The sequence below is a fragment of the Dendropsophus ebraccatus genome, chromosome 6 (assembly GCF_027789765.1).
Source record: "Dendropsophus ebraccatus isolate aDenEbr1 chromosome 6, aDenEbr1.pat, whole genome shotgun sequence".
Classification (NCBI taxonomy): domain Eukaryota; kingdom Metazoa; phylum Chordata; class Amphibia; order Anura; family Hylidae; genus Dendropsophus; species Dendropsophus ebraccatus.
Window position 1 is genome coordinate 85,207,062 of NC_091459.1, and position 288,358 is coordinate 85,495,419.

Consider the following 288,358-nt stretch of genomic DNA (forward strand, 5'->3'; position numbering starts at 1 on the left):
GGCAAACTACCTACAGGGGGCCTACCTATAAGGGACAGACTACACTTCCGCCGGCTGCAGCCGGAAGTAAACGAGTGCCGAGCCGGGGACGGCGCCATCTTGGAGCGGTCCCCGGCCGGCTTCAGACAAGGAGATCGCTCCTCCGGGACAACGTCCCGGGGGAGCGATCTCCGCCACTAGACACCAGGGAACGGCTGAATCCTGTAATCGGATGCAGCTGTCATCTTTGACAGCTGCATCTGATTACTGTATTTGCGGGCACGGCGATCGGACCGTGCCCGCTAATACCTGCGGTCCCGGGCTACAAGCGGCACCCGGGACCGCCGCAGTTCAGAGCGGGGTCGCCGCGCAGCCCCGCTCTGAACACCCTTACCGGCAATAGGGCGTAAATATACGCCTTTTGTCGTTAAGGAGTTAAAGCGTAACTGTCATATTTTTTTTATTGCAGAAATCAGTAGTATAAGCGATTTTAAGAAACTCTGTAATAGGTTTCATTAGCCAAAAAAAACCTCCTTCTGTACTCAAGAAGAAATCTCCCAGCTTCCCCCCTCCTGACTTCTTATCTGTGCATTATCAGGCAAACACGTCTTCATTACAGAGAAGCCAGTGAAGACGGGCTCTGCTCTCTCCATTCTATCCTTATAGAGGGGGGAGGGCCCGAGGGAGATGAGGGAGCAGGAAGAGGTGACATGAAGGTCAGCTGTTTCTAGACTCTCTAGGCGCCTAAAACGCAGGATTCTGGGGTCAGAAAGGTCAGTGCTTATCTAGGAACTTACTGAGAGAAGATTGCAGGGTGTTGTGCTTTGCAGGACTGCTCCATGCTCAGTCACTCCTAACAGCCCCTCCCCTCTCCATAGCCACATAATGGACACAGAAATCCTGCTGCTTCTGAAGTCAGGGGGGAGGCTGGGAGATTGCTTTTTCAGCCAAGAAGGAAACTCTTTTGGTTTATAAAACCTATTACAGAGTTTCTTAAAATCGCTTGAACTGTTGATATTTAATGTTTTAAAAAAAATTACCCTGAAATGACAGTTACGCTTTAAAGACATCTGATTTTGGTATGTATTTGGTGAGCCTAGTTGTTATACGCCCCCATTTGTGGACTATATGGCAGAAAATTATTTTATGGTTACATAGTACGGTTGAAAAAAGACACATGTTGTTAGCACTGGATGGTGGCAAGGGCAGTAAGACAGATACACACAGACAGTGAGCCCTGGTTGTTCCCTCCCACTATCCCTGCCTACTTGCCACGGACAGCCCTAGGAGGTTGCGAACAACCACGAAGGCAGTCCCTGCCCGGTCACAAGTGAAAAACACAAAACAAGGACAGTAAAACAAACACAATAATTCAGGGTCAACAGTCCGGGTCAGCAATGGCGGGCAGCAAAGGTACAAAATCATCAGGCAAAGGAAGGGTCAAAAGTCAATCAGAAAAGTCAAGGCAGGAGAACTACAAGTGACAGCAAGAGTATGCTTAGAATAGCAGGAACACTAACAGCCAGCATCTCTCTGCTGGGCTTACCCACTATTTGTGGAGGATCAGGAACTCAGTCCAGCAGCTGATTGGACCTGCCCCTGATCCTCCACACAGCTCACCTGCACAGCAGCAGGTTAACCCTCAAACTGCCAAGACATAGCAAGCAAGACTGGTGGGGCTGAATAAGCCTAAAATAAACATGTGTTCAGACAGGGTTCTGGCACTGCACCAACTCAGCGCCTTCTCGGTCGCACAGCTCGAACCAAGGAGCGCCAGCGCACAGTCCTGACACATGTCCATCAAGTTCAACCAAGGAGGGGATAGAGGGAAAGGGGAGGGATAATGGGTAGGTTCTATACATATGCATTTATGTTATTTTGGTTTATTAACTTGTCTTAGCCTGTTTTGAAGCCCTCTACAGTTTTGACCAGGTCCTGGGGTAGACTGTTCCACAAATTCACTGTTCTCATGATTAAGAAGGCATCCGGAGATTACATAGTTTATACGGTTGAAAAAAGACGCATGTCAATCAAGTTCAATCAAGGAGCGGATGGATGCAGGTAATGGGATAGAACTTTTTTTCTTGTGGCGGAGGGAGTGCCCCCTGGTCCTTTGAGGGGGTTTTACCTGGAAGATTCTTTTCCCTATATTTCTTGTAGGGGCCATTTATATATTTAAATAAATATTTCCCCTAAACGTCTCTTGAATCGGTGCCCAGAACTGAGCAGCATACTCTAGATGAGGCCACACCAAAGCTTTATAAAGCGGTAATATTATATCCCTGTCCCAAGAGTCCATGCCTGTTTTAAAGCGACTCTGTACCCACAATCTGACCCCCACAAACCACTTGTACCTTCGGATAGCTGCTTTTAATCCAAGATCTGTCCTGGGGTCTGTTCAGCAGGTGATGCAGTTATTGTCTTAAAAAAACAACTTTTAAACTTGCAACCCTGTATCAAACGGGAGTATTTGTGCCCTAACTTTGCAACACCCCACCCTCTTCATCATTAGAAATGCCACTAGAACATTTTCTCCATGCTGAATACTGCAAAGGTGCTTAACGATCCAGCCCATGTTCAGTATTCCCACAGCTGACGAATAGGAGACAATCTGCCTGGAGCATTCCTAATAATGAAGAGGGTGGGAAGAAGGGACGGAGGGGTGGTGCAAAGTTAGGGCACAGAGACTCCCGTTTGGCACGGGTTGCAAGTTTAAAAGTTGTTTTTTAGGACAATAACTGCATCACCTGCTGAACGGACCCCAGGACAGGTCTTGGATTAAAAGCAGCTATCCAAAGGTACAAGTGGTTTGGAGGGGTCAGATTGTGGGTACAGAGTCGCTTTAATGCATGACAATATCCTGCTGGCCTTAGAAGCAGCTGACTGACATTGTGTGCTGTTCTGTAGTCTATTATCTACAAGTACACCCAGATCCTTCTTTACCAGTGACTCCCAGAGTAACTCCCCCCAGGACATATGATGCATGCGGGTTATTAGTATCCAGGTGCATAACTTTACATTTATCCACATTGAACCTCATTTGCCAAGTGTACGCCCATCTGCCCATTTGTCATCTGCAAAGATAGAAACATTGCTGTTAATTCCATTCTCAATATCATTAATAAACAAGTTAAACAGAAGGGGGCCAAGTACGGACCCTTGGAGTCCACCACTTATGACTGGGGACCATTCAGAGTAGGAATCATTGATCACCACTCTCTGGGTACGATTATTAAGCCAGTTTTCAATCCAGTTACAGACTAAACTTTCCAACTTTCTATAGTTATCTGGGAAAGTTCTAGAGCCCTTTTTGAAGATCGGCACTACATTTGCCTTACGCTAGTCATTCGGCACAATACCATTCACCAAAGAATAACTCAATATTTCATACAAGGGTAGAGAAATTACAGAACTGAGTTCCCTAAGAACTCTGGAGTGTAATCAGTCTGGCCCTGGAGCTTTGGTTACATTCAGTTTATTTAATTTATCTTGGACCATAGCTATAGTAAGCCATTTTAGTATTTTACACGTTTTATCGGCACTGGCCCTGCCTATCTTAGCACTATCCCCACCCACCTTAGCTCCAACCTCTTCTTTTGCATATACAGAGCTGAAGAACCCGTTAAGTAACTCAACTTTCTCCTGATCCCCAGTTATTAACTCCCCGTCACCATTATTTAGGCGTCCTACATGCTCTGACCTTGGTTTTTTTAGCATTAATATATTTGAAGAATTTTTGGGGGTTTCTTTTGCTATGTATGGTCACCTGCCTTTCATTGAGATTTTTTGCTTTTATTACCCTTTTACAGGTTTAATGGACCTCTTTGTACTGTTTAAAAGCTACAGCTAACCCCTCTGATTTTTATTTTTGAATGCCCTTTTTTGTCATTTATAGCCCTTTTAAGGGTCCATATAAACAGAAAGATTATCTGACATATTATCTGCCAAAGATTTAAAGCCAAAGCCCGTAATGGATTTAAAAAGAGGAGAAATCTCAGGCTTTCTTTTATGACCTGATCTCTGTTTATAGTCTGTTTCTGGCTTTGGCTTCAAATCTTTGGCAGATAATCTGTCACATAATCTTTCTTTGTAAATGGACCCTTAGGTTGTGAGCCATGTGGGATTTGATTTGAATCATTTATATTTCTTTCCCATTAGGAATAAATAGGAATGGTTGACAAGGTAGCGGTGTGGAAAGTGGCTGTGTGCTGATTGCTTGCATTCTGTAACATGTGTTTCCTTTCCAGGTACTCTCGGACCCAATAATTATACTATGGGTTAGTAGTGAATGGACTGGATTTTTAAAATGGTATAGAAATATATGTTTTGATTGCTGATATTGAATTTGCATACATATGTCTTAATGCTGCCCAAAAAAAAGATAGGACAAAAATATCAATTTGTCTTTGAGGGCTAAAACTAGAAGAATGTGCCAATAGCCTGAGTGTGGTCCAGTGTGACTTGGAAGACACAAGCGATTTATAGACCTTCCCTGGCTCATGACCGAGGATAGTGGCAACGAGTCATAAAATGTCAGCAGGAGGCACCTGTGTTACTGCCCCCTCCACACTTGGCAAAAAAGCTCTTCCACAATCCCTTCTCCCTATGAGGGAGAAGGGATTAATATCCTTCCTTTTGAATTAGGAGGTTCAACAAGCTTATACTGTATATGGCTATGTTCACACTTTGTATGACACCGGCCGTTACGGTGTCAGAAAAAATCATCCCAGCCCGTACTGCAGTACTGGACGGATGATCTTTACCGCCACTGAATTCTGATACGGGCGCATCCGTGCACGCTCGCATCTGTATTCCCCACTGCTGTCGGAGCCGCACACTCCATTGTGTGAACTGACAGGGTTTTCTGCGGCCTCTATTCAATAAATAGTCAGTTTCTTGCGGCGCCGCTAGGGATCCCGGCCGGAGTGTATACCATGGGGGGATTTATCAAACTGGTGTAAAGTGAAACTGGCTCAGTTGACCCAAGCAACCAATCAGATTCCACCTTTCATACCTCACAGGTGCTTTGGAAAATAAAAGGTGTAATCTGATTGGTTGCTAGGGGCAACTGAGCCACTTTACTTTACACCATATTTCATAAATCTCCCCCATGTGTATACACTCCGGCCGGGATTCCTTAGAAGGTACCTCTACGTAAGTACCGTAGAAATCACGGCTGTTGTTACAACGTACTTACGCAGTGTGAACATGGCCTATATGTGATGGTAAAGTGTCCTCATACAATTGGCTATACAGTGTATGTACCTAAAACTAGTGACATTGTTAAGATTCTATTTATATACTTTCCTCAGTGATCAGCACCTTGGATATGTCCACTCCCATTTTGCTTAGTAAGAAAACTTCTTTTTAGCGTATTTCCACTTTCACACACAGCCTGTTCACATGGCAATGTCATAAAGCTGATTTAATCTGCATTCCATGGATTCCATCTGTAGAGCTCCACTAATTAATAGGTGAAAACTATTTTGTGTTCTAATAAATCCATTGTGTGTTAGGGTTTGGAGTACAATTTGTATTTATTACTTTATAGACCTAGGGGGACATTTATCAAACTAATTGCGCCTGTTTTTGTCTAATATATCTACTTTGTGCTCAAAATAAATCTAATATGAATTTATGAAGATTTTTTAGACAAGACTATCCAAATTAGATGCGACTTTTTGAATTCGATTTTTTGTGCGCCAGAATTCTTTTTTAGCTAAATTTATTAACTGCACAATTTTTTTAAAAATCGCATATATTGGCGCATCGCTACGTCTGCTCCGAATTAGGTGAATTTATTAGACTAATTAATAGACCATTATTTTTAAGACACATTTACTATGCTATTAGACAATTTACATAAATTTGACTTAACACATCTTTGACAAAATCATGTTTTTAGATTTGTTAGTAAATATCCCCCATAGTTTCTTTATTCTATATGCACAATCCAAAAAGACAGAAATGGATGCACATCGCACCCATGGCTGACACGAAAGCTTATTCAGCTACATTTAAAACCAACATCAGAAGTTAGTATATAATTTGGCCAAACCATATGATACACATGAGTCCCTAACCAAAAAACATCACTGTCCCGGTCAGCGACCACAATCTTTATTCTATGACTGGTATATTGGCTTGTAGCATGTAACCTTTTATTCATATAGATGTTAATGTCAGTCTAAGAACTAAGACGACTACAAGTTTTCAGCAAAGTTAAAGGAAATGTGTCACCTAAAGTTTCTTTTAGTTATTAGAATCAGAGACTAAAACTTGTTCTTTTATTTCAATGTTTTTCTATTTTCTAACTGTATTTATTTTTTTTTTCTCTTTTTGTACATTGTTATGGGGGCTGCCATATTGCCTGAGTTTTTTTTTAACAGCATTTAGTAGCATGCTTTGCAGCAAGCCACATAGAAATAGACAACAATAGACTATAGTCCCCATAAGATGAATGTAAAACATGAATGAGTGTACTTTCAGACCTGTGAAAAGGTCATTTCACAGGGAGCTGCTATTGTCTCCTCTATCTACTGGTGTCACATGATGCTACAATGGAAAAAGTTGAAAAAAAATCACCAAAATTATTTTAAAATATATGAAATTAAAAACAGAAAAACATTAAAACCTTAGGTCATTTTCTAAAGGAACGTGTCAATATGAAAACAGGAATCAGGGGTTTTCACTGGTTGGGAGGAAGTATATGAATAGGGCATTCCGGGGAGTCAGTTTTATGTATAGCGATGCTTAGGTGGTAACTAGAGATGAGCGAACCTCGAGCATGCTCGATTCCATCCGAACCCAAGCGTTCGGCATTTGATTAGTGGTGGCTGCTGAAGTTGAATAAAGCTCTAAGGTTGTCTGGAAAACATGGATACAGCCAATGACTATATCCATGTTTTCCACATAGCCTTAGGGCTTTATCTAACTTCAGCAGCCACCGCTAATCAATTGCCGAACGATCGGTTTCAGATGGACTCGAGCATGCCCGAGGTTCGCTCATCTCTAGTGGTAACATAAACACCCTATACAGTGGTACCTTTGGTTTAAGAGTAACTTGGTTTAAGAGAGTTTTGGTTAAAGAGATTACAGTTTTTTAAAATTGTGACTTGGTTTAAGAGCATTGCTTTGGTTTAAGAGCTCCCTGTACTGGGTGAGAGGGGGAGCGGGGGAGGGGCATGGTCTGCATAGCGGGGTATACAGTAGTCTGACCATGGAAGTCTCTCACCTTCCAAATCATAGCAGATCCACTTCAGGCTGGGGCTTACATCAGGGGACAGGACTGTGGAGGTAATCTCTCAATAGCTGTAACCCCTCTCTCTCCAGACAGAGAGTGCTGCCATACTCTGCCCACATATACCCTGCTCCTTCCTTCATGCTCCCTGCAGTCTCTGTCAGCCCTTGTGTTTCCCATCCTCTATAATATCACATATTCTGCTGTTTCTGAATGTTTGTTTCATCTGTTTTACATGTTATTCTGAATAATAAATCATAATTTTTGGGGTGTGGAACCAATTGTCTGCATTTCTATGATTTCTTATGGGATAATTTGCTTTGGTTTAAGAGTGGATTTGAATTACAATCACAGTCCCAGAACGAATTTTGCTCGTAATTCAAGGCACCACTGTACTTACCTTCCTCACTCCCTTACCACCACCACAACTGTTCTCAGAGAGCCTGGTCCTACTGTACAGCTCTACTGCGGTTTGGGCCAGCATGAGTAATGGCCTGCTCACTAATTAACTGAGTAGACAATTCCTCATGACAACCCTGGAAGTGATGCACAGCTGGATAAAGCTATGTGAGAATGGAAGAAGGGAGGGAGCGAGAAAGGTAAGTACTGTGTGTGTGTTTTTTTTGTTTTTTTGTTTTTTTTTGTTTTTTTTAGATTTGTACATAAAGACTTCCCAAAATATATAAGGGCCATGTGATGGTTAAGAAATAGTGCTATTAGTGATGTCTGTGGTAGTTTTGTTTACAAATAAAGTGAGCTTTAGAAAGATTAAAAAAAACGTATATGAAGGTCTCTACTTTGTATAAAGCTTTTCAGATATACTATAGTAACTAGGCAGTATAATATACCTTACATTAAACCTACTGCGTTTTAGATTTGGGCTAAAATACCAGGATACATTGTCAAGACGCTGGCAGGTACTTTGTCCTCTTCTTAAGCGAGTGGTCAATGGAATACACTTACAATGCAGTGTTCTGTCGATTGCTCACTTCAGAAGAGGACAAAGGGCCCTATTCCACAGTAACGATAATCGGCCCCATTCGACCGATTATCGCTCGGTGAAATAGAGAGAACGATCAGCCGATGATCATGTCATCGGCTGATCGTTCATTTAGGACCAGACCTAAAATCATCGTTCCCCCACCGCGCATCGCTACAGTTGAATAGCGGTGCACGGCGGGCGACCGACGATTTGAGAAGCAGCAGCAGCAACATTACCTGTCAGGTCTGCTCCGCTCCGTCTTCCTCCCCGGGTCCGGCGCGCTCTGGCTTCAGAATGGCCTGTCAGCTGACGGAGCGCTCAGCCAATCACAGGCCGGGACCCCCGCGGCCTGTGATTGGCTGAGTGGCCTGTCAGCTGACAGGCCATTCTGAAGCTAGAGCGCGCCGGACCTGGGGAGGAAGATGGAGCGGAGAAGAAGACCTGACAGGTAATGTATGCTGCAAGCGCTGCAAGGACATCGGTAACGATGTCCCTGCAGCCCTCGCTCAACGATCATCGGGCCATGGAATAGGCCCAGTAAACGAGTGGCGATCTAGCAGATCGGCACTCGTTTACATCGTTGATCGGGCCCTTCTCGGCCCGTGAAATAGGACCCAAAGTACCTGGCAGTGGTACAAAGATTTTAGAACCTAGAATATACCTAGGTATACGTAACTAAGAGTGAAAGAGGCATGACTGAAAACCACTTAGTAGGAAGCAGGGGAGATAAGTATAAGGCTGGGTTCACACTACGTATATTTGAGGCTGTATGTTTGAGGCTGTATAGCAACCAAAACAAGGAGTGGATTGAAAACACAGAAAGGCTATGTTCACATAATGTTGTAATTGAGTGGATGGCCGTCATTTAATGGCAAATATTTGCTGTTATTTTAAAACAACGGCTGTTATATTGAAATAATGGAAGTTATTTACCGTTATATGGCGGCCATCCACTCAATTTCAACATTGTGTGAACAGATCCTTTCTGGGTTTTCAATCCACTCCTGGTTTTGGTTGCTATGAGGACCTGACATGAGGACCAAATACAGCCTGAAATATACATAGTGTGAACCCAGCCTGAAGGTGAATCTTACAGTATACATTTGAGAATCTGCATACAGCACATAGCAAAGACAGCGCAAGTAAAGGTAGTTTATAGCTCTGCAACTAAATAATGTAGTAAGTCATGTACTATATCACTGCGTCTCTTGTCTCATAGGGGCATAAATGATCTTTTCAGGAGCACTCTATACATGGAGTTGACAGCTCCAGCTGGAGTAACTTCCTTCAGTACAAATTAAGTCATTGGTAGGCAGGACTTCCAAAGACACATGTTGGCACCCTTTTCACTGTACCTGACAGGACAAGTACCTCACTTGAGCCCCACCACCATGATCACCAACCTCTTTTGCTATCATCAGCCATCATTTCTTGTTGCAGTCATTTTATGTATCTTTTTTCTGGCCTACTGATATATAGGATATCTAGCCAATTTGCAAGCATGGATATACACGTCCTTTACACATAACCTTGTGCCCTTATTAGATTGAGAAACTAGTTAAAGGAGCAGCAGAACAGATTGGACTTGGTTGCAACAGCACATTTGGGTATTGGTAAGCATACTGATATGCTTTTAATTATTTATTTTGACCAGAACAACCAGACAACTCCTTTAATTCAAAATGATGGTGATACACACCAGCGGGGCACACTCAGCACAGCCACAAGAAGGTCATCAGGGTTGCTGCTGGCAAGGTAAGTACATCTCTGGAAAGACCTGAAGCAAGCCGTTCATGGGAGGAAGCCATGAACATAACAGAGTTAAAGTGGTTTTGCACAGAGAAATGGGCTAAAATTCCTCCAGGCTAATGTTCAGGATTAAACAACAATTACTGGAAACATTTACATCCGGTTATAGCTACGCAAGAAGGTCATACCAAATACTAAATGAAAATGTTCACATACTTTTGCCACTAACAGATATGGGATGTTGGATCATTTTCTAATATTTGTGACTTATTTTTTGGTTTTCTTTAGGTTAAATCTATGCAGAAATATGAAAAATTTTAAGGGCTCAAACTGTATTTACTTTATGAGCTTGGTACTGGTACTGCATGTAGTGAGCTTGATGCTGGTACTGTATATATGTGCAAAATATTATACTGTTCTATATTTATATACTCACTTTGGATGTGTTAAAGTATTATCTATTTTATGAGTTAAATTTGTGTACACAAAGTAGGCACCTTGTTTAATTTGTAAAACCTTCCCGACACTTGCTCTGTGTACTGCATGTGATCCAATGTATTGTTCACTAAACTATATGTATGTGTTTAAAGGAAACATTCTGAGTTTTGGCATTTATTTCTAGCTTCAACAGGTTCTATGTCCTGTGCTATATCTGTAAAATGACATTTACCTCTGGTTCATTCTTATGCTGCGTTTACACGAAACGATAATTCGCCCGATCGCACGATTAACAATGTCGGAGTAATGATTTTTATTCATAACGATCAACGTTTAGACGGTACGATATATCGTACAGAAAATTCGTCTTGCGATCGCTTAAGCCTATCTCACACATGGGTTAAATCGGCGAACAATCTGCATATTGTTTGCGAACGATCAACGACGATTTGAGAACATGTTCAAAGATCAAAATGAACAATTTCTCGCTCGTTGTTTAATCGTTCGCATCATTTACACGTACGATTATCATTCAAATTTGAACGTTATCGTGCAAATTCGCACAATAATCGTTCCGTGTAAACGCAGCATTACCCAATGTCATTTCATCTGATGAACATTACACGTATCACCTGTTGGCACTTTAAAGTAACACATGATAATTTTTCCACTGGAAATATTGAAGTAGTTGAAAAAGTTAATGTTTAAGAGAACTAAAAACAGAAAAATCTTTCTCCTACAACTGAACTACTAGCAAAATACTCTTCAAAATTAAACATTAAACTTCCTTTAATGTAATATACAAAGCAGAAAATACTCAACCTTAACAAAAAATGTTGCAAGGAAATAGTCAGCAGAGTTCTATACTCTATGCAAAGTTCTATGCTATACTAATATTGCAGTGAGTTTATAGACAGAACTTAAAGGTACAGTCTCAAAAGCAGTGGGAACTCAGTACGGCCTCATGCACATGACTGTATCATGCATAGCTCTGTTTTCACTGTTACTAATTGCATTATTTTATATCTTTGTCACAGAGTGAAGAAGACAGAGGATGTTCATTATCTATTAGTGAATGAATGGATGTAGGCCTGTCTATGGAGTAAGTAACAGCCATGCACCATTTGTTCCAGTTGGTATTGGAACAGAAAGATTTATCTAGAGCTGGGGATTTATTCTCCTTAGATGATTATGAGATTGAAAGCAGCCTGTCCGAAGCTCTAAATCAGATAAAGCTAATATCGTCGTCCACGGTGAGTAAAATATTTTTATAGCATTAAAGGGAATGTGTCATCAGAAAATTACCTACCGCTTAACTTTTTATGTTTAAAATATATTAAAAGAATTTTTTTTTACAGTTTCCAATATACTATATATTTTAAAATAAACCCAGGTCTTGCTGTTTTTATTCTTACTACTAGGTCTAATAATAAGCTGTTCTCTCTGTTCTGAAAAGATCACTTTTCTGTGTTTTCTGCGTTATTACCACGGGCAGGATTTAAGTAAAAAGTGACACTGGTATATAGATAACAGTAGGTTAGGCCATTTACAATGACCTCTGAACAGGTCAAAGAGCATGCCTAGATCATGGAGAAAGCTTGGGTAGTATGGCAAAAATAATGTACAAAAAAAATTACAACCAGAAAATAGTAACAAAACTAGTAAAAAGAAGACGACAAAGTGTTTGACCCTAATCTGTAAAAAAAAAAAAAAATTCCCTTTAATCCAAGTCGCTGGTGAATATATTTACAGCCATGAGATTTTGTGCAAAATGGAATCAGGTCTCATCAGAAAAAAGTAGGGAAACATTTCACAAATTAATCCTTTAGCTCCTGTCAGCTCCCGGGCCCTACCTAAGGTACTGACAGTATGCTGTAGCTGGCAGTCCCCTAGTGAGCATGGTGCCTTTCGGTAATTTTCCATGCACAATCGCACATCTCCTAGTGTACTGAAAAGGCAAAGGGGAATTGTTTGTGCCACACTCTTCCACGCATCACCACTCCTTCCTCCTCCCTCTTCTTCATGAATAATCAAGGCTGCCCGGCCTCCTGCTCACTCAGTTGTCAGCCAGTGCAGATCAGTCCTCTGTAAGCAGTTTATGTCTGAAAGAAACATTCAGATATAGTTGAATCTCTGACTTTAAATGTGTTGGAGCTGTGGTCTAGGGGTAACTCACCTGTATAGTGACCTGCCAGCAGTTTGGTCTTTGGTTCAAATCCCCTGATGGACATGAAAGTGAAGTCTTAGTTTTTTTCCTTATTATTGTATCACTGTTAAGGCTTTGTTCACACACAGTATTTTTACTCAGTATTTTGCAACCAAAACCAGGAGTTGATTTAACTCACAGAAAGGCTATGTTCACATACTTTTGAAATTGAGTGGATAGCAGCTACTTAATGGCAAATAATTACTGTTATTGTAAAACAATTTTAAAGTATGTAGTGACAGGGGCCTGCCAGGACCTTAGCTTGTAGCGGATGTCACTGCAAAACCTGCAGTGAGATTTCCGCTAAGAGTCGTTACATGGAAAGGCACCCTCAGACATAAACTGCCTACAGAGGACTGATCTGCAATCATGGAGACTGGCTGACAGTTGAGCGAGCAGGAGGCCGAGCAGAATTAATTAATCATAAAGAGGAGGAAAGAGGAAAGAGTGGTGAGGTGTGCCAGAGTGTGGCACAAATAACTCCTCTTTGCCTCTTCAGTACAGTAGTAGATGTGAGATTGTGTGTAATCCGTAGCACTGAAAATTACCAAAAGGCACCATGCTCACTAGGGGACTGCCAGCTACAGCACACTGTCAGCACCTCAGGTAGGGCCCGGGAGCTGACTGATTCCCTTTAACAAAATGGGACTATTTCTACTGTGAAAATTATGAATGGACAATAGAGCTGATTTCTCATAGTGGTAGTGGACTAAGAGGCATTCTGCTGTTCTAGAAGTAATACTTTAAATAGGAACTGTCACTACTAATAACTTTTGACATCATAAGACATTTCAAAATGTATTAATCACAGTGGGTCTCTGAGACCGGCTCTGATCAGAAGATATGGCCACAGAGAGATCACACCATTTTTAGAGGCCTTTTTGGGGTAAGAAATAAAAAGAAAACTGGAAAAAAGTAGAGACCCTAAAAGGTACCTATCACTACAAATAACTTTTTACAGATCACAGCAGGTGAGAACCGCCCTTATCAGAAGATATAGCTATGGAGAGATTGCGGCAGCATTTCATCAATATTTTCTCATAGACTTACATTGAAAAATATTGTCAGCCAGCTGGGAAGTGGATACACGGCTATATCTTCTGATCAGACCGGGTGTCAGCAGTGAGACCCACTGTTATCATTCTCTAAAAGGCCTCTAAAAATGTAAATTTTTTGTTGCGAATTACACGACATGTCAATTCGTTGAGCGGAGAGGAGCAGAGAGAGGAGGAGTGTGAGGGATCCCATAGACAGCTGGTATGACACCGAGGCTGGTGCAATTCTGTGGCGGACAGTTCCGTTGCGGATTCCCACCTCTTTTACTCTGTGTGAACTGGCCCTTACTCACAGCGAATGTTTGGCCACACCATTGTAGACGCAAAAGATTGCTAGCAAAAAAGCCCCCTAAAAAAACATGTATGACACCAGCCAAGTTGAAATGCATTATGTAGTTTTCATGGCTATCAGTTTTCCAGGCCAAATAATTCATACTATATATACTGTCTTATATGCTGTGGATGTGGTTTTACGATGAATAAATAACTGGAGGAGACCTTAATGCTGTTGCCAGAATGAATGTTTTTCCATACTTTATTCTGTAGGGTGTTGTGTTTAATTTAAGTACAACAGGACTGTCCACCATTAATTTAATCTTTGAGAAATAATATAGTTATAAAAGGCAAACTGTCGGCACCGTCTCAGCACAGGAACCCACACGAAGACGCATGACAGCATGACTCTCCCATATGTAATAACACTTCACCACTTGTGGTGCTCTGCTTAAAGGGGTTATCCAGCACTACAAAAACATGGCCACTTTTCCCCCTACTGTTGTCTCCAGTTCAGGTGCGGTTTGCAATTAAGCTCCATTTACTTCAATGGAACTGAGTTTCAAAACCCCACCCAAACTGGAGACAACAGTAGGGGGAAAGTGGCCATGTTTTTGTAGTGCTGAATAACCCCTGAATAAACAAGTCCAGCAATATCTTGGCAATAGAGAATATAGCGAAGGCGGCACTCACCAGTATGGGTAAAAGATGCTTTATTGGGACAGTAAAGGCATCAGCAAAGGGTGCTTTCCACAAAAAAGCTGAGAAGAAGAGTTTTATATGTGAAACGTCCGTCGCTCTTTAATTTTTGTGGAAAGCACCCTTTGCTGATGCCTTTACTGTCCCAATAAAGCATCTTTTACCGATACTGGTGAATGCCGCCTTTGCTATATTCTCTATTACCAAGATATCTTTGAGAAATACTCTACGATGGGATGTCGGGTGCAGTGTGGCATAAAAGTTGCTTATTGCTTAAAATAAATGTGCTCATCCCAACATTGTGTAGCAAAGAACAGATTTCTATTAGCTAAGATAGCATTTCTTTTGTGAATCCTGAAGACGCATCTACAGGTACTGTAACTATATTCACTGTAAATGTAAAGGACATTTTATGACAAGCAGACTTGTTTGCTTTGAAGGTGTGGGCAGTTGTATCCTCAACCTTTTGTGTACAGAGCCAATACACTGAGGCAGAGCTAAGTCTGTCATTTAACCCTATACTTTTCCATCGTGGTTTGAGATTATGCAGTTTACAATAAGTAACACATCTTAGTTTAGTATGACATACTTGGCTGCACTTGGGTCATGGAGTATTTTTCCTTTTGCACCACTAGAGGTCAGCATTGAAACATGATATGTGAACTACTGGTCTGTACTATGTAATGTGTTATGTTGATACTGAACTGATAGTCACTTTACTTATAGCTCCTTAGACGAAATTGCTAAGATTAAGGCTATGTTCCCACTAGGTAAAAATGATGACGGTATTTTTTGTGAAATGATGGCTGTCCAAGAAAAACGGCCATCATTTTTACCTAGTGGGAAAATAGCCTTACATTGGAAGTCAATAAGACTTTCTTTTTATAGGAAAATAACCACCGTTACCTGGATTCAAAGTAACAGCCATGTTAAAAGACTGCCGTTAGAGATGAGCGAACCTCGAGCATGCTCGAGTCCATCTGAACCCGAACTTTCGGCATTTGATTAGCGGTGGCTGCTGAAGTTGGATAAAGCCCTAAGGCTATGTGGAAAACATGGATATAGTCATTGGCTGTATCCATGTTTTCCAGACAACCTTAGAGCTTTATCCAAGTTCAGCAGCCCCAGCTAATCAAATGCCGAACGTTCGGGTTCGGATCGACTCGGACCCGAACCTGGTTCGCTCATCTCTAACTGCCGTCTATCAACCATAAAAAGAGGGTGTGTGGTACTACATATTAGGCTGTTATCAGAGACTCCAATTAGCAGTTCTGTCACTAGCCAGTTATTTAATGCAACTATTTATTAAAATGCATGCATGTTACAGGATTACCAGAGCAATGACAATGATCAAGCTGTTGTAGAGATTTGTATCACACGCATCACAACAGCCATCAGAGAGACCGATTCTATTGAGAAGCATGGGAAGGCTCTGGTGTCATTGTGGGAGTCATGTCTGGAGCATAATCTAAAACCAGCAATGAAAGATGAAGACACTCCTCATGCAAAGATTGCATCCGATATAATGAGCTGTATTCTACAAGTGAGTATGGGAATTTCTATAATATTTCCACAGATAGTTTGGAGAATTGTATTATTTAATCTAGTCAGCAAATCCCATTAGGTTAAATGTGCAATGTCATAGTGCACTGTCAAAAGTTTTGATCGTTACATTATTAAATGGTAAAACATGCTGCAATTGGGGTCTGTACTAGGCCCTGTCAGGTTTTTTTTTTTTTTGCAGCATGGATCACAGCCCTGTGATAAGTGCAGAAGTGTGAAAGGGACCATTCAAAAGATTTTACAGACGTGTGAATGCAGCCTTGGGTTGTTTTCCTACTACAGTATAATAGCAGGGGAAGTCGGCCGTCTCGTAATATTGACAGCCACAAATAATGATCATGATCGTTATTAGCATCCGTCTATATTACGAGACATCCGCCTTTTTTCCACTCATTAATGTGATCCGAAGACTGTGGAAACCATGCTCTCCAGTCTCCCCCCCCCAGTAGCCACACAATGTTTCCCAGATTATCGACAACATTGCACGGATATTGGAGGAGAATAAGGGCATGGTTTCCTCAGCCTTCGGATTACATTCTGAGTGTATATGTAGATAACCAACCTTTAAAATTACTGTGAAATTTCTAATCATAGAACTGAGTGTGCAATAAAAAGTCTAGTTGTAGCCCTAGTTGAAAGGGGTTCACCTGGATTAGAAACACATAGCTGCTTTCCTCAAAATTCAGTGTTGCATCTGTCTGCGAGAACCATTCTCATCAATAGAAGTGAGCTGCAACATCAGATACAGCCTATGGACACCTGTTATACTGTTTCTGGAAGAATGCAGCTATAGTTGTTTGTATGCTTATCTACTGCAATACTACATGGACTTAAGGTAATTAAAAAGTGCAGTAATCCGGCACTCCAGGCAGTAGGAATATATAAAGTACTTTATTGCACATAAAAAAGTGATTGAAAAAGGCTCCACATTGGAGACTGTTTCACGCTACATGCACTTTATCAGGTGCTTACCATGACTAAGCGCACATAGCGTGAAACACATTGGCAGAACTGTCTCCATTGTGGATCCTTTTTTAATCACTTTTTTTGATATGCAATAAAGTATTTAAATGTTATATATTCCTATTGCCTGGAGTGCCGGATTACTACCTTTTTAGTTACCTCTGGACTAAAGCAAAAAGCCATCCCCTACATCCTGTGCACCCTCCTTTGAATGAACACAAGGGTGGAGATTTATGAAAGGGTGTAAATATACACCTGGTGTAAACTGCCCACAGCAACCAATCACAGCTCAGCTTTCAGCTCTGGGAAAATATAAGAGGAGCTGTAATTGGTTGCAGTGGGCAGTTTACACCAGGTGTATATTTGCACCCCTTCATAAATCTCCCCCAAGCTGTCAGGCAATTCAAGAGGTGAGCTGACCATATGTTCACTTTATTTCTTGTATGGTACTACATGGAGTTAGGATTGAATGATGGAGAAGCCCAGGTCACATACAGTATGCCTGAGGTCCATTGAACTTTAGGACCCAGATCTGTTGGTACTTTATACTGCAGGACAGCTGATACATTTTGCAATCATTTTTGTAAAAGACAGGATGTTGCAAAGTAATCCCTCTTGCTAACATTGCTGTATGCTAATATTATGTTTCCTCTGCTGACCTGTGATACTATATATTTAATAAAATGATAATCCCACCAACAAAAACATCATCATCATTGCTTGCTTTTCTGGTTCCCTTGAGATGGGTCTTATAAAAAGACGGTCAGGTCAATGTTCCCTGTTAGCTGGACACTTGGCAAATGGTAGAGCAATATATTCCACACCCTGGAGACAGATATAACTGATAATAGGATGCTTGACCACTTGAATGTATTGCTGTAGCTCTTTACTACCCTGGGTGTGCAGCTTAGAGGGGGAAGAGTTTCGGGCAGAGAAAGTAATATGAACAAATATGATGATGGGAAGATGGAATTTGTGGGAGATCCTTGGAATCATACATAAAGATTTGTGTTGGATAATCTCTGTACAATGTGCCTGATACATCCCATATACAACAAAAAAACAAGACCCCAGGCCAGGCATCTCACTAACCTTTGCTATCAATTAGACATCTGTCTATGATCACCATTAAACTGGTTTGTTTGCAATTTAAAGGAAGATACTTACCTCGCCATGGTCCAGAAAATGCTCTGGTCTCTTCCTTGTGACCCCCCTTTGGTGTCACTGTTCTTATAGCTATATAGTACAGAAAAAAAAGGGAACAGGCGAGAGGCGGCGCCTCGTGTGATACCGTATAGTAAGGAAGAAGGAAGGTGAGGTAAGTAGGAGGCTCACCTTGTAGCCCCTTGGGCTTAATACATATCACCCCTGAAATGGGGTACCGATGTAGAGTCCAAATGGTCCTGGTGCCGACGACTGCAAGCTAGTATGGAGTAGCCCTTTTTCCACCTACTTATATCCCCTGTTTGTTACTGTATCCCATGCACTGTATCCAGGCCTGTATTTGGAGTACATGCTGCCCTAGGCACCTTTGAGTGATGCCCCCCCCCCCCCCCCCGCAAAAAAACCCCCCAAAATCTTGTTTTGAGTGACCTCCATCATACTGAGTATAAGATACTGGGAAAGCTGAGTGATCTCCATCATACTCAGTATGAGATGCCACGAAGGCGGGATCTCTCTATCATATTGAGTATAAGATGCTGGGAAAGCTGGGTGACCTCCATTATACTGACTACAAGATTCTAGGAAAACTGGGTGACCTCCATCACACTGAGTATAAGATACTGGGAAAGCTGGGTGACCTCCATCACACTAAGTATAAGATACTGGGAAAGCTGGGCGACCTTCATCATACCGACTACAAGATGCTAGGAAAGCTGGGTGACCATATCATACTGAGTATAAGATGGTGGGAAAGCTGGGTGACCCCCATCATACTGAGTATAAGATGCAAGGAAAGCTGGGTGACCTCCCTCATACTGAATATAAGATGCAAGGAAAGCTGGGTGACCTCCATCATACTGACTACAAGATGCTGGGAAAGCTGGGTGACCGCCATTATACTTACTACTATACAAGATGCTGGAAAGCTGTGTAACCTCCATTATACTGACTACAAGATGCTGGGAAAGCTGGGTGACCTCCATCATACTAAGTATAATATACTAGGAAAGCTGTGTGACCTCCATCATACTGACTACAGGATGCTGGGAAAGCTGAGTGACCTCCATTATACACTGACATACAGGATGCTGGGAAAGCTGGGTGACCTCCATTACACTGACATACAGGATGCTGGGAAAGCTGGGTGACCTCCAATACACTGACATACAGGATGCTAAGAAAGCTGGGCGACCTCCATCATACTGACTACAAGATGCTTTAAGGCTACGTTCACACATAGCAAAACTAGCGGAATTGTCCGCCGTGGAATGCCACCAGCCTCCTTGACATAATAGGAATCTATGGGAGGCTCGGGCAGCCCGAGCCTCCCGTAGACTCCCATTATGCCAGGGAGGCTGGAGGCTAGTTTTGTGACCTGAGTATACAGAGAAGAGGTAGAGGATCCTGTACACCCCATGCCTCCACCCCTCCTCATCCTCACCCCTCTCATCCATGTACTGTTCAGGGCCTGGTGCCTATACAGAGCCCCCCCCCCCTGTATATATGATCACCAGGCCCTGAACAGTACATGGGTGAGGGGGGTGTGTGTACAGGATCACCTTCCCTTAACCATACTGCTTACTAGGCCATGGTGCAGGGGAGAGGGGATACTGTATAAAGATCCCACCAAGATTCTGCTCATTGCCTAGTGGATGCCCTTAGCCCCATGAGGCTCCGCCCCCACAACTTTGGTCCCTCCCCCTTACACCCGCGACCCCCCCCCCCCCCCCCCATTTTCCTTACCCAGGTGAGGCCAGATGGTGGTGGTGGCCTCCTTCAGGCCAGGCAGGAGGGGGCGCTCCATCTTCTCATCCAGGGCAGCAGGGGGCAGCTCTCACAGCTCCTTGCTTCAGTAGTGGAGCAGGAAAGTTGGGAGCTGCGCTGCAAGCTCCATCACTGAAGCAAGGAGCTGACAGCAGGGAGCGCTCCACACCCTCTCCCGCCCGCGATCGTGACTCCGCCCCCTCGATCATGGCCCCGCCCACTCCCACTGACGATCATGGGGGGGGGAATTTTTACTATTTTTTTTTCTTCCTCTGAAGGTGCCGCCCACTACAGGGTGCCGCCCTAGGCACCAGACCACAGGTGCCTAGTGGCAGATACGGCCCTGACTGTATCTGATGAAGAGAGCTTAGGCTCTGGAAACGCGTTATATTTGTACTATCTGAAATAAACGCTTTTTATTTCTTTCACCTAAAAGTTTGGTCCCATGACTTGTGAAGACAGCGTTGGTGTTTCCAAGGATTTTGGCAATTTTTTCTTTTTTCCTTTCTTATAGCTATAGCCCTTATGACAGCAGGGTTGGTTAGACTATAAGGGAGCAAGGATGCCAAGCCATTCAGGCCTGGTGCCGACAACCCCTGGCTTGTTTGCTTGGTTCTCACATTCCCTGCTGGTTCTGGTATAGTTCTGACTTTGTCCCTGATGTTATCTCCTAACTCTGGATACTGACTACAGGTTTTGCTTCTGATTTCGTCTCTGACTTTACCATTTCTGACCAGGTTTGCTTACCATGGTTCCCTTCCCTCTCCTGTGCATTTAGCTAGAAGAGGACTGGTGCTTTGTGGGGGGCCTTGGTAGGGTGGATAAATATATTGAATGAAAGAGAAGTGCCGACAGGGTTGCCCGCTGTCCCTTCTCCTATTTGATCTAGCACTTAAACCGTTGGCATGCCACCTTCTCTCCTCATCAGTTTAAGAGGGGATCTGGGTGGGCAAAATGGAGGTCCATCTTACCTGCTTTGCAGACGATGTACTGCTTTTTTTTAAATTCCCATTCCCGACTTTAACCAGGTATTGTCTACTTTTGCTCACTATGAGTCTTTTTCGAGTTGTGAGATTAACCCTACAAAATGCCCCCCCCCCCCCCCCACACACACACACACCTACACCTTTTCTCCAGGAGTAGAGTTAGTGCCTACGTATCTCACATATTTGGGATAAAAATAGGTAAATACCCTCATTCCCTTTACAGACTAAATTACACCCGCTTATAAATAAGATAATTAAAGAATTGGAGCACTGGCAGAACTTACCATTGTTTCTCACTGTAAGAGCTCATTTGCTCAAAATGGTGAGTTTCCCAAGATTACTATACCCCCTTACAAACAATCCCCCTTCTGTTACGTCGTATAAATGTCAGACATCTGCAGTCAGCATTTGTAAAATTTTTGTGGCAAGACAAACAGCCGCGGCTAGTGTACCGTGAACTCTGTCTTCTAAAAGCTAGTGGCGGTCTACAGAATACCTGACATCAGATTGTACAAGCTAGCATCACTGTTTAGACATGTCCGGGAATAGATATGGAACACTGAATGGTTTTCCCACTTACCTTTGGAGCACAACCTTGCACACATAAAGGTTTATGGCTGGTACACCAATCTATTGAGAGGGTAAGGGTGATGCATATCCGACTTATTCACAAAGCTATACATGCTTTTAATTTACTTTTAAGGAAGCTCCTGCACATTATTTACACCACTGTCCTAAATGTAAAACCCCCAAAGCTGATTTATTCTATGCCTTATGGACATGTCCTTCAGTCACTGCAGTGTGGCTTGAGGCGGGGGAATTTTTAAAACATATAAGGCGCAGGAATATTAAGATAGACCCCATCAGCTGTTTATTTCACTGCACTTGTTAACAGACGGATGATCCTGATCCACCTCTGGTAGCTAATAAGGGCATCCATAACGCTCTTCTAAAAGTGGTTAAATGCCTGCTAAGGCACTGGTTAAAAGATACAGTCCCTACGATACAGGGAATTAGCGATACCTTAAAGCATTTATTAACCCCTAGGCGACCCTTGACGTACCCGTACGTCCAGGGCCACCTCCACGCGTTCAGAGCGGGGCCGCGCTCTGAACCGCCGCGGTCCCGGTTGCCACTCAAAGCCCAGGACCACAGCTATTAGCGGGCACGATTCGATCGGCGTACCCGCTAATAAAGTAATCGGATGCAGCTGTCAAAGTTGACAGCTGCATCCGATTACTTGATGCAGCTGTTCCCTGGTGTCTAGTGGGGAGGAGCGATCCACACATCTTACCCCGTCCGGGGTCAGCGCCGTAATGGCGCTGATCCCGGCTCGGCACTCGATTGCCTATCTCATCGATCTATGCTGCATATCTATTCAGCATAGATCTTAATGAGAGATCAGTAAAAATAAAAGTGTTGTTATTAGTAAAAAGCCCCGTCCCCCTAATAAAAGTCAGAATCACCCCCTTTTCCCATGTTATAAATAAAAATAAATAAATAAACATGTTTGGCATCGCAGTGTGCGTAATCACCCGAACTATTAATTAATCCAATTCCCGATCTCGCACGGTAAACAGCGTAAGCGCGAAAAAATCCCAAAGTGCAAAATTGCGCATTTTTGGTCGCATCAAATCCAGAAAAATTGTAATAAAAACAAAAAAAAAATAAAAATAAAAGAAATGCGTTTTTTTTCTATTTCACCACTTTTTGAATTTTTTTCTGGTTTCGCAGTGTACTTTATGAAAAAATTCATCCTGTCATTGCACAGTAAAATTAGTAGCGCAAAAAATAAGGGCTCATGTGGGTTTCTAGGTGAAAAAAATGCAAGTGCAATGGCCTTTTAAGCACAAGGAGGAAAAATGAAAACGCAAAAATTGAAATTGGCCGGGTCCTCTAAGGGTTAAATATGGATAAAATATACACTACTTAATAAGGAACAGTCCACGAAAGGTTTTTTGCAAAACGGCGGCCCTTTTTTGTTAACACCTTCTCAACAGAAGAGATCAAACACCTCATGGGTCCCTTCAGATGGACCGAATGTTATTGTAAAGAAGACTTGAAGGGTACATTCGGTCCACTGAAACTTACCTGACATGTAGGATGGATGGGGGGGATCTCTTTGGCTTTTTTGTGTTTTTTGTTGACTGTTATTGGTTCCACATTTATGATATTTTATGTGACTTAGGCAGCAAGATTTACAGAGGTTGACGACGATGTTAAGAAAAAAGAAAAAAAGGGCACACAGCCAGTGTTAGGCTATGTTGAGGCTATGATGAGACCGGATCAGCCCGGATCATCACGGCCGGTACTTAAGTTCTGGCCGGATGATCTTTCCCCCGTGGAGGTCTGATGCAGGCGCATCAGCACGCGCCCGCATCAGAGCTTCCCATAGCCCACAGTGAAGCAAGCGACCAGAGCCGCTCGCTTCACTGTGTGAACTGACAGGTCCTTCTGCGGACGGAATTCATTGAATTCCGTTTGCAAATAATGGACCTGTCAGTTGTTTGCGGCGCCGCATGGGAACCGGACGGAGTGTATACGATGTGTGTATGCTCCGGCCGGGATCCCATAGCAAACAATGCTATGTTCCACCCCGCAAATCTACGGCTGTAGTTCTGCGGCGAGAGCTACGGCCATAGATTTACGTAGTGTGAACATAGCCTAAAACTGTATTTTGCACTAAGGACAGTTCAAATTATGGACTTTTCATATCTATCGTAGTACTGTTCATATTGTACATTATTACTTGTGCCAATAAAAATTTGGTTAAAAAAAAAACCCAGAAGTGCCTATTGTTCAGGAAGCATTTCCATTAAAGTAACTGTCTTGTCCAGTATGATATTTTTTGACTGCTTACATTATATGAATATTTTACATTTGCAGAACTACAACAGACCCTCGATCATGTCACTCGCTGTTCCAGTCGCAATAAGATTCCTCCAGAGAGGAAATAAGGAACTGTGCAGAAATATGTCCAGTTACATTTCCCTTGTAGCTATTGCCAAAGCAGATCTACTGGTGGATCACACTGAGACCATCATAAAGAGCATCCTTCAAGGTACTGAACATAAATGTCATTTATTTAGTACTGATACTGTCAGAATCATTGTGGGAGATTTATTGTTGTCCTATAGTAAGACAGAGCTCATAGAAACCAGAGTTCAGCTTTCATGTTACCAGTATAAGAAATGAAATCTTGTGATTGATTGCTATGGACAACAAAGAGACTCTTATTCCAAGCTGAAGGTGATAATGGTGTATCTTTGTCCTCGTTCTTGATAATTTAATGGTCTTATGAGTAAATGTGTGGATTTCTTTTTTTACAATGGGTGTAATGTATAACATATGTTTCTTTTTTTCTGTATTGTATAGCATCTGTATGTAACGGATAAACCTCAAGCAAAATAGTGCTTCTTATAGGCATTGTTTTGCACTGAGTGGCATTGTTCTTGAGTCCTCTGTCTTCTGTTCTTTGATGCATATCTGTGTGTTTGTAGCATGGTCCTTGCTTTTGGTCCAGTCTGTTTTGATTGTGCTTAGGTTCTATGTTTGCTAAAAGCCCTATTGCACGTAATCTTTCAGATGAATCTGTGTGTGTAATAGGGCCTTTAAACTTATGATTCCCCACTTTGCTGGTCTAGTAGATGTCATACAGTAGTGAATGGAGAAGAGGATTGGCAGATAATTGTGATATTGGATGCCTAAGGGCCCGTTTCCATAGCCAGACACCGCTGCAATAAGAAGGGCTAGATTGGCATTCGCTGCAGAGCCTTTACAAGGCTCCTTCAATCATCATAGTTGGCTGCATATTCCAGTTATCACAAGAAGATGTGCTGCCAACTTACAATAATAAAAAAAAAGGCTGCACAAAAGAGCAGCTGATCGATGACAGATTATCAGCATTGAACATTCTTGCTTGCCAATGATTGGCCTGTGTGAAAGCACCTTGAAGGGGTACTCCGGAGAAAAAAAGTTTTCAAACCAAATGGTGCCAGAAAGTTATACAGATTTGTGAATGACATGTATAACAAAAATCAAACCTTCCAGTATTTACCAGCTGCTGTATGTCCTACAGGAAGTGGATTTTTCTTTCCAGTCTAACACAGTGCTTTCTGCTGCCACCTTTGTCCCTGTCAAGAACTATCTAGAGCAGTAGCAAATCACCATAGATAACCTCCTCCTCTGGACAGTTTTTGTCATGGACAGAGGTGGCAGATGGCGGGGTTCCGCTCGTAATTTAGAATGTTTTCCTGAACAGGTCCTAATAAATAGTATTAAAAATGCAATGATCTGCCAACATACATGATGTTGGCTGATCGGTTTCTTTCAACACGTTGAAAGAAAACAGTGCTGATAGACTGATATGATCTAAAGATTGTCCAGGCAGATTAGTTTGTATTTGTGAATGACGCTATTTTTGGGTACATGCAACTTATTGGTTAGTTTTTATTATATATTTCTAATTAAATGTTTTTTCATGCTTCTTTTACATGGTGGTACATATGTGGCACTACCATATATATTTCTTTTCTTTACATTTTAGAAGTTTTATACACTAAAACATATTATTATGTAAAAAGTATTGTTTTATGCTTCTGAAAATCATAACTTTGTTTCTTCATTGAAGGGGGAATGAACTGCAAAAATGGTATGTTATTATTAAGAGGTCGTTGCATTTGCACAAAAAATAGGGTTTTTTATAGCTAATCTTACTTTATTTTTGTTCCACAAGGGAACTTAAAGGGAATCTGTCAGCACTTGGGCTGATCCCAAGGTGCTGACAGTGTAGTAAAGGTGTGTGTCCCTTATTGTGTGTGGTACCTTTCTTGTAGCCATCGGTGCAGTAGATTTTCCACATTCTTGCCTCCTCCCTGTTTAATCGCAGCCTGGCCTCCTACTACAGTACATGCGTGATTACAGATGCAGGAACGCGCAGGACCTGACAGATCCAGGGCGCATGTACGATTTAGCAAGTCGGTGCACAGCCCTTGCCAGCAATGTCTCCAGGATGCAGGAGGCCGGGCTGCGATCAACCAGGGAGGGCCGGGCGGCAAACAAGGAGGAGGAAGTGGTGGTGAGGCATGCCGAAGTGCGGCACAAATGCCTCACCACCACTCCTCTATGGCACTGGGATTTAAAGTTAGGGGTAAGAATGTGGAAAATGTACTGCACCGATGGCTACAAGAAAGGTACCACACACAGTAAGGGACACACACCTTCACTACACCGTCAGCACCTCGGGACCAGCCCAGGTGCAGACAGATTCCCTTTAAAGGAAAAATCTGGTGTTTTCTAAAAGCCGTCAGCCTGCAGGGGGGAAATTGATTACAATTAGGAATGTATCTCTCCCCATGCCCTAGTTCTACGTAAATAACTGTTCTCGTACCTCTGCAATAAAACGCTGACACTAGCCTTTGTAGATGAACACATGCCCCAGGATGTATAAACTGGCTGCCATCTTTGAATAAAGGAGATCCACCTTAACCATCAGTGTGTCAGGGTGTTTGATTCTCAGTGCGCACTATAAATTTTACAACTTGTAATTTGGAACAGGCAGTCAATACGAATGCACTGTTGAAAGTATGTCCATAACAGCGATGAGTGGCTGGAGCGGGCGCTGGACCCCCACCGGAAGTCATTTTCCCCTGAGTTGTGATGATGTTACAACTTGGGGGAAAATGCCAGACCCAGCCAGAATCCATCAGCCGGCTTGTGATGTGGACACCAAGGAGATCCCGAAGAGGTAGAGGTAAGTTGTTACTTGTAATGAATTTTTTGTTCTTACATTATATTACTTTTAAACAGACTTTTGTGATGAGATATTGTGGTTTCATTAAGTTGCATGAATTCAGAATAGAATTCCGTTTTCCTCATGGAAACGTTCCCTATATACTGCTATGACTGTTTAATTAATCAAGGGCTCACGATCTTATAATGAAATGGATATTCTCCAGCGTATATCCAGTATCCTTTAACAGCACAGGCTTTGGACTTGCAACAATTGGCCGTGCTACAGTGTAATAGTTTCCTGTAAGTGACTACATGTTGTAACGTAACACTACAGAATAGGCATTTTACATTTTCTCTGAGGGAAAGCTATTAAGTACTAAGATCAGACAGGTTGAGAATTACTTATCTATATGTATAATGTTCATGTTCTTAGACTAATGTTTCTTACTGTAAACATAATCATACATCATACTTCTAAATCCCTTTTTTACAACTTCAGAAATATGAGCTTAGTGAGTGAACTTTCTTGTATATATTGATTATAAAAATAATGAGTAAGACCTCAACTGTATTAAAGGAGTTTCCCAGGAAGACTCAATTGTAAAACGGACACTAACAGTAGGTTAGAAGACTCTAACCTGCTGTTACATTCTCATAGGGCCAGGGATGCTGAGAATGAAGGAAGTTTTCTTACCCTTATCCTTAGCACTGTTTTTTTGGTAAATCTTCACTTTATTCTATATGCAAATTAGATGGTTTGGTGTAGTAGAGGAATCCATGAATTTAAAGGTGGCGCTTGGCAGTGACATCACTCCATGACTATTCAAAAGTAGGGGCAATAGTCCCACCCTAAGTGCACCAAACCATCTAATTTGAACAAAGGGAAGATTTACCAAAAACAGCAGCATCCTCAGCATCCCCATGTCAATCTTAACAGCAGGTCAGAGTCTTCTAACTAGTTTCCCTGTAACTATATGCCTCCCATGGCGTTAAAACAACAACAGCTCTCATACTTTCCTTACCTGCTCCCCCAATGCAGCAGCTGCCTCGCCGTTCTCACATCTTCCGATGAAGTCCCCTTCCCCGCTAAGCCAACCCTAGAGCTGAATGAGGGAGTGGGATGTCCATGGAAGAAGCAAGAACAGCACAGGGGCACAAACCAGAAGACCTCCCAGCTGCAGTGCCAGGGAGCGGGTGAGGTATGTGTTCTTTTTGTTGTTTTAATGCACAGGGAGGAAGATGGTTAACTATTAGATTTTCCTGGGAAACTCCTTTAATCTTCACTAGTCTGTAGGTTTTACATTAAATTGGTCTTTTATTATCAATCATGACCAGATGCAAAAGCTCAAGTATAATAGGAAACCTTTGGTTAGGAGGAAACCAATATATTAGAGAATAGAGGTAAAGAATGAACTATAACCTTACACTGAAAACATAATTTTAATTTATTTCATAGAAAATTGCTTTAAATCCACACAAGGCTTAAAATAATTAAACAGAATACAGCAATGAGTAGTAAAAGACATTGTGACAATAATAAAATAGTTTGTGTTTTAAATATTGCTATTCTTAAACATACAGTGTTCGTATATCTAACAGTAACCATCTTCTAATAACGTTTGCTATGTAATGTTGTGCAAACCGAAACCAAAGGTCCCGCAGAAACAATGTAAACAGAACTAAGATGTTATTGGGTTTCTGTTTCAATGATATGGAGAATTGTAACAGTGTGATAAAGTCTTAGTATTCCCCTATGTTACAATCGTACAAAAATAAAGTAGCATTTATTTACCGTAACTCTTGCAATTTCAATTTACAATATAGTACAGCATTACATAATTACATTTATAATGGTGGATAGAAAGTGGTTATAATTAACTTTACGATGTTTGCTTGCATATTAGCAATTCACATTGAAAGAGAAATTACAGACAAGTCTATTCAGACACATAAAATTAGCTTAGTGCTGCCTTCATAGTTATTCATTACTAAACGCATACAGTAGAAGAGGAAAATGTGCTGTTTGTCAGATAAATCAAGTACCGTAGATAATAGGTAGAATATCTAGACTAATATTGCATTTGAGGTCTGCATTGAATCTGAGACATAACTGAATCTGTGTGTATACTGTATCTGAATCTAATATCAGTAAAGAATTGGTAAAGGTGTATATCGGATTCTAACATCAGTAAAGGATTGGTAAAGGTGTATATCAGACTTTAACATCAGTAAAGGATTGGTAAAGGTGTATATCCCAATCTGATATCAGTAAAGGATTGGTAAAGGTGTATATCCCAATCTGATATCAGTAAAGGATTGGTAAAGGTGTATATCGGACTCTAACATCAGTAAAGGATTGGTAAAGGTGTATATCCGAATCTAACGTCAGTAAAGGATTGGTAAAGGTGTATATCCGAATCTGAAATAACTAAGGATTGGCTGATTACAACTTAGCCATTTATATCTGCAAATGAAATTTATAATGAAATGTAACCCTCCAAGGGGAGTGATCTTATTAAGCAGATCGATATCCCCAATGGATAATAAGACATTTAGCAAATTACTGCTGTTTATTTTCTACCTCTTAATGGCGCACTTCATTAAAATTCTTCATACCTTACCAATTACCTGCTGCTTCCATTCATATGTGTCCTGGGCTCTCTGCTGGTGTGTTCATCCTGGTACTAATGCAATACATGTAACTCATCATTGTAGCCAGTGATTGACTGTAGCGATCACAAGTCCCAAGGTTGTTGTGGGGACAAAGAACTAGGCACCAGTTAAGTGGGACTTTACCATGTTTTTTTTTTTTCTAATTAAATAGCTGGACAACTGTCAGCCCTAGATAGGCATTGTGAAGGGGAGAGCATACATACCTCTGCTCCTGGTTATGCACTTTTCATGACCAAGAAAACAGGAAGAGGAGGGGTCTTCCTCTGAGCTTCTTGTATTAGAGCCTATTTGGTCCTACCTCTCATCGATGATAGAGCTAGAGTGGTCAATCAATGGTGAGAGGCTTGAAGGTGGCAAAGATGATATTTTCTTTCCTAGGGCTCATTCACACAGATTCGGCACAGAGATTCTGCCAGGAAACCCCATCCGGAGTCTCCGCTCCCAATCCCTCCTGCTATGTCTTTGAATGAGAGGGATTGCGCGCCTCTGCTCTTCGCTCAAAGAATTGACATGTCGTAGAAGGCGTGAGAGCTCTCCCATTTAAAGACATAGCAGGAGGAATTCGGCATGGAGTCCGTGGATAAAGGTTCCCAGCAGAGTCTTAGCGCCGAATTCGTAGTGTCCTAATGAAAACAGGCAACTGTATGGCACTGTAATATGGCAACCTTAGACATACTAACCTACTGTACCGATATGTCATTTTAATGGGTGGATTGTGTTTTTTGTTGAATTCTCTATGAATCCAGAAGAACATTTTTTATAAAATGCTCCATAACATATGGTACTATGGGGCTATTCATACATCTCATTGATGATACTAGAGAGTAACCCCAAACTTCAGTCATACAAAGCACCTTAGCAAAACACTGTACGGACCCATAGGGCTCAGTGTGTCACCATACTCCTGTGTTCTGCCATGTGCATAAGGCCCAAGATGCATATTTGCAAAACTTCACAATATAGGTTTATGTATTGAAGCAATGCTTATACCTTTTGGAACAGCATTTCTAAAGAGTCACTCCCTTTTACACGTGTAAGCACATTGATAATAGAGCATAGAAGCAATGGGGGAATGAACTCTTCCATGCCTCCCTGATAAGTCTTCTACGTCTCCTCTATTGGATTTAAATTGCTCACAAAAGAATTTCAAAGTTAGAAGAACATTAGGAAATTGCTAAAACGACAGTTCTCTTAGATGGTAACTGTTCATGAAAAACAAAGCTATGTTTTATGCTTCAATACCAAATAGAATATCTTGATTGAGAAATTTTGGGATATGATCGTATTATTAGTTGGAGGATATACTTTTAATTAACAATTGAAGGAATGGATTTGACATATATTGTGTCTGTATCAAACCTCTAGAAACTTTAAAGAAAGTACTGTGCTCCCCCATGTGGTTGAATTTCTGTTGTACCCCAACCTATAACATTGCCCCGAGTACTGCAGTCAGAATCTGTTAGAGTCTTCACAATATCCTCATCATTGAGCACTTTATCCCACAAATTAAAGCCTGTAATCTTTCCGGAGAATGATAATGATTCATCAAAACCTCCTCCTACACAACACCCATTCTTTTCTTGCCCAAGCTGGAATATACCTCTATCAGGGATGATATGACCCTGTGCCAACCCGTAATTTGTTGCTTTATTTTCTCCGTTAACCCATAAGGTTGTTTTGCCATCCTCAGAGCTCCATGTACCACACAGGTGTGACCACTTTCCTGTCTCCAACACATTATCTGCAGATATCTTGTTCTGATCCCCACCAACAACTAGTACAGGAGAATCGTGGGTGAGATACAGTTGGATTTCATAAGGATTACGCTTGGTGCCATATGAGATAACAATAGTTTTGTCTAGGGCTTCTGTCACTTTAGTCCAGACACAGAAAGTGAAGGCCTCGAGGACCATGGCGGCAGGGTGCACACTTGCATAAATTTTGGGTGATCTCATCGGGAATAGTATTGCCATATCACAGCCTGAAAAACACAAAAACAATACATTTAAATATATTAGGTATACAGCTTAACTTTGTGCATCTAATGCCCTGTATTGGGACATTGTCCAGATTAAATTGTTTATAAATATGTATTAAATGTGGATTTGGCCATGGCCATCAACCTTTGCTGTTCAATAAGTTAAAGAGGTATTCCAGGCAAGAAGTATTTTATGCTATATGACCGGGGTTGGGCTATTTTAACATTATACTGACTCGGTCCCCTTGTTTAGCGACTTCCGGGTGATGTTGCGACCCGCCTCAGATGCTGTTTGGTTGGGCGGGACTGCAACATGATGGCCTTAGTACCTGGAAGTGGCCAAATAAGGGCATGGAGTGGCGGGATTGCGACTGCAGCGCTGGAGCCTGGGAGGTAAGTTTCCTTTATTATGTTAAAACAGCCCATCCTCGCCTATATATCAAAAAATATCCCTTGGCCAGAGCAGACCTATGATCAGTCTACAACAGATAGTAGAATGTAAACCCTTGGCCCTTGATAAAGTGAGGTACGCGAAATACGTGTAGGGTAAGTGAGGTGGTTGGAATCAGGCATGGTCCCGCTTACTAGCAATGGTACCTGTTCAAGCACTCAGCACTTCACTAACTTGCCGAATTTAGCTTTGAGACTACATGATCCTTGCACTTCATTGCAGATTATATTGTATGTGTCTCCATTGCGAATCTGGCTGCTATATTAACTGTTGTATTAGGTGCCCAGTGCCAGATAGAGATTGTATGTGTACATATGTATGCATTTAGTACACTATCATTGTCTTTCCCTACCTCTAAGGGGTCATCTCTGTTCATTCCTCTACATATTACATTTATTTCTTTTTATTCTGTGTTATCAATAAAGAATATTTTTTTTGCATTATAATTTGTCTGTTGATTGGTTTTGATTTTAATGATGCATTATGGGACATATAAGGCTTTTTTTCTCAGTTTAGATAGCATAATGTAGACTGGCATATCCCCAGCATGCTCGTAAAGGGATTTTCCTACTTAATAGGGGGTCCAATTGCTGGAATGTTTACCAATCACAAACATGATGGTCTTCTGTCTCTTTGACTAAATTGATCAGTAGTCAAATATGTGCACTGATACTCAATTCAACTCTGTGGCCTTACAAAGATACTTGCCTTAATCAGGTCCATAGAGCCGAATGACGCATTAGTGTACATGTCCAACTGACATGCCTTTAAACCAGGGAAATGGAAACGCTGACTTTTGTAATCAGTGGGGGTCCCAGCTGTGTGACACCCCCCCCCCCATGATCACATATCCCCTCCCCTCAAGATAGGGAAAATCTTGTTGTGGAATTTATTTAAAACCATGCACTTATATTGCATACTACCTTGCTCTGGCTTTCTTTGAGGAGTCTACATTGTAAATCCTTAACTTGTACATCACGTGTGGACGACAAGAACAATTTACCTTAAGTGGTAAAATAACTTCTGCTATTTTTAAAGCAATCTCCATTTCTATGAAAAACTGAATATATGGAACATAAAGGGTAATAAAAACAATTTACCAATCTAAAGGCTTTTAAAGTGGTGAGAAACTTGCTGGGGATCATTAGATTGTCATAATGAATAAAGTGCCACTACATTAATGAAGCTTACAGGGGGCTCCCTAAAGGGAATGTGTCTGACTCATTTCCTGTGCAAAGAGCCAGTGTGGCTTTAAATTATCCATGCTTGTAGCTGGAATAAATGAAAGTTTTCAACCCTATCCATTCTTCTAAAATAGACATGACATATTGCTTTAGAATGTTTAGAGTAAAGGTTTTTCCCTATGTCAGTAACACTGTCTAACCCGGGCTATTTAATTAAGCGGCACTAGCTTGGCTAGGAAGGCCCTGCTGAAATTTAACACAGTCCTGTAAAAGACCAACCAGCAGAAGTGTGATTAGAAACTCCCTTAAGAGCTGTTCTGGCTCTTCTCCAAGTTTTATGTGAAATCAAAACCAGTTGCAGAAGTTTTATTGAAAATTTCAATACCTATGGTATATTAAGAACATGTATAATAAGATATAAATGCAATTTCCAGCTCTACAATACAAGTGATGCTTTATTGTGCATTTATGTTTTGTTGCCACATTCATGGCAAACCTCTATACACGCCAATTTATAATGTACCCCAGTAAATACTAAGCCCATATACATAGATAAAAAAATTAAATGCTGTGAATGAAGCTTTAGGGTGCGTTCACACCTACCGCATCCGCAGCTTATTTTTCCGCGGAAATACGCAGGTCTGGTAGTGCAGATTTCAACCTGCGAGAAATCCGCATATGTGTGCGTTTTGCGGTCTTTCTGCAGCAAGTTTATTGCAACTGAAATGTCTGTTTAGAATGAGAGACATTTTAAACTGACATTTCAGTTGCGATAAACTTGCTGCAGAAAAAACGCAAAACGCACACATATGCGGATTTCTCGCAGGTTGAAATCTGCACTACCAGACCTGCGGATTTCCGCGGGAAAATAAGCTGCGGATGCGGTAGGTGTGAACGCACCCTTAGGGAAGATTTACTTTTCCAAATGCACCAGAAGAAAACTTTGCAAACTATTGGTGTAAATAGGTAAAAATAGACAACAGTATCTAAAGATGCACCAATATCATGCAGCAATTTTTTTTTTTCTAGATATCTGCCTATGTTCTTTGTGATTTGAAATGGTGTTGTTTCCCTGTAGTTGAATATGCAATGCCCTTAAGGCCTTAAAGGGAATGTTACAACAGGAAATGACCTCATGATTAAGTTAAGTTTTTATTGGATTCAACAGGAAAGAGAAGTACAAGTCATCCCTTTTATATTTTCCATCCCATAAAGACTGCAGTGGGAGTTTAAAAAAAAAAACTGCCATGTATGTTTCCAGCTTAAGGCTGGCTTCAGAATGCCTTAAAATCTTTGAAAAATGCCTTGTCTTTTTTTTTTTTTTTGCAAAAACACCAGGGGCCGGATGTTGGCTGGAAGTCAGTGGAAGTTAACGATTTACCTTAAACACATGGGGAGGAATTACGAAGATTCGCCTCTTCTCCCTGACGTACGCCCAGCTCGCCCGATGGGCGGGCTGGCGGAGCTTGGGGGTGTGTTATAAGGCGGGGAGGAGGCGTGACCTCCTCCCATGTCTAATTTATTATGATTTTTGCCTGCTCGCAGGCACAAATCATGACGCAATCTACACCTGCTGGAGGAAGGTGTAGATTTGGTACGCAGGGTGCAAATTTGGGCGCTCGGACGGATTTACTAAGAGGCGTGCGCCTCTTAGTGAATCCTGTCGGGGAAAAGGGGGCGGGGCCTAATATAAGACTGGCATACTTGTATGCCAGTCTTCGTAAATCCCCCCCATGGCGTAAATCCCCCCCCAAGGGCTGCAATGGCATTTTTTCTGGTGTTTTTTAGAGGCAAGAAAATCGTCAAAAAAACAAACAAACCCTAAAACAAATCTACACAGAAAACCATGCAGAAAAAATATATATCGTTTTAGAAATCTGCATCTATACTTTGATTCACAATGTATCTATGAACATGAAAATTCAAACCGTAATTTTTGTATTGAAAGTTTCTGCATACAAGTGGATGAGATTTGTCAAAATTTGTCAAAAACTAATGTGATGTGTAAATCCGCAGGAAAATTCACAGCAACTTTGCCCTGTATGAGTTTACCCTAAAAGTTATTCTTTTGGGATCCCAGATTTTGTTTTCATTATAGACCATAGGGGGAATTTATTAAATTGAACTAGGCTTAAAAATGTCCTTGCAGTATCGAGGCTCCGAGGATTTATGTGGAGACGCAGTGCCTCTACATAAATCCTGCGCACCGGAGCCTCCTGCTCCTAAAACCTACGCCAGCTCAGAGCTAGCAGAAAAATTTGGATGTGGCGCACGAAGAGGCCGCCCCCCTCTCCGTGCAGTCACACTCCCCACCCCCACCCCATCATCCTGCCCCCACCCTGCCTCTCTGGCGCAAGCAGTGCAGAGAGACCAGTTGAGAATAAAATATTCTCAAAACTAGCGTTTGTGAATATATTTATCGCATTGTGCCCATCTGCACCATAAGGCTGGGTTTACACTAGGTATATTTCAGTCAGTATTGTGGTCCTCATATTGCAACCAAAACCAGGAGTGGATTAAAAACACAGAAAGGCTCTGTTCATACAATGTTAAAATTGAGTGGATGGCTGCCATATAACAGTAAATAACTGCCATTATTTCAATATAACAGCTGTTGTTTTAAAATAACAGCAAATATTTGCCTTTAAATGGTGGCCATCCACTCAATTACAACATTGTGTGAACAGATCCTGTGTTTTAAATCCACTCCTGGTTTTGGTTGCAATATGAGGACCACAATAATGACTGAAATATACATAGTGTGAACCCAGCCTAAAAAGGCATTTTAGCCTGATAATAGATGTTCCCCATGACTTTAATATTTTGTTGCAAGCTGTTTTTGAATTCACCTTTAGGTTATTTTTACACTAGAGGCATTGTTACATGTGTATTATGGCCACATATACTATGCTATCCTGACTGCGTGTTCCACAATTTTTCCAATGCAAAAATGCATCTGTATTACTGTATTACTAGTGTGAAACTGGCTTAACTGCCTTCATATCAGTTAATAAGTAACAAATTCCACAGAGACCCTGATATGTATTAGAGGAGGTCACTTCCTACGTAAGTGGTACACTTCTTCCTGTGCTGCTTACAAAACCTAACACAAAATTTCCAAAAAGAGGGCAAAGCACTTGGGAATAAAACATAACTTTTAATTAGATATTGATTAAAAACTTATACAATGCAACAAGACCAGAAACATGGTCTACAATACCGTCCTAGATATAGTTGTGTGATATGCGAGGGAACGAAGTAACTAACAGGGTACACAGAGGGACACAGTGCATACTGTCCACTCCTGATGGGTTGAATCTGTCCCTGCCTTTTGGGGTGCCCACCTCCTTAACAGGGTGGCCCCAACCACGATGACGTTCCCTTCTCTATACTAAGTGCGGAACAAATGACATACAAACATAAAACTGTGACAAAAAATGAACAACACACCACCAATTTAAACAAAACCATCGCGTTTCACCTGTATAATACTAACAGGATCATCAGGGATACCAAGGTGCAAAGAACATACAGATACATAAACGTAGTGAGATAAACAATTATGCAAAACCACTTGCACTACCTCAAGTGGATTACAAACCAATATGTACTACTTGGATGGCACGCAATGATCCACAACATAACATGACCAAAACGATGCCCACTCAGTCCATAAGGTCCCATGGTGATTTATGATAGACACCACTGGGTACACTCTCACGGCTGATTAAAGTGAGAAATATCTGGGCATAACGCAAATCCCAAACTCAGGCATGAGATACATAGGACCGTATACGTTATGGAGCTCAACAAATATAAGATGTACAGCAAAATAGCTCAGCGGTGTAGCAACATAGCAACATAGCCGTATAGCTCAACAGACATAAGGTATATTATAATATCGCTTAAACTGATTGATCATGCTCTGACCATAAGATAACCAATGATACTTATCAGGTATGTCACAGAGGTCTGTGCGGTATCATCATGCAGGACCAAGATGTGGGCTTGTGGGGATCCATGCCACGATATGATGCCCGATATGATGCGTCGGGCATCATATCGTGGCATGGATCCCCACAAGCCCACATCTTGGTCCTGCATGATGATACCGCACAGACCTCTGTGACATACCTGATAAGTATCATTGGTTATCTTATGGTCAGAGCATGATCAATCAGTTTGAGCGATATTATAATATACCTTATGTCTGTAGAGCTATACGGCTATGTTGCTATGTTGCTACACCGCTGAGCTATTTTGCTGTACATCTTATATTTGTTAAGCTCCATAACGTATACGGTCCTATGTATCTCATGCCTGAGTTTGGGATTTGCGTTATGCCCAGATATTTCTCACTTTAATCAGCCGTGAGAGTGTACCCAGTGGTGTCTTTCATAAATCACCACGGGACCTTATGGACTGAGTGGGCATCGTTTTGGTCATGTTATGTTGTGGATCATTGCGTGCCATCCAAGTAGTACATATTGGTTTGTAATCCACTTGAGGTAGTGCAAGTGGTTTTGCATAATTGTTTATCTCACTACGTTTATGTATCTGTATGTTCTTTGCACCTTGGTATCCCTGATGATCCTGTTAGTTTTATACAGGTGAAACGCGTTGGTTTTGTTTAAATTGGTGGTGTGTTGTTCATTTTTTGTCACAGTTTTATGTTTGTATGTCATTTGTTCCGCACTTAGTATAGAGAAGGGAACGTCATCGTGGTTGGGGCCACCCTGTTAAGGAGGTGGGCACCCCAAAAGGCAGGGCAGATTCAACCCATCAGGAGTGGACAGTATGCACTGTGTCCCTCTGTGTACCCTGTTAGTTATGCAAAAAAGGGGTCCGTGGAGCCTCAGTTACGAGTCTCAAAACACGGGAATAGCCAGATATCCATCTCTCCAGAGACTCGTTTTGAGACTCGTAACTGAGGCTCCACGGACCCCTTTTTTGCATATTTAAATTTTGTATGGGACAATCAATGGAGACTCGTAAATGAGTACTCCATTGGAATTTTTCGCTGTTCTCCCTGAGTTCAGTGATTGTTGTGTTTTGTTGGTCTATTTATCATTGCCCCAGTAGCCAGAATCCTGCTCCACACTGAAGAGGGGCAAATACCCTGAAACTGCAGTCTGTGGATGGATGCCTAGCCTTACTAACCCTTGTCTTATGTCGTTATACTCGCCACTGAGTTAGACTTTGACTTACAGGGGCCACCCTGGTGTTTCCCTATTTAGGTCCCAAAGCTCGCAACAGAGTGAGGACCTGAGGGACTACGTATCAGGGTGGTTTGGTGCTCTCCCCACTAGGAGGCACCCCTTGGCAATGGGCTTCCTTCTCTGGAGAGAGGGATATCTGGCTATTCCCGTGTTTTGAGACTCGTAACTGAGGCTCCACGGACCCCTTTTTTGCATATTTAAATTTTGTATGCGTTCCCTCGCATATCACACAACTATATCTAGGACGGTATTGTAGACCATGTGTCTGGTCTTGTGGCATTGTATAAGTTTTTAATCAATATCTAATTAAAAGTTATGTTTTATTCCCAAGTGCTTTGCCCTCTTTTTGGAAATTTCAGTTAATAAGTAAGCAGCAGCAAAAATAGGTGATTTTTTTAGTACAGTTAACTAAGTTTTGGCGTTAAAGGGCAACTCCAGTGAAATCTTTTTTCTTCCAAATCAACTGGTGTCAGAAAGTGACAGAGATTTGTAATTTACTTCTATTAAAAATCTCAAGTCTTCAAGTGCTTATCAGCTGCAGTATGTCATAAACAAAGACATAGATATGCAGGACATACAGCATCTGATAAGTACTGAAAGACTTGCGATTTTTTAATAGAAGTAAAATACAAATCTCTTGACACTTTTTGACATCACTTGATTTGAAAGAATTATTTTCCCCACTGGTGTTGCCCTTTAATGGTGGCATTACACTTTTAATAGCTCGGGCACAGCTTACTGCTCATGTGTTGTCAATGGGGAGGGAGGGTAAGTGGCCACTAGACAGCTATGGCTACAACTTCTCTCCAAGAACTGTAGCTATGCAACATGCCTGACCCTTCTCTTCCCCCACAGATAATGATGGGAAGCCCCCATACACTTTTGAAAGTTGTCGAAACCGGCTACCTACTGTCACCATGTTCAGCCATCTTTTGTCTAAAGTATATGGGGGTGTCTTCATTTCTGCACTAAACCCAGATAATTCTACTTATCAATCTGGAATGCTACTGCTTTTTGCCTAGCAGTGGACACCTCACAGGGTTTGGACAAATAAATCACAAAGACTGCAGCGTGTATTGCCAGTTATGCTGGTTTATGAACGCAATGTCAGTGTCATAAGAAACTTTGGTTAAGCGTGTACTTCTAAAGTTGAGTCTGGGGATAACACAACAGCCAACATTAATGTACTTTGTACAGCCGGGGCAAACAATGCCAGAAAGACAACCCTGAGTACCAGAAGTTCCTCATAACAATTATCGAGCCTAGTAGTAGAAGAGTGATAATTTAAGAGTTTTGTATACAAGAGGACTTGCATTCCAAACAATCAGCATGTCTACCACAACTCCAGCATGTCTACTACAATTCTTCTGGCAACAAAGTATTGAAAAAAAAAATGTTAGGTTTGACCAAACAAACTGAAACTGAATAATGTCGAGACCTTAAAGGGGACCTATTAGCAGGTTAGACAAATCTAACCTGCTGATAGCCCCCTATTATGCAGGAGACGCAGAGGATGGAGGTATATCTCTTTCCTTCATTTTCTGCGCCATTCTGGTGCAGTTAGTAATTTGCTTAGGAGCTCTGCCACGCCCTCATGTCGACAATCCAGCCCATCCTAAAATGACCCGCTCCATTTGATTATCATTAGAAAGGGACGGGCTAGCCAAATTGGATATGCGCTGTGGAGGTGGGGAAGTGCTCCTAATTGTTCCCCAGTGTCCCTAATGGTCTTACCATGAAAAAAATGATTGACCGCAGGATGAAGGTAAGAGACATACCTTCATCCTCTACGTCTTGTGCACAGTAGGGGGTTATCAGCATTTTAGATTCATCTAACCTGCTGATAGATCCACTTTAAGGTCTCAACCTTATTTAGTTTCAGTTCCCCTTTAAAGGCGTACTCTCCCTTTAACAGTTCAGCTATTTATGTAACCTATGAGTTATGGAAACAGTGTAAGTTTTGCAGCTACAGTATTTGTGGAACTTCCATTAAAGTCAATGAGAGTCATGCAAACTCTAAAACAGCTCACTGCCCTCAATTCAGCTTTGAAACCTCCTTCTGCCCACTGCAAGCAGACTGGTTGGGGTGAGTCCTAGAGGTGGGGCCTGCATCTATTAGACATTTATGGCATATCTAATGAACAAAGGTCCAACAGCACCAGGGAACCAGGTCAAATTTAGGCCAAAATGTAGAAGGTGGATGCACGCTTTTTAGCCTACAATCCCAGGTGTAGGCAAGTAGACTTGAAAGAGAGGAAACGTAACAGCATCCGTAGTGCAATCTAAATGGGGATTTCCTTGCATGATCAGCAGAAGTGCAACATTTCGACCCAAAGGTCTTTATCAAGCTTCATTCTTGATAAAGACCCTAAGGGTCGAAGCATCATACTTGTAGCTCTTGCACTTTCAGCTATGTCACAAATGGAGTTTTATGACTATTTTATGCCTGAAACAAATTCTTAGTACTTTCTGAAGTTTTGAATATATCATGTCTATATTATAGCCCAATCTTGGCTGCAGTGAGCACAGAGGATTCTTGCCATAAAGATTGCAATAAGTAATATATTCTCATTGTTCATATTTGCAAGTTTTTCTTTGAGAACTAGAAAGAAATGGAAACAAAAACACAACTGGTTTCTCAGCCAGTCCTGCTTTTTATTGAGACTAAAATAAACCCGGAAATGACTGCCCACTGGGTCATCTGTAAAGATAACTATTACAAGACAACATGGCGTGTTATCAACAAAGTCTTTAGATCTAGAACAATAAACAGCAGTAACATGCCACATTATGTCCACAATACCTCCTGATGCTTGTTACACTGCTTTCATCTGCTTCACCTTTGGGTTATAGTCCTACTTATATAAAGCAAGAATTCCTACAACTTTTACTGTGGGGAGAGGTACATGTTTTTAGCCTGTTCTAAAAGCATTCCTATACTTATACTCATTACTGTTATAAGATGGCCTATGAATGAATGATTTTACCCCTCTCCACCAATAGCACCAACAAAGCTCAGGCGTTTGCTCCTTCTAGGTGTGCGATTTTGGACGGCTCAGTGGCCCCAACCAACCTCTGACTGGCCAAGAGGGCATAAAGCAAATAAGCCTAAGTAGAACACATTATTTAGACAACTCAATCAGCCCATTTACTAGTAGCCACTAACTTTCGACAAACGTTACTGAATATGGAAATTTGCATGCCAAACCCATTCACCCAGCAGAGGCCAAAAGATCCTTTGACCATCTGGTCTAACTTTTTTCATCGTACTTTTTACTGTGCTTTCTATGCAAAGGCATCCTGCAACAAGAGGTGCACTATACAGTATACATATTTGTTAACATAGAAGTCTTAAGGGCAATGTATGCCACTGTTTGACATAAACATGACTCCATTTTTTCTTGACATTTAATAGCAAATTGGAGTTAATTCGTTAGAGACGTTAACGTTTTCTAGGGGTTAAGAAGCATGAGATGCTTCCAGTTTAATCACAGTGACAGGAACCCGTACTTTACCATAGTGAATGACAAGCAGAGTAATTGCCAAACTACAGGAATTGTTTAAAATGCGGTTCTGGGAATGCCGGAGACACATGTCCAATAATGGCCGACTTCCTGAAAATAATCCTCATCGTCTTGCCTGTATTTGCTCTTTAAAATTAACCATCAATTATTGTAAAATTCTCTTCAAAAAAGCGGAAACTGTGTTGTTTTTGGAGCTGATGATGGTGATTACAAGCTTGATGTTTTTATTGGGGGGGGGGGAGGCAAAAACCCTGCTGTACGTCAATGACTTTTTACATTAAAACTTTTGGATTTGCTTGAGCCTGAAAGCTTTAATAAAGCACTCTCAGTTCTGAAACTAGCACGTCTCTTACCCATGTATAAAAGGAATTAGATGACAGTTTACATTGTACGTACTCCAGAAATATTTCATCTCGCTAAGGCAAGCTGTAATGAACACCTGGTGTGTGGCCAGCTGGACGCCACACTCCATAATTATAATTCACCAAAATCAGAATGAGGTAATGTCACTCATGATATAATATGCCATCCAAATAAAATAATCTTCTTTTTGTCTGTGTTTACATGTGTGCCTTTATATTACAGGTATTGCATTGTAGTGATTTGCTTTGTATTCCCTTACTTTAAGGGAAGGTTCACCTTTACACATCTGACATGGCACTGAGCCAAATGAGATGTCACCAGTGTGGGGTCTGTATCCGGAGACCACCACTGGTCAATAAAACAAAGGGGCTGCATGTGTAATGGTGAACCACCCTTTAAGGGGAGATCAGAGACCAAGCTAGAGGCTGCTGGCTCTGATGTGCAATCTGCCCCACATTTATCATGTCATTGATAATACTAGCCTCCCTTATGGGGGGCAGATGTTTCTTTTGGGGCCCCTGAGGCTGTAGGGACCAGATGCGTATTTGACCTGTATACTACTATAGTTAGCCCTAGTGTAGAATATACTGTATACAGCACAGTTGAACAGCTTGCAAGCTTGCAGGGTCTGAGGCTTGAATTTGCTTTCATACAGATGGATTGCATTACACATGCTGAGAAACATCTCATTCTATAGTGAGGTTTCTATGTGAAAAATTTACAGAAACCTCATTCCTTTATATAGTATTAGCCGCTCATTGTTACATCACTCAAAACAAGCAGTAAGTCTCTTACTAAGCATAATATTATATGTTAAGTGACCAGTGGGGTTGACTACCATCTACACTATTCTTTGTACTGTTCTCTGCACCTCTGTATTGGCTGCATCTCATGTTCATTCTGCTGATAGTTCTGTAGCACTGTTTAGCAGACATGGCCCCAGCCACAGTTTGCAGCTGCTATGACAGTCGGATTACATATCCAGATGTTATCCGCCAATGTAGATATATAACATTACATATTATGGACCTTATCATATCTGCAATAATTAGAAATATGATCTCCTTTCTGGAGTTTCTGAGTCATAGGCACAGGGTGACTGAATGCAAACTCATCTGTCAGGAGAAAGATTACTCAGCACTTTTAGCTATGCAAACCCATTCCTCATCAGCAGATATTCTCTGAATCGTCACCATCCACTTTAATATGTCACTTCAGGTATTACCCGAGCATGCATATCAGGTAACAGCTAACATATTGCTTAAGCAGACATTACCTATATATATAGCTGGCTATTCTATAGGTTGTTTAAAGTACTAGACCGATCACTGTGATAGAAAACAGAGGGTTTTATCTGCATATGTAGAATTTCTCATTGCGTTTTTAATTTTCAAGACCTAAAGTAATAGATACACATATGTTGGTGTCCTCTAATTCTTTAAGACATGGTTGTTTGGGCATCATAGTAACTTAATGACAAAAATTTACCTAAAGTCCTTTACAGAAATGCTGTCACAGCCCTTTCAAACAACATTTTCAGCTCTGCTAAACCTCATTTGTACTACATCTGTAGGCACTTAGCCCTTGGAATGTATAGATACTGTAATACACATTTAATACAAGTGAACATTGCCATAGTTAGATTGGTTACCTGCTGGTATTTGCCGTTGGGCGACCCACTCTTGTAAATAGTCGAGTGCATTTGGCTCAGACAATTCTTCTGCTTTATCTGGGCATTCAACTTTATTTCGTGCAGAATCTTCCCATCTCCTTAATGCATTTTCAATCCGCTCTAGTCTTTCTCCTAAGTCAAGGCTTAAAGCAACAGATTTCTCCAGATTTTTACTCTGCGCAGTCTCAGGCTGACACTTTGAGTCCAGTAACTTTGAAAAGTCTGAAGCCAGGCTGCTGAGGCAGTCACTACAGGAGCCTGATGCGTTTTCTGCAGCCGTGCTAAGATCTTCCTTTACTGTCTGAAGTTCCGCCTTAACTTCTTCCAAGTTCTGAAGCAGCATATTCTGTCTCATGTGAGAGTTCTCTAACATGGTCATCACTTTATCCCACCTTGAAAGGTCTTTGATTTGACATTCTGTTAAAGTTACTAAAATATAAAAAATACACATTATCATTCCTGCTAGTTGCTTTATTCATGTATTGTCTACAATTGTATCTTTCTGTGCCGTAAACAGAATATAAAAACATTTACACATGTTATACATAAATCAGTTACTAAAACCAATCAGTATATAAAGAAAAGAAATGACTTGCCTTCTCCAGTCACCAGTATCTGATTGTCCAACTCTTGTACTTGCACAGCTATTGTTATGGCAGATGATAAGCACCAAATAGTACACACAAATAGATGTATTAGCATCATGTTCTCTCCCAGGCTAGCACACACAAGTTCTGGAATACTGCACGAGTTCCCTTTGTCCTAGTGATGGTCTCTTAAGCGTACCAGTCAGTGGCTGTGCTAAGACTGAGGAGGGAGCCCCTTAATAAATGCTTATAGAGAGCCAGGTGAATCACAGGGAAACTAAAATATTGCTCAGTGGCAGTATTGTGTAGAATATGATGTCATGTAATAAGAATAAGAGGGGTGGTAGCAGTGGAGGTATGGCAGTTACACAAGCTATCCTTAATGGCTCGAGTGGTGGGTGGATTCAGTGCAGAGAAAGAATGGGGAAACTTGCATGGGGTACTATAAATCTCTGGAGAATTGTGAATACAAAACATCAGGGAGATTTCTCCACTCCATATGTGCTTAACAAATTCCTTTCACATTTCTGCCAATGTATATTACTCAATGTAGGCTTGTTTTCAGAATCGTATATATTAATAATGTCTAAAAGATAATAAAAACACAAAGAATGCGTGTACATTCTATTGAAGTTATAGCCAAATATCATATGTTGTAAGTGTCCCTTTACTAAATAGGAGACTATCTCATGAAAAGCCATAAACACAAAATATTAAAGGGGTTTTCCAGAGCTTTTTCTTTGGTGGCGAGAATAGGCTATAAGTATCTGATCAGGGAGGGGTATGACACCTAAATAGGGAAACACCATAGGTGTTCCCTATAAGTCAAAGTCTAACTCTGTTGCGAGTGTAACGACATAAGACAAGGGTTACCAAGGCTAGGCATCCATCCACAGACAGCCGTTTCGGGGTATTTGCCCCTCGTCAGTGTGGAGCAGGATTCTGGCTACCGGGGCAATGAATAATTGACCAACAAAACACACCAATCACTGAACTCAAGGAGAGCAGTGAAAAAAAACAATGCAGTACTCATTTAAGTGTCTCCACTGATTGCCCTCTACAAAATTTTAATATGCAAAAAAGGGGTCCATGGAGCCTCAGTTGCAAGTCTCAAAACACGGGAATAGCCAGATTTCCCTCTCTGCAGAGAAGGAAGCCTGTTGCCAAGGGGTGCCTCCTAGTGGGGAGAACACCAAACCACCCTGATACGTAGTCCCTCAGATCCTCGCTCTGTTGCGAGCATTGAGACCTAAATAGGGAAACACCAGAGTGGCCCCTATAAGTCAAAGTCTAACTCTGTTGTGAGTGTAATGACATAAGACAAGGGTTACCAAGGCTAGGCATCCATCCACAGACAGCTGTTTCGGGGTATTTGCCCCTCATCAGTGTGGAGCAGGATGCTGGCTATCGGGGCAATGAAAAATTTACCAACAAAACACAACAATCACTGAACTCAAGAAGAACAGTGAAAAAAACAATGCAGTACTCATTTAAGAGTCTCCACTGATTGCCCCCTAAAAAATTTGAATATGCAAAAAAAGGGGCCGGGGAGCCTCAGTTGCGAGTCTTAAAACAAGGGAATAGCCAGATATCCCTCTCTCCAGAGAAGCCTGTTGCCAAGGGCTCCCTCCTAGTGGGGAGAACACCAAACCAAACAAGACCTAAATAGGGAAACACCAGGGTCCTCGCTCTGTTTTTAACTGTTCTCCTTGAGTTCAGTGATTAGTGTGTAATGTTGGTCAATTTTTCATTGCCCCTGATAGCCAAAATCCTGCTCCACACTGAAGAGGGGCAAATACCCCGAAACAGCTGTCTGTGGATGGATGCATATGCGCTTATAGTGCTTTTATCCTTTGGTCTATGGGGCTGTTTGATGTGTAATTTTTTGCTCCATGATGTGTTCTATCGAAACCTTGATTGCTGCATATGCGACTTTTTGATCGCTTTTTATTTGATGAGACCAAAAATGCGCAACTTTGCACTTTGGGATTTTTTTGCGCTTACGCCATTTACCGTGCGAGATCAGGGATGTGATAAATTAATAGTTCGGGCGATTACACATGCGGCGATACCAAACTTTTTTTTTTAATATACGAGAAGCCCCCCTGGGGTACTTCTAGTATATGCACACTGATCTCTTATAGACATCTAAGCTGTATAGTTATACAGCATAGATCAATAAGATCAGTGTTTTATTGCTTTTGGCTGCTGCAGCCAAAAGCAATAGAATGCCGAGCCGGGATCAGCGCCATTGCGGTGCAGACCCCGGCCGGCACCAGATGCTGAGATCGCTCCTCCGTGACACCGTCACAGTAGGGCAATCTCTCCACTGGACCACCAGGGAACAGCTGCAGTAAGGGCCCTATTCCACCGGACGATTATCATTCGCATAATCATTAACAATAAACGATCCAAACGACCGCTATTACGAAAGACCTGAAATCGTTCACCCATTTACATGGAAAGATAATTGTTACTTATGATCGTTCTTGTGGTCGTCTTGTTGTCGCAATTGCGTTCATCACTACTGCGAACAACCGAATGACTTCTTATTCAATGCGAACGATTTGCGAACGAGCAACGATAAAAGTAGGTCCAGGTCTTATTAAACGATCAACGATTTCTCGTTCGGTCGTTAGTCGTTGACTGCTATTCCAACGAACGTGCGGGAAGAAGTTAAATGAGTACTCCATTGTTTTTTTTTCACTGTTCTCCTTGAGTTCAGTAATTGGTGTGTTTTGTTGGTCAATTATTCATTGGTAACCCTTGTCTTATGTCGTTACACTTGCAAAAGAGTTAGACTTTGACTTATAGGGGCCACCTATGGTGTTTCCCTATTTAGGTCCCAATGCTCGCAACAGAGCGAGGACCTAAGGGACTACGTATCAGGGTGGTTTGATGTTCTCCCCACTAGGAGGCACCCCTTTGCAACAGGCTTCCTTCTCTGGAGAGAGGGATATCTGGCTATTCCAGTGTTTAGAGACTCGCAACTGAGGCTCCACGGACTTCTTTTTTGCATATTCAAATTTTGAAGGGGGCAATCACTGGAGACTCTTAAATGAGTACTCCATTGGTTTTTTTCACTGTTCTCCTTGAGTTCAGTGATTGGTGTGTTTTGTGGGTATGACACCTGCCATTCTCAATGACCAGCTTTGAAAGAACTGTGGCATCTGTATAAACAGTGATGTAGTGACTGAAAGGTCGCTGTCGGAAGCCCTGCGGACGCCTTATGCTAATTTCCAGAGATGAGTCCGATGTCCATAGAGAATGTCATGGCTGTTGTGAAAGGGTTTCTCTTCACCATGGAAAAATCATTCTGTGATCATCTACCGCTGTCGTCTTCCATGGCCGTCCAGTTTTTTTAGCATTGGTGATTAACCACAGGCCACACAATGTCAAAAAAAGAGAAAAGGCGTCCGCTTTTGCTATTTAAAAAGACGTCCGTTTTTGCCGCAATTTAATTGACATCAATGCAATGCATTGAAGTCAATGGAATAATGGATGCCCAATGCACACAATGTCCTAAATAACGGACATTGTCTGCGTGAATGTCAAAAAAATTTTCACAATTATTTTCAGACGTCTCATGCGAACAGCGGATATTATTTTTTTTTGTTGTTCACACACAGACGGCTAAATTACGTCTCAAAATGGCGGACGTAATTTTAAACGGAGCTGAGAAAACGTGTGAACATAGCAAGACTGTAGATTTTTTCTGGTTTGGCAGCTTAAAGAGGATGTACCACCAAGTACATCCTCTTTAAGCTGAACCCACGGATCGAACGGCGCCGTCACAGGTAGCCGCGTCATACAGGGGAGGGAATTCCCTCCCACTGGGGGCGGCCTGGCCTACCTCTAGTGCTTGAGCACCGGCCGGTTCCGGTGCATAGAACAAAGCCGTGCACGGAAACCGGGCCGCGGTCCGAAAAACGGACCGCGGCATCGGCTTCCCCTGACAGCGCCGTTCGATCCGTGGGTTCAGCTTAAAGAGGATGTACCTGGTGGTACATCCTCTTTAAGAATGACTTGTTTCACCAACATAGAGAGCTTCGTTGACCGTATGTTTTCTTCATTGAAATACAACAAAGAAAAGGGAGCCCACCTCACAATTTGATATCAATGGGGGTGCAGCTTGGTGTTCAAGTAAGTCAAACCAAACCGAAAGAGAAACAAGCTAAACACCATAATAGCGCACACCTCCAAAATGAAGTATATAATCAAATTTTATTTATACATGATTCCAAAGAAAAACAAGACAGAAAGACGCACCATAGCAAACATGATTAAAAACAATTAAAAAACCATATAGGTTTATAAGCAATCCTTCCTCATGGTCAAAACAATATATATATAATAATATGCAAAGACTCTATCTTATTGTGCAGTGAAATAAAATACACAGACTGGCGTAAAAAAAATGTTTTTTTACAAAAATATAATTAAACCCAAACGTCACAGCTGATTATCTAAATATCCTCTACTAATGTATCAATGATTATCACAAATGTCTAAGAACAACTTAGTGTAGAAAAGTGCTAAACTCTAAAGTGCTCAAGTGCTACAAACTAGGACAAGGTATAAATATACAAATATAATAAAACGCCAAAAAGGTAAGCTCAGATAACAAGGAAGTTCGTCTGATCACCCTATGACCATGAGATCCGGTGTCCTGACTGAGACCCCTGAACACCTCACCTCAAATAAACTCTAGGTCTGCTTCATTGAGAATGGCATAATGAAGTAATTGCCCACACCTGCCCATGAAATAGTCTATTGTCCAATTTCTTTTGATCCCATTAAAAACAGGGTAACACAGGTTAGGTTAAACTCCTAAACCCTTCATCCAATTTTAATGTGGATACCCTCAAATTTCTGGCCTTAATGTCCATGTGCATTATATAACTATTAGAGATGAGCTAATACGATTCGATCGAGTAGGTATTCGATCGAATATTGCGGTATTCGAAAGATTCGAATTCAATCGAGTAGTGAGGTGAATACGTGGGAAACATTCGAAAGCCCTCCCATCGCAGTTGGTGCTTTTTTTAATCCAATGACCATGCAGGGAGGCTGTGAAGGACCCTGGGAGTATGCACGCAGCGCGAAAACGGTGTCTACCCTTATTGGATAGCTGCACCACATGACCTCGAATCTTAAATACTTGGCTCCCGCCTCTCGACCGCAAATGAGATATCAACCTAGCCAGGGAAAGATCTTGCAGCAGGGAGAGATAGGTTTTAGTTGCGTTTTGATTAGGCAGGCTTACTACAGAACCCAAAAGTCCTTTTCAGGGCTAAGATCAAGCGAAAAAGTCATCTCTGAATCAAAAGCACTTCTCAGTGCTAAGAAATAGATGATTTAACAGCAGCATCAGCAGCTGTATTCATTCCAGTACCCTGTGTGTACAAGTGACTTATAGTGTCCCTGTTTAACACCACTAAGGGCACGTTATACATATTGCTCCAGTAGCCCACTAAGGGCACTTGATATATACTGTTTCAGTAGCCCAGAAAAAGGCACGTCATACATATTGTTCCAGTAGCCCAGAAAAAGGCACATCATACATACTGTTCCAGTAACGTTTGTACAGCATTACGCTTGATACACACGAATAACATGACGCTCTGCGGACACACATTGGAATCTTGTATGTAACACTGTGCAAGAAATATGAACGAAATGTGTGAACATTGCCATAAACATTCGTAAAGCGTTTGCAAATATTTTTCCTTCGCAACTGCAGAGAGTGGCATTATACTGCGATTTTGGGGTGTTGGGTGCACCCAGGCATGCTCCCTCTAATGTCCCAGTGTCATTCTGGAGGTGTTTGCATCATTTAGGGAGGTTTCATGGGGGACTTGGTGACCTCCAAGTCGAATATTTCACTACTCGCTCATCTCTAATAACTATAACTTAAATATGTTTCAATAATTAGGTAAAAAAAATTGTGTAAGTGTCCAAATATTTATGGACCTGACTGTATATGGTTAAAAAGCTTCTAGAAAGGGTGAGGTCCCTTGACAATAAAAAATCAAGGCCGTAAGTGGGGTGCAGGATCTTATTAAATAATGTATACTTACCAGTCCTCATACCTCTGTACTGCTGATCCTTGGTCTCGCTGACGGCCACCGTCTGGAATCCTGGTAGTCACGTACCCGGCTCTTCCAAGTGCAACATCATGTCCCGGGTAAGCAATAGCCCACTCAGCCAGTCCTGCCCCAGTTACTAATTGGGCAATTGCTCAGCTGGGTAAATGATTTTGCAGGAGGCTGGAGGCTGTCAGCTGGACCTGGGAGCAGCGCAGTGTGGCACAAGAATAGGTAAGAATACTTTCTTATGCTCTTGCACTCTCATGCCTTTTGTTTTTTTTAAATGTTGTGGGACTTCTCCTACAATTATGTGTAATTTGCCTGCTTTCTACTCTCGCCATCAGCATGGTTACCATGCTTTATTTTAACCATGATTTTCAGTTGTCCCTGAGCAAGTGGTTGACTAGTCTTCCATTTCACTCCTAAATGCTTCACACAGAGAAGAGGTAATATCTCTGTTACACACTCAAAAACATTTGTTAGTATGGAGGACATTATAAAGCAGTTATGTGCAGTGTCAGGCATTGACGTATGATAGAAAAAAACCCTTACTAGAAGCCACAGCAACTGTGTGTGTCTCTCAATTTATGCATGGAAGTAATTTCAATTTGGTCTCTCAGAAGCTAAAAATGCATCTCATATTTTGCTTGTGTATCAACGAATTCATAATAAATGGTTACAGTGAATGATTCAGAGGGTAGAGAAAGAGATTTCTAGCATCAGTTTTGTTTCTTGTCTAGAAACTCACTATTGATAGATTAAAAAAAATAAACAATAGTTATTCTTGAAATGGTTTGTGTCATGGGTATGAATGGCATGTGACCACAGTGATGGCTGTGACTATCTGCATCTCTTATTTTTTGAACAGCAGTATAGTTGGAGAATTCCTTCATGAATAATGACTAATGCAACTTTTTTTTGCAAGTGATGGAATGGTTCTCATTAAGTGGAATGCAGATAGACCATAGACTTGCATCACAGTTTATGTCCCTAATCGAAGCCAAAGAGGCACAGAGCCCAAACATGTGTTGTTTGTAACTACTGGAGACATGTAAGTCACAACAGGGAGTGGAGTCTAAGGGGCCTCTGGTCTTCACCAGAGCCCGTTGCAAGGTGGGTCGGACTTGGCATGCTAGTGGTGGTGGGGGAGGTACAATTAGAGATGCGTAGGCAGAACAGAAGGATTTACGGACAGGTACCGTCCGGGTACATGATGACACAGGTGTAGAGGGGAATTCCCGGAAGATGTCAATGATGAGTTTTTGAGGAAGACTGTAGGGGCATTGCAAAACCCAAAGGGTCATGACCAGGTACTTGAAATACCCATCTCTTAAAGGCAGTCTTCCATTCGTCACCTTCACAAATTTTGATCAGATTGTATGTGCCCCTGAAAACTAGTTTTGTGAAGATATCCGGGCTCTGCAGAGACAATCAAACAACTCAAGGGCGTAAGTCGCACCAGGCAGCACAGTCTAAGGGGGTGCTGGGCTTCACCACTGCTGTGGCAGGGGACCCCTAGATCATTACCCCTGGCTTGGCTTGCTAGTGGTGGTGGGTGAGGTGTTACTGGAGACATGTAGGCAGGACAGCAGGCAGGTACACAGCAGGAACCTCAGGAAAGACTCACGGACAGGGGACAGGAGTCACGGGCATGAAAGGTGGGACCACAATGCTAAGGGTAGGGTGGTGGTTGGTTGGTTGGTAATTTTACTTGTGGCACTAGATGGTATTTGCCTGACAGCTCAGCCAGAGAGGGTATTGTTATAATGCCAGTGCTTGTCCAGCACACAGGTGTGATAGTGGTACCTGCTTTGTGTTTGTGGCTGGCTGTAATCCCCAAATGGTCAGTGACCTGCCGGGTTGTAGTGGGTCCCTTGGGCTCTTGTTACAATGGTCCTGAGTGGCAACTGACCCACTCGGACTATCGGTACCACCACCCACAGAAAAGGGAAAAATAACCCAAGGTGTGCGGTTTGTGTGTGTATGGGTGCTGGTGCGGACAAAGTATGAAGGAGTCCCAGTGATATAAACCTAGAACAGCTTTACTGTAAAGTCGTTCAGTAATACATTACATTTCAGTAGAATAGATACATTTTCAAATAGACTTTAGTGCTCGAACTTGTTTGTGCTTGAGGAGGTGCTTAGAGTAGTAGAGTAGAACAGGGGTAGTTGTAGCAGTACTTGGAGAGTTGAATAGAGTAGAAGAGTTTGTTGAAGGAGCCCTGACCCAGTGTAGCAATGTACTCTGTCGGAATTTTACAGAATACTTTGTAGAGAAACGTTTACTTGTACCCGTGTTTAGACTATGTATGACCACCTTATGCCCTACAGTGTCTAGTGACCCATCCTAATAGGGTGATAAAAACCTCTTTCGTGGTTATCTGGGTGAAGCTAATTTTCCGGGGGTTCCCAGTTACCTGCACTGCAAGATAGGCTACGTAGACCTGCCTTTGGTAGCTTTGTCTTATCCAGGCTAGTTCCTTTTGTCTTAGGATACTGCTCTGCACCTTTTAGACTGGTTCACGGCATGGGTTAGGGTGTTCCTGGACTCTTCTCCCTTAAAGTGCTTAGCACTGCATAGTAGATATAGTATAAGTAGTAAAAGAACTGGTTGTCTCTAGCTGCATCTGAACACATTCGTGTCTTAGACTAGACTCTCTTGTCACTTCCTCCCACATGGAGATACCTAACTCCTCCTTCAAGTGTGAGTGTGTGGAGAGCAGAGATAGGCAGAAGAACAGAAAGCACCTCCTATATGTCAGCACTAAACACATGGTACAACACTAACAGTAACCCATTCCTAACTTCAGCTGTGCATGAAATAACAAGACAATAACACTGACACCTTGTGGCAAAACTGTAAAGTACCCTTCATCAACAATTAACCTGGAGTAAGAACTTTGCAACAGGTGCCTAATGCACTGAATAGTGGGACACCACAGTAACAATGCAGAGGCAGAGATGCATCATATATAGGGCAGTGTGTTAAAACAATTAAGGGCATACTGCCCCTTTAAATCTGAAGCACCCGGTGCGCAAACGCCCTAGAAGGCGGGACTGTGCAGAGACACAGAGAGCAGGAGCAGTTGAAGCACAAAGGAGGGCCGAACAGATGGCAGCACCAGGCCCCTGCATGTGGGCTCCGGGTCCACCATGCACAGTTACTGTGGAGTATGGGTGTCATTGCCACAGCCGTCATATTGGTGACCCTTTTTTCCAGTTATTGGTGGGGTGTTGCAGTGCACAGACCTTCACTGTCTATAACCTGTAGCATTACTTAGTAAACCTGTAACAAATTGGTGCTTTTTCCCTAGTGTGTGCCTTGCTCCCCCTGGAGTTGGGGCACAGTAAGGCAGGAAAGAGGCATGGCCTCCTCCCACGCCTGATTTATCATGGTTTAGGCTTTCTAGCAGCAGTACATTTCTGTGCCCTGTGGTGCAATGGCCACAAATCTGTGCAGTGTGGGCCTCTTAGTAAATCTAGCATGAGGCATGGGGCCAGGATTTATGTAAGACTGGTGTACAGGTACAGGTCTTACTTTAGTTTTGAGCTTTATTAAAGTATCAAGATACATACTGTACAAACTTCCCTACGTTCTAATTTTCATTTATTAGAATAATTATTAAAATCTTACAGCGTTCCCCATACTGGTTTGTTATTTTGTATTTTCCTTTGTGTTTTCTATGCATTGGCCTGTGTTTTCTCTGTGCTGTCTCATCTGGCGGAAATATGGAAAAAATAAATAACCTGAATGGAAATCCACATCCTCCTTAGAGCAAATAATGTGAATAGGATAGGGAATAATTAGACATTTGACATTTACTACTGTATCGGTGCAAAAGTAAAGAATGTGGTGTTTTATGATCAATAGTATATCTGCTATCACTTAAGACTAGGTGAATAACTGAACATGGACTATACAGTCTGCCATCAGGCGCAGCCATGAATTTTTACAAACTGAATATTTTTCTCTAGAGCTTTGGAAATTTTTTGTGTTCTGGATCAGATCAAACACAACTAACACATCTGCCAATGAAAGTAGCACATAGAAGGTTATAAAGTGATGCATTGAATCCATTATTTCCCTTATTTCCATTATTTCCCTAATGACAAAATCATACAGGTGATTATATTACTGTTAATGTAAATCACAAGTTGCATACATTGTATCAATACTAACAAACTCGCAATTGTCAAACGAGGGTTGGCTATTATTATACATTAACATAGAACAGGCAACCTAGAACAGATGTCTCCCCCATGTAAAGAGAAAAGCAAGAAAAACAAGCCAAAAGAGGAGCCATAAAACATGTGGCCATACAGCATGATGACGGGAGAGAAGATGGGGTCAGCAATGTGGAAGTGGACACCGACGAGAAAAAGTGATGCACATTTATTTTCACATTTACAATTTACAGTTTATGTATAAAAAGTTGAGAAACACGTTTCTTATATTACACTGATCTCAAGTTACAGCCTGCACTGTAGCCTTTAGGCTTCACAGTTGAAATCTTGACGTATTACATATACAACTTAATCATTACACCAGACACTGTACAGTAAAGGGTTGTATAAAATGAAAAAAGGAAAAAAAAAAACAGATGACAATATACTCATTTTTAGCGAACAACCTTTAATGTGAATAAAGAAGAGATAAACTGAAGTGGAAAACATACAGTATTTAATGCTTCCAGGGAGCGCATTAATTTCTTTAGGATATGTTGCAGGTGCTACATTTAGGCTAACACTTCATCTTCCCAACAGGAGCAGGTGAGATTTTACTTACGAGAGTTAAATGCAACAGATGTGTTGGGCCATTGCCATTGAAACATTGTATTTTTCATCTGATTCCCTTAAATATTCAGTACATAGCCAGTGATATTTTTAAACTTTCAAAAGTTACCGGCTGTTGTATTGGTTTTACTAGTTAAAGTGGCACTTATTTGCAGTGTGGTTGGAGCCCACATGGAAATATTTATTTAATTACTGGCATTTAAACAGGGTCAAAATTTGCCAATTCTCTGAGACATTTACTACATAGGCTACCAAAGGTTGCAGACAAAATGGTATAACATACAGTGCAATTTGTCCAGCAAAATGTAGAACACCTTGATGGAAACTTGATGGCCCCTTTAAAAGTCAACAAGGTTTATTAGATACTGTTTGGCATCTAATAGGATAGGGCAATGGAAAAAACAGTGGTGTGAACCTGGTCTTAACCAATCAACAGAATTGTCAACTGTTTTGATTTGCTTTGGGGTCCTCCCTCATCAGTGTATGCTTGTTTCATGCTAAAATGAATAAAATACATAATTAACCTAGGCTAATCCTATGTATATGTCTCATTAATATGCATAAGGCAAATGTAGAGCAAGTGGACCCTGAAGGTCTGTTCTCAGGAAACAAGTTGTAGTTGTAAAGTAAGACCAGAATATGTGATCCATTATTTTATCATTATCCATTATAAACGTCAAACATCTTTCATATAGAATTAAGCTGAGCATTGGACACCATGTTCATGTTATGATTTAGCAATGCAGAACTCGCCCAGCTGGCCTTTCATTCTAAAGTTCAGAACCCTATTTCAGAATAGATTAAATAATCTGTAAATTGTTTGATTTATTAAATTGTATCCAAGGACTTGGGGGAATTCCTGATGTTATATCTGTTTCACAGTTAAAAATGACTTATGGGTGTTTCTTATGGGACGACAAGAATGTTAATGGGGTAGTAGGGCTTCAAAATAAAATCCAGCTTTCTATTAAAAAGTAATATTGAGGCTCAGTCTTTGTTTATATTGCAGTCAAGTGGAGAAGAAAAGGGAAAGTAAACAATTACGATTAGAAACGACATGACCTCTGATGTAACTGGACGTAACTGAACTGTGATCATTGCACAGCCTTTATAATAATACTAATAATTCCTTTTTTCATATAGTGCAAATTTATTCCGCAGCACTCTACATAGCTTGTCATCACACAAATCTAAGTAATACTAGTTGGCTCATTCAAACTGATAGAAGGCAGGATTCGGCGCAAAGTCCGTGGCACTATGTCAGCCCTATCCCCACTTTCTGGGCTTGGTCTCACTGCTTACTGCAGTGTGCACCTAATCTTGACTTTAGGGTTCTTTTCTGGCATAAGGTTTGGTAAATTAAGTGTTTTACAAAGATATTAGGAATCACATATACCACCAGAAGGAGTCAAGTTGTTTGACACAGGACTGCTGCTTATGCAATATACCTGCCAGTAAGTTGCCTACAGTTTCCTCATTAGCCTGGAAAATCCCTATTTAGGTATCAAGTAACAAAAAGCGCAACTCCTACTGCAAACACATTATTATACCCATGCAAGTTCGGACCTTGGCGTTGTCCTCAACTCGTGGTATGCATCCAAGACTGCGCTCCTATTAATAATTTTGTGTTTGCATTCTATGTTTTATTTGCACTTCTCTTAACACTGTCTGAACACAGCTCTATTCCTTCTGGTCTGCTGATTGAATTCTTACCACACCCATCTCTTCCCTGTTAGTTCTCTCTGCCCACTTAACAGTTAACCTGTCTTGCTGACATGATTGACATCAGGTTTTCTCCATTCACTCTTGCTGTGTGTGTGTGTGTGTGTTTATATGTGGTCCATTCACGTCCTGGACCAGGTCCCTGACCACTCCTATAAAGTGTGTCAGTGCCCTGATCTCAAGGCAGGCTATTAGACTAATTTTTCTAGCTTACAAGTGTCTCCATATCTTTTCCTGTATTGTTACTTGGCTTTCCCTGACCTCGGCTCTGTTACCTGAGTATTTTCTTGCATCCTATTTTTGTACCTTGCTGCCCATTTGGTTTGACCCCGGTCTGTTGACCACCCCTTGTATGTAGGTTTGTCTTGTCCTTATTCCATGTTATCACCTTATTGCAAGTAGGGACCCTTTTCGTCCCTTCTGAGGCTATACCCTACCTACCCTAGCTGGATATTGGTACTTCTACTCAAAACCTTCCTTTACCAGTATAATCCTAGTGTTTAAGCTGTTAATTGCACACACCTGCAAGGTCAAAAGCTTTAGTGATATTTGTCATTACTTTGACCTGACATGGACTGAGGGGGAACTCATAACTCATAAACCATTGCAGCCCTTTTGTTGGGGCAAACCAACTTGTTTCCTGACTTCCTTGTTACACTCTAGTTAATTAGTATTTTCCACATCATTGCTTGTGTAGCTAGACAGAGATGATGCAAGGCAAGGTTATGTATTGTCATATGTCATTATTACATATATACCAGCATTAGGAAGATACTTGTAAGAAACTATTCCACCAGTTGCTCATGTGTTATCCAAAGACACACAAATACAAGAACAGTAAAAGTCTGTATAAATAGTGCTTCGGACACTAGTAGGATGTAATATATTTCCTGTGTATTATTAGTTTAATAGATTTAGCATAATTTTATGTAATAACTTAGGATGAGCAGCCGGGATATATATTGACTCTCACAGCTCTCATCTAAACCAGGGCTCAAATTCCATCCTATTCAACACTGACAATACAAACCCACAGAGAGTTTTATTAGACAGGAAGAGATAGCTTAGCATTGAGATACTATAGCATGCAGCAAGACAATATTAACATATACGTCTCCTCTTCATTCACATCTTCTCCACTCATTTAGTTGAACTTTATGGACATCTCTATACTGTACAAAAGCTAAGCCTATTATAGGTAGAGTTTGGAACTTACACTGGCCATACACATTAGCATCAACCAGGTCTGACAATTTCTGTAGGACTAGCCAAAGATAGGATAGCCCAATAATACATCACTGAAAGAGAGCAGGATCAGTCATGTTGGAATGTAACATTCCCGATCCTTTGTACCCTGGTAGATAAACCATTACAACCATGTCAAGCAGCTGTTTATTTTTCCCTTATAAATAATCATACAAGCTTGACTGAGCATTTAGCCAACAGTTTTATAATATGTAGATTAGAGACTTATAAACAGAACCAAGGTGACAGGCAGCAATTATAATTAGTTACAGGTTGAGGCATTCAGAGTTCAGTCATAAATAACAGTCAAGCAGAGGTCAGGATGGGCAGCAGATGTGTAGACATAATCAAATATATAAGCCGAGTTGGTAACAGAAGAAGCAGGAACTAAATTGATCTTACACAAACAATTGCACTGTGCTGACGAGGTTCTTCTCAGTGTGTATAAGGGAGCCTGCACTCCCAAAGTCCATTCAATGAGTAGCATACACACGAAAATCCAATATTTGCAAATTTATTATCTTCAATGAGCTTAGGTTACATAGTACCAAAACGCTTCACCAATATGTGACAAAGAAATAATCGCACTGATGAGAGAACCTGATTCTTAGTAACATAGTAACATAGTAAATAAGGTTAAAAGAAGACAAGAGTCCATCAGGTTCAACCTAGGGAAACTCTACTGTGTTGATCCAGGGAAGGCAAAACCCCCCATGAGGCAGACGACAACCGCCCCACCACAGGGAGAAAACTCCCTCCCGACTCCAATGGCAACCAGAATAATCCCTGGATCAACGTATCACCGGAAATCTAATGCCCATAACTTGTGATATTATATTGTTCAAGAAAAGCATCCAGGCCTCCCTTGAACTTATTTAATGAATCCGCCATGACAACATCATGTGGCAGAGAGTTCCACAGTCTTACCGCTCGTACAGTAAAGAACCCGCGTCGATGCTGATGATAAAATCTTCTTTCCTCTAGACGTAGGAGTAAAAAGACCACTACAAAGATCTCTGTACTGTCCATTCATATATTTGTACATTGTGATCAGATCGCCCCTAAGACGTCTTTTTTCTAGCGTAAATAACCCCAAGCTTGATAACCTGTCCTGGTACTGTAACCCACCCATTCCCTTAATGACCTTTGTTGCCCTCCTCTGCACCCGCTCCACTTCAGCTGTGTCCTTCTTATATACCAGTGCCCAAAACTGTACACAGTATGCCATGTGTGGTCTGACCAGTGATTTATAAAGAGGCAAAACTATGTTCTCATCTTTAGTATCTATACCTCTTTTGATGCATCCCATTATTTTATTAGCCTTGGCAGCTGCTGCCTGGCACTGATCACTAAAGTTGAGTTTACTGTCCACCAATACCCCCAGGTCCTTTTCAGAATTAGTTTTACCCAGTCTTTTATTATTTAGCACATAACTATACTTATTATTTCTATGGCCCAAGTGCATAACCTTACATTTATCCACATTAAACTTCATTTGCCATTTCACTGCCCAAGCCTCCAGCTTCTCCAAATCCCTCTGTAATATGATATTATCCTCCTCTGTACTGATTACTTTACCCAGTTTAGTATCATCTGCAAAAATGGAGATTCTACTCTGTAGCCCCTCAACAAGATCATTAATAAAAATATTAAAAAGAAGTGGACCCAACACTGACCCCTGTGGTACCCCACTAGTAACTAAAACCCAATCTGAATATGTTCCATCAATGACCACCGTCTGTTTTCTATCACACAACCAGTTACTTCGCATTTGCATACGTTTTCCCTGATTCCCAGCATCCTCATTTTGTAGACCAACCTTTCATGCGGCACAGTATCAAATGCCTTTGAAAAGTCCAGATATGCAACATCCACAGCCTCCCCCAGGTCCAATCTATAACTTACCTCTTCATAGAAGCCGATCAGATTAGTCTGACAGGAACGATCCCTCATAAATCCATGCTGGTGCTGCGTCATAAGATTATTTTCATTAAGATACTCCAGTATAGCATCTCTTACAAACCCCTCAAATACTTTACCTACTATAGATGTTAGACTTACGGGCCTGTAGTTTCCAGGATCACTCTTTGACCCCTTCTTGAATATTGGTACCACATTAGCTATGCGCCAGTCCTTTGGAACAATCCCTGTCGTAATAGAATCTTTAAATATTAGGAATAACGGTCTGTCTAACACAGTATTTAATTCTTGCAAAACTCTAGGATGGATACCTTCTGGGCCCGGTGACTTATGGATTTTAATGTTTTTAAGGCGTCTCCCCACTTCTTGTTGTGTTAGGCAGGTGAGATTTATGGGAGGATTTATATTATCCCTAGTCATGTCGTTTGTTATGGGATTCTCCTCTGTGAATAAAGTAGAGAAAAATGTATTTAATAGATTGGCCTTTTCCTCTTCCCCCTCCACCATTACACCCAGATTATTTTTGAGGGGACCAACATTTTCGGTTTTAAGTCTTTTGTTGTTTATATAGGTGAAGAACATTTTGGGATTCGTTTTACTTTCTGTGGCTATCCTTCTTTCTGTTGCTATTTTTGCTTCTTTTATTTGCTTTTTACACATTCTATTCTTCTGTCTATAGTTGCTCAATGCTTCCCCTCTACCTTCTTGTTTTAGTAGTCTGAATGCTTGTTTCTTATCATTTATTGCACCCTTTACAGCTGTAGTTAACCACATTGGATTTCTCTTATTTCTACTACTTTTATTCCCACATGGTATGTGTCGTTCACACGATTTACCCAGGATGCTCTTAAATATGTCCCATTTCTCTTGTGTACTTTTATTTCTGAAGGCATTGTCCCAGTCTATGTTCCCATGGTCCTCTCTTAGTTTTTGGAAATTAGCCTTCCTGAAATTTAATCTTTTTGTAGCCCCTCTACTAATCATTTTATTGAAGGATAATTGAAAACTTACTATGTTATGGTCACTATTACCTAGGTGACCCCCCCACCTCTATTTTTGATATTCTGTCTGGCCTATTGGTTAAGATTAGGTCCAGGAGTGCCCCCCCTCTAGAGTCTTATAATATAGAAATTTCTATCACCCAGCCGGGCTAGTCACAGTTCACATAGGACATCAGGACACTCACGGAACAGATGGAGCAATCACGTTCTGCGACGTTTCGAAGCTCACGCTTCTTTCTCAAGCATGTGTGAGTTAAAACCACCACCACATTTATGCCTAGGAAGCCTCGCGAGAGTTCTTCCGCGGCTATTAAAAACAAGAAATGACATGATAAGAATACATATAAGAATATTAATAATAAAGTACAACCAGTACCTATATTGACATAGTGAATTAATTGCTCACATATTCTATATAATTATCATAATGACTTATATATCATAAACTCATGATAGTCATATCATCGCGATCCAAGCTGATACTGGTATATTACAAAAATACACTAAAATTGCACATTTCATTAAGTCCTTTTGGTTGTACTGTATCCAATAATTGGATCCAGTATACCTCTCAATGCAATAGCTTTTTCTTTATCATCACCTCATTCTGCCCCTTGATCTCCTTCAACACCATCCACCTTAATTCACTGATGTTATGTTTATTATAGTGCTTGAAAAGCACTATATTGTAATCCGTATTCTTCTTCTTCTTCCGTTTCTTCTTCCAGCCATTTTTCTGCGCGTAATACAGCCCGAACCACTTTGCGCACAGACTCCGTTCAAACTGCGTTTCGAAGCCCTCGGCGGTGTGTGGTGTGCTATCTATTTTTCGTTTCGATTGGATTTGTCGTTTTTAAGAAATTTACGTTTAAAGACCCCAAATTTCCCATAGAAAATAATGGCCCATTGCAAATAATGGCCACACTCTAACTGCTGACAGCCAATCACAGCACATATGCAAATAGCTGAAATATAGCAGCCAATAGGAACTCTAAGGTCTCGTCATGCATTGTATCACACCATCCACAGTCACATGTCCACTATTGGCCAATAGAAGATGTAATATATGGAAGGTCCTTAACCATTTTGTCTCCCTGACATGAGTAAGATTGTCATGGTAACCGAGCAATGGTCTTTACCATTATAAGTAGCAGAGGTCAGTCAGTAAAATAGCAGGGCTGAGGCACCCATGTAGCAGGTACGGGATCCAAGCTGCTCTTAAAGGGACGGTACCCAAGCCGCTCTTAAAGGAACGGTACCCAAGTCGCTCTTAAAGGGACCCAAGCCGCTCTAAATGGGTCCCTTTAAGAGCGAACTAAGTACCTGTGAGAGCGACCCGGGTCCCTTTAAGAGCGACCTGGGTCCCTTGAGGGGGTAAATGGGTCCCTTTAAGAGCGAAATATGTCCCTTTAAGAGCGACCTGGGTCCCTTTAAAAGCGAAATGGGTCCCTTTAAGAGTGATCTGGGTCCCTTTAAAGGAAATATTTCGCTCTTAAAGAGACCCGTTTCGCTTAAACTGGGTCCCTTTAAGAGAGAAATATGTCCCTTTAAGAGCGACCTAGGTCCCTTTAAGAGCGACCTGGGTCCCTATAAGAGCTAAATATGTCCCTTTAAGAGCGACCTGGGTCCCTATAAGAGCGAAATATGTCCCTTTAAGAGCGACCTTGGTCCCTTTAAGAGCGAAATATGTCCCTTTAAAAGCAAAATGGGTCCCTTTAAGACCGACCTGGGTCCATTTAAGAGCGAAATATGTCCCTTTAAGAGATAAATTGGTCCCTTTAAGAGTGACCTTGGTCCCTTTAAGAGCGACCTTGGTCCCTTTAAGAGCGACCTGGGTCCCTTGAGGGGCAAAATGGGTCCCTTTAAGAGCGAAATCTGTCCCTTTAAGAGCGACCTGGGTCCCTTTAAGAGCGAAATGGGTCCCTTTAAGAGTGATCTGGGTCCCTTTAAAGGAAATATTTCACTCTTAAAGAGACCCATTTCGCTCTTAAAGAGCGACCTGGGTCCCTTTAAGAGTGAAATATGTCCCTTTAAGAGCAACCTGGGTCCCTTTAAGAGCGACCTGGGTCCCTATAAGAGCGAAATATGTCCCTTTAAGAGCGATTTTGGTCCCTTTAAGAGCGAAATATGTCCCTTTAAGGGCAAAATGGGTCCCTTTAAGAGCGAAATATGTCCCTTTAAGAGCGAACTGGGTCCCTTTAAGAGCAACCTGGGTCCCTTTAAGAGAGAAATATATCCCTTTAAGAGCAAAAATCGGTCCCTTTAAGAGCGACCTTGGTCCCTTTAAGAGCGAAATATGTCCCTTTAAGAGCGAAATATGTCCCTTTAAGAGCAAAATGGGTCCATTTAAGAGCAAAATATGTTCTTTTAAGAGCAAAATATGTCCCTTTAAGACATAAATTGGTCCCTTTAAGAGTGACCTTGGTCCCTTTAAGAGTGACCTTGGTCCCTTTAAGAGCGACCTGGGTCCCTTGAGGGGGGAAATGGGTCCCTTTAAGAGCAAAATATGTCCCTTTAAGAGCGACCTGGGTCCCTTTAAGAGTGATTTGGGTCCCTTTAAAGGAAATATTTCACTCTTAAAGAGACCCATTTCGCTCTTAAAGAGCGACCTGAGTCCCTATAAGAGCGAAATATGTCCCTTTAAGAGCGACCTCGGTCCCTTTAAGAGCGAAATATGTCCCTTTAAGAGCAAAATCGGTCCCTTTAAGAGCGACCTTGGTCCCTTTAAGAGCAGAATATGTCCCTTTAAGGGCAAAATGGGTCCCTTTAAGAGCAACCTGGGTCCCTTTAAGAGCGACCTGGGTCCCTTTAAGAGCGAAATATGTCCCTTTAAGAGCAAAATGGGTCCCTTTAAGAGCAAAATATGTCCCTTTAAGAGCAACCTGGGTCCCTTTAAGAGCGACCTGGGTCCCTTTAAGAGCGAAATATGTCCCTTTAAGAGCAGAATCGGTCCCTTTAAGAGCGACCTTGGTCCCTTTAAGAGCGAAATATGTCCCCTTAAGAGCGACCTGGGTCCCTTTAAGAGCAAAATGGGTCCCTTTAAGAGCGAAATATGTCCCTTTAAGAGATAAATCGGTCCCTTTAAGAGCGACCTTGGTCCCTTTAAGAGCGAAATATGTCCCTTTAAGAGCGAAATATGTCCCTTTAAGAGCAAAATGGGTGCCTTTAAGAGCGACCTGGGCCCCTTTAAGAGCGAAATGGGTCCCTTTAAGAGCGACCTGGGTCCCTTTAAGAGCAACCTGGGTCCCTTTAAGAGCGAAATAGGTCCCTTTAAGAGCTAAATGGGTCCCTTTAAGAGCGACCTGGGTCCCTTTAAGAGCGACCTGGGTCCCTTTAAGAGCGACTTGGGTCCCTTTATGAGCGAAATGATTCCCTTTAAAGAGCGACCTGGGTCCCTTTAAGAGCGACTTGGGTCCCTTTAAGGGACCCAGGTCGCTCTTAAAGGGATCCAAGTCGCTCTTAAAGGGATCCATGTAGCTCTTAAAGGGATCCATGTAGCTCTTAAAGGGACGGGACCCAAGTCACTCTTAAAGGGACCCAAGTCGCTCTTAAAGGTATGGGACCCAAGTCACTCTTATAGGGACGGGAGCCATGTCGCTCTTAAAGGAATGGGATCCAAGTTTCTCTTAAAGGGAAGTCACTGGTAAAGGGGCGCTCTTTTCAAGCCCTATGTATTTTCCTGGAAATGCAAATCTAGTTTTCTATAAAGTGCTTCAAAACGCCAGTCTCACATATTTATTTTGCTCTTCTCCAATGCCTCTCTGTAGCCCTCTCCTGATTGCTGCCTTGTGTTCTCCTAAGCGTGTTTTCACACAACGGGACGTCTGGCCCACGTAACACAACCTGCATGGACACTTTAATAAATAAATCACTCGCATGCTATCACAAGAGTACCAACCCCTGATTTTAATAGGAAAGCCTTTGTGTGGATGAAGAACTGAATCACCAGCAATGATGGCGTTACAGTTCTGACACTTGCGGCAAGCAAATGTGCCGCGTCTTTTTGAACCCAAAAACTTTTGTTTCGTAGGTTTTTTCTTTTTAATATCCGCCCTAACCAGCCGGTTGGTGATCATCTTACCTCTCTTATATACTGTATGAATCTAGGAGGTTTGGAGAATAGCCTACCATACTTAGGTTCATACTGTAGCATCCTCCAGTGTTTCTGAATAATTTGTTTGACCATGCCCGCATGTTTATCATAGGTGGAAATAAACATCATAGTATCACCATTTTCTTTCTTCCTGAAATTCTTAGTAAGCAAACTTTCTCTTTTAATTCTCCCTACCTCATCTCCTATTCTAATAAGTTCTTCTCTTCTATATCCCCGTTTAGTGTATTTTTCTATCATTTTTTCTTTATTAAGATGGTATTCAGTATCAGAACTACATATACGATGTAGGGAATACCCTTGAAGGTCTGGGGAGCATGATTGCTACTTCTCAGTAATGCATTATTTTGATCAGTTGGTTTAGAAAATAATGTGGTGGTAATTTGGTTATTCTCCTCCTCCCTCCTAACTTCAACATCCAAAAAATGAATACAATTGGGGTCACATTCTAACGAAAATTCAATCAAAGGATGACATGTGTTTAAATAAATTATAAATTCATCCAGTGTCTCTTTATTCCCTTCCCAGAGCATGCAAATATCATCCACATAGCGAGACCAGGATTTAATAAGTCTTCTAAATGGATGTGACCAAACAAATCTCTGTTCAAAAGATGACATAAAAATATTTGCGACACTTGGTGCCACAGGGGACCCCATCGAGGTCCCCTGTAGCTGTAAGTAGAAATCATCCCCAAAACGGAAATAATTTCTACTTAAAATCATGTCAAGTAATCCCATAAGAAACGCAATTTGGCAATTTTTTAGGGCAGTGTTCAGAGAGAGCTGATCACGGACGGCATCCATGGCATCAATGTACGGAATGTTGGTATATAGACTTTTTATGTCCATCGTACAGAGCCATGTGACGTCGCTCAGGGCAACCTGTTTGATCACCTCCAGAAAGCGCTGAGTCTCGCGAGTTTCGAAACGTCGCAGAACGTGATTGCTCCATCTGTTCCGTGAGTGTCCTGATGTCCTATGTGAACTGTGACTAGCCCAGCTGGGCGATGGACATTTCTATATTATAAGACTGAGGTTCTCTCATCAGTGCAATTATTTTTTTGTCACATATTGGTGAAGCGTTTTGGTACTATGTAACCTAAGCTCATTGAAGATAATAAATTTGCAAATATTGGATTTTCGTGTGTATGCTACTTATTTAACTAAATTGATCTTACTGCTCGGGCTCAGGAGGCCATGGTAAGAGCCCCTTACAAAGATTGGAGCACATTGCTACCCATGAACAGAATGGCAGGATGCAAAAAATTGACTATACTCTTCTTATCTATACATTTCTTCAACTAGTCATTGGTCCAGCACTTTACTCCCCTCCTCATAAGTGTGACGAGTTGGGGTAAAAGGGGTCTCCTGGCAAGGAGCCATAAGGGGGGGTCACTGCGACCATGACTACGTGGTTGTGGAGAGTTTCCTATTAAAGTAGGAAGTGGGTTTCAGTATAGTAGGGGTAAATAGGCCACAGCCAAAGACTAGGCAAAAAATGGATGCCGGTGAGAGAGAGAGGGGGGTGGGAGAGCAAGAGGTCTTTGTGTGAGAACAAAGAAGGATTATTATGCAGAGGGAAATACCTGGAGGAGGAAGGAGGAAAGACAGGGAGAGGAAGGGGATGGGGGTCATAGGTATAAAGGGAAGGTAGCCTGGTCAAAAGCAGGACACAATTTTTAGATCACTCCCACCCACCCTACTGTTTTTTTGTATGATTCATGCAATTGTCATTTTATTATGTAATAGGTTGTTGATCCAGGAATTTATTCTGATTGCCATTTTGTAGTCGGAAAAGAATTTTTTCACTGTAATGGGGAAAATTGGCACCGGCCTCATGAGGGTTTTTTTGCCGTCCTCTGGATCAACACATTAGGGCTATACTGTAGGTTGAACTTGATGGACTATTTTCAACCTTATTAACTATGTAACTATTATGGCAGAAATCGCGATCCTTCATCCAAGGTTATGATGCACGCATTAGGGGCAGGGACAGTTCTGCTTTATGGTGGCGCTGCTGTCAAGGGGGGGGGGCTGTCTGGCGGACTACCCTTAGGAATGGACTCTTTTAGATTTCTGGATGAAGAGTCATGATTTGCATCGGACCTCCCCGCTTGTTAATGTTTCAAATAAAATGCAGCCTATGCTGACATTTTTTCTGTCAAAGTATGTTGTGTTTGTATTTATTGGGGTTTGTATTGTATAGGCTCTTGGGTTTCTGTAGGAGTGGGGTTAGCAGGTTCACCCCTTATTGCCGCTTCTGCCTTACATCATTTGTCTTTGCCACCTCACTTTTCCTATGTCCTTTGTGTTAAAAAAAATATGTGATTCTAAAAGGGAACCTGTCACCCCCCCGTGCCGGGGTGACAGGCTCCCGACCCCCCGTTAGAGCCCCCTATACTCACCTAATCCCGCCGGGTCCCGCTTCTGGAGGTGGTCGGGTGATGAAGATCTCAGCCGCTGCAGCCCCGCGCGCGCGCTGAGAGATGAGTCCAACACCCATAGAGAATGACAGGAGAGTCCAGCGCTCCGTCATTCTCTATGAGCGTTGGACTCATCTCTCAGCGCGCGCGCCGGGCTGCAGCGGCTGAGATCTTCATCACCCGACCACCTCCAGAAGCGGGACCCGGCGGGATTAGGTGAGTATAGGGGGCTCTAACGGGGTCGGGAGCCTGTCACCCCGGCACGGGGGGTGACAGGTTCCTTTAAGATATATGGGGGATTTATAAAGTGGTAAACCTGGTGTAGACGGCAAAAACTTGCACAGCTTTTGCGCAAACACCTGCATTGTGCAAAAACTGAGTTTTTGCTGTCTCCATAACTCTTTGTGGCAGGGAGGGAGTGGGGCTTTGGGAGCAGCCGCATGCAGATGGGGTGTGGCAGCTGCATTTATTATAATTTATGCCAGTTCCGATTTGGGGTAGATTTCACTGATGGCGCACAAGGGAGCTTTGGTGCAAATAGATGTATATAAAGGCATGTGCCTCTACATAAATCCTGCGTGCCTGAGACTGGTATGTGACGTGCCATTCGTGACAATCACCCCCCCCCCCCCCCCCCCAATTTTGTTAAACCATCACTGATGAAGAGATGTAAGTAATTTCGACAGATAACTCTTTATTTTTATCATTTTGTTCTACTCTGTGGCGTCTATCTCAATATTCATTTACTACTACACTGTCAATTTCTTTTTGCTCCTGACAATTCATGCAAATGAACACCAGATGGCCCATTTAACAGAACATTGTAGTTTTGAAAAAATAAATTGCTATTTCCTCTCCTCCTTCAATAAAAAGAAAGGTAATTGCTAGGTTTAACTGAGTTGTCCCCGTTCTTGCAGTGTTGCACATAGGTAAAAGTCTGACTTGCATGCCTTATATCATCACTCATTCCATAAGTGTGATAAGCATTCCCAGTCTGTAAATAAACACAGATGTCATCCATATGTTGTCAAAGTCTGAAATCTTTGGAAAAGATTATTTTTCCTCATTGAAGAACACATTTAGAAACAACAATCTTATATGTGATTCTTTATGTAAATACACATATTTATGGAAAATAAAGAGTCAACATATTTTCTTCTACATTGAAAAACACAGGACACAATTTAAATCTACAGCATTGTTTGGTAATATATATATATTTTTTTTTGCAAGAGCTTTCTTTTATTGGTGCTCAGCTCAGTTTGCGACACAATGAGATGTACAGTACTGAACATATATGAGAAGTGAATACTATTAGACATTACACAGAACATTACAAAGGAATTTTGAGTAACATCATTGCACGATGTTATCCACACATACGCATGTAGAGACCACTCTCTTTAGCTTGTTTTGCAATTCAAGTTGTTTATTAGATATTGCACACTGCCATATGTGGAAATCGTACTTACGAGAAAGCTATGTATCCTTTTTAATCCAGTGCAGTAATGAACTCATCAGAACAGGGGCACTCTTGCCCTGTAAACTCACCTGTGGTGATCGCTTTTCCACAGTATGGAGTCATTCCGCTGCAATGGTGCCATTCAAAGCCCGCTGGTGCTCATTTGACTTTTTTTTCCAGCTGTTGTGCATTTAAGAAGGATGGAAGTCAGGTCTTCAATGCATCTTTATGAGAGCTTTCATGACACATGTCAGTGTACATCCAGATAATTTTTGGGGTGTAAAGGACGTGCATGTCTGATGTGCATAATAAAAGAGATATGAATTTAGCTTTACCTGCACTCCCTTCCTGGCTCTAACGATGACGTAGTAACCAGACCCCAACCGACCAAGCCTTTTCATGTGTCTCTGTAATGTAAAAAAAAAAAGTTCTTTACTTGATGTTTACATGTTATTTATTGGTACCGTAAATGTAAAATGTAAGCAGACCAGTAAGCAATGTTACAAAATAAAATTTTAGACATGTCAGAGAGATGGAGAACAAGCTTAGTAAGGTCCTCTTGCGGCTCTGTGTCACGTAAGGAAACAGTCACTAATTGAAAGTCTATGGGGCAGGTCTCGTCTTGGCTCATTCTATTGATCAGTCAGGGTCTGAACACTATCGGGGGAAATCTATCAGGATCTAAGTCTTAAATAAAGCCCCATCCCCTTTTGTGCATCTGGATTTACTAAGGGGTGCACGCCTCTTAATAAACAGCCCTGGCTCTGCACCTGGTGCAACAAATCTTTCCGTCTTTCTTCTGCCCCCTTTGTCCTTGTCTGTTGAACATATTTAAAAGTTTTGATCATGTCCTCTCTTTCCCTTCTTTCCACCAGATGTTACAGATTTAGATACTTTAGATCCATGTTAAGAGTATGTTCACACATACTGTATCGCAGTGTATTTTACTGTTTTATCTGAATACCATAAAAGTCTATGGAACGGAGTGCCATAGCATTGTAAAAAGAAACTGTATTGTTGTTATGTTAAAAAACAGTAATGAAGGCATTCTTACCTATGCTTATTCCCCAGATGCCCTCCTGGGGCGTCTCTGGGCCCCCCTGCTCAGTGACAGCCCGTAGAGCCAATCATTGCACTGTCCTTTCTCAGTCAGTGATTGGTTGAGCTGGCTGTCACTGAGCAGGCCATCAGGAGAGCGTGGACAGGTAAGAATGGGCCTTTTATTGTTTTGTAATGTAACGGCGGCAAAGTATCTTACATTTTATAACGCTATGACACTCCATCCTCCCAGTGGAATGAAAATCTGCTGTGAGAATGGAGTGCCATAGACTTTAATGATAATAACATTTGCAGTGGATTTCACTGTGAAACTTGCAACGTGAAATCCACTGCGAAACGGTACATGTGAACGTACCCTAAAGAGGTTCTCTTGGTGTTTAACATTGATGGGCTATTAAACTAAATGGTAAAGTATGTAAACAGATAAAAAATAGGAAATGTGACCTTGACTTCATAGAAGATGGAACAACATCAGCATGTTAAGTGGGTAAAAAATCATTGATAATTTTAAACTTAATGACATGGAAAATTAAGTAATTCTTATTTATGCTATACTAGAAAATGTACCCGACGCTGCCCGGGTATAAAGTGTCAGTGTGTTAATTAGATTCATTCCAAGGTCACCCAGGAGGCAAATCTATGCCCTTGTTTTTTCTGTTTAAGGGGAAATCGCCAGGAGCCCTATATATCCCTTTATACGCTATATACCCCAACAGTTCTGCACTGTCTATGTAAATTGTAGGTTAGAAATAAACTAAAAACTTTAAACATCCTAAACACCTAATAGCCAAACTGAGATGTCATCATGTGATCAGACTGTATACAGAGCCTGATTATATATAACATTGGCAGTTTTATATACAGAGCCTGTTTATATACAACATTGTCAGTGTTATATACAGCCTGGTTATATGCAACATTGTCAGTGTAATATACAGCCTGGTTATATACAACATTGGGAGTGTTATACAGTATACAGCCTGGTACACAACATTAACAGTGTTATGATATGAAGAGAAGAAACGTTTCCAGCAGTGTTATATACAGCCTGGTTATGTACAACATTGGTAGTGTTAGTGGAGGTCCTGTATACATGGAGTATATAGTTGATGGAGGTCCTGTATACCTGTAGTGTATAGCTCTGGGGTCCTGTATTGTAGTAGTGTAGTTTGTAGTTTGGGGGTCCCCCCGCCGACTGCAGGCCATAAGTAAGGTGTGTGTGCAGAAAACCTGCAGCTTATAATAATAAGTACATACACAATCCTGCATCATCATAATCTGGCCCTCTTAGGCACTACCTTTCATCCTTGGTGAGGACAACACAGAAGAGGTTTCAAAGTTTCTAATACTGTATACTTCCCCCCCAGGTAGCCCCAATACTGTATACACACCCCAACCCTGCGGGTAGCCCCCATACTCTATACACTCCCCCCCACTTGCAGGTAGTCCCATACTCTATACATTCGCCCCCCCCCCTTGCAGGTACTCCCTATACTGTAAACACTGCACCCCGCAGGTAGTTCCTATACTATATACACTCCACCCCCTGCAGGTAGCCCCCATACTGTATAAATTCCCCCTCCTTGCAGGTAGCCCCTATACTGTATATACTCTCCCCCTCCTTGCAGGTTGCCCACATACTGTATACACTCCCCCCTGTAGGTAGCCCCCATACTGTATACACTCCCCCCTGCTGGTATCCCTCTTACTGTATACACTGCCCCCTTGCAGATGGCCCCCATACTGTATACACTCCCCCCTTCAGGTAGCCCCCATGCTGTACAAACTCCCCTCTGCATGTAGCCCCCATGCTGTATACACTCCACCCTGCATGTAGCCCCCATGCTGTATACACTCATTCCCTGCAGGTAGCCCCCATGCTGTATACAATCCCCCTGCAGGGAGCCCCCATGCTGTATACACTCCCCCCTTCAGCCAGCCCCCCATGCTGTATACACTCCCCCCTTCAGGTAGCCCCCCCATGCTGTATACACTCCCCCCTTCAGGTAGTCCCCCATGCTGTATACACTCCCCCCTTCAAGTAGCCCCCATGCTGTATACACCCCTCCAGGTAGCCCCCATGCTGTATACATTCCCTAACACCCCCTTACTGTATACATTCCCCAACACCACCACCCGGCAGGTAAGCACTTTGCTGTATACACTGTATATACATTGTACACTGTTAGGGTGCCTTCGCACCTGGATCCGCAGCAGAGTTCACACTACAAATTCGCAGCAAAATCCGCTGCAAATAAAGTGTCATTCAACCCTATGACAATTCATACTCGCAGAGGGATTGACATCCCGCTGCAAGTATGTAATTAACCCCCTTGATGGCCAGAGCATAACTTACACTGACAGAGGCACCCATCATCCCGCCCGCACAGACCGCTGTTAGATGGTGCAGGCTCCCCTCCAGTGTGTTCAGCACTGTGCTGCTGCTGGGCACAGCTCTCTCCTCACGGCTCTCTATGTCCCCTCCGAAACAAGCTGGAGCGGTGTGTGCAGCGTCCAGAGCCGTGAGGAGAGAGCTGTGCCCGACAGCAGCATCATAGCGCTGAACAAACTGGAGGGGAGCCTGCACCATCTAACAGTGGTCTGTGCGGGGGGGATGATGGGGGCCTCTGTCAGTGTAAGTTACGCTCCGGCCGCCGAGGGGGTTCATTTACATACTCGCAGCGGGATGTCAATCCCGCTGCGAGTATGTATTGTCATAGGGTTGAATGACAATGGATCCACAGACAATTTTGCTGCGAATTTGCAGCGTGAAATCCGCTGCGCATCCGATAGGTATTTATTTCTGTGGATCTGTTGTGAGGCAGCTGGCCCTAGCAACCAATCCGATTCCAGTTCCCTGTGAAAATGAAAGTAGTAATCCTATTGGTTGCTAAGGCTTCCAACTGTCGTTTTTGCTGGAGAGCTGCAGCGCAAATTATATCACCAGTGTGTGCAATGTGGAGATTCTCCCATTCATCTCTATAGGGCGCTCTTCCCCCTTCCCCTCCCCTCCTCTCCTGTACATCTGACGTGGACGGGACCTTCGCTCTAAACTTCCCAGGCACCCAATGTATCTGTGGGCCAAATTTGGGGTCAAACAGTTCAGGCGTTTGGAAGTCTATATGGGACAGACAGACAGACTTTCATTTTTATATTTATGTATGTATGTATATATATATATATATATATATATATATATATATGCATAAATAATTCTTAGGATACATACACATTCCTCCCACTAGGACCAGCTGTATGAATACAATACTACTAAGTTCTTACACAATCATGCATTAATGAAGTGACCAGTGTTCTTGTGTGAGCATTTATTCAATCCTGTATATACTACATAAGGCTATGTTCATTCACACTTGGTTTAATAGCAGCCGCCGGGTTGCATTCAGTATGTTCCTGCAGCTGATACCTTTGTATCGGCTGCAGGAACCTTCTTTTTTTGCAATTGTATCAGGTGTGCCTGCAAATCAATTGGCATTCACTTCAATATAAAGTATGGGATGCCGCCCCTGCAGTAAAGAACAGACGCTGATGCCATTGCAATCAGCGTCCGTTCTTTACTCAAAAATAACGCTGTGTTGACATAGCCTAATTGTTATGTGCTAGTGAAGGCCGCAGATCTTGCTACATAGTCAAGTGAATTTTCTGCCTATCCTTCAGATATGCCCCAAAATGCTCAAAAGTATCTCTTTAATACAGATAAGGGAACAAATATTGCTTTTGCAGGAAAATTTTATGTTCTTGTGCTGTACACATTGGTGGGGATTTATAAAGTATGTTAGGCCCTGCCCCCTTTTCCCCGGTAGGATTTACTAAGAGGTGAACGCCTCTCAGTGAATCCAGCTGGCCAGGTTCCAGCAGGTGTAGATTTTGATCATGAGTTAGCCCTGTGAGCAGGCGTAAATCATGATAAATGAGGCGCGGGAGGAGGCCACACCTCCTCCCCGCCTTATCAAGCTCCCCCAGCCCGCCCATTGGGCGAGCGGGACATATGGGAGGCGTACGCCAGGAAGAAGGGGCGAATCTGCACCTTCTCCCTAGCGTACGTCTTGGGCGTATCTTTCATAAATGTGCCCCATTGTGTTTGGGTACAGTATGTGTACTGGATGCCCGCATGGTGTGATAGAGGCATTTTCATCTAATAACATTCCCATGTGATTTTCATAAACTAGCATATTGCTTTTCCAGGAAAGCAAATAAAAGACATAAAGATCTATGCTACTGCATTTTTTATGAATCCTTTGCAATATAGATAGTGTACGTAGCATCTGACCTTTGTGTTTATTAAGATACAAAAGAAAAAGCTCCCGCTTAGCCATGAAAGTTAAAGTGAAGCTGTCGCCCCCTTACTCTATGTGCGGTTGCATAGTGAATGTTTTACCATATTCCATAACATAAGTTGTAGGTTGTATCATTAAAGAGTTGACAATGTATAATTTATAGCATTTTCCTCCAGCTGCATTCTAAAAAGTCATGCTTCCAACTGTAAATTGGGGCTAATATTGATGGTTGTCGTGGCTTATTTATAGAAAATGCATAACCATGCCTTAAACAATACGCACAATAAAATGTTAGGAATTTTCTTGCTTATATTACATTGAAATGTTCAAAATGGTTCAGCTTGCTAAAAAAATCATCAGAATCTTGCAGACATCATAAGACTTATGGGTATTCTGTACTGTTTTCTAAACTTGTTATGCGTAATCCCAAATGTATAGCATATAATAATTCTCATCTTCATCTATGAATGCATAGCAATCAATATGTAGTCACACTGCATTGTTATATTCCAGGTAATAGCATGCTCCTCCGTGTACTTCCATCAGTTTATGAGATGCAGCCTCAGCTGATACACCAGTTCCTGAGAGACCTAGTTTCACAGATGTCTCACTTAGAAGAAGTAGAGCAGCATCACATGCTGAGGTTGTTACAAGCAATAGCAAAGGCTAAGCAACCAAAGGTAAGAACTACATTAATCATATGCTCCTTTGCATATGCTATACTTTCATTAAACAATAATACTGAAATATTAACATTAAATATTTAAATTACATTAATTTACATACAAACTTAACCATCCTTCCTTTTTGGATTTGCCAGCACATCCTCACTCCAATATGGACATAAAGCAGAGTCACCTGCATACTGCATTGCATATTAGTGCAACATTTGCTATACAAAAGGCACTACCCAATTCATGCAGATTATTAAACATTAAATGTAACTCTTTATTGAATAACATTTTTTTTTATCATTTCTAATCATTTGTAAAAATATATATCACATAATAGAAATACCCAATATGAAACAATGATCTTAAGTGCAAAATACAAGCTAATGGCGCAAAAATCATATTATATTTACCGACCAACAGAAATATTGCACTGACCCTATATCCTCCTGTAAGTGCACATAGTAATAGAGTAGCTATAAAGCAGTACCAAATATACCAAGAAGTTGCAACATAACTATTACCTGAAACTCATGCTTCCCCAAAGACCCCCATGGCACGTTTCGTGTTAGCTTATTCACATAGGTACACAAATAATGTATTAAAATAATTTAGTTAGGAGGAAGGGTATATAAAGCAGCTCTGTGACACCACCTTTTGGGGGAAGTCTTCTCTTTAAATCAGTGTTTCAATATATTAAGAAGCCTTAGAAAATGACTGAGGGCTTAATAAGCCAAACCAGAAAACTCCCTAGAAGGTAAACATTTCCATGTGTGGGGTTCTTGCTCTCATCTATACAGAACAGGGTCTTGGATGGCTGCAGAGAGATATTCCACCATTTTCACCAAAGGGGAAATATCTTACTGAGTGGCACTTCATAAAGATTTGTGGAGACATATAGGCAATTCATAGTCCACTGGGAATTCTAAAAAGAAGGGAAGTGGAAAGCAGTATTCTGACACCTTTTTGGAGGTAGCGTAGTAAGTGTTTGACTCTGCTAAGGAGTTTAAGGACAGAGCCTGAAATGGCCTGGGTCAATTGCACTGGTCAACAGTCAAAAAGGTTCTGAAAACAGTTGAACTCAACTAATTTTGGGGTGCTGAGATCGAAAATGATGTTCAAATTTTGAAATTGGCTCTAATTTTCAAGATATAGACGTACTTTCTATACTTCTCACAGCCTGTGATACAATACTAGGAAAAGTTTTCATCATCAGTATTGCATCATCAACTGGTATATTGCATCATCCTAGAATGACCAATAGTTATGGTATAAGGCTAATTTTTTTTTGTGAAAAACGGATGAAAAAAACAGATGCATTTGTGTGCATCCATTTTGATCTGCTTTTCCATTGACTTCCATTATAAAAAAAAAAAACGGATCCATTTTTTTTAACAGACTCAAAAGTAGTTTCAAGAAGTGTCGTCCGTTAAAAAAAAACGCATTTGTTTCAATCCTTTTTTTTTTTTTTATAATGGAAGTCAATGAAAAAACGGACCAAAACGGATACACACAAATGCATCTGTTTTTCATCCTTTTTTGCAAAAAACGGATTGCAAAAACGGATTGCAAAAACGCAGTGTGAACCTAGCCTAAGGTATCGGGGTAAATAGAAACCCATCAATGCTTGCAGATTACTGTTGGACAGTTATCAGAGACAATCCCATGTATGAATACAAAAGACATGTGTAAATGCAGCCATTGAATAAGGACCTACATTCCAGAGTTCAATAAACATAATTAATGTGTAAAAATTCTTGGATATGCCTCTAAATTGTAGTTAATTTCAGATAGAACTAAGTTTCCTATGAATATATTTCAAAAGTTTATTAACAGTAAACTTGCTTCCTTATGATTGCAGAAGTAATAAATATGTCGGCTATTATACTGTATTCTATACAATTCACAAAACAGTAACATGAGAACTCTTCCATATCATAGAAACTAGAGCCAATTAACATTTTTCCTTGTGATATTTGAATTCAGCACATAAAAATCATTAAGAAATGGATAATTTTATTTCTAAACCAAACAACTTTTGAAAATTTGTTGACTATTCTTGTTACTTTTGCATTTTAGTTTTTTCCTCTTCGCCCATAAGACCCATTTTTCCACCTACAGGGCCATGTGAGGGCTTATTTTTTTCAGGAGCAGGTGTACTTTGTAATGGCATCTTTCAATCCGCCATAAAATGAATGACCGAACCCCCAAAATATCATTTATGAACTTGGATCAAAAAATGCGATTCCGCAAATTTTGGGGGGCTTCCATGTTTACGTAATGCACTTTACTGTAAAACTGGCATATTTTCTTTATTCTATAGGTCAGTCTAAACACAGAAATATGCACTTTTACTAGTCTTTCCAACGTTTTACTATTTTTATTCGTATTAAAACTTTTTTTTTTTGCAAAGAAGCATATTTAAAATGGCCCTATTTTAACTCCTATAGCGCATTTATTTTTTCACCTATAGGGTCGTATGGGGTGTAATTTTTTGCGTCATGATCTCTAGTTTTTATTTGTTACATTTTTTTAGATCAAATGTATTGATCGCTTTTTACTAAGTTTTTTATACATAAAATGTCATTTAAAAAAAGCAAAACAAATTTATAAGGGCCAAAAGCCCAGATCACATCCAGTAAACCTACCACTAAGTAAAACGTAACTTTTAATAACTTTCAAATAGAAATAATAAGTATAAAGTTGTGCTCATTAAAATCACAGAGCTTCCATAACCTTCTACAGTGAATCAACCTATATCTGTATAGTCATAGTAGCTGCAGACTACTGACTACCTCGTAGTATAATACTATCTAACTGGGCTATGAAAGCAATGAATTTAAAATCAACCGCACAGCCCCCTGGGGCTTTCATAGCCCAGTTAGATAGTATTATACTACGAGGTAGTCAGTAGTCTGCAGCTACTATGACTATACAGATATAGGTTGATTCACTGTAGAAGGTTATGGAAGCTCTGTGATTTTAATGAGCACAACTTTATACTTATTATTTCTATTTGAAAGTTATTAAAAGTTACGTTTTACTTAGTGGTAGGTTTACTGGATGTGATCTGGGCTTTTGGCCCTTATAAATTTGTTTTGGTATTTGAACCATCCAGATTACCTACCTTTAGGGCACTTTATTTTTGGTTTGTTTGATTTAAAAAAAGCAATCCCTGTGTTTTTCTACCACTTTTTGTTCACGCTGTTCACGTGCGGCAATAGTTTTGTTTTATTTTAATAGATCGGACGATTACACACACTACGGTATATCATATGTTAATTAACTTTATTATTTTTATGTGTTTTATGTATAAAATGGGAATGGGGGATGATTTTAACTTTTATTGGGGGAGGGGCTTTGGAGCATTTTTTTTTTAACTTATTAATTTTTTTTTTTACACCTTTTAAGTTTCCTTAAGGGACTTTTATATTACTACATTAGATTACTAACACTGATCACTTCTATGCCATAGAATAGCAGGGATCAGTGTTATCGGCGATCTTTTGATCGCCTGTGGCAGACTCTACCAGAAGATCAGACTGCACGGAGGTAAGGATTAGACCTCCGGCAGTCAGGCAGTGCAAGTAGTGATCAAGATATAAAGCTAAAATTAAACATGTACCGCAGTCCTTTTTTTTGAACCGCAACCCGATTCCCGCGCATGCCGCCACTCTATTCCCGGGTACCGGCCCAGCCTGAAGCACTGAAGGCAGGCCTGCCCACCCCCAGTGTGACATTCTGCCCTCCCCTCTTTAAACGTCACACTGGAGTCCGGCCTGCCCGCCTCCACTGCTTTAGGCCGGGACGGTACCCTGGAATAGAGTGTCGCCATGCACGGGAACCGGCCCTCGGCTCAAAAAAAAAAAAGACTGTGGCACCAGCATCCCCATCCCCTATTTAAAAATCTTAAAGCAATGTACCTGCTGGTACATTCACTTTCAAATGGTGATCTTTACCATGTCAGTTTAATTTTAGCTTTATATCTTGATCACTACTTGATATACAATATTTTTGTCTACTTTCATTATTTGATTATACTATGAATGTTTAGCATGCTGTGCTGCTTTCTTGTGAAGTCCTGTATTCGTGATGTACTCTTTGCAGACAAACAGGATTATTTGCCCAACAGTTATGTGAAATCTCACTGAGAATTTCATTCTGTAATATGTAAACCTGATCTCCTGCACCATTAGTGTATTTTTTCGGATGTTGTACTTGAGAGTGTATTATTTTAGTAATTTATACTCCCAACTACAGTTTTTAAGCTGCTGTCCATTATCGTCATCCTTACACTAGTAACCAACATATACTGTAGTTTCTGTTACTTTTCCGCTCTTCCATTTTAATTTAGTCTGGCAGGATATTAATGTAAGAAAATATGACTGAAACAGATTGTTCATGTAACATTCACCACTAGTAGTACCACTATTAGCTCATTATGTAAGGAAATACATGTATGTAAATTTTAGAAATTGAGTCTTTAAAGTATAAACCAAAGAAACCTGATCATATAAAAACAATTCTCTTTTCAAAAAGAAATACATGTGGGTTTATTTAAATAAAAATCATATGCAAATGTCAAACTAAATAAAGAATACAGAATATGCAGACATTTTCCTCCAGTATAATACAGTTATTTTAAGGGTATGTTCACATGGTGAGAATTTGCTGAAACTTTTTCTGATTATCCTCAATAGACAAGTCCTAATCTGCCACAAATCTGCGAGAAATCTAAGCATGTGTGATCAGAAAATAACCTACTGTTAAAATCAAGTTTTTATGTTAAAGCAAATGTACCATTAGGTATATCAATTTGGTTTTTTTACATGAATAGATCGGCGGTCTATTCCAGAGCACCGGCCTGGCATGAAGCACTGGGGACGGGCCTGCCAGTGTCCAGTGGGACAAAACCCTCTCCCCACTGTGACGCAGCGCTATTGATTGTAATGGAGCCGCGTCACAGAGAGGAGGGGAGATCATCACAGTGGGGGCCTGTGGGCCCATATATATTTATATTTTTGGCTATGTTTTTCCAGTTCTCCCATCTAGATAATAAAAATCCTGACATGTTGAAATTTTCACTCCTCCCACAAAGCCTAATAATAAGTTGACTTTCTGTTCTGTGAAGGAAACCTTTGAGCAGGTCTCCTCATTATCATCACAGACAGGATCATTGTGAAAGGTAACGCCTCTATTTAAAACGTTGTTCTAAAACATAGCCCCATCCCCAGTGTTCCAAATAACTTTACTAGACACTGTATTAAAATACAAACTGCACGGAAACGAAGCTGAGGATAAAGGTAAGAGACTTACCCTCATCCTCAGGGCCCTATGTGCAATAGGGAGCTATCAGCAGGTTAGATTCATCTAAAGGGAATCTACCATAAGGTACATTTGCTTTAAGTGTTTCACATGGATAGAAATAGTGGTGCCAGGAAGCCGGTGCCAATGGTCCTTTTTTTGAACTGCGGCCCAGTTCCCGAGTATGGCGCAGTTCTATTCCTGGGCACTGGCTTGGGCTGAGGCACTAAAGGCGGGCCCACCAGCCCCCAGTGTAGCTCCATTGATTCTAATGGAGCCGTGTCGTAGAGGGGCAGGGGTTTCCTCCCACTGGGGGATGGGCCGGCCCACCTCCAGTGCTTTAGTATGGGCTGCTGCACGGGAATAGAACAACACCATATTTGGGAACTGGGCAGCAGTTCAAAAAAAAGGCCCGCAGCATTGGCTTCCTTGCACCGGCGCCACTCTTTCCATGTAAAGCACTTAAAGTGAATGTACCTGATGGTACATTCGCTTTAAAGTCTTTAGAAAGACGGCCATCAGTACACACTTTGTGTAAAAAAACACCTGTAATTCCAACATTAAAATTCATATGGTGGTAAATACTTTCTATCAAAGTATTTTAGGAGTGATACCTTTGTAGGCCAACAAAAATTGTTATAATTGTGAGCTTTCGGAATTCAAAATATCCCTTTGTAAAACAAGTTTACAAATTAATGACTTACAGAAAACATGTCTGACAAAGGGATCGTTTGAATTCTGAAAGTTCTCAATTATAACAATTTTTGGTTGGCCAATAAAGGTATCACTCCTAAAATACTTTGATCGAAAGTATTTACCACCATATGGATATTTCTGGCTAACATGGTACCATACTATTTTTTTCCAACATTGAATTTACAACCATTTTTTTTTAAATTAAGAGACAAGAACACCCTGTAAAATCACCAGTATATTATACCAGTATTACTGATGCTGGGATAAAAGAATGATATATTTCAAAGCTATCCAGCTTTTCAACGATGTGTTTTCATAATTGCAATTATACTGGTGAAGTTATTTGCTTTTTATTTAAAAGTAAATATGTGTATTTCAATTGAGTTTCAATAAATTGTGAAGAAGAGAGAACGTTAAACCAGATGAGAACTTCAGATTTCAGAAATGCCATTAAATTCTTATTACTCATGTGAAATGTTTTTGCATTTGTTACTAGAAAAAAAGGAAATGTATACGCATAAGAACTGTTTAGCTTGGCATGTCTTCCTTTGTCACTTAATACAGTAAGGTAATTATGTGAGAAGAAGGCATGTTTCCTTCCCTGGATATATACTACTTAAATACTTTGTAAATTGTGTCTATAGAGCTTATTCAAATAATCAAAGGCATTGCTGCGGGACTATGTCCATGTGAGGAGTTTACACGAAGGCTACCTATACATTGCTGTGAATTTTATCACATTAACACTTCATTAATCTCCTTCTTACTATTAACTCGCTTCCTCTAGAAACTCTTGGAAATAAGATAAGGCCTCAATACACATTTAGGCTATGTTACCACACAGTATTTTTGCATAGTATTTTTCAACCAAAACCAAGAGTGGATTGATAACACAGAAAGTCTATGTTCACACACCGTTAAAATTTAGTGCATGGCCGTCATTTAAGAGCAAATAATGTCCGTTATTTCAAAACAATGGCCGTTCTTTTAAAATAACAGAAATTATTTGTCATTAAAGCGAATGTACCATCAGTATAGTTGATTTAAGTTTTGCACATTGAATAGAACGTTGCCGACAAGGGGAAGCCGGTGCTGCAGTCCTTTTTTTTTTTTTCCAAACCATGGCCTGGTTCCCGCTCATGGCACTGGTCTACTACCGAGCATCGGTCGGGAGTGAAGCACTGGAGGCGGGCCAGCCCACCCCCAGTGGAGGAGACCCCTGCCCCTCTATTATGCGGCCCCATTAATTTTGTCGGGCTGGCCCACCTCCAGTGGTTCAGCCTCAGCCAGCGCTCGGTAATAGACTGGTGCCATTTGCAGGAACTGGACCATGGTTCTAAAGAAGGACCGCAGCACTGGCTTTCCCGCCCCAGGGCCGTTCTATTCATGTGCAAAACTTAAAGTAAATGTATTGATGGCACATTCACTTTAAATGGCAGCCATCCTATAAATTTTAAACAGTGTGTGAACATATATTTTCTGTGTTTTCAATACACTCCTGGTTTTGGTTGAAAAATACTAACCAAAATACTGAGCAAAAATACTGTGTAGGAACATAGCCTTAGGCACCCAGACCCCCACCCATATAAACTTCTGACATGTCGCTATGACATGTCAGAAGATTGCTTAAATGATAGGTACACTTTAAGGCTATGTTCACACTACGTATATTTCCGGCCGTAGTGCGAACCGTAAATATACGCCCGTAGTTTTGAGGTTGATGCATACGTTTGGAAGTATATGATTTCCGGCCGCACAATGCACACTACGTATGAGCCTACGGCCGGATCGTATACGGCTGTCATGATCTCGCCTGAAAAGGCATCAGTGCCACCCTCTGCTGTGAAGATTAGACCTCTGCGCCAAAGACTGCGATTTTGGCCATAATCTTCCATTTATTCTGTGTTTAGTTTGCCTTGTTTTTTCCCTGTCTGAACTGTGTCTTATTCCTTCTGGTCTGCTAATTGTTTTCCCTGCCCCACCCGTGTCTGTGCTGCTAGTTTCTTCTGGTCTTGTAACAGTTAACCTGCCTTTGCCTCAGTGATTGACAGCTGGTCCCTCCTATCACTTTCTGGACATGGTTCCTGGTCTCCTATTTAAGATTTCTGTTTCTGCCTGTGCCTTGCCGGTTATTGACTTAGTCTCTGCCTGCTTGTGTGTTCTGTTTTCTGGTTTCTCCTGACTCCTGCTTAGTATTTTTGATCTCCCTTGTTTGCCGCCTGCCCCTGACCTTATTGCCTGTTTTCTGACTACGCTTTTGGATCCGATTTTGTACTTTTGCTGCCAGACTGTTGTGACCCGGATTGCTGACTATTCTTTATTGCGTTTTGTCTGTCTGTCTTGTCTTTGTGTCCCACCTAGCCAGTGCAGGGACCGCCGCCCAGTTGCTCGCCGCCATCTTAGGGCGGATTGTGGCAAATAGGTAGAGGACAGTGGGCGGGGCTAAGCTTAGGGCGCACTGTCTCTGTGTGTTTGGTGTCACCGGTTCCTGACAACGGCGCTGTGAAAAATGAACAAGACCATTGTTTGCCGCCGGAACTGTTCCAACTCACGGCCGTGGATCTCAATGCGGTACTTATTTCAGCCAAATTGAACTTGATTTTTAGATCCAAAAGGTTCTGTGTGTTTTATTGGGCTGGGCAAAGATTTCCAAGTAAATGACCTGTTTCAGATCGCTTCGAAACAAGCTAGGGAGCATAACTGCACTACGGGCGTATGGTCGCGGTTCGCCTGCATGTTCGCAATCCGGCCGCATGTCTATTTTTCCCACAGCCGTAGTTTCAGCCGCACATGGCCGTCCGCGTACGAACTACAGCCGGACATATACGTAGTGTGAACATAGCCTAAGCACGTGTATTAGAAAGAATACACAAGTACAAAAATATAACATCATTTCCATTAAAGCATACTTTATAATATATATTATAGTATTCTCCATTTTATACCACCACCTAGGACAGGGATTGCTAACATTATTACTACAGAGGAAACCCTGATGATTCTTTCCATTCCCAATTATGCCAAATCTGCCTAAAAAAATATCTACTTAAATGTTCTCTAGCTTTAATCATTACTATTACCTTTTTCAGGTCCTTTCAGAAACTGTGCCTGTCCTTACAGAATATCTGTCTGATCCAAGTTACAGTGATATTGTTGTTAACATACTACTAGACATTTCATTATATGAACCACTGACCCTGGCTGGATCTCTTTCTGCGTTAAAAGGAATTGCTGAACATTTCCCATGTCTTATTGGTCAGATAGCCAAGATTTATGGAGCGGTAGGACGTGTGGATGAGGTATGTAACCGTTCATAGTTCACTGTTTAAAAGTGTAAAAGATGTAGAAAATGAGAAGTATACTTCAAAGTAACTGTTAGTCATAGTAGATTTATCATAAGTATTTCAGTAATAGGATGTCTATTTACGTTACAATGAATAATACGGTTAGAGGTTGGGAGATTAGAGAGTTCAACTTTAGTTTGAAATATTTTATGAGGATATATAATGAGAGCAGGATATAAACTGAGAGCTATGAATAGATATTTTAAATTTTCCCTGGGTTATGGCTTTGCCTTTTTTTCCCTAATTTTGTTACTGGGGTGGCTGTAGTGCCTGTGTTTTTTTATCACTTGTGGTTATAATCCTAATACAGACACTCCTTCTCCGTCCTGCCCTAACCTAAAAGATAATCTATCAGCAGGTTAGAGCATCCTGACCTGCTGATAGATCCGTATAGGGGATCTTACACAGCAGCACATGGTGTCCTTAATATAATAATTATGAACTAATAATTGAATCAATATGTAAATAAGTCAGTTCAGTGCACCAGGGGTGGTACTTTACCTCTTAGTGCACCAATGTGGCCACCCGCCCACTAATCTTACCACACCCCTAATTAATCCTGAGGCCACCCTTCTACAGCAGTCTTACATAGCAAATTTACCTAACACCAGGAAAGGACAGGAGAGCAGTGCAGGCACTGCTGTACTTGGAAGTATAGGCAGTAGCAGAGAATAACAAAGCTGTGAAATGGGCATTGTTTCTTCCTGCCCTATGCTCTTCTTCCCGGCTCTTTTATAATTGTAAATAGGTTTCTTAGCTGCTATAAAGCTTCATCTCTAGGCTTTTTTTAGTATACACAAAAACGTGGTTTATGAGCTATGTAGCCATGATAGTTCACTGTTTAAGGCCTCGTTCACACGCTGTATATTTTCAATAACTATTTATTGAAAGGGCGAATTCACATTGTTTCCTATGGAATCCTGGCTGGAGTGTATACACACTGTATACACTCATGCGGGCACCCCCAAGTGGTGTTCATCCAGCCGATACTGCAGTACCTGCCAGGGCGTACTTCACAGACAGTGGCCGTTCTGTGAGACGGCCGTGTCCTAAACGTGACCTAAAAGTGCAAAGTAAAAAAAAATGTAGAAAATTAGAAGTATATTTCGAAGTAACTATTAGTCATAGATCTATCATAAGCATTTCAGTAATATTATTTCCATTTACGTTACAATGAATAATAAGGTTAGAGGTTGTGAGATTAGAGAGTTCAAGTTAAGTTTGAGAGAAATATTTTATGAGGATATATAATGAGAGCAAGATATAAACTGATACTGATAAAAACGCGTACATTAAACAAACTGCAAAAACAGTGTGATTGCAAAAACCATTCTAATAGATTCCGATAACATTGCTACAGAGTTAAACGTGATTACATGGCAAACCGGAAAACCAAATGCCATTACCACAAATTGTTTCATAATTTGATTACATTGAAAGCAATATTTTCTAAGTATTTAAATATTTTTACCTTGCAACTTAATTATAGTTTATTATGCTTGGAAAGGAAAATAAAAGAGTCTTTTCAGCAGTCTCCTTCCTGTCAAGGAAAAAAAAACAGACAACGATTCGTTTTATCTAACAAACAGTGTTGTCTATTGGATCAGGTTTTTATTATTTTGCTGCTGTAAATCAGAAATACAACAGGATTTTGTATTTAACTGTGAAGGGGCACACACAATTTGAGTAATTTCTCTATTGATCTTTCCTTAATGCAATGTCTGTATACACATGCAGAATTCTATAGGTGTCTAAGGAGATATTATTTACCCTTCTTCACACAAACCTGTCTATGACTTGTTCTGGTGACAAAAATGTTTTTATTCTAGGTGTATAAAAATAAATAAAAACGATACTCACCTGCCCTAATAGCTACAAAATTTCCCAACCAAGCCAGTCACTGTCTGTAGCTGTGACCCTCCTCAGCCAGTGATTGGCTGAGTGGGCTTTATTTGCAGGGATACCACATAACAGGAAGCAGCTGAGAACTGGGGCAGATGAGGTTTTTTTTTTTTTAATCAGTTAGAAAAATATTGTTGCCACTGGAATACATCTTTAGGCCATGTTGACACTCAGTAAATTAAGGGTACAAACCCACTTGCCGGATCTGCAGCGAGTCTCCATGCTGCGTTTTTGCAGCGAGACTCGCTGCAGATCCCAGCCCTATACTTTCAATAGCAGAGAAACTCGCAGCAGGGATGTACATCCCTGCTGAGATTTTGTCTGCAGCCCTCCCCATTAACCCCCTAGCCGCCGGACATTATACATTACCGGGTCCCCGTTCCTGCTTGCTTCGGGGCTCCCGGTGTCTTCACGGCCCGCCCGGCCAATCAGTGCGCTGCGGCAGGGCAGCGCACTGATTGGCCGGGCAGAACGTGTCGGGAGCCGCCGAAGCAAGCAGGAGCGGGGACCTGGTAATGTAAATCCTGCCCGCCCCCCCTGCAGCCCCGATCGCCCCCCCTCACCCCCCAGCTGCATGATCGCCCCCCGCACCCCCGGCCGCACGATCGCCCCCCGCACCCCCCGGCCGCATGATCGCCCCCCCGTAGCCCCCGGCCGCACCATCGCCCCCCGCAGCCCGTGCGGCCGGGGGGCGATCATGCAGCCGGGGGCGATCGGGGCTGCGGGGGTCGATCATGCGGCCGGGAGGTGCGGGGGGCGATTGTGCGGCCGGGGGGTGCGGGGGTGATCGTGCGGCCAGGGGGTGCGAGGGGCGATCGTGCGGCCGGAGGGTGCGGAGGGTGATCGTGCGGCCGGGGGCTGCGGGGAGCGATCTTGCGGCCGGGGGTGCGGGGGGCGATCATGCGGCTGGGGGGTGCGGGGGCCGATCCTGCGGCCGGGGGGTGCGGGGGGCGATCATGCGGCCGGGGGGGTGCGGGGGGCGATCATGCGGCGATCGGGGCTGCAGGGGGGGCGGGCAGGATATACATTACCAGGTCCCCGCTCCTGCTTGCTTCGGCGGCTCCCGACACGTTCTGCCCGGCCAATCAGTGCGCTGCCCTGCCGCAGCGCACTGATTGGCCGGGCGGGCCGTGAAGACACCGGGAGCCCCGAAGCAAGCAGGAACGGGGACCCGGTAATGTATAATGTCCGGCAGCTAGGGGGTTAATGGGGAGGGCTACAGACAAGAGTTTCTCTGCTAATGAAAGTATAGGGCTGGGATCTGCAGCGAGTCTCGCTGCAAAAACGCAGCATGGAGACTCGCTGCAGATCCGGCAAATGGGTTTGAACCCTAAAAGCAGAATATGACAGTAAAATAGGTGTGAAACACAGTTGTATCCAACAATGTGCAACATTAACATCTATAGAAAGATGTCAGTCCGTGCATACATTGTAAAAAAAAAAGATATATATATATATATATATATATATTACAGTGTGTGCAAAGACTGACAATAGAACATTGGCTTAAAGTGCAATCTCATCTTACACTTTCTCCACTCCCTTCCCTTTCCATAGACTTCTATAGGCAGCATGTAAACTGATCACTCCATGAGCATATCCAAGTAACCTTTATACCATCACCATGGTCCTGGCTCCTACAGGTCTTGGTCAGTGCTAATCATGCTACATCTGTACCTACATGGAGTAAATGGAGGTGGATCTTCTTTCCCCTCTGCCAGCAATGTCCTTGTCACACAGCAGGCATATTGTACTGTTGATGTTTGTTGTACTATTGTGGCTTGTTCAGTGCCCCTTAAAATATTAATCAGCCTTATTAAGTAGTGCAGTTTCTTTACTTAGTATCATTGAAACATAAACTCATATGGAAAATAAAACTTCTGTCATCTCTCAAAGTGCTTTGTATGCTGTCCAGGATGTAACAGTATACTATTTACTGGTTCAATGTAATCCGCTAACAAGGATATCAAGATCCATAAATTGATATTCTAGTTGTCATCTTTGTTAGTAAATACATTTTGAATTCATTGCGATGATGTTCCCTTGAGAACAATAGCATATTGAAATCGCCATGGACACATACTCGATCTGCTGTTCATACAGCTGCTTTCTCCTGGTTAGAAGTACTGTAGATACATTACTTTTGGCAGAAGGATAAGCGGAAGCATTGACCTGTGCTGAATGTGGTCCGTCAGACTCCTCTTCTCAAGTGATGAGTTGATATTTGAGAACTTCCTGATCTACAGCTCAGGGCACTGAACACTTTTTCATCTGACTCACACAGCTAATGTTAATATATATGTAAGAAAGTGACACTTATGTTTACCGATATGTTATACAGGCTACTAGATTTACACTTTTGATTTATCTTGTGTTTATAACGTGTCCTTTTACTGTATCTAAGCAACTAAAACCCAATGGGACTCAGGTCTAAGCCTGGAGTCTGGGTTTTATCACTATATATTTACCTTTTCTGATTATTCTTTTGTAAAATGTTCTTTTTTTTTTTTTTTAATTCTTGGCATGTCATTATACATCTATAGCACAGTAGATATATGTAGGTAAATGTCAAATTTCAAGGAGCCATTTGGAAATAAGACACCATGTATGCAGTGCCAGAGGAACCTGGCTCCTTCATTAGTTGTCATATTAAGCTTGGATAACTTATGTAGTACATAGACTCTGTTTCAGTCAACATTTTTAACGACAATCTCTTCTCAACAATGCTGAAAATGGATCCAACAGCATCCAATTGTTTGCAAAAACTCCCAATCTTTGTGGTTGGATTGTTGCTACTGTATTCTCAGTAATTCAAATAAAGCTTGGGACATTTCGCAATCAATTGAATTTTATTGGATTCCTTTTCTCCTTTGCAGTCCAGGCATTTGGGTTTACTGGTCATCTAGCATGCATCCATATTTAGGCTATGTTATAACTACGTAAAAGTACGGCCGTAGTTACATCGGCAACAACGGCCGTACTTTGCACGTGTTTGCACATTGCCTCTCCTTTTATGGGATCCCGGCCGGAGCATATACACATTGTCTATGCTCCAGCCGGGATCCCATGCGGCGCTGCAAAGAATTGACATGTCAGTTTTCTGCGGCCACAATCTAGTGAATCGCGGCCGTAGAAAGACCTGTCAGTTCACACAACGAGGTGAGTGCCTCCGGCCGCTTTCTTTATTGTGTGCTATGAGAGCTCTGGTGCGGTGATGCGCCCGCATCAGAACACTGCAGCAGGAAAGGCCATCCGGCCGGTACAGCAGTACCGGCCAGGATGATCTTTGAAAATAATCGCAAGTACCGACTGGCGGGCAGGGCGGGGAGGAGGCACAGCTGATTTATTATCAGACTAGCAGGCGTAATTCATGCAGAAATCTTTGCAAGCCCAGGAGCAGGCGTATGTTTTTGAACCTGTCTCAGTTAAGCTAGATTTACTAAGAGCCTTAGTAAATCCAACGCAGCACACTGGAGCAGTGATTTTTATTACATAAAGTCCCGCCTTGGTGTTTAGTCGGCTTGCATAGACTTTTTGTTTTTTTGCCTTTGCTAAATAGACTAGATCTTACACAATGGTAAATGTTCAAAACACAAATGGTGTAAAGAATCTTTGTTGTTGAATTTAGAGAGGAGGGTTTACATCTGTGACCATTTACAAGTAAATGAAAGAGGGCATTGCTTTGTCCAAAATACATATGCACAGATGGACTATAACATCAACTATGAAGATTTTACATGATAGGCAGCTCTGATGTCATGTGTCATTCAAAAGGCCTGTATCACATACACGCATACCTCACACAACCATACCATTACACCAGCCTGCAGTGTTGACTTTTAGTTTGATTGGCACAAGAACTTATGTGGTTTTCCTCTTACATTAGAAATCCCAGAAATGTGAAATGGCAACTGGAATCCATCAAACCATTGTTTTTTAAAAATTTGCCCATGCCCAATTTCTTCCAGTGCAGCTGAAGCAAAACTCTATAAGGGATTTTTCAGCTGGTTGTGTTAGTGTTAAACAAATGTTACAGGTATATATGCCATTTAGACTAACATTTAGGATGAGTTCACACACTCTAAAATGAAAACAAAAAACAACCTTGAAAAGGTATACAAATTAGTTTTGTTTTTGTTTGTTTGATTGTTTTAATCTAATAATGTGTTCTATTAAAGTCTATAGAAAAGCCTCCAGTACTCACATTGTAAAAAATAAAATAAAATAACCGTAATTTCAGTAATGGTGCTGAATGTACAATATTATGTGGTGTGAACTATGATGTGGTGAAGAGGATTCTGGACACAAATTATTTGTTAGAGTATAAAACATGAAAGAATTGCACCCTAGATATGACCTGATTTGCAATGGTCTTATAAAAAGTTGCTAACAGAAAAGCGAGACTCCCACAGCACAGCGTTTGATGCAACTTGTAATACATCTTTGTAAGCCAACAAAGAATGAAGCCAAATCATAAGAATGAAAGACTTCTCTTTATATTTCATACATTTATGCTGCGTTTACACGTAACGATTATCGTGCGAATTTGCGCGATAACGGTCAAATTCGAATGATCGTACGTGTAAACGCAGCGAACGATCGAACGACGCACGATAAATCGTACATTTTGATCTTTCATCAGGTCATCAAATCGTCGTTCATCGTACGCAAAAAATTCGCAAATCGTTCCGTGTGAACAGTCGTTCGCCAATTTAACCAATGTGTGAGATAGGCTTAAACGATCGCAGTGCGAATATTCGTACGATATATCGTACCATCTAAACGCTGATAGTTATAAAAAAAAAAACGTAAATCCGACATCGCTAATCGTACGATCGGGCCAATAATTGTTACGTGTAAACGCAGCATCATGTGCAGCAATAGGCATAACCTAAAATGTCATGGGCCACAGTTTTGTCATGTTATCCTTGCTTGATATAAACCAACTAATCATTGAAGTAAACCAAACTCGACAGTGCAAACTTAGGGTCCTATTACACAGAGTGATTTTTAACGACTAACGATAAATGATCGCAAACAAGATTGATTATCGTTAACTTGAAATCGTTCGCCATATTACACAGAACAATAATCATTAGTTACGTTCGTTACCACGATTGTTATTGCGATCGTTACTATGATCGTTTATTCCTTCTGATCCCAGCAAAACAATGAACAATGTGCAATTACACTGAATGGTTAGTGAAAAAAAGCGGAACTTGAGCGAACGAATGTGGAATTACAGTGAACGATTTGCAGACTATTAACGATAATTTTAGGTTCAGATCTAAATCAACAATCAACAACATACGAACAATTTTTCGATCGTTGCCTGCGATTACACAGAACGACTATCGTTTAAATTCGAATGATTTAACAATTTTTCGCACGATAATCATCCCGTGTAATAGGGCTCTTAGGCTTCTTTTACATTGAAAGATTTGTCAGCCGACAAATCTTGTTGTCCAGTATTCTGCTTGTGGTTCAGTATCCTTGCTCTCTCACTCCCCCATCCTGTATGTTCAGGCCCCGCCTCCTCTGGCTTTCAATCATTCTGGAGGAGGCAGGGCTTAAAGATACAGCAGCTTCTGGAGAACAGTAGAGCCAAATGCCAGATCACAGAGCAGCAGAGAAGGTAAGTATGTACAGATTGGGATCTGGAAACTCACAGCATGGATTTATGCATATCTGTGCTGTCAGTTTCCCTATATCGCTAATAGCCATGCATCCCCTGTTTACACAGGAAGATGTGCAGCCAATAACAATAATTTTTAAAGTCTGCTTCAAAGCCATATCAGCTGAGGAGCAGGCGTTTTCCTGCTGCTCGGCTGATTGCTGTCACTTCTAGATGGGCTGATTATCGGCTGAAGGAGCATTTCTAGCAAAGCTCCTGGCTAATAATTGGCCCATGTTAAAAGCACTTTCTAAGAATTAGACATTTTTTACTAAAATCCCTCTCCCCCACTTAATTTTACAAAGTTTTACTGATTCACTGGGTGTAAGCTAAGAGAGGGGTAAAGGACCAGTGGGGCATATGTGTGGGGTGCCAGAGTGAGCATCAGCCAGCCTCTCTTCCTTGGGAAGAGTCTATAAATACAGAGCTGGGTGAAGGAAAGCCTTGTTACAGCACCTTGCTACAACTCCATCTAAGACTGTCTATTGCTACCTGCCATACAGACCTGCTCTGGCCTCATTGTGGCCAGATTTATCACAATTTATGTGCTAATCTGAGGCATGCAGCCTTTGTTTTGTAATCAGAACATTTATCTCCACTTATCACCAAACAACTTGTGTATTTGGCCTAGTATCATCTGATTACATTATCTTTTTGAAAAGAACAGAATTAAATATATCCATACCTCCGTATAAAAGTATACTTACTGTTGGTCTGGCTTCAGTTATCTAGACCACATGAACACAGGGTGTATTGTTTCACTGCCATTGCAAGCATGAGCACTGGGCAGTGTCCAAGGGCGGAGGTAATGTGAGTGACTGCATGTACAAGCTAGTTTAGAGTATCCGAGCCAGAACTAGGCAGCAATGATAAGCTATGAATAAGCTCATTGAAGCCTGTGACTTCTACTGTGCTGGTAAATGATGTAAAACTGTGGAACATTTCTTTTCAAGGACATCCAACTGTTGCATAATTTTTTCTTTAGTTAACATTAAGGGTTATACGTGATCTTGCAGTCTGCAAATGTAAATTAAGTCCTGCTTAGTAAATTATGACTCTGCATGTCCAAATGTTTAAAGGGAATCTGTCAACACCTGGACCGGACCCCAGGTGCTGACAGTGTAGTGTAGGTCTTTGTCCCCTTGTGTGCATACTGACTGTATTTAGTCCATCAGTGCTCTAGATTTAATACAGTGTTGCCTAGCACACACAGAGGAGTAGGGGCTTGGCTTTGTGCACGCCTCACCGCTACTTTTTGTTCCCTAATTCTGCTGAATATCTTCCTGTGTCTGGCCTCCCGCTTCTCCCTGGCATCATCTTCCACGCATGTGCTGTTGCTGTCAAGGACCGTGCGCACCAATCTGCCAGTTCGTGCCGCCAAGCTCTTCGGGTGCACTCTCCTGATAACTGCTATTGTGCCGCTCCTCCGGCCTACGGTGTAATTGTAATTATCAGGGGATGAGCCTGAGAGCTCAGCAGCACAGATGCGAACTAGCAAGTGATGGCACATTTGCAGAATAAGCTGACACCAGGGTGGAGCAGGAGGCTGAACACCAGTGAATATGCAGCTGAATTAGGGAAGAGGAAGTAGTGGTTAGGCGTGCGAAGCCACTACTCCTCTGTGACACTTGGTTAGTGTGCTCGGCAACACTGTATCATATCTACAGCACTGATGGATTTAATACAGGCCCATAAGGGGACAGAGACCTACACTACGCTGTCAGCACCTGAGGTCCGGTCCAGGTGCTGACAGATTCCCTTTAAACATTTGGACATGCAGAGTCATCATTAGTTTGCATAACACAATCAGGTGAGAGCATTTCTAGCTATCATTCCTACCTGTTGTACAGTCTGATCTATGCTATGGAGCGCTGTTTTATTTTCTCTTGCTTCACTTTAATAATGTTAGATTTAGTATACTTTGCATATGTAGGCTGGGTTCACACTACGTATATTTCAGTCAGTATTGTGGTCCTCATATTGCAACCAAAACCAGGAGTGGATTAAAAACACAGAAAGGCTCTGTTCCCACAATGTTGAAATTGAGTGGATGGCCGCCATTTAATGGCAAATATTTGCTGTTATTTTAAAACAACGGCTGTTGTATTGAAATAATGGCCGTTATTTACTGTTATATGGCGGCCATCCACTCAATTTCAACATTGTGTGAACAGATCCTTTCTGTGTTATCAATCCACTTCTGGTTTTGGTTGCAATATGAGGACCACAATACTGACTGAAATATACGTAGTGTGAACCCAGCCGTATACTGTATGTTTCCATGCCTTATAACTAGAGATGAGCGAACCGGGTTCGGGTTCGAGTCCATCCGAACCCGAACGTCGGCATTTGATTAGTGGTGGCTGCTGAACTTGGATAAAGCTCTAAGGTTGTCTGGAAAACATGGATACAGCCAATGACTATATCCATGTTTTCCACATAGCCTTAGGGCTTTATCCAACTTCAGCAGCCACCGCTAATCAAATGCCGAAAGTTCGGGTTCGGATGGACTCCAGCATGCTCCAGGTTCGCTCATCTCTACTTATAACCAAAGCTAAGAAGGTCTCTCTTTCCAGGCATGGTTCACACTACCACAACCCTATTCTCCACTAGATTGGGAGGAGTTTGGTTGTGTTTTCCTTGTCCCCCTTTTACCCTTTTACTCTTCTCCCAACATGATTGCTATCTTTTCCTTGTTCAGGTTCTTAACAATCATTGTTCTGCCATGTTAAAAGTTGTATTAATTAATAGGTACTCTTTAAAGTGTTCTTGTCATTTGAAAAAAAAAATTTGATGCGTCATACAGAGGTCAAAAGATTTGATTAGTTAGAGAGACTGGAAGATATGCATCTATCTGAATTCTTCATCCACTTCTAACCACCCAGACCCCAACTGATTCAACCTTAGCCCGAGGGATAGGATATGCCTGTAATACTGTTATTGGGTTGAGATTTGTTTAGAATTTCAGAATAATGGATACAAATTCTTTTAGATTCCCCATAATGCCATATTTCTAAATATATGTATGTAATAACAATCCATGGGCTTAGTCACATAGGGTGAGTTTTTTTTTGTATGTGATGGCTGTCCTTAATGTGAATGTATCCTCACATCATGTCCTCCTTTACTGCTTAGAGAAGTATTCTCTATTTATTCACCTCTAAGGGAGTAGTCATGTTATCTAAACTAAGCACGCAAGAGCATTCTATTGCAATATTTCCCTTGTTTGTCTGGCTTACAGCTGTTCTTTTTACATGGTATATAAATATTTGTTTTGGTCATTCAGTTCTGGCATTCACATGTATGGGCTTCCATTATTTCCATGAAATATAACAGTGCTGATCAGTGACATTATAAATAGTGAAGCGATAACTAAGCAGTCATCAGCTCTACTGTGAGTTATCACACACCCAGCACCTAGTATCATAAAGAGGAACTCCGGTGATTTTTTTTCTTCAAAGAAACTGGTACCAGAAAGTCATATAGATTTGTAAATTACTTCTATTTTAAAAATCTCAAGTTTTCTATTACTTATCAGTTACTGAATGTCCTACAGAAAGTGGTGTTTTCTTTTCAATATAAAATTGTTCTCTCTGCTGCCACCTCTGTCTATGACAGGAACTGTCCAGAGCAGTAGCAAATCCCCATAGAGAACCTCTCCTGCTCTGGACAGTTCCTGACACGGACAGAGATGTTAAACTGGATAGAAAACACTACTTTCGCAGAACATACAGCAGCTATCAAGTACTGGAAGACTTGAGATTTTTAAATAAAAGTACATTGCAATTTTTTTTATAACTTTCTGACACAAGTTGATTTGAAAGAAAAAAAATCTTCACTGGAATTCCCCTTTTAAGGCAGTGTAAACTATAAGAGTATCTAAAAAACAGAAATAATAAGTGTGGGGTAACAAGTTACAGTGGACCCAGTGGATCTAGCTAAGGTCTAAACCAAGAAGTGGAGAATAATAAAGTCTAAGGGATTGCGAGGTCAGTCATAACCAGTAGACTTGGAAGAGGTAGGGAGCAGGGGGGAGAATATAGTTAAAGGGTACCTAGCATTTAAGGAAATTTCTGACATGTCATAGTAACATGTCAGAGGTTTGTATTGGTCGCGATCCGGGTGCTGAGAACCCCACCAATGGTTAGGATGAAGGGGCACGCTCTGCCTCTTTGTCTCTGTCTCACTGATAAAGTAGCGGTGGACAGAATTATAATGAAGCCCTATGGAACATCCAGTAATCGCTGTACCGGAAGTTCCATAGGGCCTATCTGCTCCTTCATGCGAATGATCTAAGAGGGTCTCAGCACCTGGACCCAGAGCGATACAAACCTCTGGAATGTCACTTTAACATATCAGAAGTTTGTTTACATGATAGGTACCCTTTAAATACACCAACTGGGCTGATCACACTAGAAGCAGGAGGAATCACCTTTGCAAACAGTATTTACCAAATGGATCGTATTGCTCAGGATCAGAGAGATAGAGGAGAGTTCTTTAAAAAGCTTGGGACACTTTTTAATTGCCTAAGATCAGGGACAGTTAACACCCTTTATAAGACTAGTTTATGGCACAAGAAAGCAACCTGTGACCTGAGCAACATGATGCAGGAGGAGATCAGTGGCCAGGAGGATCGCGACTGTCACTGCTGGTGAGCTAGCAGATTGTGACATGATCGTACATTAAGTAATCCATTCAATTGCTTTAAAGTGTCACTGTCGTTATAATTTTCGAAATCTAAATCAACAGTAGATGTGATATAAAGCAAGTTTGCAATTTACATCCATTATTTTTGTAGTTATCATGGAAAACACGGCACTTGCTGTTTTCTGACTGTATTTTTTTTCTCAAAGAATCAGAAAGCAGGAAGACCTGTGTTTCCAAGGTCACCTGAGCGCTTACAGAGAGACATGTCATGTGATGGATTGAACACATTGAGCTGTTACTCTCTGTACTCGCCGGTATTCCTGCGTCTAGGGTGCGTTCACACGGACAGGATCTGCAGCAGATTTGTTGCAGTAGGTTTGATGGCCCAGATTTAATTTGCTTTGAATCTGCAACTTCAAATCTGCACCATCAAATCTGCTTCACATCCTTTACGTGTGAACACACCCTTAGGCCATGTTCACACAACGTAAGTTAGGGCCCTATTCCACCGGACGATTATCGTTCACATAATCGTTAACTATTAACGATCTCAAACGACTGCTATTGCGAAAGACCTTAAAAAACGTTCACTCATTTCCATGGAACGATAATCGTTACTTATGATCGTATTTGCTTATTTTTTCTTCACTATTCCTTCGCTATTGCGTTCGTATCTACTGCAAACGACCGAACGACGTCTTATTCAATGCGAACAATTTGCAAACGTTTTGCGAACGAGCAACAATAAAAATAGGTCCAGGTCTTATGAAGCAATCAACGATTTCTCGTTCGGTCGTTAATCGTTAACTGCATTTCAACCGAACGATTATCGTTTAGATTCGAACGATTTAACGATAATCTGAACAATAATCGTCCAGTGGAATAGGGCCCTTAAGTATTAATCACGCCCATTGTTGCCGATTTGCAACACGGCCGTGATGAATACTTTACTTACATTGTGCTGCAGCTATACAGAATCCCGGCCAGAGTGTATACAGATAGTATACACTTCGGTCTAGATTGCTAGCGGCCCCGCAAAAGCTGACATGTCAGAACCTGTCCGTTCACACAATGGAGCCACATGCTCCATTTTGTGCAGTGGGGAATTGGATGCTGGTGCACACTAATGCTGGCCCACATCCGAATTCAGTAGAATTGAACATCATCCAGCCGATACTGCAGTACTGTCTGGGATGTTGTTCTGTAACCAGCTGCTGTTCTGTAACCCACTGGGTCACAGAAAGGCCGGTGTCTTAAACCATGTCAACATGGCCTTAGTCTGTTTTTTACAACTAGCACAAGTCTAAAAATCTGTCTTCAGGAAACTGGACCTGGATTTCTGGTAAGTTTAGCTTTGTGTTACAGCATTATAACAACAATAAAAATAACGAATGTATATTGCAAACTTGCTTTTTTCACATCTACTGTTAATTTAGATTTTGAAAGTTATAACGACACTTTAAGTATTAGGCTACGTTCACATTACGTAAGAGACCAGCCGTTCCGTAACCCGGCCAGGTCAAGGAACGTCCGGTCTCTGAAAAGATCTTCCCGCCCAGTACCGGCCGGATGATCTTTAGGGTTGCAGGGTTCTGATGCGGCACATCCGTGCGCGCCCGCGTCAGAACTCCCCACAGCACACTATGGAGCAAGTGGCTCCGGCCACAGTGTGCACTGACAGGGTTTTCTGCGACTGCTATTCAATGAATAGCGGCCGCAGAAAACGGACATGTCAGTTGTTTCTGGCACCGCTAGGGATACTGGCCGGAGCGTATACTATGTGTAAACACTCTGGACGGGATCCCATAGGCAGCAACGGCACATATATTTTCATATAAATCACGCCCATTGTTGCAATCGGCAACAACGGCCGTAGTTAGCCTTACAGTGTAAGCGGAACTGTGTGCATAAAGCCTGTATGGCAGTGTATGGAGGTTGTACATCTCAGGGTCTGTGGGACACAACAGAACAATAATACAGCTGTGTGTATGAGACCTAAATCTATATAACCAGTTGAGTAAAGTTTTTGTTTGCTAATATTGCATTGTTTTTGAGCTAATTTATTAGATTATTTTTTCCATTCATATACATAGTTGTTCTCATCATTCCTCTGGTAACTTTTAGAAACATGCAGTAGATCAGTTCCCCTTGCTTGGTGGATGTGCCATTTGTATTCTTACAATGCAGTGCACACTGGTCGCAAGAATTCTGTCAAATCCAGAATATTTGTAGAACTAAACAGAGTATTATTATATATCTACATGTATATTAGTAGTTATTATATATGTGTCACTTAAATTGTTTTTCATTCACAGGCGATGGCAAAGACATGTTTGACATATTTGGTCAATGAGTTGAATAACATGGAGCATTCATTTCATCACATACTTCTGATGGAAATTAGGAACATTACAAGTGTGTTTAATGAAATTCTAGGCATTCAAGGCAGAGACATGTACAGAATGAGTAACAGCCTGACAGCAATAGCCAAGATTTTGAATGAATACCTAAATCATGAAACGCTACCAGCTTGTGGGTAAGGCCTAATTTTTCTATCACATTTTAGATAAGACATTACAGTTCTATGGAATTGTTGGGATCAAAAGATGGATTGCCTGGTTAGAAAGCCGCACACCATAAAATAAAATTTAAAAAAGTATGGCCGTATTTTCAAAATAATAAAGCTTTCTATTAAAGTCAATGAGAAATCGTCCAGCAGTGCCCACACCGTAAATAATAGCGTCCATAATTGATTATGACTGTCCTAATAATAAACATCTTCAATTTTGACAACCTGCTTTTATATCCGTCATTTTAAGCTTACAATGACGTCCATCATTTCGCTTTCAATGACGGCTGTTGGTACATTATTCTAGCTTATGGTGCGTTAACACAGAGAGATTTATCTGACAGATTTTTTAAGCCAAAGCCAGGAGCAGACTATAAACAGGGAACAGGTCATAAAGGAAAAACTGAGATCTCTCCTCTTTCCAAATCCATTTCTGGCTTTGGCTTCTGAAATCTGTCAGATAAATCTCTCTGTGTAAACGGCCTTTGGTTGTGTCTTTAATTGAAAAGCCATTGAATTTATTAGTAAAATTGGAGAGTCAAATAAGGTCAGCCTGGTCAGAAACTTTTCTTATAACTCATGAAAGATTTGAGTATTTATCTCTAAACATTGGTAACTTGAGTACATCTATTATCAGCATTTTTCTTATCATGCAAGGCAATCTTTCCTTCAATACTTTTATTGCGTGTTGTCTTGCAGATTTGTTTGTTGATTTTGTACTTCTGCCATTGTTCGTTTTATACATTTTGCCTACTCCTGCAAATATTTCCATATCACTCTTACGAGAGTCCATTGATCTTGATTTGAGGATACGTATATCTGCTGACTGCTATTAAGTATGTTCTGTTGATCTCCTTCCAGCTTAGATGTGCGGATTCTTTAGGGTATATATACATCTACAAATCTTAACTAAGTAAAAATTGGAGTGGATTTGCTTTACTCGAATATTGTTTATACACATTTGATTATAAGATTTCTTCAACAAAATTTAACATACGATAAAGACAGCAGTTATAAAAATACAGTTATTAAACACAAACTGAACCTGTGCAAAAAAAAAAGGATTTACCACCTTAGTTACTCAATCATCCAGTGAAACAGTAGGCTATGAGATTCCAGCTAGAAGCACATTATGTTCAGTCACAAGAAATTCCTGAAACAATGTAGTCTGGATCTCTTGGCTCTCAGAAATGACGTACAAAATTATTTGTAGAAATGTAACCAAGGAACCCAGAGAACATCTTACAAATTCAGAAAGCAACTAAGGGAAAATAGGATCCATGGATGAAGTACAGGGTCAAAAAAGCCACTTGCCAAACAAATATGAATAACCCCAGTATAAGGATTTAGTTTAAAGTGGAACTTTTTGGAAGTCTAACAGTAGCCAGAAGCTTTGATCATGAGGATCCTGGTGCTCAAACCCCCACCAATCGTTAAAACAAATAGGCAGAATACTGTAGTTCAGCTGTTTGTGTGCACCGAGAACAGTGCAAGAGGTGTATGGATTGACAGAAAGCCAGTAGAAAGTCTCTTAATCCATACACTGCTAGCACCTCTCTCAGAGCGAAACAGTGACAATCAGAAACAAACAGGCACAGTTCTCAGCTGAATGGTGCTGCCCATTGGTTTTAGGGTTCCCAGGGGAGTTTTAGCACCAGGAGCCCATCGGTCAAAACGTATGACATAGTGCTGTGACATGTCAGAAGTTTTTAAAAGTGATATGTATCCTTTAAGTATGTTTGGGCAGAGTTTTTGCTTTTAGTAGTTTTGCCAGGAATTAAGGTTGTGTTCCACCGTCAACACTTCTCACATATTCATAGGATAGGTAAAAGTTGTGAGCTTAGTGGGCGTCCCACTGCATGAACCCTCACTGATCGTAAGAATTAATTTTGCATGCCCCCTGTGGCTACGAATCTGACCTGTGGACCCATTGGAACTGACTAACACAGCTAGAAAGCTACAGTGATGGCCCAAAGTATTGGCACCCCAGCAATTCTGTCAGATAATACTCAATTTCTTCCAGAAAATTATTGCAATCACAAATGCTTTGGTATTAATCTCTTCATTGAATTTGTCTTCAATGGAAAACCACAAAAAGAATTGTCAAAAAGCCTAATTGATATAATTCCACACCAAACATAAAAAAGGGGATGGACAAAAGTATTGGCATCCTTAGAAAAATCATGTGATGCTTCTCTAATTTGTCTAATTAACAGCACCTGTTACCTGTGCCACATAACAGGTGGTGGCAGTGCGCACCATGCGCAGTGTCATCAAGAAGTTTAAAGCCCATGGCACTGTGGCTAACCTCCCTAGATGTGGACGTAAAAAGAAAATTTCTACGAAAGATTGTGCGGATGGTGGCTAAAGAACCTTGACTAACATCTAAACAAGTTATAGCTGCCCTGCAGTCCGAGGGTACAACAGTGTCAACCCGTACTCTCCGTCACTGTCTGAATGAAAAGGAACTCTATGGTAGGATACCCAGGAAGACCCAACTTCTGACCCAGAGACATAAAAAAGCCAGGCTGGAGTTTGCCAAAACTTACCTGAGAAAATCAAAAACTTTTTGGAAGAATGTTCTCTGGTCAGATAAGACAAAAGTAGAGCTTTTTGGCATTAACATAGACTTTTCAAGAAAAAGAGGCCTTCAAAGAAAAGAACACGGTCCCTACAGTCAAACATGGCGGAGGTTCCCTGATGTTTTGGGGCTGCTTTGCTGCCTCTGGCACTGGACTGCTTGACCGTTTACATGGCATTATGAAGTCTGAAGACTACCAACAAATTTTGCAGCATAATGTAGGGCCCAGTGTGAGAAAGCTGGGTCTCCCTCAGGGGTCATGGGTCTTCCAGCAGGACAATGACCCAAAACACTTCATAAAGCACTAGAAAATGGTTTGAGAGAAAGCACTGGAGACTTCTAAAGTGGCCAGCAATGATTTCAGAACTGAATCCCATAGAACACCTGTGGGGAGATCTTAAATGGCAGTTTGGAGAAGGCACCCTTCAAATCTAAAGAAAAAGAAATTAGAACAGCGCTCCATAGCACAGATCAGGAGTATAGATAGTTGGTGAGAGAAGTAAACTAAAAACTCTCACCTGGTAGTGTTGTGCAAGATGAGGCACAACACTCAAGATTGCATGTGTTAGGATCGCTGCCACTCCCAGGAATTTCCATACAAGATGGATACCATGAAGCAAACCGACCTCCCTCCAACAGAGACATCTTACATTAGAACATTTTACAGTTCCTAATGGTCTATGGTCTACAGTTCCTAATGGGGAGATAGACCATTAGGAACTGTAAAATGTTCTAATGTAAGATGTCTCTGTTGCGACTGGATACCTCAGAGTCCATATACCAGCTTTACATCTCGGACTACTGGAGAAAACTTTCCGGTAACAGGTTTTTTTTGATTGTTCCGTACAATTTGTGGTGTATCTTTTGGAGTGCACATGCAGGTTACAATATGTGGGACGCACTGTTCAGACATGGGACGCATGCGTTCCCGCATGAATAAACATCGATCTAACATTCGTAAAGGATATTTATTACATAGCATCTCCAAACATTTTTTTCTAAAACATAATAGTGATCCTAGGCACCTTACTCTAACAATTTTAGAGCATATCCCAGAAACACGGTCCAATAGATACAGGCAGCTTATTAATCGTGAATCCTACTGGATTTTTAAATTATGTACCTTATCACCATATGGTCTAAACGAAACCATTGAGAATGTCCATTGAATATAATGTTTTGTATACAATTCCTTGCATTCTTCAGTAAGATATAATTTTATTGCTTGCTTCTTTGGTTCATTAGGGGTTAATGGCTGTTTTTTATGTCTAACTTATTTGCATATTGATGTCATCAAGTAGGTGGGTATATATGTAGGTGGAGATTACTTCGAGGCAGATGACACTTGAGAAAGAAACCAGTTCGGTTTGGAAACGCGTTGTGTCGCCATGAATGTTTTTATTCACAATAAATTTTAAATTACTACTCTGGCCTTTTTTTGGACCTGCGCCCTACGTACCCGGGTTGGAGGGAGGTCGGTTTGCTTCAAATCTAAGGGACCTGGAGCAATTTTCCAAAGAAGAATGGTCTAAAATTTCAGCAGAGCATTGTAAGAAACTCATTGATGGTTACTGGAAGCGGTTTTTCGCAGTTATTTTGTCTAAAGGTTGTGCTACCAAGTATTAGGCTGAGGGTACCAATACTTTTGTCCGGACCATTTTTGGAGTTTTGTGTAAAATGATCAATGATTTGACTTTTTTTTTTCATTCTCTTTTGTGTTTTTTCATTGCAAGCAAAATAAATGAAGATATTATTTCCAAAGCATTTGTGATTGCAATCATTTTCTGGAAGAAATTGAGTATTATCTGACAGAATTGTGGGGGTGCCAATACTTTTGGGCAGCACTGTATATATTCCAGTCAGTTTTTGAACAGACTTGAATGGAATAGCAGTGTACATGCTTGGTCACTACTACAATAAAATACTAGACATGGGACCACTATTCTTGTGATTAGTTGGGGTCCCAAGGTGAGACTCCCAGCAATCAGACACATTGCCATTCTTGTGGATAGTTGATGTGTTTTTTGTGAAATAATTCACAATGACAAGTGATAATTGCTACCAATATACGAAACAAAAATAAATCAGTAAATGGATATAATAAAGGGGTCAAGTAGTATTTGTGTTTCACATACCGGCAGTAATCTCTTCTGCTCTCCATTTCCTATATGGCTATTTGTAAGTAAATTATTAGCATTTATGTCCATATCCTGTTTCCATGGATAAGGGAAATGTTACGTTATGAATAAAGAAAAATACTAATTATCTGCCAGAAGTAAGATCCCTAACTTTCCAATTTCTAATGCCACAGGGGACAAAGTCTCAAATAGGAAAAAAGTATCACAAATAAAGTTTTACTTTCACTGTAATTTTCCTGAACCTTGATAAATTGTCTCATTGTTCTCTCTGGAAAATGTTGACCAAGATAGAGTTTCTATTGATCATTATAATCATCCAAGGGAACAAGAGTGTAAACATGTATGCCAAACTGTACCGTTTGGATCATATTTATTAACGCCTGACTGAAATTATCTAATTTTTCCTGCACTCAAGAGGTCTTTTTTGACATATGGTTGAAGTTACATCTCATGTGGCTTTCATTGACTGCACAAGTGGTCTCTCTATTTATTATGATGGAATGGGCTATTTAGGTATTTTAAGAATTCGTTTTGCATGTAAAGGCTATAGAGAATTGCTCGATACAGAGATACATTGAGAAGTAATACATAGTAAATGTCTTCATGCTTAATATATCACCTAACTATCATCTCAGCTGGTAGTTTTGACTTCATCTGATACTCTAAGTAATGTATATAGCTATCAGGGTTGTTAACCTAATATTTTGTTCTTTTTAAACAACTTATCTAAAACTCATGGACAGTGGACATTTTTACAGACATTGGGAAACCATAAAGATACAAAGTAATATAGACCTCAAAATGCTCGTATGAATACATTAAGAAGAGTATTTAATTTGAACTACAAATTGATAATAATTAAAGCCATAATAACCCGTACAAACAACACCAGCTTAAAAAAGAAAAATATCAAAGAATTAATGGATGATTGGCAACCCCAATGGTAGCGGTGGTAGTCTATTTTTAAATCTTGTTTTGAGATTAGTTTCTCCGTGTATTCAGGCATATCCACTCAGTGATAGGCTATGTTCACACAAAAAGTTTTTTCGGCTTCGTTTAAAATGACATCCGTTATTTTGAGTCTAAATTATCGTACATCATTTAGTTGTATGGCCTCCCCTTAGTGCAATGACGGCTACTGGTACATTATTCTAGTTTGGAGTTACTAATTGGCCTTTGGGTGTGGCTTAATTGAAAAGTCCATTGACTTTAATAATGAAAACGGAGAAAGGACGGTGACAAAAGAAAAACTGTGTGTGAACAAATAATGAAAAAATGTCCGCTGTTTGCAAAAGACCTCCGAAAATAATAAACTTAATCATTATTTTGACGTCTCCGGTAAAAACGTCCATTATTCAATACATTGTGTGCATTGGATGTCCGTCTTCCCATTGACTGCAATGGTCGCCTTTCTCTATTTTTGACGTTGTGTGAACATATTATGCAGCTTAATTATATTTAATTATAATGCTGCCCCCCCCCCCCAACACCAAGAGAGAATCCTACATTATAACTAAATGAATGTCTCTGTGGTACTTAAAGAGTTGGTAGCCTCAGTTGTATGGCCTTGGAATGGAACTGCGATTTCCCCATTGAGCTTGCAACCTTTTTCTTGGTCAATGCGAAGATATCAATTGGTGGGCTCATTGCATGTTCGTGGTCATAGGTTGTCCGCTTCCGTGAAGTATAGTGGTGTAGTGGGCAATCTATTCCATGGGACGATTATTGTTCGCATAATAGTTAACGATAAACTATTTCTAACGACCGCTATTGTGAACGGCCTGAAATCGTTCACCCATTTACATGGAACGATATCATTACTTATGATCGTTCTTGTGGTCGTCTTGTCGTCGCTATTGCGTTCGTTGCTACTGCAAACGACCGAACGACGTCTTATTTAATGCAAACGATTTGCGAACGAGCAACGATAAAAATAGGTCCAGGACTTATTAAACGATCAACGATTTCTCGTTCGTCATTTAATTGTTAGCTGCTATTCAACCGAACGATTATTGTTTAGATCCGAACAATGTAACGATAAATCGAACAATAATTGTCCCCGGTGCCCGGGCGCTTCCTGGTGTCTGATGCGGGCTCGAGACGTGACGTCTCAAGTCCGCTCAGCCAGTCAGTGACAGAGGCGGGATCCGTTTCAAGTCCGCTCAGATCCCGCCTCTGTCACTGACTGGACCGGAGAGCCGCAATACGGGACCCGCTGCTGGAACCAGGGAGGTGAGTGGACGTTGTTGCCCTCAGCCACCTCCTCACCGGCCAGATCCCAAAATAGCCCCCCCCGCCGGAGTACCCCTTTAACATATTTGGTGTGTCGTCTTCTGTTAGCGTATATATAGGAGAAAACATTGTTTTATTCTGGTGCGCCATGTATGTATTAGTTGTATGTTACAACTAACACAATGGTCCTTCCAAAGAAACATGATTTTACAAACTGTAAAGGTTTATGGTGCCTTAAATGAGGACAGCATAAACTAGTGACAGAAATGCTAAATAAATCAGTGTATTACTTACATCATTCTGTTCAGCTGTTCTCCTAATATGCAGGAAAATAGGATTGTTGCCAGTCATGCAGCCGAAACCACAGCCCTATATTTTCACCAAGAGCGGCCTAATCCTTTCTTTTAATCCAAAGGTAGAGGCTTTTGTCAGTATTTAGAAAATCAGTTGATTCATTACGAAGTAGCTCGCCAGCTAGAAATGTCTGGCCACCCATGGTGTACACAGCTGGCAATGAGGACCAGAATGACATCTGAGATCTAGGACAGGTTACATTCACATCTCTAGTTCTAGATACTTTTGACTACCTTAAAGCATATCCTTTTTAAAAAGACTCCAATGTGAATGACATTTATCGTTTCATCCTAGAAGAAGGCATGTACTAATGGTTATATGCTATACGAAAGTTCGAAGCCAAGCAGAAGTTTTGCCAAATCTGTACAGCTCTCTGGCCTGTTAATGCTGTAGATACGGCAGGATCATGTGCATCTTGCTCACAGATGTTTGTGGTTGGAAGTTTAGACATATTTGTGGTTTGTTAGGACTTAAAGGAATTCTAATGAAAATATAAAAGTAAGTGTGAAATGCAAAATAAAGCAGTCTTAAAGTGACTCTCCAGGCTCCCCCCTTGTATGGCTCATTTCCTTCAGTGTATGTGTGGAAATGACCTGATAATCCCTTTTTTCTCACTGGAGGTTAACTAGTCTCTATGCCATCATCATTACATCGTTGCTGTACTGAAAACAAGCTGTCTGTGCACTGACATCCTTGTAAGCCCGTTAAAGGAGTTTTCTAGCCTAAAACTGCCTATCCGCAGAATAGACCATAAATAGTCCATCAGTGGGGTGCCTATTTTATTTAGATTTTTTTTCTGTTCATTTACTTTGCATTTTAAATAATCAAAAATTTAAATAACACTAAAATAACTATAAACACTTCTTGGTGCCAGAAATAATCAGTGGACGATAGTGTGGCTTCTAGTTCCCACAAACTGTCTATTTCTAGCACCGTAACTGCAGCAATAAACTACTGATGGATAGTGGATACACCATCAATTTAGGCAAGAAAACCTCTTTAATTACCTGTGGTAATAAACAGCAGCAGGTAAGGAAATAAGGTTTTCACTAGGATTCAACAAGAAAGTTGCTAAACATTGAGGAACAGAGCCATGTGATAACATAAAGTATAATTCTCTAGGACCCTTATAAGAAAATGGTGGAGTCACCCTTAAATGCTATTTACAGTTGGGGGCTATGTTCACACTACGTATATGTCCGGCCGCATATTTTCCGCGGCCGGACATATACGTATGAAACTCCGGCCGGGATTTTACGCAAGTTGCGGCCGGATACTTACGGAACGCAAACTTACGCCCGTAGTGTACTTACGCTTCCTGAGCGCTCTTCGTAGCGATCTGACAGCGGTCTTTTACTTGGAAATCTTCGCCTAGCCCCGACACCCCACAGAACCTTTTGGATCGGCACAAAAAGCTTTCAAAATGAAGAAATCACCACTACGTACGGGACCGCATGTAATGCTACGGGCGTAAGTTACGGCATTTCCGTCCCGAAATAATGGTCTGGTTCATTTTTTACGGCGCCGCATACGATCCGGGCGTAAGTTCGTACGTAGTGTGATATACTGATGTCAGACTGCACCCATCCCAGCAAGGAAGGGGTTAAGTGACCCCCCTTCCTTGCTGGGAGGGGTGCAATGCAGGGGAGGGGGTGGGGAGAGCTCTATACTCACCCCGATGTGTCCTCTTCGCTGGTCCGCAGCACAATGAAGTGACTGTGCTAATTATACGTGCGCTCAGCCGATCAGCCAATCAGCTGAGCGCACATATAATTCTAAATGTTTCTTCTAATAATGCTATTGTGATAACATAATTAGAAGAAACATTTGATGTTTTCATTAAAGTAAAGTGATGATTAGTACAGAATGCTCTATTGCCGGCAATATGAATTAACGGCTTACTGGAGCTTCCTGTACTAATTAATATTTAATTAATAAAACACATTTTCGTTGTAATAAAATCAGTTTCGTTGTTCAATAATTTAATTTAAACAAATCCATTATTGTGCAATTAAATATACTGTCAAAAAATAAATATATATATAAATATACATTTATTTATATATATATTTATTTTAACAGTATATTTAATTGCAAAATGATGGAATCGTTTAAATTAAATTATTGAACAATGAAAGAGACTTTATTACAACGAAAATGTGTTTTATTAGTTCAATACATTAACCATGAGAGACATCGGCATACTGCAGAGGATCGCAAACCCCGGTAATAGCAATTCATGTAAACTGTTTCCCTGCTTTCCCAGAGGTGTTTGCATCACTTTCTTAAGATTTTATTTGTTATTTTTAGTTGAACCAGATTTCCAAGTAAATGACCGTATGTTTTCAGCCGTATGTCTATTTTTTCAGCCGTATGTCTATATGTTTCAGCCGCACATTTCCAGCTGCATAAAAAATACAGCCGCACACATACAGAGTACTACGTAAAAGCACAGCCGTACAACAACAGCCGTACTTCATGCAGCGTGGAACATTGCCTATGCCTCTATGGGATCCCGGCTGGAGCGTATACACATCGTATATGCTCCGCCGAGATCCCATGCCGGGCCGCAAAGAACTGACATGTCAGTTTTGACATGTCAGTTTAATTGATAATCTTAGCAGAGACCGGCCGTTCCGTGACCCGTCCAGGCCACGCAACGGTCGGTCTCTTACAAAGTGTGAACATAGCCTAAATATATAATTAATATACTTAAAAAGCAGAGTAATATTATGCATTGCATTTGATGTGTCCAAGGTCAGAGCTACATGTTAATACTCAAGGTTTCTAGGTCACAATGGAAATGATTAAATCAAGCAATGTGCACTGTGCAGCCGGAAAATTGTGAATATAGCTCTGAAGGTGTAATTCAGAATCAAACCAATAGGATAATGTACTGGCTACTTTAGTTATATGACAATGTACGACCACATGCTGAGTGCTCTACTAAGGTCAATGAACTCTGAGGTAACTGAATAAACTTACATTTGACCTGTCAGCCTTTCTGACAAGTCTGCTTTAGTGAATACTTCCATTTCCCATATAATAACAATCCTGTTGCATCTAGTCTAAGAAGTCTTTGTTGTGTTGCATCTTTGTTATACTGGTAATAAAAATTATTATAATGAAATTAGCAAAGACAAATGTTTAGACAAATTAGATAAATTTTCGGCCAAAAAAGAAAATTTTAGGAATAATTCTCACTGCAGTTTTTAAAGCAAAAATCAAAGGGAAATATTAAGGGAGGACTTATACTTCTGCCTTCTGCTGTATCCAGCCTCATTAACTTTTTTTGCTTTTTATTCCCTTCCATTTGGTGGGGGATAGGGGGTCACACGAAGCCCTATTTTTCTTAGTTGATGTTGTGATGTATCTCAGTCCCCACCACTTACTGCTACTATCTGGAACTGTAGTGGTGAGGGGTGGGAACAAGGGGACATTAAAACAGAATCTGTGAGAAATAGGGCCAGGTAAATATAAATTAGTCGCTTTCTAATTTCTTCATGTGGTTGGAATAGCCTTTTAATAGGGCTACCATGTTCTTATGCTATTTATCATAAGAATAAAGAAAAAACCCCATAAGATTATAAAGCTATGACAGGCCACTGCATAGGAATTCCTACAGTAGTAACCTTCACTAGAATGGTCAGATTATATGTTCCCCTTTTATAACTTACAGTGGTTTTTCATTTAAAGTTTATGAAATCATTACATTTACGCTTAGAAACAAAAAATTGACTGATTTGTTCATAGCGACCAGTTGCAGCTCAGCTCTCATTTCATAAATTGTTCGGGTAAAATGAAAGCTGTATTAGACAAATTGATGAATTTGGGCCATAATGTTGCAAAATGTACCTAACGAACTGAACATAGCATAGCAGTAACATCTCTAATGGAGAATCATTTTATCACAGAAAAAATTAAATCACAACAAACTAACAACAAATATGACTCCGTGACAAGTCCATACTCCATGCTCCACCCGTAGCCCAACAAGTATGTGAACAGACAATGAAAAGTAGAGTAGAAGTGTGCCTCCTTGAGCATACCGCGAAACTGGCATTTGAAGACTTAGAGAGATATTAAGCCGCAAATCACCAGATTTATGTAGAGGCGCAATGCCTTGCGCACACTGTGAAACCTACACCAGCTGAGAGCTGGTGTAGGTTTTCTTAACATTTTTCCACCGGAAAAATGTTAAATGCGGTGCACGCAGAGGCCATACGCCCCCTGTGTGCAGCCATACCCTCATTATGCCCCTCTGGTGCGAGCGGTGCAGAGAGTCCACTTATGTGCAAATGTGCCCTCTGCACCAGAAAATTGACTGTGCGCCAGATAATAAATGCCCGCCTTAAAAGCTGTGCAATGCATCAAGGGAAAATAAGTATGCAAAGTAGCTCATTTCTAGAAATAAATGAGCTTGCTCTATATTGCCACCGACTAGAGGTAGCTTCCCTTACAATCAATGCCTGACCTGTAAAAAGCCTTAAAACATGATTGGAGATTGACATTTTGCATATCCTTTTTCCATAGAACATTGCACTGATTTTAAGATTCTCTAAACTAGTTTGTCAGTCTCCTCAAGTAGACACGATACTCTCCTTGTCCTATGATGAAGTCAAGGGGCAAGAACCCTGAAACATCTGTCTAGTCTAGTTAGAGAATTTCAATGTGGGACCAGGGGAGCAGAGTGTTACATTGAGACCACCAAATAGTCATTGTATCTAGACAAAATGCATTAGTTCAGGAAACCATTGGTACAGTAGAAACCCCTTACTAGATTTTAATATGATTTGAATAAACTGTTGGATCACCACATTTAGATACTGCATGTTACTGCTTGCTGTAGGTACTCATTTCCACACTTAAAGGGAATGTACCAACAGGCCCGGGCTGAACACTGGAGGCGAGCTGACCCACCCACAGTGGGAGGAAACCCCCACTCCTCTATTACACTACTCCATTAGAATCAATGGAGCCGAATCATAGAGGGGAAGGGGTTTCCTCCCACTGGGGGTGGGTTGACTCGCCTCCAGTGCTTCAGCCCAGGCTTGATGGTACATTCACCTTAAAAGTGCATATCATTTTACACTACTTCTATCCCCTTCCCTCATAGTTTAGTTTTGTTTGTGTATTCAGAAGTGTGAAATAAACAGTAACCTTTGGCCAGAAACATTATTAGTTTCCCAGAGATATCACAAAATATAAAAAAAATGTATGTCTAAATAGGAACACACCAAAAACTAATAGAAGTGGTAGGTTCTAATGCAGGACTGTATGTCTAAAAAGGAACATATCACAAACTAATAGAAGGGGTAGGTTCTAATGCAGGACTGTATGTCTAAAAAGGAACATATCACAAACTAATAGAAGGGGTAGGTTCTAATGCAAGACTGTTGGTCAGCACTGCACTGATTTATACCTGTACTGTGATGGGCACACATAAATAAAACATCACAGATAAGAAAAATATAGTGATATTTCAAAGCATCAAATGTAGTGTAAGGACTGGTCGCTACCCGCTGTCCCTGCCTACTTTCCACGGTCTGCCCTAGACGACAGCTGAGACACAAAACACATACAGACAGACAACCACAATAAAGGATAGTCGACAGTTCAGCTAATAACAGCCGGCCAGCAAAGGTACAAAGTAAGACATAACATAGTCAGAGGACAGGCAGAATGGTCAGGGCAAGCAGATAACATGGATAACCAGAAGGCACAGGAGAGAGTCATAGGAAATAAACAACAGAGATACAGAGGCTTAGCAGGAGCAGAACTCAATAGCCAGTAACCCAGTGGTGTAGCTACCAGAGAGGCAGGGTAGACAGCTTCTATGGGACCGGTGCAGGAGGGGAACCCGAGGAAGAAGGTTAGAGCCGTCCTGTGCCTTTCTGCTTAACCCCTTATGTACTGCAGTGAGTAAGTGACACAATGTTTACTTACATGCTGCAACACAAAAAAAGGGTTAGCAAGCAGAAGACAAAGAGATCTCTGCTTCACTGCACTGATAACCCCTGACCTCTGTTCTCTGCCACAATCAAGAAGGAAAATGTGTAGAGCTCTTTGCAGAGGGGGGTTATCAGTGCACCAGCAGTAAAGCAGTGAGCTCCTTGTCTTCTGAACTTTGAGTCACTTATACACTGCAGTACATAAAGGGTTAAGAAAAAGGTAGTCTGCTCCTACACATATGTATTTAACCATAAGTGCTCATGTTAAAAACAGTGGACTGACAGAGCGAGCAGCCAGTGGTTCTCTGTCCTGGCAGTCACTCTTGTGGATGCAGGCATTATTTTATTTTTTGGGGCACATCACCGAGCCTATATATATCCCGTGAATCCTAGCTATGCCCCTGCAGTATATAGGAACTATTTATATTGGATCATAAGTCCAGTCCTAACCCCATTGCACTGATCTCACAGAGCAAGCACCTGAACAAGTGATAGCCGAAAGGTCAGCAGACCAGTCAGTCACAGAATAAACCAAAGCCAAGAATAAACCACAGCTACAACAGACACCAGGGTGTGGCTGATAAACAAACCTAATGGTGTGTTTACACAGGCAGATTTATCTGACAGATTTTGGAAGCCAAAGCCAGGAATGGATCTGAAAAAAGGAGAAAGCTCAGTCTTTCCTTTATGACCCGTTCCCTGTTTATGGTCTGTTCCTGGCTTTGGCTTCAAAAATCTGTCAGATAAATCTGCCTGTGTAAACGCACCATAAGTTGTATTCCTTACAGCACTACTCCTCCCTTCTACCCCTCTTTAGTTGTTTGGATTGTTTGTGTATCATAATTATTTGTACCAAGCCCATGGGCTAAGCCTTGGGAGTAGAGCCCCCTTAGGGACCTGACTTTAAACTTCACTTATACTTACTGCATGATTTTAAAGAAATAATTAAAACAAAAAAAAAACATATTAAAAGCACACACTCCTGTGCTCTTATGCTCATGCAAATTGCATTCTTGTAGCCCTGCAGTTAATGTCACTGCTGGTTATAATTTGTTTAGTGTGTGATCATCAGGAGTAGTGGTTAAAAATAAAAAATATAGCCCCTTCAACATGTTTTGCTGTTACATAGAGTGTCCTCAGAAACCATAGCTATGCCCCCACACACATACACACCTGCACATTGACCTCCAGAGAGATCATAGAACATGCCTTGAAAACTTTCCCATAGAAGTCAATAAGTCCATGTCCATGTAGCTGCTGCAAAGTATAACTCTAAATACTGTTAAGAGTATCTTAGGCAAGATGGCTCCATAATAATGTATAAAATATAACTAAATAGAATTAAAAAATCTACAATCAGACTATAAGATCATATTAGAAAAAAAATAAGCATCAGTATCTGATTTAGTAAAAAATAGGCAATAAATCCCTTTTGTAAATACGGTCATTCTTTCTGTTTTGGAACCGCAGTATCTCATATCATATATTCAGCGTTCTCCTCATTTTAACATGTAGTGCTAAAAAATGCATCTCTTCGTCTAATCTACAATAGGTATAAAATGTCACATTATTGCAAAACTATAGGGAATGTGTACATTCAGCCAAGTCAGCCCATGTGTTCACCATTATATTACCCCCTCTCTGAAATCTGTATGGGAGCCAGCAGAATGGTTACCACAATGGAGAATCAAGATATCACCACACAGGAAGTACATTTCTCCGAGTTGCTAAATGTTCATTTTTTTCTCTTTTCTATTGGTTTGTACCATCAGTATGAATAGCATGTACTGGTATGGGCAGTGTGCAATCCTTTCTTTACATTTATAGTACATTTTTCTAGATACAAGTGGGTAAAGAAAAGGGAAGAGATATGTAAACACCATATCAGTAAAATCATACCGTGCCGCCAGCCCAAAATGTCTTGTAGGGATAGTACACACATATTACCTTGTAATATACACTAAATTATAAATAGGAGTGCCTTGTTTTATCAACTGCATACAGTATGTGTATAAGTAAAAAAATGCTATCTTGTGTCATTATCGATGGAAATAAAGACAATAAAGGAAGAAGTGGCATAGAGGTCAAAAAGCACATCATAGGATTGTTATCCTAACTTTAGAAGGAAATGTTCTTATATGTTGTTAGATGGAGTGAAGCATATTTCTAGCCACATAACTGATTTTTTTATTTCATATATTGATCGTTTTCCAGACTAGAATTATATATTTTACTTTGTTCATGTTCTGTTTTATGCTACTGTGTTCAGTCCATATCTACCCTAAGGCTGGGTTCACACTACGTATATTTCAGTCAGTATTGTGGTCCTCATATTGCAACCAAAACCAGGAGTGGATTAAAAACAGAGAAAGGATCTGTTCACGCAATGGTGAAATTGAAATAACTGCCATTATTTCAATACAACAGCCGTTGTTTGAGGGTACAAACCCACACACCGTATACGCAACAAATACGCAGCAGATTTGATGGTGCAGATTTGATGCTGTGTTCAGTTATTTAGATCTAATCTGCTGCGTATTTGCTGCGTATCGCAGCAGTAAATACGCTGCGTATACGGTGTGTGGGTTTATACCCTTAAAATAACAGCAAATATTTGCCATCAAATGGCGGCCATCCACTCAATTTCAACATTGTGTGAACAGATCCTTTCTGTGTTTTTAATCCACTCCTGGTTTTGGTTGCAATATGAGGACCACAATACTGACTGAAATTCACGTAGTGTGAACCCAGCCTAAATATGCATCCTCTATTTCTCCTGTGCATAGAAACAACAAAATGTTTACATTGAGTAACCTATAATATCACTAGAGTGCTGAAAGAAAAAACATGGCTGATTTCTTCCAGAAACAGCATGACCCTTGACTCTTAGCATCCTTGCATCTTAGTTCCATTGTAGTGAATAAGAGCCCTATTACACAGTGCAATTATCGTGCTAAAAAATTGTTATGATTTTGATAATGATAATTGTTTAGGTGAATGTAGGCAATGATCCAAAAAATAGTACGTCGTTAATCGTATCTTTTGTTCTGAACCTAAAATCATTGTTATCGTTCGCTAATCGCACAGTGTAATTCCACATTCGTTCACTGTAATTCCACATCTGTTCGCTAATCATTCAGTATAATTTCACATCTTTCATTTGCTGGTATAAGATGGAGTAAATGGTTATAGTAATGATTGTAGCAGCGATCATAACTAACGACTATTGCTCCGTGTAATATGGTGAACAATGTCAGGTAGCTCTCCTTTGGGATCATATATAGTTAATCGCGAATCGTTAAAAATTGCTTCGTCTAATAGGACCCTAAGTTTAATTACAAAACCTCACACAAACTGAAGACAAGAGTGGTGCTGTTTCTGGAAGAAAACTGCAATGTTTTTCCAAGCCTGGATATGTTTACAGCTGCAGACGGCTTAAGATGGCGCGTGTAAGAGGACCTTTAGGCAATGTAAACTTAAACCAGACAGTATAAGACTATGTTCACACACCGCAAAGGAAAAATACAACCATAATGCTGAGGCAAAAATACGGTCATATAGTTTCAATATCTTAATACGCTTTATTTATGTAAATGGGAAATTGGCCAGCACTGCACACACTGTACAGAATAACAACTGTAATTCATTGTCGAGTCTCTGTTTTGGGATGTAGTGTTATCAGATTGTTATTTCTAACAAAAAATGGATTATTCAAAGCAGAGAAACCCTTTAAGAAAAGTATTTTGCACAATAGATGGTATTATAGTAGACAATTGGACTATAATTTTAAATGGATTGACCATTATTCCCTTATGCCACCACCTTTTTCCTATGTACTGTATGGGTTTTTTCCTTACCACTAATAAGTTCTGTATAGGACGAACACTCACAGGATCCTATAGTCAAACTTTTGCTGTCCTTATTCTAATTTTCCAATGTAACTTACAGAAATGACTTGCAATTGCATTTTATGTCATTCGTAAAGCAGTTTTTGTAAATTGCATAAGAAAATGAAGATAAAAACAGCAAACAAGCTAAACGGGCCCTTTAAATACAGCTCACACATTGCAATGTATGTTGTAAAATGTAGATGTAGCGGCTGTTTCCTCTTATAAAGAAGTGTATTAATAAGGACCATGTACCTAGTGGGAATACAGATGCAGAGATGTCATATATAATATCTGTACAATGGCTTAGGAATCCAGAAAATGCCCCCAGGAAAGCATGTTATCACCTGAGGAATACTTTACCATATACTTCTGTGCAAACACATCAGTAGGCCAGCTGGAAAAGAATGCAGTGTGAAATAAGCTGCATATGAGCTGGCCACAGCAAGGACATTGTAATGCCTGACATAATCCTATATACCACTGCCATATAAACATAGCAATAATGTTAACCCTATAAACTGAATCAAAAGTGGAAAATTACCAAGATATTTGGGGTGATTATACTTGAGCGTGCGTTGTGCACTTCAATCCACTACCCCTTACACTATAATATCATACTGACAAGGTACTAACAATACAGGGACAGTATGAGGTCTTTTGGTGAACTGCAGGTGGGTCTACCACTTCCTCCATGACCGGCCCTCCTAATGACTACTGGGGCTTCGCTCTGCTAATATTAGTTAGGAGGTGGGGTCAGCTGGGGCAGATTAGTACATTGAGCATGGTAGCCCTGCTTCCAGTGCGCCAGAACCCCTTATTAGCATATTAAATATACTGCTTATATCCCAAAATTGACACGGAGGATGAAAGCAAAAAACTTAGCTTTATGCTCAGCACCCTGTGCGCTATAGGGACATATCAGCAGGTTAGATAATTCTAACCTTCTAATAGTTTCCCTTTAAGGGCTCATAAACAGAACCCTGTAGAACCCTGTGCACATAGCTTGTAGAGCACTGCAAGGAGCCAGTATGGCTCCTCCATTGGAATCTGTATACAATACTGTACAGGTTTCATCATACTCTGTGAGCAAGGGCACATGTTTCCCTAAACCAATACTTCAAGGAGAGAATGTCTGTACAGATGGAGTCTCATAGACCACACCATGGTTTGTTTCCATACTTTTGCATCTGTATGAAACTATTTGCTCATGCATTTCTATAGAAACCCCCTTATGACTCCATACAATACAGAACTATAAGCCCGAATTCTGTAGAGCTACAGTTTTGGTTTGAAGTAACAAAAAGCTCTGGTGGCCACTAGGTCTGTATTGTGATAACTTCCAAAAAACTCCCTATGTTTCCGCTACCTAGGCCATGAGAAAATATTGGGGTAACACTTGAATTTTTGTAGATTGTAAGTCCTCATGGGCAGAGTCCTCTTTCCTCATGTACCAGTCTGTCTTTTACCTTAATTATGTAATGTGTTCTTGATCTTGTAATGTTCCTGTTTGTTACCCCTATCATTTGTATAGCGCTTTGGAATCAAGGGCGCTTTATAAATAAATCATAGTAATAATTTTCAGATGTTGAGTGCAAGTTTTATTATAAGTCTGGTCATATCTACCACCTCCCTTGCTTAAACTTGGTGAATATGTGTCTTTTTTCAACAGTACCAAATATGTATTGTCATCATTCTCACTTCTCTTTCAACATGTTGAAAAACAAACGACTTATATAGCAACGATATGCTGCCGTCGCTGGCGGCAGTAGACCACCACTATATCCTATGGGCTGCCCGGACGATCACCGATCACCCGGGCATCCCCCGGGCCCTCCCTAGACTCACCCACTCGCTGCTGCCACATGGAACGAGGAGCAAACGAGCGCTGACAGCACTCGTTTGCTCCTCACTGTCGGCCTTAATAGCGCCTTAATAATATGGAACTTGTCACCTGAAGAAAAGACAGCAAACTAGGGAGTTTAAGGGAACCAACCAGCACAATTGTGCTGATATGGTTCCTTCCAGCACCGTATATAGCTACTGTGCAGCTTGCGGCAGGTAAACCGACGGGGAGAGAGTGGTGACTAGTTACGGGGACTCCCCTCCCAGATGACTAGTTGCCGCCCCTTTCCCTTCCTTGAGTGGCAGAATAAAATGTCTTTTTTCTGCTTATTAAAGCTACTGCTGCAGCCCTGGCCAGTACCTGCTGTGAGCTGCACAGTAGTGCTATACGGTGCTGGAGGGAACCATATCAGCAGGATAGTGCTGATTGGTTCCCTTTAAGCTTTCACTAGCTATTAGTCAGGTGTGAACTTTTCACGTCTCTGGGACAAGTGGCAGGGAAATTTTGAGTGTCTCAATGAGGCTATGTCATTTTGGCTGTTACAGTATGGACCTTTGCACACTGAGAAATTCTAGCAGAATTCCAAGCGGATTCCGCTGCAAAATGCGTGCGGAATACGCTTGAAATTCGGACCGTAAAAATTAACATTTCATTTTTCTATAGTGTTGAATGGGCTTTCCGCTCATTCGTTCACATGATGGAATTTTCTTTGGGCAAATTCTGCTAGAGGCATCCTATAGAAGTCAATGGGGCTTGAATTCTGCTTGAATTCCACTTGCATTCCACTGCAATTCCACTCAAGGGGCATGTGCACACTGAGGAAAAGGTGAGGAATTCAGCTTGAAATTCAGCTTGAAATTCCTCTCGTAAAATATGTACAGAGCAATGTCCCATTGTGTTCAATGGGTTTTCTGCTCTGTTGTTCACACTGCAGAATTTCCAAGCAGAATTTTCTGCTGTAGATCTGCTAGAGGAATCCTATAGAAGTCAATGGGGGGCTTAAATTCTGCTTGAATTCTGCCTGAAAACGTTCTGCTTCAATTCCTCGAGAATTGCTCAGTGTGCATATACCCAAAGGGTATGTGCACACTGAGGAATTCTCAAGGAATTGAAGCAGAACATCGCCTCAGGCTATGTTCACACAGCGTAAAAGTACAGCCGTTGTTGCCATCGGCAACAATGGCAGTACTTTGTACTGTGTGGAACACTGCCTCTTCTTCTATGGGATCCTGGCCGGAGCATATACACATAGTATACGTTCCGGCCGGGATCCCATGTGGTGCCGCAAAGAACTGACATGTCAGTTCTCTGCGGCCGCAATTCAGTGAATTGCGGCCGCAGAAAAACCTGTCAGTTCACAAAATGAAGCGAGCGGCTCTGGCCGCTTGCTTCATTGTGTGCTATGAGAGTTCTGATGCGGGCGTGCGCTAATGCGCCCGCATCAGAACGCTGCGGCCAGAAAGATCATCCGGGATGATTTTTGCAGAGATCGGACGTTTCATGACCCGGCCCTGTCACGGAACAGCTGGTCTCTTACGTAATGTGAAGGGAATGTGCACACTGAAGAATCTGGGCGGATTCTGTGGCCGGTGATCTGCCTGGGTTCCGTAGTATGCACAGTGTTTATTATATAGGAATGTCCTTATTAAAAATGAGATAACTACAATGTAATTTGTCTTGTTTTAGTTTGCAAGCAAAATGTAAAAAAAATCTGTCTTGATGCACTGTTATTGTACTGATATATATTTAATATGTATTAAAAAGTACATATATTCAAATAAAATGTGAAACTCCAAGATTATATAAAGCTATATGTTAATACCACTATTACAAATTTTTACTATTTTTTGTGCAGAAAAAATAATTCAAATGAGTCCTCGCTGTATGTCTCTGATACACACCAGAGCTCTTTTCATGTTGGTAAGGAGGAAGAAAAGATCGAGATAGATGTTCAAAATGTGGGTAACCAGAAAGACCCAACTCCGAGCTCACCCAATGTGTATAAGGAGAACTCTAAGCGATCTGCTGACGATAGTAAGGACAATGCAGTTAGCAGGTAAGCATCTCTTCGGCATTTATTACTATTAATTATTATGATTTATAGTTCAGTCCTTTACTATTTGTGGAAATGTCTCTTCTTGAAATTGATATTTTAGGCAATATTTCTGATTTGATGACATCATCACATAATTAGTTGAACTGTTGAAATAACCCTTAAAGGACACACCCGGAGTGGAGTTCCTTACACTGAGTCAAGCAATTTCAGCAAGAGACCTTTTCATTTACCCCTGAAACTTGTCCTGTAAGGTCATACCAGGATAGTTTACAAGAAAATGGTGAAAAAAAGGATTTCTAAATATGCAATACACTGTAGCGACATGTAAACTAAACAGAAAATATATAGCAACTAGATGTAAAACATATCTCTTGCCAGACTAAGGCCTTATTCACACGTTCAGTATTGTTTTCAAGTCCGTAGAGTCCTCCCGCACAATCCACTAAAAATTATGGATTGGGCATCTGTATTACATCCGTATTGCATCCGCATTTCCATAAATCCGTTTTTTTCACTGACTGCACAATACTAGTTGAGTAAGTTAAAAAAATCTAGCACTAGTATGCCCAACCCATAAAAAAAGTCACATAATCGCTTGTCAGCCATTTTACTTTTGCATTTCTTGTTTGCTTTTCTGTTAATTAATTAGTTAATTCTCTTTCTGTTTGCAAGCCCATTTGCTTCTGCAGTTCCTTCTTCCTGGTTGTGGTTGCTTAGGAACACAACCTTATGACCTATGAGTCATCCGTATTGTTTTACGGAAATAAGATGCCAAACAGGTTGCAATCCATAAAAAAAATAGCGGATCCCATTGATTTCTATGAGAGGATCCATAAAAAAATCTTGGTCCGCACTAGGACATGTCCTTTTTTTTTTCTCAGCATTGGTTTGCATCCTTGTAATCTACTGATTGTGTGTGAATAGCCCAATAGACATTAATGTTCACTCGAATACGGAAATACGGATCCATAAATTATGGAACATGTGAATAAGGCCTAACACAACAACTTTTATTTGATCTAAAAAGACTGATTGTATGACCCAATCTATAGAGACCAGGAAATGATGACTGATTGCTTGTTATCATTACCATTGTTATTATTACGTTATAGTTGTTAATGAATACCGAATGCCTCATATAGTAATTTTTTTTACTATTCTATTTGCCATCACACATAGGATTATATTGTGCATTGGTACAAAGGAGTTTGTGTTGTGTGTTGTTTACTAATGTGCTTTGTCAAAGGGCTTGGCCACTTTTTAGTAAAATAGTTCAGTGTACAGTATTAGTAAGTGTACTCACTGCAGCTCCCTGTGTACCTCATAGAGCTAATATCAGACTCCTCTCCTCCAGGCTGTGTTGTCCTGCTCTGTGGTGAGTCTGTGTATAAGATGGCTGACATGAAGGAGCATGTGACCAGGCCCCGCCCCCAGTGTCCACCACTGATCCTGTATATGCCTATTGTCTTCTTCAGCTACTCTTATCAGTTAAATCTGTCACTGAAACATTCTTTGATGAGTTTCCCTTTTAGCTTTTACTTTTCTCACCTGAAGTTGACATTTGATCTGGTAGGTTGACTTAAATAAGCTTAAAATTTTGCTCAGGGGAGATGAGAGAGTCTATTAGAGCAGTGCTTTTCATTTCCAGTCCTCAGGCCTCACCAACAGGTCATGTTTTGAGGATTTCCTTAGTATTTCACAGGTAATATAATTATACTCAGTGCATCAGGTATGATCACAGGTGTTATTTGTATGGGAAATCCTCAAAACATGACCCGCAACCATCTTACAACATACTGTAATTTTGTGAATTACAAAGACGACCCTGGGTATCATTACATGGGACCCCATAGTTACTCATATGAGCACCATTTTTTGTTTATTATTGTTATTGTTTCTATGCAATTTAGTTTTTGATCATTTAAAATGTATAAGTTGTAGGCAGTGTATAGGGGCAATGCTTGTTTTATGGAAATTTAATCTATTTCATTAGAAAAATAGGATGTGTAGTCATCTTATGCAGGCTACTGTAATATAGTAAATTACAAAGTTAACCCTAGATAAGAATGGGCTAGTTACTTATAAAAGCACTGTTTTTTGTTTTCTTGTTGTTCCTATACAATTTAGTTTTTGATCATATAAAGTGCAACAGAATATATGTGGGTATCAATGTTATATGGGAATGTTTGGGAATATAAATCTAAGAACTACCTATGTATCTTATAGAATATCAAAAAATGTTGCCAAACCATAACTAATACATCTCGGAGATGTACTGTTTGTTGCTCTAAAGTGTACTTCACCTTAGATAACCTTTTAATATACTTATGTTTTTTACAGGTCAAAACATTTGGCATTGAATTCAACAAGCAGAAAATGTTTAAATTTGGATAGTAGACAAGATGCAGAATATAATGAAGTTCTCGGCCTAATGACTTTTTCACAATTGTTTCTGAATCAGGATGATGAAAGATTATCATCTGGCTTAGACATTCTAAACTCCCCAGTGAAAAGAACTTCAGCTTCGGACCCATTGGGGAATTGTACTGAGACAAAAGGAGTGACGGAGCCAAATCAAGAAAACCAAAGTGCATTAGACACAGCTAAAGAATCTCAAAACGAACAAAATAAACTTTTTTTGCATCTGAAGGAGAACATAAGTAAAGTAAAAACCTATGTGACTGAAATTGGGAAGAAAATTCCTGTGCCTGATCAGTGTGTCATTGAAGGTAAGAACTAGAACCATTCATTATGAAAACAAGTTATACCACAATAGGACAATGTTCACACAGTGAAGTTTTCGTGTGTATTCCAATGAACATTCCATATCACTATATACACAAAAATCCCATGTAATATGTACACATTGTTTTTAATGGAAATAGAGATTAGCGAAGAAACCGGAAATTCGTTTTGCCAGCTTCGCCAAGTTTGGTCAAACTCGTTAAGATTTGTCAATTGAATCTTAACGAGTTTCATTAAAACAGCCAAAACTATAGTAGCTACAGTACTGGGACTATTACAGAAGGGCAAATTTGTTGGAGCATGTTGTAAAAGTGTAAAAATCCGGAAAATCACAATAAAAAAAAAAAAAATCAGCCACACAATTCAATTTCCACCATGGACAGCAGTGGACCTTAGTTGATCAGGGGTGTTGTATCAATTTATTTCCCAGGACTGGAGTGGAGTGTGACCACTGATTATGTACGGCACACATTCAGTTCAGTAATGAAACCCAACTTGCATAACACAGTAGGAGTGGAGTGCAAGCACTGATAAAGTAAAGCTCACTCAAAGTTCAGTAATGAAACCAAATTTGTTTAACACAGTAGGAGTGGAGTGCGACCACTGATTATGTAAGGCAGGGGCGTAACTAGGATTCATGGGGCCCCCATAGCAAAAAAGTGTTTAGGGCCCGAACATATTACCGGTCCCGGCGATATGGAGCTGATCCCCCGCCTTCGGCAGCTCTGAGATGCTGTGCCCTGGGTTGGGGGGGGGGGGGGGTGAGAGGTAGCAGGCCACTCGGAGTCCCTGCTGGTTGGGGCAGCTCTGAGATGCTGTGCCCTGGGGAGGGGTGGGGTGTGAGGGATAGCAGGCCGCTCGGAGTCCCTGCTGGTTGAGGCAGCTCTTAGACACCTGCGGGGTGCGGGCTGCTTTAAGACAGTGTGTGTATGGGGGGGAGAGTTTAGGGGCCGCTCTGAGACCTCCATTATACTGACTACTATACAAGATGCTAGGGAAGCTGGATGACCCTATTATACGAGATGCTGGGAAAGCTGGGTGTCCTCCATTATACTGACTACTATACAAGATGCTGGGAAAGCTGGGTGTCCTCCATTATACTGACTACTATACAAGATGCTGGAAAAGCTGAGTGACCCCATTATATAAGATGCTAGGGAAGCTGGGTGACCCCATTATACAGGATGCTGGGAAAGCTGAGTGACCTCATTATACAGGATGCTAGGGAAGCTGAGTGACCCCATTATACAGGATGCCAGGGAAGCTGAGTGACCCCATTATACAAGATGCTAGGGAGGCTGAGTGACCCCATTATACAGGATGCTAGGGAAGCTGAGTGACCCCATTATAAAGGATGCTAGGGAAGCTGAGTGACCCCATTATACAGGATGCTAGGGAAGCTGAGTGACCCCATTATACAGGATGCTAGGGAAGCTGGTGACCCCATTATACAGGATGCCAGGGAGACTGAGTGACCCCATTATACAGGATGCTAGGGAAGCTGTCCACAAGTGGGCCCGAGCATCGGATTACGCAACGGATGTTCCGTCTGTAATCCTCAGTGTGCACATACCATCAGGGTGCATTTACAGAGAGATTTATCTGACAGATTTTTAAAGCCAAAGCCAGGAACAGACTATAAACAGAGAACAGGTCATAAAGGAAAGAATGAGGTTTCTCCTCTTTTCAAATCCATTCCTGGCTTTGGCTTCAAAAATCTGTCTATGTAACGGCACCCTTAGTCTCTTAGTCTGTTCTCTAACTACCTGCTGCGATCCTGCTCTGCACTACACGCACAGCCGACTGCCCGCCTCTGTTAATGAACCGTCTTATATTGAAGGGGAGGGGGAGGTGCTGATATCGTGATATCACAGAGGGTCCTGCAGCTGATTGGATGAGCGCTAGGGATTATGATCAATCCCTTTCTCCCGCCCAGTGACGCTCCAAACAGCATGTGCCGCCTTTTTTTTGTGTATTTCTTTAACGAATGGATGGGAATTCGCTTTGCAGAACAAAACAAATTGCTCATCTCTAGAAATAAGCACCATAATTCACACTGTGAACTGTGACATTACACCATCAATTTGAAATCAGCATAAATAAGTGGCATGTCCCCTATTCTGTATTTTGCCTACTCTGCCTGTTAGGGTATGTGCACACTACGGAATCCGGGTAGATAACCCACCGCATAATCCGTTGTTCCTGCCTGCGCGCATCTACTCCTGTGCCATAGACTCCATTCTATGCACAGGCAGATTTCGCCGTCGGCCAAAGAATAAACAGGTTCATTCTTTGGGAGGACAGCGGAAATGCCCGTAAGCAGGGGCAAGTGGTGGAAACCGAGGCAGGTTATCCGCCCGGATTACGTAGTATGCACATACCATAAAAACATTACAAAAAAAGCAGAATTTGAGGGTATAGATTTATGATGCATATTTTATGGTATATTTTTCTGATGGAAAAACATGTCATCAAAATGAAAAGGGAAGGCCTGTCATATGTACTTACTGGCATACCAAACAAATAAAGAAGAAAATAAGTATTTTAATTTTACATAAATCAAAGTACCAAACATCACACAGGGACATAAACAGTTAAAAACATCTAAAAAACACACAGAATACATCAAGGGGGCCCCACTACATATAGGGAAAAGCCCCTAGGACACTCCGACAAGCATAAATGGCAAGGACCATATCTAACCAATGAATCTGATAGTGATAACTATGCCCCACTACTGTAAACAATTATGATGAGGTAGAAAAACTACCAAAAGATGTGCAAAACAAGCAAGGGCAGGTATAACCCAAAAAATTACCAAAATATCACCAAATTGTCAGGAAGTCCATGTCGGGGTCCACTTGCCCACACGTTCCGTTCCTCAATAGGAACTTCCTCGGGGTTGCTTGTTTTGCATATCTTTTGGTAGTTTTTCTACCTCATCATCATTGTTTACAGTAGTGGGGCATAGTTATCACAATCAGATTCATTGGTTAAATATGGTCCTTGCCATTTTTGCTTGTCGGAGTGTCCTGGGGGCTTTTCCCTATATGTAGTGTGCCCCCCTTAATGTATTTTGTGTGTTTTTAGATGTTTTTAACTGTTTATGTCTCAATGTGATGTTTGTTACTTTGATTTATGTGAAATAAAGATATATTTTTTCTTTGGTATGCCAGTAAGTACACATGGCAGGTCTTCCCTTTTCGTTTTGTTGGTACTACTCACATTCCTGTCATCTTCTGATTACCCTGTAATTTTGGCAGTGCATAGTCCCCATATTTTTGTCATAGGAAAAACATGCCGTTTACATGTAGTAGTTAAGTCAGTATTTTCAGCCAAACCCAGGAGAAGAAACAACAAGATACTATTATGGAAAGATTTGCACATATTCTGTGCTTTCAACCCTTCCCTGATTTTGGTAAAAAATACTGACCAAAATACTATATGTGTACCTAGACTAAAGAAATTGAAAAAAAAAAATGAATTAAAGGCCATTATGAGCAGTACATGTTTTTTTTTTCCCTCTAAATGTCAGTTTTCCCTGCGCTCAAATGCAGACTGGGTAGACACTTGTTGATATGATGACTCTTAGAGCAGAGATAAGTGAGAAAGAGAATAAACAGATCACCACTTATACCATTGGTGTGCGGAAAAAATATAGAATAGTTATGCACCAAAAAGTACATAATGGCACACTGATTATTCCAACGAACCCACTTGACTAATAATAGGTTTGGTAGATCCATGTGTTTTTTTGCTACAAACTACTTTGTTCTGTTGTCAAAACATTTGAACCCCAAGAAACCTTGTGAACACAACTCATAGCTTAAATGGAATCTAGGGACAGCTTATGGAGGGACTGCAATCTAAATTCAGCTATAAAATAGGAGGTTGCACAAGTTCCCAGAAAGGGACCTTAAAGTGTATTATATGAAGGAATCCTGTATCCTCAGTAACAAAACTTATTGAGTCCCAAACTGCCTTTATAAGCAACACTGCATTTACAGAGCTTCATCAGCGGATTTCGATGTGTGAAGATACAGATTATTAGTTAAAGCACACTTGTAAGCATTCTTTAGAGTGATGAATCACAGTTCACCATCTGGCGGTTTGTGGCCAAGATTATACATGTACTTTGGACAGGAGGACTATTGGTCTAGAGCAGCCTGTCATGGTTTGGACTTGGCTCCTTATTACTATTAAGACATCCTAACACAGTAGAGAGCAATGATGTTTTAGAGAAATGAGCACTACCACAAAATGTTTTGCTGAGTTTGTTTTTGAGTTGTCCTACATAGTGCTCTGACCTCAGTTCTGTCTGACAGGGAGTCTTGTGTGTAATGCCACTGGGTGGCATCCAGGTGTGTTCCTGCACCAACCATTTGTGGCGCGGTCCCAGTCCTGTCCGCTCTTTTACTGCAGCTCACTGCTTGTGGTCTGGTCCTGCCCATTCCTTTGCTGCAGTCCCTGTTTGGTTGTTGGCAGCAGGTGTACACTGGCATCCTCTCCTACTTCTCCCACCCTGGGCTTTATTCTTCTGGCACCTTTGCAGTTTCTTCACTGCCAGTGTGCTCCCCATCTCCTCATTGATGGTCTCTTGTATTCATGTGCAAAGGTTTTGATCCTGTGCCTGCTATTTCATGTATTCTGACTTGTGCTTGTTCCTCAGATTGTTTCTTCTGTACCATTTGCCTCTCCTGTTATCGACCCGATCGTCTGGCATGCATCTGTGCTTCCTGCCTTGGTCCAACTGGTTGACTATGCTGCCACCTTATCCCTTGTTCATACTGCCTATTTCTCATGTACTTTTTACTGGTTCTCCATACTAGCTGCCACTTACCAATACCAGAACCTGGTTTCCTGTACAGGATGAAGACCTTGGGCCCTTAGACTCTGCTCGCTGGTGTGGCCTAAATTTAAACAGGTTTAGTAGCACAGCAGGTCCACATCCGATGCCCATTACATTGTGCTATTGCTTTAAGATCTTAAATGTTCTTAAGGCTATAAAATAAAATAGCATTTTGTGCATTCAGTAATATGATTAGGTGCACAAGCCTGGAGGACAGAAATGGCCCTACGCTAAAATGACACTGTGCCAGTCAGCAAACGCCAACCCCGTAAAGCAAGCACAAGCAGGGAAGGGAGGCCAAAGAATGGCCCTGCAACCCCACTGTCACAGGACCAAATCCCAAGGATCCCCCCAAACCCAACAGACGCCGCTGGCGGAGAAGGAGGCCGCCAAGCAACACAAGTGTAAACAAGGTTGTACTATTCACCAAACCACCAGTAGGTAAAATGTCAGAAAGAGGAGTACACAGTTCGCTATGTATAGCGAATTTGTGAAGCTAATCTGACGAATTCTTGATTCTCAATGAGGAGAATTAAATTCCCGATTCACTACGAATTTGTCAGACTTGCTTCGCTCACCTCTAATTATGATGACCTACAGTAAATGTCTGGATAGTTATAGACTAAAAGCAAACTTTGTATGTAGTCCGGTCATGCAGTCACGTAATTCTTTTTCAAGGGAATCTAGGTAGCACGAAACAAGGACAGGCTCGCTACAGTGGTCTTTGGCAGTGCTTCTTAAACTATGAAGTGACCCCTAGTTGTTGGACATATACAGATAGTCTATCCCTACACTGCAAGCCTGAACTAAACAGATCACTTTTCATTTCTGTATGAAGACAGATCTATATGTGAAGCAGTGAGAAGCTCCTGGTGGGACCACTGCAATAGCTTGAAATCCTGTTTCCAACTGGTTTCAGGACTATGATTCCTCTGCAGCGCTTCAGAATCAATCTTAATTGTAATAAAGAAGACTGTGCCTGTTTCATGCAACCTGTGGTTTGAGCAGCATGAAAGTGATGAGAAGTACCCTTTAAGCTTCTGCCCTTATTGCTAACCTGCAGACAGCGGGAGAGGGGGCAAAAAGAAAGGCCTGCCCACACACAGGATATGTTTTTGTGAAAAGGAAAGGTTTGTGAAAGTTAATCTTCATGGTAAGAAATACTTGTATCTCTACCATATTAACCCCTTCACATCAGTAACATGTATATATACGTTCCTACTGCACATACTCTGTGCAGTAGGTATGTACATATGTTTTTCTGACTTCAGGGGGTTTGATGTGTGCGGGACCGCTGTAGTGAGAGTGGTTTCGCACACATTAGAGTCCAGGGAGCCGAGGGTAATGACAGGCAGCTGCAATCCCACAGCTGCTTGCTATTTACCCCTTAAACAACACGATCTGTAGGTCAGGTCGGCGTTCTATGGCTCTCAGGCAGATTCTATGCATAGATCGCCGATAACACTGATCTATTCTATGCTATGGCATAGCATAGATCAGTATATGCAATCTAAAGATTGCATGTTTAAGCTGGGTTCACACTACGTATATTTCAGTCAGTATTGTGGTCCTCATATTGCAACCAAAACCAGGAGTGGATTAAAAACACAGAAAGGATCTGTTCACGCAATGTTGAAATTGAGTGGATAACCGCCATATAACAGTAAATAACGGCCATTATTTCAATATAACAGCCGTTGTTTTAAAATAACAGCACATATTTGCCGTTAAATGGCGGCCATCCACTCAATTTCAACATTGCGTGAACAGATCCTTTCTGTGTTTTTAATCCACTTCTTGTTTTGGTTGCAATATGAGGACCACAATACTGACTGAAATATACGTAGTGTGAACCCAGCTTCAAAGTGAAAAAAAAGTGTAAAAAAAAGTTTTTAAAGTATAAAAAAAAAACTTATAACCCCCCTCTCAATAAAAGTTTAAAATGCCCCTTGCCAATTATAAAAATAATTAAAAATATAAAAATAAAAAAAACATTATATATCGTAAAAAAACCACCAAGATTGCAGATTTTTTAACATTATATATCTATTAAAAAATAATAAAAAGCAATCAAAATTTTTCTGTTACACCAATATAATATTAATAAAAACTAGAGATCGTGGCGTAAAAAATGACACCCCAACCAGCCCTGTAGGTGGAAAAATAAAAGCGCTATGGCTCTTAGGAGGCGGGGAGGAACATTGTATTAATTTGACCCGGACATCCGGACATCAAAGGGCTCTGTCTTGAAGGGGTTAAAAAAAATAGTCTAAGCAGCACCAAAGACTATGGGGGACATGTATCATTTGGCGTATCTTTGATTTTCGGCGGAAAAGCGGCACTTTCCGCCGGGTACGCGGCGGGGGGGGGGGAAGGGCGTGGAGGGGGCGGAACGGGGGCGCGGACTCATAGTCTGCGCGATTCATTATCTTTTTCTGTTAAAGTTACGCCGAAAACCTACTCCAGTCCTCAGCTGGTGTAGGTTTTTGGCTGTGCGCACCGGCGCGCACGGGATTTATGTAGAGGCAGTCCGCCTCTACATAAATCTTGGTAGCGCCCGGAGCTGCGGGGACATTTTTAAGTCCGGCGCAGAAAACGACAGACTGTATAAGTGTCCCCCTATGTGTATGTGGGTGCATGTCTCACCGCACCAGACCTGGAACCATGTAGAAATCCAAATACAGATGCATAGGAGACCACACATCCAAACTCACTTTAATCACACCGGTTCCATATTAGAATTTTTTTTTTCGAAATATAAATCCTGAACAGCAAATCATATCAATGGCATTTCATAAGGACTAACTGGAATCTCGTGCCAAATGCTCATGTCAACTGCACTTTGGCATGCTGACAGGAAAAAAAAAAACTGAGTCAAGTCATATAAGTTTTGTTTAATATGAGTGGTGATACCTACAGACCACACATTACCAACAATTAGAAACTCGAGACCGACATGTACTGTAGATCATGCGCTAAATACGGCCAAAGTGAAAAAAACTGGTGAGTGATTCTTTCATCAGTCCAAATCTGCCCAACACTAACTGTCTTAGACAATAGCTGTTAACTATTTCTATTCATTTTCAGCAACTATCTCAATCAAATTGGAGTTAAAAAAAATCTCAACATATTTTTTGTTTATTTTTTTCTTCTTCGTTCTGTCTGGCTAAGTTTCAAAGCTTTTGTTCTGGTACCATTTCTCGGAAATTTCTTCAGCAAACATCTCGTAGTGTAGTTTGACTGATGTAGGTGACTCATTGGAAATATATTTAGGAACCAGGAGGTACATGGATTAAATTGGGGAAACAGCTCTACCTCACTGTAGCTGACAATAGATGAATTATTATTTTTAGCTGGATATAATGAACTCTTTGTAAAAGAAAAACTGAACACATTTTATTGTTTATGTATTTTTCATTTTGAACATTGAAGCCACCTGTAACTGTGTTTTTAGATGGATTGCTATACTAATTTATGTTTTTAGTATGGCTTCACTTTCTATAATTATTATATGCACACCAACGAACATTTTTGTTGCCATCACAAAAATGAAGAATGGAAGCTTTCCACATTACTGTATAGCATCTTAGCAACTAGATAAAGGATTGTGCTGTTAGATGGCCAAGACTTTCTACTCCCTGACACTGAAACTTTTTCAGATCTCCCCCTTTTTCAGAAGTCTAAGTCTTATTCATCGCGTGTGGGAAAAACAATGCCTGCACGCAATGTCCTAGCTGCACAATGTCGCTATAACATTGGGAAGCAGAAGACTTTAGCAATCTTCTGCTCCCTGAACCACCCCATTAATTACTCACAAGCTTTATAGAAGGGTTTCAGGTAGGGATGGTCTGAAACTGCCGAGGTTCGGGTTCGTATGAACCCCAACGCTTGACATCCGATTCCTGCTGTCTGCCCGCTCCGCGCAGCGGGTGGACACAGCGGGAGGACCGCCAGGAAAACTGGGATACAGCCTATGGCTATGGCTGTATCCCAGTTTTCCAGGCGGTCCTCCCGCTGTATCCACCCTCTCCAGGGAGCGGGCAGACAGCAGGAATCATTCCCAAGAGTTCGGGTTCGTATGAACCCGAACCGAACTCAGTTCGGACCATCCCTAGTTTCAGGTTTTAATAAAAACAGCCTATAGACTAAAATAATTAAATAAGATAAAAACTTTTCCATATACTTCTCTTACTAAGGAGAAATGTCATAAACAAAAGAACTAAAAAATGATACCTTAAAGGTAATATGTAATCAGAAAATGATCTATTGTTTTTCATATTAAGGTAAACGAGACTAACTTACCCACCTGGCCTTCTCCCCGTCCTCTTTCACCCAGCGGCTGAGCAGGGGCACTGCTTCAGCCTCTGATTGGCTGAAATGACCCTTGTGGGAGGACATCGCTGCAGTGATTCAGTGTCTTCAGCTTTGAAGAGCTACAGGCTGGCAGACTTGTAGCTCAGTGTGCCAGGCTCTAAGGCTAAAGAGAGAAGACATCTGCGTGATTATCAGTAGGGCCCCCCTACTCCCCCCAGCACTGCACCCGGCTCGTTATGAAAATGGGGGAACCCTATGAATTTTTTTATAATTATTTATTAAAAAATGCATAGGGTTCCCCCCTTTTTCATAACCAGCCAGGATTAAAAACCAAGCAGCAGCAGCCTAGTAGTACCAGATTGGGAAGGGCCATTTATTTTGGCCCTCCCCAGCCTAATACCAGCCTGCTAAGAGCCTGGTACCCGGCTCTTTCCAGTACCAGATGCGGTCAGTACTGGAGTAATATTGGGGGTCTTAGTGTTAGCCATTTTATACTGGCTAACCCTAAGCCCTAAATGGATGCCATCTATCAGACAACATTCCCTACCAAGCCTGTAATAAAATAAAATACCACACAATAGAGAAAAGTATTTTCTAAAAATAACACCCCCCACCCATCATTGACCATTTTATAAAAAAATTAAAAAAACAGTGGTCATCGGCGTAGTCCACCGAATCCGATGCAATCTGGATATCAATATCTGAAAAACAAAAGGAAAAACTCACAAAAAAAAATGCCAGGAGCAGAACACCCATCATTGTGACAGGTGTTCTGCTGCTTACAGTCTACCACACAAGTGGTTAAGTGAGGATGCATGGCATCCAAACTACACCCTTTGTGTGCCAGACTGAACACTGTTGCCCCCAGGGAGTAAAGTGAGGATGCATGCCATCCACACTTAACCCCATGTGGGCCACATTGATGTCACAATGTACCCATACCAGCAAGAAAGGGGGTTAATTGCCCCCTTCCTTGCTTGGATGGGTGCAGTGCTGGGGAGAGAAGGGGGGCCCTATTGATACTCCTCTTTCTTCAGCAGAGCCTGGCACACTGAGCCATAAGTGTGCCAGGCTCTGCCTCTTCAAAGATAGAGACAGTGAATCAGCAGCTGCACCAGGGCCATTGCTACAGCCGCTGACTGGCTAAGATGACAAGCCACAAGGGTCATTTCAACCAATCAGTGGCTGAAGCAGTGTCCCTGCTCAGCCGCTGATTACAAGAAGACTGGAAGAAGACCAGAGGGTAAGCTAACCCATTGACCGACCCCCCACTCACCCCCAGAATGGAGCACAGTCTGGCCCACAGGGGGTTCTTTTAACCACCTGTGGACCAGATTGTCACTTTCTGGCCCACCACCTGGCCCGCAAGGAGTTAATTTAACCCCCTGGGGACCAGACAGTGGATAGTTTGGCATTTTTTAGTAAAGTAGGAGACTTCCATTTCAGTCTATATGAGAAAAATGCCAAAGTTTGCATAAAAAATGCCAAACCATCAGCCTGCTGCATTATTCAAAAACTGCCACAGCACCACAAAAACACCAAAGAATCCTAACTAACATCTGGCCACAAATGTTTTTGCAAAAAAAAAAAAACGTGGTGTTGTTATTGGTGTTTTTACCAAACAAAGAGGCAGTGTGAAGCCAGCCTAATGCTGTTAAAGGAGAAGTCCAGCGCCAGGCTAAAAATGTTTTTGTGGCTTTGAGTGGAATGGCTGAAAAAAGAGGTCATATTCACCTGCCCTGGTCCCCCGCAGGCTGTCTTCTTAGCTGCCCACCAGCAACGTCACCACTCGGTTGATGGATGCTCCACTTAACCTAGTCAGTTGCTGGGGCAGAACATCGATGCAGTCACTGATTGGCTAAGCGGGCTAAATCCCCAGCGTCTGTGACATTGAACCCAGGTCGTGACGTACTTAGAACCCGGGACAAGATTATAGTCAGTGGAGTATGGAAGCTCTGGGATGCTGCATAGCGCGGGCTCGGGAAACGGTAAGCATATTGGCTTTTTTATTTTCCCCCCTGCCTGTAGTGAGTTCTTTGCCCTGCGCCAGACTTTTCTTTTAAAAGCAGCTCAGGCAAGATGACAGTCATCCTAATGATATTAAAAAAGTAATAGAAGAAAACTAAAAAAAAAAAAAGGTCTCTTGATGCCTTAGTGTCTTCTTACTATGAGGCCAGTCAGCTGTTTAAAAGTTATGTTCTACAGCCATTACAAATCATCACAAATCACAAAAAGTAACCCACTAACCAACCCTTACACTTATGTATACCCCAGTATAATGTCTTAAATGGAGCATGTGTGACATTATATAAGAAGGTATAATACCTGGCACCATTATAAATCTTGTACAATTAGAGAAACATGTATATCTGTCCATGTTCATTGTTAAGCAATGACATCATGTTCTCTGGGGATTCAATTAATTTTATCATTTTCTAAAACTGACTAGCAAATTCAGTGTAACAGCAATTGCAAAGATCTGAGATGCAGTGTAACTGGCTACTCGCTAGAACAAAGTGTATTGTGACATTTGCATGACTAGGCTGTTTAATGTAGGATTACCTTATGATTTGATCCGTCATTAGACTACAACACCCAGATATTTAAAGCAGCTGTTCTGCAGCATTACATAATGTCGTCTTTCCACTTTGTTTTAATATTAGCAGTAAGGTTTAATTGAAGCGGCATGACATGAAATACAGGTGGTCTGCAGCATTCAGCATTGCCTCCATATATAGGAGCTAAATCTATGGATACCATCATTGCCACAATGTATCACAGCAGATGAGGTAAAACGCTACTGCTTATGCATTTCTAATTAATATGTAAATATATGTACCTATAGTGAAAAGATAAAACATGCAACTGGTGCGACTTAAAGTGTACTGTAGTTATAACTTTCAAAATCTAAATCAACAGCAGATGTGATATAAAGTAAGTTAGTTATCATGGAAAACACAGCACTTCCTGTTTTCTGACTTTTTTTTCTCAAAAAACAGGAAACAGTCAGAAAACAGAAAGTCCTGTATATCTCAGGCCATCTGAGTGCTCAAAGAGAGAAGGCAGTCATGTGAATGATGGACACATTCAGCTGTGACTTTTTGTACTGGACAGAATTCCTGTGATTAGTCTGTTTTTTCAACCAGCACAAGTCAGAAAATCTGTCTTCAGGAGACTGGACCTGGATTTCTGGTAAGTTCAGCTTTGTTTTACAGCATGATAACGACAACAAAAAATAATGAATGTATATTGCAAACTTGGTTTATATCACATCTACTATTGATTTAGATTTGGAAAGTTATAACAACAGTGACACTTTAATGTGTGTTGTAGTAAATTGAATTTAAAGGGATTCTGTCACCTCCAAAACACCTGCTAAACATAAGTTATCAGTAGATTATACAATCCTAGAGTATACAACTCTCATTCTATTTTTGCAATTTTCATCTTTCTATGTTCTTGCATTCCTTTGCCATCACTCATACTTAGGTGCAGAGTGTTTGAAATGCATAACTGTTGCCCTGCCATGTTTGAGCTGTTTTAATATATTACAATTAAGCATCTACAGGTTTTACCCAACCCGCAAAATATAGGTTTCAAATTTTTCCGTTGTTGACCTATACAGATCTATGCACAGGCAAAAGCTGTTCTGATGAGCTCGGTTTTACCTATGTTACTGTCTGCTAAGCAATACCAAATAATCAGTATCTGATGACTTACAAGACAAAGACAAATTGCAAATGGTTGACTTTTGTGCAGTGTTTCTAACACATGTTCACAAATCCAGCCACTCCAAAAATTTTGAGGTGTGCAATATTTTATTTAAAATTCTTTAATTCCTCTTTGAAATGTGTAATGTTGCTGTGGAGTTTCAAAAGGTCAAAAATGATTTATCAGAATTCTGATGTTGTAAAAGCTGCAGATTCTACCCCACATGTTTAAGGCTAGGAGCTTTAGGAGCCAGCAACAATAAATGGTGGGTAAAGTGACTCTGTACCCACAAACTGACCCCCCAAACCACTTGAACCTTCAGATAGCTGCTTTTAATCCAAGATCTGTCCTGGGGTCAGTTTGGCAGGTGATGCAGTTGTTGTCCTAAAAAACAACTTTTAAACTTGCAGCCCTGTGCCAAACGGCCGTGGCCTAGAGTGTGTATGCATTAGGCTTGCACACCCTCTCTGTCCCTCCTCCCAGCCCTCTTCATCATTAGGAATGCTCCAGGCAGATTTTCTACTATTCATCACCTGTGGGAGCATGGCACATGGGCTGTGCAATGTTCACTGCAGAGGAATAGGAAAGAGGGTGGGGAGGGGGGACGGAAGGGTGGTGCAAAGTTAGGGCACAGATACACCAAGCCACGGCCATTTGGCACAGGGCTGCAAGTTTAAAAGTTTTTTTTTTTAGGACAATAACTGCATCACCTGCCGAATAGACCCCAGGACAGATCTTGGAGTAAAAGCAGCTATTTGACGGTAAAGCGGTTTGGGGGGGACAGATTGTGGGTACAGAGTCGCTTTAAGGCAGGGGTGGGGAACCTCCGGCCCGCGGGCCGCATCCGGCCCCTGAGACCTCCCCATGCGGCCTGCGGCCCGCAGCTCCCCTGTGATGCGCGCCGCTCTGGAGGAGGAAGGAGCCGGCATACACAGCATCCTCCGGTGTCTGTGACAGCTGCCGGATACAGGAGGATGCTATCTGTTTTGGCTCCTTCCCCACTAGAGCGGCTGGAGAAGATCGGTACAGAGGACCTTGGACAGAAGAGGACCTGGACAGCGTGGGAGCGGAGGTAAGGTGAGTGGGATGTGTATTTTTTTATTTGGGGGTTAACTAGGCTGCCAGGGACATGACTGATGGGGGTTAACTAGGCTACCAGGGACAAGACTGATGGGGGTTAACTAGTCCACCAGGGACATGCCTGATGGGGGGGATAACTAGGCTACCAGGGACATGCCTGATGGGGGGGATAACTAGGCTACCAGGGACATGCCTGATGGGGGGGATAACTAGGCTACCAGGGACATGCCTGATGGGGGGGATAACTAGGCTACCAGGGACATGCCTGATGGGGGGGTTAACTAGGCTACCAGGGACATGCCTGATGGGGGAATAACTAGGCTACCAGGGACATGACTTGGGGGGGGGTTAACTAGGCTACCAGGGACATGCCTGATGGGGGGGATAACTAGGCTACCAGGGACATGACTGGGGGGGTTAACTAGGCTACCAGGGACATGCCTGATGGGGGTTAACTAGGCTACCAGGGACATGACTGATGGGGGTTAACTAGGCTACCAGGGACATGACTGATGGGGGTTAACTAGGCCTACCAGAGGCATCACTGTGGGGGTTAACTAGGCTACCAGGGACACGCCTGGTGGGGGTTAACTAGGCTACCAGGGACATGACTTGGGGGTTAACTAGACTACAAGGGGCATCACTGGGGGTTAACTACAATAGCAGGGGCACTAGGGGAACAATACTTTGCCTTGCCCCGTGTGCTGCAAACCCACGCTACTAACTGCTGCGCACAGTATGCCCTCGAATTATTTTATTAATGCCTGACTGGCCCTCGACATGGAAAAGGTTCCCCACTCCTGCTTTAACCCCTTAAGGTCAAAGCCAATTTTCGTTTTTGCACTTTTGCTTTTTCCGCTTTATGTTTAAAAGGCCATAGCGCTTGCATTTTTTCACCTAGAGACCCACATGAGCCCTTATTTTTTGCGAAACCTATTGTATTTTGCAATGACAGGCATTATTTTTCCATAACATATGCTGCGAAACCGGAAAAAAATCATTTGCGCTGTCAAATTGAAAAAAAAAAGGAATTTGTTTTGATTTGGGGGAGTTTTGCATTTACGCCATTCGCCCTATGGTAAAACTGACTTGTTATGCATGTTCCTCAAGTCGTTACGATTACAACAATATGTAACATGTATAACTTTTATATTATCTGATGGCTTGTAAAAAATTCAAACCATTGTTAACAAATATATGTTCCTTAAAATCGCTCTATTCCCAGGCTTATAGCGCTTTTATCCTTTGGTCTATGGGGGTGTCATTTTTTGCGCCATCGGTACCTTGATTGCGCATATACGACTTTTTGATAACTTTTTATTTTATTTTTTCTGGATTTGATGCGACCAAAAATGCGCAATTTTGCACTTTGGAATTTTTTTGCGCTTACGCCGTTTACCGTGTGATATCGGGAATGTGATTAATTAATAGTTCGGGCAATTACACGCGCGGCAATACTAAATATGTTTATTTATTTGTTTATTTATATTTATGAAATGGGAAAAGGGGGGGTGATTTGGACTTTTAATAGGGGAGGGGATTTTTTATTAATAAAAAAAAAAAATTTACTTTTATTTTTACTTTAACTAGAAGTCCCCCTGTGGGACTTGTACATACACAGAACTGATCTCTCATAGAGATCAATGCTGTGTATATACACAGCAAAGATCGATCAGATCGGTGATAGATTGCTATGGCCTGCTTCAGGCCATAGCAATCTATTGCCGAGCCGGGATCAGCGTAATTCCGACGCTGAGGCCCAGCACGGGCAGAAGAACGGATCTCCCCCCTGCGATGCGATCCGTCCCACTAGACACCAGGGACATGTGGATCAAAGCCTCTAAGTGCAGCTGTCAGGTTTGACAGCTGCACTTAGAGGCTTAATTAGCCGGCGCAGCAATGGGACCCGCACCGGCTAATAGAGGCACTGCCCGGCTGCACCCCGCTCTGACCACCCCCCGAGGCACCATGACGTATCAGATACGTCATGGGTCGCTAAGGGGTTAAGGTATAAAAGCTATGTAAATAGTTGGGTGCCTTAAGAAGAATTAAACAGAATCCCATTTGACTGTGGAAAAAGTAAATTTGTAATAGAGACAGGTTGGTTCTGGGCTTGTGAAAGCCTCCCACAGTCATTGGTAGTAAACTGCATACAGCATCTGTTGCTTTGAAAGTACTTTAAAAACTCGCATGGTTTGGTTATATTAGTCCTTTAGAGTGGTGGCAAGATTTTAGTGCTTTCACTGCTGTTATTGAGCCCGTGAGGATTCGTTCCGTGGTGAATAGCTATTTGTTATTCTATTCATTTTAGGGGTGGGACCAGAGTTAGGCTGTTCTCCAGTAGTGCAGACACAGTTACTTTCTCCCTTACTTGTCTGGCCAATCATAGAACAGAATCTAATCCTTACTGCTGTGCCGTGACATAGTGCTGCTGCTACTATATATCGCATGTGGAGGGAGAAGGGGTTCCTAATTAATGCATTGGCTTTACAAGGCGCTATGTGAACTGAAGTAAAATAAACTGCAGCAGAACAGCAAGAAAGGGAGGTACACAAAGCACCAAACTTTTGCTACTAGTCAGATGAGATTAAATCAGGGCCGGCTCCAGCTTTTTGTGGGCCCTTGGGCGACAGAGCCTCGGCAGGCCCCTTTGAGGAGCAAATCATGGAGAGACAGGCGAAGAAAGATTTGCAGCAGAAGAAACATGCGGCTGCTGCATATCTTTCTCCTCCTGTATCTCCTGATCTCTGCAGTAGTCAGGACTCTGGAGGAGTCAGACCCAGTCACAGGATTATATATATATATCATGCTGGTGCTGCTAGTTCTCTAGTATACAGCTCCTTCTGTGTGTGTGTGTGTGTGTGTGTGTGTGTGTGTGTGTATATATACATACACACACACAGAGCAGAAGCTGTATACTAGATAACTAGCAGCACCAGCATTATATATATATATATATATATATATATATATATATATATATATATATATATATATATATTTATAATATGAACATGGTGAGACCTCTAGTTCTCCTATATACAGGCCCTGCAGTGATATACAGTGTGTGTGTGTGTGTGTGTGTATATATATATATACACACACACACACTGTATACCACTGCAGGGCCTGAATATAGGAGAACTAGAGGTCTCACCATGTTCATATGATAGATAGGAGATAGATAGATAGATAGATAGATAGATAGATAGATACAGATATCTAGTTGTTTTGTGTATAGAGGTCCTGCTGTAATATATATATATATATATATATATATCTCCTGCTGTAATAGATATAGATATATCACAGCAGGACCTCTATACACAAAACAAGTAGAAGAACCAGCACATACAGGACACTTAGTTTGCAGAGCCTACCGTGCTGCCCTCTATCAGGTCAGGTGTCCGATCACATGACCCGTGACATCATCAAAGGTCCTTCAGACTCAAAGGTCCTCTTTCCTACTCGGCTGTAGGGAAGATTTGTGATGGAAGACAGATGCTCGGGGGCCCCAGTATGGATCGGCGGGCCCCTAACTGTCACATGCGGCCTCTAGGGGCCCAGTCCCCTTTGTTACTACACTTTTTTTTCTTTTTTACTAACAAAAAAAATGTAGTAACAAACGGGAGTGGGCCCCTAGAGAAGCCGTGGGCCCCGGCATTTGCCCTACTTAGCCGGGTGCTGACGCCGGCCCTGGATTAAATCCTTTATTCACCTTTCAGACAGAGCTTTGAAGCTCCACAAATAGCAGGTACACTGTATAGGCTCTTTTTACCTCTACTAGACATAACAGTAGCTAAGCCCCACACACTTCCTGTGCTATGTCTTGTTCCCTTTGGTAATGAAGATGGATTTCCCCTGACTACAAGCTGTGAGCATAAGGTTGCAGTGGCCCAGACTTCAGAGCCGTTTTAATTCCTAGTTTAAGGAGTCATTTTTAGTAAATGAAGTGCTTTACAGAAATATTCAGAATTATATAGGCTGTATTCCCCCAAATTGACACAGTTGAACAACAGTGATCATTTAAGGCTGCCACTTATTTAAAGGAGAAGTCCAGTGGGGGGGGGGGGGGGGGGGGGGGGGGGGGGGGGGGGGGGGGGAGAGGGATTGATATTGGGCAGAGGGGGGTGGAGGGAAAATAACAAAGAGCATATGCTTACTGGACCTTGTGCCCACACTGCGCCACATCGCCGGGCTCCCGTACCCTGCAGGATGCCATTTTCTTCCAGCTGTGAGGTACGTCACGACCAGGCTGCCACATCACTGAAGGGTGGGATTCAGCCTGGCCAGCCAATCAGTGACTGCAAAGGTATCCCGCACTAGTCACTGACTGGCTCAGCGGGGCATCCCTCAGCCATGTTGTGACATAGGAGCAGGAGGAGTTGCGCAGGTTGTTTGCGGGGTACAGGAGCAGGATGTGTGCTGCACGGGCACTGGGATAAGTAAATATCACTTCTTGTATTTGTGCAGGGAAATTGGAAAAAAAAAAGAATTTGTTTTCATTTTGGGGGGGTTTCGTGTTTACGCCATTCATTCTATAGTAGAATTCACATGTTTTATATGTTCCTTAAGTTAGTAAAATTACAATATGTAATTCATATGACTTTTATTTTATCTGACTGCTTTAAAAAAAAATAAATATGTTTAAAATTGCTATATTCCCAGCCTTATAATGCTTTTATCATTTTGTCTATGGGGCTGAGTGAGATGTCATTTTTTTGCAACACGATCTATTATTTCTATCGGTACTTTAATTGCATATATGCGACTTTTGGATCACTTTTTATTACAATTTTTCTGGATTTGTTGTGACAAAAAATGCACAATTTTGCACTTTGGTGGGTTGTTGCTTTCATGCTGTTTACTGTGCGAGATCAGGAATGTGATAATTCAATAGTTCAGGCAATTACACACGTGGCGATACCAAATATGTTTATTTATTTATTTTCATTTATAAAATGGAAAAAGGGGGTGATTCAAACTTTTATTAGGGGAGTTTTTTTTTTATTACTTTCAGTATTACTAAAGTGATCTCCCATAGAGATCACTGCAGTATACTTAATACAGCAATCATCGATTAGATGATTGCTGTATTACTCTGGTCTGCAGGAGACCAGATAGATGGATTGCCAAGCCAGGATCAGTGTCAGTGCGACGCTGAGCCCCGGTTGGCTCAGTAAAAGGGATCCCCCCCCCCCACTAGACACCAGGGAAGGGGGATATAATACATTTAAATGCAGCTGTCAGTGCCCCCCCTCCAGCGGGGGGGGTCACTTTTTTGCTGGATTTCCGTCCACTTCCGGGTTTCTGACACGGGCCCGAGATGTGACGTCTCAGGTCCGCTCAGCCACTCAGTGAAGAAGTCGGGATCCGTTTCAAGTCCGCTCAGATGCCGCCTCTGTCACTGACTGGCTGAGCGGACCTGAGACATCACATCTCGGGCCCGCGTCAGACACCCGGAAGCGGCCGGGAACCGGGCACCGGAGCACCGCGATGCGGGACCTGCCGCTGGAACCGGGGAGGTGAGTGGATGTCTTTTCCCTCAGCCACCTCCTCCCAGCAAAAAAGTGTCCCCCCCCCCCCCCCGCTGGAGTACCCCTTTAAATGTATAATTAGTCGGCCCCCCTTTGAACCGCCCTTCCCGCATCAGGACATACAGTTACGTTATGATGCGGGAAGTTAAATTACCACTGTTTCAAGTTTTTCTACAGAGATTTTTTTACTATTGTGTAGAACACGTTTTAATACATTTTTTACTTTTAATGCATATCTAATAAAAGTTAGATTTTATACGTGATTCTGGGAAATTAAATATAATTTACACGTAATTGGACCGTGGTTAATGCACGCCCATACGAGGTGGTGCATCTGTGATTTCTACCGGGCTACCACCCAAAACGGACCTGTTATAATCCGCTACTGTGCATAAGACAGTAAACAGATTCCCTTTGGTTTAGCATTAGGCCCCTTTCACACGGAGTACAACTGGCGGAATTCCACCAGCCTCCTTTTCATAATGACAGTCTATGGGACGATTGTGCTCCTTCGCTCCCCGTGTCTCTCTGCACTGAAGAATAGACATGTACATTCTTCAGCGTGGAGAGAGGAAGCACGCAAGCCTTCCATGGACTGCCATTATGATATGGAGGCTGGCAGGATTCCACGGCAGAGAATTCAGCAGCAGAATTCCGCCAGTTTCACTCCATGTGAACAGAGGCTTACAGAGCCATAGATAATCAATGTGCCCCTCTATGCCGATATCACAGATCCACAATATACCTATTATATATATACCTAGTATGGATCTGACTAACACATGAGGCTGTGAGCTTGGAGTTGGATATTGGAAGAATAGAGTTCCTCTTCATACTTGTGCCATAAAACTGCACACATGAGTTTATCTTTGTCTTGTGTTATGTTATTTTTCACAAAATTGTTAAATGCAAATAATTCATATTTTGTGTCCCACAACTGGTGTTTTTTCTCTTCTTCTGTGCACCTGTCAAAAAGCTTTCTCTCAGGTTAAGTAGTGGATGAGGTATACTGAGTTTCCCCACTAGGTTGCAGTGTTCTGTTACTTTGTATGTATTCTATTGCACAGCTGAAGAAAGTCATGGGTTAATGTTTGTTGTACTATATATTCAGTGCTGACCACTAGGAGGTGCTTTTTCTCTCTACCTATCTTCTCTCTTCTTTCTCCTGCACACACACCTCCACCACTCACAGGCAGGCACACAAAGCCCCTGTAGGAGGAGTTTCACTGGTGGAGGAAGTGCAGTCAGTCCTATCCAGATTCTCAGTGAGATAGGACACAAAAGACAGCCGTTCCTGCGGAAGTTAAGCCAGGGCATGGCTGATGTCAGGACCCTTGTCAGGAAGTGACACATGTTAGTTGAGTCTAGCCACCAAAGTGAGTAGATGCAATTAAAGACCAATGCTTCTTCTAAAAACACTACCACATTCCTTATGCAGTGCTAAGCACACACCAGGGAGAGTAGTCACCAAGGAACACCCTGACCCATGCCAGGAGCACGTCTAAAAAGTGCAGGGCATTATCCAGAACAAAATAGGAACGAGGCTCAGTAGGACAAAGCAATCGGTAACGTAAACGTCTACGTATCCTACTGCATAGTGCAGGTAAATGGGAAGACTCGGACACTAGCTACACCTAGCCCCACAGCTGGGGCTCGTACTACCCTACTGGGATGGGTTCTATGCTACCAGAGGGCAGAAGGCAGTAAGACAGTGTTTAAACATGAGTACGAGTAACACTTCACTCAAGATATATTTTAAAGTGACACTGTTACCCCCTTTTTGCATTATGACTTCTCTACACAGGTGTAAAGGGTACATTGAGCAGTTTTCATTCCTAATTTTACTTGTTCCAGTAAAACGTGATCTTTTATCATCTGCGGATTGTTCCACCTGGGTGGGGCTTTGCAGCCGCAGCACCACTTAGCCCCGCCCACATTGCTAACGTAGCCCCGCCCTCCGTGACATCATCGGTACACCCCCCCCCCCCATTGGTGTGGGCCGAGATAGTTGGTCATAGACCTTTAGGACAGCCCTTCCAATGGGCACTGTGGGGGCAGGGCCTATATGGCAATGACATCACGGAGGAGCGGGGCCACAGTGGCAATGTGGGTGGGGCTAAGTGGCACTGCGCCTGCAAAGCCCCTCCCAGGTAGCACAATCCACAGATGATAAAAGATCACTTTTTACTGGAACAAGCACCATGAGGTATGATATAAAATAAGGTATAATAACTGCCAAATTTATCCTTTACACCTGTGGAGAGAAGTCATAATGCAAAAGGGGGGGGACAGTGTCACTTTAAGGCTCCGGCAGAGTACAAAGCTACACTGGGTTAGGGCTCTTCTGGCAGAATTCTCTCCTCTACTCTACTCTCTACTCTACATGCACTGCTACAACTCTTCTTAAGCACCTACCTCAAGGTCAAACATTGAAGTGTTTAAAGGTTTATTACTTGTGAAACCATGTACTGTAAACTACAAAACTTCCAGTAATGCTGTTATATTTTGATACTGCACATGGGACTTTGCTCATCTCTATTCGCACTGGCACCTATACACAAACCACCCTTCTGTGGGTGGCGGTACCGACAGTCGGGGTGGGTCAGTTGCCACTTAGGACTGCCGTGACAATCCGGCAGGTAACCGACCATTTAGGGAATACAGCCAGCCATACAAAACAAGCAGGTATCAACATCACACCTGTATGCTGGATTAGCACTGGCGTCACAACTAACAACTCCAGCTGAGCTGACAGACAAAAGTACCCTACCACACATATACCACTATAATAATCCATATATTATAGCCATGAAAGTAACAGTAACAAAGTAGATATCTCTCTTATTTGTGATGCATTAGGCCAATATTTATAAAAAATATATATATTAGGTACTCTGTGACTTTAAGACAGGAGCTGATTACTTGATATTTCCTTAGCAGCCAAGTGATGTAGAATGAAGGAAAGGATCAAAGCAGGCTAGCATTGGTAATGCAGCAAAGTATCTTTCCCTAGTGTCTGTTTAAACATTAGTTGAATTACTAAGAGAAACAAGATTTATCATAATTAAAATCAACATGTTGAATCTTAGCATTCCAATATAAGTGGATGATTATCCAAGAATAATAGATTGTCTGACGCTAGATGAGACCACATAGTTTGACAATTTTTTTCTACATTCATAACTCTCACTGGTTTACTGTAACTACTTTTCCAATTTTCTTAATTATGGTAGATTACTAATTTCAAGTTGTGTTGATGTAATGGCACTGTTTAACAGTATATACCAGGAGAAGGGCCAGACCAATATACATATTGGTTCTGGTGGGGACAGCAGTACATGGGGACGGTGGTACGTGGGGACAGCAGTGAGGCGGGAGTGTTCCCCAATCTTTTCCACCTCGGGTACCCCTACCAAATAATGTTCTACAAAAAACTTAATTCAGTGACTCACAAGTAACATCTTCTTTGACTAAGGTGTCACTTTCCCTTTTCCTTTCCATCCAGACCAGGCCTCCATGATGATTTTTTTGCAGCAAAAATTAATCTCTTCAGAACCTGCCAGACAAACATTTTAGGCTCCGCACTTTTCCCTTCAACTTCCTTCCCCTTTTTCTACATATAGGGTCCCATACAGTAGTAATTCTGCTGTTTGGTGTTATGCACAGTAAAGTTAGTAGGTATGTGTGTTGCAACGTATGTAGGACCCCCCATATAGTAATAATATCCAATGCTGTGCCCTCCATATAGTGATAATATCCCCTTCTATGACCCCCATATAGTAATAATGTCCCCTGCTGTGCCCCATATAGTAATAATGTCCTCTGTTGCACCCTGCATATATTAATAATGTCCCCTGTTGTGCCCTCCATATAGTAATAATGTCCCCTGCTGTGCCCTCCATATAGTAATAATGCCTCCATATAGTGATAATATCCCCTGCTGTGCCTTCCATATAGTAATAATATCCCCTTCTATGACCCCCCATATAGTAATAATGTCCCCTGCTGTGCCCCATGTAGTAATAATGCCCCCTGCTGTGCCCTGCATATATTAATAACATCCCCTGCTGTGCCCTCCATATAGTAATTATTTCCCCTGCTGTGCCTCCATATAGTAGTAATGCCCCCTGCTATGTCCCCCATAAAGTAATAATGTCTCCATATGGGCCTCCATATAGTATTAATGCTCCCTGCTGTATCCCGACATAGTAATAATGCCTTCTGCTGTGCACCCCCACATAGTAAAAATGCCTTCTGCTGAGCACCCCCACATAGTAATAATGTCTTTTGCTGTGTACCCCCACATACTGATAATTCTCCTTCTGTGCACTCCTAAATAGTAATAATGCCCCCTGCTGTGCCCCCATAGTAATAATGCCCCCTGCTATATACCTCCCACCACCCATAGTAATAATGATCCCCTGTTGCAGACAACCCCCACCCACCCATAGCAATAATGCCCCTGCTGTGTACAGACCCCGCCCATAGTAATAATGTCCCGTATTGTGTACAGCCCCCATAGTAATAATGCCCCCTGTTGTTTACACCCCTCATAGTAATAATGCCTGCTGTTATGTACAGCCCCCACCCACAGTAATAATGCCTCCTGCTGTATACAGCCCCCACCCATAGAAATAATGACCCCCCCCCCCCCTCATACTCCAACATAAAGAAAACAGACATGATACACATGATACTCACTTATTCCAGGCCTGGAGCAGGTCTCCTCATCCTTCTGGCTCCAGTCTGTTAGCCGCAGGGATGAATCCTCCAGCAGGTGTGATGATGTTATATTATTGTGCCTGCTGAAAAGATCACATCCTGGTTGCATCTACATTAGGGTTGATCAACCCTAATCTACATATTAGTTATCTGCATATCTACATATCTTATTGGAGGACAAATGTAAATTCAATTATCATGCATCAACCAGGAGTTCACGTTCTATGAAATATCTCTCACAATATTAAGTGCTACTATTTGCAGCCCACAATATACTACAGCTGGTAAAGATCTCAGACCATAGCCACCCACTACTGTTTAAGGTTTTAGGATGTATACTTTTCCTAGAAATCTGTCTGTTAAGAGTACTTACACTATTTAGAAGTGCTGCCAACTAAACACAAAGAAGCTTAGCTTCCAGCAGAGGAGCACAGCAACATAATGCAATAAATGTTGTTTCATCTACTTATGTTACCTGGTATAATCCATATACCTTTGTTATCTTTTGTAGACATATATCAAAAGCTTTGTCATCATGATACTTGATATGAATACAACCTGTTTTTTTATTTTCCTTTAGAGAGAAGAGCATGCATATGGAATAACCTTGAAATACTGTTGGTAAATTCTTGGAGGTTTTATGGTATCAATAGAGATGAGCGAACCTGGAGCATGCTCGAGTCCATCCGAACCCGAACATTCGGCATTTGATTAGCGGTGGCTGCTGAAGTTGGATAAAGCCGTAAGGCTATGTGGAAAACATGGATATAGTCATTGGCTGTATCCATGTTTTCCAGACAACCTTAGAGCTTTATCCAACTTCAGAAGCCCCAGCTAATCAATGCCGATCGTTCAGGTTCGGATGGACTCTAACCCGAACCCGGTTCACTCATCTCTAGTTATCAATTTTAGTGTCCCTCCAGTGTTTTTATCAGCAATGTGCAGGATGGACATTTCTGTAATGTAAATCTCTTTTGAACTGTCTCCATAGTTCCTGTTCCCAGTGAGAGATCCAGCACCATAGACTTATATGGAATAAGGTCTAGTTGCAGAACAAAAAAATATTTTATTTATTTCTCATAATGTGTATTCATCACGCCAAAGTGGTAAAATAACAGACATTCGGTGCATACATCATCAATAAGAGATTGTCTATATTCTAGCAATATATATTTAAAGACTTAGAAATAGTTTTGCCAAATGTTTTGGTCATTTGACCTCTCTCAACGGCATCTAAAATAATGAAAATATAGGCCCAGTGAAAGCAACAATGTGACATGTGCATCACTATACAATAAATAAAGAATAAGTAAATATTGACATGTTTTTATCAATCTGTATCCGTACTTTGCTCATTAGCTAGCTGATACTCTGTACATGTAAATAATGCATACCTCCCAAATTTTGCTGGGAGGAAAAAGAGGAATATAGCCACGCCCATAACTATTCTCTATAACCACGCATCCATGACCACGCCCCATATCCACATAACCTATTACCATTATATAAGAAATAAATATTACCACCACATCTTCACCGAATAGTGACTTACACTCCCATGCCATTGCTACATACAGTAACATCCACTATACAAAGACCAGTATCCCCCTATACACTGACCCATATGGCAGTAGATACAAATGGTGCACAAGGTCTGCACCCCATATAAGTTATCACAGTGCAGTTACACTGACTCACAGGTGACATCTTCTCTGAGCGGAGTCACTCACTTTTTCTTTTCTCCTTCATTTTGAAGACTTCTCCTGGCAATGCCTCGTCAATCTGCCAGACAAACATTTTAGGCTCTTTGCACTTGTCACCATCTATACAAAGTCCCCATCAGTATTGCTTCACACTGTAACTGTGGCCACTGTCTGCCGTCATGTAGTGCCGTCAAATAGTACTTAGGCCCCTCTATACCCTCATATAGAAGATAATTGGCGTTGCAGAATGGGGGACTTCAAGTATAAGTACTCTGATCTCTCATACAGGTCTAGGCACACAGAAAGGCTCTGTCCACACAATGTTGAAATTGAGTGGATGGCCGCCATATAACAGTAAATAACGGCCATTATTTCAATATAACAGCCGTTGTTTTAAAATAACAGCAAATATTTGCCATTAAATGGCGGCCATCCACTCAATTTCAACATTGTGTGAATAATAAAAAAATGTATAGTATGGTACTGTGTTAGCCAAAAAAATCCACATCGTGGTAAATACTTGAAATCAAAGTATTTTAGGAGTGATACCTTTATTGGCCAACAAAAGATTGTTAGAGCTGTGAGCTTTCGGGATTCATAAGATCCCTTCGTCAGACAAGTTCACAAATGAATGACTTACAGAAACAGCACAACATTTTAGGGATGTTACAAGCAAGAAGGGAGAGACATCTGTGAATGGGGGGGGATATACATCACATAGATAAGCCACATATTGGCCACCATGGATGTGGAATCTCTGTATTCAAACATCCCCCATGAGGATGGCATTGCTGCCTGCCAACACTTCCTTCAGAAACACAACAAAGCCATGGAACCAACAACACAACTCATCAGGTTTGTGCTTAACCATAACTATTTTTGTTTTGGGGAAGACAAGTATCTGCAATGTATGGGAAGTGCTATGGAAAGCAAAATGTCTCCTCAATATGCCAATTTCTTCATGGCCAAATTGGAGGAGGAGTTCCTAAATACTTGTATGATCAAACCTCTAGCATATTTCCGGTACATTGATGATTTACTCATAATTTGGACAGCATCGGAAGAGGAACTGCTTACCTTCCACAGCAACTTTAATAATTTCCATCCCACCATCAAACTCACACTCAGCTACTCCAAATCCAAAATCCATTTCCTGGACACAACCATATCTATAGAAAACAACACCATACAAACATCAATCTACAAAAAACATACAGGCCACCCAGCATACCTGAAATGGAACAGCTTTCATCCAAACCACACAAAAAAGTCCATCATCTATAGCCAAGCCCTCAGATACATTAGGATTTGTTCTGATGATAAAGATAGAGAACACCACCTATCATCTTTAAGAGAGACATTCCTAAAACAAGGCTACCACCCAATAACCATTGATGAACAGATCCACAGAGCCAAAAGAATTCCAAGACAAAGCCTCCTGGAATATAAGCAGAAGGAGGAGAACAGCCGGGTACCATTGGTGGTCACCTATAACCCTCATATGAAGATCCTAAAAAAGATTGCTGCTGAACTACAACCAATATTCCAGAGGGACAACAGACTGAAAGAGATTTTCCCAGAATTACCTCTTCTTTCATTCAAACAACCCCAGAATTTAAGAAACCTCCTTGTAAAAAGCGCTCTGACATCAACAACAGAGACTGGCACCTTCCCCTGCAACAACAGAAAATGCAGCACATGTCCCCACATATCATATCATCCCCCAATGTCGTCTACATGATAAAGTGTACACAATGCCCCACAGGGATTTACATTGGGGAAACAAAACAGAAACTACAAACTAGAATGAACTTACATAGACATACAATAAAAAGAAGTCTCAACACCCCTGTAGGCCAAGATTTCTCAGGACTGGACCATAGAATAACAGATTAAGGGTGCCTTCACACCTACCGGATCCACAGTGGATCTCACTTCTGCGGATTCGAAGCGAGAACCGCTGCGGATCCGGTATCAATTCACCCCTATTGACATCCCGCTGTGAATATGTGCTTTAACTCCCTGGTGGCCGCAGCCCCGCCGTCGCATCCCCCCCCATCCTGGCCACATCCCCACATCAGCCCACCCCCAGCCCGCCGCCACCCGCATCCTGCCACCGAGAGCATACAGTACCTGCTCGGCGGCGCGGCTGCAGTGAGGCTGCTGGCTCCGGTCCCGCTCAGATCAGCTGAGCGGGACCGGAGCCAGGAGCCCCACTGCAGCCGCGCCGCCGAGCAGGTAATGTATGCTCGCGGCGGCAGGTCGGAGATGGGCTAATGGGGGGATGTGGCTGGGATGGGGGGGGATGCGCCGGGGATGCGCCGGCGGGGCTGTGGGCACCAGGGAGTTAAAGCACATATTCACAGCGGGATGTCAATCCCGCTGGGAATATGTGCTATCATAGGGGGTTCTCACTTCGAATCCGCAGAAGTGAGATCCGCTGTGGATCCGGTAGGTGTGAAGGCACCCTTAAAGGTTATGGTCCTCAAAGGTCACTTCCAGAGTGACAGAGAGAGGAAAGTTTGGGAATTCAAATTGATAAAAACATTCCAGTCATTAACACATGGATTAAACCTGGCACCTGGATTTATGACCCACTACATGGACACACTCCACAGATAAGACTTAACTGACCAACAATCTTGGACTTCCAAATAAGCTTTAACCCCTTCCAGTCAGCCATCTGTATATATACGTTCCTTTTGCACATGCCCCGTGCAGTAGGAATGTACATATACGTTCCGGCTTTGACGGGGCTTTGTGATGAGAACGGGATCGCTGCAGGGACAGCGATCCCGCTCTGATCTGTGTACAGCACCGGAGATAATGAGGATCAGCTGCGATTCCGCAGCTGACCCCCATTAACCCCTTAGTGACCGCCGAAACGGCGGTCACTAATGGGCCTGGCCGCCGCTGTATTTCATCTCCCCCCACCGTGAATAAGTAAAAATCAGACCCAAGATCAGCCCCCTAGTGCCCCAGTCACAAACCCCCCCTCCCGCGGCGGCCATCGGATCCAAGATGGCCGCCGCGATCACTGTGAACAGACTAATGTCTGTTCACAGTGATCAAAAAAGAAAAATAAATGAAAGCCCCATGCTCTCCGCCACCGGAGGTAGCAGAGAGCATGGGGCAGTCATCGGGACCCCCCCTGTGGGGTCCCGGTACAAGCGATCAGCGGTATATACTATATACCGCTGATCGCTTGTGCCATGTGCCGCCGGCACTTTTTATCCCCTGTCACCATGAATGGTTGGTGACAGGGGATAAAAAGTGATGTCCCCCCACCCCCCAAGTCGCCCCCCCACCCCCCCTGTCACCCCCGTCCCCCAGACACCCCCCCTTCCCCATATACTTACCGGATCCACGGAGCTCCTTCCTCCTCGGCGTCCTGGCTGGTTATGAAGTTCGCATGCGCTCCACAACCAGCCAAGCTCTGAAAATTTTAAGTGACAGAGACCAATTTGGTCTCTGTCACTGAACTATGATTACTGTGATAGAAAATATCACAGTTATCATAGTAATACAGTGAAAATGAATGTATAAAGTACAAAAAGTGACAAACATACAAAAAAATAAAACACACACCTTTTATTATAGTAATAATTGCAGTTTACTCCCAAATTACCCCTAACCCCCCCCCCTCCAGATTACCCGTAACCGCCCCAGGTTGCCCGTAACCACCCCAGGTTGTCTGTAATCACGACAGATTGCATGTAACCCCCCAGATTACACGTAACCACCGCACGTTGCCCGTAACCACCGCACGTTGCCCGTAACCACCGCACATTGCCAGTGACCCCCTCCAGATTGTCCGTAATCACCCCAGATTGTTTGTAACCACCCCAAATTACATGTACCCACCCCAGATTACCTATAAGCACTTCAGTCTATCCGTAACAATCCTAGATTCTCTGTAACCCGCCAGGTTGCATGTAACCACTGCAGGTTGTGCATAACCACCCCAGGTTGCCCGTAATCATGCCAGATTACATGTAACCCCTCAGATTGCACGCAACCACTGCACGTTACCTCTGACCACCGCACGTCTCTTCTGACCACCACACGTCGCCTCTGACCGCCGCACGTAGCCTCTGACCGCCGCACGTCGCCTCTGACCGCCGCACGTCAACGCTGACCACCGCACCTTGCCTCTGACCACCGCAGCTTGCCTCTGACCACCGCACCTTGCCTCTGACCACCGCAGCTTGCCTCTGACCACCGCACCTTGCCTCTGACCACCGCACCTTGCCTCTGACCACCGCACGTTGCCTCTAACCACCCCAAGTTGCTCATTATACCCCTAGATTAATTCTTTAACGTTTCAAAAGTTTTATTGAAAGTTTTTCAAGAATTTTTTAACACATAGAAATAAAGATACATGTAAGGTCAGATGCTATGACACAGATGCAATAATATAAAATAAACATAGTCACGAATGCAGGTAAATTAGCAGACAATATACATTTAAGGTACTGTGGCTATTGAGTAGGTAAAGGGCGAAGGGTGCATGAATAGAGACAATAACAAAACCGAGAAAACAGTTTCGTGAGTGTGTGGCTGAACGTGCAGAGAGTCATTCTGGAGGAACATGTGCGGTCAACCGTATATCTCAATATGATGACAGCCCCGGTTATAGCCTCACTAATAGTAATACAATGCTAGGTGATAATCTGCAAGGGATCAGCAAGGGGCACATAGCTATGCTAGCAGCAAAGGTGTGACAGAGGTAAAAGCTCAGTAAGAGCGTGTAGATGGAGATATGGGCTAGGGAAAACACACAAGCTAAGAAGCAACGAAGCGCTAACTAAAGGCACCAAAGAGAATGCGCTAGCAGGCAACAAGTTATACGGTAGCAAATCAGAGGTAACACACTGACGACAGGAACATCAAACAAAACAAAACACACATAAAACAAACACACAGGTGCCATAACAGCACAGAACAGGACAGCTAACCCGTAGAGAATGAGTTAGCGGTATGGGGCACAAAGTCCAGTTGCAAACCGAGGGGCAGAGGACAAGAAACGCTGATACTGAAGTCCGATTAGTCTATAGGTCTGTAGTCACGGAGAGTGCGTAAAAATCTTAATCAGAGGCTCCCCTTCCACGAGAGGATGATGCAAAAGCTCGTTGTGGGCTAGGTGAAATGTTCCAATTGTGCAATAGCTCCAGGCCTGTCTGCAGATCCCGGACCACAAAAGTTTCAGTCCCTTTGAAAACTGTCAAACATGCTGATGACCTCCACTTGTAGGAAATGGCGTTGTTCCTTAGAGCAGTAGTAAATAGGGGCCAACGAACGTCGCCAAGCAAGAGTGGTAGCTGACAGGTCAGAGTATACGGATATGGCTTCCTTCTCACTGAGAAAACCATTCTGCTGACGTGAAACTGCAAGTAGCGCCTGCTTCGTCTGTATATCGCGGAAGCGTACAACAGTGTCTCTAGGTGCTGCCATGGGTAGGTGTCTGGGTTTGGGCACGCGGCGCGCCCACTCAATAACAAGCTCATTGGGTGAACAGTCCGGCAACAAGTCAGTAATGAGGCTCTGGGTAAAAGTGAGAAGGTCCTGTGCTGGGACCTCCTCTGGGATACCCCGGATTTTGACATTGTGGGACCTAGAGCGGTCATCTATCTGCGCCAATTTGGTGCGCATTCAATGCAGTTCAGTGTTCAAGTCCCAATGCGATTCCACCAGGACATTATATTCATTAATGAAATCCATCATGGTATCCTCTAGCTTCTGCACACGCACTACAGTTGCCTGAATAGAGTCTCTGATGGTCGCAATGGTGCGTTCAAAACCAGCATTTATGCAATTAACTAGGGCCAGAAGTATGTCCTTTAGTAATGCAAGTGTTAATGGAGCAGCAGAATCAGACAGTCCATGCAGATGTGTAATCACAGATTCATCAATAGCTGCTGCAGGGAAAGGAGAGGCCGGAGAGCTTTGTCAACTGCTAGACTGGGAAGAAGGGTGGCTGGGGACATTAATAAGCGAGGGCCCAGGAGCTGAAGGGACACCGGAGTCTGACTGTGCTGCAGAGCGGAGAGACCGTCCCTTCCTCCTGCGGCGTCTAGAGGAAGGCGGTGTATTAGGGGACAATCTCTGCTTGCAGTAATCAGGGTCGGGTTCACAGCCTCTCTTACCCGTAGCGTGGGAGCTCCATGTCGGGTGATTCCCCAGAGTGTATTGATGAGCGTCCCCCAGATTCATAACAGTGTTGACTTGCGCAGCTGGAAAAGCCTGCCACGCCGCTCCAGCCACTGCAGTGTAAACGTCCCGGAGCGCAGCTGACAAGGAGCCGACGCCATCTTGTAGAGACGCTGGGGTAGGCATAGAGGACTGAAATCTTCTACGTGCTGCCGCTGTAGCCTTCCGAGATGTCACAGTCATAGCCCTCGAGGTGCAGAAAAGCTGGCACAGTCGGGTCGTAGAGGAGAACTCGGGCTCCGAGGGCTAAATCAGTCGCTAGTACAAGTTAAAGCCGGAGCTCTGCAGGGACGCGTCCTCTCTCCTCGGCTGCTAAGCCACTCCCCCCTAGATTAATTCTTTAAGGTGTGTAGTTTCCAAAATGGGGTCACTTATGCGGGTTTCCAGTATACAAGCCTCCTAAATCAACTTAAAAAAAAGAACTGGTCCCTAAAAAAATCAGTTTTGGAAACTTTCACGAAAATGTGGTAATTTGCTGATAAGTTCTGTAACACCCTAAGGTTACAAACCCACTTGGCGGGTCTGCAGCGAGTCTCCATGCTGCGTTTTTGCAGCGAGACTCGCTGCAGATCCCGGCCCTATACTTTTAATGGCAGACAAACACGCAGCAGGGATGTACATCCCTGCTGCGAGTTTGTCTGCAGCCCTCCCCATTAACCCCCCGGCCACCGGAGCTGATACTTCACCTGATCCCGGCTCCGGCGGTTCCCGATGTCTTCAGCAAGCCGGAGCGGGGATCAGGTGAAGTATATGCTCGGGCGACCGGGGCTGCGGGAGCCGGAGCATATACTTCACCTGGTCCCCGCTCCGGCTTGCTGAAGACATCGGGAACCGCCGGAGCCGGGATCAGGTGAAGTATCAGCTCCGGCGGCCGGGGGGTTAATGGGGAGGGCTGCAGACAAACACGCAGCAGGGATGTACATCCCTGCTGCGTGTTTGTCTGCCATTAAAAGCATAGGGCCGGGATCTGCAGCGAGTCTCGCTGCAAAAACGCAGCATGGAGACTCGCTGCAGACCCGCCAAGTGGGTTTGTAACCTTAAAAAGTAAAATATGTTTATGAAATGAAGCCAGAATAAAGAGGACATATCGGTAATGTGACTTAGTAACTAATTTATGTGATATGACTTTCTTCTTTTAGAAGCAGAGAATTTCAAAGTTCATAAAATGCTATTTTTTTTTATTTTTCATGATATTTTGATGTTTTTCACAAAAAAACACACAAAGTAGTGACCAAATTTTGCCACTAATATAAAGTGCCATATGTGACGAAAAAACAATCTCAGAATCGCTAGAATACGTTAAAGCATCACTGAGCTATAAGTGCATAAAGTGAGACAGGCCAGATAAATGAGCCTGGTCATTAACCCTTTGAGGACCAGGCCCAAAATGACCCAGTGGACCGCGCAAATTTTGATCTTTGCGCTTTCGTTTTTCCCTCCTCCCCTTCTAAGAGCTCTAGCACTTTCAGTTTTCTATCTACAAGGCCATGTAATGGCTTATTTATTACATGAATAGTTGTACTGTGTAATGGCGTCTTTCATTTTACCATAACATGTATGACGGAATCCCAAATATATTATTTATGAAGATATAAATAGGTGAAATCGTAAAAAAGAATGCAATATGGTAACGTTTGGGGGGTTCCTTTGTCTACGTAATGCACTATATGGTAAAAGCGACATTATACTATTACTGTATAGGTCGGTCAGAACACAACCATATGCAGGTTTACACAGATTCTCTAATGTTATTTATTTTTTTTTTTTTTATGAAATCCTTTTTTTGGCAATTAAATATTAATAAAATGGGCCTATTGTGACGCTTATAACGGTTTTAGTTTTTTTTACCTATGGGGCTGTATGGGGTTTCATTTTTTCCGCCATAATCTCTAGTTTATAATAATACCATATTTGTGAAGATCGGACGTTTTGATCACTTTTTATAATTTTTTTTTAATATATATTATGTAACATAAAATCGGTAATCCGCGCACTTTTTTCCCTCTTTTGGTCTACGCCATTCATCGCAATGACGCTTGTTATATTTTAATAGATCGGACAATTACGCACGCTACGGTATATTATATGTTTATTTATTTATTTATTTTTATATGTTTTATTTATATAATGGGAAATGGGGGGTGATTTAAACTTTTATTGGGGGAGGGGTTTTGGGGTTGTGTGTTGGTGTTAACTTTTTTTTAAATACATTTTAAGTCCCTTTGGGGGACTTGTACATACAATACTTTTATTTTATACACTGATCATTGCTATGCCATAGGCATAGCACTGATCAGTGTTATCGGCGATCTGCTCATTGAGCCTGCCTGTGCAGGCTCAGTGACCAGAGCGCCGATCAGACCGCACGGAGACAGGTGAGAGACCTCCGGCGGTCCGTTTTACCGATCGGGACCCCCACAGTCACACTGCGGGGGTCCCGATTGGTAAGTGACAGGGGACTCCCCCTGTCACTTACACTTAAACGCTGTGGCCACGCCGTGATCACGGCGTTTAAGGAGTTAATGTCATGCTGCAGCGTGATCGCTGCAGCGTGCCATTAACGGTGAGGTGCCGGCTGCTGAATGCAGCCGGCCCCCACCTGCTATGAAGCGCGCTCCGCTCCGGAGCGCGCTTCATAGTTCAGGACGTACCGGTACGTCCAGGGTCGTCTGGGGACAGACTTCCAGGACGTACCGGTACGTCCTAGGTCGCCTAGGGGTTAAGGTGCAAATAGGCTTGGTCTTGAAGGGGTTAAATAAACAAATAATTTAGAGAAAATTGTGTAGGGTTCCTCCATTTTCATAACCAGCCAACCAACCAGACAGCAGCAGCCTAGTAGTACCAGGGTGGGAAGGGCCATTTTTTTGACGCTCTAGGACTACTGGTACCAGCTTTTCCCAGTAACCCTGGTGTGGTGGGTACTGGGGTAACATTGGGGGGGGTTAGCATTAGCCATTTTATACCAACTAACACTAGGCCCTGACTTAGTAATGGATGTCGTCTATCACACATCTTCCACTACTAGGCCTGTAATAAAATAATAATTAAACACCTCACAATAGAGAAAAGTCCTTTATTCAAAAAATAACACTGCCACACCCCTCCTTGACCATTTTATTTTATCCATTTTTTTTAAATGAGAAAGTGAATCACACTGCTGTAGCTGCTGATTGGTTAAGATGTCGATGCTTATTTCAGCCAATCAGCGGCGGAAGTGGTGTCCCTTTTCAGCCGCTGATGAGAAGAAGACCGGAGGGTAAGTTAACCCCCCCCCCCCGGCCTCCTTGGAACGGAGCACAGTCTGGTCCACATGGCTTACATTTAGCCCCTTGTGGACCAGATTGTCACCCCCTGGACCACACTCTGGCCCAAAGGGGGTTAAGGTAACTCCCTGGGACCAGATAGTGGTGTATTTTTCATAGGCTATGGTGTTTGTTTTTTTTAGTGGAGCAGAAGACTTCCATTAAAGTCTATGGGAGAAAGCGTTTTGCAAAAACTGCCACAGAGCCCTAAAAGGCCAGAGAGGAGAGAAAAATGCTAAAGAAAAAAAAAACACCATAAGGGAGATTTATCAAACTGGTATTAAGTAGAATTGTATTCAGATTCCACCTCTCATTTTTCAAAGAATACGTTAAGAAAGAAAAGTGGAATCTGATTGGTTGCTAGGGGCATGTAAGACAATTGTACTTTACATTAGTCTGATAAATCTCCCCCCATATGTGCAAGGCATATGTGCAAGGCAATGTTTTTATTGGCGTTTTTATTTAAAAAAAAAAAAAACATATAACAAAACACCATATCAGGAGGTAACCAACTGATCAGATCCCGGAGGATCAGTATTCATAGCATTGTATTTATAATATATGCATAAAGTGACAACAAGCGCTATATATTGTAAACAATAACCCCTATTGCACCACTTCCCTTCTACTATTTAGCCCCCAAAACTTAGATATAAGGTATATAAGTCATGGGAAACAACAGGGTAAAACAGACATAGCAGCAGTATGTTAGATCACAAGCGCTCACCCATGATGCTGTTTCACGGTACTTCCGCTTCCTTTAATATTTCACATTTCCTTTTTTTTTATAGAGGGTCATTCAATATTCATAATGTAAAAATCGCTATCCTGACAGGAACAGGTACAACATGTTTCACACAGTTTGGTGATTATTGTATATTTATTTTAGTGATAATAGAAATTGCACTTATGAAACAAAACACTAGTATTATTGTGTTCATTCTTTATTTATGAGTCACCAGTAACTGTTCCACTCACTTAACTGCTGTAGTTCTCTTAAGGAAAAACTGACCAGCTAATTAGAGTGAAAATGTGAACTCTGGTGCGCTCTGTCAGTTGTGAGAACAGTCAATGTGCTCTCTGACAACATAGACTGTTTGTAATTAGCAAATACTGTATGAACTCAGATGGATGTTATGAGTCTATAAGTGCGGGAGCTACTGGTTAGCGCTAGCAGAGCCAGAAAGTTCCAGAGATCCCGCATACATTTGGTTTTTTGAGCAGGAAGGTAAAGTTGACCAGATTACTGTTTACACCAATGCCTTATTACCTGAGAAATGTTCTTATTTGGCAGGTATAGTTCAGAAATTTTTGAGTCCCGGTCATTAAAATGATACACGTACAGGACACACATACAGGATCTGCAGCAGATTTGGTTTGCTTTGAATATGTAACTTCAAGTCTGGGCCCTCAAATCTGCTGCAGATCTGCTGCGGATCCTTTATGTATGAACGCAACCTTAGGCTATGTTCACACTACGTAAAAGTACGGCCGTTGTTGCTGATGGCAACAATGGGCGTACTTTTGGAGCGGTGAAACAATGCCTTACTTTCAATGGGATCCCGGCCGGAGCGTATACACATCGAATGCGCTCTGGCCGGGATCCCATACGGGGCCGCAAATAACTGACATGTCAGTTTTCTGCGGCCGCAATTCAATGAATTGCGGCTGTAAGAAACCCTGTCAGTTCACACTATGAAGCAAGCTGCTCCGGCCGCTCGCTCCATAGTGTGCAGGGGGAAGCTCTGATGTGGGCGCGCGCTGATGCGCCCGCATCAGAGCTCTGCTGCCGGACAGATCATCCGGCCGGTACTTAAGTATCGGCCGCGATGATCCGGGCAGAGACCGGCCGTTCCGTGACCCTGCCAGGGTCACGGAACGGCCAGATGTTTACGTTGTGTGAACATAATTAAAGAAATAAATGATTATCTTTAGTCCTCGAGACCTCACCATCCCTATCCTCTAAATACTGGTAAACTGACTGCAGTTATAACAATTTAATCATGTTAAAATATATTAAAAAACCATACAATAGTCAAAGAAATATTATCATAGAACATTAAACAATACACATGTGGGTTAAAAATAGTGAAGTTGGGTAAAATCACAAAGTCTCTCTATGATGTATTGTATCATTGGATGCCGGCCGATAGCGATAATGTGTTAGTGGTTCACTGTTTCCAATGTACTTTTTACCCCAGCAGCTTTAGATTATGCCTCGGGCTTATGGACTTGTAGTCCTTGGTTGGTTAAGATTGGACTTGTAGTCCTACTGAGTGTACAATTGTCCTCGGACTATTGGTCCTTCCCGATGTTCAGTGCTGTTTCATTAGATCCCTCTCCGCAGATACCTCCCAATTTAGAGAGACAAAGATCTAGTGACAGTATATTGGTACTCAGTGATACTTGCAAGTAAAATCAGCGTTCGCTGGTTAAAGAACAATGTAGTGGTAATACCGCTTCTCACCCGTCCCGAGTCGTTGTCTCCCTTTTCCCTGGCTGTAGCTCAGCGGCCGATCGAGGGATCCTGTAGCGTGTCCTTGTGGTTCTGAGGATCTGTTCGCTCGCGGTGTCACAGCCTCGATACCATCCCAGGTGACTCCGTCCGGGACAGGGTGATAGAAGTGATGATGTTTGAACAAATGGCCAGTTGCAAATCTCATTTGGGGGCCCCCCCAGAGAAATCATGCGATCCAGGATACAGTTTCAATAAAAATGAATTATTTTTAAAATGATTATTGTTTAAAAAATTATGAAAAATTAATCAAAGTTGCGGTGGCTAATCCTATAGGGTATTAGTCCGCCAGTGTCACTTGCCAAACGCATTTCAGGGTTCTCAAGATTAACCCTTTCCTCAGTGGCGATCAAATCAGTCCTTACAGCCCCACGTTGGTGGGATATTTATAATCAATTTCTAATTGGTAATTGGTGTTCTGGTGTCCAAAAACCTGACCTGGATCGGAGTAGTCCAGACCATGTTTTATGCTCTGTAGACAGTCTCATTATCTTCTCCTATAAAAGCATATGTCTTGTATGTATAAGTCTTAATTGTACATTAACCCTTAGACGACCCTGGACGTAGGGTTACGTCATGGAAGTCTGTCCCCAGACGACCCATGACGTAACCTTACGTCATGGGTGTTATTCCCGCTATGAAGCGCGCTCCGGAGCGGAGCGCGCTTCATAGGTGGTGGGGGCCGGCTGCAGTGAGCAGCCGGGACCTCACCGGTAATGACACGCTGCAGCGATCGCGCTGCCGCGTGTCATTAACCCCTTAACCGCCGCGATCGCGGCGCGACCACAGCGTTTAAGTGTAAGTGACAGGGGGAGTCCCCTGTCACTTACCGATCGGGACCCCCGCAGTGTGACTGCGGGGGTCCCGATCGTTGAAACGGACTGCTGGAGGTCTCTTACCTGCCTCCATGCGGTCCGATCGGCGATCTGCTACACTGAGCCTGCACAGGCAGGCTCAATGAGCAGAGCGCCGATAACACTGATCAATGCTATGCCATAGGCATAGCATTCATCAGTGTAGAAATCAAGTTAATGTATGTACAAGTCCCCCAAAGGGACTTCAAAAGTGTAAAAAAAAAAAAGTTCAAAACACTAACACACTACCCCAAAACCCCTCCCCCAATAAAAGTCTAAATCACCCCCCTTTCCCATTATATAAATAAAACATATAAAAATGAATAAATAGATAAACATATAATATACCATAGCGTGCGTAATTGTCCGATCTATTAAAATATAACAAGCGTCATTGCGACCGGTAAACGGCGTACACGAAAAGAGGGGAAAAAGTGCGCAGATTACCGATTTTATGTTACATTATATATTAAAAAAAATCTATAAAAAGTGATCAAAACGTCCGATCTTCACAAATATGGTATTAATAAAAACTAGAGATCATGGCGGAAAAAATGACACCCCATACAGCCCCATAGGTGAAAAAATAAAACCGTTATAAGCGTCACAATAGGCCCATTTTATTAATATTTAATTGCCAAAAAAAAGGATTTCATTAAAAAAAATATATATAACATTAGAGAATCTGCGTAACCTGCATATGGTTGTGTTCGGACTGATCTATAGAATAATAGTGTCATGTCGCTGTTACCATATAGTGCATTACGTAGACACAGGAACCCCCCAAACGTTACCATATTGCATTCTTTCTTACGATTTCACCTATTTATATCTTCATAAATAATATATTTGGAATTCCGTCATACATGTTGTGGTAAAATGAAAGACGCCATTACACAGTACAACTATTCCTGTAAAAAACAAGCACTTACATGGCTTGTAGATAGAAAACTGAAAGTGCTAGAGCTCTTAGAAAGGGAGGAGGGAAAAACGGAAACACTAAGATCAAAATTTGCGCGGTCCACTGGGTCATTTTGGGCCTGGTCCTCAAAGGGTTAATGATCATCATATACTGCAAGCATCATATCTTATACTATTGGCATAATGGAACAGTTAGTTATATCATAAAATTTCAATATTAGTAAATTTCAGAAACGAATCAAAACGTATTCTTAATGCAACAAGTGTGAACTGTCTCTAATGAAGAAGTGAGACCAATATTAATGTGAGACAGCAGACAGAATTTATATATACAAAATATAATATTATGAGCCAATTTGATATACAAATGGACTGATACAGTGTTACATTTGGTATTTGGTGGGTATTAGAGAAGACACATATTCACTTGCGTCTTAATAAACGCATAGTATGACTAGGGCTCTAAAAATTCAAATATATGGTAAGCATGAAAAATGTTTATATTAATGTGTTGAATAAAATGTGTTAAATAAAGTAGTATAGTCCTATAAGCAACTGTCCCCTGGAAATACCCAAGTCCCATGACCAATGCGGCAGGGACGGCTCCGGCGCCGTATAGAACGGCCTGGCACGGAGGCGGCCGTGGCACAGAGGTCCCTGGGACTGGACCAGGGGCATACAAGGAAATAATTACAGAAAACCAAAGAGCTCCAGTTCTGCATTCAGGCCTCTTGGTTCGAGACTGTCAAACTCGAATATCCTTTGTGATTCTATTCTTGACATTTTGCTAATATGATTTCCCCCTCTCCAATCCTTTCTGCCACTTTGAATCGCTACAAAGGACATTTGTGAGGGATCACATCTATGAGTTTCCTTGAAGTGGGAAGATAGAGGGTGGGTCAATTCACCTTTCTTGATGTTCCTAATGTGCTCACTTATCCTAGTTTTGAACTGTCTCTTTGTGCGACCTACGTATTGTTTTGGGCAACTGCATTGAATAATGTAAATGACACTCTTCGAATAGCACGTCAATAGTTCCTTAATATCTACCTCAAAGTCGTTTGAGGTAGAGCTGACCTTCAAAGTATGCCTGGCAGTGGCGGTGTTTTTACAGCCCACACATGTGCCACATCTGTGGAACCCCAGGGTCTCCAACCATGATCTACCGGACATAGTCTGGGGTAGTCTCTTAGAGACGGTTGGAGCCACCTGGATCCCCAGATTCGGGGCCCTAGTATAAACCACTGAGGGTCTGGTTGGAAGGAGGGGTCCTAATGTTCTGTCCCTTTGGATTAAATGCCAATTTTTCTGTAATAATTTTTCGACTCTCTTATGGTCAGTATTGAAAGGAAGGATGATGGAGTCCACTTTTTCTGCAGGGGTTCTGTTGGGGGCATCGAAGAAAGATTGTCTCTCTAATGTTCTCACTTTGGCTAATGAGTTGGATAGAAGGGTGTCTGGATACTTCTTCTCTTGGAAGCGTATCGTCATTTGTTTGGCCTCTATCTCGAATTGCTCAGTTCTTGTGCAATTCCTCTTTAGTCGTCTAAATTGGCCTACAGGAACATTCATAAGCCACCGTGGAAGATGGCAACTGTCATATAGGATGTAACTGTTTCTCGCAGTTGCTTTTTGAAAAGTCTGACATTCTAGACCCTCTTCTGATGCTAGAATATGAAGGTCCAAGAATTCAATTTCAGTTTTACTTATTACTGGGGTTAGTTTTATGTTCCATGTATTATCGTTTAGTTCATTTATATATGATTCTAGATCCCTCTGGGATTTTACCCAACTTCACTATTTTTAACCCACATGTGTATTGTTTAATGTTCTATGATAATATTTCTTTGACTATTGTATGGTTTTTTAATATATTTTAACATGATTAAATTGTTATAACTGCAGTCAGTTTACCAGTATTTAGAGGATAGGGATGGTGAGGTCTCGAGGACTAAAGATAATCATTTATTTCTTTAATTAATTCTTGGCCCGGTTCTAGATAAGGCCTCTTTTTTAGTTCCACCTGGACCTAATCAGTAGTATAATTGTGAGCTGCACCTACATATTCCGTTGTGTGAACATAGCCTTAAAGAGATAAAATAAAAATGCTATTTCATTACAGTTCAATTTTCTTTTCTTTTTTTGCTAACATGTACATACTCGCAAATCCAGATACATGAACACACATGCATTAGAGGCACAGCCTGAGTTAAAAAAAAAAAAAAAAAAACTAGTTGCAGAAAATGTTATAAGCAAGCATTAGATTAATCCCCTCCTCCTGAAGCCCTAATGTTCCAGCGTCCCTGCCAGTCTTTTTTTAATCTTCCTGGAGCAATGAAATGCCATACATTCAGGTAAACTGGGTAACCATTCACTGGCCTAGAAAGTATAGATGTAACCAGTGAGGCCAGTGATTGGCGGCAGGGGTCTCATGCTTATACAGCACATCTTTGCTCTATTGTTTTAAGTGTACAAAATAATTTTCCAAACCTTTAGTGTATTGTTACCTCTCTAGTATGATTGCATTGTTCATTTTGAAACTACTCACTATCAATAAATAAATTATTATTATCATTTTCACTGGACAAATATTGCTCCATGTTAATAGAACTTGCTGCAGACAACCTGCTATATACTGTAAACTACATGTATTTGGCACTTTTCTGGAAATCTCCCAGCGCATAACGCAAACATACCCATAGAGTCCCGATCACCCAACAGAGGCCAAAAGTATTTTTGGCCTTAGTTTGAATGGTTTGAAATGTGTCTTCTGAATATTATGCATAAATGAGCTATGAACCCTTACTGCTTGGTATTTTCTTCAGTATAACTTAGGTAAAAGCATACTGTGGTATAGGGTCTAAAAAATACGTTTAAGTAAAGATAGCCTAAATACTATGTAAACTCAACAGGTATGTGATTTTTTGGGTTCTATTGCATAACAAATACATTAGTTTAAAGTGAATGTACCACCTAGATTGAAAAAATGATTTTTCATACTACCTTGTCAGTGCCAGTGCATAGATCACGGTCCATTTTTTAAACCGCCATTTTTTAAACCTCTGCCAGGTTCCGGTTTCTAATATACAAATCCTAACTCTCTATGCACTGGAGATGGGCCCTGCGCCCCCAGTGTATGGATATCCCCTCCCTCTGTGACTCGCTATCATCAGAAATAAGACTATCTGCATTATAGAGGGGAGGGGATATCTGTACACTGGGGGGGGGGGGGGCGCTAAGCCCACCTCTAGTGCATATAATGGCCCATTTTGCATATGAGAAACCAGCACAGACAGTGGGAACTCGGTGGAGCTTTAAAATATGGACTATGTATCTATGTGCCAGCGCCGACAAAGTACTATGTTCACTCAATGTTTGTTTTTCTGCCACCTTCTAATAATTACAACCGCAAATGATCATGTTCATTATTTGCAGCTGCAATTATTAAAAGACGGTCGTCTTTTGGCATCAAAATATCGTCCTTTCAAAAAGACATTGGGTCTCATTTACTTACAATGCCATTATGCTGTTGGTCGCTTCTGTTTTATTCACGTCAAATTTAATAATGAGGACAAAACTTAAATCCAACCATCCCGCCACACTATAAGTAGCTGGTTTTTAGAAAAGAAAACCTGTCCAGAAAATGACGGTTTGCGTAATAAATCTGTCGGCTGTGGTGGGTTTTGAAGGACACGATTAGTGATTTAGTGTAGTTCCTGTTATTTATGTAGCACCAGTGTATTCTTTATTGATGTACATGTATTATATTCACTTCAGTCACTGTCCCCACTGGAGCTCACAGCAGAATCTCGGACATCTGTGCTAGGAAATTAACTTATTTTCAAAGTAAGGGATGAAAACAATGATGTTTACAGAGGAAGGATATACACCCCCTGGTCAGATTGAAGCCCAGGACTTCAGTGCTACAAAACCACTGAGCTGCCCAGAGTAACTTCTGTTCTTGTACAATGTATTTGTCCTTACACACTAGGGCTTTCACAGAGAAAACACATTTTTCTTTTTACAATTTTACTATTAATGTACTTAATTTTATAATTATACATTACAAATACAAATGTGCAGCTTCATTGTTTATTCTAGCAACCATTTCTTCAAGGAATTCTGCTACTTAAATGAAAACAGTCTGGCAACATTGTCATATAATATACAACTATAAAATGCCCCAAGCCAGCCTGGAAGGTCTATGCTGAGGTCTGGTTGTTATTATGATTTATAGATGGTCTTGAGTCATGAGTCAGTCTTGTAATTGATCGCACATGTGGAAATAGATGTAAGAAAAAGGAGATCCCCTGCAGAGTATTCATGCGTACCTCTGCGCTAAATGTAAGCATACTGCGAGCCAAGAATTTATTTGGAACACATGGTGTTTAGCTAATTCTGCTAGATCCCAACTATTTGATTTCCAAGAATTTTGCAACAACAAAAGCAGTTAGTCTGTAAGTGATCTGAAAATGTGATTGGCTGCTCAAGCGATAACATTAAGAAGTCTAAAATGTGTGTGGGGACTAGGGGCTGCCAACTTCCATGACCAGCAGAGTATTATGGAATATAGGTAACTTAAGTATGGGTAACATGTTTTATGAATTTTCCTCTCATTCAATGTATGACTGTGTCCCCTTGAGGAAACTGCCAAACCAGTGTATAGAGTTTTATAGGCGAGTTTGTTGGTCTGCTTAAAGGGGTTGTCCAGCATTTTTAATGTATTGCTGGTGGTGAATATAAAACAATAAACATCCTATGCTTACCTGTCCATGCTCTCTTGGTGTCCTGTTTCAGTGTCGCCGGTGTCCCCCGCTGACTGCAGAGCCTGCATTTCCGGGACAAGCTCCTTTTGGGAGTAACAGCACGCTCAGCCAATCACTGACTGAGACGGGAAAGCCCCACAGCCAATAATTGGCTGAGCAGGCTGTCACTCCTGAGACAAGTTCAACTGGGAGGTGGGGGCTCTGCAGTCAGTGGGGGGCACTGGCTACACCAGAGAAGGACACAGAGGGAGTATGGACAGGCAAGCATTACATGGTTATTGTTTTAAATGCACCAGCATTAAAAAATGCTGAACACTGCACAAACCTTTTGAGAAGACATATTGCCCATTCAGTGCCATGTAGAAGGCCTCTCACCTGACAGCCAAGCACCCTGCTCTGTACTGACCTAGGGCAAGAATCCTGAAACAGATGTCTAGAGATAAGTAACTTTTGGAAAATATTCTGGCTTGGCATATAATCTTCATTCATGTTTCAAGGCTGTTTGTGGATTAAACATTGATTTGATTCTAATAGGGGTGTCTAATGTAAGGGATATCTAATCAGAGGCTTTTTTAAAGCATAAGTAAGCAGAGTAAGTTGCCGAGTGTATATATAAGGATTAGCACTATGACTGGCCATCATATATCTTATACAGTAGTACCTCGGTTCTCGAACTTAATTGGTTCCGGAAGGCAGTTTGAGAACAGAGCAGTGTCTTCCCATAGGAAATAATGTAAATGTGAATAATTGGTTCCAGCACCAACCAATAATTACCTACAGTATCCATATAGTACATTGATCAGTGCCCCATTTAATCTCTACAGTAATTACAGAACAGAACAGCACTATACTGTGCAGGACATAATACACAAGAAACATTTAACAAAACCAGCAATAATAGTACAGTAGTCACCAACTACTCACTCATCCTTTACTGTATAGTCCCCTTCCCCCATCCCAGCACTGTACAGGATGGGAGATGGTGGTGCACTGACTGTACTACTACTGTACTGTATATGCACTCCAGCAATCTTATACAGTACAGGATGGGAGATGGTGGTGCACTGACTGTACTGCTACTGTACTGTATATACACTCCAGCAGTCTTATACAGTGCTGTACAGGATGGGAGATGGTGGTGCACTGACTGTACTGCTACTGTACTGTATATGCACTCCAGCAGTCTTATATACTACTGTACTGTATATGCACTCCAGCGGACTTATACAGCACTGTACTGTATGTGAAGCCTCACAAGTGCTAAACTCACCACGTACAACCCACCATCCACACTTGCAAAAACGTTCAGATACTGAGTACTTCAAAACTGGGGGCCCAAAAGGTGTTTGAGAACCGAGCAGGAGTTTAAGAACCAAAGCAAACTTTCCTTGAAAATATAGTTTGAGTTCCAAAAGCTTGAGAACCAAGGTACCATTGTACATGCAATTTTCTACAGATTTCTCTGCAAGCTAAATCTGTAACTTTCAGTTCTCCCAGAGATGGTGGGCGGGGCTTGATGTCTATTGTGTTCACGAAGGAAGAGGATGTTCAGCCTTGGAGTGGTAGCCTGGGAATCCTCGCTGATGATGTGGTTCAGCGCACTTTCCAGAACACGGATGAGTGGGATGATGTCGTTGATCCCATAGTCATGCCTGCTCACAAACAGAGTTGCGTCCTCAAAAGGGATCAACAATTGGCAGGAAATGTTCGAAGAAACCTGTGCACTATGAGGTTTATCACATGTGAAAAACAAGGTGTATGACTCAGCCCTCCCTGCTGCACTGCAGAGACAATGTTCCTCCCATTGTCGGCTACAACACTTCCCACCATTAGTTGAACTTGGGTCAGCCATATATATATATTTTCTTCCTGATGGTCCAGAGGAGCTCCTGCCCACTGTGGCTCCATTTACCCAGGCTCACCAAATGAAGGACAGCCTGAGAGCGCCGGGCCTGACATCGTTGGTAAGACACCGGGGCAGCTTGGACTGCAGCTTGGATGGTTGCAAGCTGGTGGAGGCAGAACTTGTGCAGAACTGGCCCCCTAAAGCATCGGGGAGGTGACAGTGGCAAGAATGGGCCAACTTTCTGATGGTCTTCTGGGAGGATGTTGACCCAATGGGCAGTAACAGACATGTACTGCCCTTGCCCATAATTAAAGGACCAGACATCAGCACTTGGGTGCACGGTCTTGGACACCAAGAATCCCAATGAGTCACCAACATTTTTCTACACAACTGTGCAGTGATGGGACAGCTGATGGGACTTTTTTTTTTGCTGGGACAGTGATGGGACTTTTTTTTTTACTGTTTTTTTTTTTTTTGCAGCTTAACAGGGTTCTTCTATTTTATTTTTTGACACTTTCTTGAAAAGATATAAACTGAGAGATTTTTACTTAATAAAGTAGATCAGCTTGAACACTGAAGTTGCTTTCATGTGTCTTGGTTGATACAGCTATCACATTACATTTTTGATTAGGCAGCACCCAGAGATCTGAGGAGACTAATTTAAGGTCTCACCCTAACAGGAGTGACATCACACATCTTGATATTCACAGAAAACCAGGATACAAGGGATTAAAGGAGTAATAATCCCTTGTATCCTGTTCTATTCTGTGATTTTATTAGTTATTGTTATTTTACCCAGATTTGTTACGAACTTTCTCAAAGTTTGGTTCGGTGACAAACCGAAATTTTTGCAAAATTCGTAACGAATCTGGTTTGTTATGGTTCGGTTCACTCATCCCTAATATAAGATCTTTAAGGGTCCTACTAGGTGAAGTGATCCCCACCTCCGATTATTGATAAACAATCACAAATCAATGCTTTTGCGAACAACCTAAAATCATTCACCACAATACAGGGAACAATGGACGTTAGTTATTATCGTTATTACAATTCATATACTCTATATTCCGAACGATGTGTACAAACAGCGAAAGATTAGCAAACGATTAATGAATGATTAACCACGATTTTATGGTCAGTCCAAAATATATGATCACACAAATAAATTTTCTTTACTCATTTGCTTGTTGCCTACATATAGACAGAATGATTTTCGCTTAAATTTGAATGATTTTTCACATGATAATCTTTCCGTGTAATAGGGCCCTTACTCTTAGAGTTGTCTTTAAGCTGTTGCTCTCCCTTCCTGAGTATCCAAGTATTTCTCCCTTCTCCCCCCTCCCTCCTTCATACAGGTGCCTTGCTTGTAACTTGACCTCCGAGCTAGCTACAGTGGGGAAAAAAGTATTTAGTCAGTCACCAATAGTGCAAGTTCTCCCACTTAAAAAGATGAGAGGCGTCTGTAATTTACATCATAGGTAGACCTCAACTATGAGAGACAAAATGAGAAAACAAATCCCGGAAATCACATTGTCTGATTTTGTAAGAAGTTATTTGCAAATTATGGTGGAAAATAAGTATTTGGTCACCTACAAACAATCAAGATTTCTGGCTCTCACAGACCTGTAACTTCTTCTTTAAGAGTCTCCTCTTTCCTCCACTCATTACCTGTAGTAATGGCACCTGTTTAAACTTGTTATCAGTATAAAAAGACACCTGTGCACACCCTCAAACAGTCAGACTCCAAACTCCACTATGGTGAAGACCAAAGAGCAGTCAAAGGACACCAGAAAACAAAATTGTAGCCCTGCACCAGGCTGGGAGACTGAATCTGCAATAGGAAACCAGCTTGGAGTGAAGAAATCAGATCCTGCAGTGCCAGACGTGTCCCACTGCTTAAGCCAGTACATGTCTGGGCCCGTCTGAAGTTTGCTAGAGAGCATTTGGGTGATCCAGAAGAGTATTGGGAGAATGTCCTATGGTCTGATGAAACCAAAGTGGAACTGTTTGGTAGAAACACAACTTGTCATGTTTGGAGGAAAAAGAATACTGAGTTGCAGCCATCAAACACCATACCTACTGTAAAGCATGGGGGTGGAAACATCATGCTTTGGGGCTGTTTCTCTGCAAAGGGGCCAGGACGACTGATCCGGGTACATGAAAGAATGAATGGGGCCATGTATCGTGAGATTTTGAGTGCAAACCTCCTTCCATCAGCAAGGGCATTGAAGATGAAACGTTGCTGGGTCTTTCAACATGACAATGATCCAAAGCACACCGCCAGGGCAACGAAGGAGTGGCTTCGTAAGAAGCATTTCAAGGTCTTGGAGTGGCCTAACCAGTCTCCAGATCTCAACCCTATAGAAAACCTTTGGAGGGAGTTTAAAGTCCGTGTTGCCAAGCGACAGCCCCAAAACATCACTGCTCTAGAGGAGATCTGCATGGAGGAACAGTGTGTGCCAACCTTGTAAAAACTTACAGAAAACGTTTGACCTCTCTCATTGCCAACAAAGGATATATAACAAAGTATCGAGATGAAATTTTGTTACTGACCAAATACTTATTTTCTACCATAATTTGCAAATAATTTCTTACAAAATTAGACAATGTGATTTTCTGGATTTGCTTTCTCATTTTGTCTCCCATAGTTGAGGTCTACATATGGTGTCAATTACAGGCCTCTCTCATCTTTTTAAGTGGTGGAACTTGCACTATTGGTGACTGACTAAATACTTTTCTTCACCACTGTATAGAACAGGACTAAGCTGATTTTTAAGACTGGAAGATGCTTGATGTCATTTATGTCTGTTAAGATATATTACTTACAGTTTTTTTTCTTTACTATTAATCTATACAAAGTTTGTTTAAACTATAGTATATTTTACCCTAGACACAGTCTAGGTCAATGGTTACCAAATAACAATGGTCCAATAGTAGATCACCTAACGTACCAAATCCAATAACTAAAGAGGTTTCGTCTCGACCAGCGCTTCTCAAACGTTTTCTACTAGAGCCTCACCCAGCAGACCAAAGGGATACCTGGGCCTCACCAGACTCACCAAGAGGATGCTTGGTAGAAGTCCATCTGTGGTGGAAGTCCATGCAAAAATAAAAACTATTGTTCAGTCTACCCTTCATTTGTACTGTGCAGCTTATAGTTACTTTTGTGAAAATTGCCTTCCAAGCTGTGCCTCACCAACAACTAGGAGATGCCTCACTGATGAGGCCCACCTCACAGTTTTAGAAGCACTGGTCTAGACGACTGCAGAATGGATGTGTTGTGCGATATCCATAACTGATGATTTGTCAACATGTTTATTGTATATGTTGGCATCCTTTCAAAATAGGATGCTGACATATATAAGAGCCCGATTAACTTCAATGGCCTAAATAGTCAGCTAGTGACAACATTCAGTTGATTTTCCTAGGATGTGTTATATGGGCTTAGACATTTAGGGTATGAGTTAAACACATAAATTTTTGTAGAACTACCCTAGGTAGTCACTAGATGAATACATTTAAGCCATTGAAGCCAGTTGGGCCTATGCCTGTACATTCACTATATTTCAGCATCCCATTTTGTCAGGATGCCAACAGATTCTAGTACTAGTAGGAAAAAAAATAAAACGTATATACTGTAAGATGTTCCTTCGTTATTTGCCATGTCGGCACAGTTCATGTAGGAGACATTTAACATTAATCTGATATCTGTTCTATCAGCTGTAATACTGGCATTTGGCCACCAAAAACACTGGCCTTGTGTTACTATTCCCTCATGTTCAATAATAATAATTTCCAGAGATCATTGCATTACACAATTCTGTGCCTTGGTGTCAATGACAAATCACTTCCACTATGTCAGAGGGTATATGTAATAGCGCCAGATCGGGAAAATAGTTACATTTCAGTTGGCCATGAAGTAAAAAATTGTTTACAACCATGCGCAATTAAGATCTGAACTGCAGCATTATATAAACATTCGTAGTGTGCAGCTTGTCTGTATCCCGCTGTCTCTTCTGTGACTGCTTTTTGTCAAATGTACTGCTATAATTTCTTAAGAAAACAGAATCTTACACGCAGACCACAGCCTGAGGTTTGTCTCAGCAGCTACAGCCCTACCAAATGCATAAATACAAATACAAAAATATGCGCAAATGACGTTCAAACAAGAGTTCATTCTCAGGTTTTCCATTATATCAGCATATTGCCCCAGAACTCTCTTTGCCTGCCTGATCTGGGCAGTCTACAAAGAGGACCACTGCACCCTGGACTTGTTATACTAATGTACTGTTTGGTCAATGCCTAGAAACCATTTTACACTCAGACTAGTAAGGCAGACAGTCACAGAGAGGATAACCTGCAGAAAAATCTATTATTTTCCTGTTCAGCTATCATTTATGCCTGCTGTATGGTGCTGCTTAAACATTCGTGAACCAGAGTTTTATATTGTTGTTTTATAGTTTTATATTGTTATTTTATAGTTGTTGTTTTTTTTGCAAAGTTTGACCTAAAACTTAACCAGATTTTTAAATCTCTAAAGTCCTAAAAGTAGATAAAGAGAATCAAATCAAACAAGTCAAAATGATTAAATATGGTAACTTATTTAGTGAGTAAAGTGATCTAATATTATATGTCTGTGAGTGGAGGCAAAGTGAGTCTTTGCTTTCAGTATCCAGTATGACGTCCTGGTACAGCAATAACTACATCTAAATGTTTCTGGCAATTGATTGATCGACTGCACATGGGCCTGGAGAAATGAAACTTATTTCTCTATGCAAAATACCTTCTGTTATGATGGGGGATTTCCTCCCATGAATTGCACCTATGTTCAGGTCCTTCGGCAACATTTCTGTTGCATTAAAGGAAAACTGGCAGCAGGCTGGAAGACTTTTTATCCTATGTTTTATTAATCTTTGAATTAGGTAGTTAGGTGCACTGGGACATGACTACAGCCTTGCATTGATCCACCCTATCCACCAGTTGCCTTCTCATGAATTTTAAGGCAGCACTCCGCAGTGACATCACCCCATCCACTCATCACTGCAGAACACCAGACAAATATTCACAAGGGGGTACGGGCAGGTGCGACAGACATAATGAGTGTGGTAGTCCCTTCCCCAGTGCACCGAGCCACCTAATTAACATTTATTATTGCTGCCCAGTGCTCTATGGGAACATAACAGCAGGTTAGAGTCTTCTAGCCTTTTTTTAGTTTCCCTATCAGGTCAGGACTTTAACTTACCCATTCTTAGACTTCTTTAACCATTGGTAAATATGTATATGTATTTAGAGTCATTGGGTTTCAGCTCATGGACAGATGCACTGACATTTTCCTTCAAAAATTGTCAGATCTCAGACCCTTGAGCCCTGGGACTTTTAATCCCGTACATGGTCAGAAGAAACAACTACAGAGTATACTCCTACTCCAGAGTATTGGATATAGTGTTTGTTTGGAGTTTATTCGTACAATGTTATGCATACAGCACAAAGTTAAAGACCGCAACTCTAATGTATTTTAAAATATAAACTATGTAATCAGGATGGAATAGACATGTAATTCAGATATGTAATTCAAAATGTTTTCTGTTTTTCTTTGCTATATAACCCTCAATGATGTAATAGCAATGGTAACATATTAGTACCAACATGTGTTGGAATATTTCAGGTTTTCTGATTCTTTGTCTCTTTGTAAAAGGGATTTCAAAACATCAGGTTTATTAGCAAACAGTGTGCTCTGTACTAATTCAGGAGTATTATTTCTATATCTGACAGTATTATATCTAATGTTTATGGGCAGATTCAAACTACAAGCAGCAGTGAATATCATTACTAAGGTCCAGAAGCTACCTCAAACTTTACCTTATACTATGGAACCTTTAATAACTGCATAAAAATCTACTAGCTAGTCTACAACATTGTTTATATGTTATTGTAGCACCATGATAATCGCTGCCGGGGGGGGGGGGTTGTCTTTAATATTGTCTATGTGGATGTTTTACTAAGGATGGGGTGCAATGGCCCAAATTTATCAATCTATCTGAAACACACTGTCAGTCATGAAGCTCTACAGTCAGCCACTCAGTGGATTTCACATGGTTAACCATTGTTTGGGAACAATGATATAGGTAACAGCCAGCTAATTATAAACAGTGTTGGTCATTGGTCCCTAGGACGTGTTACATAGTTTTCAATTCTCAAGGTTAAAATGCAAGAAAAAAGTACGAACACTACACTTTTTTGTTAATTTTTTTGTCTGTGTCTTTATGATCTCTTTGGAGGGAACATGTATTTTGAAAAGTGAATTGCGTTTCAAAATAGCCAAGCTATTTTATCCTTTTTTGATATACAATGTATTTAAGGTGTACCTGTTATACCTTTTAAAATCTATATCAACAGTAGATGTGATTTAAAGCAAGTTTGCAATTTACATTCATTTTTGTTATCATGCTGTAAAACAAAGCTATACTTTGTTTTACAACATGATAACTAAAATGAATGTAAATTGCAGGTCCAGTCTCTGAGGACGACTTTTTAGACTTGTGCTGCTTTTTAAAAAAAAAAAAAGACTAAACACAGTAATTCCGGCCAGTACAGAGAGTCACGGCTCAGTGTGTCTGTCAATCACATGACTGCTTTCTCTCTGCGAGCGCTCAGATGGCCTGGGAAGCACTGGACTTCCTGTTTTTGACTCTGAAAAAAAGAGTGTTTTCCATAATAACAAAAAAAAAAAAGGTTATAAATTGCAAACCTGCTTTATTTCACATCTACTGTTGATTTAGGTTTTGAGAGTTATAACAACAGTGAAACTTTAAAGATTACTTTAAATTGTAATTGTGTTACTATTCCCTCATGTTCAATAATAATAATTTCCAGAGATCATTGCATTACACAATTCTGTGCCTTGGTGTCAATGACAAATCACTTCCACTATGTCAGAGGGTATATGTAATAGCGCCAGATCGGGAAAATAGTTACATTTCAGTTGGCCATGAAGTAAAAAATTGTTTACAACCATGCGCAATTAAGATCTGAACTGCAGCATTATATAAACATTCGTAGTGTGCAGCTTGTCTGTATCCCGATGTCTCTTCTGTGACTGCTTTTTGTCAAATGTACTGCTATAATTTCTTAAGAAAACAGAATCTTACACGCAGACCACAGCCTGAGACAAACAGCAGCATCTACAGCCCTACCAAATGCATAAATACAAATACAAAAATATGCGCAAATGACGTTCAAACAAGAGTTCATTCTCAGGTTTTCCATTATATCAGCATATTGCCCCAGAACTCTCTTTTCCTGCCTGATCTGGGCAGTCTACAAAGAGGACCACTGCACCCTGGACTTGTTATACTAATGTACTGTTTGGTCAATGCCTAGAAACCATTTTACACTCAGACTAGTAAGGCAGACAGTCACAGAGAGGATAACCTGCAGAAAAATCTATTATTTTAGATAGTTACAAAAAAACAGAAGGGAAAAAAGATTTGGAGAAGTAAGGAGTTTTAAAGAGAAGGCAAGTAAAGGACTGAATAGTCAAGGCGAAGGGGATGAGAAACCAGGGAAATAAAAATGAAAATATTAGACTAGTTGTAATGGAACAGCCCCCAGTTTATTATTATTAATTACACATCAGTCATTTTCCTGTTTAGCTATCATTTATGCCTACAGTATGTACAGTATGGTGCTACTTAAACATTTGTGAACCAGAGTTTTATATTGTTGTTTTATAGTTTTATATTGTTATTTTATAGTTGTTTTTTTTGCAAACGTTTGACCTAAAACTAAACCAGATTTTCAAATCTCTAAAGTCCTAAAAGTAGATAAAGAGAATCAAATCAAACAAGTCAAAATGATTAAATATGGTAACTTATTTAGTGAGTAAAGTGATCTAATATTATATGTCTGTGAGTGGAGGCAAAGTGAGTCTTTGCTTTCAGTATCCAGTATGACGTCCTGGTACAGCAATAACTACATCTAAATGTTTCTGGCAATTGATTGATCGACTGCACATGGGCCTGGAGAAATGAAACTTATTTCTCTATGCAAAATACCTTCTGTTATGATGGGGGATTTCCTCCCATGAATTGCACCTATGTTCAGGTCCTTCGGCAACATTTCTGTTGCATTAAAGGAAAACTGGCAGCAGGCTGGAAGACTTTTTATCCTATGTTTTATTAATCTTTGAATTAGGTAGTTAGGTGCACTGGGACATGACTACAGCCTTGCACTGATCCACCCTATCCACCAGTTGCCTTCTCATGAATTTTAAGGCAGCACTCCGCAGTGACATCACCCCAGCCACTCATCACTGCAGAACACCAGACAAATATTCACAAGGGGGTACGGGCAGGTGCGACAGATCGGCATAATGAGTGTGGTAGTCCCTTCCCCAGTGCACCGAGCCACCTAATTAACATTTATTATTGCTGCCCAGTGCTCTATGGGAAAATAACAGCAGGTTAGAGTCTTCTAGCCTTTTTTTAGTTTCCCTATCAGGTCAGGACTTTAACTTACCCATTCTTAGACTTCTTTAACCATTGGTAAATATGTATATGTATTTAGAGTCATTGAGTTTCAGCTCATGGACAGATGCACTGACATTTTCCTTCAAAAATTGTCAGATCTCAGACCCTTGAGCCCTGGGACTTTTAATCCCGTACATGGTCAGAAGAAACAACTACAGAGTATACTCCTACTCCAGAGTATTGGATATAGTGTTTGTTTGGAGTTTACTCGTACAATGTTATGCATACAGCACAAAGTTAAAGACCGCAACTCTAATGTATTTTAAAATATAAACTATGTAATCAGGATGGAATAGACATGTAATTCAGATATGTAATTCAAAATGTTTTCTGTTTTTCTTTGCTATGTAACCCTCAATGATGTAATAGCAATGGTAACATATTAGTACCAACATGTGTTGGAATATTTCAGGTTTTCTGATTCTTTGTCTCTTTGTGAAAGGGATTTTAAAACATCAGGTTTATTAGCAAACAGTGTGCTCTGTACTATTTCAGGAGTATTATTTCTATATCTGACAGTATTATATCTAATGTATATGGGCAGATTCAAACTACAAGCAGCAGTGAATATCATTACTAAGGTCCAGAAGCTACCTCAAACTTTACCTTATACTATGGAACCTTTAATAACTGCATAAAAATCTACTAGCTAGTCTACAACATTGTTTATATGTTATTGTAGCACCATGATAATCGCTGCCGGGGGGGTTGTCTTTAATATTGTCTATGTGGATGTTTTACTAAGGATGGGGTGCAATGGCCCAAATTTATCAATCTATCTGAAACACACTGTCAGTCATGAAGCTCTACAGTCAGCCACTCAGTGGATTTCACATGGTTAACCATTGTTTGGGAACAATGATATAGGTAACAGCCAGCTAATTATAAACAGTGTTGGTCATTGGTCCCTAGGACGTGTTACATAGTTTTCAATTCTCAAGGTTAAAATGCAAGAAAAAAGTACGAACACTACACTTTTTTGTTAATTTTTTTGTCTGTGTCTTTATGATCTCTTTGGAGGGAACATGTATTTTGAAAAGTGAATTGCGTTTCAAAATAGCCAAGCTATTTTATCCTTTTTTGATATACAATGTATTTAAGGTGTACCTGTTATACCTTTTAAAATCTATATCAACAGTAGATGTGATTTAAAGCAAGTTTGCAATTTACATTCATTTTTGTTATCATGCTGTAAAACAAAGCTATACTTTGTTTTACAACATGATAACTAAAATGAATGTAAATTGCAGGTCCAGTCTCTGAGGACGACTTTTTAGACTTGTGCTGCTTTTTAAAAAAAAAAAAAGACTAAACACAGTAATTCCGGCCAGTACAGAGAGTCACGGCTCAGTGTGTCTGTCAATCACATGACTGCTTTCTCTCTGCGAGCGCTCAGATGGCCTGGGAAGCACTGGACTTCCTGTTTTTGACTCTGAAAAAAAGAGTGTTTTCCATAATAACAAAAAAAAAAAAGGTTATAAATTGCAAACCTGCTTTATTTCACATCTACTGTTGATTTAGGTTTTGAGAGTTATAACAACAGTGAAACTTTAAAGATTACAGACAGATTGCATTTAAAGAACAAATTAGAAAACCAAATGATAAGGGTTATTGGTAATTAATGGCTATAGCTCAGATACCACTAAAAACATTATAAGTATTGACTTATAATTAAAAAAAAATCATAAATAACAATTAAAGGGGTACTCCAGATAGATAAAAGTTTTTAACTCAACTGTTGGCCTAAATTAATACAGATTTGTAAACTACTTCTATAATATCAAGTCTTTCAGTGCTTATCAGCTGCTGTATGTCCTACAGGAAGTGGTATTTTCTTTCCAGTGTGACACAGTGCTCTCTGCTGCCACCTCTGTCTATTTCAGGAACTGTCCAGAGCAGGAGAGTTTTCTATAGGGATTTTCTACTCCTCTGGTTGCTTAATACATGCATGTGTGTGAGATCAGTCTACCTCCTTGCTGGCACACAGTTGTACTCGAAAACTGATTTGATGCACAGAATAGCACTGTATCCAGAAAACAGGCTAAAGTAGGATAAGGACGTTTTTTGGTTAGTTTTTCAGCATGTAAAACATTTGTATTTATAAACAGCCATCTTTATTCTGTCATTACATAATATCACGGAGTGTGAATACAAAACAAAAACTGAATCAAGCTTATACCTTTCTTAGCTATGGCTGGTTCTTAGTCATAACAGAAGAGAAGCATCTATATGTTTAGGCTGGGTTCACACTATGTATATTTGAGGCTGTATTTAGTCCTCATGTCAGGTCCTCATAGCAACCAAAACCAGGAGTGGATTGAAAACACAGAAAGGCTCTCTCCACACAATGGTGAAATTGAGTGGATGGCCGCCATATAACGGTAAATAACTTCCGTTATTTCAATTGTTTTAAAATAAATTTGCCATTAAATGACGGCCATCCACTCAATTACAACATTATGTGAACAGAGCCTTTCTGTGTTTTCAATCCACTCCTTGTTTTGGTTGCTATACAGCCTCAAATATACAGCCTCAAATATACGTAGTGTGAACATAGCCTTAAAATGCATTGGCGTCATTCTGTATTTCTTTTGGAAAAACAATCCAACAATAGTTTTAAGCTATGCTGGTAAACTATCCAAGGTGAAGAGCTCCTTTATACCAAAGTGAGATAAACTTCCCCATCCTTACAAACTGTATGCCAATGTAATGTGGTAGTGTGGGAGGTTTGATCTAGGTAACCTTTGAGTTAGTCATGAAAGGTTTTGGATTTTTATTCTTTTTTTACAGGGGTTATCCATTATTAGTGAACCTTTTAATTGGCTCATTTTACCATTTTAGCATGGCTCATTCTTAGGAAATATTGTGTTTTAGCTCACATTTTGACCACAGTAACTGTGTCCTAGAAAGAAATTATTGGACTATGTACAATTTTCTGTCTTGAAGCAGAATTTGTTTGGAATTCCTCATCTGCTGGCAGTTTGGATGTTCCTCAAAAAAATATTGCTACTGGAGCAATAAAACATGTGGTGGCAAAGGTGACCGTATTACAGGCTTACTAAATGCATGTGCCCTTTGCAGAACAATACCTAAAGTCCTCTATGTAATGAAAAATAATAATAATAATAATAATAATAATAATAATAATATATAAAACATAGCAATATATAAGAAACATGTGGTGGCTGTGGTATTTTGCCAGCATTGGGGGTCACTTAAGTAAATTGATGATGATGATGATGATGATGATGATGATATTATTATTGTTTGTATTATTTTATTACTTAACCTGTCTAAATATGTTATTATGCATGTTTATTCCTAGATACTTTTAAAACCTGTGTAGCAAAACTGTTCTTCAGCTGCCCAATGAAGGCTCATTACTGTCTGTACAGCAAATCCAGTTTTATACTCATCAGCCGACATCCACAGATATGGATACACATTATGTTTCTCTTTCAACAGGTGCGTGCACATAACAATTGTAAGTATAATGAGGAGGCAATTTTTTTTTTCTTACAATACATTAAGGGTGCGTTCACACATTCCAGATCTGCACCAGATTTGATGGCGCAGATCTGAAATACATTAAGGGTGCGTACACACGTACAGGATCTGCAGCAGATCTGCACCAGATTTGATTGCGCAGATTTAAAGCAAATCCATGCTAAAGAGTCCATTCCATTGAGTGACACTGTCCACTGGACTCCTTACCACTGGATGATCAAAGAATAGCTGTATGCTAATTACCAGAGATGAGTCTGATGCCCATAGAGAATGACTGGTCACGGCTGCCGACGGCGATATCTTCGTCCCGGGACCGGGTCCAAGAGCGGGACTTGCTGCAAAGGGTAAGTATCCGAGGCTCCACCGGGGGGGTCAGGCAGGCTCTGCTCCGCAATGCCGGGTTAAAGGTATATATGCCTACACTTTGCAGAGGTGCATCATTTTTATACATAAAGTGAAAACATCCAGACTTTAATAGTCCCAAGCAAGTCTTGTCTTTTTAGTTGCCACATGAGCTCCTACATCTCAGAAGTAGCAGTTCCATGAGTTCTGCAGCTTGTGTATCTATTAGGGTGTGCATGTATACTAATTATAGTCACAGAAGGCTGCAAGTTATAGTTTCTGTTACAATAAACTTGTGTTATGTGTATATGGGTGATATTGTCACTAGACTGTTAAATATATTGTCTTGGGCAGTACATTACCTACAGCCACATTCTGAGTACACTTCCATATAACTGTATAAGCGAGAGCTATAATTCTCACAAACTCCCTGCAGAAGAACAACCCTTTGAATAAAGAAGGTCATACTGAAGCTGGTAGATTTCCAGAGATTCCCCCATCCCATCATGTTTATTACCAGAAAAGATGCTGTAATCAAGTAACCTCTGTTTCTCTAGATGCCTGTAATCCACGAGAACCTAGAACTAGTTGCAACTTTTTACTTCACATATGTTAGGTTCCTCTAGTTCCTGTTATTAGGTCCCCAAACCTTAAAGGGAAACTATTAGCAGATTTATGCAAACAAACCTGCTGATACCTCCCTGCAGCCACGTACCTCATCTTTCCAGCACCAGTCTTCTTCTTTTCTTTCTAGGTCCCACCGTTTTCAAGGGCTTTAATCAAAAGGAAACATGTAAATGAGCAAGTTAAGAGCACTGGGGGTGTTCTTCCCCCCCCACCCAGTGCACCGTTAGGCTCACCCAACACCTCCTCATAAAGACTGGTCTGCTTATGCATAATTAAATATGCAAAGGTTGGCATGAACAAAGGAGGTAGCAGGCTGACCTAACGATGCACGTTTGCACGAACCTGCACATAGTTTCCCATTTAACATATTATATAAAGCAGCCCTTGTAAGCCAGAAAATCCTGTTAAATCAAAATCAAGAAAGATGTATAGCCTGGAGAAAGGGAAGACATGTTCAAAACCTTTAAATATGTTAATGGTTAAAATTAGTTTTTAGAAGAATTTTCAATGAGAAACTAAACACAGAGAAATAAGGGCACAATCTGAGATTAATTTAAAAGATCAGAAGAAATGTGAGAAAATATTATTTTTGCATTGAAATTAGTGATTAGTGAAAATAATGATATCATTATTACCTAGATAATACTTCAGTAGAAGAGGTGCCTACACATTATTTAAGGTAAAATTCAGTTTCAACAACCCAGGTCCATTAGAATTGGTCCATTAGAAATGTTTAAAGTGTACCTGTCGTTATAACTTTCAAAATCTAAATAAACAGGATGTGAAATAAAGCTAATTTACAATATACATTATTTTATTTTTTTATTTTTTTTTTTAGTTATCATGCTGTAAAGCAAAGCTAATACTTACTTGTATTCAGGTCTAGTCTCCTGAAGGCAGCTTGTGCCAGTTGAAAAAAAAAAAAAACACAGGAGTCCCGGCCAGTACAGAGTGTCACAGCTCAATGCGTCCGTCAATCAAATGACTACCCTCTCTGTTCCCGTAGCCTCTCCCATTCTACCGAAGCTCTCCCGGCAGCCGAGCCTCTCCGATGAGACGCTTGGCTGCTCGGGAGAGGTTCGAGGATCACCGTCTCCGGTGCAGGTAGTGTACGTCACACTGCCTGCGCCGGGTACGGTATGGGAGGTGCGCCGATGCCAGGAACAGGCCCCAGGTGAGTTAAATGTTTGTTTTTTAGGATGGCCATAATGTTGAGGCCATATAATGGCAATTATGTTATAATGACGGCTGTTATTTGGCCTCAACATTACGACTGTCCTAAGAGATGGCCGTCAAACATCCAGAAAAAGACGGTTTGTAAACATAGTTTTATCATGTAATATTTGCATGCTAAGGTTTAGCTTTGCTTCCATTATCCTACTTGGAAACATACTTCCATCAAATGCTCCAGAAAGCCTTTTTACTTGTAGCCATAGTATTGTAAAATAGCAGACATATAAGCTAATGAGCAAGGGTGTTTAGGCTGTTGAAAGTTAATCCAGTTTATAGTAAAATATCTTGAGGAATATGATAAAACGTCATGGTTTTGTTTCCAAAGTTTTGTTAGGATTTTCTCAAAACAATGGCAAAAGCCATGTATTTTTTTCACAAAGCCGTGACTTTTTCTATCGTTCTATAAAGCTGCAAGATATCAACAAAGCCTAAACAGAGATAAGGCTAGTAAGATGCTGTTACGTACTGTTGTGAGCTTATGTTTTAGTTATACATCAGGAGGATCTCCCAACAATGTATATCTTTGAGAAGAGGTTGCGGCTTTAGCATATGCAGGGTGTATGGTGCCAATGTACACATCAGAGATCAAGGTCAAAGGCAGGGGGCATAGAAACCACCAAGGTATTTGACTGTTGGGCCCTAGCCTACAGCTACATATAGAAAATATTTTGTGATCTTTTTTCGAACTAATGTACATGTGCAACATCATAACGTGAATGGGTCTATCTGCAGCTAGGAAATGTGACATTACATCAAAACTGCAACCAATACTAATGCTCAGCACCGGTAAAAGCTTCAGAGTGATAGTATATGTCTGACATACAGATAACTGCATATATAGTACTATCACTAAAAAAAGACATCTTTTAAAAGAAAATAGAAAATCATATCACCAGAATCAAACACAAAAAGAGAAAACATACATTGTGACCCCTCAGGTGGCACTGTTAAAATATAGTTCTCTTTAATATATACTTTAATATATGGTAGCCAATACCTTACCTTACCATGCATATAAAAGACTATGATTTTCTGATATCTATAGGGTATAAGATAGGCTGGGGTGGCAAAGCTAGGTACATGTGTGCTTAAAATCATTTAAACTTGGTCCTGATTTTACCCCTATACCTAGGTGGAATTGTTGGCCTCACAAAGGTACTTACCCCTGCCTGAATTGTTACACCCTGACAACTAAAGCTATCCAGCAAATATATAGCATGTCCTTTTTGTATTGATTTTAACAGTGCCACCTCTGGGGCCCCACTGAGCACGATTACTTCCTGAGCCTATACAGGTTTTAACCCCTTAGTGACCGCCGATACGGCTTTTTACGGCGGTCACTAAGGGTCCTTATTCTGCTGCCATCAGCTTTTTACGGCGATGGCAGAGAATAAGGTAGCTGAGGGGTTGGGGCAGTGTGTGGGGCCCCCCCCGGCCCCCCCCCCCCCTTACCGACGATCGCCGCTATTAACGTTATAGCGGCAGCCGTCGGTAAAGGGGATTACCGGTGCCGCCGCTGCTTTTCATTTTATTTCAGATGAAATAAGTGTCCCCTCAGACCCCAGATCAGCCCCCCCTAGAAGGGAATCACTAACCCCCCTCCCCCGGCGGCCATCATTTCCAAGATGGCCGCCGCCATCCCTGCGAACAAACGATGTTTATTCGCAGGGATGGAAAAGTTTAAATGAATGAAAGCCCCATGCTCTCCGCCACCGGAGGTAGCGGAGAGCATGGGGCAGTCATCAGGGACCCCCCTGTGGAGTCCTGGTACAAGCGATCAGCGGTATATACTATATACCGCTGATCGCTTGTACCATGTGCCGCCGGCACTTTTTATCCCCTGTCACCATAAATGATTGGTGACAGGGGATAAAAAGTGATGTCCCCTCACACCCCAAGTCGCCCCCCACCCCCCCTGTCACTCCCGTCCCCCAGTCACCCCCCCCTTCCCCATATACTCACCTGATCCTGGAGCTCCGTCCTCCTCGACGTCCTGGCTGGTTATGAAGTGCGCATGCGCTTCACAACCAGCCAACTCTGGAAAATTTAAAGTGACAGAGACCAATTTGCTCCCAAATTACCCCTAACCCTACCCCAGATTACCCGTAACCACCGCACGTTGCCCATAACCACCGCACGTTGCTCGTAACCACCGCACGTTGCTCGTAACCACCGCACGTTGCTCGTAACCACCGCACAAGGCCCATAACCACCGCACGTTGCCCGTAACCACCGCACGTTGCCCGTAACCACTGCACGTTGCCCGTAACCACCCCAAATTGCCAGTGACCCCCTCCAGATTGCCCGTAACCACCCCAAATTACATTTACCAACCCCAGATTACCTATAGGCACTTCAGTTTAGCAGTAACAATCCCAGATTGTCTGTAACCCTTCCAGGTTGCACATAACCCCCCTAGGTTTCCCGTAATCACGCCAGATTACATGTAACCCCCCAGATTGCACGTAACCACTGCACGTTGCCTCTGACCACGCCACAATGCCTCTGACCACCGCACATTGCCTCTGACCACCGCACGTTGCCTCTGACCACCGCACGTTGCCTCTGACCACGCCACGTTGCCTCTGACCACACCACGTTTCCTCTGACCACCCCAAATTGCCAATGACCCCCTCCAGATTGCGGTGCCCATGCCAGATTACAGGTATCCACCCCAGATTGCCTATAAGAACTTCAGTTTATCCGTAACCACCCCACGTTGCCCGTATCCACCCCAGTTTGTCTGTAAACACTGCAGGTTGCCCGTAACCACCCCACGTTGCCCGTAACCACCCCAGACTGTCTGTAAGCACAGCAGGTTGCCTGTAACCAGCCCACGTTGCCTGTAACAACCCAACGTTGCCTCTGACCACGCCACGTCGCCTCTGACCACCGCAGGTTGCCTCTGACCACCGCAGGTTTCCTCCGACCACCGCATGTTGCCTCTGACCACCCAAATTGCCAATGACCCTCTCCAGATTGCGGTAACCATGCCAGATTACAGGTACCCACCCGAGATTACCTATAAGCACTTCAGTTTATCCATAACCACCCCACATTGCCCGCAACCACCCCACGTTGCCCGTAACCACCCCAGATTGTCTGTAAGCACTGCAGGTTGCCCGTAACCACCCCAGGTTGCCGTAACCACAGCAGGTTGCCCGTGACCACCCCATGTTGTCCGTAACCACCCCAGATTACCTGTAACTACCTCAGGTTGGCCATAACCACCCCAGACTGCCCGTAACCACATCACATTACCTGTAATCTCATTTTTTTTATTTTATTTTAGTAACTGTGCTATTCTAATAACCATTACTAGCTGCGGTTTTGCTCCAGCAAATTGGCGCTCCTTCCCTTCTGAGCCCTGCTGTGTTCCCATACAGTGGTTTATGCCCACATATGGGGTACCGTTTTACTCAGGAGAACCTGAGTTACAGATTTTGGGGTACGTTTTCTCTCCTGTTCCTCGTCAAATTGAGAAATTTCAAACTAAACCAACATATTATTGGAAAAATTTTAGTTTTTCATTTTTACTGGCCAATTTTGAATACCTTCCTCTAATACCTGTGGGGTAAAAATGGTCACCACACCCCAAAATGAATTTTCTGAGGGGTGTACTTTCCAAAATGGAGTGACTTATTGGGAGATTTTACTCTGCTGGCACTACAGGGGCGCTGCAAACGGACCTGGGGCTGAGAAACTTCTTCAACAAAATCTGCATTGAAAAAGCTAATTGGCGCTCCTTTCCTTCTGAGCCCTGCTGTGTGCCCATGCAGTGGTTTATGCCCACATATGAGGTACTTTTTCACTCAGGAGAACCTGCGTTACAAATTTTGGGGTACTTTTTTTCTCTTGTTCCTCGTGAAATTGAGAAATTTCAAACTAAACAAACATATTATTGGAAGAATTCGAGTTTTTCATTTTTACTGTCTTCTTTTGAATACTTTCCTGTAATACCTGTGGGGTCAAAATGCTCACCTTACACCAAGATGAATTCTTTGAGGGGTGCACTTTCCAAAATGGGGTGACTTATGGGGGGTTTTCTCTCTGCTGACACTACAGGGGCACTGCAAACGCACCTGGCGCTCAGAAACTTCTTCAGCAAAATCTGCATTGGAAAAGCTAATTGGCGCTCCCTTCCTTCTGAGCCCTGCTGTGTGCCCATACAGTGGTTTACGCCCACATATGGGGTACAGTTGTACTCAAGAGAACCTGCGTTACAAATTTTGGGGTGCTTTTTCTCTCATTTTCCTTTTGAAAATGAGAAACTTTAATCTAAACGTATATATTATTGGAAAATTTTAATTTTCCATTTTTTTACTGCCTAATTGTGAATACTTTCCTCCAGCCCCTGTAGGGTTAAAATGCTCATTATACCCCTAGATTAATTCTTTAAGGTGTGTAGTTTCCAAAATGGGGTCACTTATGGGGGTTTTCAGGATACCAGACTTCTAAATCCATTTAAAAAAAGAACTGGTCCCTAAAAAAATCAGTTTTGGAAACTTTCACGAAAATGTGATAATTTGCTGATGAATTTCTAAGCCCAGTAACACCCTAAAAAAGTAAAATATGTTTACCAAATTATGCCAGAATAAAGAAGACATATCGGTAATGTGACTTAGTAACTAATTTATGTGCTACAAATTTCTTTTTTTAGAAGCAGAGAATTTCAAAGTTCATAAAATGCTAATTTTTAAAATTTTTCATGATATTTTGATGTTTTTCACAAAAAACACACAAAGTAGTGACCAAATTTTGCCACTAACATAAAGTGCCATATGTGACGAAAAAACAATCTCAGAATCGCTAGCATACGTTAAAGCATCACTGAGCTATAAGAGCATAAAGTGAGACAGGTCAGATTTTGAAAAATTAGCCTGGTCATTAAGGCCCAAACTAGCTGCAGCACGAAGGGGTTAAAGGGGTTATCCAGTGCTACAAAAACATGGCCACTTTCTTTCAGGGACAACATGACTCTTGCCTCCAGTTCAGGTGCAGTTTGCAATTAAGTTCCATTCACTTCAATGGAACTGAGCAGCAAAACCCTGCCCAAGCTGGAGACAAGAGTGTCTTTGGAAGAAAGTGGCCATGTTTTTGTAGCGCTGGATAACCCCTTTAAGCCCAATATTTTAAAGTATAGTCCTCAGTTGACTACCCAAGCCCAACATGCTAAAGTACTGCGTGTTTTTGAATGTTATCCGAGTCAATATTTCAATTAAAGACTCCAGCTAAATAATTTCATTAGATCTCATTATAGGTAAGACTAATAATAAACTTCTGGACTTAAGAATATATTATTTATTGGAAAAGTAAAGACATTGGGGGAGATTTATCAAAGGGTGTAAAATTTAGACTGGTGCAAACTGCCCACAGCAACCAATCACAGCTCAGCTTTAGGCAGTGCTGAAAGGAAAACTGAGCTGTGATTGGTTGCTGTGGACAGTTTGCACCAGTCTAAATTTTACACCCTTTGATAAATCTCCCCCATTATCTTTAGAAAAGTCCTGGTCACATAGCCACAAGTTGTTTTACTGGACTTTGTTACTGGATAAAATGTACCGATAGTAAAAGGAAACAAAACTTATGCTTCAATGTTTATACATACTGTAAATCCTGTATCCTACAACATTTGATGCTACAATAGGGTGCAAATAAGGGGTTAGTTTTTCAAGGAAAGGATTTAGGCTTAGCTAAGAAAGAAAGCCTGCATATACTCACCTCTCCTCACTTCCTAGGTCTCTCCTGATCCAGACACTGCCCCCTTTCGATTGGGTCCTGTCAACAGCCGGCACCAGCCACTGTACACTGTGTTCTGATGGTGGATAACGTTATAACCCAGTGTAGTGATCAGTGTCTGGAGCTAAGGAAACCAACGTATTAAGAAGAGTTTTCGCAACCATGTCCATCACTGCCTGGTCCTAATGTCTCCTTGGGGCCCACTAGGGGATTCACCAGTTCCCGTCAAGTCAGTCCAAGATTATAGATGACTTGTTGGTTACTTGTTGAGTCTTGTTGAGTCTTGTGCTGGCCTCTGAGACAGGAGTAGGATGAAGTGAGCAGACAACAGAGTGAGTGTGACCTGTGTGTAGCTCCACTGTGTCTGTAATATAGCAGAATGGTACATTTCTGTTAGAAGTTTAAGAAGGAGAGGTCAGCAGCTCAATTTACTGAGCTGTAAAGAGACATAATCCACAAAAATACTACATGAGAATCTACTGGTTGACTGCTTTTTTGTGTCCTGCAAATAAAATATATACTGTACCTGTGTTATCACTGTATGCTGCAAAGTTCTACAACCTTCTAATATATTTTTTTAGTTCCTCGCTGTACGGGAACACAGTGGGGATTTCTCATGCAGGCGCTTACAACCAGTTCAGTCTTAATAACTACTCACTCATCAGATATTGTTACATTTATATCTTGCCTATATAATCCTCTGGGCTTCACACTGATATTTTTCTTATACTGATAGACTGCAGAAAATTATCAGGATCAGAGGGAGATTTATGCAGCTGATGTATTTAGCTCATAGAGACCTGCCTATACTGCACACTGTGTAAGTTGTGATGTGAGAAACTTTAGGTCTGTTCTGGATTCTAGCCTCTCACTGTAAAGGAGCGTATGTGCCCATTCATTGGCAGCAAGCAGAAAAATAATGAGAAACTTACATTCAAAGGGGGGACATTTATGAAATCTGCATCACTGGCAGTAAGATGGCCCAGATTCGCCCATTCTACCTGGGGTACGCTAGCTGTAACCCCCACTCGTGGCCTCCTCTCGCACTTGATTTATCATAAGAGAAACAGATCGCTGATTTCAGGGAGACCAGCCAAACGACAACACTGTCAACTGCTGGTTAAAGCGCTCAATGCAGTGAAGTCCTAGGTGCATTGGCCTCTGGGAATCATGAATATGCAAAAGAAGAGCCCGTGGAGCCTCATTGAAGAGTCTCAAAACACAGGACTAGCCAGATATCCCTCCGGAAGGACGCAGCCAAGGGGTGGCTCCTGTAAGGAAACCACCAAAACCACTATATTAAGTGGCCCTATAAGTCAATGTAATTACAAGGGAAAAACCAAGGCCAGGTATCCATCCATGATATATCATGATTTACCTCTGCTCGCTGCCATTAGTCATGATACAAAACATGGAAGTAGTTGTAGATTTGTTGTTCAGAGTCTTCACTGGATGCAGGCCAGCTGAGATTACTAAGAGGTGTTCACGTACACCGGTCTTCATAAATGTCCCCCAAAGAATGATAGAAAGGTGCAGCAGATATTTTAATTGGAAAAAGGATGCAAGAATGATTGGAATAAAGGAGGTTTTCCTAGAAAATGCCAGTGTATTGTTTGTTTCCTACATTAGGCCCCGTTCACACTGAGCAAGAACGTTGTAATTCCGCGTTGGAGCGCTCCGCCGCGGAATCCTGCCTTGCTAAGTGTCTCACTGTGAGTAAATGAGAGGGCGCGCGCTCCTCTGCAGCCGCCACTCTCCGCTCAAAGAAATGACATGTCACTTCTTTGAGCGGAGATCGGCGGCTGCGGAGGAGTGCGCGCCCTCTCATTCACTCACAGTGAGACACTTAGCAAGGCAGTATTCCGCGGCGGAGCTCTCCAACGCGGAATTACGACGTTCTTGCTCAGTGTGATCGGGGCCTTAGTGTGGATGCTATTTTTACGGTGATATAAGGATATAAGCATACACCCCTGGTCTAATGCACAATAAAACCATTCAAAAATACTTATAGATCTCTACTAACTACGAGGAAATGTTTCACCAGCGATATGTGAATCAGATCTGTCCCAAAATAAGATTCTCTAATCTTTTGAAACAGTAGGAAAGGCAGTGCCAATGCTGCACAGGCTGTAGTCTGGCACATCTCTCCTCTCCCAGCACTGACTCTAGATTTTAATTCACAGGGTAAGTGTTAGATTTCCATACAGTTCTGAAAACCAGGCCTGACCAACACTCAAGATGGGACAGAACCATGAAGGGGGGGGGGATACAAAGTCTTTTGTAGCCTTAGCAACATCTCTTTGACTGTTCTGTGATATTGAATAAATTCTTCGTTTTTTTCTGGCATTTTTACAAAACACTACAATAATTCTAAGGCCTGCATTAGTACATGGGATAATATCTTACATTGTACAGGTTTGATACTTGTTTTTGGCGACTGATTCCCTATAAGAAATAACATCTGATTGATAAAATATTTCTCTCTTTTTGCAGAGCTTATTTTCTGAGCCATTGTCTACCAAGACTACGTCTATGCAAGTGCTTAAAACACTCTGGGAGAAAACCCAAGTCAAGGGAACACAAAGCTTCGAAGCATCTATAATTCAGTCTCTGTTTCCTCACAAAAAGGTGATTTCAATAAATCATACTTTTTTTTTTTTTTAATTTCTTCTCTTTATTAAATTTTCATAGTACAAAATCATGTTAAAACCTCAATGATCCACATCCTACCCCATACTATCTCTATTAGCTAAATATACCCGGTCTAGTTCATTACCATCCATTATAAACCATAACCAAACAGCAATATGATCCGGAGGGGATTTCACCAGGGGGCTCAATCCATCACTTTACCAGGAACTATCTAAAATCTTCCCCTTACCAACAGTATATCCCAATTTACTAACACCACCACTATATCTTACCACTATATTAACCGCAGAATCCAGACACCGTCGGGAGAGCACAACAAACTAACTTAATTGAAAAATTATAAAGTCAACACAGACTCGGTTGTCCCTCAACAGAGCTCCGCTCCCCTTGCCTACATTTCACCCCCCAAAGAAGAGGAAAGAGAAAGGGGGGGGGGGGGAACACAAAAGGGAAAGAAAACAGACAAAAATAAATAAATACATAATTAAACTAAAAATAAACGAAATTACAAGATTACAGAGATATACTTCTGTTCTTTATCCACCTGGTAATTCCATCCATTCAGGGTACCCTCTCTGGCCGAACCGCCCCATTTCTGGAGCCGTTCTGCCCAACAGAGCCCTTCCCACCAACCATTCCTTCCTGGAACACAGGAAAGCCCACTCAGGTAGACCACCAGTGCTCCATACACTCAACTAAACTCCCAGAAGGGCCTCATCCTCCATTTATCATGATAAATTATGGTCCCCCCGTCAGCTTCCATTCCAAATCATCCCTCCACACCTCAGGTGTTATAAAAATAAATAAATAAGTGAAATCAAATAGAAATTAAAACTTAAATAATAATAATAATCGTACAGAATACTAAGAAAAACAAACAAACAACTAAATTAATAAAAATATATATAATAAATAAAAATTAATGAAATAAATATTTATAATTTTACTACTGAGACTTGAAGAGCAGAGCCGGCCTTAAAAACAACCAAGGCAATCCCTCAAATCTTATAATCAGTCGTTTACCTTTACCTCTCTCCCGATTGTGTCCAGATCCACGGCCCCACCTACAACCCATCCTTTCACCCATTATCAACATAAGGGTAACAAGCCACCCTGGTTCTTCCTTCTCCGGTTACAAATATAACATATAATCATCCATTATCTTAGTTCAATAACATTTTACTCCTTTCCTAGCCCTAGACATGAATCTTTTACTTATTATCAGGTATAGTATGGAGTACACAATTCTATATTAACTATACCCCGCCCCCTATCCCACCCCCACCCCCTATCACACCCCCACCCCCTCCCCTCGGACCCAATGGCGGGAGAAAAAAAAACAACTTCTTAATATCTTTTCCTACATTCGAAGAACGCTGGTACTAACCGTCATTTCTCCAATATTGCTTCCATCCTTGTACACATTTATTCACAGTATTGTACCCCCGCTTTCCCCTTTGATGCCACAGCTCATGTCCCAACATAGTGCTGGCTACTTCCTTCCACTCTGCTACAGTTGGGGCCTTTGGCGAAATCCAGTTTCTTAAAATCACTAACCGTGCAACAAAGAACAATTTATATATGATTCCTTTTCTAATTTTAGGTGTAAGTTCCACCTCCATCACCCCCAATATTGCACACTCATATTCTTTTTCAACCTTTAACTCAAAAATCTTTGTCATAACTAAAAAACTATTGTGCCAATAAGTTACCACCTTTCGACAAAACCACCAGTGGTAATCTAAATCTGTGTTCATGTCTTCACATCTTATACACTTTTGACTTTTATTTCTTTTCTACTTCACCATATCTTTTATTGAATAATATAATCTATGATTTACAAAAAAACTGTGTCACCTTATTTGAACTATTTGTGATATGATCCCTTGCAGATTTATACACTTCCTCCCAAAATTCCAGCTCTTTAACCCCTAGTGTTTTTTCCCATTTTTCTTGTGATTTCATTGTAAGTTTCCCATCTTCTAGTGCACCCAATATTTTATAGAATTTTGTGACTCCCCCTGTAGCCTTACCATCTTTCTGGAAGACTTGTGTAAACACTTTGGAGCTCATCACCCGACATTTATTTACATCTGTTACTGTTCTTACTGACATATATAACTGGAGGTATCTTAATTTACACAGCTTCTTATCAGTGGACTTGCATAGGTCTTCATATTTATTCAAGACTCCATCTGTAAAAAAACTGTTCCACGTACCTCAAACCACTTTGTAACCAATATTCTGGGTCTGCTAACCCCTCCAATTCTGGATAGTGATTGTTTCGAAACAAAGGTGTAAAATTAAGAGCCCCCGCAACCCCCTCCCCTTTTTTCACAAGATACCATGCGTTTAACAGCATCCTCTGTATGGAGTATTTAGGGTACCCTGATTGACTTTTCATTTACAGCACCTCAAATATGTTACCAGCTGCTCCCTTCTGTTCTTCCACCCAATTTGCCAGTACCTGCACCTCTTTCCATTTAGTCAGCCATGTCAATACCATTGCTACATAATATCTAAACACATCAGGCATAGCTAGCCCTCCCTTTTCTTCAGGTTGCGTTAAGTATTTCATTCTAATACGCGTTCTTGTACCTCTCCAAATAAGCATGTTAAATACCGCTTCTATCCTCCGAAACACCCGTTTACCCAGCCATACTGGTGCTCCTGCCAATACATACAGCAACTGGGGTAACCATATCATTCTAATTAACCCCATTCTGTCCGCTCTCGATAAGGGTAATTTATTCCATATCTGGGCTTGTTGTTTCATTTTATTTAATCTAGGGAAAATATTCAGCTCTACAAATCTCCGTATGTCTGCAGTAATCATAATTCCCAGATATTTAAAGGAGCACTCCGGTTTTAGTACCTGTAACTCAAGGCCTGGCTCAACCTCAATCTCTGGATCCAACAGCAGCAGCACTGATTTGTTCCAATTAATACCCAACCCAGAGTATTCCCCAAACCTGCTGACCTCCCTCATTGCCTCCTCTAGACCCACCCTGGTATTTCCCAGAAACAGGAGCAAATCATCGGCATACAATGCCACCTTGTCCTCTGTCCCCCCGGCTCCAAAGCCCTCGATCTTCTTATTCTTATTTAAAGCTCTAGCAAATGGCTCAATAGCCAGGGCAAAGAGCAGGGGGGAGAGAGGACAACCTTGTCTGGTGCCCCTCCTCAACCCAAAGTACTTGGAGGAGGCACCATTAATTGACACTTTAGCCCTCGGCCTCAAATAGATTCCATCCACCTTAAAAAAACCTCCCCAAAACCAAAATTCCTGAGCACACTCCATAGATAGGGCCACTCCACACTGTCAAACGCTTTTGCTGCGTCTAATGACAGTATGGAGTGGCCCCCATCCTCTTTACCTATCAGAATGTTAGCCTGTACTCGTCTTACATTATCATGGGTTGATCGACCCGAAATAAACCCACATTGATCTTTACCAATCAAAGTCTGCATCCCTTTAGCCAACCTATTTGCTAGCACTTTGGACAACAATTTCATATCTAAATTAATCAAAGAAATAGGTCTAAATGATTCTGGGTCCCTCAGGTCTTTCCCCTCCTTAGGAATCAACACAATTTCTGCTTCATACATTGAGTCTGGCAAATATCTCTTTATATGTGAATCTATCAATACTTCTTGAAGCTGTCCCACCAACACCTGGCCTAACATGTTATATACTTCTGATGGCAGACCGTCAATAAATCATACTTCAAGACATTTGTAGTGTTTAAAAAAGGATAGCTAGAAAAGCAACAGGGCAAAGTCTAGCAAAGCTACTATAGCACAGATTGCTGGATACGTTTATGATGCTGGCTATGATAGAAAGGTATCACAGCACATAAGATAGAAAGCCACATATGCAAGTTTTCTATGCTGTCTTCACTCCAACTTGCAATGTCCTGGTGTCAAATACTACAGGGTACCTTCAGAGGTCATGTACAAATCTATAACTCCACAGTTCACACTGTTTTGTAGGCACAAAAGGCAACCTACACAATATTAGTGATTTTAATTGCATGGCTAATTAGACTACATGGCAGATTTATTGTGACTTTTTCATTCAACTAAATTGGGCTGATAGAAATCCATTATGATGCTGCTGAAAAAATCATATTTAGATGTATAAAACTGATTTTCAGTTGCAGGACTGTAAGACACAAACGTCCACATTGTAAAAGAGCAGCTAATATCACAATGGTTTATGGAAATATTTGTAGAGATTTTCATAACAGGAGATATATGGGGTGAACATAGATGAATGCAGTGTTTTAGGACTGAAGAATGTCAGGTTCAGCCTCTTTCCATCCTGAAAAAGAACAATATATACCTTCATATAATGTCTCTATAACGAGGATCTGTCACCACCCTGGCCCCGCTGATGGAAGCTGAACATACTGATAGGATGCTGGCTGAGTGTGCCTATCTACTTCATTGGAACAGGACTGGCTCACAGGTTTATGTGGGCTCTTGGGTGACAGAGCCATAGCGGGCCCATTTTCAGAGCAAATTCCTATTATGTAACTAGTGATGAGTGAACATTGCGATGTTGGTTCGGATCCTGAACACGAACATTAAAAAAAAATTATTGTGATCAGTTCATGTTCCCTGAATACTCCCGAACAAATAGCGAACATACAGTAGAAGCGTACGTTTCGGTCTACGCACATGGGTTCAAATTATCAGGTGCAAAGCGTACATTACGCAGTTCCATACGTATGCAAGTTCGAATATGTTTGCAAATGATTGTTATAACCATTCCGATTATCAAACAAATTGTTTGTGATCGGCAAACACAAACAATTAGCGTCATGTTCGTACGAACATACGAACATTTACGAACATGTTCACTCATCACTAATAGTAACACATGATCGGAATTTGTTGTATATGTGCCATCTCAGCAATATTTCATAGGACCCACATACACAAGGGCATCTTAGGTGTGGTTTAGTGATTGTCACTGTGTGCAGATCTACAGATCATTTGTATAATATTATAATATATAATATTCATATACTGTATAACAGAACTTGCAGTCTGGTGCAAGTTGCTTTTGCAGCAACCACTGATTTGACTGACATCTAGAGCTCCCAAAGAAGTTCTTAAGCAGCTGAAATTTTTAAAGGAGGTTCTGTAGCAGCTGAGTTGTGTATAGTAAGGGAGAATGTCCCTTATTAAGCATATATGTGTAAGCGCACTCAGACAGCAGGCTTGTGTTTTTATATATTCAAGGATCTCCCCAGTGACTTATAATTTACAGCAGGGGGTACAGTATCCCATATATAAACATATATACCAACTTACTGGGGGTTAATGTCTACAGTCTGACTAAATAAATTTGCTGACTTTGGTTAAATGCTGAACAATAATGCTGTTTATTTTATGGTGCATGAAAAGAATCAAAGCAGATGAAGTGGGAAACAATGCTAAGAGCAGCCAATGAAAATGATTCATTTGTTATGGAGGAAGAGCTCATTTCCTCCATAAGTAATAACAGGAGGCAGAGAACATACCACTGACTGTTTTAATGAGTCACAATGAAGTCGGGAGGGGGTCTAGTTTCATGGAGTGGGATCATTGGTTCTTTCCTTCTTTCTGTCCAGTAATTTAGCAGTAAAGATCCTGATGTATTCCTGTTGGTTATGTGCGTGCTCCATTTAAGTTTAACCACTGCTGAGATGTCAGTATTTATAGTTCTACACAAGGGTCATGTTCACATTCACCACTAGGTTAGCTGTAATAATACACAATAACCAGCTTGAATCAAAGGGTAATTAAACATTGTTTTCTGAAATAGGCAACCATATGTCTTTAAATTGGTTACTTAACCCTAGAATGCGTGACATCAGAAATCTTCATATTAACGTGTTGGGGGCCTTTTAGGCCCCCATGCGAATCACATGGAAAAACACACTTATATAAAACTTCTACAAGTTTATTTTAAAACTGCTAAATAAAATATGACTAGTAAACAAAATTTTACTAATTTTTCACAAATAAAACCAAAAAAATTATTTTTTTCCAAATTTCTCACAAACATATGAAAAAACGCATAGAATTCTATACCAAACTAGCTGCAGCTACATTTCTATTATGTTTCTTTTCTATTCTATTAGTCTTCCAAACAATTTTGACAAGTTATTTTTTCGGAAGAATGTTCTTTGCAGACATTTTCCTTACAAATTGAACAAAATCTCTCAGTTTTCCTTTCTACGTTTCTTGGACACATGAAACAGCGCTTTCTTTTTCTTTCTCCTGGCCCTGGAATCATCTGAAACTGTACGCCACACCGTTTCATTGCTTCTTTAGTTTGCTTTATCAAGCCTTTCACGTCACTTCGCTGTATCATGTGAGGCATTACAAGCTCATGACAAAGGTCCTTCAAAAATAGGCGTCTCCTGTCCTTCCTCCGTGCATGGAATTCTGGATGATTTTCTGTATAAATGATGAATGAATTCAGGGCTGCTACATCAAACATATTTGAAAAAAGTACTACAGGCCATCGTTTTGTTTGCCTCTTGCATGAATATTCTCCCACCATCTGATCCATTTTGTCTACACCACTGACATTGTCGCCTTATAGTGTGGATCAGAAAGTGGGTCCAGAAATAATTCTCGTATAGGAACATCATACGATTTTTGACTTCCTGCCAGCAGTAAAAGTCCAATGTATGCATAAAGTTCCTCTTTTGAGATATTTTTCCAGGACTTATTTTTTGCAGAAGCAATACGTCTTCCTTCTAGGTTTGAACATAAAAGGACCTCTTCTGCCATATTGTCAGAAAAAAAAGTACAGAATACGTCTTTAGGGGAAAAGTACCTGGGACTTTCCACGGCTCCTTGAGCCTGTCTCACAATATTATGGATTGCAGTACGTCCGACTAATGTAGGTTTACTGTCCCAAAAAATATTCGTTTTGGATGTTCTACTTATCACTTCTTGAGGATCCACTGTATTCACTTCTTCATCATCAGAAGAAGAAGAATCACTTGAGGATGTTTGATTCTCTGGTGGCAGGTACTCGTCATCGGACAAAGATAGTTCACTTTCATCATCACTTTGAAACATAATTGCTTCAATCTCTTGGTCAGTCAGATGCTTGGTGGAAGACTGCGCCATTGCTGACTAGATGTTAGCAAACTATGAAAAAAACAATGAACACAATCAAGATTGTCCACTCTTTGCTTGTGTGTGACACACTGTAAGGGTAATGTGCCCCCTCCCTCCTCTCACCCTCAGCAGCTCTTACCTTTTATACTTTATTTTAGGTGGTGTACAATTCTCTGGATGTCTTTAGCTCAATAGCTTTACCATTTGCAGGCTTCTTAGAATCAGAGAAACTGAAACTGAATCAGTCTTCCTCTCAACATCTTATCTTATCTCAGGTCCTTCACAATTAGCTCACAGTGTATACTGTCGTCATTACTCTATACACAGCTCATTACTGTATTCCGAAGGACCTGAGATGATGTCATGGCCTTACCACTCCCTCACAAAATCACATGACATCCTCATATGGTATTATCCACACCCTGGCCCCCCCACCAGCATTACTGAGTACAAATAAAGTGACTTGAGACACAAACACTACTGAGAAAATGATAAAATATACATGGGGGCCTAAAAGGCCCCCAACACGTACAGATGTGGTTTTCACAAAAAAAGCATTGTTACACCGAAATGCCTATGAAAAAAATTATATGAACAACTGGATATTACCTAAAACGACATACTTGAGGATTACCTGGAGTTTCAAAATTCTAACTTAAGTAATTTTGCAGATAATAGCAAAAAAGTAAGCATGGGGGCCTAAAAGGCCCCCAATACGCATTCTAGGGTTAAAGGGAACATCACTTTCTATATATGTTTTTTTTTCCATATGCAGTACATGAACACATGTTTTCTAGTAACTGAGCCATGTGCATGCAGTGAATGGGTAGGTAAATGAATACGTTTCCTATGTACATCATTTTAAACCTAGAGCCTGTCAATTTTAATGCCCACCAACCAGCTTTAGGATACAGTAAATAACAGCCAGCGTGTATTAGCTGTTGACCATGCAGCACTTAAGTGGTACTGAGCTGGGGGCAGTCACATTAAACACGCAGTCCACCCTACTGGCATCATGTTATAGATAAAGAGTCGTCAGGGTGATATATAGTTTTGAAAGCAACGTTCCAGGATAACTTCATTTATTCATGTAAATCTCTTCTCATTCTAAACTAAGTAGTCAGGTGGGCAGTCCTTCTTCTTGATACAGCTATCTGTATATGTATGTATCAGTCTCATGTCTCCAGTGAGGAGGAGTTTGATGAGATGAGATAAGATAAGATAAGATAATCCTTTAATAGTCCCACCATGGGGAAATTGTGTGTTACAGCAGCATGGATATTACAAATAGTACACAAATATTTCAAATACAAAAAGTTCCAAGGTAAAGTTAAGTAAGTAAGGCATTACAGTTACAGTAGACACAGAGAAAAAAAAAGATAAAAAGATACAAGGTAGGAAGGATATCACAAGCTTAAATTTTTTCACTTCTCTGTATGGAGTGATCTGCTTAGGTCAGTGTTGGTTGTAAAGCCTAACGGCAGCACGAAGGTAAGACTCTCAACAGCGCTCCTTCTTGGGTGGAGCCGTCGGCCACTGACAGTACTGCCCAGTGCTATAATGCTCTTGTGCATGGGATGGGATTCATTCTCCAGCATGGAGCTGACCACTAACAAAATCCTTCTATCCCCCACCACCTGCACTGGTTCCAGGGGGTTTCCAAGGACAGAGCTGGCCATTCTAATCAGCTTGTCCAGTTTGTTCCTATCCCTGGTTGATATGCTGCTCCCCCAGCAGGCCACTCCGAAGAAGATGGCTGATGCCACTACAGTTAAAAAGATCCTAAGAAGTGCCCCCTGGACTCCAAAGGCTCTCAACCTCCTGAGCAGGTACAGTCTGCTGTGGCCCTTTCTCTACAGTACATTCATGTGATTAGCCCAGTCCAGCTTATTATTGAGGAGCACACCCAGATATTTATAGGTGTTCACTATCTCAATGTCTGTCCCCCAGATGTCCACTGGTTTTGGAGAAAATTTGCGCTTGCGGAAATCCACCACCATCTCCTTAGTCTTCCCAGCATTGACCCTAAGGTGGTTCCACTGGCACCAATCAACAAAATCCCTGTATGTACATTATTGAAATACCTTAGGGTGCTTAGCTGGCATGCACTGGAATACCCCTTTAATATTTTTGAAGAAGTTATATTTTTATACAGTTCCTGTCCAAGTAAGAAAAGAGCATGCCATTCAGAAACCTTATCTATTAGCCAGAGCCAAGAGTATCCACAGAGGAGCTCTACTTCTGAGGTACTGGCTTTTATATCCATTACAAGGATGGATTATAGACTTTGCAGCTTTATTAAAGTATAGATACTATGGTATCACATGCAGTATTTATACCATATCTCTCCAAAGCATGGGCATTTTGCTTTGATGCGCCAGCCCATTAGCGAATGCTGATTATATGCCTAATATAAAACGGATGTTCACAAATTGCTCTCTAACTATTAGAAATACATCAAAAATTGTATATTTACATATTAATTTACATAATAATTACATATGAATTGGCAAGTTATATGTCCACCTGTGATGTGAGATGTGAGGCTTAGAGAGGGCTGGGTACATATAAATAAATTAGGTGGATGCCAGAGTCTGACATTATGGTAAGTAGTTCTTTGGTCATTGGTTCCTTGGCAACTCTCACACAAAAACATTAGGCATGTAATACCATACAAAGCACCAATGTCTGTAGAGAAGGATAGGATGGCAAGTAAACACGTTTGAGACATGCCAGTTATAAGATCAGATGGATGTGACCTACCAGTACTCAACTGGTTAGAGAAAAGAACACATAACGTGTCCGTGCTATTTGCCTATTTGAGTCATTCCAGAAATGTGTCCCCTTGAGCTCACCACTGAGCCAAAAGTGGAAAAAACATTCAAGTAGAGAATACATTTTAGGCAGCAAATCCATGATATTAATAGTTTACGACATCAGAGGAAATAAAGAATATTCTTATGATTTCCTTGCATCAACAATACTGAAAGGAAACATGAGACTTCAGGTCCCCCAGTAACTTTTGGCAGACATTATCTATTCCAAAGTACAGCTACATGAGAATATGTTTTCAAATAGCTGAGTTTTCCCCCCCCTTGTAAACAGTTTTTGTAATTTGTGGTTAAGTGTAAGTTGATTAAAATACACAAGAGGCTGCACATTTTTTTTTTTACTGGTATTCTATTTGGTTTACTATGGAAATGCCTGCCTATCCATTCTCTAAGTAAACAATCTTAAATCGAATGCACCATTAGTACATGGCCCGGGACGCCGCCTGGTTCCTAGGCACTGTCCTGGTATATTACTAGAGTACAGGCCAGACATGAAGCACTAGAGGTGGGCCCGCCACCCCCTAGTGTGATGAAACCCCCTCTCCTATGCGACGTTGCACTATTAGCATCAATGGAAGGGGAGATCGTCACACTGGGGGCCGTCGGCCCGCCCCTAGCGCTTCATGTCTGGCCAGTGCTTGGTAATAGACCAAAGCAGCGCCCAGAAACTGGGCAGCGGTTCAAAAAAAGGGACCGCAGCACCGGTGTGATGTACTAAAAAAAAAAGCGATGTACTTTTAGTGCATTTGCTTAAAGTGTCACTGTTGTTATAACTTTGAAAATCTAAATCAACAGTAGATGTGATATAAAGCGAGTTTGCAATTTACATTCTTTTTTTTTAAAGTTGACAGAATTTCCTGTGTTGTGACTTTTTTTTTCAAAGAGTCTAAACACAGAAAATATAATGTTTCCCAGGTCATCTGAACGCTCACAGAGAAGGCATGTGATTGATGGAAACATTAAGCCGCGACTCTCTGTAGTGGCCGGAATTCCTGGGTTTTGTCTGTTTTTTTTTCAACCAGCACAACACTAAAAATCTGCCTTTAGGAGACTGGACCTGGATTTCTGGTAAGTTCAGCTTCGTTTTACAACATGATAAAAAAATAAATAAATAAATGTAAATTGCAAACTTGCTTTCACATATCATATCTACTGTTGGTTTTCATTTTAAAAGTTATAAAAACAGTGACACTTTAATTGAGCATGTGATTGTAAAGAAATTATGTAATAGAGACTAGACATGAGGGAACCGAACTTCCTGAACCTGCAGTTGCTTAGGTGTTTTATTGGAGTTCATTCAAGGTTCAGTTCAGATATCAATCATTTTTGATCAGATCATGCTACCTGTGATAAACTACAAGTATTTTAAGCACGTAAATGTTATTTTGTACATAACTGGCTACATTTGTAAATAACAGGCTAATTAACCACCTAAGCTCTGTTTACATATACTTCCTAATTTCTGTTTTTTTGCTCTGTCACAGGAGCAGAAAAAAGAAAATGATAATGCAGTGTCCCAGAACAGAGTATTTGTCTGTAATTTTGTGTCTGCACCTTTAGTAGGGTTATTCCTGTTCCGGAAAGATAGTTTCACTGCAAACTGTGTATGTTATGTCACCCCTCTCAGTATTCAGGTCTGATATTTCATTTATTTCCTTATGCACATTCATTTATCAGTGTTTAATGGTGTGATGATGCAATGGGCTTGGTGTCACGTGACTTTCCCCAGCTGCCATAGTAACCCCAATAGCCGTTGAGCTTTGGCTGGAGATACTGTGTCACTTCCTGTCTACCTCGGACCTTCTCTCCACCTTCAGGGGAGAAGGACGTGTACTATGCTGCTCCTGTGGTACAAGGCGGCAACTGCAGTACCGGCTCCAGTGCTAACCAGAAGTACTCCGGTCCAGTCGGGACCTTCCTCATTCTCAAAATTCTCCAAGATTCTCATCTTCAGCAAAGGTCTGGGTGTCGTTCTTCAACCACTACTCCTCTCATCATCCATTCTCATCAACAGCAAGTATTCAGTTCAATCCATTCCACCCAGTATCATATCTCTGGCACTACTTCTCCCATTATTCAGTCTCCTCACTTCAAGTAACGCTACCATCACAGCCTATTGCAGCATCACCCATTCCTCAGTTATATTCAATCCTGGTTGCATCCAGAGAGACTGTTGCTATTAGTTACCTCCATTATAATAAACGCACAACTACCGTTGTTTCTGAACCCTGGCATTGGTTTAGTTATTGGTGCCTTGACTAGGGACAACGAAGAATTGCTGGGGCCCCGCATGGTCAGGATCCAGTGGGTAAGTCAGCTCCCCTCATGCCAATACCGTGACCTAACATCTGGCAACTGGCTACCCGGGTCCAACCCAGTATTACCACCTACTACTACCCTCATCGGGAGGCCCCAGCGCAATAGCATACCAGATCCATCATGGACACAAACTACGTATGATAGACCCCATTGCATTACAATCTTTTGATATGATCAGCCGAAGAGCAGGCGTTTTCCCACTCCTATGCTGATTGTTGACACTTTTACTGACAAATTCAGGGCACATTGATTTCTATTGGGCTGTTCACACTGCACAGTTTTACAGATTTGCAATCCATGCTGCTAAAAAGAGGACGTGTCCTACTGCGGTCCATAATTGTGGCAAGGATTTACCAATAGAAGTATATGGGAGCATCTGAACTTTCTACTAAAGAAACATCTGTTACATCTGCAAAAAATACAGATCACCTTAATTTAGCTGTGACCTTCCCATTTTTTGCGGATCTGCACAAATAACGGTATACACATTTTTTGCGAACTGTGGACGATGGCTGTGGACATAATATACAGTTTTGAAAAACTACTGAATGTGTAAATGGGGTTAAGGCATCATTCAAGAACGTGTCAAAGTTCTCTACCATACTACATTATGCAAGAAATATTTGGCCCTATCAATGACACTCCTCTCTTTTCATGTAAAATGACACAATATTTTGCTCTTCAGGATTATGGATTTGCCAGGTCCACAATACTACTTTGACAGAAGTAAACAGCGGGCATATTGGGCCATTATCTGCTTACCTTGGCAGAGCAATCAGTGTGTCCAGCAGGTTTTAAAATATAGACCGTTTTGCCATAAAGAAGACAATTGGGTGTAAAGTAAGTTAGTATGAATTTGCCAAAGAAATAAAGTATTTCCAGATGTTTGCAAGTTTCCAGTAAATGACACAAGTATTTATTATCTGACTTTGGGGAATACTGTACCATAGCAAGCGTTTTATATGTTCTTCAACTACTGTCTCTACTAGTTATTATAAAACATTGCTACTGCCAGATACGGGTGATGACATCATGCTTTTACAAATATTCATTGTACATTGCAACCTAAATTGGTAAGTGTGATGAAGAATAAATCTGAGGTCAACAATGTAGCGGTGCTCTGTGAGGATGATTGCTGGACTATATAAATGTATGTAGACTATAATGCATTCATATGTCACATCAAGTTATTTGATTTGTATTAACAACCCTGTATAATACACTCCAGCCATTTTTGTATCATATGCATCAAATTTGCCAGTGATACACATCATTTTAGATACATGCATATATTATTTTTCTTTTCCATTTTGTTAGACCTATCACCTTGCTTTTTACATCAATAAATCCCTTTACATTAGCATCACACTTTCTACACAACTTTTAACATGTAATTATGTACCAAAAAGACTAGTTGTGATGTCATTTTCTACTTCTGCTTTGTACTTCCATTAATACTATGGAAAATCTGAAGATAAACAGTGACACTGTGAGTGTGCACTGTATAATAACCGAGTGGAATCCCTTGTAACACACAGCACAGACAGCCCTTTACTGAAAGTGCTGCAATGGCCCTTTAGCAGCCTTACTCTATATCAGACTAATAGCTGGCAAATAGCTGATTTTAAGTGAAGTTGCCATTGGCTACTAATTCCAACTGTGTACATAGAATCACATGTGGGCACTAAAATTAATGATTATATATACAATACAGCATTGGAATGGGTCTACCAGATCAAAGCCACTGCTTGTTAGGTTCTGGGTCATACAGAGGGGTCCTGAAGGGGGTAATATTATGTTAACATGGCCAGGGCAGAGAATTCTGAATTACACCTGCAAATTCTAAAGAAAAATGTCAGGACATCTGATTGTGAGTGGAATCTCAAGAGAAGGTGGCTCGTGCAGCAAGATACATAAATGACCAGGTCTAATATTCTTAAAGTGTCACCGTCGTTATATTTTCCAAAATCTAAATCAACAGTAGATGTGAAATAAAATAAGTTTGCAATTTACATTCATTATTTTTGTTGTTGTTATCATGCTGTAAAACAAAGCTATACTTACCAGGAATCCAGGTCCAGTCTCCTGAAGGCAGATTTTCTGGTTGAAAAAAAAAGACTAAACACAAGAATTTCGGCCAGTACAGAGAGTCACGGCTCAATGTGTCCATCAGTCACATGACTGCCTTCTCCCTGTGAGCGCTCAGATGGCCTGGGAGACACAGGACTTCCTGTTTTCTGACTGTTTCCCATTTTTGAAGAAAACAGTCAGAAAACAGGAAGTGTTGTGTTTTCCATGATAACTAAAAAAATAAATAATGAATGTAAATTGCAAACTTGCTTTATATAGCATCTACTGTTGATTTAGATTTTGAAAGTTATAACGACAGTGACACTTTAAAGAGAAACTGTCAGCTAGAAAAGCCATCCCAAACTTCTTACATGGCTGCATAGAGACTGCATGAGTCTATCCCTACATTAATTATAGTTTGCATTCCATTCCAGCATTTTTATACATTTTACATACGATTGGAAATGCTGTAAATATGAAGGATGCCGCTAGCAGTTTAGCTGTTCGATCCTTTTGTTTGGCCTATGAATTATCTGAAAAGAATAAATGGAATGAAGTGAAGCTAGTGTTTATGATGCTGTCAGTCACATTCAGTGATTCTGACTTTTGTGTTGGTTATAAAACTTTTTTCAATTCTGTCAGTCACTTTTTTATGAGAGTTTTTAGTCATCTTCCATGTATATGAATAATGTACAGAAAAGCAAATGTAAGTAGAGAAAACCAGTTACAGCTGTGGAAAGCTCTAGAAGGTTTTGACCATGCTGATCATTTCCTGTAGGGGACTTTGTAGGAGTGGTCTCTTGCACTGGAGATCTGCTGTGTTCTGCATTACTTTCATCTCATACAATACATGCATAAGGTTTCCATTACTAGTTATCCACCATAGAGAAGTTGGGTGGTTTTCAAGTAACTGACATCACACATCCAATTCACTTCCCTGCACTAAATTCTATTGACCCATAGTTGCCAACAGTCACGGTTTTGCCGGGACTGTCCCGAATTTGAGGAGACATCCCCAGCAAAACCATGTCCCAGGAAGCTCTGCCCCCTGCCGGCGCCAGTGAGGTCACTCGTGCAGAGCAGGGAGAAGAGTAACTGGGGGACTAGAGCAGGTGGGTATAGCTTTTATGTTTTAATTACAGATGAAGGGGCGGTATAGTATGATTATGGAGGGGCAGGAGGATGAAGGGGGTGGAAGTATGATATTATTGGGTGCAGCTGCATCATGTGGGCACAAACTACCAGTATATACAGTCATTCAGTAGAGTGCTATCCCTGGGCCACAGCCTGTATGCTGCTTTGAGGTGGAGTGTGTAATATATTGGGGACCTGATACTAGGTTGTGTAATATACTGGGGACTTGACACTGGGGTGTGTAATATACTGGGGATCTGATACTCGGGTGTGTAATGCTCCCTGAGTGTTGTTCTGACTGGAAAATTGTGAGAAAAAAATACGGTGGTGACAAGCCAAACCCCTTAAACCACACCCATGACAGGTCACATCCCATCGAGACTACATCCATAATAAGCCACACCGCTTATTGTCAACGCTAAAGTGTTCCTGGCAACTATGTTGACCCCTAGTAACAGACAACAGCAGAGTCTAAAAGATAGATGTCAATCATTTCAACCCTGTGTTATGGAGAGAAGGGGTAGGAAAATCATTTGTGTGTCATTTTCATGATGCATCAGCCATGTTGATTTTCACCATCCTATAGCCAATGTAAACGAATGAACCAGATACGGCAAGCACCTAATGGTTTCAAGAGAGAACAGTCCCTAAGGGGTAACATGCCACTATTTATAAGCCACAGAACTGGAATGAATTCTGGACACGCTGCAAAGCCTTGGGTATCCAGCACATCTTCAGTAGAACTAATAGTCGGCGCAGTGTGAGATGTCTCATATTTTGGCTCCCAGTTGGAACACAAATATTTTGAATTTCTTGGTTATATTTGAAGTTTATTTTCAAAAGTAATAATGCTTATTGTATGTTTTTGTTCCAGGATCTGGATCTTATACATACGCATCTGGAAGAAGTGAGGTTTTTTGATCTTTTTGGATATAGTGAGGAAACCGGGTCATGGCTGTGTTTTATGTGCAACAATCCAGAGAAGGCGACAGGTAATAAATAGTCATACATGCTGTGAAAGTACGTGGGGGAGAGTCTTATGTCCAAGGCATTGTGCTTTGCTTTCTCACTGAGTACTATGAGTTGTTTTATGTTTTTACAACTTGTAGTATAGATACAATATACACCACGATACTTCAAAGATTATATTGTACTGAGTGTTAATTAATATGCCTATAACCAATGGTAATATGGTCTTGGCATCAATCATTGGTCAAGACTTTTGTTCCCCTATAGAACTTACCCATTGGGTCATTTTCCAGTGATAAAATAAAGTGAACACATAAAACACAGTAATATAGGTCCACATTTCAGTAAGCAAAACTGAGACTTTAAAGGGGTATTCCCCCCAAAATTATTTTTGCATTAATACGTTGCCCACCCATAGCTTTCCATCTTTTCAATATAAAGTTATTACGGATTCTGCACAGTTTTGCTGTTATCTAGGTGCCCCCACCCCCACGGATTGCATAGAATCATCAGCTCTCAGTCCACTCCGACACGGCTCCCTGCTCCTGGCCCGCACCCTCCGAGACGGCATCACGTGTCCTCCTTCTCTTCAATGGGCTGGGTTAGCGCTTCTAATCTAATCTGAAGTAAAGGAGGACGGCGGTGGCTGCTGTTAGAGAGGGAGACAGTGACTAATCAGTGCAGCTGTCACTGACTCCTTCTCTAACAGCAGTCACCGGTACCGTGTGCCCCCCCCCAGCCCCAGAGCTCACCCCCTGACTGTGTGACCCGTCACCCCTCCCTCTCCCCCTCCGTCAATTGCTCCGAGCACCCTGTCTCCCCCCCCCCGCCCATCAATAGCTCTGAGCCGCTCGCCTGCATCCCCCCCCTCCATCAATGGCTCTGAGCCGCTCGCCCGCACAAACACCCCGCCCCCCCGTCCGTCAATTGCTGAGAGCCGCGGGGCCGCCGGTAAGCGTCGATCTCCCCTGTCACTTGCGGCTGCTGGCGGCACCCCTCACCCCCCCCCCCCACGTCCATCAATTGTTCAGAGCACTTCGGGGCAGCCCCCTCCTACAATTGCTGAGAGCCGCGGGGCCGCCGGTAAGCGCCCCCGGTCCATCAATTGCTCGCGGCGCTTCCCCACGGTCCCGCGGCTCACTGTCCCCCGTCACCTGCTGCTCGCCCGCATCCCCCCCCTCCTCCATCAATACCGCTGAGCCGCTCGCCCGTGGCGCTTCCCGGCAGCATCCCCCCCCCCCGGTCGCTCTGCTATGCCATCACCATCTCAGCTCTGCTATGCCCTCACCATCTCAGCTCTGTATGCCATCACCATCTCAGCTCTGCCGTCACCATCTCAGCTCTGCTACACTGTCTCACCATCTCAGCTCTGCTGTCACCATCTCAGCTCTGCTACACTGTCTCACCATCTCAGCTCTGCTATGCCATCACCATCTCAGTTCTGCTACACTGTCTCACCATCTCAGCTCTGCCATCACCATCTCAGCTCTGCTGTGCCATCACCATCTCAGCTCTGCTATGCCATCTCCATGTCAGCTCTGCTATGCCATCCCCATCTCAGCTCTGCTATGCCATCACCATCTCAGCTCTGCTATGCCATCACCATCTCAGCTCTGCTATGCTATCACCATCTCAGCTCTGCTATGCCATCACCATCTCAGTTCTGCTACACTGTCTCACCATCTCAGCTCTGCCATCACCATCTCAGCTCTGCTATGCCATCTCCATCTCAGCTCTGCTATGCCATCACCATCTCAGCTCTGCTATGCCATCACCATCTCAGCTCTGCTATGCCATCACCATCTCAGCTCTGCTATGCCATCACCATCTCAGCTCTGCTATGCCATCACCATCTCAGCTCTGCTACATTGCCATCATCAGACATAAGCATTGCATGATGGGAAATGTAGTTCCCTATCTTGATTATAGACCATGTTTTAGAAAAACTTGTAACTCAGGAACGGCAGCAGCTAGAAAGATGGGAGATGGCTCAAAATACTCGGGGGGACTTGGTGAGTAAGAATAACTAGGTTTGGGGGCATTACATTTTTTTTGCTTTTGGGGGGAATACCCCTTTAAAGCCTTTATGAGCAGCTTACATAAACCCTGTCCCTTTTGCAGCTTTGTTTATGAGATTTACTAAATCAGGATTGTTGGTAAATAACATCATTCCCCATATTCAATCCCTTTCATGTTCCTTTCACCTGCATCTTAAAAACATCTCTAAAATCCGTCCCTTCCTTACTGTCGAATTTTGGTATTAGGGTCATCATTGTGTGCCAGGGGAACTAATAAAAGTTTATCTATTCATATATGAAATGTGTTTTTCTTGTTATGTGTATTAAGCCATGTGTGGCCCACAGTAGCGGTTTATTACAGTTCCAAGAATTGTTTGTCTTTTCGTTCTAAGAGTTGTCTAATCGAAAAACCACAGATTCTTATGTTGTAAGTGCTTCATCATGGGAATTCAATGTGTGTTCACACCCTAATAGGGGTTCTTGTTATCGATTTATATTATTTACCCCACGCATCGCACTAAATGTGTTCTAGAACACTGTGACGTGTGCCTGCCACTGCTTTCTTGTGATATACCTTCATGTGACTTGTGAAGGATCTCACATTAGAAATCCCTTAAAGCCCCATGATAATTACTGTCTGTTCCGTCACCGAATGAGTTGTTTATCTTGCCACTGGAATCCTAATCTTCAAGTTATAAATGTGCAGGGAAGTTATTCTCCTGTGCATTATTCCATACTTAACCTCAGTTCTTGCACAAGCTGCCCAGTAAATCTTAAAGCAATCAATGACAATAAGTCAAATGAATAACCCAGAACTTTACTGTAGTGACACAAAGATGTGTAATAAATGTGTATTTCAAATTAAACTTTAAAAAGAAAATCTAAATAAAAAAAATCTAAAAAAAAATTGTACATATATATATTCAACTAGTAAAACCTCCTTTCTTATTCTAGTTAGGTCATATGATCTCACAGTGACTCCATGGAAATTACATGTGTGTCTGTACTCTCAATGGGGTTGCCATCTCACCTAGTAGAATCTGTATGATGAAGCTGTATGGACTGTTCCTCACAAGCCCCCCACAGGGATGGACAGAAATTTCCATTAGTCTCACTGATGAGGAGGATTATTCTGCATCAATTATAATGAATTAAATGACAGTTCTAATTCCTTGACTGTATACTTAAAGTCTCTTAGCTTTTTTTTTTTTTTTTAAATGATAGGCATGCTAATGCAGACCCTGCACAGCATGAATGTTTTTAGAATGGTGACAACCATTGCATAGTTATAATAGGCAATAACAAATACTGCCACTGATATCATTTCAAAACTACTGTATACTAAAACCAAGTGTCTAACCTGCAACCCGGTGATCAAATGCAGTCTTCCATGTCTTTAGTGTAACTACTTTCCTCCATCTTAAAGTAGTTGAAATAGAAAAAAATGACACAAACATGGTGCTACAAAGCCTTTGTAGGATTAAAGGTATACTCTTAAAAAAAACTCTACATAACTCTAGATAAAAACCAGAAGAGCAGGGGGTGGAGGGAACAATAATAACAAAGTGATACTTAACCATGCTGGTCCCCCGCAGTGCAGCGCCACCGCTCACTCTTGGTCCTGTGACATCACAGCCCCGCTCAGCAGTGCCCGCTCAGCCAGTCAGTAAGTGAGGTGGGGAACCTCTGCATTCACTGATTGGCTGAGCAGGTAGTTCCTGAGGTGTTGTCCAGAAACTGGAAGCTAAGACTGGACAATAACAGCAAATATTGGCACTGCGGAAGTATTACTTCATTATTATGTTCCCACCACCCCTGTTTTTTTTTTTTTTATATTTGCCTCGGGTACCCATTAAACATATTCTTTTTTGTCAATAATAGTAGTATGTAAAGTTGTTTTTTATATGTACTGATAGTCATTTTCAGATATATAAAAGAGCGTTTTTCTTTAGAAATATAAGTGCCTTAGAGGCTGTGACAAGCCACAGCACACAGCCCTTCTCCTTCCATACCCTTCCCTGCCTGATTAATAAACAGGGCTGTACTTCTACCACTGGGCCCTGTTTACCAGGCTGTTGGGATTTCTTGCACTTTTGACAAAAAGGCCACAGCCTTGTTATTAGAAATGCCAGAGCCACAACAGGAAGCCAACTGATCCCACCAAGTCAATGGGGTTATGACAGAAACCATGACTTTAGTGTAATCAGAGCCTTACTGGCACCATATGGTGGTAAAATACGGGCAGCAAAAATGCTATATGTTTGATAACAAATGAAGACACGTTTGTTTAATTCATTTTATACCAAAGATAGCATAATCTTTTACAGCATACCATCTAGTCTACAAAATGCCTAGAGTGCCAGAAAGTACCTCCCACATCTGTGACTATCAGTAATTGTGACTGCCACATAACAGCAAGAGCCTGTAATCCTCAATGACAGATGACCTGGGAAACACAGGACTTCCTGTGTTTAGTGTCTAAAAAAAAAAAAAATCAGAACACAGAAAGTTCTGTGTTTTCCATGATAACTAAAAAAAATAATGTATGTAAATGGCAAACTTTATATCACATCTACTGTTTATTTAGGTTTTAAAAGTTATAATGACAGTGACACTTTAAGACTGTTGAAATCAGATATGGATGTTGTTGTGTCCAAATTGTTGATGTTGACTGCTATATCTCAACATATAAACCTGGTATTTTAATGAGAGAGGTTTTCATTTAGTGATTTGCCAGTGGCATCACTGGTACATACTGTACTGGGACTCAATCCAAGACCATGGAAAGATCATTGTAAGGCATTAAAAACCACATAATGGTATTGTTTTGCTGAGATACTGATTGCATTCATGTGTTTCAAGTAAGGTATTTGTTCAAGGTTAAGGGTATACAAGGGTAAGTAATATGAATGTGCAGTACAGAGTCCTGACAAATCCACTTATGACCAAAGCAAATTATAATTCATGTAAATTCCCTTATTCTATGAAAGAGATGAATGTAATGCTTTAGATGAATGCTTTATATTCGTTTATAAGAAAGACTAACCAAGGGGTCTTCATTAGTTTAAGGGATGGAAAAAAGTCTTTCAGGTATTATGACCACATCACAGAAAGTAAAGACAGCTAAAGTCTTACGATTTCCATTGCTTTATATATAATTACAGTCATCTGGAAACGTTAGAAATTGAGAAGAATGCAGCACGTAAATGTAGCTTGTCTGTATCAAATTTATTGTAAATGTGCAGTTTTACATGTGCTGAGTCACTGAGTGCTGAAATTGGGCATTGTACACGCTTATTCCAAGCAGTCTATGTGGTTTATATATAATGATGACAAAAGCCACTTTTATATAGTTTTACCCTATTCCACATTGTTAAACAATTGCACTTAAGCTTGAATATTCTAATGATTGAACAGCTACAAATTTTTGAGCTAAAATATATACTTATAATATGTTGCTATAACCAAGGGCAAGAAAAGCAACCAAAAAAAGAGAGACTGAATGAGTAACATCAGTAACTTATACAAAATACACATGTAATATCAGTGAAGACAGAAATGTATGCTAAGGTTCTCTAGGTACAGTAGTGTAGATTATGTGAGATAGATGGTGAGGTGAGGTTACTGATATTTGGATTTGGGAGAAATTGAATATATATATACAAGTTTATTATCACACAATAATCTAACAAATAGATAAAATGGAATTGATAGTGTCACAAGTTCATGCGGTCAATCATAAAGCAAGTAGATACATCTGATAAAATATACATGTAAAAGAAAATATAAATATAAGGGAAAAAAAAGAAAAAGGAAAACCCAAAATTTCAATTGCAAAAATGTCAAGAAAAAAAATATAAAACTGTATAAATGTATAAAAGAATAGTAGAAGTAGTAAAAAATATAAATGAATTGCAGATGATTAAAGAATGGTTGAATGGGAGGTTTGTGCTGCTGATAATACTGTGGTTGCTAGTGGTATTAATGAGATATATACATTAGATTGACCCATTTCATGGCTTTCATTAGCCATTTTGCTGCTGAGGAAGGGGCTAATTTATACATCTCATTAATATCGCCAGCAACTACAGCATTATTTGCAGCACAACCCTCCCATTCAACCATTTTTTAATCATCTTCAAAACAGAGGCCGTGGCTGCAGACCTTACAGTACAGGCAACCAAATTTGGCGCCAGTAATAAACAAGGTACGGCATCTCAACACCCGTACTGCGCATGCACAAAAAAGGCTGTCAGATCCCCAGAGGACAAGCACAGGAGAAGAAGTCTGCAGTAGAAACATAGAAGACTGGTGAGTGGTGTAAATACATCAAACATATGCCTACCTATCAGAACCCTTTATGGTTTATACTAATATATGACTGTGAAAGTCTCATCATGAATCCAACTACTAAGCATTGCATTACAAGTGGTGGCGCCTACTTTCATGAGACTGACATGAGAGGGCTTCCCATGGGGATATGTCAGTCCCGGGACCGGCCAAAGAAGCGGGACCCGGCGCGATCAAGTAAGTATGAGGGGCTCTAGTGGGGGGTCACACCAGGACTGGGGTTAACAGGTCCTCTTTAATAACAAGACTTGCAAACAGAACAACCCATAAGATAACTCTTGAGAGCAGAACAGATTCCAACTGTGTCTAAGCTGTAAGTCCTTATCTGTCACTGCCCAGCCACAGCTTAACCAGCCAGGATATAAAAGGTTCACTATACCCCAGGCTTAGTTTAGGTTCCCAACATGGAGCAGCAGTATCAGTAAGGATTTCACAGAGGGAGCAGGTGACAGGATTCTCTTCAAAGGACACAGTCTGCTCCTTTACTGATGTGTACACTTTTTACCAAAATTTAGTGTCAGTTGTAATGTAATATGTAGAAAAGCAGAGTAAGGGTCCTATTAGACAGAGCAATGAAGGCCCAATCAATAATGTTAAATGAGCACCAATCTGCTAGATCGAGACTTGTTTACTGAGCCTATTACATGGCCCAACAAATGTTCAGTGAAGGCTGCATGGACATCGTTAGTGGCTGTTAGTAGGCATCACTCACTACCACTGCCCTCTCTCTCACACATTCTTAGGGTATGTTTACACTATGGAATTTGTGCGGAAATTTCAAGTGGAGTCCGCATGGTGGTCTCCACTTGAAGTTCTGCCTGTCCCATAGACTGAATGATATTTTGAAGCTCAATCCGTCATCCACCTAAAGAATTGACATGATTTCTATTGAAATTTCCACGCAAATTCTGTAGTGTACCCTTAGAGCCCGTGTAAACTACCTAACAATGTCATGGCAATATGGTGTGAACTTCCTGCTGCCATGTTACCAAACTAGCACTGCACAATAGCTATTGTACTGTACACAGTTTGATTATACAGTGGTGCCTTGGATTACAAGCATAATTTGTTCTGGGACTGTGCTTGTAATCCAAACCCACTCTTAAACCAAAGCAAATTTTCCCATAAGAAATCACTGATATGCAGACAATTGGTTCCACACCCTAAAAATAATGATTTTTTTAAATTCTGAATAACATGTAAAACAAATGAAACAAACAATGAGAAACAGCTTCATATGTGATATTATAAGTTACTGTACAGTATAGCAACCAGCATGTGGAGCATAATGTATAGTAAGTGCATAAACCTGAAAAAACAGCAGCAGTTAGTAGATACAGGATGGAACTGTAGATCTCCATAATGCAGTAGCATAGTACAACAGTCTAGAATAGAGAAGCAGGGCTTCTGTCAGAGGGGTGTGTGGTCACATGACAGCAATGGCGAAGGGGGGGGGTGTTTAGCATGGACCAATCAGGAAGTGAGAATCACAGAGCTGTGCAGGAGGACAGTGACAGAAACTTTATATACAGCAGTTTGAATGGCTGAGTGTGAGTGCAGACACATTATAGCTGCAGTGTGTATAGCGTAGTGTAAGTGAAGGCACATTATAGCAGCAGTGTGAATGGCTGAGTGTAAGTGCAGGCATATTATAGCAGGAATGGAGAGGATGGGAAACACAAGGGCTGACAGAGACTGCAGGGAGCATGAAGAAATGAGCGGGGCAGATGTGGGCACATAAATGCAGCACTCTCTGTCTAGGAAAACAGGGGTTACAGCTATTAAGAGATTACCTCCACAGTCCTGTCCCCTGATGCAAGCCCCAGCCTGAGGTGAATCTGCTACGATTTGGAAAGTGAGAGAGACTTCCTGGATCAGAGTACAGTGATGCAGACCCCCATGTGTAGGCCATGCCCCTTCCCCACTCCGGCTCCCACTCAGTACAGGGAGTACTGGGGGGGTACCCCGTTTCACCTTTCTTACATGTGCCTTCATGCTTACTTTATGTACAGTAATTTGGCATTGATGATTTCCATGGATTAAACTTGCATTTAAATATACTTTAGTTTGTTAGTTAAGATATTAGTATACAGTGCTGAGAGGCAGATGGATCAGTGATAAGTATATGGATGTGCGGTCATGTCTGTTTTTCTCTCCATGGAATTACTAAAATATAATTTTGTGATTGGTAGTCACTCCTCCTTTATAAGAATTTAACATACACTGGCTATAATAATGTATAAATAGGCTATGTTGTATTTGTGGCCATTTGCTCCTATGCAAATGTTGGTACACAAATTATTATAGAGATATGGCTGACCTAGCTGTGCTAAATCCATTGCCCATTAAGGGGGATGCATGCAGACAACTGGGAATGATACACAACAGAAGATTGATTCCAATTAGAAAGTTATGTTTATTGTTTCTGATAATGAATTGATCCCCTTCTCTGGAACGGTGGGTATTGTCAGTAAGCCAGGCAATAATAACTTTATTGTCTTCCTGGTCACTATGACAAAATGTTGGATACGTTTCTTGGTGATTTACAAGTACAAAAACAGTCTGGGCAGGATTCGCTGGGCAGGATATTTTGGGAAAGTGGTTTAGTAACATTTCCAAATACTACAGGATGGCGAAATTTTCTCTGGTTTGGCCACAATAGATATGTTTGTTCAAGAAACCAAAGGATTGCTGGAAGAAAAACTGTTTGAGAAGAAAATCTTGTTTATGTCCAATAGTCTTAAAGGCTCCTCAAGTTTAATTTATACAAATGAGCAGATTTTTTCAATTATATTTCCACAGCCAGACTTTCTGTAAACATATCCCCGTCTATCGCAGACACTGTAGGCCAACTGCTTGGAAGAAAACAATTCCTGTAAATATAGTGTACAATGGGCATTGTTTACATCACTCATGTCTCCTAAATGGACTTATCAAAATAAATTTCCTTCTAAATTGATGAGATTGTAACATGTACCAAATAGTATATAATGCGTCCAAGAGCTAAAAGATTTTTGCTAATCATCCATATAGAATTCACATCAAGCATTTTCTGCAATGATTTACTTACAGTGAATTCTTATAAAAGGTCATTGTTGTGCCTGGCCCATTTCCAAGCTTTGATTTTTACAGCCTAAGGAAAAATGTGTTTAATTGTTGTTTTTTCTTTTTTTTTCTTCTTTGCAGTCGTGAATCAAGAAGGCCAACCTCTGATTGAAGGGAGACTTAAAGAGAAGCAGGTCCGGTGGAAGTTTATCAAAAGATGGAAAACGCGCTATTTCACCCTGGCAGGAAATCAGCTTCTTTTTCGCAAAGGAAAATGTGTAAGCATTCATGTACTGTACATTTCCCTTTCATTGATGTTTACATATGTTCCCCTGAAGGTTTTAATTATCCCTCACCCCTGATAGTATAGCTTGTAGCTGCCAGCCAAAGACTCTGGACATGTTTGTTTTTTGATCAGTGGGGTCTGTATCTTTTCTTTGCAGAAACTGTGCACATGGCCTCCAGTCTAAATGGGTCTTTAGGGTGCTGATTTACCTTGAACAGTACTGTACATTTTGTACAAATGAGATGAGTCGGAGATTAGATTTGACTAAATGTTGGCTGTAAATAGAAACACTCTTCAGGCAACAGATTTAGAAGAAGAGCTTAGAGTCTGTAAGAGAAAAGAAGTGGCCCATGAAGGATAATATGGTTTACTCTCACAGTGATATGTTTTTATAAACTACAGTTATTATTCTCTTAGTACATATGGCTGGGTACATAGCCTTTCTTCATAAGTAATGTAACTATAAATGATATACTGTGTATAGAATGTAAAAAAATGTCATTGTAATTGTATAGCTTAGAGGTGCATGCCACTCCATACACATGTACAAGGGTCCACATGTCACAATTTATTTATAGGGGTATTCCAGCCCCATAACATTTCTAAAAACAAGAATGCTTAAAAAAAAAGGAAACTCATATGCCCCAACTCTGTTCTGACAACTCCAAGACCACAGGTGTCTGTATCTTATAACATAATAACCTGCCTCGGCTAGGGGTTGAGTGAGCAGTTAATGCAAAGAATTCAGTAAGAAGTGTTGAGCAGCAGGAACTGGAAGTCATCGAAACAGCAGCACTCTGGGGCAGATTTATCACTATGTGCACCTGGCGTATGCCACAGAATAGGCGCAGATTGGTCTATTTCATGGCATATGCCAAGTGTAAGCCCTGCTCGCCTGGTGGGCCGGCAGGGGGGCAGCAGCAAGGCATGGCCTCCTCCCATGCCTAATTTATCATGGTTTGAAACAGATGTAAACCATGGCAGAAATCTACATATGCACTGGAGTAGGTGTAGATTCTGCACTTATGTGACAAGCACAGGTCCCGGCAGATTTACTAAGAGGCATGCTTTATTTACAAGTGGTGTATGAGTACGCCAGTCTTGATAAATCCCCTTTTTTATGGGGTTGAAATATCCCCTTTAGGGTAGCTTCACACGTACTGGATCTGAAGCGGATTTCACACTGCAAGTTTTCATTCCGCTGCCAGTATGTGACCGGGCCACTTTAACCCCCCGCCACCTGCAGCCCCTGGCCCCGAGCATACATTACCTGCTGGGCGCCGCGGCTGTGTGTAAACCTCCTGGCTCCCCTGGCTCCCAATCAGCCAATCAGTGCACGGCAGCACGGCCTCACACACAACCAGCAGTGCCGAGCAGGTAATGTATAATAAAAATTCCACTGTGGATATGTAACCCCTTAGACCTTCACACTACCAGGATACACAGCGGATTTCACTGCGAACTCGCAGTGTAAAATTTTCTGCAGATCCGGTCTGTGTGAAGCTACCCTTAAAGCAAAAAGATTACGGTCCACATTACTAGGGCTTGATCATTCTCTTGATTGTTTATAGTGAATTCTGGCTTTTCTAATCAATTTCAAAAGACATAGAATCAAACTTAAAGCGAATGTACCAGCAGGTACATTGTTTTAAGATTTTTACATCAATAGGTCTGCGTGGGGATTCTGGTGCCCCTGTCCTTTTTTTGAACCGTGCACAGCATCAGTCTATTCCTGGTCAGGCCTGAAGCACTGGAGGTGGGCAGTCCAGCCTCGACGAAAGCCCTCTCCTTTGACGCAGCTCTATTAATTTTAATGGAGCCACGTCACAGAGGGGAGGGCAAAATGTCACACTGGGGGCGGGCAGGCCCACCTCCAGTGCTTAAGGCAGGGTTCCGGACTGGGACTGGGAATAAAGCGGCACCAAACGTGGAAACCAGGCCACGGTTAAAAAACAAAACAAAACGCAGCACGCAGCTTATGCAGGCCTATTGATGTAAAAATCTTAAAGTGATGTATCTGCTGGTACATTCGTTTTAAGTTTCTCAGTGTACTGCTCATTTGCAGTCAGTATACACAATTGGGAGGGGGGGCAGTAGATTTTAACTGCACTTTACACCTTCTACTTGGCATGGAATTTGGATTGGGTTCTTATGGGTACATCTGAGATATTAAAGGAACAACCTAGGACAGAGACCCTAAAAAGACATAGGCCGATGTAAGATTAGTGAGGGGATGACCAAAGAAGCTACTTGTAAACTACCGTACCATACATAATAAGTCCTCGATTTATGTGGTTGTGTCTGGTACTGCAGTATCAAACATAGCCACATGCATATGAATCTTGATGATACTGAGTCTGCTGCGCCTTTGCTCCACTAATCAAAGGTGTGTTTCGGTCAGTCAGGGTCTGTGTGTTCAGACCCCCACTAAGTGAGAGAACCCAGAAAAGCATGTGTGGAGGGAGTGGTTCCAGACATCCAGCAGAACAAAAGTGAGCAATTGATGACAGTGGGTGTGGCCATCATCATTGGGCAGTGTTGACAGTGGGTTTGGCAGTCGGCAGTGTTGGACTGGCTCTGGCTGTTGGAGGTCCAGTGCAGGTTTCCTCAGAAGCAAGCTATTGACAGCAAGTGCAACCACAGATACTCAAGTGGTAGATAAATAAGGAAAAAATACAAAATCCTTGTTGTCCCATGTTGTCGTGGAGTGTTTTTTTTTGTTTTTTTGTTTTTTAAATAAAATGTCTTGTGAAAGACTGTATTCCCCTCTTTAGCTACATACACCTATGTGCTTCTCTCCCCAGGTTACTGCAATCTCCATCCCGATCTAAAGACTCTCCATAGACTCTCCATCAAAAAATCAGTGAGGGTCTGAACACTCAGACCCTGACTGAACAAAATTTTGACTAGTGATGAGTGAGTACTAAAATGCTCGGGTGCTCGTTACTCGAGCCGAGTATTTCCCGATACTCGAGTGCTCGTTTCGGGTAACGAACCCCATTGAAGTCAATGGGAGACTCGAGCATTTTTTGAGGGGACCCAAGTTCAGTAGAGGGAAGGTCGTGTGAAAACCTGTCAACCTCAGAAATTGATGGAAACACAACGGAAATGGACAGGAAACAGCAGGGGCAGCATGTATGCATGCCTCTGAGGCTGCCTAATGGGACCATTATGCCTAATTCTGTGCAACAGCCTGGTTAAAACAGAGGTAGGCATAGGGACCACCCAAAAACTCAGCCTGACACAGCATGGCATTGAGAACACAGGGAACCATTAAAACAGAGGTAGCTTATCATGAACCACCCAAAAATTTAGCCTGACACAGCATAGCGGTGAGGACAGAGTGAACAAGTTAGAAGCGGTAGCCAGACAGCCTTCCAAAAATTATACCAGGCCTAGCATGGAAGAAAGTGAGCCTCCCCAAAATTAGGCCAAACACTGCATGGCATTGAGCACACAGAGAACTGCCGGGACAGCAGTAGCCAACATGGAGGCCAGTCAGGAGCAACAGTAACCAACATGGAGGCCAGGCAGGAGCAACAGTAACCAACATGGAGGCCAGGCAGGAGCAACAGTAGTTAACATGGAGGCCAGGCACGATCAGCAGTAACCAACATGGAGGCAAGGGCAGGCACACCAGTAGTCAGCAGTAGTCAACATGGATGCCATTAAAGACCCAGCAATAGTCAACATGGATGCCAGTTAAGGCCCAGCAAAAAGGAGGCAAGGGCAGGCCCAGCAGTAGTCAACATGGATGCCAGTAAAGGCCCAGCAGTAGTCAACATGGATGCCAGTTAAGGCCCAGCAAAAACGAGGCAAGGGCAGGCACACCTAATAAAACTAGGCCAGACACTGCAGGGCCTTGAACACACAGAGAACCATTACAAGTGAGTGAGGAAGCTAGTGAGGCTCCCCAAAACTATGCAGGATGCACTACAAGTCCCAGCTATACAGTGCAGTACACACTAGTTTAGGGGGAGCTTGACGGTGCTATCTGGTATGGGCACCAACTGTACACACTTTGTCACCCCAATACAATGAGCAGTGAAGTAAGTTCTATGCAGGATGCACTACATATCCCAGCTATACAGTGCAGTACACACTAGTTTAGGGGGGGCTTGACGCTGCTATCTGGTATGGGCAACAACTGTACACATTTTGTCACCCCAATACAATGAGCAGTGAAGTAAGTTCTATGCAGGATGGACTACATATCCCAGCTATACAGTGCAGTACACACTAGTTTGGGGGGGGGGGCTTGACGGTGCTATCTGGTATGGGCAACAACTGTACACACTTTGTCACCCCAATACAATGAGCAGTGAAGTAAGTTCTATGCAGGATGCACTACATATCCCAGCTATACAGTGCAGTACACACTAGTTTAGGAGGGGCTTGATGGTGCTATCTGGTATGGGCAACAACTGTACACACTTTCTGTCACCCCAATACAATGAGCAGTGAAGTAAGTTCTATGCACTACAACTCCCAGCTATACAGTGCAGTACACACTAGTTTAGGTGGTGCTATCTGGTATAGGCAACAACTGTACACACGCTTTGTCACCCCAATACAATATGAGCAGTGAAGTAAGTTCTATGCACTACAACTCCCAGCTATACAGTGCAGTACACACTAGTTTAGGTGGTGCTATCTGGTATGGGCAACAACTGTACACACGCTTTGTCACCCCAATACAATATGAGCAGTGAAGTAAGTTCTATGCACTACAACTCCCAGCTATACAGTGCAGTACACACTAGTTTAGGTGGTGCTATCTGGTATGAGCAACAACTGTACACACGCTTTGTCACCCCAATACAATATGAGCAGTGAAGTAAGTTCTATGCGAGATGCACTACAACTCCCAGCTATACAGTGCAGTACACCAGGACCACCAGCCCCAAAATCAAAAAGGAGTACACTGAGCACTTCTTAGGGGTGTGTATGCAACACCTAATGCCCCCTTTCTGCCAGCAGCCGGTCACCACAGTGCGCTGGTTAAATCGCGGTAGCAGCACTGCAACTCCAGCCAGCAGTCTGTAGTAATAGTATTAACAAAAGCCTTTAAGCCCTGAAAAGGGCTGTTTGTTTGTATTGCTAGTATATACCCTGCCTACTGGAACGCTAAATCCTACACTGACACTCTCCCTGACCAGCAGCAGCTCTGTCCCTGATCTCTCACAACATGCGTCTGAAGCAAGCACTGCTGGCGCCGAGTTTTATATGGTAGGGTCATCTGATCTGGCCAACCAATCGCTGCTATCGACATGTATGGGTCCCACGTCATCGCAGGATGTACCAAAGAGTCTCCTGCATGTTTATTGGCTGAGAAATAGTGCCCAAACTTACAGGAAACGAATGATGAGATTTCCTCGAGTATCGCGAGATGCTCGTCCGAGTAACGAATATCATCGAGTACCCTAATACTCGATCGAGTACCAAGCTCGGACGAGCACGTTGGCTCATCTGTAATTTTGACATGTCTGTATGACATTGTCAAAATTTTTCCAAATGACAGACACTTTATATACTTATATAAATAGGAATTATAGTATCAACTTAAAGTTAAAATAAATATATACACTGATAAAAAGAATTACTTCTCTTAAACATTACTATTCTATTTTATAGAGCCTCTTTTTTAATCATTAGGGTCGGCCGTTTGGCCAGACACTCTAAAAATAGTCATCTAAAAAAAGGATGGGAGCTAAGCTTCTAACCTTTGACTATTTTCTATTGGGCTCCAGAAATCTAATTACTTTCTTTCATAAAGACTGATAAGTCCCAGTTCATAGGATCATGTTCTACAAAGCCCAAACTTCGGGTACTTTACCCATTATTAAAATATGTTAAATAGTCATTAATTGAGCTGTCTAATTGTATGCAGCTGTGTATTACTGTGACATGCACTGCAAAGGGAATAGAATTGGGAACCCTATGCTGCTGATCGGGGGCGCAGAAGATGGGAAGCAGATGTGCTGAAATGTATACATGAATATTTTTATTTGCTTCATTATTTTAAATCGCACTTCACATCAATGTTAACTACATGAATACATTCATCAAAATGGTGAAAGTCCATGTGGAATCTCAATTATTACCCCACAAAAGTCATTGTTAAAGGACTTCTTTTAGTGTTAAAGAAGATGCTAAATATTGACAACCAGATTTACTTATGGACAACATTTCTTTTTATTATTAGGAATTTTTTTACATGTTGCTACTGGTGAGTTAGTGCATCCCCAAAGATCATCTGTTTGCAAGAGTCACAGCTTTGGTATACAAAGAGAAACAAGATAGTAGACGAGATAGTAGAATATTGGCTGTGCTCGATTACAGCAGCTCCCCCACCCCATTGCCAATGGTCAATGCACTACACAGAAAATGGAGCCGTCTACTTCTGTTTCTTTGTGCCAAAGTTGTAGCTCTGGCAAACAGCTGGTCTGTCAGGATGCTGGGTGTCTGGGCTCCTCAGGATAGGCCATAAGTAGGATGTGCCTAGAAAGACACTTTAACCCTTTGCTGGGATGTCATGAAAGGCAGTGAGTTCCTGCATCATAATGTCTTGGCATGTCATAATGTGCAGGGGCTCTATGAAGCAAGCTCAGGAGCTGAGATCACTTCACAGAGAGTGAGGATAGCAGCTGGGTCTTCACCATTAATGACAGGCCGTAGCTATTGGCTGCCGCCCACCATTATCCTCTTAATTGCAGTGACTGCAAGGGTCCCAATCATTTTTATTGTCTGCTGGATGTTTAATACTTACAGGCAGCAGCTTTGTGATCTTCTCATAGAGTCTACCTTACACAGACACTATGGGAAGATAGGGGAGTTATCACACTGGCTCAGCAGCTTCTCCATAATGTCCTACATGATCCTGGGGCGACTTCTGAGTGAATAAAGGAATACTGTATATAAAACAGCTTCTCCTCTCTGTGCAGTGGATGCAGCCAGTCTCCAGCCTCCATGTCCTGAACTACTCACAACTAGACGAGATGGAGCAGGTGGTCTTTTGTTTCTAACTAATATTCACCATACACTAAGAAACACTGCTAACAATGCCAGATCCATGTAATATAGAGGTCAGCCATATTGATATACAGGGGGTCACACACAGTGATATAGAGGGGTCACTGTGGGGGCACACCAAAGCGCACACACAGCCTTCTGCAGCCATAGCATATATACACACACAGGCTGCTGCAGCCATAGCATACACACACAGCCTGCTACAGCCATAGCGCGCACGCGCACACACACACACACACACACACACATATATGCACACACAGGTTTCTGCAGCCATAGCATACACACACATACACACACACACACACACACAAAGCCTGCTGCATCCATAGCACACATACACACAGCCTGCTGCAGCCATAGCACACATACACACAAATCCAACGTAGTAAAATTCCACAGCTCCTTGTGGTGGTAAGGAAAACTTTATTGGTACATACAAAAATAAAAACTGGTTAAAACTGCGCCGACGCGTTGCGGAGGCAGCCCTCCTTAATCATGGCAATAAGTATACTACATAGTGAACCTTTATATAGTTTGTAGGATGTACCTGTTCCCACTAGCCCCTCCCCCTGAGGGGTAGGAGAGAGAGAGAAACGCCCCCCTCGAAGCATGGCCGAGGAGCTACATAAAATGCATGGCAAATACATGTATTGTAAATAACAAATAAGTAATAACTGTATGATAACAAGACATGTGAGTAGCGACCAGGCAAATGAGGCAAATAGCAGAGCAAAATGGATACAGATGGATAAATTTATGGACCTCAAAAGATGTAGAATAAATCTGTCTTAAGATTCATGCCCTGTGGGAAACGTGTGGCCAGATTAAGTATCCAATATGCTTCCCTTTTCCTGAGAAGCTTTACCCAATCCCCTCCCATTGAGGGTTTATTCACTTTTTCTATGGCTATTATTTTAAGGGTACTAGTGTCGCCCTTGTGACATTGGTGAAAATGTCTGGATAATCCAGACATGGATTTATTCCCAAGGAAGGGAGTTGTGGAGCGAATATCGCGCATATGTTCAGCAAAGCGAACCTTAAGTTTCCTCACGGTGGACCCCACATATTGTACATGACAGGAGGAACATTCCGCCAAGTACACCACATATGTACTGGCGCAATTAATGAAGCTCTTGATCTTAAAAGAGCTCCCCGTGGTGTAGGACACAAAAAAAGGCCATCACTCTGACAATAGGGGAAATTGGCTTAAAATGACCGGCTTCTTCAAATGTGCTGCCCCCAGATGCCCGATGTGCATCTTTACTGTCAAAAACACCTTTTTTGTGTCCTACACCACGGGGAGCTCTTTTAAGATCAAGAGCTTCATTAATTGCGCCAGTACATATGTGGTGTACTTGGCGGAATGTTCCTCCTGTCATGTACAATATGTGGGGTCCACCGTGAGGAAACTTAAGGTTCGCTTTGCTGAACATATGCGCGATATTCGCTCCACAACTCCCTTCCTTGGGAATAAATCCATGTCTGGATTATCCAGACATTTTCACCAATGTCACGAGGGCGACACTAGTACCCTTAAAATAATAGCCATAGAAAAAGTGAATAAACCCTCAAGGGGAGGGGATTGGGTAAAGCTTCTCAGGAAAAGGGAAGCATATTGGATACTTAATCTGGCCACACGTTTCCCACAGGGCATAAATCTTAAGACAGATTTATTCTACATCTTTTGAGGTCCATAAATGTATCCATCTGTATCCATTTTGCTCTGCTATTTGCCTCATTTGCCTGGTCGCTACTCACATGTCTTGTTATCATACAGTTATTACTTATTTGTTATTTACAATACATGTATTTGCCATGCATTTTATGTAGCTCCTCGGCCATGCTTCGAGGGGGGCATTTCTCTCTCTCTCCTACCCCTCAGGGGGAGGGGCTAGTGGGAACAGGTACATCCTACAAACTATATAAAGGTTCACTATGTAGTATACTTATTGCCATGATTAAGGAGGGCTGCCTCCGCAACGCGTCGGCGCGGTTTTAACCAGTTTTTATTTTTGTATGTACCAATAAAGTTTTCCTTACCACCACAAGGAGCTGTGGAATTTTCCTACGTTGGATTTGCACATACGGGATACGGCCCGCACCTTTATCCACGTGCTCCAGCTTTCCTGAGAACCGTGCTACGTATGCATCTCTACTCGTGTGGGGTGAGCTGATCCCCAAGATTTTGTACCATATGGACACATACACACAGCCTGCTGCAGCCATAGCACACATACACACAGCCTGCTGCAGCCATAGCACACATACACACAGCCTGCTGCAGCCATAGTACACACACAGCCTGCTGAAGCCATAGCACACACACATATACACACACACAGCCTGCTGCAGCCATAGCAAACACACACACACACACACACACAGCCTGCTGCAGCCATAGAACACTGAAGAAAAACACCACATTGAGGACAGAGGTTACTGCTACACTACTTATGTCTTCTCCTCCTCCTCTATATTACACAGAATATCTTCATATTACACTGCTGCTCATATACAATCATCCAGCATCCAGGAAGTGAACAGCACAGGTCTTCCCCCACACAATGGACTGTTCCAGCTCAGCAACAAACTGCCAAATAGTGACCAACAACTTTTCCATGACAACCCTCATCTAATAGGGCCAATGTCCTATTAGAATGTTGCTCCTAAAATTTATTGATGCAAAACTTATAAAATTCATATCAAAACTCAATTCTCCTTTATATAAAGATTTTTTTTTAAAGCCGGAGTCGGTATATTTTTTCCGAAACGCAGACTCCAGCCAAAACTAGCTCCGACTTCACGACACCGACTCCACAGCCCTGGTATTAACAGCTGCTGCTGCTGCCCTAGGCACTAAACCTGAAGACGCCCCATCAGGCTCAGTAGCAGCAGTAAGGAAGATAGGTCTGTCCCATTGCATGACACACATAAGGGGCAAAGAACATAAGTCAACCTCATAATTTTAGCTATGATAACTGACAACTGAAATTGCAGAGAAAAAGAGAAAATCTGCTGCTTGAGGTAAGATGCTCATCTCGCTTCATGGCAGTTGTGGCCCAGCTTACAGGGTAACAAACTAAGCTGTAATATGAACAGCAGTATGTCATAATCCTTTTAGCACCAGTTAGAACTGTATTTACTGGTAGCAGCTGCAATATTATAGGAAACTCTATCATAGACTGAAACTATTGAAATTACACATTAGATATAAACGTATGAATAACTGGCCAATATTTCTTTAACAGACTTCGTTGCTGTCTATTCTGACGGTACCCAGTAGTTCCTTAACAGATAGAATTGTTTAACTTTTTTATGACATTTAGGCAACATTGTTCCAAAACATCACATCATGGGCCAGAATGTGACTTGGCATGAAGAGTGTTGAAACTGGAGCAAATACTGTTTTCTGCTGTGTACTCCAGGTCGTAAATGCTTAGTGAGGAATACTTCTAACTAAATGTATTGTTTTATGCATAATATCATACTGCCCAAGAAGCATAAGTTTGTAGATTTTATAAGACATAGTGTAATGCTGGCAGTGCTCCGAAGAGATTTGTATGCTCATTTACAGCATATTGCGTTGCGGACATATTCAAATACACTGTGAGGAGCTCCATCCACGGATCACTAATGTTCTTTCCTTTCCATCTTTATATAAAATAGTGCCTGTTGTACAGAGAGAATGTGCTAAGGTTTCCAAGATTTACCATATTGTGATGAGTTTTATGCAAAGAAAAAAAAAACATTGCTTGTATCTGATGGAAATTATACGGTGGCCCCTCTTCTGCCCACTAAGGGAAGCTTCTACCCACAATCATTTTTTATGATCCAGTAGATGTTTATGAAGCAGAATTAATAGCAGATGTTCTTCCAGCAACTATCTCTAATGGAATCAGTTCGTGACAGCTATACAAGATGGTGACATGCAGTCTATACTGATTTTTAAAGGGCTTGTTTGTGTGAAAGCTGTTGGCACATAGACTGCTTATTCTCACAGAAGATTGTAACGCCTATATAATATCTATCACATTGTCGTGCACAACTTTCTTCTACATATTTATTGCTCTGGAATATCTGGTGCTCATTACAGTGAGATGATTTCAAGCTTTATTATAACATTTTTTCCTACATTTTATGAAAACCAATGAATATTATGTAATTAAACAATCTATGGAGATGAGGGATAGTTAATGCATAAAGTCAAATACAGGTTAAAGGGGTTTCCCTCCTGGCTTGTTCACCTCCCTAAAGCACTGCGTAAGGCACTAAGCAGCAGATGTCAGTGACAGGTAACAGCTGTTTCACACTTTGGCGTGAAATAAGTGTTATCCTGTCACTGACGTCACCCGGATTTACCCATATTGTGTCTATTTGAATTTTATTTGGAATAAAGCAACATTTTTATGAAGGATAACACTGGTGACTCGCCACTCCTTTTTCACACAATGGGGGAAATTTATCAAGGGCTTTGTTCCTATTTTTAGGTGAATAATTGGATTTTTCACCCATTTTTGGTGTAAGTTCTATTTATGAACCAGTATTCGACGGGCAAATATTTTTTAGATGCAACTTTTTTTAATCTGCCTGTTTTGAGTATTCACCCAAAAGTTCGCATAATCCGGGATTAGCACCCATTTTATCATTTGCGACTTTTTAAAAAGTCGCGCAAACAGGTGCAGGCTTACGTCTGGTCAGTACCAAGTGAATGTTCTTGCGCAATTTTTGTGATTTTTTACTTAGATACATTTTTTATAAATCAGTCACAAGATATTGGAACAAAATATACTCCAATCCCCATTAGAAGAGTGATACACATTAGACTCTTTAGTAAATGTCCCCATTGTGTCTCCCAGTCACACACCACCACCTCGTACCTCCTTACCTTCCACTGTTGAAGTTACCAAGGCTATGTCCTGAGCTAATACATAGGCATAGCCCCAAAAAAGAAGTCACAATTATTGTATCTATACCATACAACATTTCCACCATATCTCACAGATTGTATAAGGTTTTCCTCAACTCCTCAATGAGAAGATACATGTTAGGCCTTTTTTTCTTTATTTTATTTTGGTGTCATCCATCCATAAAACATTGTTCAACTAGTCATTTGGTTTATCCAGATAATCTTTAGCAAACTGCAGAGGGGCAACAATGTTCTTGTTCTTGAATGAAGGTGTCTGTGCCCTTTCAGACATTCTGCAGACAGCAAATTAATCAGTTAATCAATCAATCAATCTGTATGTGTTATGGATGTGTGTTGGGGGCCAAAATCCATCCCCTATCTTGAATAAAGGGGTCTTACAGACAGGTTGCAGATGGCTGCGGATGCACATCCACGATCCCGCTATCTGCAGGTCTGTGGCTACCGGTGGGACAACAGATGTGTGAATGTGGCCTAAGCGTAGCAGGGTTACAATGGTGTACATAATACCTTAAGAAAAAGGACACATAGTGGATATCAAACTATCAGCTCATTACTTAGTGCAGGTCACAGCATTTTACTTCTTAAACTGGAACCTTCACGTTTGTTTTTGATGCAATTTTTTTTCTTTTTTTCAGAAAGATGATCCCGATGATTGTCCTATTGAGCTAAGCAAGGTTCAAAGTGTCAAAGCTGTAGCTAAAAAACGTCGGGATCGGAGTCTCCCTCGGGCTTTCGAGATCTTCACTGATAGCAAAACTTATGTCTTCAAGGCAAAAGATGAGAAGAATGCAGAAGAGTGGCTGCAATGCATCAATGTAGCTGTTGCACAAGCAAAGGAACGAGAGAGTAGAGAAGCTACTACTTACCTATAATTGTAGTGCCCTATGTCTTTTACCAAAATTTTGCATTATACAATAACAGATCTATTAAAGGGGTATTCCCCCCAAGAGCTAAAAAAATGAAATGCTCCCAAACCTAGCTGGCCTTACTCACCAAGTCCCCCTGAGTATTTTGAGACGTCTCCCATCTTTCTAGCTGCTGCCGTTCCTGAGTTACAACTTTTTCTAAAACATGGTCTATATCCAAGATAGGAAACTACATTTCCCATCATGCAATGCTTCTGCCTGATGATGGTGATGTAGCAGAGCTGAGACAATGAAGGAGATAATGACAGTGTAGCAGAGCTGAGTTGGGGACACCGGTGTAGCAGAGCTGAGTTGGGGATGCCGGTGTAGCAGAGCTGAGTTGGGGACGCCGGTGTAGCAGATCTGAGTTTGCGACGCCGGTGTAGCAGAGCTGAGTTGGGGACGCCGGTGTAGCAGAGCTGAGTTGGCGGGGACGCCGGTGTAGCAGAGCTGAGTTTGCGACGCCGGTGTAGCAGAGCTGAGTTGGCGGTGACGGTGTAGTAGAGCTGAGTTGGCGGGGACGCCGGTGTAGCAGAGCTGAGTTGGCGGGGACGCCGTTGTAGCAGAGCTGAGTTGGCGGGACGCCGGTGTAGCAGAGCTGAGTTGGCGGGGACGCCGGTGTAGCAGAGCTGAGTTGGGGACGCCGGTGTAGCAGAGCTGAGTTGGCCATAATGCGGGTGATTGCGAGGGGCGGAGCTTGTTGCGGGGGGCGGAGCTTGCCGCGGGTGATCGCGGGGGCGGAGCTAGTCGCGGCCGATCGCGGGGGGCGGAGCTAGTCGCGGGCGATTGCGGGGGCGGAGCTTGCCGTGGGCGATCGCCGGGGGGGGCAGAGCTTGCCGCGGGGGGGTGGGGGTGCTGCGGGTGAGTGCGGAGGCTATGCCGTGGGCGAGTGAGGGATGCCATGGGTGATGGGGGGGGGGCGGTTGGTTGTGGAGCGGGGGGCTGTGTGCTGCGGGTGAGTGCTGCTGGGAGGCTCTGGACACAGGGGGTGAGCTCTGGGCTGGGGGTGACCAGGCGGCTGCTGTTAGAGAGGGATGCAGTCACAGCTGCGCTGATCACTGTCTCCCTCTGTAACAGCAGCCACCCCATCAGTGTTCTCAGTCACTTCACTGTGCTGGGACTGAGGACACGTGATGCCGTCTCGGAGGGTGGGGGCCAGGAGCAGGGAGCGTGTCGGTGTGGACTGAGGTCTGATGATTCTCTGCAATCCGTGGGGGTGAGTGCAGCTGGATAACAGCAAAACTGTGCAGAATCCATAATAACTTTATATTGGAAAGATGGTAAGCTACGGGTGGGCAGCGTATTAATGCAAAAATAATTTTGGGGGGAATACCCCTTTAACCTAATTTTACTAAAACTAAATGCATTATTATAGTTTTATATATAGGTTTGTAAATGTTATATTTAATAATACTTATCTAACTAACGTGGATAAGCTTTAATGGGGAATTTTGATCTATACACCAATCTTTAAAAAAAAGCTGATTTAATTTAAGATTGAAGAATAGTCTCCTAATCCTATTAATGCCATGCTTGCATGATATATACCCATGGTGTCTCCTGCCAGTATCTTCTCTACTAGGTATTGGTGCTATTACTTTGGACTTTGTTGGGTTTAACCAAAGTCTTAGGCAGCTATGTTTGGTCAATTCAGGGCTTAGAACTAACATTCCCTATATACTATACATGTAAACAATTATGTCCTTTTTCTTACCAGGTAATAAGCAGCTATGAAAGAGTTAACATGCAAATTAAAGGTTGGTAGTACAATTGCTTTAGACTTCCTTCTAAATTTCAGCTTGGGTGCACAGTCCCAGAATGCCAGGTCAGAGGTTTACTGGGTGTACCTAATACCCACCTCTTCTATACTTTGAGGTATAGACTTTATATATAATTTACAGTTATACATGTGAGGATATTTATTTAGGTGATATAGTTGGGTGTCAGTCGGTTTCTAAGTATTCAGACTGGTAGTGTGCACTAAGCATGTTCTCTCCCAGCTCTATGCCACGTGACCAAGACAGATCCTCATAGTAAATCTGTGACAGTGGAGAGTATAGAGATAGATTTCGACTCTTAAGGCCCTACTACACTAAGGCTATGTTCACACTACGTATATGTCCGGCCGCATATTTTTCGCAGCCGGACATATACGTGTAAAACTCCGGCCGGGATTTACGCAAGTTGCGGCCGGCTACATACGGTCCGCGAACTTACGCCCATAATGTACGTACGCTTCCCGAGCGGCGTACGTAGCGATCTGACAGCGGTATTTTACTTGGATATCTTCGGTTAGCCCCACAGAACCTTTTGGATCGGCAAATCAAAGTGTAAAAAAGAAGAAATCACCACTTCGTACGGGACCGCATGTTACGCTACGGGCGTAAGTTACTGATAGTCACATAGGGGGCCCCAGAGCTTCATGCCATGTACATTAGTAGTAAACTCAGATTTCCCAATAACTATGAAGTTCTACATATAAAACATAACTTTTATTGTTAATAATAAAACAATGGAAAAATAAATGAAAGTGAAAGTTAAAAAGCTAGATGGAGTAACTCAAATACTTTGTTGCTGTTGTTGCAGTAGCTGACTGTATTGTTAGACAGCGTCTATTGCTAAATCAGATTGACATGCCTTATCAGGTATCCTGGGAATACACTGTTCCTAACCAGAGGCTATGCAGACACCTTGTTTGTAAATAGCTGCAATTATGGGAACAAACAGTTCCTAACCGCTAGTTGTTGATATAGAGATCTATATAGTGTGGCTAATTGTAAAATCCACTAGTAGTAGATGCATATATTATGCTGTCACTCAGCGATCCTGGGAATATCCCTTTATCAAAATCGCTGAGATGCAAATATGCATATACAGTCACTGTGGCTAATTTAAATTAATACACCGTACTGGGTATCGTGGGAACATACAGTTCCTAACCCACGGCTGTGTAGACACCTTATTGGTAGGTAGGTAAAGTTGTAAGCTGTATCAGGTCTCACGGGAACAAGCCGTTCTTAGCCACCTACTATATACATAGACCTATATAGTGTGGCTGGTTACATAAGCCGCTGGTGTTCGATACATAATATATACTACTACAACCAGCGATCCCGGGAAAACCCTTATCCAAAATCGCTGGGATGCACAAATAGCTGTGCAATCACTGTAGTGATGTCTGTTATTACTACAATCTGATATAGCTTAGCAAATATGTTTATTTCGCCAGTGTATACACACAGTAGCAATATATGTCCTGCCCGGCACAGCGGCCGCCCGTGCCGGGACTAAGTACAAGCAATATATTGCCTTTTGGTATTATCAGCACTTGAGATACTCCATCATTTTAAAACCTTATTACAAACACCCACCACCACCTACGGGCGTAAGTTACAGCATTTCCGTCCCGAAACAATGGTCTGGTTCAATTTTTACGGCGCCACATACGATCAGGGCATAAGTTCTTACGTAGTGTGAACTGTGCAGCCATAGATCCTATACTTTCCATTGTACGCAAACTAGGTAAATCTCCAGCCGCTTATTCACGGAGATCGCTACGGCAGGAAACTTACGTAGTGTGAACATAGCCTAAAAGATGTCTGACAGATTTTCAGCCAAAGCCAGGAATGGATTTGAAAAGAGGAGAAATCATTTTTTAGGACCTGTTCTCTGTTTATAGTCTATTCCTGTCTTTGACAGATTATCTGACAGATTTTTTTAGCCAGACATCTTTTGGTTTAATAGGGCCCTTAGTTCTTTGTAATGGTTGACAAAGACCTAAGGCTCAAAATGTTGCTGTTTGTACCCTGATATACCCTATTTCATCTTGGATGCTGTTGGATTTTCCTCTATTTCCATGTATCTTCATGTATCTACAACTTTAATACTTCAAATGGATGCTGTTCAGTTTGAAGTCTGAAAATTAACTAGAGACCTAAAAGACCTCTCAAAATGTAAAAGTGGTCCTTATATACCCAATAAAGAAAATCTTTTTAACGCTCATCATATGGTCAATTCAGCTCCTAAAATATTTGTCCATTATTTGTACGTTTTCAGTTTTTTTCTTTAAGCAAACCAAATACATGTCATAATGTATAAAATCTTAAGGTTAAGTAAAAGTTTCATATTAACAACTGAAATATAGGCCAACTCCCTAATCTAAAGCAGATTTATGCAGATGATACCACTCGAAAATATTTTTATATATGTTAAATCAAATATTGCATTTGGTTATATAGATAAAAACAATGCAAAAAATACATTGAAGTAGATTAACAAACTTTTATAGAATGCTTGTTGGGAACCAAAATAAAAAGAATTGTATATATTGTAATGTATGAAAAAACATAATGTAGATTATTGATATAGAATTTATATTTTTGTCAACAATCCATTGGTTTCTATAATTGTATTTAGTTATTTAGTTTTATTTAGTTATTATTTTATTTATTAAAGTTAATTATCTAGTACCAGAAGAATCTGTGGTCTCTATATACTACTTTCAAGTTGTGCCCTGATTAATGTTTTTAAAGAAATTATGCTACTTAGCACATTTCCCTCAATAGCCAACTAGGCAATATCTTTCTTTAAAAAATGAACCAGAAAATAGGTAATTTGTAAGACCCTATAAGTGTATGCCTGCTATAAGCAAAAATAAAGTTACACCATGATTATGACCCCTACTCTTAGTTAAAATAATAAATTGACCCAAAATATGTCTCTTGAGATCATACCCAACTGGCAAAAAAATATTTACTTTAAAGTGGCGCATCGCGAGTTTGTAAGAAATTGCATTCTACAGTATTCATACCCCAAAACAGCATAAACACTTTGATACATTTGGGCTATTTAGCACTTTATTAAAAATCTAAATAAAATCTTGGAGATGTGAAGAGTTGTACAATGTGGTGCTCTCATGTATTGAGTGGTTTGCAAGGGTCTAAACCAAAAGCACGATCAGAATGTTTCAGGCCAGAGAATAAGATAAGAGCATAGCCAGGAATGAGTAAAGTCAATTAGATATAATTTTTTTTAAAAGCACTTTGATACATTTTAGCCAGTTTTTTTTTTTCCTTTCAAACCTCAACAAAAACTTTTTTTTGTTAAATTGCAGGTTGTTCCATGCAGTGCTCTACTCCTTTGTTATACTACAGCATTCTGCTTAGTTACTTTGGTCCTTTCTTTAGCTTGTTTAGAATAAATAGCAGCACTATAACTTTCTTGGTAAGATTTTGATAATAATTTGTTTTTCTTCTAGTAAAATGTTTTATCATGTTCTTCTAGCAGCACTAAATTGTCAATTAAAAAAAGAATTTTTAATAAAGACTGTTCTTCTCTTCCTTTATTAGATTTTTTGGAACAGTAATACTTCCTATTCCCTGATTTCTTCGCATTTGCTTTTATTTCACCATGCTGTGTTCTGTTTTATTATGTGTTATTTTCTAAACCTGATATTTGTACTGGTAGTTTGCTATTCGTTCCATGGGCAGCATGAGACACTTTAAAATCAGAAACATAACCATTTTCTGGAATGTATAAAAAAATAGCTCCTAACTTTGGATTAGAGGAGGTCTGTGAACTGTTCCTCTAATGATGTGACTATATGAAAACCTTTAAATTCTTATGAAATAGTAAATTGGTGTACAAATGAAAAAGATTGTCTTCCAGACCACTCATTCCACATTTCTGTAAACAAATAGATTTCAAGTACTGGCAACTGCTGTCTCTGCAATCCATTCCATATGCCTGATGGTGAGTTTGGCCAAGATTATAATGGATTTTCCCACGATTAAAAATGAATTTACTGTTAGATCACAAATTACGAATGCTTCTGTGTGTTACATACTTGTTATAGTGCTCTCTGGTGTACAAGTGATTCGCTCAGAGCTTTCGCCTTATGAGTCCATTATTGGTAGAGCTTGGGACAATTGCTAGAGGACAAGACAAGGATGCTGACTAATAAAGAGACCACAGCCTGACATGCCTGTTCATTCATACCCACCATTCAGTACCCCCTTGACTAAAGGCCCTATTCCACGGAACGATTATCGTCCTGCGGAATAGAGTGCAACGATCAGCAGACATCGTTTATGTCGGCTGATCGTTGCAGTCGCTTGTTTTTCAACATGTTGAAAAACAAGCGACTGATACAGCAACGATCTGCTGCCGTCGCTCGGTTAAATAGGAGCATCGGCAGCAGACGCTGCTGTATCCTATGGGCTGCCCAGACTATCAGCGATCAACGAATAGCGGCGGCAGCGAGCGGTGAACGGGGAGCAAACGAGCGCTGGGAGCGCTCGTTTGCTCCTCTAGACGGCCCGTGGAATAGGGCCTTAACTTACAGAATAGTAATAGATAGTTGGCAGTAGCATTGACGCACAGTGCAAAATGGAGCCAAGGGCCATCAACAGGTGAGTGGTCAGGATAAAACATAAAAGATTATCAGCAGAAAAAGACCACTAGGTCAATCTAGTCTGCTCTTATAATATTTTCTTTATTATTTTACTAGGAAACATATATGTTTATCCCAGGCAGGTTTAAATTTGCCAACCACATCTGCAGGAAGATTGTTGCAAGCATCTACTACTCTTAGCAAAGTAACCAATTAACCTGAGACCAGTGAAGGAAACAGGAGTATGGTCAGGAACATGTATGAAAAAAGGCGAAAATTATACATGAACATGGTAAACATCCCAATGCAACCTATGTGACTTAAAGGGGTTATCTAGTTAGGTAAAATACATGTTGAATCATCCCTCCTGGAGACTAACAATTTGTTGTATACTTATCTTATCAGTCTCCTTCCCCCAGTTCTGAGCCTGCTGCTTTGTGCTGAAGACACAGAAAATTGTGTGTGAGCAACTCTCTTGTCCCTCTCCCTCCTCTCCCCTCCCTTCTGAGATGGCTCATGTAAACAGCAGACTAGTGATTGTAGGGTTCACTTCAATATCCACTCTCTGTGGATGGTATGTTTTTAAATAGTGTGTAGTATTATTATTATTATTATTATTATTATTATTATTTTGTGTTGAGTTGTAATAAAGTATCCCTTTTAATCTTTGATTTGGGCTTGGGAAATATTGGGTTATGATTGGGCCAACTAGGTGGTCTTTTTGCCCAGCTAATGTAAACAGCTCCCTGGCCAGCTGATTTTTCAGTCTGCAATGACGAGTGCATTAATATGAGGTCAAGTTGCTGTTGACCTCACTGTAATTAAACCTTCCAGCATCATAGAGTGCAGGTACAGCAGGCCAGGTACCTAATTACATGTGTTTACATAAGATGTCTTGGAAGTAAGGGGGGAGGAGGGGGAGATGGAGAGAATAGCTCACACACAGATTTCTGTGTTTTTAGCACAATGCAGAAGCTTAGAACTGGGGAAAGGAGACTGATTAGGTAAAGTATGGAACTAATTGTTATTCTCCAGGAGAGGGGGGGGGGGGTATTCCACATCTATCTTACCTAACCGGATAACCCTTGTCATGATGTTTGTTCAAGCTATCCAAGTGCGGGTGTTCCTGTTGCTGGAAGTTTTGGTAACTAAAGATATGAATATGCCAGGTCATTTCAGTGCACAAGCCAAATTACCATCCATAAAGGCTTGTTCATGGAACTGTTATATCCAAAGTTGCACAGTGATTTTCCAAATCTTAATAAAAGAATTTCTTTACCCTGTCAACATCTACAAGGAGTTTGTATGTTCTCCCCGAGTTTGCATGTGTTTCCTTAAGTTACTCTGGTTTCCTCCCACACTCCAAAACCTACAGATAGGTAAATTTAAATTTAAAGCCCTAATAGAGACAGTTTTGCAGAATAATTTGGCACTACATTAATAAAGGAATATTAATGCTATTATTATTAACCTGTAAGTTGATCCATGCAATGTGTTGCCTCCTGACATAGCAGGGGGCACAATAAAGATGGAACAAAGAAAGGAAATACCAAAATAAAATATAGTTTTTAAAATAAATAGCAGTACTAGTGAAACTTGGTTAGATTTTGATAAGAATTTGTTCTCATTTCTAGCAGCTCTGATTTGGGAATTAAAAAAAAAAATCCAATAAAGACTGTGCTTCTCTTCCTTTATTACATTTTTGGAACAGAAATATTTCATATTCTCTGATTCATTCTCACCTGCTTTTATTTCGCCACACTGTATTCTGATTTACTATGTGTTGTCTACTAATATCTATGTGCCTGCTTGCTTAGAAACCTGAGATTTGTATTGGTAGATTGACATTAGTTCCATAGACAGCATGAGATGCTTTTAAATTAAGGCTGGGTTCACACTACGTATATTTCAGTCAGTATTGCAACCAAAACCAGGAGTGGATTAAAAACACAGAAAGGATCTGTTCACACAATGGTGAAATTGAGTGGATGGCCGCCATATAACAGTAAATAACTGCCATTATTTCAATATAACAGCCGTTGTTTGAAAATAACAGCAAATATTTGCCATTAAATGGCGGCCATCCACTCAATTTCAACATTGTGTGAACAGATCCTTTCTGTGTTTTTAATCCACTCCTGGTTTTGGTTGCAATACTGACTGAAATATACTGACTGAAATATACATATACTGACTGAAATATACGTAGTGTGAACCCAGCCTTAAACACAATCATTTTCTGGGATGTATAAAAATGCTCCTAATTTTTGGAATTTCTTGAGCTCTGTAAATTGTTCATATAATGATATGATATGTAATAGTAAATTGGTGTACACATGAAAAAGACTGTCTCCCAGGCCCCTCATTCCGACTGTTTCTGTAAACAAGAACATTTCGAGTATTGGCAGCTGCTTTCTCTGGACTCCAGTACATAAGGCTGATCGTAAATTTGGCCAGGATTTAAAGGGTTTGTCCAGGTGTTGAATAATAATTCACTCTGCTCAATCAAGCATAGCAATTTTTTTTTTATTGGAATAATTTAAAGATCCCGGGGGAGATTTATCAAACATGGTGTAAAGTGAAACTGGCTCAGTTGCCCCTAGCAACCAATCAGATTCCACCTTTCATTTTCCAAAGAGTCTGTGAGGAATGAAAGGCGGAATCTGACTGGTTGCTAGGGGCAACTGAGCCAGTTTCACTTTACACCATGTTTGATAAATCTCCCCCCCCCCCCTGTGTCTAGATGTTGCTGTTACATACTTCTTTTGATTTCTTTTTAGTCTCACCAACTGGATATTCTTTTTAAAAGGCAGAAAAATGATTCCTGTCATTGTATAGGTCAGCCAATAACAATCAAAGCTTTAACAAATTAGTATGGGTGATACTGCGTTTACACGAAGCGATAATTCGCCCAATTGATCGTTTAGTGACTTTGAAGCTACGATTTGGTTTTTGTAACAATCAGCGTTTAGATGAATAAATGGTTAGAAAAATCATTAGAAAATTTGTAAGAAAAATCATTATTGCAATCGTTTTTAAGATCGCTTAAGCTCATCTTTCACATAGGGTGAATCTTTGAAAGATTGTTTACATGAAGCGATCTGAGAATTTTTTGCGAACGACGATTTGAGAACATGTTGAAAGATCAAAGTGAACGATTTCTCGCTTGTCGCTTGATCGTTTGCTGTGTTTACACGGAACGATTATCACTCAAATGCTATCGTTATTGCGAAAATTCGAACGATAATCGTTCCGTGTAAACACAGCATAACAGAAAGCACTAGAGGTGGGCTTAAACATTTCTCTCCCTTCCTCCTAATCCACAAGAATGTATTTACATTTAATATTTTCTTTGGTAAGGGAAGGCCAGAGCTAGACAGCTTTAACAGTGGGTTATCTCTCCGAGAACAAACGGGCCACGCAGTGAAATTCCATCATGCCAAACCCATATCTCCCCCAACAGAATCTTTTGTGGAGTCTTGGGAGGCTCCCATACACTTCATACTCAAAGTCAAACCTGCCGCCTGTGGAGGGTTTGGCCAATATCAGTATAAAGTGTTTGGGGACCATAACTCCTTAAGAAACCAGGACGTACATTTAAAAACATTTACTTTTTTAACCCTTTGAGGACCAGGCCCAAAACGACCCAGTGGACCGCGCAAATTATGATTTAGTGTTTTTGTTTTTCCCTCCTCCCCTTCTAAGAGCTCTAGCACTTTCAGTTTTCTATCTACAGGGCCATGTAAGTGCTTGTTTTTTACAGGAATAGTTGTACTGTGTTAGGATACAAACCCACACACCGTATACACAGCAGATACGCAACAAATACGCAGCAGATTTGTTGGTACAGATTTGATGCTGTGTTCAGTTATTTAGATCTAATCTGCTGCGTATTTGCTGCGTATTTGCTGCGTATCGCAGCAGTAAATACGCTGCGTATACGGTGTGTGGGTTTATACCCTAATGGTGTGTTTCATTTTACCATAACATGTATGACGAAATTCCAAAATTATTATTTATGAAGATATAAATAGGTGAAATCGTAAAAAAGAATGAAATATGGTAACGTTTGGGGGATTCCTGTGTCTATGTAATGCACTATATGGTAAAAGTGACATGAAACTATTATTCTATAGGTCAGTCCGAACACAACCATATGCAGGTTTACACAGGTTTACACAGATTCTCTAATGTTTTTTTTTTTTATGAAATCCATTTTTTTTGGCAATTAGTTAATAATAAAATGGGACTATTGTGACGCTTATAACGGTTTTATTTTTTCACCTACGGGGCTGTATAGGGAGTAATTTTTTCCGCCATGATCTCTAGTTTTTATTAATACCATATTTTGTGAAGATCAGACGTTTTGATCACTTTTTATTATTTTTTTTATATTTTTTCCCTGTTTTCGTGTTCGCCGTTCGCCATGACGCTTGTTATATTTTAATAGATTGGAAAATTTACGCACGCTACGGTATATTATACGTTTATTTATTTATTTATGTATGTTTTATTTATATAATGGGAAAAGGGGGTGATTTTAACTTTTATTGGGGGAGGGGCTTTGGGGTAGTGTATTTGTGTTTTTAACTTTTTTTTTGTACACATTTGAAGTCCCTTTGGGGGATTTTTACATACATTAATGTGACTAATCGCAGCGTTTAAGGGGTTAATGACATGATGCAGCGCGATCGCTGCAGCCTGTTATTAGAGGTGAGGTGCCCCCACCTCCAATGAAGTGTGTTCTGCTCCGGAGCGCGCTTCATAGCAGGAGAAACATCCAGGACGTTCAGTTACGTCCTGGGTCGTCTGGTGACAGACTTCCATGACGTAACTGTACGTCCAGGGTTGTCTAGGGGTTAAAAAGGTTTTAATTGTTTAAAAGCCGTCCAAAAAAATAAAGTTATATAACAAGCATATTGTTGTAATCATACTGACTTGAGGAACATAGACAACATGCCAGTTTTACCATAAACACGGAACCACCTCAGATGCCCTCTCCCCTGGCGCAAATAATTTTTTCTGGTTTCCTAGCATATTTTATGGAAAAATTAAGTCTGTAGCTGCAAAGTACAATTGGTGTCACAAAGATGTACTGTAGATGAAAAAATGCAGGTGCTATGGCCTTTTAAACACAAGGAGGAAAAGACAAAACCGCAAAAGCAAAAATTGGCTCAGTCCTTAAAACGATATAAGTTAAAATGATATTATATTCACCAACCCACTCCCAAAAACTGCTGGTACCATCAGTTTGATGAGAGTAAGTCCTTTTTGGTCGTTTTTTTTTTTTAAAACAAGCTCGGTGCTTTCCTTGGTAAAGGTAAAAAATCATCTTTTAGTTGGCAGCAGCTGTGTTAATGTGGCATGGAATAAAGTGTCTGTGTCTCAAGGCCCTATTTCACGGGTCGTTAAGAGGAGCAAACGAGCGCTCTCAGCGCTCGTTTGCTCCTCGTTCCCAGCTCGCTGCCGCCGCTATTCTACGCGGCAGCAGTGAGCGGGTGAGTGCGGGAGGGGCGTCGGGGAGCTGCGGGGGGGCTGCCCGGATGATCGCTGATCGTCCGGGCAGCCCATAGGATACAGCAGCGTCTGCTGCCGATGCTCCTATTCAACGGAGCGACGGCAGCAGATCGTTGCTGTATCAGTCGCTTGTTTTTCAACATGTTGAAAAACAAGCGACTGCAACGATCAGCCGACATGAACGATGTCGGCTGATCATTGCACTCTATTCCACGGGAGGATTATCGTCTGTAGCGGCCGATATCGGCTGAATACGGACGATAATCGTTCGGTGGAATAGGGCCTTTAGGACTTGGACGCCTCTCCTTTCTTTCTCCCCACACTTCTTATCATTAGGAACACCCCCGGGCAGGATTTCTCCTATTCATCACTTGTCTAAGCAATGCTTATATGCCTTAATGATCCGGCACATGTGCATTGTTAAGACAAACAATTAATGGGATACAGTATCACTTTAATTCTTCTAAGTGATCAATCAGTATCGCTGTTGCACTAACTGTATTTGTCAAGCAACTCTTGGAAACTAAGCTGCTAGAGAGCAGAGGACATATCTGCTCTGATAAAAGATGTCCGTGTCAACGCTGGTAAGACTGACATTTTAAAACTCCAATCTATAAAGAATGATAAAGACCATTTAAAGGAGAAGTCTGGTGTAAATTTTTATTAATCTATTGTATTGCCCCCCAAAAGTTATACAAACTACCGATATACACTTATTATGGGAAATGCTTATAAAGTGTTTTTTCCCTGCACTTACTACTGCATCAAGGCTTCACTTCCTGGATAACATGGTGATGTCACGACCCGATCCCAGAGCTGTGTGGGCTGTGGCTGTGGCATCACCATGTTATCCAGGAAGTGAAGCCTTGATGCAGTAGTAACTGCAGGGAAAAAAGCACTTTATGTGAATTTCTCGTAATAAGTGTATATTGGTGATTTGCATAATTTTAGGGGGCAATACAATACTTTAAAACATTTTTTGCCAGACTTTTTCTTTAAAGATCAATAATATCACCACTGTGTATATATTTTTTAAATCATCCTGCTCCTGTGCTCTAAACTTCTGAAATACTAATCTGTCTAAAATTTCTAAAGACAGAGAATTTGGTGGAATCAGATATAATAAAAAAAATTTCCTTGAATAAATCCTTAATTTCATATTAACTATGAAATATATTTAATCTTCTTCTCTGACCTGAAACAATTTCTGTATTTCCTAATTGAATGAATAACCAAGGAGGATCAAAGCCAGCTGGACCTCACATCATAATTTAATCCTCTAAAAGGTCAAGAGTGACGAGCAAACTTTAAGTCTTAGTCATAGGACAGTGTTTTAATATCACCACAACTTCAGATACGCTATAATAACACATCTAAAAGCTATAGTTCTAATACTGTCATATCTTTTTAAAAATAACCATATTCTGAAAGGTATTTCCACATTTAAATATCTTTAGGGTGCCTTCACATCTACCGACTCGCAGCGTTAATAACGCTGCGAGTCGGCTAGGTCCTGGCAGATCACTGTCAGTACATACGTGTATGTAAATCTGCCGGCCGCTTAACCCCTTCTGATGCCATCCGCCTCCCGCTCTGCTCTGTATACATACCTCCTCACTCCATGGGGTCCCGGCGTCCTGCTCTCGCGCCCGGCCAATCAGTGTGTTGCCCTGCCGCAGCCACTGATTGGCTGGGCGGGAGAGCAGGACGCGGGGACCCCGTGGAGCGAGGAGGAATGTATACAGAGCGGAGCAGGAGGCGTCCGGCATCAGAAGGGGTTAAGCGGCCGACAGATTTACATACACGCAGCGGTCGTTCAGACCGCTGCGTGTATGTACTGACAGTGATCTGCCAGGACCTAGCCGACGGTAGGTGTGAAGGCACCCTTATGGACATTAGTCACAAGTATCTCACCAAAAAGCTAAAAAGAACTGTCTGTAGAACTTTGGATAGTGTGACACTTACTTACATTTGGGCAACATAACCAGGGTTGAGAAGCCCATCTTAAAACATCTTAAGGCTATGTTCACATTACGTGAACACCCGGCCGGGTCACGGAACGGCCGGTCTTAGCCCAGATCATCCCGGCCGGTACTTAAGTACATCAGAGGCGCATCAGAGCTTCCCATAGCCCACAGTGAAGCAAGCGGCCGAAGCCTCTCGCTTCACTGTGTGAACTGACAGGTCTTTCTGCGGCCGGAATTCACTGAATTCCAGACGCAGAAAACTGATCTGTCGTTTTTTTCCGGTGCCACATGGGATCCCGTCCGGAGTGCATACGATGTGTGTACGCTCCGGCCGGGATGCCATTGAAAATAAGGCTATGTTACACACTATAAAACTACGGCCGTAGTTCTGCGGCGAGAACTATGGCCGTAGTTTCACGTAGTGTGAACATAGCCTTAAGAGTCAGCAGTACTGTTAAACTGTTTGAGTTCAACAGAATTCTTACGGTGCGTTTACACAGAGATTTATCTGACAGATTTTTGAAGCCAAAGTCAGGAACAGACTATAAGCAGAGAACAGATCATAAAGGAAAGATTGAGATTTCTCCGCTTCTCAAATCCATTGCTGGCTTTGGCTTCAAAAATCTGTCAGATAAATCTCTCTGTGTTAACACACCATTAGAACCCGTTTACACAGAGAGATTTATCTGACAGATTTTGGAAGCCAAAGCCAGGAATGGATTTGAAAAGAGGATAGATCCTAGTCTTTCCTTTATGACATGATCCCTGTTTATAGCCCGTTCCTGGCTTTGGCTTCAAAGATCTGTCAGATAAATCTGTCTGTGTAAACACACCATTAGCATTTAAATCCCCACAGCTGCAGAAGTTGGATGCAGCTCTAAGGCTGCCAGAAAAACATGGATACAGCTTATGGCTGTTTTCCAGGACTCCCTAGAGCAGAATCCAACGTCTACTGTCACCGGGAGTCATAAAGAGGTCCGGGAGGAGAGTACATAATGTAAATGTTTTTGAAAGTCCCACCACCTCTGCAAGTGCTCAGGAGCAGTCTCTTGTTGTTAGGTGCCCAAAGCTCTCAACATTAAGACCAACCCCTCCTTTCAGCTATGACTGACAGTTTGAGCGTTCAGTCAGGAGACCACTCAAGCTATCAGTTAATGTTGCAAGAAGAGCCTGAAAATCCTCTCAATACACAGTCCCCTCGGCACCTAAGAATATTAAAGGAGAAGTCCGGTGAAAATTTTTATTAAAGTATTGTATTGTCCCCCAAAAGTTATACAAATCACCAATATACACTTATTACGGGAAATGCTTATAAAGTGCTGTTTTCCCTGCACTTACTACTGCATCAAGGCTTCACTTCCTGGATAACATGGTGATGTCACTTCCTGGATAACATGGTGATGTCACGACCCGACTCCCAGAGCTGTGCGGGCTGTGGCTGCTGGAAAGGATGATGGCAGAGGGATGCTCAGTGTCCCTCCAGTGCCCTGTGTCCCTCAGTATCCCCCCGCCATCATCCTCTCCAGCTCACAAGCTCTTTACGTGCATTTCCTGTAATATGTGTATATTGGGGATTTGTATAACTTTTGGGGGCAATACAATACTTTAATAACATTTTTTGCCGGACTTCTCCTTTATCTCATGCCATGGACACTAGCAGAGGCAGCAGGGGCCTTCAACAATGTTTACATTGGTCATGTACATGCAAAAAAAATGTAATGTTTTCTCTGCAGTAATTTTAACCTCATAGCAAAATCCATCATACATGTATTGGACACGAATAGCATGGTATTAGGAGCTGAGCCAAGTCAATATGAAGCAGGTCCAGGATGTTTGTACCACTGACAGAAATAAGAAGTGACTGGGCTCAGTAATATCTCTGACATATTAAAAAGCATCATCCAAGATGGATACACAAAATATATATATAGGTAATGGCTCAATGTGGAGCTTCTATAATGTTAGTAACAAACACAGTCTCAAGATAATAATAATAATCCTATGAATAATAGAAGACCTTATGTGTAGTAATTTACTGGAGTCAACATAAACTAAATATTAGAATGCAAACCTTTATTGATTAAAAATCTAACAACAGAGTAGCAGTAAAAAGTTCAGAAAACCACACATGGAAAACAGCACCACAGGTATGGGCAGGTCAGGGTAACCTAATGATACAGGCTGCACCACGCTGTAAACTACTAAGAGATAGTCAAAACCATACACTAATGGCACATGTAACGAGGTATATGGCTATAAGGCCCAGGAAGTATCCTAAATAAACCATCTATGGTAAAGTGACTAAATGCTGTAATACATAAAGCAAAGTGCAGAACATACCCATTCACAGTTCACTGCCCGTCCTGGATGCCGCCAAACCCCGACGTACGTTTCGTCTCCTTAATCTCCCCTGATGTTGACTCCAGTAAATTACTACACATAAGGTCTTCTATTATTCATAGGATTATTATTTTGTTTAAAAGCACAATATTATAATCACAGGCTTACGTATGGTGGTTGTTTTGTCAAGACACCATGAGACCATATGTCTTTGAAGTCATATGAGCTTTAAAGAGAGGAGCCTCACCCACAGGTTAATGAGCCAGAATGAAGAACCACTCTGTAAACCGGTTAAAAAGACAGAATTGAGAGCTACTTTGTGAGTTCAGCTCCTGCAGTGGTGACACTAAATACAAATTTTTATTGTAACTTTCAGTATCTAAAATTGGAAAAATATGGTAATCAGCAATTCACCAGTTGGGGAATTGCTAAACCTTTCCATAGTTTGATATCAACTCTAGTCCAGAGAGGTGGTGTTCCAAGATTCCCAGGAAAAGGAAATCCTTCCATTATCTGATGGGTACATGACTTGTGCCGTACTGTAGAGTAGAGCATGCTCACCAGACTGTTACCTAATTAGTATCTCATCATTCAGGTGACTGAGCCTGACTTTGTAATGAGAAATCATTAAATTAAAGTGACTGGTTTCCTGACATAATTACCTTTAAGCACTAATCCATACATTGTCTTCAAGACCTGAAATATGCTTTATAATACAAGCCATATGGGAGAATGGAGACTTCATTATCAGTAATGCCTGATTTAATGTAAACCAGGAATGTAAAGCTAAATCTCTTCTGTTTCCTCTAATTAATGGTAAGAGATGGAATGTACACTGTCGCCTTTATCATAGTCATAAGACAGAATGTTCCACTAAACACTTTTTTTTTTTTTTTTTTTAAATGACCCTGCTGCACTAGTTGAAAGAGTTTTACATGACTTTGTGATTGATAACCTATACTCAGGGTAAGACATCAATATCTGATGGAGCAACAACAACCAGTAGCCCCGCCTCAGCAATCAGCTGCTTAGCAAAGCAGCTGTGCTCAGCTGAACACAGGTATAGGGGATTCTATGCTGAAATGATTGATGGTCCATCCTCAAGTAGGCCATCAGTCACCAATTGGTGGGGTACTGACACCCAGATCCTCTCTGATCAGCTGTTTGGCAGAGCCTGCAATAAGCAGCACCTGCACTACACAGTGAACAGGCCTGAAAGCTGTGTGCCATTCATTGTACAGTCAGTATACCACAAGGATGGAAAAAGTCTTGGCATTATTAGGTAATTACTCCTGCAATCAATCAGACCGCTGTGGATAGTCCCTGCTGTTGGAATCGCATAAAGCATACAGTGTTGCTTGCTAGCAGCATACAAGGTCAGAAATAAAGCGGCACTCACCGACTTGCTAGTAGTAAAAACAGCAAAACACAGCAATCACTGAGCTCAAGGAGATCAGTGAAAAAATTCCAATGAAGTACTCAATCAAGAGTCTCCACTGATGCCCCAAAAAATTTAACTATGCAAAAAAGGAGTCCGTGGAACCTCGGTTGCGAGTCTCAAAACACGGGAATATCCAGATATCCTTAGCCTGTTGCCACGGGGTGCCTCCATGATGGGCAGAGCACCACACTACCCTGATAGATAGCCCCTTAGGTCCTACTCGGTAGTAAAAACAGACTTTTTTAGTGGACGTATTGGTGGTTTTGGTGGTCTCCCTACAGGCGCCACCCCTTTGTTGCGTCCTTCCCGGAGGGACACCTGGCTAGTCCTGTGTTTTGAGACTCTTTAATGAGGCTCCACGGGCTCTTCTTTTGCATATTGGTGTTGCTTGCTAGCAAGGTCAGAAATAAAGCGGCACTCACCGAATTGCTAGTAGTAAAAACAACAGACTTTTATTCCATTCAGTAAAAATGGATAGTGGACGCTGGCAAATGTTGGAAGTGACAGAGTCCCTTTAAGTATCATTTAAACATTCACAGAATTTACTGAAATAACTCAAAAAGCGAAACTATATAATGTAACCTTTATTGTACGGCCATTAAAACATACACAACAGACAAACGAAGCAAAAATCGCCAAACTAAGATAGAAAATTATAATAAATTCACTTCTCTTGTCTCACCTCTATTTCTTCATAGATCATAAGCTCTTGTGAGTAGGACCCTCTTATTTTATTGTGTCGCCTATTGGTTATCCATCGTAAGCCTCTGTGAACAGGGTCCTCATTTCTATTGTGTCCTCCTATTGCTTATAGATTGTAAGCTCTTATGAGCAGGGCCCTCATTTCTGTTGTGTCCCCCTATTTCCTTATAGATTGTAAGCTCTTATGAGCAGGGCCCTCCTTCTTCAAGCATCACCTCTGCCAGGAAATGATCCTGCATGTAGTTGGAGTGAATAATGTAACGGAAGTATATGGTGTAATTACACATAGTATGAAGTCAATGACCATTAGATACATAGTCTAACAGAAGCTGTCTGACTTGATAACTAGCTTTGCCCTTGTTCCTTGTTAAGCTGTGTCTGGACTTCTGTTGTGCATTAATAGCTAATGTTTTAGTACACACAAATTACATGACTCAATCTTCAGCTATTCCAACGCAGCCTGGAACATTTACATAAAGTCAACATATGCACAGAAGTATTCTCTGTTTATGTGAAGGATCCCCTGAACTGTGCTCATGGCAAATGTCTTAACCCCTGCATTAGGCAACAATTACTCTAGTGCTGCCTTGTTTACTGAGAAGTGCTTTAGAAATGTTTTTATCCACCATAACAATCCTTCTTATTACTCATGAATGGTGGAAACCATGTGGATTTCATAAACATTTAGCAAGAGAAACTCCAACAACTGTGCCAGGAACAATTATGTACAATAGGAAGTTTTTCGCCCTGCACTTCATTAAACCTTGGAGTAGCATAAAAGCAGCATAAGAATGGATCTAGTATTATTTGAACTGTTGAAAAAAATGCTATCAGATCACAAAAGATTGAGAAAAACGAGCCCTCATCATAGTGGCATGCCGTAAGTTTTGATCAGTGGGGTCCAGATGCTGAGACCCTCACCGTGACTAAAAGAAGTGGGCAAGGTGAGGTCAGGTGAGCGCAGTCCATACGTTTCTGCATAAGCAGTGTGTAAGGCTATGTGCACACTGAATAATTTCAGGCAGAATCAACACTGAATGTAAAGCTTATTCTGCATCAAATTCACAGTGGGTTCAAACATCGAAAGAACTAACATTACAGTTGAGCTAACTTTGAGCGTGTGGCATTTGGCTGCTGAAGTTAGATGTAGTCCTAGTGAGTCTTAGAAAACATGGAGCGGCCCTGCTCTGAACTCCCTGAGGCGGCCGCATATACGCCCGCGGTCGTTAAGGGGTTAAAGGGACTCTGTCACCTCCAACCGACCCTCCTCAAAACCCTAAACTTAATTTATATGTAAGTAGGATAAAGGATGCGGTTTCCAAATCTGTAATTTGTAGCTTTCTGTTCCTTTGTATTTCCCCGCTGTAAGGGCTCGTTCCCACTGAGGAAAGGTAGCGGAATTCCCGTCGCGGAATTCCGCTACCTTTCCTCAGTGGGAACGAGCCCTAAGCCTACACACTGGGCATGTTGCTGCATAGAGAGGACTACTTAGCTGAAGAATATAGCTGAAGAACATAGAACGATAAACGCAGATATAGAATCAGCATTGTATTTTCTATGATGTACAGTACAATCTACTAATAACTTAAAGAGTCACTGTCATTAAAAAAAATTTTTGCAGAAATCAATAGTACGGGTGATTTAATGTCAAGAGTTAATTCACAGCTACATCACCAGGCTCTCTCCTTTGACATCAGCACTGACATCTCTGACCTCTGAATGAGGGCTTTCAGCAGCTCCATGTGGTGTAATCCTGTGTTCTCTGCTCTCTTCTGCCGACTAATCTTCCTCCTTCCTCCCCCCCTCTCCCCTCTCCATAGCACAGACAGGATCTGACTGATGTAAAACAGTCAAGATTTCCTGATTTTGGGCAGTGGATGACAGGAGAGTAGGGGGGGACCTGGGAAAAGTCTTTTTAAATGCAGATAATGGCATATGTGCCTAATAAACCCAAATACAACGTTTCTTAAAATCGCCTAGACTATTGATTTCTGCAAAAAAAAAATTTAAAAGACGGTGACTCTTTAAGTTTAGCTGGAAGCGATAAGCTGCATTCACATGATCTGTGGCGCGATCTACAGGAGGATTGTGGCACGGATCCCTATCAGAGACCCCCCCGCCACCCGGCATGGAAACCCCCCCCCAGCAGCAGAGATGCCAGATGCGCTCCTGTCATAGCATCTTCTACTCACCTACTCTCTCGTGCAGACCAGCTACACACGCTCACCAGAAGGGGATTGGACTACGCTGCCGGGAGAAGAAGGTGGTGTAGTCCAGGCCACTTCTGGTGAACATGAGACCGGCCTGCACGGGGGAATAGCTGAGTAGTAGATGTGATGATAGGAGAGCCCATCATACGCTTCGGTCATCTCTGCTTCCGGGCATTGGGGGGGGGTAATCTGTGCCGCAATCCTAGGACATGTTCTATTTTTTTGCGGTTGCAGCACTGATCATGTGAATGGCTGCATCCACTTTAATGGTACCTAAAATTGTCAATGGTCCCCGGATCCGTGACCACAGACAATTTTATGGGACGTGTGAATCCAGCCATACAGTGCCTTTAACAATCACTGCATCTTCTTCAACCTCCTCCTGTGGGTTCATGTGCTGTAGTTCGCAGCGTCAGAAATCTACACTGATTTCCATATGTTTCAAATACTCTGAAGTATGAACATGGACTGAGGCTCCTTTCCCACATAAGTATAATACGGCCACGTAATTGCAGACAGTATAGTAACCATTGATATCAATGGACCCTTTCACACATCCTTAGTTGCTACAGATCTATAAAAGAGGCAGAGATCACCTATTTCAATCAATGGGTCTGTGCAAATGCAGACGGGAAGGACACATATCCGAATTCTGTCCCTAGTTGGGGGTCCACAGTTACAGACAGAACTACTCATGTGTGAGTAGAGCCTCACTATTAATATTACTATAATCAGAAACAAGCAATCGGCAAAAGAACACAAGCAGAAAAAATGCTAACAACAAGTGTTTGCACTTATCAGTGCAGGTGAGGACAGAAATCTGGCAATAAAGTGGAGTCATACACATTTAGATTATTTTCACAAATCACTTCAAAGTCTGAGAACTCTGAAATACAACAAAAACAAGAAAAAGTAAAAAGCTCGCTTGGCACCCAGATTGTTTTTCATCTTTCTAAGTAAAAGAACGTGAAACTTTTCATTATGTCTCAGCCAAAACAAAACAATGGGTTCCAGGAATGTATTATTATAATAAATCAGGATTTATTACACTCAAGTCATTTTTTCATGTATTTAGATTTTCTCCTATATAAAAAGGACAGAATGACAAAATCTTTGTAGGAACTAATTTCTCCATAAATCAACCATAAAACCTATATATTTTCTTCGGTGATTCAGGACAATATATTTTTACCAGATGTCATTTTATGGCATTTCGTGCTTTAGGAGTACGTATGCTTAGTAGTGAAAGCGCTTCATAATTAATAAAAAATTGCTTCCTTTCTACCCAACTAATCCTATTTTGTTCCAGGTACAGCTAGGATACGGGTGGATAAACTTTAAATTTGTGTTCTATGGCCAATGTACGTTGTAAATGAACTGTAAGGGAGAGGAGTATAGGAGGGTCAATGTCAGTTCACTTGTGCCCCCCATGGAAGCTCTAGGCCATCAATAATACTTTGCTGAAAACTAAGCTAGTGCCTGCAGTCATTAGATCCAACATTTCAGAAAAGTTTCAAAACAAATTCATGACGGTGCAAATTCCTTAATTGTTTTGAGAATTTTCCACAAATTTGTAAGGTTCTTACACTTTCATCAAAACCACATGGAAAACACAAACCACAGAGAGATGGAACTGTGAATAATAACAGCAAGGCTGCAGAATAGCAGGAAAATAAAATATTAATGTAAATTAAAGGATTGTTGGGGGCAAAATGAATCCACAGGATAGCTCATCAGTGACTCATTGGTGGGGTGCCGACAACTAGTACCTGCACCAATCAGCTGTTTGGCGCTGCAATACACAGTGAATAGATTTGTCTTCATTCATTGTGTAGTGATGGTGATGTGCAACTGTCACACCCCTGCTGTTCAAGTGAGTAGGAGCCATGCTGCAGTTGCATTTTACCATCCCTACAAAATGAATGGAGACAATCTGTTCAGTGAGTACAAAGTTTTATTATATTCACTTGTTACTAGAGATGAGCAAACCTGGAGCATGCCCGAGTCGATCTGAACCCGAACTTTCGGCATTTGATTAGCGGTGGCTGCTGAACTTGGATAAAGCCCTAAGGCTATGTGGAAATCATGGATATAGTCATTGGCTGTATCCATGTTTTCCAGACAACCTTGGAGCTTTATCCAAGTTCAGCAGCCTCAGCTAATCAAGTACCGAACGTTCGGGTTCGGATCGACTCGAACCAGAACCCGGTTCGCTCATCTCTACTGGGTAACCTATGCAAAATTTGCTGAAACAACAGTGCTTATTTAAAGGGGTTTTCCAATGTAAACATATTTATCCCCTATCCAAAGGATAGGGGACAAGTATGAGAACAAATAAAAAAGTATAAAGCCATCTTAACATTAGAGTAAACTTGTCATCTGCAATTCATGTTCCAGACTGCTGACACTGTTAGATAGTTGTTAAGGCAAGGAGACACATGGTATCTTTCGTATATGCGTATGTATAGAAAAATACTTTTATATTCCAGTGCAAAGTGGCAAAGAGGATTGCCCAAGTCACTGAAAGACTGAGGACCCCTCCCCTCCCATTTGTATCCCTGCTTGATTGACAGTCAGCTGGGATATGAGCCCTTCTTCTAAATCTCTTACCTGCACACAATTTGTACGCACAGCACAGTGCATATAGGACTGGACTGAAAGCTAATGGCATTCAAGCTGGGATAGGAGTAGGTGGGGGAGTGAAGAAACTATCCTCCCTCTGCACAGTACTTTAGGGACCTATGAATGCTTCTTGGACACTTTGCACATAATAATAAAATAGGCTGGTCACTAAGGGGTTAAAAGGGCCATATACGCACATCAGTATCCAGACACAGCAAGCAGGTCACATCACTCTAGGACCTGTGAAGCCTTCAGGCTGGGCCTGATCATCAAAGTGACTGAAGTGGCTACAATTATTTTCCTACACCTCAGAGTTGGGCATTGTAGAGCATCTGTGGAACTACAAGAGTCAGTACCTGCTGACCTGCAAACCAGTCTGCATCAGAAATCTCTTAAACTTGTGACTATGAGGGACATTTATCATGGTCAAAGGGCGTAAAAGGGCCAGATGCATTGCACTAGAGGGGCGGGGAGGAGGTGGAGAGGGGATGGAACTGGGGCCGTGGACTCTGGGCCTGCTGAATTTATCCATTTTTTTACGACAAATGATAAGGAAACCTACGCCAGCTCTGAGCTGGTGTAGGTGTCCCTCCATGCGCACACTGGTGCACCTCACATAAATCAATGAAGCAGCAGCACTGCAGGGGCATTTTTAAGTCCAGCACAAAAAAACGCTGGACTTAATAAATGTGCCCCTATGAGTACATTTATCTAACAACTGTACAGGAATGATTAAAGGGAAATATCAGCAGGTTTGTACATTCGAACCTGCTGATATGTACCCTGTAGCGGCAGAGCTGCTGATTCCTGCACCGATCTACTTAAAGTCTGGGTTGTCTACTGTGCAGACAAATTGTGAAGCTGTTTTACCCCATTGGGTCTACTCTGACATCTGCACTCCTGCAGTTTCAGTAGCGGACTAGCCTCCTGTTTAGCAGATTTTTAGATGATCATTTCCTGATTCCTGCTAAACAGGGACACCTAGTGGCAATACTGGACATTACAAGATTAACTCCTGTTTATGACATGTCAATTCATGTCAATTTAAACAACGGTGAATATGTACACACAGTTATATACACATAACGTGTATATAACAGTTTTGTTTAAGCCTTGTAAACAAATATGGTAATCTTATCTAGAAAAAATTATACCGAAAAGGTTTTTGAACCTTAGGCGGTTGTACAGGAAAGAGAAGTAGGCATGGTTTAATTCAATGCTAATATAATCTTAGCTCATCAGTGAGGGACATAAAGTCTACAAGTGGTAGACATAAGCAGACAGACCTGCCCTATGTCATGTTGCATTACACACAAGACTCCAGGGCTTTATATGGTTATTATTGGTGTATTATATCAAAGTCCACTGTCTATCACATTCATAACTCCCAAGTGTTTTTCATTTGGACCTAAATATATTTTCCTTTGCTTTTTGATATCATGTTCCAATAGCTTGTTTCCAATTTATTTCCATTTCCCACATAGTTCATTTAAATATTTTGCCCTGTGTCCTCTTCCATTAAGAATGACCAAAAGTTTGTGAACCACCCACAGCAGTGTGCTATCCATTTCACCTTTGTATAGCATCCAACGATGAAGTTGAAAACATACCCACCAATCCTTTGCACTGCAAATTGTAGACTGAGCAATTATTTAAAATAGAATTTTTAACATTTTTACCTGGAAGGGTAAACATTTATCCACAATGACTAAACACTACTGTGGGAAAGATAAATAAATGGACTTCACCAAAAAGTTGCATTTTTTTGAGACTGTCATACAATTCTACTGAAAGTAGTGGAGGTGTCTGAGTACTGGGGACTACATATAGGACCCAGGAAAGACAAGATAAGTGAAATGCAATTCTGCCATGGAGTGACCTGCTGGTGTGGCTATAGTAAACAGACAGATCTTTTATGTCTCATCGTGGACTGAAGCCAGTCTGGTAACTAAGCACTGGGGGGTCAATCTTTTGAAACCATTTGACCATATGAATGGCTATCTATACGATAAAAGATGGAATATAGGGCATGTGACTCCTTATGCTTCTGCAGTTTTGATTATAAGGAGGGGTTCCAAATTTAGGACCCTCTGTAATGAATGTGCCTGTGGTGAGTTTCGTGTGCCCCTCGGTTCATTCTGTGTGGCCGAGATGGCGCTGATATTCAGTAATTTTGTATGTTGGTGCAGTGTGTTGTGCCCTGTGTGAACACTGCTCTATTTCCTGGGTTTGTTCAGCCACACCCGCTTTGCCTGAGATACTTCTGGCTACTCTGGAGTTAACTCTGATGCTGTTTTACTTGTCTGATAGACTGTTCTCCCTGCCAGTCAGGTTACTCTTGCCCCAGGTGTTCTGAGGGTATTAGAAGTCTGGTCCAATCAGCTTCTGCACTGGACCTCTGGTCTCCTATATAGTGTGTGCCAGCCTGCCTTTCACTGCAGGATATTGAGCTTGTCTCTGCCTGCTTCTGTTTCTGCTTTTCTCTCTGTGTTTATTCTGACCCTTCCCCCTTGTATTCTGACTATCCCTGCTAGCTGCCTGCCCCTGACCATATTGCCTGTTTATTGACCTTGCTTATTGGATTGTGATTTGTACTGCGCTGCCCGATTGTTGTGACCTGGACTGTCGACTCTTCTTTATTGTGTTTGTTTGTCTTGTTTTGTGTTCCACCTAGCCAGTGCAGGGGTTGCCTCCTAGTTGCTCGCTGTCACCTAGGACAGATTAAGGGAAGTAGGCAGGGACAGTGGGCAGGGTTAAGCTTAGGGTCCATTGTCTGTGTCCGCTATCTTGTCTGTCTGAGCGACCAGTCCTAAGACCCTCCTTATGAAATCCAAATGCCCTATTAGAGAGATAAAATAACAGTGATTATCCACAGGCCACAGTGTATCATTCAGCACAATACGTTCTGCTTCATCTGTAACAACAGATGTGTGAGCTGGTCAGAATTTATTAGCTCCTAAGCAAAATAATCTTGAAAGTGCATGGTTTTGAAGACATAGCTGAAGTAAAGCCATGCATGTATTTGGGGAGAACTGTAAAAAGAGAAGAGCATTATATCTTTCTTTAATGCAGTGAATCTCAGTTCTCAGGGCAGTAATATCCGCAGTAAGAGACTAAATGGAAGAACATATGAAGAGTATTGGAAAGATCTGTTTTCTTTTTAATGTGGATTTCCTTCAGAAGGTCATAGAAAAAGAAATAATAAATGCTTTAGCAGTGAAAAAAAAACTATTAGTAATAATACTGATTTCCTATAGATCTGAGCCTAGACTCTAGTAATTTATGGACTGGAAAATCAAATAAGAAACAGGCAGACAAATGAGCAACTGAATGTGATACAATAGAACTTTTTAATATTTATATAGTTAGATGTAAATTATTATGCATGGGGTCGAATAAGGCAATTGTTAACAGCAATGCCATACTATGTAAACAAAAAAACAAAAAAAAAAAAAAAAAAGAGGCCCGATTTCAATTTATGAATGTTCAAAAATTAAATAAGATTTAAAGGAGAAATCCCACTAAATTAAAGAAAAAAAGGAAGACAGCAGGGGAGTGCAAGAAAATGAAAAACAATGTAAACTCAGCGTGCTTTTTTGTAATTATTACCCTTGAAATTATTGTCCAAAACGAGAATGGAATGCTGCAGAAGGGAAAGTAGAAACAGTTAAACAAAGTAACAGTTTAAATAAAAATAAGTCACTTTCTAACTCTTATAGCTTTACAAAGCTGTGGATGAAGGGGGGTTGGGATTGTCTTTTAAAGGGAAAACTTTTGTTAGTGTCATTTTTGGGTACATATGACTTTTTGTTCTCTTTGGGAGGTGAGTTATTAATATACAGTAATTCTAGCTTATTCTTTTACAACATGAATAATTATATATGCGAACAGGGGTGTGGTGCTTTAACAAGTCAGCATGCGATGGAATAGAACATAGATTCACCAAGTGCACAACAATATCTCGTACGCAGAGATGAATATACAGTATACCAAGTTCAGTTGGCTCTCAAGGTGTCTCTAAAATATTTAATATTATATGACTGGACAATAAAGCTTAACCCCTTCACTTCCACAGTACGTTTATATACAATCCTGCTGCCGGGACCACTGCAGGACCACTGCAGTGAGAGCGGTCCCGCACAAATCAGTGTGTCCGGGGCTGGAGATAATGACAGGCAGCTGCGATCCTGCAGCTACCCGTCATTAACTCCTTAAACGCCGTAATCTGTAGTGACCGTGGCATTTAAGGAAGTCAGTGACAGTCAGTAACAGGAATATTGCATTAATTTGACCCAGACATCTGGGCACCAATGACCTTGGTCATGAAGGGGTTAAAGTGTACCTGTTATATAAAATTATTATTATTATTATTATTATCATTTTTGTTATCGTGCTGTAAAACAAAGCTATACTTACCAGAATACCAGGTCCAGTCTCCTGAAGGCACTATACTAGAGTGTTACGACTCAATGTGTACCTGTAAACTGACAAGGGCCACCTAGAACTGGTATATAGCGTCAATGTTATACAGTATTAAATATTTTAGAGACACCTTGAGAGACAACTGATTTTATAATTATACAACTGATAAATAATTATATAATGTTAGAATTGGGGTCATCATAGATGTGGATTTACCCAATTATGGGTATTTTTAAAAAATACTTTTTATGTAAAAACTTATTTTTTAATTACACTTCATTTTAGTAACCTTTTTTCTTCTTCACTTTTTATTATTCCCACAAGGGAACTCTGACAAGCGATCTCCTGATCATACATATAATACATGTCAGGATCAGCGGACGTGAGCCCACTGTGTAACATGCCCGTCTATCCCTAAGGGCGTTGTCTAAGCGTATCCCTTGTTCTTCACAAGATACCCCTGAAGGTGGAGCTAGACTTTTCCAGAGGATACGCCAGGTCGCTACCTCTTGAGATAGACAAAGCACGTGACAGCTGGTCCTGGTAGACCAGATGGCAAGGACGGGACAACCCGCGTTGCCAACTGACAGTACAGACAATAATGCACACAGGACACACCGGATGAAAGTGATGAATGCAGGTGATGGATGCTGAGGATGAAGACACAGGTGCAGTTCACACGGTGCGATTCACACAAGGCGGATAACCAGATGCAAGAATGGTAGCAGGAGCAAACACGGCTTGGGTCAGGTTCACACACAGGATGTCGGTATGCTGGAAACAATTGGGAGTGCAGGAACAAACAACAGGAACTCCAGGGAACGAGGACACCTCAGTGGTAACACAGGAACAGTGCAGGAATTACAGGAACACAGGAGCCAGAGCAGAGGATACTGGAACACAGGAAAGATTTTGCGGAGCAAATGCAGAAACACCTTAGCAAGACCAAAGGACTTTAACGCTCAGGCAGAGCACATGTGCAGGAAGCTTCCTTAAATGGGTAAGCCACAGGTGCAGGGTGATTAATGAACAGAGCAGTGTGCACGCACCCCATCTAGTGGCTAGAACTATACTGCATGCAGAGGAACATGCAGCTTGGCCTGAAGGACTAATGCCGGTGAATGAACACACGGCGGCTTGAACGCCCAGCCGCCGTTACAATACACCACTGTGATACGGAATACTATGCCTGTCATCATAACAGTGACAGGCAATCTACTTGGTAGGTATACTGTCACAGCAAATCTGGGGGAGTTCACTAGGCTTTTAGCTGACAAAAAAAAACTAAACATCAAAACTCAGCAATCATCTCACTAGAGTGCAAATGGGCTAAAAGACCCACGCAAATGCATTACATGCCATTTTCACAATTTCAGTCCAAGGGGTTTAACTACCAGGAGTGAAGGTTCCTCTGCCCCAAGCATGCGACAGCTGAGCTCCCACAATCCCCAGCACAGGACACACAAGTGGGCTTATTCTAGCCCAGCATGTACAGTAAATATGGCCTTTTAAACATCCAAATAAAAAGGCATATTGCCAGTCATTAAGAGGTTAATAAGGATGAAAGAAAAACATTATCACTCCTTATTTCGGTCATAAAAGCTGCTGTAACATTATTATAGCTGCTCAGAGGATCTATTGTTCCACACACTGTGGATTTTATCCAGAAAGCTGGAAAATGTCCATTCTGAATCTGCTGATTCATCCTTGACTATAAGATATTCCAGGAATGGCTCAAATAGGGCAAGATTGTAATACATTTATAATACTGCAGAATAAAATGAGCTCAGAAGGGGAATATTTGCTATGCAGACTATAGAGAAGCTCACTTTGGAATCAGGATTAATAACTGGACAGAGGCTGCAACTCAATATTATATAGCAAATCTGCACTTTGTTAGGCAGTGGGCACCGTAACTGGACAATAAAATAGATTTTGTGAAGTAGGGTAAGCGTTTACAAAGTGAGTCTGTAATTCCTTTGTGATAAGGAATTACAGAAACAACATATCACTAGGAGCTACGTTGTTTCTGTGATTCCCAGGTTAGGAGAGCATTTTAACATTACATTATAACATTATTAGATTCAGTTACAGAAGGTATTCAGCCCTCTGACACTCACTGTCTTTAGCTTCTAAGAGCCAGCAGCTTCCACAACTACCTAGCTCCTAGCCTTATAGTTGGCTTCTGAACTGTGTATGCTGATCGGGAAGGCAGGGACGGTAACAAACTGGAAAGCCCAGCCCATCTCTTCTGTGTGGATTTGTGGTTGGCTGAAGGATAGATATCAGAGGGTTGTTGGTAATGGTATATGTTCTGAGCAGAGACTGGTTACAAGTGGTGTGCCACAAGGGTCTGTTCTGGGCCCTATTCTTTTTAATATGTTTGTAAGTGACATAGGAGAAGGGTTGGTAGGTAAAGTTTGTCTGTTTGCTGATGACACAAAAGTGTGCAATAAGGATGATATTCCTAGAGGTGTCAGTAATACAGTATGTACTGAATAAGTCATGAATGGAAACTGCAGTTCAATGTTTCCAAATGTAAAATATTACATTTTGGTAGAAGCAATCCTCTATCTGAGTATTGTATTGGTAGTTCTGTGTTAGCACAGACTTCATAGGAGAAGGTTCATTAGGTTCAGGAAGGAAGTGTTTTTAATTAAAAAAAAAAATGAACACAAGAATATGGAGTAAGACTCGATGAACCAGGTGGTCTTTTTCTTTAAACAATCCTCTATGTTTCTATGGAGATTTATTCCTAGATCCACTTTCCATCTTACCACACACAGTTATGCTCAGCCAATCGTGGCTGAGCAGCTGATGACGCCGCAGAGGGGGGCCGGCATGAGGGACGGCTGGAGTGATTCGGCCAGCCTCCCGAAGATGTCGTCATTGTCACAAGATGGCGGCCGGGGGTCAACACGAATGCAGTGAGTAAAATGCACCACACTTTCGGGGTGGGGGGGAACACGGGAAGTGGGCCATTCACATACATAACATACATTACAAAGTTGTATAACTTTGTAATGTGTGTTATTTTGTAAATAATTGTAGCGCCGCACTACCCCTTTAACACATTGATTCAGAATAATTCATAATTAAAAAATGGCCAAAACATAATATAAACAAATTACAGCCATCCTAAAAACTCAAAAGTTTCCCCGTCATGAATGAGTTCCTTAGCAGAATAGGATATGAAGACTCCAGAGTCTTGTCCTCACTGTGGATATATGATGATTTCCACACTGAACCCATCTCAACTTTAAGCCCTTGTGCGCAGAAAGATTGTTTACTCCCCAAATAACACTGCCCAAAGGAGATAGACTTAGGCATATCCGAATACTCACAAGACAGGAAGGCTGGAGATTCATTGATGTTAAGGGAGTAATTTCCTTCTTAAATCCTTTACCATCTGTAATTTATAGAATGATTCTTTTTTACCTATGTTAATATACTAGAAACTTTCCCCACAAGGATTTCATTTTAATTCCAGGAAGAGACATAGATAAAGGCTGTATCATGGAAATAAAAATGTCTGATACAATATATAGTAAGATATGTGTAAAATAACACAGAGTCATCTAGATGGAACATTTCACAGAGAGAATTGGTCAATGAATTAGAAATTAGAAATCAGGGAATGCTTCACAGATAAGTAAAGAGAATGGCTATCATCAGGTTAATATTATGTGAAAGAAACTTGGATCAATCATGTAAAACAAATGCATAAAAAAGTATTTGAAAAAATCAAGTTCAATATAAGTGTTTTGTATTAAACAATATAGGGGAAATACCAATGTGTAGCTTATTATATGTTCACTATACTGTAACAGAAAATCCTGGTGGGTGATCCAAGGAGCTGCCCATCCAGTCCTAGGTTATCACAGATTCCAGTGTGTCCACATGAGAAATAGAGAGATCCAACCTCATGCCTAGTGGACTTTCAATTTAGAACTAGATGTGGATTTGCAGAACAAAATACACAGTGCTTGAAAAGAGAGCCCCTTTAACAGTGACCTCCACATTGTCCATTGAAGAGAAATGTTAGCCCTGCCCTTAACCTCTTAAGGACATAGGACGTACCGGTACGTCCTATGTCCTCACTTGCACTTCAAAGCGGGGCCGCGCGGCGGCCCCGCTTTGAAGTGCCGCGATCCCGGGTGCCGCGTGTAGCCCGGGACCGCCGCTATTAGCGGGCACGGTCTGATCGCCGTGCCCGCTAATTAGCTAATCGGAGGCAGCTGTCAAAGTTGACAGCTGCCTCCGATTACCGGAGGCAACGTTTCCCTGGGGTCTAGTGGGGGAGATCGCTCCTCCGGGACCTTGTCCTGGAGGAGCGATCTCCGTTACTGATGCCGGCCGGGGACGCGTCCAAGATGGCGCCGTCCTCGGCTCGGCACTCGTTTGTTTCCGGCTGCAGCAGCCGAAAGCAAACGAGTGCCGATCTCATGGATCTCTGCAGCATATCTATGCTGCAGAGATCTCAATGAGAGATCCAAGTGTATATACTAGAAGTCCCCTAGGGGGGCTTCTAGTATATGTGTAAAAAAAAAAAAAAAAAAGTGTTGTTTATAGTAAAAAGCCCCCTCCCCTAATAAAAGTCTGAATCACCCCCCTTTTCCCAGGTTTTAAATAAAAGTAAACAAATAAATAAATAAATAAACATGTTTGCTATCGCCGCGTGCGTAATCGCCCGAACTATTAATTAATCACATTCCTGATCTCGTACGGTAAACGGCGTCAGCGCAAAAAAATCCCAAAGTGCAAAATTGCGCATTTTTGGTCGCATCAAATCCAGAAAAAATTTAATAAAAAGCGATCAAAAAGACGTATATGGGCAATCAAGGTACCGTTAGAAAGATCACATCATGGCGCAAAAAATGACACCTCGCACAGCCCCATAGACCAAAGGATAAAAGCGCTATAAGCCTGGGAATGGAGCGATTTTAAGGAACGTATATTGGTTAACAACGGTTTGAATTTTTTACAGGCCATCAGATACAATATAAGTTATACATGTTATATATCGTTTTAATCGTAACGACTTGAGGAACATGCATAACAAGTCAGTTTTACCCCAGGGTGAATGGCGTAAAAACACATTTCCCCCAAATAAAAGAAATGCGTTTTTTTTTTCAATTTCACCACACTTTGAATTTTTTTCTGGTTTCGCAGTGTACTTTATGCAAAAATTCAGCCTGTAATTGCAAAGTACAATTAGTGACGCAAAAAATAAGGGCTCATGTGGGTTTCTAGGTGGAAAAATGCAAGTGCTATGACCTTTTAAACACAAGGAGGAAAAACCGAAAACGTAAAAACGAAAATGGGCCATGTCCTTAAAGGGTTAAAGAGCAAATTCAGTATTGGCACTTTAAGAGTAAATTCAGTATTGGCCCTTTAAGAGTGATTCAGTACTGGTCCTTTAACAGTAAATGAGGTACCAGCCCTTTAAGAGCAAATTTAGTACCGGCCCTTTAAGAGCGAATTCAGTTCTAAACATTAAGAATGAATGTGATACTGGTCTTTTCAAAGGAAATTAAGTAATGGCCGTTTAGGAACAAATTTGGTATCAGCCCTTTAACAGTGACATCCACAGTGGCCTTATAATAGTAAAGAAAATTGCTCGATTACCATGATATTCCTGTGAAAATGTGTATTTTCGTCAGTGGGGCAAAATCATAAGGACCTGCCATCTTCTATTGTCCAATGTGACTGTGTGGATGTTGTCAGGCATTGAGCGAAGGACCTATGAGTTTCTATTGGCTGCTACATTTCAGCTATTTGCATGTGTGCTGTGATTAGCTGGTTAGTGGTGTGTGATATTTGAATTTAATGAACACTCTGTTAGTCATTTCTATGGGAAATTTTTGGTCTTTAAACGTATATTTCTTTAAAAAGACAAATCTGATCGAATCCAAAAATACACAGCACACCTGTCACCGCCAAGGGCTTTGAAACACAGTTTAAATCGAGTCTGTACACAAAGTGGTTTGGGCTGTATTAATTGCAGAATATCGGCAGAAGAAAGAAGAAAGGATTACAATATAGTGCTTTTTCAGGCACTATAATATGTGCTTTGCAGTGGTGTGATATCATATAAAGGTCCATATATATTAAAAGTCCAATATATTAAAAGTTACCTGTACATATCCAGGTCTTAACCATCTGATGCCATACTTGGCTGTAGACACAATTGTTGTATCTATTACTATGCATCATCATTGTTTACCTACAGGGGAGGATTAAGGATACTATGGCCCCTAGACTGCTAGACCCTAGACATAAAGTGTGCCCCCTGCTGTCGGCAAAATATTGCTAATGTGTTTTAAGTGGATAACTGTTTTTACCGCATGATGACTTCTTCCAGCCATGACTTGTCTCTTCATCAGTAGCAGTTGCAAACATCTTATGCCCCCCTGCTGTCCCACTCAGTAAAAGCTTGTAACTTGGTAGGCCAAAAAGTCACACCCATATGGCCAACAGATTTCTATGGGTTTAAAATAATGTTCCTAAGGTCGATTGCAATATTGGCCAGAGGAACATGTTAAGCCGTTGTTTGACACTCAAAACAACGGCGGTGTCAAACAATGGCATTCATATTATTGGCAATAAAAAAAATGGATTTACGTTGTGTGAACATGGCCTTATCCTGTATTTCCAAGACATTGTTTTACATACGTTACTGCAAGCCCTGCACAGTCATTCAACTCCCACATTGGCTATCATGTTTCATACTACACTGCTTTTGCTGGAAACCCAGTACCCTTTATGATTAAACGTAGTGTCATTACAAATTACAGTTAGTACCACAAAAAAGAACCTTATATGGCCCAGTAGATGAAGAAAATGGAAGAGTTATTGCTCTTGGAATGTGAGGAAAAAACGAAAACTCAACTCCTGAAAGGGTTAAAGATAATAATAATAATAATAATAATAATAATAATATAATATTATAGGAACACTCGGTTCTTCATTGAATTGGTGCCTGAAGCTAATGTGTGTGTGTGGGGGGGGGACTATTGAAAGGCATGGATAGCTTATGTCCAGATAAGAACATCTTTAGGAGTTTTACCCAGTAAATCAGCAAAATAAAAGAACATTTCTTAAAAAAAAAAAAAAAATGTTTACTAGTTGCTTATTCGTTACCGCCCCTGTACATATGGATAATGTTTGTTTATATGCTCCTTCCCATCTGCGTAGAGGTAATGGTTTACTCGTATGTTTTGTAATTGCACTTTCTTTCCCCTCAGCGTAGGGGTTTCCTTCTTCCTGCTCTATTCCTTAAAAAAATACATTTAGGTCAATGTATCTGCAATAATCATTATAGGAAACACCTTTTATACAGTTATAAAACCAAACATCTGGAAAAAAACACTTCAGATCCTGATGAAGGTGAGTGATGGCACATTAAAATTTCTTTGCAATTTTTGCAGTAAAGTTTAAGAAAATAAATGATCTGCCCGGGATTCCTTTTTGTGCTATGTCCGGGGAAGGGGTGGGTGAGGAACCCGAGTTCAGGAACATGATGGAGAAGGTGCGCTCAACCATTAAGCAGGTGTAGCAGTGTCCCACCTTTCCAACTGAATGACTCCTCGGGCCTGCTATATTGTCACATCCCCAAACCAAGAAGCATCAGCACAATGGGGACCAGAGCGGCAGAGTACGGGAACTAGGGAGGTAAACAGGTAAGTGTATACCCCCTTCCCAAGCATCAGACAAAAAGAGGTCCTGGCCAGAAAAACCCTTAACCCCTTCAAGACCAAGCCAATTTGCACCTAAAAGACCAGGCTCATTTTTCAAAATCTGACCTGTCTCACTTTATGCGCTTATAGCTCAGTGATGCTTTAACGTATGCTAGCGATTCTGAGATTGTTTTTTCGTCACATATGGCACTTTATATTAGTGGCAAAATTTGGTCACTACTTTGTGTGTTTTTTGTGAAAAACATCAAAATATCATGAAAAATTTAAAAAAATTAGCATTTTATGAACTTTGAAATTCTCTGCTTCTAAAAAAAGAAAGTTGTATTACATAAATTAGTTACTAAGTCACATTACCAATATGTCCTCTTTATTCTGGCTTCATTTCATAAACATATTTTACTTTTTTAGGGTGTTACGGGGGTTAGAAATGTATCAGCAAATTACCACATTTTCGTGAAAGTTTCCAAAACTGATTTTTTTAGGGACCAGTTCTTATTTTAAGTTGATTTAGGAGGCTTGTATACTGGAAACCGCCATAAGTGACCCCATTTTGGAAACTAGACACCTTAAAGAATTAATCTAGGGGTATAATGAGCATTTTAACCCTACAGGGGCTGGAGGAAAGTATTCACCATTAGGCCGTAAAAAAATGAAAAATTACAATTTTCCAATAATATATACATTTAGATTAAAGTTTCTCATTTTCAAAAGGAACATGAGAGAAAAAGCACCCCAAAATTTGTAACGCATGTTCTCTTGAGTACTACGGTACCCCATATGTGGGCGTAAACCACTGCATGGGCACACAGCGGGGCTCAGAAGGGAAGGAGCACCAATTAGCTTTTCCATTGCAGATTTTGCTGAAGAAGTTTCCGAGCACCAGGTGCATTTGCAGTGCCCCTGTAGTGTCAGCAGAGAGAAAAAAACCCATAAGTCACCCCATATTGGAAAGTACACCCCTCAAAGAATTCATCTTGGGGTAGGATGAGCAATTTGACCCCACAGGTGTTAGAGGAAAGTATTCAAAATTAGACAGTAAAAATGAAAAACTCAAATTTTTTCCAATAATATGTTCCTTTAGTTTGAAATTTTTCAGTTTCACGAGGAACAAGAGAAAAAAAGTACCCCAAAATTTTTAACGCAGGTTCTCATGAGTATAACGGTACCTCATATGTGAGCATAAACCACTGCATGGGCACACAGCGGGGCTCAGAAGGGAAGGAGCGCCAATTAGCTTTTTCAATGCAGATTTTGCTGAAGAAGTTTCTGAGCGTCAGGTGTGTTTGCAGAGCCCCTGTAGTGCCAGCGGAGTAAAATCTCGCCATAAGTCACCCCATTTTGGAAAGTGCACCCCTCAAAGAATTTATTTTGGGGTGTGGTGAGCATTTTGACCCCACAGGTATTAGAGGAAAGTATTCAAAAGTAGACAGTAAAAATGAAAAACTCGAATTTTTCCAATAATATGTTCGTTTAGTCTGAAATTTCTCAATTTCACGAGGAACAAGAGAAAAAAAGTACCCCAAAATTTGTAACGCAGGTTCTCCTGAGTAAAAAGGTACCTTTATATGTCGGTATAAACCACTGTATGGGCACACATCAGGGCTCAGAAGGGAAGGAGAGCCAATTAGCTTTTTCAATGCGGATTTTGCTGAAGAAGTTTCTGAGTGCCAGGTGGGTTTGCAGTGCCCCTGTAGTGCCAGGGGAGTAAAATCTCGCCATAAGTCACCCCATTTTGGAAAGTGCACCCCTCAAAGAATTCATCTTGGTGTGTGGTGAGCATTTTGACCCCACAGGTATTAGAGGAAAGTATTCAAAAGTAGACAGTAAAAATGAAAAACTCGAATTTTTCCAATAATATGTTCCTTTAGTTTGAAATTTCTCAATTTCACGAGGAACAGGAGAGAAAATTCACCCCAAAATCTGTAACGCAGGGTCTCCTGAGTAGAACGGTACCCCATATGTGGGCATAAACCACTGTATGGGCACACAGCCGGGCTCAGAAGGGAAGGAGTGCCAATTAGCATTTTCTCTGCAGATTTTTCTGAAAAAGTTTCTGAGCACCAGGTGCGTTTGCAGAGCCCCTGTAGTGTCTACAGAATAGAATCCCCCCAAAAGTCACCCCATTTCGGAAAGTACACCCCTCAAAGAATTCATCTTGGGGTAGGATGAGCATTGTGGCCCCACAGGTATTAGAGGAAAGTATTCAAAATTGGCCAGTAAAAATTAAAAACTTGAATTTTTCCAATAATATGTTGGTTTAGTTTGAAATTTCTAAATTTCACAAGGAACAGGAGAAAAAATCTACCCCAAAATCTGTAACGCAGGTTCTCCTGAGTACAACGGTACCCCATATGTGGGCATAAACCACTGTATGGGCACACAGCAGGGCTCAGAAGGGAAGGAGCGCCAATTTGCTGGAGCAAAACCGCAGCTAGTAACAGTTATTAGAATAGCGCAGTTACTAAAATACAATAAAAAAAATTAGATTACAGGTAATGTGGGGTGGTTACGGACAGTCTGGGGTGGTTCCGGGTAATCTAGAGGTGGTTACGGGCAGTCTGAGGTGGTTACGGGCAGTCTGAGGTGGTTACTGGCAGTCTGGGGTGGTTACGGGCAGTCTGGGGTGGTTACGGGCAGTCTGGGGTGGTTACGGACAGTCTGAGGTGGTTACAGGTAATCTGGGGTGGTTACGGATAATCTGGGGTGGATACGGTCAACATGGGGTGGTCACAGGCAACCTGCTGTGGTTACGGCAACCTGGGGTGGTTACAGGCAACCTGGTGTGGTTAGAGGCAACCTGGGGTGGTTAGAGGCAACCTGGGGTGGTTATGGGCAACGTGGGGTGAATACGGACAACCTGCTGTGGTTACAGACAATCTGGTATGGTTACAGGCAACCTGCTGTGGTTACGGACAATCTGGGGTGGTTGCGGACAATCTGGGGTGGTTACAGGCAACCTGCTGTGGTTACGGATAAACTGAAGTGCTAATAGGTAATCTGAGGTGGGTACCTGTAATCTGGCGTGGTTACGGGCAATCTGGAGGGGGTCACTGGCAATTTGGGGTGGTTAGAGGCAAGGTGCAGTGTTCAGAGGCAAGGTGCGGTGGTCAGATGCAAGGTGCGGTGGTCAGATGCAAGGTGCGGTGGTCATAGGCGACGTGCGGTGGTCATAGGCGACGTGCGGTGGTCAGAGGCAAGGTGCGGTGGTCAGAGGCGACGTGCGGTGGTCATAGGCGACGTGCGGTGGTCAGAGACGACGTGCGGTGGTCAGAGGCAAGGTGCGGTGGTCAGAGGCAACCTGCAGTGGTTGCGTGCAATCTGGGGGGTTACATGTAATCTGGCATGATTACGGGCAATCTGGGGTGGTTATGCCCAACCTGCGGTGGTTAGGGGCAACCTGGAGGGGTTACAGACAATCTAGAATTGTTACGGATAGAGTGAAGTGCTTATAGCTAATCTGGGGTGGTTACATGTAATTTGGGGTGGTTACAGGCAATCTGGGGTGATTACGGACAGTCTGGAGGGGGTCACTGGCAACGTGGGGTGGTTACGAGCAACGTGCGGTGGTTACAGGCAACGTGCGGTGGTTACGGGCAACGTGCGGTGGTTACGGGTAATCTGGGGGGTTACGTGCAATCTGACGTGATTACGGACAACCTGGGGTGGTTACGGGCAACGTGCGGTGGTTACGGGCAACCTGCGGTGGTAACGGGTAATCTGGGGGTAATTTGGGAGTAAACTGCAATTATTACTATAATAAAAAGTGTGTGTTTTATTTTTTTGTATGTCACTTTTTGTACTTTATACATTCATTTTCACTGTATTACTATGATTACTGTGATATTTTCTATCACAGTAATCATAGTTCAGTGACAGAGACCAAATTGGTCTCTGTCACTTTAAATTTTCAGAGCTTGGCTGGTTGTGGAGCGCATGCGCAGTTCATAACCAGTCAGGACGCTGAGGAGGAAGGAGCTCCGTGGATCCGGTGAGTATATGGGGAAGGGGGGGTGACTGGGGGACAGGGGTGACAGGGGGGGTGGGGGGACATCACTTTTTATCCCCTGTCACCAATCATTCATGGTGACAGGGGATAAAAAGTGCCGGCGGCACATGGCACAAGCGATCAGCGGTATATAGTATATACCGCTGATCGCTTGTACCGGGACCCCACAGGGGGGGTCCCGATGACTGCCCCATGCTCTCCGCTACCTCCGGTGGCGGAAAGCATGGGGCTTTCATTCATTTTTCTTTTTTGATCACTGTGAACAGACATTAGTCTGTTCACAGTGATCGCGGCGGCCATCTTGGATCCGATGGCCGCCGCGGGAGGGGGGGTTAGTGACTGGGGCACTAGGGGGCTGATCTGGGGTCTGATTTTTACTTATTTCATCTCCCCCCACCGTGGATTCACGGTGGGGGGAGATGAAATACAGCGGCGGCACCGGCCCATTAGTGACCGCCGTTTCGGCGGTCACTAAGGGGTTAATGGGGGTCAGCTGCGGAATCGCAGCTGATCCTCATTATCTCCGGTGCTGTACACAGATGAGAGCGGGATCGCTGTCCCTGCAGCGATCCCGTTCTCATCACAAAGCCCCGTCAAAGCCGGAACGTATATGTACATTCCTACTGCACGGGGCATGTGCAAAAGGAACGTATATATACAGATGGCTGACGTGAAGGGGTTAAAGTATCTATATACTGGGAACTGGTCAAGTGAGGAGAGATATGACTGTCAGGCATGGATGTTCTTTAAAGTTTTTAGATAACACAATCAAATGACAGTAATGAGTCAGTAATTCCAACATTAGCGTTATAAGGTTTTCCTGTGGGGGAACCCCTCCTGCTATTCCTACTTCAAGTCACTTGGAATCACTTGTCTAAAGTAACAGAATTTTAATATTTGAATTACATTGATATAAAATATAATAAACTAGTAAATCTCAACTTTTTAAGTATTCAAGCAAAATCCACTTTCCAGAAATCCTACTACACAGGGCTGGGACAAAGGGTAGGTAACTTCCTAGGATGCCACAAGAGGTGAAAGTTATGGCACTGCACCACTTATTCCAACTTATCTCACCTTTTATTACCGCCAGTCACCACTTACTGACACTACAGATGTTATTGCAACTGTCCGTTACGGAGACCCAGGGAGGAGCTGGTGCTGCCAGAACTAGCCTGCACCCATCACCTTCCTGACTGCTGCTGCTGCTAAAGCAAAATTATCATACAGAAAAAAAAGGCTTATAGCTATGTTGTCTTGGAGGTGTTAGAGACCCTAGGGATGCTACTGGTGGGGCCAATATAATGATGGCCTATGGGGGGAACCAATTTGTATTAACTGCCTAGAGCATCAAATCTGCCACTACAAGTCATATCTAATTCATCTTTGATGCCTAATGTGAATGGAACATCCCTTTTTTTTTTACATTAGCCGATTGGCGCCGACACAAGGATCTTGGTGGCGTGGTCCTTTTTTTAAACGTCGCCCGGTTCCCGCGTCTGATGCTGTTTTTTTGCTGTGCATTGGTTGAAAAGTACCTGATGGTACTTGATGGTACATTCCTTTAAAAACTATTCAAATTACTAGCAATATGTATGCTATTATCAATCATGATATGATTTTCAATAGTGTTTAACCCTTTAAGGACACAATTGATTTGGGCCTTGATGACCGCACCAGTTTTCATTTTTGCGTCTTCGTTTTTTCCTCCTTGCCTTCTAAGATCCATAGTGCATATTGAATTGAATTGGCTCCATCATTAGGTTTGGTTAGTGCCACTGTTCTTTTATTCGCTGTCAAAGCAGTCCACATAATTTTTTTTTATTTGTTCCCCCACTGCATGCTGGTGCATACTGTATACTTACCAATGATGATCGATGTACACAGCGCGGCTTCATTCTGGTCCTGATTCAACATACCAATCCTATGGGTGGTGACGTCACGGCTCTTCTGTTCCCTCTTCTTTTTCCAGGGCTATTGGAAGGCCAGAAGTAAGGGTCTCCAATGCATCCCTATAAGAGCGCTGTTATAGAAATGCATTGGAGACTTTGACTTCTGGTCTCCCTAGCTGAAGAACTGAAGCTAAAGAGGTCACATGGGCGTCCATATCATTTGAATGGCGGCGTAAGACCGGACTGAAGCCGCACAGCGGGACAGCGATCATCATTGGTAAGTATATGTGCCAGCCTGCAGTTGAAGGACAAATAAAAAAATAATGTGGACTGCTTCTTTAAACTAGTCCCATATAGCTGCATCCTGCACTTCTTAGCTGTGCAGACTGCTTCCTTCTTACTCTACAGCATCCAGTTTATATAAAAATACATGGCTAATAGTACATTCAACTTTATTTGTAGTTCACCCAGTGACAGCTCTGATGTAACCTGGCTGTGACCCAATGCCTTCTGGCAAACTCTGAATTAAGTAAATTTGATTAATTATTTCCTTGTGTGCAATGAAGTCATTGGCATAAAATCACAAAGTGAATAATATTTCCTTGGGGCCACCCCTAACACTATATTTAGTCTGCTGGTTGTGTGTGGTGGATCTAATATTATTTATATTTCACATTTACCATAATGTATTGCTTGGCTATGGAATTATTTCTTCATAATCACTGCTGGTACTGCATTAGCATTGCTATAATAACATAGTACAAGTGTGTTAATATAGGAACACAGGAAGTCAGGTGATTTATAAATAAATACTATTATTATTATTTATAAAATCGGGCAGCCGGTCGCTCCTTGCTTAGTTGTGAGGACTGTCATTTCCTATGTTGGCTTTATTTCCCCGCAGAGGGGAAATTAATTACAAGTACTGACTTACCTCCCCCCGTGCCCACGGTGAGCGGCGGGTCCGACCGAAGGACCCAGGCTGGGCTCCAGGACCTCCATCGCTGACACATCATGACCCGGCTCATGGACTGGCCGCTCCAGTCACTGATTGGCTGAGTGTCCAGTCCATTAGCCAGGACAGGCCTCCCCCCTAGTCATGTTGTCATCACAACTCGGGGGAAAATGCTTTCCGGTGGGGGTCCCGGGGCCGGTCCTGCTGCTCACTGCGGGCACGGGGAGAGGTAAGCCCATACTTGTAATCAATTTCCCCCCTACCGGCTTCCTGATTTTATTAAACGACAGACTTCTACCTTAACTGCCACATGAAGTAACTCTTAGACATTTTTCCAATTAATCAGGAAAAGAAGTGTGGCTTCTGTATACAAGGGGGTGTGGCTTCTTTAACAAAAAAAAGTGTAGCTTAGGGCCCTATAAGACAAAATGATTATTGGCCATACTTGGCCGATTAACTGCCGTTACAGACGATAATCATTCTGTGTTGTAGCTCATGTTGAAAGTCATTGATCAACAGACATGCACAATGTCAGCTGATCGTTGTCTTTCAGCATGTACGTAAATCCCACAATAGCAATGGTCTGCTGCCCGTTTTCTGTGCAATAGGAATGTGCAGGTAGCCCTCGCCCCAAACCTCGCTGGGCTCGATGTCTGTGCCCGTAAAAGCACAGACAGTGAGTGGGAATGAGGTAGAAATGAGCACTTACCTAATAGGTCGGCGCTCGCTTCCTCCTCAATATTAGGTAATGTAATAGGGTCCTTAAAGGGGTTGTCCAGTGAAAAAAAAAATCTTTCAAATCAACAGGTGTCAGAAAGTTATATAGATTTGTAATTTACCTATATTAAAAAATCTCAAGTCTTCCCCTACTTATCAGCTGCTGTATATCCTGCAGGAAGTGTTGTTTTATTTTCAGTCTGACACAGTGCTCTCTGCTGACATCTCTGGCCGAGACAGGAACTGTCCACAGCAGGAGAGGTTTTCTATGGGGATTCATAGAAAACCGAGACAGACAGTCTCACACTGAAAATAAAAAAACATTTTCTGCAGGATATACAGCAGCTAATAAGTATGGAAAGACTTGAGATTTTTTAATAGAAGTAAAGTATGGTGCGTTTACACAGACAGATTTATCTGACAGATCTTTGAAGCCAAAACCAGGAACAGACGATAAACAGGGATCAGGTCATAAACGAAAGACTGGGATCTATCCTCTTTTCAAATCCATTCCTGGCTTTGGCTTCCAAAATCTGTCAGATAAATCTTTCTATGTAAACGCACCCTTACAAATCTATATGACTTTCTGACACCAGTTGATTTGAAAGAAAAAGACTTTCGCTGGACAACCACTTTCAGGTGCAACAACGTTTGACAAAAATGCACAAAAATCCTCAAGCATTTTAAGCCAAGTAATAGTTGGTCTAAACTGAGATGAGTCTAACTGCCCTGCAGTTCCTAACACAATGTTGGTGGCAGCGGAGGGGCCTGTGTCACCCCTTACTGCTGCCACTCCACATACAATGATGTATAAATGAAAAGCATAACATTTATTTTCATGTACGGTAGTTATATTACTCAGGAGTACCCTTATGGTTAATCATTCATTTGATAGCAATCTTTTGTCATCTTCGCCCATTCAGCTTGGTGAACATCCATTATTATTATTTCCATAGCAGCAGATCTATGGTAAGGTTGTCCTTCTACTCATTGGAATACATTGAAGACTGACCAGTGTTCTGGTGGCAGATGGGGGAGAGAAGGATCAGGCAGTTGGATGTCAACATGTTCAATCCTTCTGGTCTAAAGGGAGGTGGCAGCAGTTATTCCCCTCTCCTTATTCAGAATACATCATCCATGCTCAGCTGAGTGAGCAAGTGCCTGGCGGAGTAATCTTGAAAGACAGCAGTCAGCTGACCAAGCATTAGTAAGACAGCTACGGTAGCTACCTAATGTGTATGTTCAGACTATGTTCAGACCAAGGGATGAGGTTTACGTACAATAATTACGTTATCAGCAGCAGCAGATAAATATATGTTTAGCTACTGACCCAGGAGGTCTCACACTCAGCTAAGAAATATGTTGGGTTGTAGAAGTGACATATGCTTCTAGTTTTACTTCCAGGAAAAACATTTGATACGATTAGATGAAAGGTAAAAAGGGAAGATGAAGCAGAGGTTTACGCAATTAAACATTGTGGGGGGCAGTGCTCCCATTACAACCCCACTGCTTTAGTCAGCCCAGAACAGCTTGTATCCTATACTGCATTTCTGGAGTATAAAGGAGACTTTGTGTGTAAATAATGTATTATTTCCATTGGTGTTATTTGTCATCAGTTTTATTTGTTGCATATGCTTTCAGTAAAGGCCTGTGCCGCCATGATAATTCCTACAAGACATCACATCAGAAAAGCATTATCAGAAACACAGCATTATATTACACGTAGCTCACTATTAGGCACTTCAATTATATCACCCCATTCTTTTTTTTTATTTTACATTGTAAAACCCAACAAAGAAAAATGCACATTTAAGAAAATACACTGAAAAGACATAAAGAGTAATGTTATTAAATAGTGCAAGCAACAAGTGATATGAAATTGCCCATGGTTCTAATCATTGTTTTTATTTTTTTTTAATAACAAAGACAGCGGTGAACAATAGAACCATAGAAATGAGTGAACGGAAAGATGTAATATACATGTTTAGTGGCATAACTCACAATAGCAGTGCAAGAGGCGTATCACTGACTACAGTAGTGAACCTCAAGGAGATGAACTTAATCATAAACCAAACAGAAAAATGTTTATGCGCATTATGACATCTCGCGCGGATCCGCTCAAAATTCTGCTCAAATTCTCAAGAAGGGTATGTGCACACTGAATAAATAGGACAGAAAGTCCATCGCGTAATCAGACGCTCGCACCCACTCGCAGACAGCGGCGGGCGCGGACGTCTCCGCCCGTGCCATAGACTTCATTCTATGCAACTTGATCGAGTTCATTCTTTGTGCGGAGGAGAATGAAGTTTATGGCACGGGTGGAGACATGCGCGCCCGCCGCTGTCCGCTGTTACTATTTAGTGTGCACATACCCGAACACCATAAAAATGTTGCAAAATCTCGTCCATGCATGGTATTTAGCATCAAACCCTAAAAAGGTGTTCTCACTAAAATTTAGAATGGGGTCGACTTTAGGTGGAACCAAGACTTTTGACAGTTCCTTGTAGAGAACGTAAGCAAAGTGGCTCCAGTTATATTACAGATTACAGATTAGATTAGATTACAGTGTGCACAGCATCAGAGAATGCAGTAAGACTGGACTACTTACCCCAGCAGCAGGCACCAGAGTCTCGTCTCCTTGTTTAGCACCTTATCAGCATACAGCTAGGGACAGAGGAGAACAGGCAGGGAGAGGTAAGGATTTTGTGCAGTAAGTGTGCAGTGCAGCTGACCCGCTGTGACTACTCCATACCAGCAGGCAGGCAGCTGATTCTAATCTCATTGTCTCATCACCAGTGCATCATATTCAGCAGCATGTGGCAAGGGCAGAAGTGAACACGCATGGAGAGGTGAGGATTCTGTGCAGTAAGGATGTATTCACACACTCCATAGATCACAGATGCTACAGAGTGTGAACCTGCCGACCGGCATCAGGAACTTCCGTAGCTTCATGCTCCATAGCATCTGTGATCTACTGAGCGTGCAAAGGCCCCCTAAATCTGCTGTTCAGCTGGACTGCTGTAAATGACTGCTTTATACCATCAGGTAGGCAGCTGAGTCTCATCTCATTGTCTCATTATCAGTACATCAGATTCAGCAGTTACTAGTCACTGAAAAGGGCTAATTTTGGAGTGCTTACCAACAGGCCATCAGCTTAAAGGGGTACTCCAGTGAAAGCTTTTTCCCAGTGATTGAAACTCATTACAAAGTTATATAACTTTGTAATATGCTTCAATCACCTATCTGCCCCTCTTCTCTCTATCTTTTCCCCCCTCCCCCCCCCCCACCACCAGGAAGTAAAGTAAACTCATTCCTACCTTATGATTGTTGACCCCAGTCTGCTCTGTGGAAGCCATTTTGTGACAATGACATCATCAAGAGGGAGGCGGGTCTAAACCCTGTTAAGCAAGCCGACCTTTGTCAGATGACTCAGGTTACTCTGCTCTAATTGGCTGAGCAAGATGTAAGCCATATAACAGTTTTACAGAGTCAGCTAGACATCACAGGAGACAAAGTGCATCATGGGAAAGCCCAAACCAGTAAGTAGAGAAAAAGGAAGACACCAACTGGAGCTTCAGGGACCTGCAAACAGCGGGAAATTCAAAAGGAGACAGACTCAAAAGGGATGGTAAGTGTAAAAACTATGTTTATGATTGATTGTTTTTTCTTATCAGCACCGGACTACCCCTTTAACATATATTTTCCCATACACCCTACATATTTCTTCAATGCCACATAAATGTTTGCTTAAACAGATCTCCAAAGTACTGTAAAACTCTCCCTTTGACTACCTAAAAGTGTGTTTCAGGGCTTTTTGGAGAGTAAAACACTGTAAGGCTATCAAAGGCCATCATTGTGCAAATTTTTTAAATAACAGATGTTATTTGCACGATGATGGCTGTAAGATGGACTGTAAGATGGACATTATTTTTACATAATGTGAACCTAGTCTGAAGCTGATTCACATTGCAACACATCAAAAACACAGTGGCCAGATGTTGGCTGTAAGGGGGACATGTATGAAAAGGCGTAAATGCCTTTTTTAGGCGCAGATGGGGCAGATCGTCGTAAAAATATTCGCACATTTAGCGAATATTTTTTTCGCATCGGCCCCATCTGCGCCACCTTCGCCAGTGGGGCAGAGAGGGGGTGTCACAGGGGGGGGGTGCCTTGACACGCGGAGGGGACGCGGCCTCTATGTGCGCCGCATTTATAATTTTTCCAGTGGAAAAATTATACTGAAACCTACGCCAGCTCTGAGCTAGCGAAGGTTTCAAAATTTTCGCAGGGACTGGCTCCGTGCCCTCTGGATTTATGTAGAGGCAATGCGCCTCTACATAAATCCCCTGAGCTCCTGAGCTGCGGGGACATTTGTAAGCCCGGCGTAAAAAACGCCGGAATTCATAAATGTCCCCTTAAGTCAATAGAATTTTGTGAAATGCCATACTTACTTTTTTTCTGTGTTGTCTTTCAGGCTCTGTGGCAGTTTTTCCAAAATGCAGCATGCTGAGGGTGTGGTGTTTTTCTCCCATAGAGTTCAATGGAATCTTTATGTTCGCCTCAATAAGACCTAAGGCAAAAAAAAAAAAAAGCCAGTCAATCCTAAAGTCAAAAGCGCCAAGAAAATCTTTTGCAGCTTTTCTGCCATTTTTTTTAGGCAGCCAGAAAAAAGACACACAAAAGCTGTGTGTGAAGCCACTCCTAAAGGGGTACTCCAGCTGGGGGGCACTTTTTCACTGGGAGGAGGTGTTGAGGGAAAAGACGTCCACTCACCTCCCCGGTTCCAGCGGTGGGTCCCGCATCGCGGCGCTCCGGTGCCCGGTTCCCGGCCGCTTTCTGGTGTCTGACACGGGCCCGAGATGTGACGTCTCAGCCAGTCAGTGAAGAAGCGGGATCCGTTTCAAGTCCGCTCTGATCCCGCCTCTGTCACTGACTGGCTGAGCGGACCTGAGACGTATCGTCTCGGGCCCGCGTCAGACACCAGGAAGCGGCCGGGAATTAAGGACTGGAGCGCCGCGATGCGGGACCCACTGCTGGAATCGGGGAGGTGAGTCGACGTCTTTTCCCTCAGCCACCTCCTCCCCTGTCCCAGCAAAAAAGTGCCGCCCCCCCCGCTGGAGTACCCCTTTAAACATGACTTTTAGGCTATTTTTCTTAAAAAACCTTCGTTATTTAGAGCTGTTTTTTGTTAAATCTGAAAGTTCATGAACAGACAAAACTAATTTTCCATTAATTTCTATTAAGAAATATATACAATATTCCATAATAGGCTTGGCTAACTTTTGGATGTGTTACTAAATAAGAATTGTTTAAATAACTTGATTCTTTTGCAGATTGTGAAATGGAAACCATATGCCAATTTAGAGAAACTCACAAATGCCTTCTCTTACAAAGAAATTCATAATTAATGCAAAAGGTCACAATTGTTGCACATGTACAGTATATATGTGATTTACAGTGTCCACATTTTGATATTTTCTCTTATTCTAGTTGAGTTCATAGGAATATGCTGCCTCCTTGTGCTGTCAAGAAAGAATTGCAATTAAATCACTTCTACAGTAGTAGTAATAAAATCATGAACCGAAGATTAACTTAACTATTCCTAAACTATTCCCATAGTCGCTAGTACAAGCTACATACAGTTAGTGAAGAAGGGGGAAGTAGGGTAGGTTAATGTACAGCCAGTTCTCTCAGTCAGAGGACATGTGTTGATATCTCTTTTGGAGATTGTACAATGTTGCTTGTTTTCCCCTCCAGTTCTAGAGTTAAGATATAGAACACAATGAACACTTTCAGGCTTTATATCTTTATTATTTAACCCCTTAAGGTCAAAGCCAATTTTCGTTTTTGCGCTTTTGCTTTTTCCATTTTATGTTTAGAAGCCCATAGCGCTTGCATTTTTTCACCTAGAGATTTATATGAGCATTTATTTTTTGCGAAACCAATTGTATTTTGCAATGACAGGCATTATTTTTCCATAAAATATGCTGCGAAACCGGAAAAAAATCATTTGAGCTGTCAAATTGAAAAAAAAAACAAATTTGTTTTGATTTCGGGGAGTTTTGCATTCACGCCGTTCGCCCTATGGTAAAACTGACTTGTTATGCATGTTTCTCAAGTTGTTACGATTACAATGATATGTAACATGTATAACTTTTATATTATGTGATAGCTTTTAAAAATTTCAAACCATTGTTAACAAATATATGTTCCTTAAAATCACTCCATTCCCAGGCTTATAACGCTTTTATCCTTTAGTTTATGGGGCTGTGTGAGGTGTCATTTTTTGCGCCATGATGTGTTCTTTCTATCAGTACCTTGATTGCGCATATCCAATTTTTGATCACTTTTTATAAAATTTTTTCTGGATTTGATGCAACGAAAAATGCGCAATTTTGCACTTTGGAATTTTTTTGCGCTGACGCCGTTTACCGTGCGAGATCAGGAATGTGATTAATTAATAGTTTGGGCGATTACGTGCGCAGCGATACCAAATATGTTTACTTATTTGTTTATTTAATAATTTATATTTATAAAATGGGAAAAGGGGGGTGATTTGGACTTTTTTTAGGGGAGGGGATTTTTTTATTAATAAAAACACTTTTTTACTTTTTTTTTTTACATAAACTAGAAGCCCCCCAGGGGGACTTGTATATAGACAGCACTGATCTCTCATAGACATCAATGCTGTGTATATACACAGCAATGATCCATCATATCAGTGATAGATTGCTATGGCCTGCTGCAGGCCACAGCAATGTATTGCCGAGCCGGGATCAGCGTCATTCCGGCGCTGAGGCCCGGCACAGGCACAAGAACGCATCGCGAGGGGGAGATCCGACTCACTAGACACCAGGGATGTTGTGCATAAAGCACTTCAATGCAGCTGTCAGGTTTGACATCTGCATTGAAGTGCTTAATTAGCCGGCGCGGCAACGGGACGGGACCCCGCTCTGGACACCCCCCTCGGCACTATGACGTACCAGGTACGTCATGGGTCGCTAAGGGGTTAATACAATCTAGATAACACTTTATGTTACGAACAGTTTAATGCTAATGTTATCACACACTTATGGTGCGTTTACACAGGCAGATTTATCTGACAGATTTTTGAAGCCAAAGCCCATAAACAGGGAACGGGTAATAAAGGAAAGACTGAGATTTCTCCTTTTTCAAATCCATTCCTGGTTTTGGCTTCCAAAATCTGTCAGATAAATCTGCCTGTGTAAACGCACCATTACTTAGAATATTTGTCTCTTTTATAATTGCTATAATAATCTACTTGACAGGAAATCGGTCAACTGTGCTAAACTGTTATCAACTACTGCATCCACCCAATGACACGGCCCTATGCTCGCTGTGAACAACTGGAGCATGTGCAGGAAAAGCTGCATAGACAATCACTGGTTTAGCCGATAATCATTCTATGTATAATAGGGCCCCTAGTACTGCTCCATACAAAACTACGAGATTAAAGAGGTGGTCTTATTTTTCTTATTGGAATAGTGAATCATTTGTAATCTGTCCCTTCTCCTCCGTGTCCCTGGGCATCCTCTGCTGCTGCTTTTGGACTTGTTATTTCCATAAAGAACTTCCAGGTCACAGGGGTCAGCAGTGACATCACAGCTCTGTAAGCCTATAGCTCCACCCTTCCTCTCTGAATCTAGCTCCACCCACTTTACCGATAGGCAAGGAAATGTCTGTGTCAGTGGTTAGTGCTGTTCTCTTGCAATTCTGGGATCTTTGGATCAATTCTAGCTATAGATGTTTTTTCTTTCTTCAGATACAATAATTAAATAGTGGACTCTGTGTTAGCAGTAATGTATATCAGCAGTATGGTGGCTTATGCTAGCATTATAGCCTTGCTGTTCTGAGATCAAAACTCACCAAAATGGGGGCTGGGATTTTTTTCTCTTGAAAATAATGTGTAAAGTAAAGAAGCCATATACCTGTATCTAGACAGGGCTGCAAAATGGTTGCTGGGGATGCCACCATTTAATATCAGGTGGTATCTGCAGCCGCTGAAGTGTCTGTCAGTTATTATATTGTCAAATAAACTATTTTCCTGAGGTTTTGAATCCTTTAGCTGTTGTAGCACTAAAACCCCAGCACACATGTACATGTTAGGGGTTGTAGTCCTGGAATACATACACACTGCAGATTGTAAACCTACAGGTGGTTGGGGTTTCAGCGGGCGGGGCTTAATAAGTCAGGATTCTGTTATAAGTTTCCCTCAGCAATAAATAGATAGAATGGTGACTGACGTGAGCTGAGTTAGCGTCTCTACTCTCCATATTACACTGCTCGGCCACTGTAGATCCTTACAGTACAATAATAACAATATTATTCCTCTATTTATATACCTCCAACCTATTCTGCAGCACATTACAGAGACTGTAGTCACCCATATTGGTCCCAGGCCCCACTGGGGCTCACAAAGTTTTGAAGGGTGTGATAAAATCCATACAAAAAATGGGAGACATACATACAGATGTTATCACAGGACTCAAAAGCTACAAAGCAATGTGACTAACAGCTCCTTTACTGTTGCAGTTTCTACTGGGTTAAGATGTTAGGTTCTCCTACAGGGGTGGGGCTAAATCAATGTAGATGCATGCCCCACCCACCTGATGACTCATTCCTGATGCAATACACTGCTCTAAATAAAAAATGACAGTGTATATAGAACATACAACACCCACAGAAGTCAATGCAATGCTAGTTTATTAAAAAATCCCAGACAAACCCCTTTAAGTTCGAAGTTTCTGAGTAGGTGGTAGAAAAATTTGCAGATTCGCCCCTTCTCCTTGCCATATCCCCCGTGCGCCCATTGAGGGGCTCGAGGGGGCGTAAAAAGGCGGTGAGAAGGCTTGGTCTACTCCCGCGCCTAATTTATCATGATTTACGTCTGCTTGCAGGTTGGAAGCAGGTGTAGATTTTGTATGCGGGTGCAGGGTCGGGTGTACGGCCGGATTCACTAGGCAGGGAAAAAGGGGACAAGGCCTAAGTTAAGACTGGTGTATAAGTGCCGGTCTTGATAAATCCCCCCCTAGGTCTTGCAACAAGTGCTTCCCCAGCAGCAGTGTCATTTCTCACTACCTTGTGTCCCTTGAGCAGTCAGTGTCTGATGAAGGGTCCAATAAAAGTTTACACTATTTTACAAAACTAAACTATGAGAGGAATATCTTACTTACTGCATACGCCTTTATCAAGACACAAGAAAGGTCAATAACAGTTACATTTAGAACCACAAAATTGTGTCACAACCGCGTCTCTAGACACGCCTTAATGGTTTATAACTGGTAATTTAATGGTTTCACAATATGTCTTATTGAACAAACCCCCTCGCATATGAATCGGGGGTTCTCAGTTTTAAAACAACAAGAGATGTACTGGATCTATAAATTGACCCCAGGAGGGCTAAATGAGGCCTATAAAATAAACATCTAGGGGGAGATTTATCACAGGGTGTAAAATTTAGACTGGTGCAAACTGCCCACAGCAACTAATCACAGCTCAGCTTCCAGCTCTGGTGAAAGGAAAGAGAAGCTGTGATTGGAAGCTGTGGGCAGTTTGCACCAGTCAAAATTTTACACCCTTTAATAAATCTCCCCCCTAGCCCGTTATCCATGTGGAAGCCTTTATACATCTAGACATTCCCATAGTCTTACAATAGTCTAGCTATCTAGCTATCTCCTTTTACTATACTTCCTTCCAGTACCCGTTATTATATTTTATAACTAACCTTTTTTCCCGTTTATACAAGTCTATTTATGATTTCTTTATCCGTCATTTATCAATAGCAGCTTTACATGTAAGACACGTTATTCTTCTGTCACAATTTAGAGTTACACATTTTATTAGTATATATCATGATTGTTTTTAGCATATTGAGATTAGCCTCCCTACTCTCATTTACTTTCATTTTGCTATTCTCAACATATTGGATACTATTTATGCTTTCCTAATCGGTCTTAATCCTGTTTGACATCTATTTTATCAGACTTTCCCACATGTATTATTATGTAACTTCGATCCACTGTGGTTCCCCTGACACAAGTACTAGTTTATTCGCCTCTGCCAGCTGCAGCACAACATTCTTGCTTGATAGCTTGATGATATATCAGATTCTAACCTTATTAGTATGTCCCAGGTGTATCAACACCTAGCTCCGATCCATTACGGCACCTACATGGTTACTTACATGCTACAATATTCTTTGCTACTCAGCATACTAACATCCTCTTGCACAGTCCAGCGATGTTTTGCAATGTATCGCGTAGTCCGGCTGTACACTCCAAGCAGCCTTCCCGAGCACATCTTACTGTTATGCGTCTTTTTCCACCGCAACATCTTCAGGGACAGTATTTTTATATGTAAGCCTCACAGGTACACTAGATCCTAAAAAGGGTTTTGCAGTTCCGTTCTTTGGTTTATGTTTCCATCTGTCATCCAGTTGGACATGTGACTTCTAACACATGACTCGCATTTATAAACATTTGGACCGACTTCATTGATTAGAATATGATATTTTTATTTAAATGTATCTTTTTTACTATTTGTGTTGTCACAGATCATTTAAGCCTCCTGTATCTTTGTACTATACACTACAGTACTATACACTGATGGTGATTGCACCACAGAGGGTAGGTTCCCTGCCCGGGGTTGTGTTGCACTTTCATGGTTTTAAATGTAAGTGTTTTTGACTCACATGTATACACTTCTTGTGGCTAGATAAAGAGGTCTGTGCACATTGAAACACATTGCCAATGAAGCATTAAAGATTTTATTTTACATGCTTTTGATACCGCATTTCTGGTGACCCTGAAGTCTCCATTTGATAGTGGTTGACCCCACTATTTTTGCACCTTCCTACATTTGTACACCCAGGAGTGGGGCAGGATTCCTTCTCTTGGATGACTGCAGAGCAGCTTGCAACTAGGCTATTTGATCTAACTATCATAGTTGTTGTGTTTTTAGCGCAACAAACCAGGTGAGCACAATCCTCACTACTACTACTCTTATTGTGTCTAGCTGATTCATTCATGGTATGCCTATTCTTTTCTTTTTAGCCCTATTGTCCACCATCCAGATACATGGAGCACCTCCTGTCTCTGTCTAAACCATTTCCAGGCCCTTAGCATAAGGAAATTTAGTGTCACAATGCCTATTACATGTCCTGCCATTGACCACCTAGCCATGTTGTCTTCATTTCTGTTTGGGATCTTAGGACAGTTGGGTTTAAGTATGGCAGCCTCATTGTATTCGCTTTCATCCTGACTTTGCAGCAACACACTCCCCCAATTACTGGTGTGATGATCCGGGGAGCCATCACATACAACAGTCAGTCACCTCAGTAGTGATATGAGGGGCACTAACAGCCCAACAGGATGCAGGATAGCATCATTGCATAAACTTTCTGCACGACAATTAGAGACATGCTTTACAGCAGCCCCATTGGCGTAAGAACAATTGTCTGGAGGGTGCCCTATTGACTTACATAGGAGAGTTTTCTAGGTATACTGTGTGGTATGAATCCAACCTTAGACCTCAGACATGCAATGGTATCCATGGATCCATAATGGAAGAATACCTACATTATACATGCAGAACATGCCTTGATTCATTTTCTCACCAGTTTTATATGAATCCATTGGAGGTACACAGATGATCAGAATGGATCCATATATTGCTATAAATTTTTTTTTTTTCATTTAAAAGGGAAGTAAATAATATAATTTTACAAATGTTTTTTTTTTCTTTGTGGTGTCTTTCTTCACTTTCTTCACGTTCCCAATAGCTATACTCCTATGAATAGAAATGGCAGCCTGTTGGTCTTTGTCACCAATCTCTTTTGTTCTGCACAACCTAAGCGTGAAATTTTCTTTGGAAATCTAATGTTCTCTTTACATTTTTCCTAATTTAAACCCCTGATATGTACAACAGTGATAACATAAACATGATAACAATAAATGAATATGTTCTGCCCCTGGTATCCTAAGACACCTCTCAAGATACATATTTCTGATTTAGAGGTCAAAGGTAAGGTCATATAATGTAAACACCCTTCTATTGAACATGTGCAAATGTTTTAGTGTGGATTTATTTATGATTCATCAAAATGAAAGTAATAAATCTCTACTTTGTATAACCATGTAGTAATACACTAACATATGGGAAATATTAGCGTCTAAGTGTTGCAGTCTGATGTGGCGATACGAGAGTCCCTTATTCTAGTAGGCACCATGCTCAGTTTCATCATCTGACGTGACTGCTGAGGGGTAGGACAGGCTCCCTTGCTACCATGTATATTCAGATTGTATCTCATGAAAGAGACAATACTGCTTACCCAGCATTTTAAAGGTACAGAACTACAAAGCCTAACATCAGGTTTTTCACATAATCTTTCATCTTTATCTGGGTCATTCCTTCATAATGCAAACAATGGAGAGCAAATGTATATGTTGTATTTAGGTAAATTTAAGGCCAAATGTAGTAAGATAAATATTTTACACAAGCATTAGCCATTACAATAGATTTCTGAGATTACCAGAACTGGGTTTATTTCTTAAGGGGGTTTCTAGACTTTAGTTGTTCTGTTAAGAAGTAGAACAAAATGACTAATACATTGCTTTCATAAAGTTACATTACTTTGTAATATAATGTTATTTAAAAATGTACATTTTTTATGTGCATACTCTCTTCCATTTAGTGGCAGCGGTAAAGGGCGACACAGCCCCACTGCTGCCTCCAACATTTGGCTCTAAGCCCTGCTGTTCCCAATTCCCTGTTCTATTGCCTTTCCAAACATCCCCGGCTATCCTGTGGAATATTCAGGTCCCCCCTTGACTACTGCCGCTGCCTCTTCCACGAGCCCGCTCAGCCAATCACTAACTGAGACACAATAGCCACGAGGCCAGAAATAGGCAGCTGAAACAGAGATAGGCATGATGAAACAAGCACAAATAGGCATGATGAAAATAGGACAAAATAGCATGATGTCAATGCACTGAACCCTGCTCCCAGGGAGGAAAAGAGCTAAAAAGAAGTGACGTGACTTTTTTTCAGCATGGTTCAGTTATGAAACTACCATTGAAGTCAAAGTAAAACACACTATAATATCTGGTGTAAGTCATGTATAGCCATTTTTGGCACATATTGCACCAGTTTTTGGTGCATGCAGTTTCATCTTTCCATTGTGTTTTTGTGCCTAAAAAGTTCCACTTCTCATCTGACTATGAGGTTGAGTTTAGGTCATAGAGCAATAACTAACAACACAGCAGCACAGTCAATGTCCCAGTGAAAGGTGCATGTCTCACCAAACCGGACCCAGGTTCGTATACAATCATAAAAAGAGCAATGGAGACAGCTTTATGAGGATACATTTACCAAATGTTGGATCATCAGATGATCTGACCATGGAGTTTGGCAACTTTTTTCTTTTCCTGCAATGATACAGACGTGTCTTCTACGAGATTTTGCTAAAATATATAATTTATTGTTGGGATGGGGAGTATGGCTTTTTTCATTTTATTTTTTTAGTGGAATCAAAAGGATACTAATTCACCTTAAGGAGAGTGTCATAAAAATATAGAACATTGACTAAGCAATAAATGCTAAGCCAAAAATCTCTTCATAAGCAAAGACTACATATTGATTTTTTTATTTTTTAATATTATTTTTGGGCTAAGTAACAAAAGTCACAAGCATAATTAGAACAAGCTATAAAATATCTGAATATTTGTTGTGGTTGTGGTCATACAGTAGGAGATGGTAATATTGATGTGGTCATCAGCCTACTCATGGAATAATGTTAAGAGGGGGTCCTGTATTTTAATAGGAGTAGCAATGTTTATATGCAGTTGAAGATAAGTTTGAGTGTTACAACACCTTTTCCTCTCTTATGTGGGTCGGGGTAACAAAATATATTACAATACACAAATACCCTTATGCCTGAGGGCATGGGGTACAAAGACCAAAGTGTAAAATATAACTTTTATTCTAATTTTTTAAATATTCTTTGCTGTTTAAAAAATGTAAATAAAAGTTATATTTTACACTGGGTTCCAAATTATTATGCATATCATATTTTCTCATATTTTCCAAAATTACCTATATCAATTGCAGTCATTGTGATTTTATAGTCATCAACTATTTGAGTATAATTAAAAGGTTTTTGAACAAATTGCCTAAGATAAAAGATTTAAAAAAAAAAATCAAAATGCACTCAAAATGCATGTTCTAAATTATTATGCACAGCAGTTTTCAACCATTTTATTTTTATTAAGAACAAAAAAATGGTCATTTGTGACATTATAAGCATAAGCAGTTTATTA

General features: G+C 41.5%; 2 protein-coding genes across 2 annotated transcripts; one reads left to right on the forward strand and one right to left on the reverse strand.

Moving 5' to 3' along the window:
- The first annotated feature begins 11,493 nt into the window (after positions 1-11,493).
- On the forward strand, positions 11,494-231,107 carry VEPH1 (ventricular zone expressed PH domain containing 1). The gene is made up of 13 exons (XM_069973855.1): positions 11,494-11,641; positions 15,949-16,164; positions 23,948-24,122; positions 75,082-75,248; positions 84,329-84,538; positions 99,122-99,342; positions 120,220-120,420; positions 122,761-123,149; positions 181,349-181,488; positions 191,965-192,099; positions 208,480-208,597; positions 218,129-218,265; positions 230,871-231,107. The coding sequence occupies exons 1-13, from the start codon at positions 11,504-11,506 to the stop codon at positions 231,105-231,107; spliced, it is 2,484 nt and encodes an 827-aa protein (XP_069829956.1). The 5' UTR covers positions 11,494-11,503.
- Positions 28,279-44,851, reverse strand: PTX3 (pentraxin 3). Its single transcript, XM_069973854.1, has 3 exons — positions 44,455-44,851; positions 43,838-44,287; positions 28,279-31,448 (listed from the first exon to the last, which is right to left on the reverse strand). The coding sequence occupies exons 1-3, from the start codon at positions 44,561-44,563 to the stop codon at positions 30,838-30,840; spliced, it is 1,170 nt and encodes a 389-aa protein (XP_069829955.1). The 5' UTR covers positions 44,564-44,851; the 3' UTR covers positions 28,279-30,837.
- Positions 231,108-288,358: the final 57,251 nt, after the last annotated feature.

Coding starts and splice junctions, on each gene's coding strand:
- PTX3 (XM_069973854.1), bottom strand. CDS start 44,563: ATGATGCTAATACATCTATTTGTGTGTACTATTTGGTGCTTATCATCT. Junction 44,288..44,454: donor GATACTGGTGACTGGAGAAG/GCAAGTCATTTC, acceptor TTTATATTTTAG/TAACTTTAACAGAATGTCAA. Junction 31,449..43,837: donor CCAACGGCAAATACCAGCAG/GTAACCAATCTA, acceptor TGTGTTTTTCAG/GCTGTGATATGGCAATACTA.
- VEPH1 (XM_069973855.1), top strand. CDS start 11,504: ATGCACCATTTGTTCCAGTTGGTATTGGAACAGAAAGATTTATCTAGA. Junction 123,150..181,348: donor TGATCAGTGTGTCATTGAAG/GTAAGAACTAGA, acceptor GTTTATTCCTAG/ATACTTTTAAAACCTGTGTA. Junction 192,100..208,479: donor CTCTGTTTCCTCACAAAAAG/GTGATTTCAATA, acceptor TTTTTGTTCCAG/GATCTGGATCTTATACATAC.